Consider the following 243,793-nt stretch of genomic DNA (forward strand, 5'->3'; position numbering starts at 1 on the left):
TATCAGTGGTGGTGAGACTGTGTTCCAAAACAAAGCTTTTGAAGGCCAGAAATCTCAACACATTGTTAAACCACAGATGTAAGTTTATCTGATATCCTGGCCATTTTGCGACAGGCTTTGATATGTCTCACTTTGAAGCACTGTCAAGATTTCCCAAAATAGTGGCATTTTTGTGTAATTCATGAAACAGAGGAGCTTTTCAGCACAGACGTAATTATGATTTCAGTGGTTTATACTGTAACCGCAATTTCATACCTTTTGACTTAATCATTCACCAGATGTTCACATAGCTTTCACAAAACAAATTCCACAAAACGCATCTTATCAAAAGTCAGAGGAATTTTACTATTATTGTTGTTTTTAACGATTCTTTGGGAATGTTCACTAGATTATCACTACAGTGCTAGTGTGCTAATATTTTCCAGTGTTATATCCAAGAAGCTGAGGCTGATTGGATATCAATAGTTATGCAGGACTTTAGTCATAAACCTAAGTATTGGACAAATTTTGACCTGATGATTGTGGTAGATGAGAGAATTTCAAAGTGTGTGGTATGCCTCCCCAGGGGCACACTAGAGAGTTAAAGAGGGAGGCATGGATGGAGAGATGTGAGGAAGAGATTCTGTGTATGGTGAAAAGAATAGGTACATGTCATTGCTATAGAAACAACTGGAAATCAAGTAATCCTGGCCAGCTGTGTTGGTCAACTTATCAACATGACACACAGCTTATGGAGGCAATGTCATTATCACCCTTATGATCCGTCCATCCATCCATCAATCCATCTATTTTCAGCTGCTTAATCCAGGGTCGGTTCACAGTATCAGCAGGTCAGGCAAGGTAGTCCAGACGTTTTCCAGCTCCTCCCAGGGGATCGTGAGGCGTTCCTAGTCCAGATAGGTATATCATTGTCATCATCTCATCTCAAAACAGATTCTCCTCCTAATTCCAGAACTCTCCTGGGAATAATCACATTTTTGTCAGGATGAAGGTAATCAAGTTGTTAATGTATTTAGTAATGTTTATTTGTATAGGCACAATTATATAGCATAAACCATTGATGCATATTTAAATTATTTATAGCCCAGGCTAGTTTGCAATGCCCCTCCCAAAATAGGGCTTGAAAATACATAAAAGCTCAACAATGAAATACATATGGAACAGCACAACACACAAAATTAAACAATAAACATTTAAGCACAGACTTTAAAAATCCTTGCACTCTAAAAAAGTTACAACAGTCGATCCTCTGGGGACCAGGAAGGTCTAACAGATTTGAAGGCAAGAAGTCTTCAGGGTTTTTTATAAAAACTCAGAATGTTTAACCACATGGTGACGCTAGTCAGAGGATAACCAAGTGCATCTTCATGGAACATATATTGCCTTTTTTAAAATTGCTGTCCACCCTGGCATTATCTAATGATCCTTTTCATTATTAGGAAATTGCATTCATGGAAAGAATCAATTCATTTCCTTAATCAATTATTGGTTTGGTCTATTATTTGTGAGATAAGACATTGTGAAATAAAATGCCCATCACAATTTTCCAGAGTACAGTTTGACTTATTCATATTGCTGTTTTTTTTTGTTTTTTTTTTGTCTTTTTTCTACCAACAATCCAAAACCCAAAGAAATCTGTTTCAAGCATAGAACATTAATGACACTAGAACATTTGAAAAGCTGGAACTAGTCAATATTTGTTACTTTTGCTTAAAAACCTTTGAGTTTAATGACTTAGACTGGATTTAAACAATGAATTGATTACAGACAAAAGACGTGGTCATTAAAGTGAATTGAAAACAAATTGCATACAGCGTTAATGTGCCTTTGAACAATTGCAGGTATTGTAGGTACTGTATAATGACCACTAACACAGATACTGAATACTTTGATTACTGATGTCTGTGTTGTGTTTCCTTCTGAGTTTGATTAGTATTGAGTGTATGAGGGTTCAATACACTGATGTATTTATTAATAGTCTTTAGACACAGATTTCACAACCATGTTACACATTTTGTCACATTTCCATAATGGAGAGAAGTTACTCTGTCAATTCCTTCAACAGAAGGTAGAAACATGTTGGCATACTAAGTTTACCCTTTGACCTGCAACTGGCACATATTTTTGTTTTGTAGCTGACATGTCTGATGATACTGGTTTCCCACTTGCCTTTCATTGTTGCGTTCAAAGTGGAAATACGTCAGGGATCGATTTGGAGAGTCTTGAAATTCCAGTGGGTGGGGTGCAGGATGGAAAATATATTTTGAAAGCCAGAATTCTCTGCACCTGGCAGATTAGTCATTGATTGATCAACAGCATTGTCAACCACCCACAGATATATTGTCCATTTTGTTCTATTGGCCAATAAATATCTTACTTTTTGTCCTTAAATATTTATAGAAACTGCTCGCTACAATCTGTTCTCAGTGTCTGTTACTTGATTTTAAACACCTCTGTGAGTCACGCTAACAAACAATGACATGCAAAGGATGCTTATGTAACAATTTTGGCTTTAAAAGCACAATTATGTGAAAATTGCCTGACATTTTCTTCAAGAAAAGTCAAGTGCATTTTCTGTTTTCCAGCAACACACTGCTGCTTCACATTCACAGCAGCACTGATTCACACTTGTTAATAGCCCAGTACAATCAGTACTTTCATGATGACCACTGAGTGGCCTCACATTTGGTGGTTTTGTATCTTTGATGGCACATTGACAGTTGGTGGAATGGTTGCAGGGGGTTTGAAATGGCAACCTTCCTAGCACAGAGCTGCTTTTCTATCCTAAATGATTTGTGTTTAGGTTTAGCGCTTTTTATATCTTGTTATAGCTACATTTACCACAACTCTTAATGTTAAGTATTACTTACTGTGTTTACATAGGTATATGTGCATCTAAGAGTAATACATTCCTTGTCCTTGGCCAATAAAACCAAGTATATTCACATAACACTCTTACCCGGTCTAACTGCTTGGATTTGTTGGTCACTGTCTATAATTGTTTATCCTTTCTATTTTTGTACTAAGGCAACAAGCAGAGCTAACGTAGATCACATTTCCAAGATGTTTTGGGGCTTTTTCACATTGTCTCCTCCAATTCCAGCAGATGGATGTCCCACAAGTGGCCCATAAATGTGTTTCGAAAATAGCATGTTTAATATAGTTATCCCTGTGAAGTTAACAGTGTAATTGCAAATGGTGTTTCCTGTTCCATCACATTCTGCTGCCATGAGTCATCTGCTGACACGGAGGCATCGCATACTAAAAGGCCACAGTCCTCGCCCAGTGCTGCGTTGATAGTGGAACAAAAAAAAATAAATCTAGAAAATATCTCTGACCATCAATCACCCCGGTCTCTACACAGTGATTTAGACCCTTTGAAATGTGACCCAGGCACTCTTGTGAGCTAAATGATTGTATAACACTTCATTAGAATTGGGGATTTTATCTCCAGTGTTGGAGCCAAAGGATTAATGTCACATTGTCCTCATTAGGACTTTATTGTTCACGGCATGTTTCGTCACTTTCAAATGAAGTGTAGCGATGGATTGGGTAACTTGAGGAATTCAGTTAACTTTTTTTGCCGTGCTTTTTATAGTGGTACATCACCTCTTTTGTTTTGGATTGTTGTTTGTTAAGGATTTATTAAGACTTTCAGATGCTCTCCTTCATCTATTTGTTTAAATGACAACCTTTTGTCATTCATTTGACTTCTTTGTTAATTATATAAATGTTCGTCATGTCTTTGTGCAGTCATGACAGGACGTTCATGTGAAGTACCTCAAAGGATATTTGGTTCGTAGTAGATGAGAAGGGGTGGTGTTGAGGTAAGGTATGATGTGAGCAAAGGAGAGTGTTGCCTGTCCTCTTACAGGCTGCATTAGTGGTGGATTTTAAAAGTAAATTTTCCATTGAAAGCTTAATTGATTGACCACGGCGAGCATGAGGGATACTTGCACCTGCTTCTCACAGTAAATACACATCAATTGTTGATTCTCATCAGTGTCTCTGCACCAAGATAGCGATTTGGCTGGTTATTTTATAACGTCCAAAATAGTGCTGCACCTAATGATGATTATCATCATCAATTAAAGCTATAATAAATAACTTTTCTACATTAAAATGTCTAAAAATGACTAGACCTATATTATATATTTTGTTGAGTTTGTACTTACATTATCAACCAAATGTTTTCAGCAATTTTCAAATCAAGCGAAATATGTGATTTTGAACCCAAACCCGGACCCAAACCCCGGGCCGCTGCAGTTACGACCAAGCCCCAATGGTACGCTCTCCACCAGGTCAGCCACTGAGGTGCCCCCTCAACTATGTATTTTAACCAGATGAATACAGTGCTCAAATCTGCCAATCATTTTTGTGATTAATCATCTGGCCTATAAAATATCACTTCCCATTACAATATCTTCATCTATGTCGTCTTCCAATGTCTTGTTTTGTCTTCTCTAGTGCCCTCTTTTTTGCATCTTTGCTTAAAAAAACAATTTATTGATTATCAAAATAGTAGCATATAAATTTTCTGTCAATGCCTGATTGATTTATTACCTAATTGTTGCAGCTCCAGTTCGAAAGTACATGAGCATTCATTGACAAGATGTTGAAGTGGAACTGTCTTTTAGTTACTAATTGCTCTCATGCTGGATATTCATTAATTCGTCCCTGCAGCTGGAATTAATAAAAATCCCAAATATAGAAAGGGTTTGTAATTATTGTGGTTTTCTGTGTTCCCACATGACAAAAATCTTGAAGACAACTTAAAATTGGATGGTTTTTAGTGGTTTATTAAACTGATTTTATTTTCTCTGGATGAGCTCATACAAGATACTGTTTAAAATGTTACACTGCTCTTTAAAAAAACAAGATTTAACATTTTATTCCTGTTTGTCCATATTTAGTTATGGACAATTTGGCAGCATTAAGTTCAGACATGCACCAGACTTGTTACTGTTACGACTTTTATTTAAAAGCACCTTGAGCACTTATTCAGATGTATGACTGACATGTAAAACTGACAGCACATTTACGCAATGAGGTGCATGTCGGAAAAGGGTTTTACATTGTCAGTAGGTGTAAAATTTACTCAAATTTTCTAAAATACTATGACACTATTTTCTGGGAAGTCACATCGACTAAATGTTGAACATAAATTGTGGTGATTTGACAAAATCAGTAAGGGAGGTAATGTGGGGGTGGAGGAGCGGCAAAACTGTTCACTGCACGAGGATCAAGACGGTTAAGATTCGGTGCCATTCCCTCCTTTGAGTCATATGTCTTTTGACAAGAGAACAAAGCCGTTTGTTTTGCTCTGTGGTCATAAATAGTAGCTGCAATTTCACCTTGATGACACACTTATCCTGGAGAAGGAGGATGGCGTGTGGTTAGATGACACAGGAGCGTGCAGGTAATTCTACACTTCTTTGCATCAACCATTTGCCCTTTCACCCGGAGAAGAAGAGCTCTGCTGACTCGTTGACTTGCTTCCTTTAAGCCTGCTGTGCTTGGGTATTTTTTAGCATGATTTCATATACTCTGTGCAATTAAGTAGGATGCTGGTAAACAATGCTCTGGTAGGAGGCCAGCTCCAAACTTGGCTCAGTCATAAGTCAGACGGTTTCAACTGAGAAATGAATAACTTCATGCTCTGGCAGGAGTGCAGCACAGTCCATGGGGGTTGCAGGGTTTTTTTTTCCAAAGAAACACTTGTGTTTTATATTTGCGCCTTGCCACACATTCTTTTGTGTTCATGGGGGAGGAAAAGGATGAGACATTGACTTTTGAAGTCTTTCTGTCTTGTCACGTAAAGCATTCCTCACAGATGGAGTAGGACCACGTAGACAACCAGTCATCTCACTACGTTCTTTTTACAGTTCAAATTGGGTTGAATTTTTTTTTTAATTCTCTCTAGTGCATGTGTGTATATTTCTGGTTTAGGTATTTAGTTGTGTGTCTTGCTGCATTTTTCTGTTTTTGGGTGTGTGCATGTACACGTGCACGTGCAACATTCATACTTCCGACAGTGGCCACTCAGGTCTGAATGCATGCATTTAGATGCCTCTGCATATTTAAATGTGTGTTCATTCACCCAGGTTTTAATACTATGCATATGCTATTTGTATTGCATGCTTTGTGCATATGATTTACACTAGGTAAGTGTGTGTGCATATGTTTTTACATGTATCCACAGTAACCTCTAACTTATAAGGGTAAAAATACAAACGGGAGGTCAGAGTGGCACACGGCTCACCTTTAGCTTGGCTGTTTGCGTTGTCAAAAGATATTTATATCTGGAATGAACAATTGAGAAAGATGGGTTTGATTTCCCCGCTGTGGCCTCGGGCTCGGCCTTCCTGTGGGTGCAGAGTCAACCTCAGTCAGATGCACTGATTGGAGCCAGATCCTTTGTCCCAAATTCCGTCTCCTTGCACCCTTGAACCTCACGAAATCTCTAAACTAAAACCTTCAGTCATTGGTGTAAGTCCCGCATTACACAAATCCAACTCTAATGTGATGTTGTGAAATGTCATGAGGGCGATGTGGAGAAAGCATGCTGGTGGACAAGAGAGATGACATGCAGGTGAAATAAGGTTAAAGGTGAAATTCCACCAGCGAGGCAAAGCTGCTCTTTACAGTAATAGTCACTGTAGTTGGTGTGAAGTGGAATGCTGCTGTTAATTCCTCACTCTCTGGACCCACTTTTGGTGTTTTTCATTTTTATGAGGTGGAGGAGGACATCTGTTTGCGTCGTTGACCCTTACAGGAATTCTCTGGGGACCTTTTAATCTTCCGTAGAGATGTATAATGTGAAGATGCAGGGATGTGCTATTTTTGTCTACTCTCTTGCCAGATGCTTCACTGAACTCTTAATACGACTGAATCATACCCCTGGGGTCCATGATTTGTCATATGCGATACTGTGAAGGAAGGTAAATGTTCTGCAGGCGTTTTATTTTATTGTCCCACAAGTACCCCTCTGCTCTGTAAACCTCCACAGGCCCCTGGGCTCCCGAGAACCCCATTCGCTATAACTACCCTGAATTCCTAAAACTTTCGAACCCTATATATTTTGAATTCCTCAGTCGCTTTTAGACACTTTGTATCACAGATGCTCCGGTACTTGAGGGGCCAGTGAGACCCCTTAACCCCGCCTTATCCTTATTTTCCAACTTGAGACCCCCCCCACCACCACCACCAAACTGCTGCTCACATACACACACACACACACACAAACACGCCCCCTGCGATGGATTCCAGATCGGGAATTTAATGCATTTCTGTTTCGCATCACCTCCCAGGAATGCAGCACGCGTGCCACAAGCCTCATAACCTCAGGCTGATGAGTGTGAGGATGTTTAAAAGAGAGAAGGATGATGGGATACAGACGCTGCTGGGGGTTATGGGGGGCTGTAGGGGGAGCTGAGAGGGATGGAAGGCAGGGGGGTTGACAGAGCGCATCCGGCGCGGCACTTGGCGTTAATGACAGGCCATCTTGTTGCATAAAGCAATGTTAGTGCAGCTGCGGTATGTGCCGAACGCATCTGGACCACAGATTTTTGGGAACGTATTCTTGTGTGTGTTTGTTTGGTCTGTCCCGTCTCACTCAAATTAACGACTGTTGCACGATACGGAGGGAGCATGGAGTGAATTAACTTAGTTGGGGATCTTTTGAGGGGGCGCTGATCTAAAAGTGGAGATTTTACAAGCTGGTCTGTTTTGCATAAAGTTGAGATACTGTTTTTCTGTTCTCATTTACGCATATTTAATTTTGTCAGGATTAAATGCTCATTGTCAGGTTGCTTAAAGGGGAGGAAAGGTTCCTGACCGCCAGATTGACCACAACCAGCTTTCCAGTGAATTTCAGTCTGCATTAACCTGTATGGAGCACAGTTTTAAATAGCAAGTGAGGTTCAGTTCTTAGTTTACTCTTGACCAGTCAGCTGTTGTAGGTCTGGACAGGTAATATCAAGCAGAATATTTACAACAAAAAACTCAATACAGCCATAGTGTCACTATAGCTGGGTATCCAACAGCTATTTTTTTGGTTCTCATCAAAATGTGTCTGTATTGTCAGGGACCAAACAGATTTATAATCCTATTTGGGGCTACTAACTAACAAGTTTTCAGGACCCAGTTCATTCATTTTAAATGATGTAAAACTTGCAGCTCGATGAATGATTACAGTATCAGTATCAGCTTATGATATTCTGTTAATTGACTCACTGATTCATACAATTTTAAGACTAGTTTATTTAGGACACTGCACATTCAGAAAAAAATTAACATTTGAGAACATGTTTGTATTTCTCTTAATATGTTATCACAAAAATATTGTTTCAGTCTCAGCAGCAAAAGTCTGGTATTGTATCAGCAATAGTATCAGAAACTTTGAAACAATCCCCAGACATAATCTTAAATCTTGTTTAATTATTAACAGTGTTCAGTCCAGGGTTTGTTTAGATATTAACACATTAACACTGTCAGTGTGGACATATGTTTGGCAGCTAGGTTTCATTTACTTCCCTGCATGCCCCAGACCTCAAATTACTGCAAATCTCTGATTCCCCAGATATTACAGGGGATGACTATTCAATTATTCATTAGTACAATTAAACAAGTATATAGAACAGCACATGATGATATTGTCTGTGTCCTGCATAGCCAGACAGGAGACAGTGCTCAGCTTTATTTTGGAAAATGGAAGGTCTGGACAGTGAAGTCATGGAAATGAAGTCACTGTTTTACTATTCTGTCCCCAGATGATCCACAGTCAACACATTTACTACAGTTTGACAGTAAGTGCAGCTCCCTGTGCCCCTGGTGCTTGTCTTTTGCCATCAGACAAACTGTAGTTCAGTGACCCCTTTATAAAGTGTTGTGGTGTTTCTGGCACTGTAGCGCCCTCTGGTGAGTATATGAGGTTCTGGCAGTTTTATTAGATGGTTACAAAGCAATTGTTGAGGTTTTAAGGCGATTGGGAAGTACAGCGTGTGTACTGTAATTTCAAGATGCAACTAATGAATTTTAATTGTTGATTAATCTGCCTTATTTGCCTGCCTTTACTGATCATTCCAGTTTCTCATCATCTTCAAAATCCCTCTTTTTGTCCGACCAATAGACCAAACCCAAAGATATTCAGTTTAATATAAAACAGGAAATTTTCCTATTTGCAAGGCAGAAAACATCATTTATTTTTGTCATCTTTGCATTAAAAAAAAAAAACAACTGTTGACTGACTAATTGTTGCAGCTGTAATGTAGTTGCAGTGCAGCCTGCAGTGCAGAGTGAGGTTAAGACAAAAATCTGAGAATATAATAAGCCAGTCATTCAAGATATGTTTTATTACATAGTTCAATCTTCGGCTTTTTACATATATAAACATAAAATATAAATCACAATGTTCACTCATGACAATATCAAAGGCACTGGAGGTTACAGTACAAATGTTTGGCAGTTAGAATTCTTGTTCAGAGTGAGGCCTTGGCCAAATGCCCTATTTCTGACGCAGTGTTTACAAGCAGGAAATGTTTAAGAGCCAGTTAGACAGAGAAAAGCACTTTGATGACAACAATAAACAATTTAGTGAATCATTCATAATATTTCAATTCGGGATGTTATTTTTAGAAGACAACTTTTTTAAACAACAATTTGTTAAACATCACTGACTTTCCATTGGACATGTCATTCTCACGTGCTATGGATGCCGCCTTCATGCAGCTTAACTTTAGTAAGAGAAACTAAAAATAAGAACAGAAAACCATTGTTAAAATATTTACAACAGCCCTTATTTTCCATGTAAAAATGCTCCCAAAGAGTTAAGAGGAAAATAGTCACAAGAAAGATTTGACAACAGGATGGATGTGGTTAACCAGCTCTTAATTTTACAACAGTCAAAACCTAAAACACATTCAAGCAATCTGTTTTGAACTGGTGAGGCTCTGGTCAAAAGTAGTGCATTTCATAGAAACAAACTGACAAGTGGAACAAAATAATAAGATGTAGTTGTGTGCACCTTCTTCTCCACTCACGACTGAGTAAGCTGCGGCTTAACATCAACAGATCTAAATTATGTACATTGCTAACCATGGTCATCAGCTCTGTCCACTGTTAATAGACTGAACTACTAACAACTGGTAATGTTGTATAACAGAATGGCAGGTTAACAGTGACCTGGTGGTTAGTGGATAATTGCTAAACTAGTGAAAAATGGGGCCATGTTTAAAGTTATTTTCCTGCTTTGCTTACTGTAATATACTGTATCTGTAATGGGTGTTAGGATGAAACATCAACATTAACTACCCAAGTGAAATTTCTTGCCTTTACAACTCATTTTAAATCCTGTACACTGTTTTGGAATGAGAACTTCTACCCACTGGAGTTCAAACTCACTATGAGTCAGTACACATAGTAAAATAAAACTAACTACAAATCTATTGCTCCAGCATTTGTCTGGGTGTTATCACTTATTCATTTACTATTTTTGTTGGACCCCTGCTAAATTAGTGAAGTTAATCCTCATAATGTGAAAAGGTGACTGCTCTTTGAATCTATGGTGGCCTACAATGACAGAGACGTGTTGAAAAGTATTCCAGTTCTGGGGCACCTGGTAGCCCAGCTTGTTCAGCATATACCTCATATCAAGGCTGAGTCTCTCTCACTCTTTGCGTCACGTCATCCCTGTCTCTCTCACTGTCAATAAGAAAGTCTTTGGCAGAAATGCCAAAAGAAAAATCAGGATTCCAGTTCTATCAGTGGTGGTTTTTACTGGGCAACACTAAAGATTCATAAATGAGATAGACTTAATACAAAATGCCTAACATCATCCTCGAGAATCTCACATTAGGATTCCACTGAAAATTACCAGAGACCTTTCTAGTCAATACTTAGATATGTTTTATTACAGATAATATATCCCAGCAGCCCACTCCTGTCTTCTCTTCTGAGTTGAAGACATGTTGAAGGTTCAGGTCTCATAGTGGCCTTACTGAGCCTGGGTTGGCTGGTTCTTCATCTGTTGCCATTTCTTTTCCCTCAGATTGAGTTCTGCTTCAGAAAAGGCTGCCGGGCCCCAGTTGGTGATCATCTTCTGTCCCTTCGAACCTGGAGAAGAAAAGTTTGAGATTATTCATCCCAGAGGTAGGAATATGTTCTTCACTTTACCATAGCCACTAAGAATTTTGAAGGTGTGGATTAACTTTAACTGGATTGTTTGCCATTCTAAATGAATGCTTCGATGTTAAAAACAGCCATAGAAGCCACACCCCCTCTTTGTGTGTTGTAATCTGAGTTTCTCTGTTCTTTGTTATGGTTGCTGGTCTGATAGTTTGTGAAAGTTAGTGCATGTGAGTCCTTTCTGTTAAACCATGGTGGGGAATACCAGTTCAAATCCCAGTTGGCCGGTTGACTGTGAAAACATCCAAAAAGCTTTTGAAGTTTTTACCAGCTCTGATAGTGTCACTCGTGTGACCACGGTCCCAGCAGATAAGTCCAAGGCTGAATGTCTTTCTCAGTCTAACCGTGGAGCTCATACTAGTCTGGTTTTACCGAGAGAAGAACCCTACGAGCTGCTAAAGGGCTCCAGCTTGACTTAGAACTGGCTGTTCTTCTACATGTCTAAGTAACTTGATGGCTACATATTGTGACATGTCTGTGTTCATCACTGACCGGCTACAGAAGGCACGATAACATCAGCTGACTTGATGTTATGGCTAGCTGGCTGGCTTACTGCCAGCATTGCGGTAGCATATCACAGCAATGCTAACATGGGCTGTTGTGGCTGGATAGTTTTTTGTTGAATCTTGTGTACACAGGGTAACTTCATTCAGTGGAGCTTCTTGTGTGTTAGGTGTCCGATGAAGCGTTTGTTTTGTCTGAGATACTGGTGGTCTAGTGCAAGATCTAGTGGTACTGACAGTTGTCTACAAAACCTTTAAACTGTAGGTAATGATAGCAACAGTGAGCCTCAGCTAAACAGCTTGGTGGTAGGCTTTTAGTGAGAGCCGCACAAATGTATTTAAAATTTGCATGAACCTGAATGTCTAAATCAACTATGGTCAGAAGGGGAAATAATGTTAGCTGCAGTTCTAATCAGTAAATTTAATCATTACATTTCTCTTTCTCCCCCACTTTCAAAACTTAAAAATGCAGATGATAGAAATTCTGAGGCTCAGGACCAGTATTTTAATGTTTGAAATAGGAATGCAAGATCAGAATTTGTTGTATGTGTGAATTAAGGACTGCTATTTTTAAATTTGATTACGGTACACATGGCATTTTGTTTTCAAATTTAAAGAAGTTAAACCACTGTATGTCAGCAGAACCTAACTTTTAGCTGCTGTTAAAAGATCCTTTTTTTCCCTGTATTGCAGCAATGCAACTAGCTAATCCTAGCCATAATCATCCCTGTAACAAACCTTGTTTTGGACTTGTTAAACGGTTGATTTTAGATTAAATGTCCACACTTCAGTTCAGTGAGTCTTAAATGTTTTTATTTTATTTTGGGGGATTTTTCACTCTTTGGATACATATCACAAATTCTATTGAATGGGAGAACAGTTTCCCTAATCCAAATTTCTCTAGTTATTGCTATCATTTTAATTTCTCATAGTTGAGCTCCAGGAGGGAACCACAGTTTCCTGATCCAGGTGAAGTGACACTTGTTCATAGTAATTGGTGTTGGTTATTTGTTGTACTGATGCGGTAGCTAAAACTCTTTGAAGGTCTGTGACTGCATTGATGAGGGATATGACTGGAGCTGTATGTATCTCTATGTATAGAGATTGTGTAGGTGCAGTGAATTGGCTTTGTTAAGCTGTGCTGCTCGTGGCAGTGCAATTTGAATTCTTTGCAGGAAAGGCAGATTCCACAAGTAACACTGAATGAACAGCTATATGGAGTGGCAAATACATTAAATGGATGAAAAAGCACTGTCCGTAAATGGTCTCAAAAATTGGATTTGATGCAGTTAAATTTTAAGTATCATAACTTTAACCTAAACCAAGTTCTAACCCTCAAACACCTTTTGAATAAAGGTCTTTCACTCGTATCAGTACAAGCAGACAGTGTCAGTGTGGTGTTACCTGGTTGAATGAGCCGTAACAAGCCCTCATGTTCAGCCACCTTGTGCTTCCAGGTCTTTGTGTTGTTGGTTGCATCTTCCAGCTTCTTCATCACTGTCTGGCTCACACACAAAAATACAGAGTCAAAACACACAGTATAGTTATCAAGTAATAAAATAACAAGAGGAGTGTTTTTTCTTCACTGAAAGCACTTAGGCAAACATATGTAAGATTTAAGAGCATTTTGGTATACTGTATTAACTTCTCTGCATGATTTTCTATCTTGTGTAAATTGCTGCCTCCCATCTAGCAGTCTCAAGTGACACCATGTGGCCAAGGAAGATACTACTTTACTCAAAAATGAAGTATTTTTCAGGAAATGTAGACCGACTTTCTGATTTAAATATGAAGTCATATATTGCTTTACCTTAATCAGTATTTACACCTGTAAACAACAGCAATGATGGGGAGTAGATGCTGATACCTGTTATTACTGTTAGCTACATGTAGACAGTGTTAGTACGGACTGTTTTTCATTAAAGCTGTATGATATTCATAAGTAGTCAAATTACTGTTACAATGAAAATGTCTTATAACTGCAGAACCTAAAACAAACAAAGTTTAAACATCTTCTTGTTTTTCTTTGCTGTTGTACATATGTGCCCTGGTTTTGTTTTAGCACAAACTCCTCCCGCCTCACTGCTGATGTTTGAGATTTGGCGGTGATAATCTGGGAATGTTCATTTAACTTACGATGGAAATTTCCTCATCATTTCTGAACATTTACACACTAACATTTTTTTAAATTAGTGATAGATTAAAGGATAGTGAAAATAATAATGTGCATTTCCGCTCCCAGTTCTTACCACTGCTGTTCCTCTGAGGGGTCTGCAGGGTTCGACATCAGCTATATTGTGATATAATTTACTGTAATTTGATTTACAAAACAATCAGTCTCTCAGCTGACCTGGTACTGCTCAAGGGCCCCCTGCCTCTCTTGCTCCAGATGTTCCAGTTGTTTCATTGCATCCTGCAGGGCGCTCTCTTTAGCCAGGCGTTCCCTCTCCAGCTCCTGTTTCTCAGCCTCTGTCTCTGAGATGGCCCTCTGCTGCCGCAGATGGATCTGCTCCAACTCGGCTCTCTTCGTAGCCTCCTCCTCCAGTAACCTGCTCCGCACAGACGTTAACATCAGCGAGAGAAAAGTACAATTCTTCATATATGTACTGTTTACCAGAAGCAGGCTTCTCATTTCCACTAGTGTCTCTTAAAACACTGTTGATGGTGATGGATACAATAAACTGAGCACCAAGTGTGTGTGCATACATACAGTTTTCCCTTTTCTTCTTTTCTTTTTTTTTCTGACAGACCAATATTGGACGTCTTTCTCAGTACTACTTTGTTCGGCACATCATTCACCCTGGTAATCACTACATATGTGTTTTAACTCAGCATTTGAAAACAGACTTAGACACATTTAAAATAATGTCGGACCTAAACTTGTTTCCCCAGTCCAGTCATTAAAATTGAACAACTAATTCATACATTTATGATAATTAGGTTGTTGTGGCATGGCAATGTATCAGCAGGTGGTGCTGTATTGCAGTTATGGTTCCAGTAAATGTAACTACAGACTGCATTTACATATACATGTCATGTACATGGTTTATATCATACATTTGATCAAACACATTTTTATAAATACAGAAGATTTTAATGCTCCTGACGTCCTCAAAATCAAGAGCATGAACCACAAGGCTTGATTAATGAAGGGGGAAAGTAAAACATTTGTTTTGTTTGGTTTGTTAAATCTGACATCAAATATAAACTGAAACAAAAAGAAAAAGTGTCACACAGCACCTTTACATACACTGGCTCAGTTCATGTTGTAACATTAACATATCTCTACTACACATCTCCTCTCTCAAAATCTGTAATCTGCTTTTCACACCATTTAAGATTTACATCAAACTTTATTTAATGTGGGAAAGGACTGAACAATCCTTGTACAGGGCTGTTTTCATGAAAGCCTCTCCTAAGTGGTTATCTGTCATTATCTGTCTTTGTATCAGTGATTTAATTTAAACTCTGCAGCCAGTACCGATGTGCTCACTACTTGTTAGTCAAACATGAGGTGGAAAGTAAATGTCAGCAGAGAGGAAGGAAGGACAAGGGGGGGAAACATGGTGGAGAGAGGGAAGTAGAAGTTGAATGTCTGGCTGTGTGTGTGTGACTCCCACAGAAAAGAGGAGCAGACTCAGGCCATGAGGCTGTTTGGACATGGAGGAGCGTCACAGACAGTTTACCTAGTGTAAATGTTGGTCAAATAAATCGTCTCACATCTGAGGTGGAAAACAAACTAGCTGATAAGAGAAGGCTGCTAAGTTTGATATTAATCTAACCTCACTTGCACCTATTACATCATATGTGTGTAGGTTTTTTTCATATTCATGAGCTAACAAACTTTTAAGATCTGTCAGATGATGCAGTGCATCTTCTAGTAGTCACTACGATGGCCCTGAGAACTCAGTGCACCACAACTTAAGAAAACATGTAAATAGAGGGAGGGAGAGAGAGGCTACATCCACACTACTATGTTTTAGTTTTAAAACGCATAACTGACGAGGAAGAAAATGATAGGGCCAGTGTTCATTGACTTGCTGGAACTGTCTTCATGAAGTTTGTCAACAGGCTGCAGCCGACATCCCCAAACCACTTTGTTCCTGAGAGCATTAGAGGATCATTGTGTCTTACTGCATCGAAACCAGGCATCAATAAAATCTATCAAATCAATCAAATTTACCTGTAAAATAACAAAATTGACTTCCACCTAAACTGTCATAATGTTTTTTTTTTCTCCCGTAGTTTCTGGTTACATTTGTGCACAGCCATCTCCAACAGACCTGCGTGATGGCACATTTTTGATGCAACCTCGACTGCTTGCTGACTGACCTTGCCTGCAGCTTACGGACGGCTTCCTCATCCTGTCTGGCGCGTCTCTCGTCCTCCAGAGCGTCCTCCAGTTGACGGTACATGTCCTCCAGCTCGCGGACCCGCTGCAGGTACTGCTCCAGCTCAGTGGACTTCTGGGCCACCTGCTCCTCCATCTGCTGCCGAACCTGTTGAACAAGGAAACAAACGAAAGAATTCCTATAAATGCTCCTGGTGACCAGTTTTATTAAACCGGTGGTCCTGCAGGAACACATCAGCTGTTCAGACTGCCCCGTCCAGCAGCTCACACTTTAATTTCAGCCCTTTGTAGTTTATGTCCACAAGAGCGTAGAGCACCAGAGGATAATCGGTTGACAAACTTTATCAACAATTTTTATCATCAGTTCATCATTTTAGTTATGCATCAAACGCTGGCTAATTTAAGCTTCTAAAAGCTGAGGATTTGTTGCTTTTTTTGGGGTTTTTTTTTCTTGGCTGGTAAAACAATCTTAAAATGTTTACTTGACCTCTGAGAAATTGTATTGTGGGTATTTTTACTGTTTTCTGACTGTTTTGTATAGACCAAATATTTCCTGAATCTTAAAAATAATTAGCAAATTAACATCTGCTTTCTGCAGCTGTATTGTGATTGATTTCAGGATGTTGTGCTTGTGTTTTTGAATGTTAAACTTTTAAATCTTAAGGTATTGAGGTGAGGTCATACAGTCTGTTTAACACTGTTAAAGTTACTGTCTGAATATGTTTATTATATTTTCAATGTTTTTAGTTAAAAGAAATAAACTCAAGCTGTCTCTCAAATTCAAAATAAGTCAGTGATAATCATCTGCTGGTACACCACATCCACGCTGTGCACTGAGCATGTCGGGGTGATATCACCAGACGCACTGAAGCGCCGTGTTGATGCTTTTTTTGGCAGTTACAAAATGAATCATAGACTACATGTTTGCATTTAGACTCGAACAACTGTCAGTTTTACTTGAGCTACATAGAAACTTACTGGATTATCAAATGTGCATTAATACTTTAATGAGTCATCTGCTTTCCAGTGGTTTCAGTTTCAACTTTGAATGCCCTTCACCATGAGCTGTAGTGATGTGATTCTTCAGGTTGAATCTGTTGAGTACATCAGTCGGCCTGACACTTGTATATAAATGTTAGATTAACTCTCAGTCCACCAACCAAAACAAACACCACACCAAAAAGTTTTCTGTTGCTGCTGCTCCACCGCTCGTTCTGATGTAAAGACTCGGTGGAAGCTGAGGGGGAGGGACCACACACCATTTTCTCTCTCTCCAGGTCCATCCTGTAGCGGTCCTGGAGTTCAGTTTGGGTCTGGAGACGCCTCCTTTCTTCTTCTGCTGCGTTGGCCGCTGCCTCTTCCAGAGCCTGGCCAAAAGAGAAACAGATGGCAGTTTAAAAACAAAAGGTCATATAGGCCCAGTAGAAATAAAAAGATAAAAGCAACTTCTCTGTTTTCAGTAGGACGACTGTTAACAAATTTCACCCTTTAATTCAGGTGAAATACATGTTCAACAGAAGATTTTAAAAAACACCTTAGGCGATGCAACAGTTAGTTTGACTGACACCACAGTCTAATCAGGGGAAATGCAGAGTGGTTCTTGTAGTTATTTCTGAAGAGGTGAGCTGTGGTCAGTATAAACACAGGCAAACACACTGCAGCCAAGCTGTGAAGAGGAATTGAGCTCAAACTGCTAAAATATTATGTCTGTCTTCGAAATGTTAATGTAAAAACAGAAACTCAAAGTATCACTTAACCTTTTTGAGCAGTGAAATCCAAACAAACTCCAATGTAAGTTATTTTATTTATTATAAAAAAGGAAAATAAATGAAAACGCATATTGGAGGTGAGTAAAGACTGTCAACCTCGGCACTTGCTGTGCTTCTTCACAGCAGATCTTCCTAACCCCCACATTCATACACAACTCAGACAGCTTTCCAGGGTTTTTTGTTTCTTGTTGCTTTAACCGCTGCGAAGAGGGCAAGGCCATCTTATTTAGATAACACACTTCATACACACAAAAATTCAAAGTGCTTTATGGTCTTAGAGAATAAGAACATTAAAAATAAAAATGGGAAGAAGTTATAGAACAATAAAATGCACAAAATAAGATTTAAAAAGATTAAATAAAAATAAGCTGCATTAAAAAGGCTGTGTAAAGGGTGCCAGAGCAAACGTGTCTTCATGTTAGATGTGAAAGTAGTCAGCATTGTCTAGGCTGACGTCTTCAGGTAGTTTGTTCCAGATGTGAGCAGCATTAAAGCTAAAAGCGGCTTCCCCATGTTTGGTGCTAACTTTAAGAACCATGGTGGACCTGAACCAGCTGACCTGAGAGGTCTGGAAGGTCCAGAATGTGAGACGGGGTCTGACATGGGGATTTGGACCTGAACTGCTCAGAGATTTATGAACAGAGGCCATTTTTGACACAAGTTCAAGTGTAGTGTGTACTCTAGGTAACCACACTCTCAGCCTGTCGACACACACATCGAACTAAGTCTTTGTGCAACACATTGTATCACAACCTTTACCTCACTTGTACAGTGTATGTTTGAAATGGTGAAGCGTGAACTCAGTTAGTCTTCCTGTGAACCAGGTCTTCCTGTTCCCATGTTGCTCTACTGTTGGTGGTGGTGTTTTGGTCTCCCTCTGTTGTTGTTGATTTGTTGTTATACAACTGTATCTGTTTCGTTAAAATAGCACAAATACATAAAATGTAACAAGATATGAAAAGTGTTAAGTATAATGTTTGACATTTTCAATTTTTAGAACTATTGTGCATTAAGCATAAATAGCCAGTAAAGCCTAGAGGCTCCTGGTTTCCTGTTTGTCAAAGCAACAGCTGGAATGAATCTTAGTTAACAGCTTCATAAAGCTAAATTAAAAGTTGTGGTTGAGCAGTAACCTCATGTTAACTGATGTCACCCAGCTACGAATTGTGTGTGGACTGTGATAGATTTCTAGTGAAAGGCAGAGTGTGTGTGTGGGGGGGGGGGGGGGGGGGGGGGGGGCTGAGCCGCTTTCTCTCTGTGGCCATGGTTGTGTGTCCATTGTGCATTCACTCATTCATTCATTCATCCATCCAATCAGCTATGTGTGACAGAGACTTGCACCTCAATGGCAGATTGTTGTGGACTCATGGTAGGGCAGTGTCATCCCCGACAGAGACAAACTGTTACACAACTGTGATGTGAACCAGTTTGACTGACTGTTGCTGCGTGTCACCGTTTGTCTCGATGTTGCACCGTACCCTGTGTTGCAGTGGGCGCTTGTCTCTTCACTTCAGTTGATAAAATCCTCCGAGATTTATCTGACCCTGTGAGTTGAGCTGCACACAAAAACATTCATACACAGTTTCCCACACAAAAAATGTTTAAAAAAGCAGAACACGGCAGAACGTGCCCACATGAGACGAACCCCAGACCAGGTCACGTGGCTTTCTAGAGTCAGCCCCAGGTGATAAGGTTGGAGACAGAGGATAAATAATAAACCAATGTTTTGTTTGTTTCTTTTCTTTTCACTTGTATAACTCTTACAGCTCTCTTCCTGAAGCCATCATTTGAATTCTTTTTTCCACGTCATTTCTATTGTGAAGCACTTTGTAAAGTTTGTCAACTATGTCGCTGTCTTCTTATCTTCATCTGCTCTCACACAGTTGGAGAGCATTACCAATTTGGCAGAACTGGTCACACCTTCTTTGTTAAAGGAGACAGTTAAGGGCCGGGTCAAACTAGAGAAGCAGTTTATATGATGTGTTGTCTGATGCACTGTTTCCAGCTGATCTGACTGACCACACTGAACGGTGGGAAATTACAGACATGGTATCACACATTAGTCTCCTGAGGACACTGCCACAGGTAGTTTTGTAAAAACTGAAATAAATGAGCTACAGAGAGAAGTGCAGCATACTTAGTCAACTCTGCACAGCTGGCCAATCACAGCCTTGAATGGGCGTCTAGTGTTGGATTGTCCGTTTCAGTAAGACTGCTGGACAGAGAAATCAGGAAAAAAAAAAAAAAAAAAAAACAGGCTCAACTTCTGCTCTAACACAATGTGGCGTCAAAGCCAGGAGCTGCAGTGGCCAATCAAAGTGCACAGTCTTGGTAGATTAGTCTGTACATGAGCAGTGTGTTTACAGAAGATAAAGTAAAATCCTGTGTTTTCACTTCTGTAATCTGTTACTTCAAGTGGACACCCTGGACTGGGTTTCATATTCTCACTGGACCTGAAGCAGAGATTTGAAATTTTGAAACCAGTTTGTCCAGTGAGGAGCAGGTGGATCCATATTTTAGGAATAAAAACTGCAGTGTGTTTGAGAGCAGATTTGTCCATTATCCTGTTAGGAAAACTAGTCCATGCCATGAAACTTCAGACAGTTTCTGGTTTAAATTACAGGGAATTAAATAACTGTTCACACTCTGTTTTTTTAAATCAGCAGATACAAACCCTCCATGTACAAGAACTAAAGTTGTTTGCACAGTGTTGTCTGCATTGTGTGTTCATTTGTGTTTGTTGCCGTTAAATCTCGCAAGCAGATGAGGCCCATGAAATGTGACGACTGACCCAGTATTTATTAGTTGTTCCTCTAATATCTTTAGACACAGTTTCAGTCCACACCGACAATAGAAACATGTGTCAGTGTAAAGCAGCCCAGTGTCCACAACATCTGAATGTTACAATCCTCCTAAATGTGCGTGGCTAATAAAGTGATTACTGAGTGATTACTGAGTGTTACTGAGCAGCTAAAATGTGAGGCTACAGTGAGAATGACATCAGCTCTACTGTCTGTGAAACTAACACTTCCTGTTAGGACACAGTGTTAACAGGAAGCAGCCATTTGCCATCAGCATTCAGCGAATCCACATAATCAATGAATTCTCACACAACCAGTGTTAACAGAGTAGTGTGAGTCAGGTTTAGGGAGATTAACTGGAAAAACATGTGTAATGGAGACTAATGTGTATGCCCCCCCCGCCCCCCCACCCACATCCCCATCAGTTCAGTCAACACTCCTGTTGTCAGGTGACAGACTATTCATTAGCCGGGGTGGAGCCGATCTATTATTGGTATTCATGGGCTGGCGGTGAGTTTCTGAGAAGACCCACAGTTAAAGTGGGTGACCTGGTTTAACTGTTGCGTGAAACGCAGCAGTGTATGACTGAAACCACCAGTGTGTCGCATGAAAAAGACACTTTGTCATTTATCAGAGATTATGCACTCAGGTTGGTTATTTTAAGGTTTGACCTTATCTCTGAGGAATGTTGTCCAATCAGCTCTGTGGCCTGGTTCAGCTGCAGCTGTGAGGACATCAGGTGTAGTAAACCCAACTGCAGTGATGACAAGTCTGATGGGAAAAATATATACACACAGCATTTCCTCATTCTGACGTCCAGAATGAAGAAGAATGATTTCAAGGAAGGATGAGCAGACTCATACCTGCACAGTGGTTTATAATTATGTAAGGCAGGAGAGTCGTCATGACAGTAACTTGATCTTACGGTGTACATGTTACAATCTAATCTGTCAGGACTGTGTGCTCTCTTTGTTTTCTACTGAGGTGTCATTGGTGCTTCAGTTTAGTAGTTTAGAGAACAAACACTTACACAAACAGCTGAGTCAGCTCTGAAAATATGTGTCTGAAAGCACGGCGTCCTTTTCAAACTGCAGAGACTGACTGAGCTGCTGCAGACACTGTTTCAGAACAACATGTCCTCTTCCTTCATTATCTGTCCTGGGAGAGGAACACCGCGTCCTCCTGAGTTTTACACTGTCGGCTGCTTCTGACCTCACAGGTTTAGAAATCCCCTCAAGTTAAATTTGCTCACTGACAAACTGCAGTGATTTACCTCCTGTTTGTTTTTGCTGAACAGGTGTTTCAGGTGCGCAGCGGTTACAGCTGCAGTCTAACACTGAGCGTCAGCAGTAGACTGAGGTGTGTTATCTACAGGTGATTGTTGTGTCTGAATGAGCACAGTCACACACCTCCCTCTCTAACACTGATGTACAACCTTCCTGTTTGAATCCAGATCCATTTACAGCTGTTTGTCCTTCAGTCAGGTGTTTTATGAGCCGTTTATCTCTCTGTGGGTTTTCCTGTTTGTTGAGGCAGCAGCTTACTAGGGCAAGCCTCTTACTTCAGTGTATTTTAATCACTGCACTTTCACACTTGTGTTTCTTTTCTCATATATAAAGGGTTCACTTCGTGGACACTTACTAGGTTACACGTGTGTAATCTAATGCAGTACAACAGCTCTGACATGTCATCTACACAGTTTCTAGTGTTGAAGTCTGTTGACACAGTTGTAAATGTGTGGATGACCTCAGTGCTAAAACATTGATGATCGAGCTTTATTGTCACTGTAACAGTACAAGTACAATTACAGCGAAATTGCAACAATCACATTAACTGAATTAACACGTTGAGGACGGAGGAACATTTTTGGCCTCATGAAAGAGTTTAAGGTGGAACTGTTGTGTTGGATTACATTAGACTGCACATGTGAACCCAATTTTAAGTAGACACTGACTGAATTTTACACTTTATTAATGGAAAACAGCCACTTCAACTAATTCATGTTTTCTTTTGAGGCCAAGCAGCAACACACGAGGCTGAAAACTGAACCAACAAAGGTGACAAAAAGTGCTCTTCTTCAATTGGCTGCTTGAGGCTCAGTCCCCATAGACCCTCATGTTAAAATGTCCAACTTTCCAGCAGAAATAAACATGCTTACAGCCTGGTACAAAAAAACACCTGTTTACATTTTATTAAGGCTTAAACTTCTGCATAACTGAGGGCGTGGCCGCTTTGAGTGACGGGTGGGTGAGCTTCTGTTTGCCAGAAACCATCATGCACTGAAGTCTCGGTGCCACACACACTCCACTTCTCTTTCTATTTTTGGATTTACCAGGAGTTAGATGGAGTCAGGCACTGCCAAGATGGCAACAGTGGAGCAGCGCCACTTTAGAACCGCTCTACGCTCTACATAAGGGTGACGACATGGAGGCTACGTCCATCATCATCGTTTACTGTTGATGTTTTTGGCCCAAAGACAAAACAGCAACAGAACTAACTTTAACCATATAAACTGAAAACCAGACTGAGGATGAACTAATATGCAGACCCTGGTTCACTTCCACATCATGTTGACAGTGCAGTCTGCCCTCCTCATGTCAAACTCCACCACGCTCCACAAAAAGGAACCAACGTTTCTTGACCAGACTGGACTCACAGGGCAACATTTGGACACGTGTGCATGTTTGTCTGTTTCTCTCTCCTCACCTTCCTCATGTTCTCCAGCTCGAGCTGTTTGGCCTCGTTGGCCGTCTGCAGCTCCCTCATCCTCAGCTCCAGCTCCTCCTGCTCCGCCTGCTGCCTCAGCCGCAGCTCCCGGCGCTTCTGACGAGCCTCACGATGCGGCGCCGGTCGGCCCTGACGCAGCAGAGTCACACAGGTCTGAATGGCTGCGAGGAAACGAGGAGGAGGAGACACAAAAGTCATGGTTTTGTTCAAGGCTGCGAGTTTTGGCATCTGTCTGCTCAAAAAGTAAAACTAAGGAGGAGGATGATCAGTTTTTTTGATCACTGATTAATTATTTGATTTTTTTAAGCTAAAAATATTAAAACCTCTCGGGTACCAGCTCCTCAAATGTTTCCCTTGTTTTCTACGATAATAAACATCTTTGGTTTTTTTGACTGTTGTTTTGTCTTTGTTTGTTTTGTCTGAAGTTCAGTTGAAAATATGTTGTTTGTAACATTTACGGAGAAAAAGCTTAACTGTGTCAGAGATGGAGCCTTGGCAAAAAGACTTTTAAAACAAAAAAAAAGGTTAAAAAAAAGAAAAAGGATCTGCTGCAGTAGGGAGTGAACGAGTGAGACATCATGGAGTCACCACGATGAGGCTTACAACAGCAGGATGAAATAAAAATAATTCCCGTGACTTTCAGTTTTGAACAAAATTACGTCATTTCTCACCCTGGATCCACTCCTGCTTCTTCTTCTTGTCCGACGCACTGATTTCGAAGCTTTTCAGAGACGACCTGATGAGGAAGAGGCACTTCTTTCCCTCTTTGTCTTGTAGAGGCTGGAGGGAAAACAGTAGAGCAGGACTGTGACAAAATGTGTGCGAGCATGAAGAGTACACCACAAACAGTGTCCTGTGTAACAAAATCATTTCCACTTGTGAGTGTTTTCAGAGCCGTGCTTCAGGTCAAGAACAAATCCCACTGTTATCCACTGAACTTCTCACCACGACTGACACAGGAACTCTGTCGTCATGAGCCGGTTAACCTGAAGCTGGTTAACTACCATCACTGTGTGGTTGTTAACTATATGATCTGACCCCTGCAGCATCTGTGGCTTTGATCCTGATGTTTTATGACCCCTGGTGTCAGATGTCACTGTAGCTGAGGAGGGTCTGAGAGACAAGTGGAAGAGTTTTCATTAAAAACAGCAGCTTCTTGCCTCCACAGTGCAGTTTCCATCCAATAAGATGTTCCCTTTGTTTTCAGCCAGGTCCTCACCGACGTAGTAGGAGATGGAGTTCGGCTTCAGCATGAACCAGCGCTCCGTCCAGTTCTTCCTCTTGTGACCTTTCTTCATCATGTAGCCCTGCAGAGAGGAGGACGGGTAATTTAAACCAATAACTTCTTCATCACAAAATCATCACTTACACACCGGATTCCTGGTACGATGCCGAACATTAAACCTCAGTGTTTAAAGATAATTAACGCAGTTTGTGACTAGAGAGAGGTTTGTTGTTGTTCTGTAACCTTCTCAAATTTCCTTTTCATTTAATTTCATTTATTTGTAAACTTTATTGCACAGTCTCATGGCTGATTCAGGACACAGTTCACTACACTGTACTTGTGTAACTGTGTAAGTGACAAGTAAAAAAATCTTGAAAATTCTTGAAAATTTCAAATGCTTGTTACAGTGTCTCACAGTTTCTGGTGATGTCTTCAGATGTCGGGTTTTGTCAAACCAACAGTCCAAAAATTTTCAGATCACTATGATGCAGGACAAGGAGAAGCATCAACCCCTGACATCTGAGAAGCTGGAACCAGGAACAGTGAGACCTCTTCTTAAAACTAATCAATAAATAGTTGCAGATTAATTTTCACTGTCAGACACATGAGAGAATGAGCCCTGACTGTTTCAGCTTGATTTACCCTCATACGGCCCCGATTCCTCCTGAGGATGTGGATCTTAAAGAACTGGGCCACATATGTAAAGTTTCTTGTTCTAAAAAGAAGAAATCATTTCCTAAAACAGCTGGATCCTGTAGTTTTTGGAAAGCAGGAGGAAACTGTTCATTTGTTGGGAACAACACGTTTATTTTGGAGGATGTAGTTTAGAGGTTCGGCTAAATAACACACACACACACACACACCTCTTTGTATAATGCAGTACAATTCAGCAGCACCACACATTACAGCCTCCGACAAACTGAACCTTCATGATGGAGGATTTACTGCAGGGCTGCAGGATTCACTGATGAAAACCAGGACTGTGGTTTAAAGCTCAGGAAGGAAGATTATTTTGCCACAGTGTTTGTCAATGAGGAGAAGAGTGACGCTCTTTTATGAAATCAAAGAGTTGTTTGTCATTTATAAACTGTATCATCAGATCTCTGTCTGTGCAGGTGCCCCGCCCACCTGTTTGAGCACGTCCAGGATCAGCTCCTGGTAGACCTCGTTGATGCCCATGGAGAGCGTCTGCCGGTCCATGCCTTTGCTGAAGTGACCCGACCCCACCACGGTGATGAGCTCCCACACGTTCAGACACTGCTGCCTCGAGTCCAGCTGCAGCTTGTAGTCCTCGAAACGCTCCTCCACCCAGCTGCCCCCCATCGCCTCCGTCAGCTTACGCAGGAAGTACTCGATCTGTGCAGACATATACGGAGTTATACACAAACACAAGAGCATCATCGTTATTATCAGACTAAACATACATACACTGATCTTTCTTTAAAACATACGTCTGTTCATTTGTGTTCTGAGTCAACGGACCCTGTCCTGTGTTTTTCTTGCTCGTCATCTCCACATGAGTTTATTGCAGCACATGAATTTACATTTCTTTTGCAAACAAGTTTCCTGTGATTCAGCTCAGATGTTTGTTAGACCCAACAATAAATCTCCCAGCATTTGTAAAAGAACAGGAAGCTGGAAACTTCCTTTTCTGCTCTTGAGCAACAGACATTTTCTACTGGTCAGTTACTGAAGCAGTGAAGCACCACACACACACACACACACACACACACACACACACACAGTTGTCCAGCTCAGCTCTATAGTTCTGTGTCCATGTCTGACCTGTGTGATACTTTAAATAACAGGAGCCTGATGACGGGAGCTAAGTCATCTGACGAAACCTGGTCAGAGACTCTTTAAAAAGCAACCAATCATTTCAGAGAAGGAGTTTTTCCAGTGTAAAGATCGAGGAGACTGTTACTGTGAAACAGATGCTAAGTCAAATTTAATAGATGCAGGTTTGGACAACAACGCTCTGAAAAACTGACTTCATGTGAGATTATACATGTTTTAAGATTATTTATTCAGAGTGAACAAACTGCTTCACTGACAGTAGAATTAACAACAGGATTATTATGTTAGAGCTGCGACAATCCATCATCTGAAAATGAATCAATAATTTGTATAATTGATCTGTTACGACTGCAGATGTCTTGTACATTGGTGTTTTTCCTTCTGTGGTTTGAATGTTGGCGTGGACCCTCCTGACATAAGGAAGCAAGAGGGTGTGGCTGAGCTGGAAGGAGAGAGAGCGACTCATCCACCATCTGCTCCAATCACTGTTTTCTGCCATTTATCTGCAGCTGATCTCACATCATCGAGAGTTAGTAGAGGTGGACTGGATCTTTTCTCCTGCTTTTTAGTTAGGAAGTTTAGTTATTGTAATCTGGTTTTGTTTTATTTGGGTTAGTTATGTTGGTGTTTTGTTTCCAAGATAGAGTTGTTTGTTATTTTGACCTTTGTCCACCCTGACGCAGCAATCCTCTCAGCCTGTTGTAAATAAATATATATCCGTTATCATTCTCTGCTGCTGTGGCTACTTGAGACTTGGGGAAGACAGCGTATTCATGTTGTGTCCTGGATCCCGTAGACAGGACATAACACAGTGTTTAGGTTATTGTTCAAATGCCAAACCAATGTGAGAATTTGTTGCTTTTTCTTGTCTTACATTACCTTACATTAGAGGATTTTGGTCTGTTGGTCTGAGGATGTCACTTCAGGCTGTAGGAAACTGTGATGGGTCATTTTTACTGTTTTCTAATGTTGTGTGGAGCAGTTGATCACTCTGATTAATCAATAATGTTGCAGCCCTGTATCATGGAAAACAAGAATCATCTGGATATTGGTCAGATTCTTAGGATTGGTAAATTTTTCTCTTCAGACGTCTCCTGATCTGAATCAGGAAGCATGAAGTCTGTATTCCTCAGGCGCTTCTCCAGATTGTGGTTCGACATGAAGAAATCTCATTAAGTTTCAGTTCAAGTTTGGGAACAAGAGTTCCTCCTGTGATGACATTTACTGTCCACTGTTATCAGAGGGTCTGAATCCTGAGAGACACCTTTACGCCCTAAAATTACAATAATGGAGCCATTGTGTGATGGCTTTTTGTCATGATATGTGGACTACTTTCTGTTATTAGTCCCACAATGCAACACAATCGATTCCCTACAGCTGCCACTGATGAAAATTATGATGATGATGATGAAGGGTCCAAAATATAATTTTACTGCTCAATATACAGTAAACTACAGCATGTCTGTTATAGAGGAGAATACAATGAGTGAAAGAACAGGAAAAATACCCTTTATTCTGACTTTATTATTATTACACAGTGGTTAGCTTTAGTGCTAACTAGGGCTCACAATACCCCAGTATGAATAATATAAATATAAATATTGATTTTGTGTTAATAACACACATATGATCATATCATGATGGCCTTGTTGAACTTTGTTCATCAGTTCATCACGTTGTCGTAACAGACTGCACCTCCATACACTCCTATATCCTCCACTATCTGAGCCTATTTCCCAAAAGTAGAAAAAACACACAATAAACAAAGTTAAAGATGAATTTGACTGATAAAGTGGGAGATATTGAGATATTGAGATATCGTCACTGTGTGAAACTCTGAGATCTCAGAATCAGACTTGGAGACTGATGTTAGTGGGGTTTTTTTTAAGTCAGTTGATCATAATTGAATGAAATGATATGAACGCAGCAGCATCAGAGAGTGAAGGGTGGAGACAGGAGTGCTGTTTGGTGAAAAAGTGTCTCTAAAGTTTTGATAAGACACAGATGTGATGCTGCGGTGAACACTCACCTCCTCAGTGACGATGATCAGCGGGTATCTGTCCTCAGACAGGAAGTTGAAGATGCACCAGATCTTGTAGGCGTCGTCGTTGGAGATGACCAGCGAATTTTGATCCATGTTTTTCCTGAAGCACAGAGTCCAGCACATTTTGTTGAACTCCTGACGGTCGAAGTTATCCTTCACCTGCGGCAGAGCACAACGACAGCAGTGGTGAGTCAGCACTCATGTTCAGGGTGGAAAGTGACTAAGACATTTACTCAGGTTCTGTCCTTGTGTTTAACTTCAGCATTTCTTTTTTATTTATTATTTTTATATATATATATATATATATATATATATATATATATATATATATATATATATATATATATATATATATATATACACATATACATACATACATATATACGCCTTATACTTATACTCCTCCGCATATCAGAGGGAAATATTTGAGTTTTTGCCTCTTTGATTACTTCACAGTTATAGTTACTGTTGCTACTAGATTAAACCGCCCAGCTCCTGGTGTGGCTCTGTATTTCAGTCCATCTACTTCAGTAAAACTCAGTCGTCCTTGTTTACTGAAAAGCCTCAGCACTATAAGAACGACAGGCAGAGTCAGAGAGTTGTGACCTCTCCAGGGTCCACACCAGGGTCAGCTGAAGGTCTGGAGCCAGATCTGACTGAAGTCACTCTCTGTACTTCTGCTTCAGTGCAATCATAAAAGCAGGAACTTTACTGGTAACGATGTTCTTTTACATCGATGTATCGCTGCTTTAATTAAAATAAAAGTGCAAGTTTCATGTTTTTATGGGTTTTATGAGCTTTGAGCAGTTCAACCAAAAATAGATTTTTTTATTAGTGGCCCAAAGAGAGGAAAGACTACTCAGTATTTAATCATAAAAAAAAAGCAAAGATTAGAGAGGAGATGATCTCACATCCTGACAGATTCATCCTGTGACTCCCAGTCTAGGAACCACTAATCAAAAAGAGGAAGAAATTATTTAATTTTGGGGTTTCGCTTCATAATAAGTCACCATTTACACAGGGATTACAAAATGTAATGTTACTAAATCTAAACTTTCAGGTTGTGAAAAATCCCTTTGACTGGTTGGACACTTTCCTTCTGTCTACATTTATAGCTGCGTTATTGCCTGATCTTGTAAACTCATTGAGTGACTCATTAAAGTTTGATAAAACAATAAGTGATGTTTGCAGCAGATATGAGAGAGGGGAAAGAAGATGGTGAACATGTTTCTAGTACACAGAGTACAACTTGACGTGCTGAGCCGCCTGTAGAAAGCAGGAGCAGGCAGGACCCTCATCCTCCTTTCATTACACAAAAAGTACATTTTCATTGAGTCTTTCTGCCAAAAGAAGTGAGAAAAGAAAAGTGGTCTGCTTTAAAAAAAAAAAAATTTCTAAGGTTCAAATTCCAGAGCAAAAAGGGAGAAAGCTCTTGAAAAGCTACAATCGGTGCTGAGGAGGGGAAGTGTTTTCCTCGAGCCGGTGAACAGTAGTGTCTCCATGGAGACTCCTGGCAGCCTTCCCGCCAAAAAAAACAAGCCACCAGCAAACCCCCCAAAAACAAGTCCAAAGCTGGCTATAATTAAAAACCGATCTGAACAAGAACTGACCCCAGAAACGCTCCAGGTTTGTCTTCTCTAAACCACAGTTTGAATCGACACTGTGAGAAACGTGGTGCAGTTGTTTCAGTGTGGTCTGAGCAGCAGTGATGCAGAACCTTGGTTTCATAACCTCCAAACAGGTACACACACCATGAAGATAAGTCACGTCTGCGAGCGGTGATAACATGATCCGCTACTTAAACATCACATGTTCATCTTAGTGCCACGCTCCTGATGTCATTCTGTTATAGCATAGCAACTCTCAATAGCAGCTTATTTAAGGCATTATAAGGCAGAGTAACCGAGGTGTGTTGCAGGTAAAGATCTGAGTTAATATAACTGCAACAAGTTCAGCTTTTTAAAAACTGTATGTGTTTTTCTGGTTATCCTGTTAAAAAGGGCTTGTTTTGATTTGTTTTGTCAGAACTTCACAGGACTTCATAAAAAAAAAAATCCGCTCTACATCAATAACTCTCAGAGTCACAGGGAGAAATGATGATGACGTACTGTGTGTTCATTAAGAAAATTATGATACGACCTGTACTAAAAATGTGCATCATTCATCATTTCCTGTTTCTTTATAGATTAGTTGTGAATCATGACAGGACAGTCTGGGGTCTCTTCAGTGCACTGACCATCAACTGAAGTCAAACCACAACCTCTGGGTTCTGTTTGAGAAATCAGAAAACCTCATTGAAAACCCCTCTGACCTCTGCAACTATCATAACTCTCAACACTTTGTTGTGTGTTCGTTGAATTTAAACAAATTTAAGCAATTTTTAAAAAAAAAAATCAAAATTTTGGGTTTTTTGTAGCCTTTAATAAACTCCATTTCCCATAAACCATAGCCCGTTCACAGGCTAAATGTTCATGAATTAGTCGAGGGGTCGTGGTCAGTTCAGACATGTCAGTAATAACAGAGTGGAGTGGGCACTGTGGACGTTTTTAATCTGCAGATATTAAAAGTTGAAAGAAGCAACTTTAGAAGAAGAGCGTTGGTGAGTTTTATGGATAAAAATCAAGTTACTGTGACGTGAGTAACGACACTGGAGATGTGATGGTGTAGTGGATCCTGATATGTAAGTAGTAAACCCCAGGAACACGCTTCATTATTTCAAAAAGGCAGATGAAAGAAATGAAGAGATGCTGACGGAGAGACTGCACTGAGTTACAGAAGCTAGTGGATCTGAGGTCTGATCATCATCATCATCATCATCATCACCACCACCATCCAGCCTTGGTCAAGTCCACAAAACCTGAGGTGTGACACTGCTGCAGTTTGTCACTGATGTGATTTTAAACTAATTTGGAATTTCTGACAAACATCAAAGTTCATTCTTCAACTGTGTGATTTAGTTGAAAGCTCCAGACCTTTGGTCAAACGACTGTTTCCAAGGTCAAGAACAAGGTTTAATGGTCAGCCAGGTCTGAGCCTGCATTAAAATCTACTGATGAAGACTGTACAGTATGGTTGAAAGCTGCGGAACAAGCTAGTAAGTGGATTTTGAATTAGAATTGTTTCGTCAAAACTAAATTTCTAAATAAACACACTCATAATCTGCTTTAACACGTGACCACACACACTCTGAGCTGCGACGTCACATCAGTGTAAAAACAGCTCCAAGCTTTTCCACTGGAAACAAACACACGGCTCAGGTCACAGATTATTTCCACATCAAAATAAAGTGTGTACTTTGGTGCTGCTTCAACCTGCTCTGTGAATTTTAGCCTGAATTCTCTCAGGGTCGTTTCATTATTTCCATTTTCTGTGCTGACACATTCAGGCCGACTGAATGACTGCAGTGAAGCACTTTTCTAAGGCTGCACAGGATCTGATGTAACTCTCTATTGTGCTAATTTAGGGTGAGTGCCTGTGTGGAAACCTGGGCTGGATGTTAAAGTGATACTCCACCCAGGATCTCTGAACTTTTACATCAGTGAGGGTCCACGAAATTTTAGAAACATGTCTCAGGAAACACGACACAGTTCAACAGCACCACAAACTACAGCCCCCAAAATGATGATGAAGATGAATCAACACCTCCTACAACAGTTTCAACAAAAAAAATTATGACCTTCATGAATCTTGTTGCTTCTGAACCAGTAAACTGGCAGACGTGAACTGTAGACTAAAGACAGTTCAAACCAGACTTTAGTCACTAAAATTAGGATTTGAAACTTGAGCTATTACAACATAAACATACTATCCAAGCAAAAACTGAAGAAAATACAAATAATTCAGAAACAGACTGTGTTTTTGTCGCAGTTTTTACTTTTTACACCTCCAAAATTTTAAGAACTTGGTGTCACATACGTAGAAACATAATTAACACAGATTTAAAAGTAACATGTTCAAAGTGGTGTCGTTTAGTGGTGTCGTGATGGACACTGTCCAGAGACCGGACAGATTTACATCTCAGCTTTTTTTAAACTTTGCTGAAGAAGGCTGATAACTTGGCTCTGACAGATAAACTGCAGTACATTTATACACTGCAGCAGGTTTCTGTGGTGAAACAACCGCATTATATTAAAAAAAGATTATCTGCAAGTAGCCACAGCTTTTAAACAAAGCAGGTAAAGAGGTGTCACAGGCTAGTCAAGTCACTTTTACTTTTTATATATTATATATACAGTTGAAGCCAAAATTATTAGCCCCTCATATGAAATTAGACAAAACTTGTGATTTCTCCATGGAAGTGACCATTAAGAACAAGTGTTTATAGTTTATTTGTTTCCAAATAACAAAGACAAAATGTCCACTAAGTTTGATTAGGATATTTTAATGATGCACGGAGTTGAAACAAGAAACAGCAAAAATGAGATGTCCAAAATAATTAGCACCCTGGCCATAGTGTACCCTTTCTGAGCCAAAACTGACAACAACCTCTTAGAGTAGTTCTTTCCTAGGTTGGCACAGGTTTCCTGAGGGATTTTGGCCCATTCTTCCATTGCAAATTGTTCCAGCTGCTCCAAATTGCGTGGTTTCCGAGCATGGACACTCACCTTGAGCACTCGCCACAGATTCTCAATAGGATTGAGATCTGGGCTCTGAGCGAGCCACTCCAGGACTTCGTTTTTGGTGTCCTTTAGGAACTGTTGGAGCAATTTTGATGTATGTTTTGGGTCATTGTCTTGTTGGAAGGCTCAGCGACGACCTATACCTAGACTACGAGCAGATTTCTTCATATTATCCCTCAAAATTTCAACATAATTTTCTTTTTTCATGATGCCACGCACCCGAACAGGGCTCCCTGTGCCTGAGGCTGCAAAACAGCCCCACAGCATGAGGCTTCCACCACCATGTTTAACTGTGGGAACTGTGTTCTTGGGGTTGAAGGCCTCTCCCTTTCTTCACCAAACATAAGCAACATCCACGTGCCCAAACAGTTCCAGTCTAGTCTCACCAGACCAAAGCACAGACTTCCAAAAGTCGTCCTTACCTTTTAAATGTTCACAGGCAAACCTCAGTCTGACTCTGATGTGCTGCTCCTTGAGTGAAGGGGTTCTTCTGGGACGATGGCCCTGAAGCCCACCACGATGAAGAGCCCTCACAACTGTGTTCCTTGAAACATCAACCCCAGAAGAAGCCAGATGTCCAGGGATTCTTGCTGATATCTCTGACTGATTCCCTCTCCAGAGTTCTTGAAATCTTGCACTTTCAACCACGTCCCAGTTTGTTGAGTCTGTCTCCTTGAACTTAGCAATGCTGCAACATACAGCTGTTCTAGACACTGAGAAACGCTTGGAAATGGCAGTACAGCCCTCCCCCTTATTATGAGCCTCCACTGTCTTCTTTCTGAGCTCAAGACTGATCTCCTTTGTCTTTGGCATGGTGAGCAACAGTAGTCCCTCACAATAATGTGCTCAAGTGCCCTGCTGGAGTCCTTTTATGCCTTTTATCCTGACTGCACAGGTGTTGTTAGGGAGCTGATTAATTGATTAGGTGTGTTTTAAAAGCAAAAATTCACAGGGGGGGCTAACATTTTTGACCACCCCATTTTTCACTTTATTTGATATAAAGCAAGCTAGAAAATATATTTTAATTCCAAAATGTACCAAAAGATACTAGTAGCACTGGTGTATGTTTCATTATATCAAGTTTTATCAATGCTGCAGAATTGGGCAGAATTTTAGGAAAATGTTCCACAATTCCTGGAGGGCTAATAATTTTGGCCTCAACTATATATATATATATATACACACACACACACACACACACACACACACACACACACACACACACACACACACACACATACATTTATATATATATAATTTATATACATTTTATTTGCCTTAGGGGGTTTGACAGTCTGTACAGGAGACGACTCCCTCTATCTGAGACCCATCAAATGAGGAGAAAGTCCCATAAAAAGACTTGAACAGGGAAAAAGATGGAGGAGTGAGAGAGGAGAGGACGGTCAGACAGGTCCAGGAAACAGAAGCATGGTAGATTTACAGTACGGACAACCAGGATGACAAGATTAGAGACTGTAAATACTGCAGTGATTATTCCTGAAGACAGGCCTGTAAAATAAAATATTCTTTAACTGTGTCTCAGTACAAATGTGCAAGTTAATTGTGATTTATTATTATTTTATGTTGTACTATCAGTTGAAAGTTTGTATGTCGGACTTGGCTGTATGTAATGATGATACTGTGACTTTTACGCGCTGGCTGCAGTGTCATTATTCACTGTGCTGAATATTTCAACATGAATCACTTAAACAGTAACTGCTGTTAAAGTTAAACACTAATGAGGATTCAATTGAACAATAAATCTTTATTCCATCATGCAGACCTTGAATAATCACAGCTGCTGTCTGTGAACATGAAACTACAAACTTTTAGATGATTTATATGTAGTTACTGTATTTTAAACTGTGGCTCTAATCACACAGTGTCTCCTGTCATTTCCCAGCAGCATGAATGTGTCGCTGACCCCAACTCTAACCCATGTGAGGATGATGACGGTCGTGTTCAGGTGGCAGACTCGTCTGCATCATCCTGCTGGTTTTAAAACCTTGTGGTTTGAATGAGTCAGCGGACAGAAACGAACAGTAGTGAAGTTGTGAAAGCTGAGTTTGTTATGAAAGAGCAGCTCTTTGTCCAACACTGTTGTGTCACGCTTGTCTTGTTTTTCTTTGTCCTCCGGCCTCGCTGACTCTCCCTCTGTTTCTATTCCTCCTCTCACTCTGTCTATCTCTCTCTCTCCCTCTCAGTCCCTACACTTCAACAATAAGAGCCTTGTCAGTGCCACCCCCCTCCCTCCACTGCCACATGTTCATTAGGATTCAGAGGCCAAACTCCAGTCTCATCTGCAGCAGCATCGACGGCTCACACACATATTTCAGCTGAAGTGAATCCTCACAATTAGACAGCTCATTAGCAGTTAAACAAGTTGTTTAATTAAAGGGTTTCGCTGCGATGAGAGAGGGTTGAGTGTTCAGTGAAGGTTACGACATGCTATGAAATTGAGGTCATTTAAAAAGAGGAAATGAGTTTTAATGCTCCAGAGCACAGGATTATCATATGTAACCTGCAGGTGTTGGTTGGGTGGTTCATCCGCACCAAACTTCAACAGCCGTGTGGTTAAGGTGTTGAGACGTCAGGGTTTGAACACTTTATTTCTAAATGGCGCGTTAGATCAGCGACGCCACAGTGAAGTGATTTTCTGGCAAAATACACGGTGTTGGTAGATTCGTATCAGTGTGATGACAAAAATGAAAACTTTCCCCAGTTTTTCTCTGTTCCCTCAAAAGTCAGCGCTAACAGGACGGTTTGCATGTGGTCAACAGTGTGAAGTTGCACGTCAAGGTTCAACAAACTCGAACTCAATGGGAAAGCACCACACAATTTTATTTTGCCTCTGTGAGCAAAACCACAGAGAACAAAAGAGGAGCCAAAAATGCAAAGCAGGTCAAATTACAACACAGAGGATAAATGAAGGAGGATGATAAGATGTGACCACAGTGATCTGATGCTAAAGGATCAGTTCACTTTTCTGGTTTGTCCCTCCTGTCCACACTGGATGTGAAGATGTCTCATCCTAATGCTTTTTCATTGACAAAGATATTGTTGGTATCTGCATGTGAAATTTCAGTAGAGAAATACCAAACATATGTTTTGAAGTTGTCATATCTGACGGACAAGCTTTACCAGATTTTTTTACACTCTCAAATATCAAAAAATCAGGCTATGATCCACAGTCATCATCATCATCATCATCATCATCAGGTTGTCAGGTCAGTTGATATCTTCAAAAGAAATCTCCTTCTTTTTCTAAACCTCATGTTCAAGCTTCAACACATTTCCCCACAGAGGAATCCTGTCACAGTCAGTGTGGACTGAGGAACAATAACACTGTCAGTGTATATGTGGACAGGTGAGTACTGTTCTAGGACTGAGCTAAAAAATGTGAACCCGTCTTATCCTTAAGTTAAAGCAGGTCCTCAGATGATCATTGTGATGGTCTCACACACACACACACACACACACACACACACACACACACAGACACACACACATACACACACACACACACACACACAGACAGTCGTGGTATTTCAGGGTCACAGAGGATCACTTGTTTCTAAGGAATGTCACACTCCACCAAACCACAAAGTGCTGAGTCCTGAGCTTCGGCGTCGTCCTCCGTCTCTGCTGCCAGATCATCAGTCTGCAGTGGTTCAGTGTCGGGTTACTGAGTTCCACCACAGTGACACAGCTGTGACCAGCTCCAGACTCAGGTAAAGTAAAACGTCAGCTCCTCTGTAAACGAACACCTAGCTCTCTACACAGGAGTAGGACCCACACACAGACAGACACACAAAATGTCATCTGTAGACTTCATTTAGTGTCTCTTTGAGATTGTTTCACATCTCTACCAAATATGGACTTTGGTGTGTCTTTGCAGTTGTGTGTGGTGGTTTTGTCTTCTCCCCAGTCATTTTGTGCATCTTTATTGTTGGGTTGCATCACTTTGTAGTAGTCCTTTAGGTCATTTTGTGTCTCTTTGTTGTCGTTTGACTTTCCAGCAAGAAATGAGGTGAGTCGCCGGTTCGATCTCCGACTGGCCTGACTCTTTGCTGCATGTCTTTCCCTTCTCTCCCCTCATTTCCTGCCGCTCTACACCGTCCTATCTACTGAAGGCACAAAAATGCCCCAAAATAACTTTTTAAAAAATAACAAAAAAAACAAAGATTCTGGTCCAGGGGCCCCTTGATCCCTTGGGGTCTCGGGCATGGTTGGCCCCTTGAGTAACTCATCTGTGCACACACACTGTATCATCGAGCATTACTTCCTCCTTTAAATGCGCACACACACACAAACACAGGTGTAACTTGTGTTTGTGTTTCATGTTTTTCTTAAGTAGCTTCTCCATCTTTGTGTTAAACAGGTGTTGTCCTGCTTTTTGAGTTTCTGGTTACAACACACACACACACACACACACACACACACACTCACACACACACACACACACATATAAAGTTTCCCTGTGTGACTGGGTGGAGTTTCCTCAGGAGTGAGAGCAGCTGAATGTACTGACCCACGCCCTCGCTCTCCATGGCCCAGTCACCCCCACTTCAATGGGTGGGTGGGGGGGGGGGGGTCGTGTGTGGGTAAACTGTGTGTGTTTTGGGGGGGTGGGGGTGGGGGGTATTGACGTCTGCCCATGACGTCAGGTCTCTTTTCCTGGACCTACATCCAGAATTTACATTTCCTGAAAGAACAGTGTCCCTGTTTCACAGTGATGTTACACTTTCAGTTACAGAGTCAGTTTACAAACTCACACTGCGCAGCCACATTTAGCTCAAACACACACTTTATGTTCTAATGTGAATTTTGGGACATGACGCACAAGACTTCAGGAATATTTCCATGTGATGAAATGGTGCATTTTAGATACTGTCAGACGGACATAGGAGTATGTGAAAGGGTTAAAGTATCTGTTGCCAAGTCGCACACACATCCACACACAGGACTAATAAAATGTTAAACTTGTTGTACAGCTTTGGTTTAATCCGTCAATGTCTTCAAAAGCCGGAACAAGGAACTAATGAGGAAACTTTGAACATAAAAGACTCTAAAGTTACACACAAGTTGCTGAGACTTGCAGTTGACATGGGGAAAAAAAGATCTAACACAAAATGAGACACAAATCATTTGAGCGGAGGGAAAACACTCGACAGTGGCAGCCTGCATGTTTGACTTCCACACGATTCCACAGGGGAACGTTACACAATAGACTGTTAGGATCTCTCTGAGGGAAAAGTGATGTAGTGGAACAATTTTATCACAAAAATGGCGACACCAGCACAGACCTAGACCTTGACACTACGTTAAAAGTGGCACAATCCCTTCAGGCTTTGTTAAAGCGTCCACATGAAACTTTACAGCAGCACAAAGCAAAACACACCAGATGAGGACGACTCAATCAAACCTTTACACTTACAGACTGAGAACTGACTGTTCTGAGAAGAGTAAAACTTCAACATGAAATCACAAAACGATTTTTAAAACAGGACTTGGTCCACCAATCACATTCCATCTTCCATATTCCATCTCCTGCCAACTCATACCAGCCGGCCAATCAGAGCTCCTGTTTTCTGGCTGGATGTCATTCAGTGTTTAGGTTGCACACTGGTTGTAACGTGATGTTAAAGAAGACAACAAATGATCTGTGACAGGTAGAACAACAATCACTGACCAGACTACTGGACTTTATATCAACAGTGTTTCTTCTGGGTTCACCAAGTTAAATTTAAGGTTTTTAAAGCCTTTTCTATTATCACATAAAGAGAAATTAATTCTGTTTCATCATGAAGTCTGAGGAAACTGAACTCAGTTTCTAAGAGCTGCCAACATCCTGGTGCAATCAGAGATAAAAAGCTCTGTGGCCTTCAGGAGAGTTTTCTTATGACACAGCAGAATTCCAAACCTTTCACCATGGCAACCACCATTCACCAAACGCCATTCTAGATCGTCATGACATCATACATTGAGAATTCTAAACAGCCAGCGGGAGTTCTATTAGATTTCATAGCTGTTTATGACATCACAAAGGGAAAAGGCCTTTTCACTTGTCATGATGCCCAGGAAAACAAACACCAGCGCTCCATTCACGCTGTGGCCCGTTATAACGTCACCGCAGAGGCACGGACAGGCAGCTGAATGGACCCGCTCCGTGGTCAATAACCGGTTTTGTGTTGCTGTCTGAGCTCAGCACAGGACAATGACTGACAGACATCAAAGACAGTGACACCAGCACAATACACTCTCACTATGTGTCAATCAACAGACTTCTATAGTGCAAGAAAATATTTTATCATCAGTGTTTTAAATAAAGATTTGCTGCGTCATCAAATATGTTTTAAAAAATAGAATTTACACAATTAATATTAAAGAGAAGGAAGACAGAGAAAGAAAAAGACAACAAAAATGACATACAACTCATAGAGCAGCCAGTGGTGTATTTACATATACTCTCAGTTGGCACTTTATCAGGTACACTTGGCTAAAACTAAAGCAATCAAACCCAGCACGTTCAATACTAACACATTCTTGCCTTCGGTATTTACTTCAGGACTGCTGTGTATTAGTTAGCTCTGTAAAACTAATGACCTGCTGAGTGTATGTGGCCATGTTCAGTGTTTAGTGTGTGGTCAAGTGATTTCAGACCAATCAAAATCCCGAACTAGCAGTTAACTAAGGCATGTGTCTGATGTTGTGGAACAAGTTGATCTGATAATAAACACAGATGTAACAGACGTTACAGATGTCGCTGCAGCTTTGTTACTTCAAATTTACACATTATTAAAATTTAATATAGATTAAATTATATAACAGGGCAAAAAAATGAGCATGATGCTGTGATTGTTTTTCATCTGCATCTGCAGGATTTTGTCTGAAGCTGTCTACGCTATCATCAAGGTCCACCAATCAGAGGATAGGGTAGAGGCTTGCCTGAGAGGCAAAACCCAGGGTAAAGCAAAGACCATGATGCACTTGGTATGAGAACAAGGAAACTACTGAAGACAACCCAGATGATTATATCGACAATTTTTATCAACTCATCTGGGTTTTAGTGACAGGACAGAGATGCTGTTCAAAAAAAAAAAAAAGAATTACACCCGTGGAAACAGTGCCACATTTCTTTACAGGCCTGCTGTTTGTGTTGTTGTCCTCCTGATAATGTCTCATTTTCCATACAAAGAGATGAAGAGTCACTTAGAGCACAGACTGGTGACTCACTCTGCCCAGAAACCCCACAAACATGAGGAGAACATGAAAACTCCCCACAGAGAAGCTATGTGAGAGCAACAGGAGCATCTCCCTGTGAGACAACACTGAGCCACCATGCTCAGCTGGGGGGGGGGGGGGTTGGTCACACCCTCTTGTACTGACTTTATGAATCTACTAAATTTGGATTTGGCTTAATATAATATCTTCTTGCTTTGACTGTGAAGCCAAGAATTGAAACTACTCTGCTCTTACTAACTTGCTTTGGATACAAACACCAGCTGTTCAAACTGTCCAGATGTGCTCGACAGCTGTTGCTCCAGTAAGACTCAGTGTTGTGGACTGACCTTATCCAGGATGAACTTGTTCAGGTACGGCATGTATCCCTGGTTGGAGACGGGACCCTCATCATCGTCTTTAAAGTGCTCCTCCAGCGCCACGGGGTCATGTGGGATCTTCATCACTGTACATAAGTTATGGGACAGCACCTGGAGTGATGGGAGAAACCATCAGTTTATGATTGATTACAGGGCTGACTAACAATTATTTTCTCTTTTTAAATAATCTCTCAGTTTGCTCAATGAAAAGGTTTGATTGTTTAGTCTATAAAACGTCAGAATACAGTAGAAAATATCCATCACAATTTCTACAAATAGATCAATCAGCCCATGTTTGTTTGGTCCCACTGTTTGTTGTGGTCAGGTCTGTTTTTACAAAAAATGTTCTAGTGACCAGTTCAGTAACAGTTTCAGCACTAATTAGTAAGGATATGAAACAAACGGATGTTATGTATAAAAGTGAGGTACTGAGGTACTTACTTATGGACAATGACAGGATGTACATATTCGAGGAACTAATGACTTTGTGAGAGCAGCAAAAATCTAACATCAGATGGTGAACAGGTGATACAACCTGAGCTCACACTGAGTCTCTGCTCAGTGAGGTGGTAACTGTTACTGTGAACACTGCAGACACCTGCTTTTGGGAGTGTTTGTCAGAGTAGCCCTTGATGAGTGGACATATTTTGTTGAGAAGTACATATCTGCATAAACACCTGTGTTTGAGAGGAAAAGGATGATAAAGAAGAACCTTAGAGCAAACTGGTTAGTGCCCATGTCTCTGTCACATTCTCCAGAGACGTTTGCTCAAACTTTACAAAACATTTAACCTGGAAGCTTCAACTATTTAGTTTCATCATCAAATAAGAAGGTGATTATTTATTCTCTAATTGATATAGTCTATGAAATGTCAGAAAATAGTTTAAAAAGCCCATCACAATTTCCTAAAGTCCAAGGTGACGTCTTCAGGTGTTCCACAAATCAATGATATTCGGTTTATGATCATATAAGACAAATAAAATTTGCAAATATTCATGTTTAATAAGATAGAACCAGTAATTCTGTGCCTTTAAAATGACAAATAATTAATTTCATAAATAGTTGCTGATCAATTTCTGTTGCACAACTAATTATTTCAGCTCTAGTTATACAATTGTTTTCATAGCTGCTCCTCCTGGCTTGTAAATAGACAAATCTGTTAGATTACACATGTTGCTGGTGATTTCCTGTATTTCCCAGCGCGTCTTTGGCCAATCTGTTGCATGATGCACACACATGTAGACATACAAAAGAATAATGTAGAAAGAGTGTGACGGGTTTACCAGTCAGAAAAGAGGGAGTTTCACCTCTTTCAACAAGTGCAGTAGGTCTTGAAGCTGCATCTGGTTGACTGAGGCAAATGTTTGTGTAGAAACAGGCCTTTGCTCTTTAGATTCAGATGCAGTGGACCTAGAAAAAAACCTGACCTGTTTTTGTTTGTTTTTTTTAACTGATGAACAATGTGGCTGGAGCAGAGCTGGAGATATGTGGGTGTGTCATCATGTTGTATATATATTGAGAGTTTTCTACAGGAAAAAAGTTTAGTTTTGCTTTACTTTGCTATGTTTCGAATTGATTCTGAGCCAGTTCACCCCTGATGAACAATACATTTCAGTGTTTTCCTGACTGAAATATCTCAACTAATCACAGATAAATACTTCCCTTAATATGTTTACGGGCTGAGAATACTTACTGACATCCTGGTTAAATATTATTTTAGCATAACAATGATAACAGATTGGCCCAACAGGTAGATTATTCATTGCATCATGGTTTTAAGAACCTGCTTCCTTCTTTAAAATAGTTGAATTTTGAGCACTATAGTAAGTTCAAAATGATCCTGATCTGCTCCACGGCCTCTGTTATGTCCTCTAACAGCATTTTAACACATCTGATCTTTCTCATATAGATTCTGTGCCTCCTGTGCTGATGTTTTACTGTCAAACAGAGTCACAGTAATATAACAGTGGATTCAAACCCCCTCCTGTGAGCTATACCGGTCTGACCGTGGTCCTGCTGCGGTGGCTGGGACTGTTACCCGGGTGCTTCTCTCTGCAGTCAGCCGGCTCCGGAGCCAGCAGCTGCGCTTGTGTTTTTCCACCAGCTTCAGAGAAGAAGGAGGAAACGCAGACAGTCGCACACCTTTCACAAAGGTCCCGAAAGCTTCGGAGCAGTGGGAGGGTTTCCTGCTCGCCTCAAAAAACAAGCACAGACTCCTAAAAAAAAAAAAAGAAAAAGTAAAGCTGTTATTGTTTTTACCTTCAGCTGAGATTTGGAGACTTTCCCGCTCTTGTCCACGTCCAGCGCTGTGAATGCGTGCCATATAGACTTCAACAGCTCGTCCCGCAGGGCCATGGTGGGGTTTCTGTTGACTAGTGTCTCTGCTGCGTGTCCGACTCTTCCTCTGTGGGTCTGAACTGTCTCCGCTGGACGCACAGCGAGGAAAGGTCACATGACTGCGCTGTGCGTGTGTGGCATGGTGATGATGGTGAGAGAAGAGCTGCAGCACCGCTCAGCGAGAGCACGCACGCACCGCCGCTCCCGCTCAGTGTGCTGCTGTTTCTGACTCTGTCCATTTAATGTCTCATGTAGATCATAATAGACTGTGCGGGGAGATTTAACTGTGGGTTTAATCAGGTCAAAAATATGTCATCACATTTGCAAAAACATTTAAAATACGTGCAGAGGAAAAATTAAAAGTATTCAAGTAGCAGAAGTTAAATGTACATTTTATTTAACCCTATAAGCCGAACAGTGTTGACCCAATATTAGAAACGTCAGTCATTGTGCAATACAGTTAAACAGCACAAACTACTTCCTCCAAAATGACCATAATGTTAAATAAACACACCAGCAACACAATATCAACACGGAGTGAACATTATAACCTTCATGAGCAGGGCTGTTGGATTACACTGCATTAGTTTGATCTGAATCTACCTAATAATCTGCCAACTGACTGAATTCATGCATTTTAACCTTTAACCTTTTACCATTCTGGAGCCTTATTCGTCTCAGGGTTCCCACACCTTCTTAAACATCATATTCAGTGATGTTTCAAGGACTTTCCAGGCCCAACTTCCTCAAATTCAAAGACCCAACATGATATACTTTGAGACACAGATCAAGGTTGATTACTGTTGGAACACTAAGAATTTTTATTTACAGAAGCTCAGACAATAATCAGAAAAAGAGAGAGTGGCTTCTCAGCTGTGTTGTGGTCTCTCACACACACACACAGACAGCAGCACGCAACCTATTGACTAACATCGAGTAAAACTAGAATTACCACCTCGTGGTTGCGTGCTGCTGTCAACCAGTCCAGTTGCAGGAAATGTGGTGACAATCTCCCCTTCCTGAGTTACAGCGCTAAATAATGACCAGAAGTGTGTTTGCAGAACATTATGATGTCACAGTGAAGTTGAACCTTTTGATATAAAATATCATCACTTCATCATTTTATCCTATTAGACATTTGTGTTAAATTGTGTCATAATATTAATTAATTAATTAATTTAATTAGTCATGGCCAGAAATGTGTTTTGTGAGGTCACAGTGACCTTTAACCACAGAAATCTAATCAGTTCATTCTTGAGTCCAAGTGAACATTTGTGCCAAATTTGAAGAAATTCCCTCAAGGCGTTACTGCTGTTGGCTGTTGCCAGCGCAGAGGCAAAACAATAGAAATTAGTTAAAAAACAGCCATTATAATTCTAATTCCCTAAAACACAGGGTGATGTTTTAAGTTCTTCTTTTTTCTGACCACAAAAACCCAAAGATGCAAAATCATAATTTACAACAGTCACATTTGAGAAGCAGGAACTGTTCAGCACTTTTGCCTCATATATCATTTTGAAAATTAAAACAAAATTGTTGGTCATTTCTGGTAATCAACTCTTCATATAAAATCTAAGTGTTTTTAACACTGCAAGTGGAAATTACCTTTTACCTTAAATTTTTTCCTTAGATTTTTCAGATATGCTGACAGCTCTATTAACACTATGACATATTTACAGTAGTTGTGAAGGGAAGTTCCAAACCCAAAATATTATCACACTGAACAGAACAGAAAGTGTAGAAGGTGAGAATTTATTAAAAGAACATATTTACATGTTACAAGGTTTTTTTGTGTTAGAGGTTACAAGAACAAGGAGATGATGAATACTTTTCTAACAGAAGACGAGCCTTGTGGAAATGACAGCAGGAGAAATGAAAAAACAGGACGATGATTGTTCTAATGCTACAGGCAGGGTTGGCAGCACCAATCAACAGGGAAAATCAAACTCCATGGATCCATTCTACCCTTACAGATAATGAGTTAGCTCACTGGGTTTGGTGACTTCAAACGAGCTGGATGATTTTTCTCAAATGGCAAGAGTCAATTTCTATCCAAGACAAACAAAGCACATTAAATGGGGGGCAGACTCCTCTGCTACTTGAAAATAAGAGCCAATGACCTCTAGAACGATCCAACCTGAAACCAACCAAACCCTGATACATATAAAACATCCATAGCAGCAGGTTTTATCTTTTTTTCTTAAAAAAAAAAAAATGTGGCAAGTTCCACGCGTTGCCTCCAAAGTGCTCCATTACAAACAGAGAATTCGTCAGTTCTCAGACCCAGCATCAGGCGTTTGACAGGCAGTAAGGTGCACATGGCGACGGCAAGTACATTCACACTGAAGAGAGCTTCACTGCAGCTTTGATCTGCTGCCAACAGGCTTCGGAAGTGCAAGGACAGAGACAGAGAGAGAGCCTGACGTCTATGCAAACTTAAGGAATGACAGCGTGTAAAAGGTACAGTAACTACCTTTGAGGAATGATTTTTTTTTTTCCAAAGTCCATCAGCGAAAGGGCTGAACTATGTTGGCAATGAGAGTCTATCGAGATGAGTTCAAGTTCAGTGTGGCAACAGTCTAGAGCTTCAACTGGGCTGACGAGCCCAACGCCACGACTGACAAGACCCTCCTCCAAAAGAAAAACAAAAGACCTTTTCAACTGAACAGGTCTGAGTAAAGGTCCGTGAGCTAACTTCCTGTCAGGGTGCTTTAGAGTCTCAGTATATGGTGAGGCTGACCGACCGATTCATCTTCTTCCCGATGAGTCTGGAGGTTCTGGGGTTGGACTGGACTGTGGAGCGGGTCAGGATCCTGTCGGTGGACAAAACCTTCTCCTCTGCTGCAGCTCTGGCCAGCTGGGCCTTCTTCAGCTCCCTGAGGAAAACAGACACACAGTTTAGTATTAATGAGACCAGGAGGCGAGAATTTGGGCTGAATAATTTCATTGTCACTTATTCTTCAGTAACCAAATTATTTTCACTATAGATTCATTTATAAGTTATTTTCCTGATCTGCAGTCACGATAATGACTTGTTTTGTCTGACCAACAGTCCACACCCCCCCCCCCCCCCCCCCCCCAAGAAAAAAGATATTCAGTTCACTATCATAAAGGTGTTGTTGTGTGCTTACTTTTGTAGCAGGGCGTTCTTGAACTTCTCAGCGTTGAGTTCGACTCGGAGCTGATCTGCACTCATTCTGGCTGCAGTGAGGAGCACCGGGTGTTTGATGAGGTCAGAAGTTGATGGTCGCCTGGTTGGGTCAGGGTGGATCATCAGCTAAAATACAAGGAAAAATATAAGATTAAGCTAGAAAAGGAAAAGCTGCTGAACAGTGATGCAATAAAAAACAAGGCACAAAGTGAAACAGAAATGAAGGCAGCGTTTAAGTGCAATTTATCAGTAAATTAACTCGGCTCAATTAATCTGCAGATTATTTTTTGAAATTAATTGGTTGGTAAATGACCAAAAGACAAAATTGATTTATTCAAATAACCTGTTTTTGTCTGGAAAACAGCCCAAAAGGCCATAACAGTGAGTCCAGGTCTCACAAGCCGTCACTTAAAGACAAAGCTAGTGTTGACTGTTACCTTGAGGAGATTTAGGAACTCTGGAGAAAGCACTTGAGGGATGGCGGGCAGTTTTCCCTGCCGGATCTCGTGCCATTTGTCTCCATTTGTTGGAAGAGGTTCGGCCCCTGAGGCGCTGACAACAGTCAGAGCCAGAGCAAAGATGTCCGCCTTTGTCAAGTTACTGTAGTCCTAAAGAGAAAATAAAAACAAGGGTAAGTTAGGGACCTTGTTTGAAGCTGCACTGGATCCAAATTACAAGCATCTTTTGACCAGGATTACAAACCTCTTGTAAAACTTCATTGGCCAGGTACCTGCTGTCACCCTCCTCCACCTGTGGATTGTTCACTCTTGTCACATGTCCGAGGTCACCTGAAGAGAGAGCGCATACAGGACAGATTTTAGATGTGAGGATGAACGCCTACTCTGTGTACAAATAACGTCACATGCAGGAGGTCATCACACCAAGAACTGAGTTAGCAGCTTACCGATTTTGTAGACAACACTGGTGGTCAGACCTTCGTCCTCCTCACATTCATCACAGCTCGTTACAGATTTCCGTGAGATAAAGATGTTGCCTAGGAAAAAGACGTCAACACTTCCATTAGTTTCTGACCAGAGAACATTGATGTTAAGATCCTGACTTTGTTTTCTTCCCCAAATTAAACTTAAAACTTAAAGAATTTATTTTACCTGTTTCACAGTCAAACTACCCAAAGTGTATATATATATATATATATATACACATATATATATATATATATATATATATATAAAGTATATACTATATACACTATAGTATATACTATATAAATAGTAATTCCAAATAATACCATTAATTAATTATTAAACACAACCTGGGTCTGGATAAGCAGCACAACATTGATGGAAGGATTAACTAGTTCATAAAAAACCTATTTGTTTATAGTTCCTTGCGAATCAGAGATTTTCCTGCCAGTTTTAGATAAAGATCACATACAAAAATCATTTTTATAAGTAACATCTGGCTGCAGCAGGTTGGAAAACATATTTAAGACCTTTGAAAATGACTTTTTAGGGTTAAATTCCTTTAAATGGTTTTAATTGAAAGACTAAAATCAGTGCTTTTCAAAACTTCAAGACTTGCAAATACCCCACTAACTCCCGTTGTATATATAAATTTAGACCTACTTTTCAAAGAATTACCATTTTCTTTTCTTCTATCAGTGGCACAACTTGTTCTCTTGTAATATTAACGTATGTTGTTGGCTTCTCTGTGGCATTACATCACAGTCTCATTTCATAAGACTTGATTTGATATCTGATTCAATACAAATCAGTTCTGACCATTTACAATTAATATCATTTTACACTCTGAAGTACTCACTGGGCTTGATGTCCATGTGTACCAATGACGTAGAGTGGATGTACTTTAGTCCCCGCGTGACCTGTAGCAGCAGATCTTTCAGCTCCAGCTCCGACAGGTAGCTGAGTCGCCTGTAGTTTTCTGCGATGACGTCCGACAGCGTGCCACCGTTGCAGTACTCGTTCTGGATGAGCATGTGGTCGTCTTCGGCCCAGGCTGAGTAGTAACGCACCACGTGGGGATGCTGGCCCAGCACAGCGTGGGCATACACCTCCCGTAATGCATTCTGCCTGTGGAGGAGGGGAACAGAGTGTTTTAATTAAGGCACGTCTGAGGGAAGTTTTATAGTTAAACAGAAGAAGAAGAAAAAAGTGCCTTGAGTTTCTGGTAAACAGCTTTTGTTGACTTGTTTGTCCACTTATGCAAAGGAACTTGTGGATGCCTTTAGCTGCATTATATAGAGGATAATACCAAGCACTGAGAGGAAAAGTTTCATTAAGATCTGCATGTCCACCACTTCGAAAAGTGTGACCTTGCACCAAACAGCTGAAATGCCGGTAGTTTAAAGCACTGCATGTCATACAAGACTATGACAAAATTATTTTACGTTCAGAGCGTTTTCTTTCTCAGTTGGTACTTTGTACAATTAAGGCACAGTCCTTTGTAAGAGTTTTTCAGATTGTTTTCAATTCAACTTACTCATCTACTGATCCCGCCAAAGGTTTCTTTGATCTCTTGATGGCGTAGATGCAGCCATCTATTCTTTTCACACACTTGAACACAGCACCAAACTCCCCACAGCCGATCTTCTCTAGCTCGAGGAACTCTGAGGCGTACCGGGACATCATGTTGCTTTCCATCATGGTGATTCGCTGCAGGCAGAAGCAGTTTTTTAACAACAGATTTATAATTAACATTTACATTTTTAAACCCTGTTTTTCCAGCAGCCCCCTGTCGCATCATGAAGCTAATTTTCCAGTTGCCTCGCAAGGGACATTTAGCATAACCACTGAAACCAACAGGTTGCCTCAGTGAACTGGTTTTGGTCAATTTACACATCAAATGATTTAGAGAACTGACTTTACTTTTACTACAGCAACTATTACCCAATGTGTCCACCGACTCCCTCTGCAGTATTTTCAGTATTTTAAATACTTGAATCTATGCATTAAACGAACTAGTTGTGATGTTTACTCCATGCATGCACTTGTGCTTGGTACGTTTATATTGATAGATTAGTTTACTTTGACCGTAAGTAAATTTACCAAAGATTTTCTATTTCCTGCTTTTCTCAGTTTCAAATTCTTGTAAATTGAATAACTTGGGGCTTTGGATGCTTATCGAACAAAAAAAGCTATTTCTGGGAATCCCCTGCACTCTGGAAAACTGTGGCTGTATTTTTCACAATTTTCTGTCATTTCAAGACGATATGATCAATCAACTAATTTAGAAATAAAAGTTAAAATCTTAGAAAAGTTTGAGATGAAATTTCCTGTAAATTGTAACAAGTGTCTAATGAAGTGAAATAAATCAACTATTTTCCTGATTGTAAATGTATCACTGTATTTAATTAATGCTAATCATATAAACATTTATTACCTTGGGTGGTGGGAGGATTTCCTCTTCTCCTTCACCGTCACTTGCTTCCATGTCTTCTCCACAAGAGCTGAAAGATCAAACACAATAGTGGGTGGTGGTTAGCATTCTGTACAGCAGGGGGCAGCACTGGGGGCTTCACAAGCACATGGCAGAGTTCACCAGTAACCATGAGGTTTTGGTTCCCAGCCAAAACCTCTGGTCTTAGTCAACGGCTTTAACGTATCTGGTTATTATAACAATGGGTTTAATCTGTGTACAAGCCAGCAGCTACAGGTGTTCAACACTGCTCTTCTTGCATGTGACTAACTGCTTTTTCATTACTGCAATAACAAAGATGTAAAGTTATCATACACCAACTGACCAGGCAGGGAAATATGTAACCAAAATGTTGACTGCAGCTTGTCTACTCCTGCAGCAATGTTGGTAAAGTACGACAATCAGCAGGTGTTTCAGGTGCATTAACTAGAGGCACAAGGACAAAAGTGTCTCTAAGAAAACAGTAACAGTCTTAGAAAACATCTGAGCAACATACTCATTCCAGTGTGCTCTTTTCCTGTTGTTTCTCTGCTGCGTGGCAGACTGGATGAGGAGGGAGTCAGGGGTGAAGGGGTTAAAGTTGACCAGAGGTGTCTGTTGTCTCCTGCTGCTGTCTGTGATTGACTTTCCTGGCTCCACATTCTTGAACAGGGCAACTCTTCTGCTGGAGGATCCCGGGCCGGAGCCCCTGGCTCTGGACAACAAACTCTGAAAAGACAGATTTAGCGCCTTGTTAATATGAGTGACACAAACAAACTTAACATTTTTAAAAGGAGACTACTTGAGTTAGTGTGTGATTATAAATAAGCCTGGTTAACAAACACTATATGACTGGTAGTTCTGAAATAAAGCCTTGTGGAATATCTAGGTTTAAATGTGGTGTTTCAAAGACAATGCTATATAATGCCGTAATCCCTGATAAAGACATGCCCAGACATTACACTCCAGGTTACCGTATCATCTGGATGGCTGACTACAGTCAGAGCATTATGCAATAAGTATAGTTGCACATTAAGTGGGTCACTGGGTCGTTAACGGACACAGCAAAAGTATCTCCTGGAGTTCAAAAAACAGAATGAACAGATTTGTTTGTCCAAGCCTGGTGTTGCTTATTTTCACTGATTTTCTTCTATACAAACACCTGACAAGATCCGCAAAGCAGCCAAATCAGTGTTTCAGGAGTGAAAACTTATTAAGTTAACTTTTGAGACAGTGAGAAAAAATTCAACTAAACTTTTCTGTGAAATGCGTTTTTCTGCAAGATCACAAGTGCAGCTCCAAAGTCTGCTTATGTGATCTGTGGCCCTTGCAAAAAAAAGCGTAAATTCAGCCACCGATCCCGAATGAGATGGTTTTCCAGAAATATCTTGCATTCATTTAGGTTATCCATAAACACATGCTAACCTTTGGTGTGTGCGGTGTGTCGAAAAGTCGGAGTTTTCTGAAGGTTTTATGCGGAGGTGTGTCGGGGCAGTCTGGGATCGGGGGACTGGATCCTTCCCCGTCGTCTTGAACGTAGGACCGCTCCGGGGACCCTCCGTACAGCCGAGAACTTTTCCTCGGTGACGGTGAACAGTTGGCAAAGATAACACTGCTAGGGGACCGCAGGTGAGACGGTGACCCGAAGCTCTCCTCGTCCCACAGCTCCACGTCGTCGTCCCCGCCGGACTGGTTCAGGGGGCTGCTGCTCCCGTCCAGCCGTTTGTCGGCGGTGTCCCGTCGCACTGGCATCGGGGAATCCATCTCCGTGAATCCAGACTCTCCTCCGGTGCTGTTGTTTACGTCCTCGATTGGGTCGTCCTCCCCATCGCTGGATGTGAACTGTAATTTCTGACGAATCGGTCGAGTTTTCGGGGAGGGGGGTCCGTGCCGATGGCGACTGTAGCTCGACATTTTCAGGATTTAAACCCCGGCTTCGTCGACGGGAAAATCACGCGGTTGGATCCCCACTACTGTTGCAGTGGCTTTTTCTCGTCAAAAAAACAAACAAAAACCACAAACTAGCCAACTTAAACTACCTTAAAAGAAAGGTACTGATTCCAAAAGTGTCCAAAAACTATCGTGAAGCGCTCAATTTTCCGTTAACATCCTACAGAAAAGTAAACGTGTTTGCTAACTCCTACACGCCCATCAGAGAGAGCAGAGAAATGGCCACGGAGTTACCGTGTATTCACCGTGAGAGCAGCGCCTGAAGCCGGCGTTCAACTGAAAACAAACACCAAAACTACCCGGTCCAGTCGAGTATTGGTATCCGTCACTATCCTCTCGATTGCTCACCGACACAGAAACCCGTCTTTCCGCAATAAAACCAAACCAATGTTTACAAAAAAGTTTGAATGAGTCACGAACTGGCCCCTTCCTATCACGCGCGTGGCAAAGGACTTCCCGCGACCGTTGGTCACATGTCCGCGGGCAGCCAATCAGAGCTCGCTTCGAATTTTTGAAAGATGGGCGTTCCAGAGAGCGTTCGGGAGGCGTTACGTCACCGGTGGCACAGCAACAATCTGGCGCGAACGCGGCCGCACAATCACCCTCCAGACAATGCACCTATTATTTTAGACGGTACCATCAAAGAAGCAGCGAAAGATAAAACGATTAAAGTCAAAGCCGAAGTCAAACCTCATTCCGTTCAGTTTATACGAGACAAATTACAGCTAAACACATCGTATAGTAATAAAAACTGTCTACTGTGGTTAAAATGACCGACCATCACCCCAGACTCATAGTAAAGCCCGCACTAGGTCCCGGTTTGCTCCATATAATGTGTGTCTGTATAATCTGATTAACAATATGAACTCTGATGGGGAAGAATTCACATTTGAGATGCTGGTACCCGATATTTATTATTATATTTTTTTCTTATATTATAAATAAATAATTTAAATTATTACTCAGTTATCAAAATTGTTGCAAATTAATTTTCTGTCAGTCATTTAATTGGGTAATTAACTCGTCATGTCAGACTATTGGTTGGTTTCCGGGTGTCAGGGGAAATAATCTAACTGCTCTGTGCAATGGGGGGTAACTACAGGCCCAACAGCAAATTCTTGCACCAGGACCCCTAGGAAGTTTATCTGGCTATGATTCAAACCAATAATAAAAATACATCTCTTACTTTTTTCCACTTTCATCATCTTAAAATCAAATTAATTTCTACAAGATATATCCTCTCAACAATTTCAATGTAATCATTTTCAGGTGGTTAATGTACTCTGATCCAACTCAAGTAAAAGGAGCAATTGCAACCAAATAAACAGGGCAGGAAAGGTCACGCTGGTGCAAGGACACACAATATGCTGTTATGTGTCTGGATATACTATGTCTTGCTGCACATGTTTTTAAAGTATATGAAGCATAATATGGAAACACTTAAAGTGGCAAGTATAACCAAACTGTACTGCAGTACAGTTGAGTAAATGTATTTATTTAGTGTCAACCATTACTTAAATCTAAGGGGGGGCTTTAACAAACATATACATTCCCATCCATGGTGGAAAATTTACACACTGGATATCCTGATCTGCATTCTATTTCAATCTGTACTTTTATATTAAGGTAGTTTTCACAGTGCTCATCTACTGCACAGGCCTTAGCAGTTTCTGTCGGTTAGTTGGTATTGTCATTTGTTTTTGTTTATATGATTTTTTTTGTCCACCAGAAATTTTACTAACATACTAGTAATACTAGTAATTACTTGTTGTAACCTATTACGTAACCCTTAACTGAATCATCCATGACATATTTCACATTTCTTTATACATGTTCTGTAGGCATTTTTACCTTTACAGCTGAGCAAAGGTAAAGGTGAACAAAAAATAATGGGAATCAGGTGTTAAAAATTAAGCCTAGTCAATTAATCACACAATCTTTTTTTATTAGAAATAGCATTAGCTGTACACTGCACTGTGCACTGTGCACCATAAACATTAGAAAGCATTTTTCCCTTCTCCCATCTTTTTGGCTGAGGGACAAAATAGCATAGCGTAACTCCAGTTATCAAAATCCTATGTACAGATAAAAGTTCTAAGTTCTTCTGTGGAAAAAAACCATGGAGGAAGACTTGATTTCTCTCGTTGATATAGTCCAATTGAAATGGTTTTGATCCTAAATCATAGTCCATAATGAATCCATCAATCATCGAGGCCCGGCGACTCTCCTTGTTGTATTCTTGAAGCTATTCTGATGGCTTCCTCCAGCGAAGGCTGATCACTGAGCTACAGAGAAAAGGAAAACAATGTGCATAATAAAAAAGATGGATTGACATAGTGGTAATCACTGTTAAACGATCAGCACTACTGATTTAATCTATTTACTCTGCCAACCCTTTAAAGGACAATACCACCTCTGACTGTGACTGAGTGTGTTAAAGGCTGCTGAATTTCATTGATGACTGTCACACGGTGGTAAAAGGTGGAAAAGGAGTGTTTGCTTTGTAATTACCATGACAGAAGGGGTAGAAGAGGTAGAAGGGGGTGAATGGAAACAATGTTTTTCAGGGTAAATTAAGGTCAGTCATCTGACCTGCAACCTTTGATGTGATCATAATGCCTCAGGGGTTTTAGGCCTAAATAGTTAATACATTGTTTAAATTTAACATAATAGTATAATATGTAGTTATAACAAATTTATTTTTGAATAGATAAAACAATATCCTTTATGTAGTAAATCTGTTTGATGTAGGGACAACCAGTGTTTGTCTTTACATAATCACCTGGTCACCCCACCGATGGAAAACATTGACTGTAACTTTAGGAAAATTCCACTAATTTCCTTCTGCTTTTGCTAAGAACCTTTTGTTCAGGTGTCAAAGCCAAATTAAATAAAACCACAACTGTAAATGACTATTAATACAGCACTGGCTTCCTCCTTTTTCAGAAAGAGTGGATTACATAGAAATTCACACATCCTGTGGTTGTTAAGTTTCAGTTTAGTTTGATCCCTAATCAAATGCACCAGCGGGAAGGCAAAGACACACCTCGCCCCGTGAGCTGAACCCCACCTACCCATGATTTTTAGTTAAGCGTTAAAGCAAATAGCAATGAGGTGTGATCTGGGGAGTGATTACACAGGTACTTAAGTACCCTTTAGTCCTGACTGAAACTCCTGTCAGTATCACATAAAACTCCTGTCAGTATCATACAAACAACAGAACACTGAGAGCAGTTTTCAGCAAAAACAAAAGACAGAAATGCAGCAGACTCTGTGGGATCAATACTCCTCTGCTGCTGAACTTGCATTCCCCCAGCAATCAGTCTTACAGATGTAACATCTTCTGCATTGAAACAACATGGAGTGGCAAATGTACCCAGTCTTCTTCGTCATAAATTAAACTAAACAAAGTGGAACTCACCCCACCAGCCTATTCACTCCTATGGTGTCGTTCTACCAACCTGCACAGCAATGTGAGTGCCGTTGGAGGTGGCCAATAACGTGACAGGATGAATGTCATCCTGTCCTTGGCTGTAGCCCGCCTCCTCCACAGTTTGGAACGAGGCCATGTCAGGTGTCATGATGGCCACCTGAGGGAGACAGAGACATTGTACTCAAATCAACCCACTGCTTTGGTGTATGGGTCACAAATTAATTAGTGACCACATCTGATGCCAAAATGCAGGTCCAACACAGCGTGACACAGTAAACTCATTCACTCCAAGTTTGAGTTCTTTCTTCTAAGAATAATAAATAGTCAGATGTCATAACATGAAAACCCTCTAAACAGGAACAAATGGATAATATTCCTTCATTTTGTACAGTCTACCAGATCTCAGGCAGTTGTTTACCTGTTCATCTGAGCCGTCTGTTGTTACCATGGTAACTGAGTGAGCACCTTGCGTTGCCAATTCATGGGCTGGGATGGTTATGGTTGTGCCTTCTTGGGTTACCATGGTGATTGTGCCACCCATAGCTTGTAGGTCTGCTTCAGAGATACTGACCTGATGTGAGACACAGTACAGATATAAGAAGATTCGGTTTCACAGTAAATTATCAGGCACCTTTGCTGAACAATATGGTCACATTTTTGTTCTGACATTTTGTCTTCAGTTATATTTAGTTTTAGTTTCAGTGCCTTATTCCATTTTTGTTTTAATACCAAAATACATAATAGACACAAAGCACAAGGAACCACTGTCAGGCAACGTGGAGCCATTATAGAGCATTTACAGAGCCTAGAGTAGGGCTGCTGGGGCTTGTGCTGAAACGTCACTTAAGGGCTGAGTGATACTTATCCAGGTGAGAAGGTAACCATGTAGATTTCAGATATGCTGGACGGTCAAGCTAGCTACCCGGCTGTAAACATCCATTGTCATCCCAGGGAGAGGAGTATTATCTCTGCCAGCCCTTTGGTAATTTACAGCTGGCTGATATCGGTAGCGTTGACATGTAATAATTGTTGCTGACGGTGTAATGGCTGTCGGTCACACTGCCACTGTGGACTCTGGGGTCACCATGATATCACCATATTTCAATAAACAAAATAAATATATATAAACAAAAATGAACAGAAGTTATGTGGGCTACATTAAATTTCATTTTATTTCTTAATATAGATTACAGATTGGATAATGGGTGTATCTTCTGACTGCGTGTCACTGGCAATTAGGCTACTTTTTCCAGAAAAGTATCTTGGTGGATTGATGCTTTGAGATTATTTTGTCTGTGCAGTAAGGTGCAGACAAAATAATCAACATAATAAGGTTCAGAGACAGAGTTGTTTCTGACATCACCAGCTCAGCCAGGCTGGTGATGTCAGACTCTGTTGCTCCAACTAATCCTCCCATCCTCGGGAGTTAAACTTGCCAAGCACTCTGTATTGAGAAAAGGCCTTGAAGTCTTGGGGCTGTATGGAATGTATTTCTTATTTGTGATGTCACTGCATTCCATTACCTGCTGTTGTGTTCCGTCCTCCTGCGTTACCAAGGCAACGTGCTGCTGACTAACCATGTCTGAGCTCTCCACTGGAACCTGCTCTGAGCCGGAGTCATCTGCCTCAACCACCGCCGTTGTGTAGCTCACGTTAGGGTCATCAATGGCATCTAAATTGAGATTGAAAGATTTTGTTTGAAATATTTTTATTAATATTTTTTTTCAATCTGTTTATATTTCCTGCAGGTTTTCACACTGTACACATTTGTTATCCAACCTTCGTGCTGTAATTTAGTTTCTTTCATATATTATTTTACAACTTCTCATTCTCACTACACTTATTAATATCCCAGTGTTTCTTTGTAGTATCACATTTTTTGTCGATATGACCACATTCCACAAGGGTGTCATTCAAGTAAGACCACAACATATTTATTTTTCAAAACGATTTTTTTCTTTGAGTGAAAAATGTCTTACAATTTCTGGCATATTCCAACTCCATTGTTTTGTTTCATCTGACCAACAGCTCAAAACCTGAAGATACTCACTTCATTATCATGACAAACAAAAGCATCAAAGAGAAGCTGGAACCAGTAAATTTGTGCGAGTTATCAATTACTTGCTGACTAATTTTCTGTCACTTACAAGACTATTAACAATTTCATTATTAATTAATCTGTAAATTATGATCTTGCTTCATTATTTGTTCTATGAGGTGTCAGAAAATACTGAAAAAGATTAATAATAATTTCTCACAGCCCAAGATCATGGATTCAGGTTGCCTATTTTATTCAATCAGCAGTTCAAACTTTAAATATAATCAAATTACTGCTATATGTGACAGAAAAGCATCAAACTCTCACACTGAAGAAGCTGCAACCACATAATGTTCTGCATTTTAGCGTGAAAACGAAAGAAGTAATCGATTATTAAAATAGTTGCCAATTCATTTCTGTCAACTTCTCAAATTTATTAACTGACTAATTGTTGCAGTTCTACATTCAAGTTTGATCTGATCCTCTACATCTCAGGTATTTATAAAAAACAGCATATTAAGAGATTTCTCTATATAATTACTGTCACACTGACCTGTTGGTGGTTCAAAGTACGCCTCCTGCTCCTCCTCGATGGGCTCTGTGTCGTTGTGGGCTGTGCGTTTGTGCATGGCGAGCGTGGAGATCTGTTTGTAGGTCTTCCCACAATGGTTGCAGTTGTAAGGTTTGCAGGGTGTGTGAACAACATGATGTTTGTAAAGGCTGGAGTATTCTGTAAAGCGCTTTTCACACCCGGGCACTGTGCACACATAAGGTTTCTCTCCTGGAGAAGCAGGAAAAGTAGTTGGACAATGATTATTATTGTTTGTTTATTACTGCTGTAAGAAGTTGTGTGCTTCACTTAAGGCTCAGTGCAGGCCCTGAGCTGTAGAGTACTTGAGTAGGATACTAATCCACAGCCTGCTGACTCATTATGAGTTACGTGGAACAGACAAAATAACAGCCTTAGGTGTAAAAGAACTCACCGGTGTGAATCCTCATATGGTTCTTGTAGTTGGTGGCGCTAGCGAAAGACCGTCCACAGGTCGGCTCAGAGCAGTAGTATGGCCGCTCACCAGTGTGTGTTCGGATGTGAACTTTACGGATATTGGAGGTGGTAAACGACCTGCCGCAGCCTTCGACTGGGCATTTAAAAGGCTTCTCTCCTGCAACAAAAGAAATAGGATGTTAATATTCCAATTTTAAATCTCCATAGTTTTTCAAAACCTATTATATGAGTCTGGTGATATTTTGTGGTGCTTAGACTCAAAATCAATTCTTAATTCAATAATTCTGCAACCAGCTTATTTGAATTTGACTGTGAGGTGATTTTAAAAATGTAAAGAGAAATAATCTGAAGTGGTTGACAGTCCACGTGCTGGTACATTCTGTGAAACAAAGATTCTCTCTATTAGACCATATCACAGTATAAATGAAAAAAGGATAAAGGATAAACAGCAACATCTTGGTGTCATGCTGGTGTCATGATGAGCATGTGCCTGAAAACTCCTCCAGCACTTTGGTTGCTCTCAGGAGGAATTCAGCTGCACACACGCATTCAACAAAACATTAGCTCAGCCAATCATGGCACTGCGCCACAGTCTGTGTTGTTTAAAAATCATGTGGTGTGTGACTCTGGTCTGAAAATAACAGAATTTCAGCTGCAAACACTAAGTCACTTCTGTATTAAACAAACAGCCTTGAGGCTGAGTAGTAGTAATTATCATCTCAGCTCCCAACAGTAGCAAACTGCAGTTGAACACTGTGCCAGACTATGACACATACGTGATACTTTTACACACCTTTAGTCTTACGTCAGTGTATTGCAACAACATTATGACTGGTCAGTGAGTTTCTGGGTGTGGCAGAATACCTGTATGAGTCCTCGTGTGCTTCTGAAGGTCTCCGGAGGTTTTGAAGGACTTGCAGCAGTTCAGCTCCTGACACCTATATGGCTTCTCCCCAGTGTGTGTGCGTGAGTGACTCTTCAGTCCGTACCCTTAAAAAGGAATAAAACAAAGTGAATCACTGATAATCACTTATTCCTGAATAACACACCTTTATTTCTTTTCAGTCCTTTGTTGTAGCCCAATAACAGTACCTCAGTGCAACTGAACTTTGAATGTGATTCGTTAATTTACGAAGAAATGTCACTGTACAGCAGTAATAATCATTTTATCAAGGTGTTCAATCAACCATTAGAGTTCCATAGTAATCTGCCAAAATAATCCCATGTATCCTCTCTTTCTACTCTGAATTATGTAGTGTAAAATAATATATGTATACATGTATAAAGTAAATATCCAATGTGTAAATTCTTTTACAAAATATTAGGGCTGAACAATCGAAATCACAATGTGGCCATCTTGTTTACCTGTTTATAAAGGTAAAATGTGTCACAACATAATATAAATGAAGCATTGTGGTGCTACAGTGATGCCCCAGCCTACAAATCATACTCCCCAGACGTAAGGGAACAAGCTTGTTTGGTACAAGCCCCGACAAAAATCACATCATCATCATTTTTATATTTTACTTTTTAAGAGAAATGAAAAATGACCATTCAAACTGAAATTATGACTCATATCTCAATCGCAACATCTGCCAAAATAATTGCAATGTGATTTTATTTTCTCACATCATTCAGCCCTAAGAAATTTGAATTGTTTAAACATTAAATAAAGCATCCTGTGAGAAAAATGATGTTCTCCACAGTCACCTGTTGCAAACTTCTTGCCACAGCCAGGATAGTCGCAGACGTATGGTTTGTCTCCAGTGTGGGAGCGTTCGTGTACCTGTGACAAGCACAAACAAAGCTTTGTAGCAGTGACGTACAAAACAAACAAGTCGCTAACAACATCATAAGAATATGCAGTAAGGGAAATACTGTCTTTACACATACACACACTTGAGTAGGCACAAGCAAAGCAACAGAGCAGAACATATACACAGACACACAACCACAACACCCACACTTACCTTCAGATGGTGGGCAGTGGTGTAGAGCTTTCCACAGCCCTCGTACTCACAGCGGAAAGACTTCTCTCCTACATTTGAGACTCTTCCTGGCCTGTTGTCTTGATCCTGTAACACAATCTGAAAGAAGCATGAATTACAGGTCAATGTTAATCTGAACGAAGGATAAAAAGTCATGGGAAAAAATAAAAAAATTTAAAAAACTCTTGAAAAGATACTTTACCCTCATATGAACGCCATTGTCTGCTTCCACTCTGCTGAACGACCCTAAGGGGTTTTCTATGTTCTCTACCTGATAGGCAAGAGAAATTTCCTATTATATTACTATATCATGCACATTCAATTATAATTATAGTGAAAATAAATTATTCCCTTTTTTGCTCAGGGTCCCCGGACCCCACTTTGAGAACCACTAATCTATACAGATTGCATAAAAAACAAAAAAATTATAGAAATAAACATACTATGGGATGTAAAAGCTGTTAATGGATCGCCCCACATTACATGACAAGATTTAATTTATTTAAAACAATGTGAGTGCAGAGATTTTCGACAAAAAAAAAAAAAATAAAATGTAAAAGAAATACAGTTTAAGTTTACAGAAAAATGGAAATAAAAAGAACCAAAAGGTGTTCCTGTTTTATTTGCAATGCAGTACAGCATCAACAAGATAAAAACTATACTACTAATAAAATAGTGATTTTGAGTCTTTCATTTTGTGTCTCATGACAAATCAGCCAAACTGGTTCCCCATCAGGACACTCATGTAGTATGTTTACCTTGGTGTACTGTTCCAGGACACTGATGGTCTCAGGGTCGATGGCTGTGGCCTCGGCCTGCAGGTCTGCGATGGTGCCGTCAGCCTGGATGGCCAGGATGGTGTTGGACTGGGGCATGTGAACAGTGTGCTGGATGTAGGCTGTGCTGCCGTCCTCCAGCTGCACCTCCTGCAGGCCACTCTGGTCATATGCATCTGCACAGAAACAAGGAGAAGGATGTAGACGGAAGAAATCAAATAATGAAACTGGCTGTGGGTCTAGTATAAAACCTGAGATGGTTGTTTCCTCAGAGAAGATGGATGGTTTCATACAGTACAGTAAACGCTAAGACAGGACCTGTTGGCTATTATTAATGCACTGTACATTTTTAACTCCATTCTTTTTATTTATTTGAGCATTTTCAACATATCCACAAATAAAACATAGACAAAATAAACACAACTGTTAACAATGTGTTTTGAAATCACTTCCTCAGAGTAAAAAAGTCTTTGCAGAGTTGCCAATATGCACCTAATTTCAAGGTTTATCATGAAAGTACAACAAAGAGCAGTTTTAACACTCAAAGAAACAGATCTGAGCTGAACGCAGCCAGAAGACACATGTTGTGTGACATGTTGATAAACACACTCATGCCTACAAACTAGCTCTGTAGATAGCTTTTAATTATAAGCAACAAGTTACTTGTAAACTTCTTCTCTAAAGGTTGTAATAAAGGAGCATTATGGAAAAGAAACAGCAGAGGAAGACTGATTCAAAGTAGATAAGCCAAAACATTAAAATATTCTTCATTTCTTCACTTCATTTCCCTTCTTTGCTCTTGGTCCCTCCTCTGGAGTTGTGCAGTGCTTTAATTTTGTAAGGTTATTTTTAAACTGAGAAGAAAACTCACAAATAACTTGCAGAACGAGCTGAATATGAACAACTGCTGAAACATGACAACGTTTGTATCTGAATTATCCTTCACGTCGGTATGGAATGAAATTAGAAAATACTGACACAGATGCAGAAACAGACACAGAAATGTCATAACACACTTGAAGAATGAGATGAAAGGAACTATAAATTCTGTGGTGAAAAAAATGAACTTTTTATTATTATTATTATTGTGTTAAACATGTTGTACCTTTGGGTGTGTGAATGTAGGCTGTTGTTCCATCTTCTAGCTGAACTGCCTGTCCATCTTCAAGCTGTAAACTGTCCCCTCCTATAACAGACAAAAATGTAAGTTAGGCACAACCACAACACAAACAGAAAGTGGTTCATCTTAGCTCTGGCTGAATGTCTGAACATCTCTATATACACCTGTAGTCCTTTAAGATGGCATTATGTCATCCAGATGAAATACAAATAAATGATTGTTTCCCATTGGTGGTGGTGGGTGGGGTTTTCAGCACACAACACAGTAGAGAGACAATACTATTCTCTGTCTGGAGACACAGCAGATTTGTGTTTTACCTGCTTTAGGCATCGACACATGCTGAACGTAGGCAGCAGAGCCATCCTCCAGCTGGATCACTTGCCCGTCCATGATCTGTCCATCTGAAAAGGACGCTTTGGAGTCGTGCTGGATGTATGCAGTGGATCCATCTGCAAGGGTAACAGCCTGCAGGCTCACTGTGTCCATGCTCTCCATCTGATCACCATCTGGGGAATTATTTGACAGTGAAAATACTTTAATACTTTACTGTCGGCTTAATGAGTATAAGGTCATTATGTTGTGGCATGTTATTTTCCAAAGGGAGAAGAGAGGACAAAGATCTGATACTAGTAAATCCATATGTCTCTGGATGGAGGATCACTGATCACTCATGGTTTTGATTTTATTCTTTAAAATGTGTTTTAATCAGAATGGAGTGAGATGTTTTTTTTCTATTGGATCCCTAACTTGCATTCATTACACACATCAGATACTGTATTCCTATATGACTGAACATGTCCCATGTTTCTCTATGAGCCACTCACACTTCCCAAATGTCTCTAGTGTGTGTGCAGAAAGAGCAACTCTCATATGTACTTACTATCGACTGCCACATCCTTATCTCGTCATAATGCACTTTCACAGTTAATATTAATGTATAGTGTATCCATAATAAGCAATAATAATGCTAATGTTTAGATGCCACTTATCAAAATCAACTTTTACAGAGGTCAGGCATAAGACAATACATTAGTTACTCAATTCTTTTACATTTATTTTTCATGATTCATAATGTTTACAGTAGATGCTCATAATGTATATAGTATTTAAGTTTTATAACTTATATGTAGTAGGTATCTGTGCTTGTGGCATGACACTTCAATTTACCTTTATGTGATTTATAAAATGTAATAATGTAGTAATAAAATGTATGGGATTAATAAAACGTTTGTGAGATATGATGAAGAAATTAAAAAATTTTAATCAAATTATTTGGTCAGTTGTCCATCCCAGGCAGTGTTGTAGTCTAATGTTGACACTGAATGGTGATATAAGAGTGGTAGCTCACCTGCCACTGTCACAGCCTCTGTCAGACAGAGAGTGACCGGCTGCCCGTCTGCATCATGAAACTCTGCCATTCCCTGCGAGTCCCGGTTTATCTGGGCCAAGAGCATGCTTTAGCTGCTGGAGTACCACATGCAGGAGACACATTTGAAACTTAAGCTGGTAAATACACACACAAAAACACACTGACATGAGCACTGAGGATGAAGATGCTGTATGATGTGAGAGCTAGTGGTTCACTGTATCACAGATACTAGTATCACACGTGTTACCTGTTACCTAACCCATGTATATACAGGTAACTTACAAATGATTTCCAAGCCAACTTAAAATACAAGAGGGCTTGAAAATAAGGTGGTGGGTCCCTGATAACCCCTGTTCCTCCCACATGTGCAGTATGTACAGTTTGTCTATGCTTAATTTCTGTACATGTGCTTAGAAATGTTATGTGGTAACTTTATCAAACCAAGGAACATGCAACATATAGGCACAAAAATTAAATAGATGGTAAAAACCAAATTTCAACAGAGGTACCATATATTTTATTTTGATAGGTACTATATTCCTCAAATATGATGAAAATGATTTTTGATTGTAGTGGTCATGTCACCCTTGTTATATGTGCCAATATTCTCAATAAAATTCTTAATCAAAAAGATAAACACAATTCAACAGGCTCAACAGGAAGAGTGTAAAGACCTTTTGTAAATGGTTGATATTCTCTTTCTTTTTTCCCATCTTGACAACATCAGACCAGATCCAGGTCAAAAACCAATATAGCTAGAGTTGTGAAATCTGGAACAGACCGAGAGAAGCTAAACACTGTTGAAAACACATTTTCTGATTTGCAAAACCTTGTCATTCTATTTGTGAAAAAAGCTGCACTGATTAATTGATTGACTGAAAATTATTCACGTTAATATTTTTTGGAGCAAAAATGGCAACCTTCCTCTAGTTCCAGCTTCTCAGGTTTGAGAATTTCCTTTGTTATACTGTATATGAGAGTAACTTAATATCTTTGGGTTCTGGACTTTTGCTTGGACGAAATAACAAATACATCATGATGTCAGTCTCTGGGAAAATGACACAGGCATTTTTTTCACTATTTTCTGTCACTATGTAGAACAAATAATTAATCAAGACAATAACTGGCAGATTAATCAATAACAAAATCAACTGTTATTGTAGCCTAACAACATTCACTCAGTTGGCAGTTTATTAGGAACACGTAACCAAAATGAATGCAGTTCAATACATCAGTCCCGCTGTAAATCTACCGTCATGAAGGTTTCAGTGTTCAGTGTGTAGTTAGCAGTCTGCTCTACCTTATGTGGACAGGTGTTACTATAATTTTGTCCAACCCATTCAAACCAACGAGGGTAGGCTAAACAACAGGCACACCTCTTTGTATAATGCAATACAGTTCAGTATTAGACTGCATCCGTTTTAGATAGATAAATAAAATAACAAGTGAGTGAAAAACTCAAATAATGCAGAATCTTATAACACATACCCAATTCAAGTCAGGGCCTCAAGTTCAAGTGATAAAACAGACCCAATATTGTGACACTTATTGGGTCAGTAAATGTGCTTTCATAGTTCATAATCCCACACACATTTTCTGTAAAATTATGAATTTGGTGTTAAGTTTTGGAGACCTGGGGAAGTTATCCGTTGCAATACAGCCTTATTTACATCCTTATTTGACAAATTACGTTAGCTTCTCCTATTAACGGTGTAAATGCCCAGCATTTGTGGGCATCATCAGGTAGTTGTAAGCTAAATTTTACATGTTTTTACCTGACTGGCCTCTATTGTCAATGCTTACTGTCGCCGTCATTCTGTGTTTTTGGCGCTTGTTGATTTGAATGTAGCATCTGGAGCTAGCTAGCTATGATGTAGCACAACTATGACTAGCCACATTTGACACTATGAGATCAAACAATACACATCAAGTGTGGTGAGCCGGCTGTGCTGTAAGACTGACGCTGGCCGGTTAGAGCACTGACAGAATGTGTGTACGATCAGATACGGTTATAACGCTCTGTCATAACGGAGCTAGCAAGTTAGCCACCATGCTAACAGCGTTGATAACTACGCCAACCAGCGCTGTCACGACTTTTTCCGCAGCTAACATCAAACTACCTCTCAATGACTACCACGTTAATAAGCATACAGCTATTTGTAATTAGTAATTTAAGTCTGAGCAGGCTGTGTGTGGTAGTTGGAGGGGTAGCTAGCTGTCTCCGAGAAGCTTCAATCCGTGAAACTAGCAACGCAGTTCGGAAACAAGACCGAGGAACCGCTGTGCTAAGTAATGATAACATAAGCATTTTGACCCGCTGAATGTCACTTTATTTTTACTAAAGCTGTATTTCCCAGGCGTCTTTCGAGTCCCTGCCGCAGCCTGCCGCCCCCACCCTTCACAGAGATGGCTGTGGGAATAATGCACACTGGGTAAAAACCAATTTATAAACTAACCTCCGAAAAATTTCCAACAATTCCTCCTGTTCGACCACCATGCACCAGTGCAGGAAACGCTCCGCGCTGCCCACACGCCGGGAACATGTAAGCCAGCACAATCCTCCGATCCGTGGGCCAGCCTACTCACACATCCGACGCTCTGATTGGCTAGAGATTCGCTAATCCCACTCCTATTGGTCAATCATATGTCCGTCACTCACAATTCGACGGCTGTGTTGCTATTATTCATCTCCCCGGGCCCCTGCCAGACGCCATTCCGCGTCGGTTTTCGTATTGTTTCAGGCTTTGGACTGAAAAAGCGAATCGTACTCGTAGAAAATAAATGTTAAAACTTCAACACAAGGCGACAGCTGACTTAAACTGTGTATCCCGAGCCGCTGTCTGCCGCAGGATGTGGTCAGGTTTGATTTTTCTGCGACGTAAACAGCGACGTGTGGGAAGGTTTTTCGGCCTCCATGTTGAAAACAAGGTGATGTGGGAAAAACAGAGGGAATGTGGGCAATGAAGTGAAGAGAGGAAATGTGCGGCAGACAGTAACACAAACACTACATCTGGAATATCTGAAATAACAACAGACATAACAAGCAACATATGAGTGTGTGTGTGTGTGTGTGTGTCTATTGTATTTATTTATTTCTATTTTATTTATGTGTGTAATCTACATTTTTTTTTAACTATATATATGTGTTGTAACGTAATGTTTTTTAATAGTTGTTAGATTTTTTAATAGATTACTATTTATTTATGTATTTATTTGATTTTTCATATATTTATTTCATCTGTGTATTTTCTTTATATTTATTTAGTGTTTATTTTATGTATATACCTATTTTTTATTGTATTTTTTAATAGATTAAAAAATTAATAGATACATAATATCTATTCTATAGATAAGGAATATCTATTATAGATACAATATTTTATGTTTTATTTCACCTACTGGTTTATGATAGTCATAGGTTTACATTTATTTATCTTTGTTCAGCTTTGTTGTCCTTGTTTTTGTTGTATGCCCATGAGTATTTCCAGGACATTGTTATTGGTACTGTGTATTGATGCACAAACATACACCATATTTATACGGCCATTATATAGTCTTCCTTCATTGAGGGTTTGATAAAACTGTAGAAACTCCTGCTAGTGTAATGCAATCCAGCTCAACAGCAATACATTTGTCAGCCTACAAAATGAACATGTTACGTACTGTATTATACATGTGTACACACACACACACACACACACACACACACACACACACACACAGTTTTTCAATTTTCTATTGCATAATGTAGGCTAGTCATATAGATGGGGAGCTTAGAATATGAATTCTATGAGATGGTCAGGAGTAAAGTACAAATAAAATATAAGGTGTACATTATCAAAATATAAAATGTTTATTAAACCTTTGATATAAAGGTCAAAGGCTACAATACAACATGTCCATAAAATAAATCTATGATAAAGGAGGCTATGAGGAAAAAGACACTTCAGATACTTCATTGTCTGGTCTTAAGGCCCTAACTTGAAGGTGGTACCTGTGTTGAAATCACATTTTAAGCCCTTCATTATTTAATTTTAGTGTTTCCAGCACATACGCTCAGTGGCCACTTTATTCAACTGCACATTGTATTGCAATCCAACACAACTTCAAAAACAAGGGTATCTATGGTTTCTCACTTTTAAAACATTTCTATTTTTTTCTAATAGAGTCACGATTCAATAAAATGACGTTTTCGTTTCAGTGTTTTCAGGCAGGTTGAAGCTGCATCAAGCGAAACCAAACCCACACAGAAACACACAGGATGACACGGAAGCCCTTGTCAAAGTAAAAGCTCTAAATCATATTAACGTCACAATAGTTCTTGTGGTCCACTAAAACCATTTGCAGCAAGACTGTCTTCAGTGTGTGATACGTTTACAGCAGTTATACCCTCCCATACTACTAATTTAAAAACAACTTCACAAGCTTTTTATTCAGTTTAGCTTTTTTTTTCTTTTTGCATTTAATTGTTATAGTTTTGCTGATAGCAGTGCTTTAGTTCTTCTCTGTTTTGATAATTAGTTTTGTGTTCCTTCTTGTGTAAAGTTGATTCCTTCTGTGCATTGAACTTGCACTTGTGTTGTCTAAAAAAGCTCTGGGGGCCTGTAGGTTGGTCAGGATCGCCTACTGTAAGTCAGTGTGGACCAGAGGAACAAGCACAGTAGATTAGTGAGGTTCCGCCGTTTTCTCTCCATCTGTGAACGGTGTCTTGCAGCCCATACTTATGCTTGCTTGCTCTGTAGAAGGTTTAATTTCATGGATCCAGTTCACAGCTTTATTCACACGAACCTTTTTACAGTGATATTATTTAGATGAACAATGTCAAACCTTCCCAATGAGTTTTTGAATACGAGTTTTATTTTGAAATTTAGGCAGAAGTGTGACTGTCTGACTTGATCACCGACACGCACATGATGAGGGTGTCTCCTCTCCTCCGCTGGACTGAGCGCATCATCGGGGGGGGGGGGTCCTCATAGGACTCAGTTGTACGCAGACAGGTCGAGAGCAGGATAACACGCACCGCCTCGGTCTGACTCAGACACCCGCCGTCATGTTCACAGCGATGCGGACGGAGAGCAGGGGGGACTCGGGGGTCCTGGATGCTGCGGCTCTGAGGCAGCAGAGGAGGCTGAAGCAGGCGATCCAGTTCCTCCATAAAGACTCGGCTGATCTGCTGCCTCTGGATGGACTGAAGAAGCTCGGGACATCTACACAAGGGGTGAGCCTCTCACCAAGGGCCCTATCTCACGGTGCCACAGTTACACACGTCTTGAGGCTCATGTCAACCACACGAACAACAGTGGGCTATACATTCTTGCATGTGAGGATGGTGAGCCGCTGTGTCGCTCATACTTATTGATTTCATTATTTTTCTTGTTAGTCTATAGCCCCTATGATATAATTAAAAGGAGAAATAAAAGATTTAAAAAAGGATGTTTTTTGAATGTTAAGATGACAAAGGTGATGATAATGGTGATCACTGTTAATAAATTGTAAAACCCATCCTCACCTTTATGACAGATTTTTCTTTTGTTGGTCATTTATGCAAATTTTAAAAAATCTTGTTCTTTATTTTACATATTTTGCTTCTCACGTTTTTCTTCCTTTGTTTTGTTCATTAGTAGTTTCAGGTTTTGGGGTGCACAATTAAAAAGGGAGGAAAAAATGTGCCATACAATATGTGAATATGAACTGATTCCTGCAGAAATAAAATAAAAAAACAAATTCAGTGTAAAGTATCTTATGTTTGCTCACCTGCATGTTCTCCCGACACAGACGAAGGTCTCTGAAGATCACAGTGGCAGCATTATTTCAGATTATTGATTTTTTTTAGCTATAACTTTACAGCTATGAAATGAGAACGGGCACTTTTTTTTTTTTTACTCATGCATGCATTGTTTTTGTTTTTATTGTAGCAGCCACACCATATTCTGCAGAAGCGCCTGCTGGAGGCCAAGCTGTCCCGGGGAAGGATGACCATGTGTGGAGTAACGACGAACAATGGAGGGGTCCTTCTCAGTTGTAGTCATTTAAATTCACATGAAGATGAGGAAGAGGAGGAGGAAGATTTCATTTACGTGCCCTGCAAGGTGAGTGGAAGTTGACCACATGGTTAAGATAAAATGTGCAGAAGAAGTATTTCCAGTTATTATATTCAGAACAAGCCCTTTAATGTTTTTCTGTCTGGTACCTCGTTGTGTCCTTCATACATCCACTTCCACCTGGACCCTCTCTGTGTGGTCACAGTATTTAGGACAGGAAGTGAATCTGCTGATTGACACAGGCTGCAAACTGAACCTGATGTCCTCGCTGACTGTGGAGAGATTGGGGTGAGATGATGCGCACATACACACACCCAATTATGTACCAATGTGACCGACGTAAGGTCGGTTTCAGTAGTGATGTAATCTTGTCGTTTCTCTCAAAGTTTGAAAGAACTGGTGGATGAGAACAAAATGGAGATGGAGGGTTTTCCATTTCAGCGGCAGCTCTGCGTCGACGGTCACATCAAGGAGCTCAGTCTGACCATCGGACAGCTCAGGATCATGTGCTCATTTGCCATAGTGGGTAAGGAAGAGAAATATGGCTTATCCAAGTGTAAAAAAGACACCTAGAGAAAGTAGCTGGTCATTTGAAGATACTTTTAATATTAATATTATTGTCCACCAATTTTATTTATTTGCAGAAAGTAACAGGCCACTGATGTCACTGGGAAACAAGACACTGAAGTCCCTCAAGGTAAATCATTTACTTCCTCTTCACTGTTGTCGCCTCAAACTCAATAAATCAGCCAATACCTGCAGGAACATGTAAATATCATCAACAACATATAATCAGTGTACAATAATTATTAAAGACTTTGCTCCTCTTGGATTCTCACCACCTGTGAGGCAAAATAAGGAAAACGTTGGTGTGCGGATGCTCCCAGTGTTGTCTGTGTTGTCACGTGTGGTCTTTCCTGCAGTGTGTCATTGACACTGAAAAGCAGATGTTGGTGTTTGGGACAAGTGTGAGGGAGCAAGTTCAGTTTGCTAAGAAGCCGTTCAGGGAAAGGTGAGCTGAAGATGTACATCCTGAATGATATTTCACACACACACACACACACACACACACACTATCAGTTCCGCGCAAACACACTTCATTTAGAATGGTTGTAATTGAAATACAACATCATTAACATTAGTTGCTAACAAGAACAAACTGCCTAGTGCCGCACTAAACACTTTTGACTTAACAGTTTCATGTGAATTTGCAGAATGTTGATAATGAGCATTGTTCAGCCACGACAAACAGATTTATACCAGTTCCTGGCATTGTGGGAAATGTAGGAAATCACAAATTGGAGCAGAGGTAGAATTCACGAAGCATCACAAAAAACAGCATAACAATTAAACAAACAGAGCCCATTGTTGCTGCATAGTGAGTACTTTTACTTTTATACTGTAAGTATATTTATATGATGATACTAATGTACTTTTACTTCGGCAAGATTTTGACTGCATGTTTCCATTTTTACTTAAATAAAAGATACTTCATACTTAAACTTATTCCTCCACTGCTTATGACTGATCTTATAGTTGGTAATATTTGGAAGTGTTTCCACAAGATGATTTTAGTCTCATCGGTTTAATCTGTTTATAGACACTAAGACTAATATAGTAGACAACGGACACTGTTCTACAAAATAAAATAACTGCTTCTTCTTTTTTTCTTTTTCTTCAACAGCTCCTCAGGCTTCAGAGGCCTGGGTTACTGATCCTCCCACCACCATCACACACAGTGACCAAAAGCAATAGAAATACTCTTTTACTCTAACAAGTAGATGCCTCATTAAGGAACTTCTGATTGTCTCATCTCATAAAGTCGCACCTTCTCTCTGCCTGTTTGTTTGCTGCATTGATGCGTCAGGTGATCCACACGGACGTCGCTGACGTTCTGACATAACGGAAGCGGTCAGCGCGGAAAGTTCCTCATGTAGCACTGGCAATGAATAGCATCCTTGTAGCCCAGCGTATGGTCTTACATTAGCTGTCACTACAGTAGTCAGTGTTGTAGACTTAAAGATTCTGATAGAATTGTGATTTAAAGCTCTTGTATCGTACAAATTACTCTTGTATCCAGGTTTATATCTGAATCAGTCTTGGAGAACAAAAGTTGGAGGTTGTTGCTGATCAGCTTAGCACAATCTGCTGCTTACAGACCAACTGTTTATCTACTGTATTTTATAATGTTGTAAATGTATTTTCTAGTCTGAGACATGTATTTGCATTGATGTCACTGCCTTTCAATGTTTTCAGAATGATAGTGACTCTTGTCATATGTTTTATCACATGACTGTAGCAAAGTGCAGCACTAAATATCAAATAAAATCCCACATGATGTGATGTGAAAAATCATTTTCTGTATTTTTGCATAATTTGCCATAAAGGAAATTTAGCACTTTGGAAAATCTTACATAACTCACCCCTGTGCTATTTTATCTGAGAGCCATTTATAAAACTGGGTCAGCTAAAGGTAGTCTGACACAATTGAAGCTGTTAATAAGAGGTAAAACAGAAGGGGGTTAGCAATACACCACAGGGATCAGTGTCATTTCTCCCAGCTTTAATGGCCCAGCTGACCTATGACTGTAACATAGCAACTGTAACGTGACAGCAGTGTTTGGTAACGCACCCTGGTCAGCTGATTGGCAGGTGAACAGCCCCTCCAGAGGCCATGAAGAAGACTGACTCAGAGCTGAACAGGTCTCCATGGAAACCAGCATCAACAGTGAGAGGGAGCTGTCGTCCGCAGCCGACTGTGGACAACACAAATAAATGTAGGTAAAGTCTTTACTGCTTTTCACTTTAAATTCAGAGCAAATAACAAGAACAGAATTGTGTCATCAGCTACTTCCTTTGTTCACAGCGACAGAACATAAACACAACAACTGTGTTTCCTGTTACTATCAGGCAGACATGGAACAGCTCTAAATTCCTGTGCATATTTCTGGAGAAGTAGGATGCTTCAGCCCCTTGAGGTTCAGTTTCAGTGATGTAATGTAATGTTACTCAAGCACTGTACTGAAATCACATTTCTACTTTTACTTCACTTGAGTATTTCCATTTTCTGATACTAAGACTCTTTAGACAAGCCAGCAGTAATTATAGTAATTATAATTAAATCCACCTTAACAGTTGCAACATTTGAAGAATAAATTAGTCATTATAATCCAATAATATACATTATAATAATATACATTATTGTGCACAATGTCTGCGCATGTCCAAACAGAGCCATATCAAATTCTAGACCACGCTAAAAGTTTTATTGTCACTCACACAAAAGGAATGATCATTTTCAGTATTGGTTTTGTATTTATTGAATTATAATCTTAAATTTTGCAAAGATCTAAATATGACACAGAACATTTCCATGTCATCTTGATTCTCTTACTCTCAACTTTAAAATTATGTGAAGCCACTGTCAATCAGTAAACCGTGTCAAGTCTTTCTCATGATCACAGTGTCAGGATGACATCCAGGCAGATGGTGGCCTCTGAGGCTGCACTGGTCCCACTGTTTCTGGGCAAACGAAGCTGCAACATCACGTTTGTCCTGGACAGCTCAGAGAGCACCAGAGCCGTTCTGGGGTCAGTGAAACGCCTGCTGATCCAGACCCTGCTGACCAAAGCTTCACTCAGGGACTCGCTCTTCAACATCATGACCTTCTCAAACAAGGTGAGGTGGGACTGTTTACTATTTACAACACCGAGAGGGTTTTGTATCAGAAGATGAGGAAAAGGTTGCAATGTTTCTTACAACCTATAACACAAAAGTATCAGAGGAATGAACAACATACCAACAAGACAACATCTATTAAGAGATAAATTGCTGTGGGGTTAAAATCTTGTTTTTTATTTTAGGGATAAAACATGGCTGTTATATCAAAAGGAGTCAGTAGCTTTGTCTGTTGAATTAATTTAAAGCAGCTTGACATTTTGGCCTGAGGTTGCCACAAGAGGAAAACTGCTTAGATTTTTATAAATAAATATGAAATTTTTTCCCCCGATGGTGTTGCCATAGAAACAGTCACAGTGTCTCCCGGAAGCATCTCATGTGAATCCAGCCTTAAGTTTGCATGGACCAGTCGTTTTGAATTAACAGGTAGTCTCAAGAATTGCCCATGGGATTTTATGAGGTCGTTCACTGATGTTAAAGTAGAAGTCACAGTTATGATGTGATGCTCTGGACTGACTGAAGATTAAATGAATATTATCTAAATTAAAGTCTGTAATGTCTTATTTAACTGAGAGAAAGTGTTAAATTAAATAAAAATGTGTCTATAATCAGGTAGCACCTTCACCTCGAGACTGATTTCCTCTTCTCCACTTTGCAGGTGAGCTGCTGGTCCCACCATCTGCTCCCCTGTGCTCCTGACACAGTGAACGCAGCTCTGTCCTGGATTCACTCCATCAGCTGCAGCCCTGGCAGGGATCTCCTGGCCGCCCTGAGTTTGGCCCTCACTGACCCGGCCTGTCACGCCGTCCACCTGCTTGCCACAGACCTCCCCGACCAGCAGGAGGCCGTGCTGAGAGCCCTGCCCGCCCTGGCAGCCGGGAGGCCTGTGAACATTTTCTACCTGCGGGACTCAGTGGGTCAGCTGGACAGCAACACCAGAGATTACCTGCAGTGTCTGACCCAGGCCACAAGAGGGAGCTGTTATGTGATTACAGAGAGTTCGGATGGGAGACTGGGGAAGGTATGAGCGGAAGATCCTCTTGTACCTGTCACCCTCATGTCCTCGACACCCACAGGGATTCAGTATCTTTGTGCTGTCACAGAGGACTGAACCTGTAACCCCTCTCACCAAGTCAACTATAACAGGCCAGGAACTGGTGCTGCAGTGTATTTACATCAAGCTCCATATTACCTCTTAGAGGATTGTGTCCTTTTTTCATTCACAGCTGCAGATTTCTCAGTCAATCTGCAAAGTATCAATATATCTGCAATCAGCATCAACTATGGCAAATAATGAACAGATAAAACAAATGAATGAATACATCAAAACAGTATTAAGAGAAATATTTAAGTTAACTCTAAACCATAAATTGTGAAAAGTTTCTTTAAGAGCTAAAGCGCAACAATATGTCTGAATACTTGTTTTTGAGATGAGAATATAAGAAGTTTCCCAAAACACTGAAAGTCAATACATTACACCTGCAATTAAAAACAGCTTCAGTGTGAGATAAAAAAAGTAGAAATAATAAAGAAAAATTTAGATACTAACAAAGTCCAGAGACAACGCTGTGATGCTGTATGTGAATGTGTACGTCAGGTGATTCCTCTGTGTGTCGCTGAGAGCCAATCATCAGCCCCGCTCGTCTCCCCAGTCAAGTGTCGCTGTCCGTCCACCTCACTGTTGATCCCACACCAGCACAACACGTCTTCACCTCTGCTCAGGTTGGTGTTTATATTCTGTCAGCACATAATCAGATCTCAACATACATTACATGCAGTTCATGCTGTGGATATCAGCCCAGAGACACACCTGTACTGAACATGTGTAACACTTCAGGTGTTCTCTGGCCCCTCAGGTGCGGTCTGGATCACCCCCTCTGCTCAGTTTCCTCCTGCGTGCTGTCTGGCCAAACCCTGGGTGGTTCAGAGTTTTTCCCTGGGTGCCGAGTGCTGGCCAGGAGGGAGGTGGATGGTTTATATTACCTGGGTACTGTCATACAGCAAGTTCAGGTGAGAGGGAGGGCATGACGTCTGTTTACAATTACATATAATTATTTGGACAGTGACATGGTTTAAGTTGTTTAAGTTAAGTTAAATCTTATATTTTTAAGGGTTCATATTGACTGGACAGTGTAACACTTTTAAGCCTCTTTACTCACAGTCCTCCAACATGAGGACAATGCAACTAGAAACTGATCATAAATATAAAACCAAAGCAAACAGGAGGCAAAAAGTTGAATGTTAATCACCAGATCTCAAACTAACAGATCGTATATTAAATTTCATGAAGACCAAACTGAAGGCAACAAATCCCCAAAACAAACATGAAGTAAAGATGGCTGCAGAGCATCAGCATGAACATGTCTGCTGATGTCTGCTGTCTGTTAAAACACAAGTTAAGGCTATTTGTCATTCCAACAATAAAAAACGAAATTAGATTGAACAAAAAAGGTTTACTAATACTAATATTATAATAATTTTTCCTATTTGTGTTTCCTAAACATATGGGAATATGCACAAAAAAGTGGCACAATTCATCTAGTGAGGCAGTGAACACTCTACAATTAAAGTGTACAGTATTTATTTTAAAGGATAGGTTCACATAAATACACAGAGCTTTATTCATACATAACTTTTCAGAACAAAAGCTACAAAGTCCTTCACATTAAAAGCATGAAAAGCATGATGGACTAAAAACAACAGAAACAACAAAATACCTATACACATATTCTTCCTGTTGATACTGGCCATTAAAGCATCCCTCCCTATTGCATGCTTTCAATAAAAGTGATGGGACACAAAATCCAGCTGGCTGACTCAGCCAGATCAAGAGGAAGTTACAGTCTTTTCAGTATAAAACTCCCTCCTTTGACAATGCTTCCCTGTTTAACTGCAGAAAAAACACGAACCTCTCCTCATATTCATTTCAAATCCACTGTGCTGAAGAGCAGAGGCAACAAAACCAAAAATGGGTCACCACTACTTAGACTGCCTACTTATAGACTGCTGTTTATTCTGACTATGACTCAGAAACATATCTTGTTCCCATGTATCCAAACCCAGGACCGCACAGGAGTATGGGTGGTGGAGTTTGACCATCCAGGAGGTGCTGTTTTGGGGGTCGTCTCCTCCCAGAAGCAGCTGGTTTGCTCTCTTGACCTGGTGAGCCACATCAGGGATCATACACACTGTCTGGTACCTGGAGATACTGTCCTGTCACCATGGGAACCAGGTCTGAGGAGACACGGGCCGGGGAGAGTGATGGCCGCCACAGAGCACAGGGGTGGTTTTGGAGGTGAAAAGTGTTTGTGTTCACATTGTTACATCTGTGTAGTGTATTAAGAAGGTTTTTATTTCATGTACGCTAGATAATCATTGTTTTTCTGTAGATCACAAGTAATTCAAGTTTATATAAATGTAAAACAATTTCTGTTTAATGTTAATCCCCATTTGAACGGGATTAACATTAAAGTGGAAGGTGAGGAATAAAATATTCAATGTCCACTTGGGGGGAAGCAGGAGAGTTGAGGGGTGGTACGTGGAGGGAGACGCTGTGTGAGGGTAAACTGAGTCATAACTCAGTCAAATCTAAACACACAAACATAAAACATTTATTGATATCATTCAGTGTGAAAAAATGGGTTTCAAAGAATACTAGTTTAATACTTTACTTTCGTCACTTTTCCTGTTGCTTTCACAATATTTCTGTCTTTGTAAAGAGTTTAAAATTTACCTTTCAAATAATGCATATTAGGGTTATTAGTGTTAATGTAGAAAGATATCTATACCTGACCACCCTCAGTAAATCACTCTCATAGCTCAGTCCTCTTTCCTGCAGGTGATGGTGTTAGGAGCCTCCGGGTGCTGATGTGGAACGGCTGTGTGTCTCTGGTCCCTGACAGCCTGGTGTTACCTATTTCACCATCTCACTATGACAGGATGGTCCGGGAGCTTCAAGTCCCAACATCAGCTCCCAGTCAACATTGCAGCTGGCTCTGTGCTGCTCGCAGCTCCTCCTGCACTCCCCAACTGTTCTGCACCGGCTGCTCAGCATCTACACCTTGCTGCTGCTCCATCACAAACCACTGGGCCTGCGTGCCTCCACGCACTTGTAGGTCCAGCCTCGGAAGAATGGATGGTTGGGAGGGGTCAGAGCAAGATAAGCAGGTGGGCCTCAAAGATATAGAAGTGAGGGAGAGTGACCCTGAGGTGCCCTCTTCCTCCTCTTCATCTCTCTCTGAGGACGAGACCAGGGCAACGTTTCCTCCTGCAGTGAGGCTGAGGAGTAAACAACGTCCTCCCTGGAGGTACTGGAGGAGAACTGGGCCAGAGCCTCAGCACAGACAGCCAGGTGGGAAACACAAGCTGACTAAACTGATCTGAAAATGATTCAGTTTGATTTCACAGATTGAAAAACAGTTCAAGATGCTTCAAACATGTCCAGTTTGAGATTTTCAGAAGTCACTTTAAAGAAAACCACTGCTCAGAGCCACAGTGTATTTTGCCACCAGGATAGTTTTAAAGAGAAATGGTTTACAGCACAAAAGTGAAAGAGGGCATCATTCATCCAGAGCAGATTTCAAATTTTCACAATACAATTAGTTCAGCATAAAATGATGATTGCAATTTCCCTTTAGGCTTGCAGAAAAATACATGGTAACACTAATAAATGGAATTGCAGCAAAAAACAAAACAAAAAACAAAAATATCTTTGTCAAAACAAAGAGTTGAAATCTGAAATAAATAAAGACTATTATTACCACATTGTGATTGTATGCCTCCACCAACCAGCAAAGTTTCAGGAAATATGGTCACAATCTCCACTTCCTGAAACACACCAACCACCAGGTGTTTTTTGAGGGCCAAAACTGTATTTTGTGAGGTCACAGTGACCTTTGACCTTTGACCATGAAAATCTAATCAGTTCACCTTTATGTCCAAATATATATATAAAATACAAATGGAAGACACCTCCTAAGGTGGTTGAGAATGACCGAGCTAAGATCCTGTGGGACTTCCAGATCCAGACTGACAAACTGGTGATGGTCAACCAACCAGACATTGTGTTGGTTGACAAACAACAGCAGAAGGCAGTGGTGATAGATGTAGCAATCCCAAGTGACAGCAACATCAAGAAGAAGGAACATGAGAAGCTTGAGAATTACCAAGGGCTGAAAGAGGAGCTAGAATAGATGTGGAGAGCAAAGGCAACAGTGGTACCAGTGGTAATTGGAGCACTGGGGGTTGTGACCCCCAAACTGGGAGAGTGGCTCCAGCAGATTCCAGGTACAACATCTGAGGTCTCTGTCCAGAAGAGTGCAGTTCTAGGAACAGCTAAGATACTGCACAGAACCCTCAAACTCCCAGGACCTGAGTTAAAGGAAGACACGCCACCCCAGGGGGTGTGAGAGGGGGATTTATATATATATATATATATATATACATATATATATATATATATATATATATATATATATATATATATATATATATATATATATATATATATATATATATATATATATATATATATATATATGTATACAAATGTTTGTGTTTGATCGCACCTTATATATCCATCCTGTGGTGACAATTCCTGCTCAAAGCCATGGAGGCATTGCTAGACTGGGCAAAAACTAGCTTGGACGTGTGCACTTAACAACAACGACTTTGCTTGCAATACTGTTTATGAACGATAAAACAGCGTGTGCATGGCTACACGGTCAGAAACTGTGCGCTCACCCCAGCCCCAATCACTGCCACCTGTCCAGGTGGGCTCACCTATCTACCCTCTCGTCCCAGTGCGCCCTCCAGTGTTCAAAAATAATAACAAATAGCACATGCTTATTGTAATGGCTGCAACACATCCCTTCAATCCTCTCAGTATTTGTGTTTGAAAAGTTATTATAAATGTATTATTTGGTTGGTGACATTTTCATCGCTGACAAGGTGAAACAATTCAGCAAACTCAACACTAGATCCTCTGTCATGCTTGCTGCAGTTTACCACAAGATGAAGGCTTCCAGTGTTTTTTCACCATGGCTGGAGGCTTCTTTAGAAAGAAAATCAATGACTGGTATTGTAGTGAAACTATATTGCACAAGGTTTCCTACAAAAACATGCACACTGCAAAGCTGTGGCAGTGTAAAGAAACATCATTTGACCTGCAGGAGATCTGTTCATGTTAAAGAGATTTTTATTTTAATCTGCAGGGAGTACGGTGCCCAGGAGGACCTCACAGCCTACGAGGTTGAGCTTCCCTGTGCTGCAGATCAGCGCCTCGCCGAATCACAGCTCTCTGTTTCAGTCACTTCCAGGTGCTAAAGGAAGAAGAGCGAGCGTCAGAGATGTTTTTGGAACGACCAACTTCAAACCTCGACCACCTGTAGGACTGCAGCCTTTTTCTGCAAACAGTGCTACTGCTGTTTACACCTAATACGTCAGTGTAGAGATAATGACATTTGTCCATGTGTCTATGGAGTTGGTCAAAACAATCAACAAATAAAACACAGATTTAAAAAAAACAAACACTTTATTATATTAATACACTCATGTGGCGTTAGAGCAGGTAAACAAGCTGATAAGTGCATTACATGATGTTATAATTTCAATACAATCACCATAATAATACTCAAGTAAAATGCAATAAAAATATGGCTTCTCATTGTGCAGCAAATAAAACATTTTGATAACAAAATAAAATGTAAACCCAGTTTAAAGCAGGCAATAAAACACACACACACACAGCATTAGCACTGGTCAGCTCTGTTATTGAAGGTTAAGGGTTTGGTTAGGTCAGAGGTCAAAGGTGAGCTTGACGCTCTCTCCAGCTTTGACACTAACCAGCTGAGTCTGCCGCTGCGACTCCTTGGTGGTGGCGGTGACGGCGTACGTTCCAGGTGAAACCTCGATGTAGAAATCTTCAGCTGCTGCCGACACGCGACCCTGAAGACAACAAGACTTCAATTTTCATCACAGGATTTGAGGAGTGAAGCTGATGTGGAAGCACCATAAAGTGTCTCTAATGACTGCTGGTTCCAGGAAATCTGAAGTCCCATTAGATTCAATTCGAAAAGCACCAAATCCTCTCTCAGAGTGAGTGATATTTTTTCTACAAGATGATGAGTTATTTGTTTTACTTGTGCGTCTCAGTGGTTGTGAGACTCAGTGTTGATGTTATGGCTGAAAAAGATGCTTTTGGATGCATTATTGACAGGTCTGATCTATCAGAGTCTGCTGTGGTATTTTCAACATCCTACCTTAGACTGGGATAAACAACAGACCGATCCTTCAATAAGTGATGCCTATCTAAACCTAATACAAGACACATCTTCAGAGGTGCATTATTAACAGTATTCATATTCATATCAACGTAGAATTAGAGGTAATGTAAGGGTGCTGCTTGTACTGGTACTCTCACTGAGAATCAACACTTGCCAGCTTTTTGCAACTTTCAGCTCGTTATTTTGCTTTGCAGTGCTGCATGATTGAGTCAAAGGTCACTCAACCATTTCAGGGACACAAAGTTCACAAAAAGCAGAGTGTTTACTACAAGTAGCAAATGAAGACCAATAAATATATACCAAGATGAAGACCCTGATATTTTATATACACAAGTCCAACAGGATGTTCATAATGCTAATGCTAATGCATGATTATAAAACAGACAAGGTTTACGTCAACAAACAAAAATGTCTATGACTGAATGTAAAAGCAGCAGATTATTAGGATTTTCTGTTGCACAAAGTCCTTACATGTTTCCTGGTTGGCATCGCAGGTGTTTTCTTCCCAGCAGCTGGCCGAGTGTGGAACCTGGACACATGGTTCCTCTCAGTGACAGTGGGCTCAGTGCAACAGCCCGACTCATAAAACCTCTGAAGCACAAACAAAATTCACATTTTAGTCTTCCAACTCCCTGGATAAGAACACACACAGTGGGTGGAGGTTAACACCACTCAAATAATTACTGACCTTGCAGTGATAGGTTGTCTGTGCCATGAACTCTGCGATGGTTGCAAAGGCATCATTAAGCTCAGTGTGGGCTCTCTGAAAAAGAAACGTAAGAAAGTAGCATGACTTGAGAAAAGGTGAGCTAATATGAAACCCAGTCAAGGTGCAATCATGCAATAAATCGATCCATGGAAGCAGTGTTAATACACAAAAACTGTGTCTGCACCTTGACAGGGATTTGTGTGTCTTCATCTGTAGTAGTGGCGGTCTGGGATGCACCAATGCTGGTCCAGTCTACGCTACGCCTGGAGGCCCGCTCCAGCACCTCCAGGCCCAGACTGGCAGAGCGCTGCAGGGAAGACTCCAGCCAGGCTTGGCTTGCCATGAACAAGTCAGGTAAAAACTCAGGTGACCTTCACCTGAGAGGAGGAACAAGCAGAGAGCACTCAATCATCCAGTATCTTTCTCTTTACCTCACAGTAAAGTCCAATAGACTGGAGTTTTATGCCAAATATACTTGTTTCCAATGATCTTATATAGAAATGAAATTATTACTCAACTGACAGAAATATAATCAACTATTTTGATACTCAACTTTTTTGATAAAGCAAACTTGCCAAAACTAAAGTGATTACAGCTTCTTGAATGTGATACTGCTGCTTTTTTGTCGTCCATGATATCAAACTGAATATCTCTGGGTTTTGGTTTGTTAGTTGCAAAAAACAAGTATTTTGAAGGGATCACCTTGAGCTATGTGAAAACGTGAAGGAAATTTTCGACTGGCAAAAAACAAAAATTAGTGTAGTTGCATGCTGAGCTGAGCATTGAACCATTTGCATTAATTAATTAATTTGTGAAGAGGACATACACCTCTCAGTGTGTGACAATTTATTTATCCTATGAGTTTTGCTGTTGTCGACACCTGAGAAGGCACTTTGTGACTGCTGTGCACAAAGCAATCTTATTTCTCTCATATTTCCCAGTATTTCCAAGCATGTTATAGACTGATTGTAAAATAATGGGTAGATTGATTATTAATGAACATTGTTGAAGCCCTGATTTAATAACAGGGAAATCAAGGATAATATCAGTAAAATATTAATAGGGATGCAACTATCAAGTATTTTCATTGTCAATTAATCTGCAGATTATTTTCTCATGTAATTTCTAACTCACAAAAAAATAATTAAAGATGTCTGTAAACAGTTTCCTAAAGCCCAAGATGATGTTTTCAAAATGCCTGTTTTCTTTGACCAGCATGCCAAAATCCAAATATATTTCATTTACTATAATTACAAATGACAAACTGAATCTAGCTCTAGAAAATTTGGCATTTTTGCTTTAAATATGACACAAATTAACTGAGTATTAAAAAAATGCTGCAGATTATTTTTCTGCTGATCGACTAGTTAGTTAATCGACTTATTGTTGCAGCTCAAAATATGATTGCAAGCCTCCTTATAGGCTAAGCATTAAAGCTTGGTGGTTTAATTCACAAACACCTAAGCAGGAGCAACTAAAGTCTACAGATAACTTTTCTTATACATAAAAATGCCTATATATCTACAGCTATATATTTAATTTTCTAACCTTTAAACGCCAACAAGGCAACAATAAATACCACAGTCACATGAACGCAGCATATAATCCAGGGGGACAGCGCATGCGTCAATATTAACGCCCCATGGAGCTGCGTTGGTCAGCGGCGCAGTTGTTACTTTCTCCGCAGCCGCTCGCCGCCTTCACCCTCAAAGTCAGCCGTTGTTTTCAGGAGCTCGACCAGAACGCTGCTGCGTCATAGAATAACAAGTGCTCGCGTCGCATTCGACATTAACCCCAACGTTCTACGTGCTGTGTCAACAAGTCGAATGAGGAGATTATTTACTTGTTTACCTGTTAGGTGCGTTCAGGGAAAGCAGCGCAGATCAACTAGTGCACGGCTTCATTCCGGTAAATACAACGTTTTAGAGAAACCCACGCTTCTCCCGTCAGTCACCTTTAATATGTGGTCCTCACATTTTCCACGCCAGGTTTACATGTTGTCACTCAGCCGTGGCCGTGCTGGTTTGAAATGACAGGAAGGAAGCCCTGCATGCTAAACCCCGCCCCCTCCTTTTAGGACAGACATTTAGAAATCACATGGTTTGATTTTTCTCTAACGGGCTGTGAGGATTTGCAGTAATGTCAATAATCACTTTCTAGTAACAAGTATACCCAGCAGCGTCCATAGCCACTTTCCACTGAAAACTCATTTCCCCATGTTTTGAATACTATAGCATAATGGTTCGATATGATGACTGATGAAGGTCCGTTTAAAAGGCCCCAGGCCTTAAAGCTTGAGTGCCGACTTTGACTGTACATTTCAAAGCTTGAGTGGCCTCCTGACCAACGAATGTATATAATAATTACTCCTTCTCTTCTGGTGCTCTACTCCAAACAGAAAACTGCCACCAGTCTTCTGCTTGCAGGGTTCCTCTACTCACTGCTCAAAATACTTCAGTACCCTGACATCATATCACACAGTGGGTTTCACACCTGAGTCCAGATTTACCTTTCAAGGCTGAAGGTGACCAAACACATTAAAGTTGGTCCACTGTGAGCTGTGTCTTTAAAGTCTGAATTTGCAGCCAATATACTGGATGTAACTTTGTCACAGCTGCAGTGCATGCTTTATAGTAGTCCAGACAAAATGCTTTATAGTAGTCCTGCTCTTGGTTTGAAAAAAAACATTTATAGGTTTTATAATGATTGCCTTTTCACACACAGAAGCTTTTTGTAGCACATGCACCATAACTCTACCATATATGGAGCCATTCAGAATCAGACATGACAAACAGGTAGTTCCCATTTATACAGTTTATTTTTGCAAAAACACACTGACGGGAGCTTTATGCCATCAGCACGCAGGCCCCTCCCACTGCCTTGATCTTCTCCTCGGCCCGTCGGCTGAAGAACTTGGCCTTGACAATCACAGGCTGCTTGGGCAGCTTGCCTTTGCCCAGAACTTTGTAGTAGCCCTGCAAAGTTAAAGATAGAATATTAGTGCACCACATTTTCAACACCATTTTATCCGATAATATGCTGCTAAACTGTTTCCATTTACATAGAGTAGTTCAAGTCATAATATTTGGCCATGCAAAATAGGAAATAAATGAGCACTTAACATTAATTTGCATTGCATCACTCATAGTAACCAATTAACTCAAAAGACAGATTGGAGGCACAGAAAAACAAAGTCCCTGATCTGAACATTAACAATGGTGTTAATATAATTAGAAGGGCAATGCAGGGCAACAATATGTGTACAAAGAGCAATAAATACATTCTACAAGTCTAAATCCAATGTAATGTTCAGTAAATCCTTTTTAGACAACTGAATTATCACTTATATCCTGTTTGAATTTGTTAGTTATTTTACTGCAAGTGTGGACCCACAACACATTTCAGTACAGACTAAAGTAAACCTACAACAGAAGGAATGACTGCAATAGTGAGAGGAAATCTGGTTACAAGTATCTTGGCAAAATGTTTTTGTGCTTGCTTAAGTTTCTGCAATATTTGCGGCAGGACTTCTCTTGTCAAAAATGTGAACACTGAAAACGAAACGGAGTACCACATATGTCCAAAGACTAAAGCCCTGTTCAGACCTGGTATTGATATGAGCCTTTAGTGATCCAGTCACAAGTGGTCAGCTATATGTACGTTTGATCACACCTGGCATTAAAATGCATCTCCACATGCACCTTGAGTGAGCACTTGTGACTGGATCTCACTTTTCCACTTCATATACAAATAAAACAGTTGTTTTTAACCAATCAGACAGACAGGTCTGTCGTCAATGTGCCTTTGTGTGTGTGAGAGAGCGGTACTGAGGGGTCGAGCGCATCAATGTGCTGCGCACAGCTCAACAGGAAAGTAAGGTTTTAGTCGACAGAAATGGTAAAATAATTTCCTTGTGTTGATGAAACTGTGTGATGGGACTAATTAGACTGTGGCAGAGGACATTCGTAGGAGGCGGTCCTTCAATGAGGCCAGGACACATTTTCACACTGCTAAAAGAACGTGGCCACATGTGGCCCAGACCACCTCTGAATGTGGTCTGAGAGATTGGATCTCAAATGTGTCCTGGGTGCGATCACACCTGAACTTAGAGCTGTTTACTTGTGATCGGATCACTCAGGACGGATGTTAATACGAGGTATGAACAGGGGCTATGACCAGGGAAATGCAGTTCATCAGAAGTTAAAATACAACTTAAACAAAACATTGTATTCTTTTATCCACCAAACATGTCACCAATGTGAACAAGACCCTGCTGTGACCAGTTAACAGTGAGCAAATCTGGCAACCTCACATTGATGGACTTGAACCAACTGCTTTAGGAAATGGCTCCAAAATGTTGACTAAAACTCAGTGTCTTGTTTTGTTTCCACAATTGTTTAAAAAAAAATGTTAAAAATGTTTAAAAAGAGACAGATTAAAATGATGCAAGGTATTTTCCCCACTGAATAAGTTTCCTTTACAGTCTTTAAGCTGTGCTGTGTAAAGCAGGTCCAACCTATACACTACCTTGGAAAAACAAAACCTCTTCAAAGACGCCAGTGTAGGCTGATACACCAACTTGTTATGTCTAAGACATATGGACACTCAGGCTCCCAATGACTTAAACTCTGTGCCATTGTGTTACTGTCATACTGAAGAGGCCTGGGGCCAAAACATTTGATCAGTTATGAAAATATTGGTCAACACTTACAGCGCGCACAGCATCAATGATGGGGGCAGGGCCTTCAGGCTTCTTGCCATAGTTGAGCCTGGTCTGCTCGCTCACCAGTGTCCACAGCTTGTCGAGGTTGATGGTGGGGCAGTGGGTTGTGTTCCTCTTAAGGTGGTAATGTCTCATACCCACCTTACCAAAGTATCCAGGATGGCTGAGGACAAACACGGGAAAGAAAGATGTAAAGTTTACTGCAGTCTAACCAGAGTGGGACATACATGATGCATTATGCTGGAAAACTGTTGGCTGTCTTTTTGTTGGATATATGTAGATTGTCTTTTAGGCAAGTAATTCATCTTAATGTAAATATCTTGCTGTATTACAATTCTCTTTATAGTAAGAAAGAACTAAGACACAGTCAATAAACAGTAATATATTCTAAATAAACACTTAAAGTTCAGTGACAGTAAAGTCAGACCAAGACATGACAAAAGCTTTGTAACTGCCCGTGTGGCTGACTGGCCTACATAGAGCCAGTCGGTGAATAGGACCAGTCTTTATTCTTAGAGTACTCAAGCACACCAAGACAATGATTAGTGTCAAGATGAGACTCTAGTCTCTACAACATCATCAGTCATTAATACTCTTACTCAACAGCAGGGATACAGGCTTAAGATACAATACCAGGCGTAACTGCTGAAGGAACACCACAAATACAAATGTTCATGCCCAAATCAACTAACTCATCTGCCTTTTATTGTAAAGAAGAACAAGTTTGACTAAATCTAACAAGGAATTTTGATCTCAGGACTGAGACAAAATTACAGCTAAAACTGACCAATTCTCAGGTATTTCTTTTGCTTAAACACTTGTAAAAGAAAGCTTCATGTGTGCCTCCAACACAGCACCAACCACTCCCATCACATTAAGCAAAACTCACTATTTGTCGAAGTTGATTCTGTGGTGATGCATACCACCAGCATTACCACGACCTCCAGGATGCTTCCTGTGCTTGCCTGTTGGGGTGGACAAGCTCACGTTTATTGTGTATCACAACCACACTGATAAAACACTCCGTTCAAACAGCTCGACAGCCTGATAAACGGGGTATGTTTATACTCACCAATGCGACCATGTCCGTGACTGACGTGTCCTCGGAGCTTCCTGGTCTTGGTCTTCTTGGTAGGCTGTCAAGAAAAGTTTGATAACGATTGAATTACTTCACTTCAACCCTCATTGCTCTGAATCTGGATTTTTGCCCCTGAAGCTAGCTGGCTAGCTAAATTTAATTGAGCCAAAACGACCTCACATCTGTGGCGTTATAGCAGGTTACACAGTCAACTACGGCCTTATATCTGCAAAAAAAATGTAATTCAAAGAACGGACACAATAAGTACATTTCCCCCTTCAAACGAGCTCAACCAGTCCCTCTAATATCCCCGGCTACTTACATGCTGCCTAGCATCCTCGGAAGCTAATGCTAATTCACCTAAATTAACCGGCAAATACAGACACAGCACAATCAGCATTTAGCACTATACTACCGGGAGTTTACCATTTTATACCGTTACTTCTAATGTCATATTCGTGAAAACTGTGGAGGCTTTGTGTACGCGTTAAAATGCCAGTAATTACGCGGCGACAGCGGGTTAACTGCTGCAGCCAAGGGCCGAATAGTCAAACCGCTCACAAATCCCTATAATATTAACAAATAACGGTAATAACAGCCAGCAATTGCTCGTAAGAGGTGAGTGTACAGTAAACCGCCATCGGATGGTATTTTTTTGTACGAACAAACAAGGATGGGCTCAGATTTAACTCTATTTCAGTGCTCAGGGATTCATGGTAGCACCTACCATCTTGGAGGAAAGTTGAAAGAGGAACGGGATTTGGAAGTCACGCGGTTTTGTGCGAGATTTGGCTCCTGACAACAAAGTGCAAAAAGGCGGCTTCTTCTTCCTTGAATTTAAATGGCTCATTATCGCCGCCTACTGGACTGGAAGTGTGGACCTGTGGCTCGACAGGAAAAAATAAAATTCTCCCTTTTTTCCTGTTACTCGTAAGTAATTAACTGGAACAACATGCAGTACTTATTTGACCGTTTCCATTTTATTACCATGTGTCCATACTTTAGTAGAGTGCTTGCCTCTGGTCTGCGGAGTGACTGAATTAAACCTGTTCGCCCTATCTCAGATGGATAATGAATAATAACCATCTCTTACTTTTACTTACTTTTGGCTTCTGTCCTGAGCAGGAACCCAAAAGAAGGATACAGCCAATCTTTTACAATGTAGCCTGAATGACGCATGAAATATTTCATACACAATATGTAAAATAATGTCATATGAAGTAATATTTCACTTATATTTGCCATTTCTCTGCATAACAAGTATTTTTTTTAATTCTTGATACTTCAGGATTTTTACTTAATGTAATTGAGTTTTTTTAATCTTGTGGTATTGGTACTTTTATCAGTGCTTTTACTTTTAAACACAGGATCTTGGTAACACTTTACTTTAAATCTCCCCAGTCCCCCCACATTTAAAATGGGCTAGCACACTATAATGTTGTTGTAAAGTAGCTTTAAGAGCAGTTTAAGTGTTTGTTAGTGTACAGTATTTGTCAATTAAAACCTCTCCTAAGAGATCTTACTTTATATTATTCCAACTGTGTTTTACTGTAATGTCATTCATTATCTGTTTATACACCAGCCTCCACATTTAGGTGCCTGTGGGAGTTATAGTTGTTGACAAATACATTAATAAAAACGTACAAATTAATAAACACTAGTGTGTTTAGTAAGTGTTACCATGATGGGAAACCTGAAATGAAGCAGCACATTTTCTGAAGCATAATTAATATGGTACACTTACTTGCAGCGACTCTCAGGGCAGTGCTGAAATGTCACGGGGCTGGGGCTGAATTGGCTTTCCACCAATCAAATCACTCATGTCCCCCTTGATACTGGACACATGGCATGTTGCCATCCTACTCATCTTCAGCTCACATCCACCTGAGGAGACATTCACCTGCCTTTCTGAAGCAGACATCTTGTTTTATCATTGCATGGATTCACACTCAGGTAGGGCAAAATTTTGATTCTACTTAATTCCTGTATGTTGTTCATGTTTTGTTGCGAATCATCGTCTACACAATGTCCTGTTTCGTATGTGTTATCACCATTCATTTGTCCTGTAGAGATATTATTTTTCTTGGACAAACACACAGTCAAATTAACCTTGAAATTGTCATTCTTCTGCTTCCTCTCCTGCTTCTTTGGTGGTTTTCTGTTTGTTTTGATTCTTGTATTTTGCCGTCAAACAATGAGCACACAGGAGATTACAAACCAGCTGCTTCTTCTCCGTTTTCTCTTCGATTTTTTCACCCCAAGAGGTCTGCTCTCCTGGAGATGGCAGACCTGCCTCACAGACGCCATGGCAACTTTCCCCAAAGGCGACCCACCCTGTTGCCACAGGTAGCCAAGTGTAGAGTACAGCTTGTGCTCGAGGCCATGTCATTTGAGACTGGTCCAGATCTGGCACCCGCAGCAGAGGAGCCAAGCCTCCCAGCAGAACATGTAATAGAGGCACTGAGAGTACTGAGATAATGAATGATTGAGGAGAGGGTTGTCACAACAGCTGGATGTGTGTTACAGTAAAGTCGGAGAAGAGTTACTGATATATAATTTGATTGTTAGTATGACGAGAGTGACTATAAATCTCTTTTTTTTTTTTTTTTTTTTTTTAAATAGCTCCTCTGTGAGATGGAAAATAAATCAAACCCGTTTTGCAAGAGAAAAACCAGAGCAGCCTCTTCATCATCTGAACAGCAAAGACAACCTGATAAAAGTGTAGCAGCCTTACTGAAGAGAATAAGGTAAAATGAATGAGAACATGCTCACCCAACAACACAACGGAAAACATGGGATCAAAGGAAGAGTTTGACATTTTGGGAAATAACCTGACTGACTTTCTTTTGAAAGATAGATAAGAGATTGACACCACTCTCATGTCTGTGCATTTCGTATCGAGCTGGAGCCAGGAGACAGTTAGCTTAGCTTAGCATAAAGACAGGAAACAGGAAACTGGCTCTGTTAAAAAAGAAAGTTATGGAAAAAAGTAAAAAAAAATCTGCCTGCCAGCACCTCTATAGGTCGCTTATAATCAGAGTGAATCCTAGTTTTTTAATCTGTGCACAGAGGGAAATGTATAAAGTGGTGGGTACAGTGTCTGCATACATGGATGCGTTCACACATTTGTTTGGTTCAGTAGATGAAGAAATTCATATCAAGCACACCCTTGAGGACTCCATAATTTAGATTTTAGACATTATTTCTTTATCCACCTGGCCGTGAGGAAATGTGAGGGTCTATGTGACGTATATGTTGTCATTTGCCCAGTTGTGCATATGCACCGACAAATGTGTGAACATGTCACCCAGTAGTGTCTTTTAAGTCACTGTCTATCTGAATGAGGTAACACATTGCTGACTGAGCCTTTGACACACTGATGAAATTATACAGAAGTCCTTGTATTTTACAGTTCAATGAGCTGGCTGCCTGGTGTGAGTCACTCACAAAATCACAAGGAACACAAGTCACAAACACAGTTCATCCAGTTCAGGCTTAGAACTCCTGGGACACAAATATGGTTCAAAAACAAACCCATGCAATACCCATGTATGTAAAGATAACAAAACAGAGCTCTTCAGGACTGCTACTTTACATGTGTGGTTTTAGAGCAATTAATCTGTCAGCACAGAGCTTCTGCACAATACAAAGGATGATTTTTATGTCTGTTTGTTAAAGGAGTCAACAAACACTCTGTGAGCTTTAGAGGGCCTTTATTTGAACTTGCTGTTTCCCTCTGCCTCCAGTCTTTATGCTAATCTAGGCTAATTGCTTCCAAGCCTTCGCTCTGTATTAAAAACACATGTATGACACCTGCCTCTGATGTAACTGTGAAAGAAGGCAAATGATTTCCCAAAATATAGAACAATTCCTTTAATGTTATATTATCTCTGCTGTATGAAACTTGTCATTTGAAAATTTTGGGATGGAATGAAAAAAAATCTTCCACTGAGCAGATAATGTTTTGCTGGTGCAATAAAAGAACCAGGCACACTGTTGTTCTGCTTGTCAGCCAAGCCTTCATTTATTTCCACAGGGTTCACCCAGAGGCCCAGAGGATCCTGGGTAATTCCTGCATACCTATAGTGAGACTGCAGCGTCTGAACTTCCGCTCTATATCCTTATCATCTCTGCAGCCTGTGGTGTCTCTGGTACGACTTCCAAGCCGAACACAAGACAATGATGTCTCTTTAAATCATCCGAAGCAGGTAAAGAAATTAAGGTTTGGGCATTTTCATTTCAGACAAAGACAAAGATGAGTTTTCTTTTATGATTATTTTACTTTTACATCTTTGTCCTCAACTCTGCTCACAGAATGGATTCAGTCAAAACGAGGCAGACGTTTTAGAGATCAGAGAGGATTCAACTGAGTCTAAACCGGCAGAGTTTTCTGATCTCAGTAAGCCAGAGACAAAACCAACATCCTGGACTGAGCCATACTGTCCAAGCAGTTCCCCCTCTGAAGAACCAGAGCAGGACTCAGGCTTCGACTGTGAATCAAATCCAGATCAGCCTTATATTCTGTTTGACTCTGCATCTGAAGAATGGGACCTGCATGGGAAAACAGATTCCGAAACATTTTATTTAGATCCTGATCCAGAGGAGGCCATGGTGATTGAACTTGATCCGGATCCAGATGTAGATCAGGATGGATCCCTGCAGCTGCAAGATGAATCTGAAACCAAGTGTGAAGCGGATGTGGTTCAGATCGACGACAGTGAGGAACAAAGACCTGATCTTTGCAGCTCGCAGGAGGAGGGCGACTCATCCACCCAGCAGCCTGAACCTGAACCTGAACCTGAACCTGAACCTGAACCTGAACCTGAACCTAAACCTGAACCTGAACCTGAACCTGAACCTGAACCTGAACCTGAACCTGAACCTGAACCTGAACCTGGGACTGAGACTGAGGAGGTGGAGAGTGAAGATTTCTGTGCTGTTTGTCTGAACGGAGGAGATCTGCTCTGCTGCGACCGCTGCCCTAAAGTTTACCATTTGGCCTGCCATGTACCTCCTCTCATCAGCTTCCCACTGTGAGTACAGCACCCGACTCTGCAGACTGTGTGTACCTTTGTCAACTGTACACACACTTTTATCATGACAATCAACGCACTTACTTACAACTTTTTTGGCTTTAAAACGAAGCAATGTCGTCTTCTTCATCACAGAGTTATGAGAAGCTCAACCCGTGGAGCTGTTAGTTTGACGAACTGAAAGCAATAACCCTGATGAAGAGGATTTGGTGTTACACACGTTTTGACTTTGGAATAAACTTCATGTCTATGTTCAGAAAACACAGATACTACAATATGGCCCATTTATGTGATTTAATACTTGCAGGACAGTGGAGGTCTGTATGGGTTATAATTTGTGTCAGGCTTTGACTCCACTGGCAACACTTGTTATCAGGATAAATTAATTGTTGGTTCAAATCTTTTATAGAATGATAGTAAACATGACACTCCCTGTCATGACAGATATATATATATATATATATATTTATATATAAATAACAGAAGTCCTGTGTTTCATACAGAGGTGAATGGGCGTGCACGCTGTGCAGGTCCGACCAGGAGCCTGTGGAGGCCTACGACTGTGAGGACACACCCTCCTGTGGGGCAGTCAAAGCCCCGTACACACTGTCCAACCAGGACCAGAGGGTGAGCTGCAGTACAGAGTCAGTGGTTTGGTTTCTTTGCTGATGTGAAGTTTTTTATACGTCTTTATTTTGATAAGCCTTTATTTAACTACTGTGGGTCTCTAAAGTCTTTCTGTTTGAGAGAGGTGAAAACGAAAAGATAATCATGTTACATGGAACAACACAGTACCAACCAACATACAGCAAGCAGTCAGTTTACAAATAATAACTACAATCACTAAATAAAGTGTGTGTTTCCCTCTGCAGAGGTGTGAGAAGCTGACTCTGCTGCTGTACTGTCACCTGCTCAGCGCTCCGTTTCATGAACCTGTCAGTCCTCTGGTCAGTCAATCATAGTTACATTACAGCAGCCAATTGTAAGTTTGGCTGTTGCTACATAGCTAACGTTAGCATTGACAGCTGTTCACTGACCAGTCTGGAAGAAACGTTGTGAGTTCAGCATCAAACTTCAATGGACAAAGCTCTTGTCAAGCGACCATCATCACCACCCACTCCTGAAAAAAAACTATGTTCAGCACGTGGTTCAGCAGCAGCCCCTTTAAAAACAGGGACTGCAACATGTAGCAACATGCAACATCAAATAAATCACCCTGGCAGTTCTGAAGATTATGTTTCAGTGACAGTACAAACACATAACATAATAACTAGATAATAGGCCTGAATTGAGATAGTTACAATGTGGTGATGATAGTTTTCATTACTGTGTCATCACAAATAATGGTCCCATCCTACATGGGATTATATGATCGTATGATTAAATATCAAAAATATAGTAAAAATACAGCAAGAATACAACATGTCTGTATAAAATATGTCAAATGTAACACGATATCAGAATCAAAATCAGAATCTGGTTCATTGCCAAGTAGGTTTTTCATCATATGAGGAATTAGTTTTGGTGTTTTTGTGCAAAATAGTAAAGATAAGATAACAAGTATTGCAGGACAGACCACTAAACAAATCACTAAATAGAAAAACTGACAATGAAATTAAATGAAATATTTACAATAAAGATGTGAAAAACTATTGTAGAAAAATATAAATATATACATAGAAAATATATACAACAACTCCTTCACCACATAAACCTAAACCTTAATTTGAAAAAAAAAAAATCACTGACCTCATATAAAACTCTGCAGGACAGAAACTGCATAATGTAATAATCCTAACAATCTCCCTAAGTGAAGAGAAAACACTGACTTACTATGTAGGTAAAATGTTCCACTTCACTTTCATAACAAAGCATGATATTAAAATGACAACAGTCTCTCCTACAGTGATCTAATCTGTGTGAATTCACTCCAGGCCCGAAACTACTACCAGATCATCAAGAGGCCCATCGACCTGTCGGTGATCCGCAGGAAACTGGACAAGAGCAACACTCTGCACTACTTCAGCGCCGAGCAGTTTGTAGATGACGTCCTGCTGATGTTCAAGAACTGCGCTACTTTCAATTACGTAAGTTTGTCATAAGGATGTTGGAATCTGAGCAGATTTAATCTAATTTCTGCTGTAATGAAATTATTTCTGTGCTATAGCCTGTGGGAATAAGTTCCATATGTAGCAGCAAAATGGGCCCAGATAGTGTCATGTCAATACTTATGGTATTTTCTGCTTTGATTTGTTCATATGTAGAGTCTGCCAGGCAGATTGTGTCTGTCTGCCAGTTCATATCAAGCGATATCTCACACACCACTGGCTTGATTTTGATCCAAACATTTTAAAAAAACACATATGCTGTGTGACAGCTTCATCCAACTTACTGACTCAGAGCAGGTTTTGAGTATGAAGAGTGTTCACACCAGAAAAAAATAAAGACAAAATGAAACACACTGAAAGCAGACAGATACACCAATATGATCAATTTTCAATCCAGAAAATAATGATAGAATATAAAGGACAACTAGAAACAGCCTGCACTGTTTGCAGTCTTTAAACTGTCCTCTCTTTGCTGTGCAGCCTGACTCGGAGGTGGCTCAGGCCGGTCGAAACCTGGAGGTGTTTTTCCTCAGCAAACTGAAGGAGGTTTTTCCCGAGCGGACGTTCCCGTCGTGCAGCCAGGACCAAACGGACAGAGCTCGCCTCAGGTGGCTCAGCAGGAAGAGGAAGGAAAACTACAGGAAGAAGAGATACGTGTTTAGTGGGAAGAAATATTATCTGTGACTTAAGGTTGTTGTGTTAAAGTCTTTTCACGTTTACATTTTCATGGAGAAAAGCCTGTTAACTTGATCTTTCATTTCCACATTTCAGGTGTTTTCACAGATTTTCAGGTTAGATATTTTTTTTCGGACAGATAAATATTTTTTATATTTTTATTGAAATAATTTTGGAATGAAATCCATCAAATGCAAATAATAGCCTTATTTTTTTATGTTTTGAAAGTTGTTGTCCTAAACATCACACGTAGATCAAATATTTTCCTGGTTAAAAAAATGGAAAATGAAGGAACACGTTACTTTGACATTGTACTTTAACTCCACTGAGGTTGAACCAGCGCCTCAGATATCACTGTGCAGGTGACAGGTGACACAAGTACAATATGTGGTAAATAAGAATATACAATCTTCTCCTCACCAAGATGTTGTAATTAAGGTCAAGTGTAACTGTGACTTAATCCTAAATACTTGCAGAATGAAACTTTACAGAAGTAAAATGACGAATGAAGAATGAAAAAAACAAACCTTTACATTAAAGAGTCACAAACAGAGGAAGAAAAACCAGGGAGGGAACAAATGTGATTTATATGACACATCATGGATATTCTCTTTGATCCTGGACCCTCTCAGAGATGCTTCAGTCCTGCTTTTTCTCAGGTGTAAAAGATCTGTCACTATACACCCCAACTGTAAGAGGCACAAAATGACTGCAAACCATGCATTGTTTCCCCTTTGCAGTTATTCTGCACCCCTTGGTGGTGGTTTAGTGTCTCCTTTTTGATCCTCTCTGGGGTTGTTTTTTGTATCTTTGTAGTTATTTTACGTCTCTTTTTCATTTTTGTTTACATTGTGACTTTCCAGAAAGAAATGTTAACAGTAACTTCAAACAGAGGCTCTGGCCCCAGGCCCCCTTAACCAATTAGGCCCCTTCAGTAACCCATTCAGGGATACAGGGACTTTATTTAGGCCTATGTCCAAAATTTGTAAGTGCTGTCATGCTGTTGGATGCTGAGTATTCTTTTTACAGAATTTGCATGAGCAGTTGTGAAAGTGAATGATTTCTATCTGTATTTTTTTTTTTTTTTTTTTTTTTTTTTTACATATTTAAACACACAAACCTCCATTTTCTTTACATAAAATACAATTACAGCACATATCCTTCAATAAGACAATATAACACACCTGTAACCCTCCACCTGCTGCTCTTCATACACGAGGGAGCATCATTTGTATCTACATGCTCTGATCTGTTTGTGGAAAATTTGCTTCTCCACACTTTTGCATTTGTTATGCAAAACTGTCACCAGGGGGCGTCTTTGTCTCTACGGCCGGTCTGAAGTTACAGTCCTTACAGTGAGACCTTCAGGGGGAAATGGTGTCTTTATGTTTGGTTTTCTTCTTTCTTCAGTGTTCTCCCTGCTGATTTTTGTTCAGAATTAATTAAGTACCAAGATAATCAATAAATATGAACACACACTGTTGTTTCTGTGCCTGGGTTAGTGTCTTTAGTTAGTGTGTGGATTCAGAGTCCTGTCTCAGCGTGGACACAGGCTGTATCACTGTGACGGTCACAGCAAGAAAATGAAATTATCTCCTGTAAACACTCCTCATGAACGTTTGTCCTCATGTCCATTTAGTTTACATTTGAAGCATCTCTACTGGTCAGGACAGCCCTTCATCTCAAAGCTGTAATCTATATGACTTTATTTAGCGCATCAGCTTTATTAGTTTGGTCGCTGATGCACAATTACAAAGAACAAAATGACACAAGTCAGACAGCTGATGGACATACTGCCACAACAACAGCAGTGACACTAAACACCACCATTATTACATAAACAAATAACCCAATCTATTTAATACAGTCAATCAAATCATAAATGAAAGGCAGAGCATAAATAATGCACCTGCAAACAGGGCCAACAAAACAAGCAGGTGAAACTAGCAGCCAGTTAAAACATTAAACTACTGCACACACAGTAAAGCCTCAGTAAAGATAAAACATTCACATACAACACTTCTTCAGTGGGCACTCTGTCGCCTAATGAGTACTTTTACTACTGTTTGTACTCTAGTGTATTTAGCTGCTTATAGTTTTCTACTTCTTTTAATAGAATATTTTTATAGTGGTTTGTTGATACTTTAGTAAGAAATCTCAATATAAGTAAATCAGAGACAAAAACTGTAGATGACTCTGCTTGGAGTCAATCACCGGACAATCAGAGCAAGAAAATGAAAATGAAAACACTCCACATACATTGTATTAAAGTTTTTAAATTACAACATTGATTGTTTTAATCAAATCAGTTAATTTTGTTAATTAACTGGAAGTTTCACAAGATAAAGTGATATGTTGTTAAAACAACAAGGGTTTTATAACTGGTTCATGGCTTTATGCTCTGTAATTCATCAGGACTACCCCTGCAAAGGACGGCTGACCTTCTGAAAGAGCTGGCGAACATCTGAACCAAAATCTGTTTATAAAAAATAATATTAATTAATATTATATAATAATATTATTATAAATATAATTAATATTAACAACTGCAAAACTGATGGATTAGTATGAGAATCCTTTTTAATCACTTATCAACATTTATGATCACAGCTGACTGACTGACTTTTGTTGATGGCTCATTAGAAGCTTATGAACTTTTGTTATTGACTTAAAAAACATTTGAAACTGCAGATTTATCAGAAAGTGTCACTGAAATGTTGGTTTGCAGTAATAAAGAGAAAACAAAGACATCTTGTTATAATATATAATGATTCGTGTTAAAAGAAACTGAGCAAAGATTTCTTTACAGTGGCAGCCATTGAAATCCACAATCCTCACACTGAAGTTTATGTGTAAACTGACTGTCAGATTCATGACTTTAGGTTTTGTATGAATTTACCTCGAAATAAAACCTCTGCCGTCTGTATGAATCCCGGTGTGGATCTGTGTTCCCGTCTTTGTGTCTCCTGGACTCTGCTGCTGTTCTCGGTGGTCTGCTCACTGTGTGCTGCTGCTGACAGTCTCTGATTGTGCTCTTCAGTTTTCAGCTCTTCAGCATGATATTCTTTTTTTCTTGTTTCAGGACATTTTGTTCCTCCAAGATTCAGCTCAGCTCAATTTTTCAAACTGGAAAGAGCGAGAAGTGACTGCCTTGGATAGTTCATGTCATTTGATGCTGGAAGGCTCATACTTTCATTCACTTCTGTCACAATGCTCTTCTGTGTAATATAATCGATGAAAAAAAGCTGCACCGCGAGTGCACGAGTTACTCTGTAAAAGACTGACGGACAAAATCTGTTGCACACACTGATAAAACCCACTCAGGTCTGGTCATAAACACAATATGTTGTCTTTGATCTGTGTGTACGTCCACTAGGATCTAAATTTTTTCAGGTACTGAATGAGGACATACAGAGAAAGATGAGAAGGAGCTCTTAAGGGCCAGCAGCAGCAGCCCTGTGGCTAATGTTCAGATAACATGGGGGGAAATTGACCGTGAGATGTTATCAAAGGGAGGTTTAGTCCCTGCTTGTGTCTCTTAAACCCACTTTATTCAGTCCAGTAAACCTCCGTCACATGTCTGCTCTTTCTTTTTTTTCCTGTCTCTGTTTTTTTTTCCTGTGTTGTAATGTGCAGATGTTTCATTTAAGAACATCAAAAGCCCCCATGCAGCTCCCCTCACTCTGTCTGAAGTTAGGTGAATCACTAATGCACACAAAAGGAGGGAACACGCCAACGTTTGTCCAGCTTCAGAGGAGAAGGTCTTCTCTGAGATAAGGCCTACATCTAATGTTTAGACCAAACCAAAGAGCGTGCATTAGCTCGGTTAGACAACTGATATTTTTCATTCATCTCACAGGAGCGTCATCGCATTGGAGCCTCTGTTTAAGACGTAAACTTCCTCCAGAAAGCTGCCCGCTAAGATTTGCGCCGCTCCCAGTGTTATTTAGGGTCATTCAGACTCATTTCCTCACTTGCAGTCTTGATAAGTTGTTGCATTAAAAGGTTATTTTCTTGAATTATCGTGTCTGCGAGGGGGATAAGTGCATGCCGTTTTCTTTGGACAGTGTTGAGAGCAGAGCTGATAGTTTATTACACACTCCTGGAAATGGATGTACCACCTTTAAGTTTTATGATCAAAACTGATCTCAGTAGGGGTAAAGAAGTTGGCTCTGGAGAGATGTATTTTACTGTATTTCTGACTGTATCTCTGTGTAAAAGCTCTGGGATATAACATAAAAAGAAGATAATGCTGCACATCATTTTTCATATTTAACTCGCGAATATTCCTGTGCCAAAGGCTGAGATTTGGATGCTTTTAAAGCCATAAACCTCAAAATAGAATATGCTCAAAGACCACCGATACACCATCAGTCATCAGTCATTTCACTTCATCATTTCAACAACTCAGCTATGGAAACATGTTGAAACATCTCCTTTGATGCCCAAATTTGGAGACGAAACATGAAGAAGAAGAAGAAGAAGAAGAGGGGGCCTTGGGGGCCAAACATAGGAACGAGAAAGAAGGGTGTCCCGAGAAGTCATCGTGTCGGACAGCCGTTGCCTCTGCACTTCATCAATCCAGCCTGTGCCTGTTACACACAGGACTACAGCTCGGTACAGTAACATGTTCAAGATGTTTGTGTGAATTTCTGAAGAGAATGAGTGACTACCGCTGAACCAAAAGGTGCAGGGCAGCAGAGGACGATCACGGGCTGGATATTTAAAGATGCCGTTTTAAACGCTGAAGTCACATTAACTCCAGTGTCATGGAACAAAACCAAGTGAGACCTCTGTCAAAATGATTGATAGCTGCCATCTCCAGCCAATGGTGTTGTTCTGTGGAAGGACCTCAAAATTAGGACCACATTTTCCTCACATCTCATCATTTCCTGTAACAAGATCAAAGCTTTTTACTGTTTGGCTTTGCTGAAAAAGATAAATAGGCCTAATTGTGATTATACACTTCTTCCATCATCTGCAGCTGCTGAAGTTTTTACACATTTAGCAATAGAAAGGACAGCACCCTCGGTCTGCTTTGTGCCAGTAAAACACAGTGTAGAGATTTGTTGGATGAGTGGTAATAAGGTGATAATTATTTGCTGAATATCTGTAAATGTTGCTTCTTTATAACTGGCCAAGTTAAATCAGACTGTGTTGTCTGTGTATTTTGTCCTACCATTTTACAGCATATTGTATTTGAGTATACATTAATCTACTTTGCTCATCATCTTTATATGTTTTTTTGGCACAGTTAGTATTTTTGGTTGATAGTTTGTTTTGTTTTCATTACACAGGCTAAGTTAAATCACTAACCTAACATTAAACTACACTAAGTCACTAAGTTAAAAAAAGGTAAACAGCTAAATGAATTTATACTGAGCTAATTTTTTTTTCTTTTTTAAAAGCATTTTTGGATTATTTTATTCCATTTATGACTATATAATTTGCATTAAGATAAGAGACGTTAAACTAAACTCAACTAAGCTAAAGCAAAGCTTCAGTAAACAAAGCTAATTAAGCTGAGCTATAGTGAGCTAAACATGCTTCACTCAGTTTACTTTGTTAAATGTATTTCAACTTATTACACAGTCAGCATTTTTATTATGTTGTTTACATTACTAAGTTAGCAGCTTAGCTCATGTTATATAGACGAGATTTTAATCAATAATATTGTAGCAAACAACTATTTTCTCTGTAAAGACATATGGCGTCCGGAACAGAGAACAAAGTCACATCCCTCGTTATAGTCTGAGCTTCTCTGTTCTTGTTTTGGTTGCTGGTCCAGACACACACGCATGTTAGTGACTCTGCATGTGAGTCCCTTCCTGGTAAACCATTGCCCTCTCTCACGTTTATAAAGGCTCAGGGACTGGCCACACATAAGATGACCCAGTGCAGCGTCCAGTGATAGTGAACTTCCAGAATTTGTCCAGTGAAGAAAAAAACACTTAAAAGGCCTCCGACAAAGAACAAGATGAGACCAGAGCACAGGTGGGCTGGTCATGGGGACCACCAGCTCGAATGGACCATCAAAACAAACAAGTTTTTAGAGTTTTTACTGCTTCCTGTGTCGCCTGTCATTCATGCAGCCGGTCCCAGTGGGTAAGTTCAAGGCTGAATTTCTTTCCAAGTCTGACCATGGAGCCAACTCTGGTCTGCTTTTACCCAGATAGGCATAGATAGTCCTACGAGCTGCTAAAGGGCTCTTGATGGGTACACGATGCTGCATACTGTCTGTTTACATTAGTGGCTGGCTAGAGTAGGCATTAAAACTTTAGCTAACATTAGCTTTTACTGATATTATGAGTTTGTTCACCAAATGACGTTATTGCTAGCTGGCTTAAAAACAGCACTGTTGTGGAGCATACCATTGCAATGCTAGCTGGGGGTAATGGTTGTGGCCAGATTGTTTTTCTTTGGCTTGTTTACACAGCGTAACTTTATTCAGTTGTGTTTCTCAATGTGTGTTTAGTGGAACACCTAAACACATGAGAACGTGAAGGGAGGCTGGAGAAGTGGACGCCAAAACGTTCAGTAAGGTCTGTTTTGGTCTGAGATGCTGGTGGTCTACTGTGGCATCTACTGACAGTGAATATCACACATACATACATACATATATATATATATATATATATATCCAAAGTAAACAACTAAATTAGTGAGTATTGCTAAAATAAGCTAAAGTAAGCCAAACATGCTTCAACCAATTGTCAGTAAACATTTTACACATTAAGCATGTTTTCATCATGTTACTAACTCACAAAGATAAGTCAAATTAAACTGAAGTAAGGCTAAACTGAAATACAAACTCTCAAAAAAACCAAATTAAGATAAGCCAAGATGGCTAAGGTAAACTAAAATAACTAAACGCTTCACCCAATCGTCAATATACAGAATATTTGTGTTTGTTGTACTCATCTGCATTTTTGCATTATTATTTTATTTTTCATCATGTTAGTTCCTAAGCTAAGTTAAAGACATGGTAAATGACTCTAGACTAAACTATGATGAACAAAACTAAACAAAACTAAACTGAACTAAACTAAACCGTGTTACTCTTGCTTGATATGATTAATTTTTCCAAGAGCTTTAGAGAAACAATTAGGCTACTTGCCAAATTCCAAGGACATTCAGTCACCATGCATTTTTAATTTTTTTGGCGAACAGCCATATAAAAATCTCCCCTCAAACATAACTTTTCCCATGTCATACATGGCAGAAAATCTCATTTCACAGAATAAACACGAACTTTCCAGACAGATTCCTGGTGCACAGACGTTATGTAATGATGTTGCTGATGTGCTGTGGTGCTCTTTGATGTTGATTTGTTGAAAGTTTGTCTGTGTGTGTGTGTGTGTGTGTGTGTGTGTGTGTGGAGCTGGTGAGAGTAATGTGTTTCTTATGTGTCTAGTTTGGTGGGCACATGACGTCGTCCCATGTGAAAGCCTCTCTGCAGCCACGTGTTGATCGGCTCAGGAGACATGGTCTCTCCCTCTCTGCCTGATTAAAAGCTGCTATGGATGGCTGGGTCCTCCACTGTGTGCCCTTACTGTACCTTGGAAGTGAAACACGGGTTTTTAGAGTGGGATCGAAAAGTTTTGACGATGAAATCCACTTTTATGAAAATCTTTGCATTGCTTGCAACTGATTGAAGTCATCAAGTGTTTCAGTATTCAAGGGTGATTAAAATTCTTACTTTAATGGTTTGGGATTAAGCATGATTGGGACAAGCATATTTTCTCAATATGCAATATTAATCTGCCTATTTTTCAACCTTCCCCTCTCTTCTGATGAGCGAGTCAGTGAATTTCAGTGACGTGTTGGTGATTTCAGTCCTCAGCTGAACTCCCAAAACATAAAGTTATCTGGGACCAATTATTTTGGTGCATGCAAGCTGATTTGCAGGATATAAGATATCTAAACATAACTGAATCGCAAAAGTAATATTTGGTAAACATTTCGAAAGCCCGTCCATGTCTGCGTGCCGTGCATTATGAATGGATTTGGATGCACATAATGTGGTCAGGCTGTTTTCATTTCATTGTCACTGCTTTTGTTTCAGTGTTTAAAACATCCAAATCTATGATCCTAAAGTCAACAAGAGAAGAGTACCCCAACTCCAAAAAAGGAAATTTGGAAACATTTCTCACTCTAAAATTGATTGACATGTCTATTGATGCATTGACTAACATGTGTTTTAAATGTATTTCCAAACTGTAAAAGCCTTGTTTACATTTGTAATGTTTAAAAAGATCAGGCCATGGTAGTTTTGAATTTTGAGGTTTTCGATCCAACCGTTATAATTACAAAGAAACTATGTAAATATTCTAAAACAACCCACTCAAAATTAAGACTTAAAACAGTTTTGTAATTAACACCAAGACAAGCGCAGCCAATTCATGACAGGCTTTTCTAAGGTTAGGATAAAGTTTAAGAGCGTCACTGACTTTGCACGCAAGCAAATACAAGGTCAAATGAAGCCAGTTTGGGGAGGGAGGGGACACAAAAATGTGGTGTAAGTCTAAAGAATATTTTTATTTTATTGGCTGACGTTAGTGTCTGTGAAATTGGAGCTACAACAGAATGATTTATTGGCTGTATGTGCCACATTTTGTGTGGCGGCTGAAGCTGAAGGAGATGGATGGCTGGTCCGAATCGACTCAGTTTGATGTCAGGAGTATGACTGATGCTCTAATCAGTGTTTTTATTGCTGGCCTCCTCATGGTTTCGCTTTTACACTGCTTTACTCAAAGCCTTCACTTTTCTATATTGCTTCAGCCTGGTGAGCTGTGACTGCACGGTTAATAAAGTACAAAACCAAAATCATTCCCCATCATATCACTGCCCTCGCTTCATGAAAACACATCGACCCATTTCAATAAAATGACTTGAAACAAGAATACGATCGCCACTGAGCTCAACAGGAAGTGACCAGATCTTATCACAGAGAGGTCAACGATCACTCCGCCACCCGAGCAAGTAAAGATGCAGTTTTTCTTGATTTTAACTGGATAATAAAAGCCACATTGTATGGAAGCCGATTTCTGCCAGACTAAGAAAAAACACAGCTGAAAAGAATGATAGAAATGAATCATACTCACATTCAGTTGTAATTATGGGAACCTGAGTCCTGCATGTCTCTAGGTTCAGGCAACAGGTTTCAGTTGAATGTTAATGAAGTAAATACGTTAATGTTAATGAGTTAAATATGTGCTCACTGTTGACTTTTTCAGTATTTAACAGATTACAGGATATAGTCATCATCAAACTCCACACATTCACTATGAGCATTTGCCAACTTCCCTGATATGTTCTTAAAAACATTTCCTCATTATGTTGATTTCCATCGTGTCACATATTTTGTGGCTAATTTCCTGAAAACATTTCTCATAATTTCCTAAATGTTCTCTGGTGTGTAGCTGCAAATGACCAGAATGCTTCCAATGGAGGCCTAATTTGGTACTAAATATAAAGGGAAGTGGAGAAAGTGGTTGTGTCCACACTTGATTAAAACTTAATGTTTAATTAGACAGAAAATGTGCCACAGTTAATTTTACAGGCCTGGTCTGTGAGAATGTTTATAAATGAGTTTGTGAAATTTTATAGCATGTAGTGTATTTTATTGTTTGATCATTGTATCAGTTTTATAAAAAACTAACCAATGTGCAGCATAATGTGTATTCATGCTAATATTAACTGATTCCCAGGTGCATCTATAATATATGAAAGTTCAAAGTCATGAAGAATTAAAAGTTTTTATTAGTCTCTGTGGGAAACTTTGATGGATATTGACAAATGTTTATGAACTGTTTTCACTTACTGACCACATAATTTCCTGTTTTTTGTTTTTTTTTTTTTAACTTGAGCCTAACTTGCAGGTACTTAATAAGTGTTGCAGTTTTGCAGCAAAAATACCAGCTAATTTTAGGAAAATTATAAGGACAAGGATAAAGAAGTTTACTGTCATTGTAGTCTCTACAATGAAATTCTGTTTGGCATCTCATCAAAAAAGCAGCAGGAATCAGGATGAAAAATACACACCAACAGACAGAAAAACTAGACAACACAGTGTATAAAACAACAACAAAAGGCTTATAAACAGTGTAAAACAGCAACAGACAATAAGTAATAAGGGCAAACAAAGTGCAGTGATAAATAAAGGCAGCAGCACAGTGCATTTAAAAGTTTATAGTGCATAGTTAAAGGTATATTGTACAATAGAATGGGTCTGTATTGCATGGGTCTGTATGGGAAGAAGTTTTTCAGGAAAACTTATAAAGTTAAAAAATTATGCATTAATTTTACTTAATATATAATGACTTTGACTGACCATTAGTCACATTTGCCATTTCAAACACTTCATCTGTTTTTTTCCTTTTCTTTTCTTGGCAGGAACGGGCTTCCATAATATTTCTCTATGAAAACAACCCTAATGTCCATAGATGGCAGCCGGACTATGATTACAGTGTTAAAGCTTGAGCAGCACAATGGGTTTAGTCAGGCATGACCTTTGAGTAACCTCTGTGTAGGAGTGGGAAGAGACAGAAAAAAAAGATCTAGGCACAAGAGAGGAAAGAAAGAAGGAAAACAGATGGATTGAGGGGAAAAAGTGGGGAGAGTGAGCTATGTTCGGTGCAGGCGAGAGAGAGACAACAGAGACAAGAGAGGTGTGAGAGAGAAAAGAGCGCTTGGCACACAGACAGACTGAGAGAGAAGAGGGGGGCGTTTGTTTCTGCCCCTCCTCTCTCTCTCTCTCTCTCTCTCTCTCTCTCTCTCTCTCTCTCTCTCTCTCTCTGGCTTTAAAAGTGAAACAGCCCTTTGAAGAGGAAGAGAGGGGGGCAGCCCTGTACTCCCATCCAGCCTGGACTGTAAGGGGCATTTAGTGTGCCGACGCTAACCCAGATACCACACAACACAGGGAGCCAGCTGAGGACCTGACAGAGCACAGGAATGAACGACATCAAGCTGGCCCTGCTGGGGAGCCAGGGGGCTGGGAAATCAGGTGAGGGGCTGGAAGAGGTTTTTATTTCAAACAGCTAGAGCAAACATACCTGTCAACATCACTACTGTTTATGATGCTGCTCAGCAGAGCTCTGGGTGGCTTTCTCTTCAGGACAGGATTCACTAACTGGCATTACACTGTTTTTCAAATGTTACATCTATTTTTTAATGTATCCTTTGATGTCTTTCTTTATACAGTACATTAAAAAACTGTACAACATTTTCATACTTCTCTACATTTGTTTGGATAAAAAAAAGTGTAGTGCAGTAAAATGTGGAGTAAACATCTAGTAAATTAGGAAAATTTATCAAACCTGGCGTAAAATAAGTTTCCAATAATGTCTTTGGACTTCACCAGGTTAGAGGACAGAAGCTGGATGGTGTTAATCTGCTTGTTTTCCATCCACATGATCAAATGAGTTAATCTAAACTAAAGAGCTGATTCTACTGTCTCAGTTTGTTCAGATGTTTCATGTAACATACTCTGCTCTCAGTACTGTGAGGTGGGTTCATGTAAAATCAGTAATTAAGGTTAGCCAATAATTATTTTCATCATTGAACTAATCTGGAGATTGTTCATCATGATTCATCCTTTGGTCATGATGTCAAAAAGTACTGATAATATAAAGTTGGTGAGTGTCCTGCTCAGTTGACTTGTTTTGTTGAACCAGTCCAGAACCCAAAAACATTCACTTTACAACGACATGAAAGAGAGAAAAGCAGCAACACCTCACATTACTGAAGCTGAAATGAGACAATGTTTAGCATTATTCTGCCGATCAGCTCATCAGCTGACTCTACCACACACTGAAATTACTTAAATTTAAACCAATGGGCCAGTCTATACCTCTATACTTACACCTTTGTTGGGATTTGATAACCAGCTCTTCTGAGGATCAGAAAAATATAAGATATGATTATTTATAAAAACCATCTGTGACACAGGTTTGTGTTTCTAAAATCCTGTCCTACATATTTCTGGAGGATTCAGTTTTATCAGAGGCTTCTCAACAAGCAGTAGGTTTATGTTGAACTACAGATGTAAATACTGTAGAGGAGAAAATAACTCAAGTTCAATGTGAACGCTTTAGACAGAAAAGAGCTGGACTCTTTAATGCTCAGTTGGGACATCACAGTGTGGTTCTTCTGCTAGATTATGCTTAATTTATTTTGTACAACTTTACTTTATTCATTATCAATTAATCTGCCGATTATCATTTTGATTTAACAATTAATTGTGTGGTTTATGAAATATCAGAAAATAGCCAGAGAGGACATCTTCGAATGTCTTGTTTTGTCTGACTAAAAGTCCTAAACAGAAATTTTCTTTTTAGGACTTTTAGTCATTTACTGTGAAATATGACAAAGAGAAGGCAGAAGGCAATTCTCTCATTTGAGAAGCTGGAGCCTGAGAAATTTTAGCATTTTTCAACATTTTCACTTCATCAGTGACTGAAATGATTAATTGACTGCCAAGATAGTTCTAACCAATAAATTGACCAATTGTTTCAGCTCTAATAAAGTGCATTTTCTTGTTAAGGAACCAATAAATGCCTTGTTGTAAGGTACTTACATCAGCAGGAGGTGTTGAAACCATACAGAGTTTCCCAGAAGCTCCAGAGATTTTCGCTGGTTACTTTCCAGTCAGAATCCCATTGATAGTGCTCAGACATTGGGCTGAAAAACACCACGTGTTGACATAAATACCTATTTCTTCTCCCACCAGTCTCCCAAAGGAAAGCTGAGATTTATGGATAGATCTTTAGATTAAAACATGTCAATGTTTTTAACTTAGAGCCTGAACTTTTAACCAGAGCTTCAACATGAGGCAGTGTTTTTGGGACCAAATGGCAAAAATATTTCTGATGCCAACAAGTCATCTAGTTAGACGTGCCTGGTAGCTAACTGGCACCTAAACATGAAAGTTTATTCTTGAACAGTTTGACAAAAAAAAGTCCACGAGTGAAAAAGGTTGTCCTATTATCAGTTTTTCAAGAGATAACCTCATCTCGAGGTCTTACTAAGTTGAAGACTCTGGTTTTGTGTTACATACCCTGAAGAAAACTACAGTTTATTGGCCCCATTGATTGAGGTTTAACTGAAATGATGAGATTATTTCTGCCTCCAGACAAACCCCTGCTTTTGTTAAATTAAAACTCATCTGTCACAGAGCTGATTTTGTGGTTGGAGAAGGGAAAATGCGACGTGTACAGAGGTTAACTCAACCAGTCTGTGCTCCACTGTAGAGGAACTAAAATGCCCCTCCAGTGGTTTTGTTTATGTTGTAATTAACTAGATCAAATCTTTTACTTTGGCTTTCCTCAATGTGCCGGCAGTCGGTGCCACTTTTCTTTGTTTACATGAGTAATAAGTAAAGCAGATCTGTGTTTTTGGTCTGATCAACTTCCCAAACTTCCACCAGCTTATTTTCCAAGACTTTCACTAGTTTATGTGACTTAAATCTATGAGGTCAACCATGTTCCTGTTTCACTGTAGTGAAAAATGGTGCCCAGGCACAGAGGGAATTAAAGGACCCTTGTTGCTGCTTGGGGTCTTGTTGCATTTATCAGTCTCTGTGGTGGTTAAGACTGACTGGCTCTGCGCTGTGTAAGAGCTTCATAAAACAATGGGACGTCTCCATTCTCTCATCCTGGCAGTGAAGCAGAGCTGTCACTGTGGAGATGCTTTAGCCTCTGGAGGCTGTATGTGCAAGTTTCTGTTTAAAGGTCCCATATTGTATAAAGGTAGATGTCCATGTGTTTGTGATTATAAAGCAGGTCTAGGTTCTGTTTTAATACTGTGAAAGGATCAAAGCCTCAGTCCACAGAGAAATGCACACAGCCTGTATTCAGAAACTGAGCCTTAAAACCAGCCGTCAGGACTTCTGTAACTTTGTGATGTCACAACAAAGCAGTCACTGCTCTCAGCCCCGCCCACCTCGACCCACCATCCAACCTTGTATGATTTGGTTTCTCTGAGTGTTGAAATCTGCTATATTTTTATTGGATCACTCAGAAAACAGTCAGCCAATCAGAAGAGAGGCTCTCTTCTGACCTGTTGTTACTAGAGCTCCAGAGAGAAGCCTGAGAGAGGAGATGTAAAACTACACTGAGATGGTTTTTGGTTCTTAAAACCACAAATATATCTTCTGATGGAGATCAACACTTCAGATAAAACACAGGATGGGTGTAAACTATGGGACCTTTAATGGTTTCTGTTCAACTTGTTGCTTTCAATGAGTGCTTGTAATTTTCTTGTTTAGTTTTTCTAAGTACATCAGTTAGTGTAAAGAAGGCCCAAAAGAAATGCTTCTGTGTCTTAAAGTTTCCTTTACATTTTCCAGCAGGCATGCATGGGTAACCGGCTGTGCCGTGCCCGTATTTGTTTCCTCATAGCCTGAGTATGACCTCTGTATAACCCCTCCAGAGGCGCATGACCACCATCAGCCACATGCTCCTCAGAGTTCACTGCATGAAATTTCAGCCTTTATTTGAAACTGATTGTCTGTGGGACCAAAACTGGCCCAGACAGTCAGTTATATGTGTTACTCTCAGTCTGGAGGCGAAGCAGTGGGGGAAATGTAACCGTTCAGCTCGCCAAATATGCACACAGAGCTTCCAGCAAAGCCATGCAGCCACTTTCATGTCGGGCTACAGTTTCACCTCCCCTATCCCAGAGACTGTTGGCACTGTGTTGTGCCTGCGGGACTGGAAGAGGGTCATTTTCTCCCCACTGCTGCCACCTGTGAGGGATGAAAGTGTAATGATGCCATGATTCATTCTGTTGTTTTTCATTTTGTCGATTTCCTCCAGCTGTCCTTGTGCGGTTCCTGACCAGACGCTTCATCGGTGAATATGCCTCGAACACCAGTAAGTGTTTCCAGATCTGATGAAACGGTGCCTTGATTTGGTCCTGGAGGACAGAGTTTATCTACAGACACAGAGGACGTTGCTGTTGAGTCACTTCAATATGCATAAATTTTACCTCAGGATTTAAGGACTGAAAGTTGTGGTTGGCAGAAATCTTGAAAAAAAAAAAAAAAAAAAGCCACAATCTGAAAACAGCCGCCCTCCTGCAGCTCTCTCCTCACAGGCATATGCACACTCTTCATGCATGCACACTACACGAGTAGCCCTCTGGCTACAGTTAGCAGAAGGCTAAGCTATAAGCATCATTCAGTGGAGGCAGTCACTGTTAAATCTGCTTACACAACCAACCATTACAACACATTTAGATGTTATAGGAAAACAAAGTCAGCAGTCTGTTACCGGTCCAGGAGAAGTGCAGCAGTTTCTCTCCATCTCTAATATTAACACACGTCCATCTGAAGGGACGTGCACAAGCATCTGCGTTTGTAGAGCAGCCAACAGGAACTCTCTCTCTTTGAAAAGACCTATGACTGGCTCCTGTCACAGACTAGATTCTCTGTCTGTCTGAAAACAGAAGGTGCAGACGTCCAGTTTGCTCTCAGACCACATGAATTACAACATGCTGAAAGGTGATTGATTTTATCCCATTGATGACAAAATATTATTGCTTGCTTTAAAGGTATAGGCTTTTTTGAGGTCTAACTATTTCTTTAAGAGACAAAGATATTTTCTTATCCATCTTCACTGATGTAAAAGTATTAAAATCTCATTAAAATTCAATGACACAATGACAAAAACGTACAGGCAGCACATCTTAAAAGTCATACATACACATGTAGAATTAAAATATTTAGTGAATAAAAAAATATTTGCCAGTTTTATGTTTTTTATTTTTGCCTGTTTAAATCCTCATCACAGATTCCCTGTACCATAAAAGGCTGTCAATCGATGGCAGGCAGCTGAACCTGGAGGTTTTTGATCCCTGCTCTGAGGTACAGCACATCTAATATAGCTAATCCATCCATGCTTTTGGATAGTTAACTATGTCTATATTTTTTCTGCTTATTATTAGAAAAGCAGAGCTGCCAAGGGACTCCGGACTTTCCTGTTTTTAGTTTCTTGGTTTCCTCCTGCATTTGACCAGGTGGACTGGAAATGAGAAGGAATGGGTTAAACAAATGAGAATCTGACACAGATGAGAATTTTGTCTTTTCAAGAAAATACCCTCAAGTCGTCCATCTGAAAGTCAAATTTCATATTGCAGCCATTTGTGTGACCTATTATAGTCATCAGACCTCGGACAATATTTATTTTACCTACAGCAATATTACTGTTTCTGAAAATGTCAATAAATCATTGGTGTTTGGAGAAAACCTGCTTGTGAGACTGATGCTGAAAGAGTTTTTAAAGAAAAAGTATTTTTGGAATCCATTCAGCTGAAGTGGAAACGTAATTCCTTGCCTTGGGGCTACAAGAGTCTGAAATAACAACAACAAAACACTGGCTGGTTTCCAGTTTGCTGGGGAAGCTGCAGTACATGTCCGTGACCTTGACTGAACCATGGTCAGATACGGCACGTGTACGACCCAAACAGCTCTTAAAGTTGGGAATCCAAAGGGTTTATGAGAGTATCCCGAGGCGATGTAGGCTAGTGGCTGTCTCTTTGAAGAAAAGAGCCAATATAACCTGCTTACTGCTCCCTCACCAAGACCAAAGAGCTGAGAGGCCTTTTACTGCAGAGTTAGTATTTTATTGGAATACCCGTAGGCTCAGCCGAACAAGAGCTGGTCATTGTCTTCGTTGGTTAAACTCACTGTAACGTTGCCCTCTCATAAGAAACAACCTGACCTCCTGATGTGGACTGCATAAAGAAAGTATGGAGTCAATAAAGACAGAGGGATGAGTGGGTTTTTACAGTGCTGAGGCATCGCTGTTTGAGCGCTCAGACATGTCCTCGGGCCTCTTGTCCTTCATACGCTGTTTATTTCTCCTCAAGGTCACTAAAACCGTCCAGAGAAATATTTCCTCTGTTTAAACCCCACTCTTTTTTTTTTTTTGGCACCATTCACCCTAGTTTTACTTCTACCTCTGTTTGCACAACCTCCACCTGAACGTTCATGATTTCCCTTTTAATCATCATGGGGTTAGTTTATCACATCTCTTCTGGTCTTTATTAGTGTACCTTGTCATATTATATTATTATACACTTATTATTATTTGGAAATTGGACTCCTGAAAAAAACAGCATAACTAAACCTGTGCACTATCCACGTCCTCCACGATGATCAGTAAAGTCTAAGTCTGTCTGATACGTCATAAATGAAAGCTTCAGACTCTGTGTATTATTACATAAACAGTACCGTGATAATTTACCATAAATACAGGAGTATTGTGGCTCAACCGTCATTTCTTTAAAGTGTCTGTCTGGTCAGTTTAATATACCTGGAACACTGATTTTGAACAGATGTTAATCTGAACCATGTCTGAGGGGGACTGAATCTGTGGAACAATTTCGTGACAATCCATCATCATGAATGTCTGTACAAACTTTCAAGGGAAACAAGGTCCAAGGTGGACCATGGGAGGCGGTCCTGTGAGTTGGGTGCAATATGTAGGAAACTTTCCCTGGAGCTGTGATGAGGAACAGAGTTGGTGGATGTGGGTCACACAGTCCTCACGGTGCTGAACTGACAGATGAATGTCATTTGACAGCAGCGACAGAGAGAAACACTTTTAAAGTTTGACGGCTTTCACGTGATTGGCTAAAGGAGAGTGTGTCAGGTTGGGATTGGATGAAGATAAGATTGAGCACGTGGAGCTTAGAGAGCGGCAAACTGTGCTTGGGACTTAGAAGGCTTCTTAGAAACTTCATATATGTGGAATCTGAATTTAACCTGGTCAGTGTGGTTTCAGAATAAAAGCATGTGTTGTCCTCGGCAGAGCTCGGAGGCCAGGTGTATACTGGAGGAGCCGGTGGACTGGGCAGATGGCTTTGTGGTGGTGTACAACATCAGCGACCGCACTTCCTTCATCAACGCCAAGAACATCCTGCGGCAGATTCGGGAGGCACGTGTGGACAACTGCAAAGGGTCAGAAGCAGCACAATGAGGGTATTTTGTTATGAGGTGATTCAAACAGTGGGCAGTAGCTGGAGAGCCTTATACAGCAAACCACTGCTCGGTCTTAGAAAGCTGACACACTGTGGCTCGGAGCAATTTCCAGTAAGGGTGCAACTGCAAGTTACACGATACTAAACAGTTTATACATAATAATTTCTCAGATTTGCCAGTGACGCAGCTGCCAGATGGGCCTTACCATGTTAAAATGTGGGTCAAAAAGTACAGACAGTATTAAACATGTATTTAAAAGTCAACTAGGAATAGTGACTAAAATTCTGTCTGACTTTATCAGTTTAAAAAAAATCATGGTTATTGAGTAAAAACCTAATGTAATTGAAAATGTCGCTGAGGAAAACAGAAGAAACTCTTGTTTTTAGTTTGGTGTTTGTGCCATTTTGGGTTTATCTAGTTTATAATAAAGTTCAAAAGACTGAAATGTCAAGATTTTAACCTGAAAAACAACAAAATGCTAAAAAGCATTTCTTGCCTGGACGTGCTATAAAGACTACAGGACAACAGAAGCAAACAGAGTATGGTTGCCCCACTTTCTCTGGAGCTGAACAAGGATCCTCATGCATTTTGGAGTTTGAGGAATGCTGGGAGTCCTGACTGGCCCTGACACACTGATAAATGATTCATGATGACGAGTGAGTGATTCACTGCGAACCTACAGGCATCAAAATGTGGTCGGCTGCAAAATGGGCCGAGCACATCCATCAACCTGCCTGTCATAACCTGATAACGCTGAGGGAGGAGATTTATTTAGTCAGTGACAAGTATGTGAGTATGAACGCAGATCAGTGATCAGTACGTGATGGAGATAAGGAGGGGAAATATTCGACTCACTTATGTTTATGTGCATGTAAATCAAATGCACTTTGTCAAAACATCTGCTTTACAGGCACGAGGGGAGGTTTGTCACGAGGAAGGAACTTTATTTGGTGGTTTGCTCAAGTAGTTTTGACCTGTTTTGGAAGCAGTACATAGATGCAGTTAATGCATGAATAGTATTTAAGAGGAATATGTAAAAGGAGCACATAAAATTTATGTGAGATAAGATAAGGTAATTTAAGACAAAATAAGACAAGATTAGACTTTATTGGTTTCCCACAGGGGAAATTCAGCCATAATTCAGAAATAAGTTTACTTAGGTAGAGAAGGTCAAAAAATCCTCAGAAGCATATACGATTAAAATAAGAAAAAAAAAAGAAACTACAGAAAAGCAGTTAAATTACAAGTCAAGTCAGTTATTATTATTATTATTATTATTATTATTATTATAAATCAGAGATGGCACAGTTGAAGTGTTTCCACTCCTTGAATGTTTTTTTTCTTCAAATTTCTCAATTACCTTTAGTTAAAAGATGTTTTTCTTACTATATGAACATTCAGTTTTTCTAGTGAAATATTCTGTATCTGCTTTTTCCAACACTTATTTAAAGCTGCTTTGTCATCATAGGCCTACGTTGTGTTTTTCAGAATTTCATTGCGTCTCTTAAACCTTTGGATCTTTGTGCTTCTACAGATAAAATGTTGCAGCGATGGGCCCAACAGGGTTAAAGAGGTTAAAGATAAAATCACTCGTCAGCAGAGAGTAATATCCCCATCCTCTTCCTCCTCACTGACCTGTCTTGTTTCAGGGACACGGAGGTTCCTGTGTGTCTGGTGGGTAACAAGCAGGACCTGTGCCACGCCCGGCAGGTGCGTGAGGACGAGGGCCGCTGCCTGGCGCAGGAGAACCGCTGCCACTTCCAGGAGGTCTCAGCGGCAGAGAGCTACCAGGACATTGCCAACCTCTTCACGCAACTCATCCGGCAGGTGATGGAGCACCTGAAGTACCGAGCCGACCGACGACGCTACAGCGGCTCCAAGTCCATGGCCAAACTCATCAACAATGTGTTTGGCAAGAGGAGGAAGTCGGTGTGATGGCTCCAGTGAAGTCAGCAGATCACCAGCTGGAGGGACTGGGTTCTGTTGTGTGTACGGAGCCATGTTAAAGGGAACTGACCACAGTGGTGCAAACACCGAGCCTGTGTTCACACTGTGAGCAACGTGGATGGTTGGAGGGAAGGTTTGGATGGTGCCACCACACAATTACAGGCAAATATTAGTTCACGTATTTGGCAAGTGTTGTGCTTTTTGTTTGCTTTGGTTTCTCTGCTGTGATCTGACACAGAAAGGAGTAATTAGGCTGTCGTCATCAAAACACAGAAGGTCATTGGTGAATAGGGCAGTGGTTCCCAACCCGAGGGATAGGACCCTGAGAACGAGTCAGTAAAGCATAAGAAATGTATTTTTATTTTTTTGTCCTTGTTGTAAACTTCTGGTTAATCTTACTTCTTCAACGTTCAAAAAGCACATTAAAAACAAACAAAGTGACCATGACGCCCATCAACATGTTGACCTCCAACCCACGAGCGCTCAGTGGTCATTACTACATTATTACATTAGCTCTCAGTTCTCATGGGTCGGACCACACACATTTTCAAACTCAGCTACACACCTACACAAATGTCATGACTGTATCTCGCAGGTTAATCTGTCCATAGACAGACAGACAGACATATAACCACCTGTCAGTGTCCTCAAAACCACGTCTGTGGTACAGCAGATGTCCCACATAATGATTATGATCTCTCTCTCTCACACACACACACACACACACACACACACACACACACACACACACACACACACACACACACACACACACATTTTGTGTAGCATACATTTACTTATTTACTGTACTGAAGTACAAATTCCGAGTACTTGTATTTTACTTCAGTAATTCCATTTTATTGCAACTTCATACAACTACTTCATACTCCGTACCACAGCTCAGATGCAAATATAATTATATTTTACTCTACATTTATCTGACAGCTCTACTAGTGTTACTGCAGTAGTTACTCACCCTTCCTTCCTGTCCAGTGAAAACTGTGTATCTCCATATTTTGTGATACTGAATTAGAATTTCTCTGATAAATTGAGTTGCTCCTTTATGGGATGAGAAGCTTAATAAACTATCTAAAAGCACATTGGATTAGCTGAAAAAAGCTTTACCACATAGCTGAAAACAGGCTGTTTTTCTTAGCTCACAAAATGTTCTTACAGGTTCTTACAGGAGAGTCAGTTTAGATACAGACACAGTAATAAAGTTACCGCTGATGCCAAGAGCAGATACAGCTAATTTCCAAGCAGCTGCCTGGTTTATCGCTGCACATAAAACCTGTAACGAGCTCATCAGGCAGTTCATCTGTTCATCTCGAAACAAAGTCACAACATGGAGGCCTGCTGATTAGCCAGCGATGAGTCAATGACAGTGAAATGATCCAACCTTTCTTAAACCAACATGCAGAATTTGTGGATCATTTAGACAACACCACAGTCTCGCTCATCACTGTGCTCACAGTCGGTTACTAAACGTGGACAGACACTGCAGCATGCTGAGTGAACATGTCACCATGCCACATTAAAGCCTTACGTTAAGCATCGTGTTGCAGTTTTGGCCTGTCATTGGTTAAACAACTGTTAAACAGCCTCTCTGCATAGTAACATGTGGAAAATGTCTCTTCAGCTCAGTGTTGTGCAGCCTGCTGCTCAGCAGGTTTTATATAACAGTTTTGATGAATTTTACTGACACTTTAATGAACATTATATATATAGATATTTTTATTGCTTCGTAATAATGCTATACTTTGGAAGCCATAGTGTTTGTTTATAGTTGATTGCTGTCCTGTTGATTGTAATATGTCATACTCCCAGGGGCCTCCTGGCAATCGTTTGTTGTTTAGACCCCCCCAGTGGCAGTTTCATTTCCCCAGGCCAAACCAGCTGGAAAAACCAACTAGTGCTCTTGAGTAGAAATGATTAGTTGATTAATTGATTAGTCAAATGACAAAAAATGAATTGGCACGTCATTTTCACTGTTTTCTGAGATTTCACACTCTTAACAATGGTCCATATTTTACACTTTTCCAGTGTTTTATTTGAAGTGTTGACCTCCATCAGAAGATATATTTGTGGTTTTAAGAACCAAAAAACCATCTTAATGTAGTTTTACATCTCCTCTCTCAGGCTTCTCTCTGGAGCTCTAGTAACAACAGGTCAGTCAGCCAATCAGAAGAGAGGCTCTGATCCTCTTTTCTGATTGGCTGACTGTTTTCTGAGAGATCCAATAAAAATACAGCAGATTTCAGGTAAACACTCACTTGGGGCATGGCTTAGGGTGGTGACTGCTTTGTTGTGACATCACAAAGTTACAGAATACAGGCTGTGTGCATTTCTCTGTGGACTGAGGCTTTGATACTTTCACAGTATTAATATAGAACCTAGACCTGCTTTATAATCACAAACACATGGACATCTACCTTTATACAATATGGGACCTTTAAGGTAAATATTGTATATATATATATATATATATATATATATATATATATATATATATATATATATATATATATATATATATATATACACAATATTTACCAGATGTATTGATGATGAAAAATGTTTTATGTAGACCAAAATTATATGGAGTAAACCTGGAGTGGGTCTGGGGCCACAGGTTCATAATTCAGCCTTTGTCATTGTCCCTCTCTTACAGTTCATATTATATATATATTATATATATGGTAGCCATGATTAAATGTTTCATTTAAATGTATAAAGTCAGTATGTAACTGTTTCATCTGTTATATTATATAAAATGTAATAATTATTGTATTTGGTCTTTTCCTATAATCTAAGGTAAATTATAAAAACACCTTGAATGTGAACTCAAAGAACTTTATAAAAACAAAAACTAAAAACTAAACAAACACTAACAAATACCAATTAAGGACATGAACTTATTCAGTGCTGTGGTGTTCTTCTTAGATCCAGTTATGTCACCATGATGCTGTACCAAAAAAATGTACCACACATTGTGAAAAATAAGTAAGTAAAACACATATGCAGAGTTTTGTAGGTGAATGTTCCTTTTGTAAATACTGTAAAAACATTGGTTGTTCCAGAGGAAATTAAAGTTAAACATTGCCTAATAAGATGCCTGTTTTAGTTCTGTTTCGCTTTGAGCTTAACTTTAATTAGATGTCCGTGAGAGGAGGCATTTCTCTAAAGCCTTCAGAGAGGAGGAATTTCCTGTATGCAGCTGCTAAAAATAGCAGGTTTGGAGGCAGGAGAAGTGAGAAATGTACCATTATTACAGTGAAGTCTTTGCTCCCAAAAACAAAACAGCATTCCCAAGGTTTCCACTAGATGGCAGCACAGTTTTCTAAAGCTTATAATGACTTGCTACTTTTCCCCCCCTCTAGTTTTAATGATTTCCTGCTCATGGGGCCTGACCTATTACACACTCAATCAATTCAAATCTTAGAGACAAATGAAAGTGAACAACAAAATGGAAAAAAGGGAAAATGTGAGATCAAGGCTTGTAAGTAAGTCTCTGATACAGATGAGTGACAAATGAAAGTAAAACCGACGTAAAGAGAAAGTGAATTTCTCTTTTGGTGATGGTGGTGAGAGGCTGTCAAACACATCACTCCTAAATCTCCCAGAGGGATTCAGCTGAGTGACTTTAAAAGTTCACATTAGTAAGTTCACATAATTTTCGGAAAAACTAGTCAGTGACCCCTTATGACCCATATAGAAGCACTCAGTGTTTCTCCACTTATTTATACTGGTTTTCCTTTTAACTAATGGATTTGTAAACACCGTTTGTAGGAAAATGGTATTGTCTATAAATTTAAATTCTCCAAAGAGAAAATCTATATGATTTCTTCAGGGTTCAAGATGTATTTTTCATTTAACTACTTGGGTCTTAGGTCTTAAAAAATATACAACAGATAAAACAAAAGTAAAAACACAAAATAATACAAAAACAGGTATCAGTCATTCTATACAGTAGCTTTATTTCAATTTATATAAATGAATAAAAAAAACCCCAAACCTTTTTAAAGGTCTCTTTTCTTTGAGAAGAGAAATGCAACTGGAAACACATGACTGGAAAGATGTGAGGGATGGAGGCTGCTGCCAACAAAGTGAAACATCTGTTGAGCCAGTTGGAGTTGACAATGCAGCTGGATGCATGCAAGCACCGCTCAGCCCAGGAAGCACTGACAAGAAGGGGATCCACCAGAGAGCTGTGCTACTGAATACCAGAGACTTAGAGCTAAAAGATGTATAATAAGATAATAAAATGTAATAAAATAATACACTGTGTAATAAAAGAAGCGGCAGAAAACAGTTTGAAAGACTTCTTAAATACACAAGGACCTGATACACCCATAAAAAAGAGTATTTCAGCAGTCCAGAAAAATTCCCAAAAATTCATAGATCAAACATAGCAGGAGAAAAAGAGGGGAAATGTTAGATAAAAATAAGAATAAATTAATGAATTAATGAATAATAATATAATAATTAATTCTGGTGCATCCAATATGTTGGAGGAATTAAAAAGGGCCTTAATTCAGGGCAGAGACACCACTACAGGCAGGGACAGACTGGGATACCATGACCCACTGCAGAGCTGGTATTAGAGGAATTCTAACCCTGTGCAGCAATGTGTGGGAGATTGTTGTCTTCCTGTCAGGTGTGGAAACATGATGTACTAACACCAAGTCTGAAACCTGCAAAACTGAATAACCTGATTTCTTATAGGTCCTTTGCCCTGAACTCAGTATTATGTAAAATAATGGACAGGATGATAAAATACAGATTGGTACAGATGCTGGAAAAAAGTGGTTCTACTTTGTATGATGTCAGAGTGGTTTTCGGCAGAGGCGCTCAACAGTGGACCTGAACCTACAAATTGATATCAAGGAAGTTTTAGCAAACAAAGACAGTGTCAGCATGACACTGACATTGAAAAAGCACAAGACAGGTGGAAAGAGTTCTGAATGATTGTACTAAAATAAAAGTCAGTACTGTTACTTGAAACAAATTGTACTTTTTACAAAGTAAGTCAGTTAAGTTGTACTCTGAGTAAATGTTACTGCATTACATTTTTAAAAGAGGGAAGAGGAGGGATGGAAAATGTTTTATGGTGATATTGAAGATATATGATAAAACTATTATCTTTTGGCTGTATATGCAGGCATATATGCATTGGTATTTCAATACATGTACAGTGTTCCCAGGCAAGAACCACATGAAAGAGACCAATAATATATAACAGTATATTATATCATGCACATCACTGATAATTATAACATTATGGCAGGTGTCCATAGACTTTCTGTAGCAATATTAAGCTACATAAATCAAATAACTGCCAATTCTTACAGAAATAACTGCAGAATTAAGCAGCAGAAAAGGTGGAGATGTATAAACAACATAAACTCCACAGGGGCTGCAGCTAACAAACAAAACGCTATGTTGCTAGGCAACACAGTGGTTGTTGGTGCTCTCCTCTGTAGAGTAAGTGACAATAATCGATCATTTATTGGACTCTTCTCTCACAACGTCACTCTGTGAGTGGAGGACAAAAAAACATGATGGCAGCAGCCATCTTGCAGTGTGTTGTTTGCAGCAGTAGTTTGTGCCTAAAGTCTGCAGTCAGGAAGTTAAATAGACCACTCAGGTCTCCTCCTCTTCATCAAGCTTGTCTTCAAACTACACCAGACCTCAGCAAAGCAAGGAACTTTGCTCAGTTGCTCTTTGCTTTGCTCTAATATGAAGAAGAAATCAACTTCCTGGTTCTGGAAGTAAGCTAAGTCGAACAGCACCTGAGGTTTTGATTCTACTCTCTTATCAGAGATCCCATATTGATGTTATTGGGAGGATGACTCATACTGGCACAGAAAAGAACTGACTTGAACAGAGAAAACACTGCCATCCATCCATTATCTATACCGCTTATCCAAACAGGTCACAGGGCTGACATATAGAGACAAACAGCCAATCACGCTCACATTCACACCTACAGGCAATTTACCTAATGTGCACGTCTTTGGACTGTGGGAGGAAATCAGAGTACCTAGAGGGAACCCACGCAGACATGGGGAGAACATGCAGACTTCACACAGAAAGGGCCCAGGCCCGGGGTTCGAACCCAGAACCTTCCTGCTGTGAGGCTCTGCTGGGACAGGCAGCCACACAACAATAGTGAGTGAATCACATGAATCAAATGCTCACTAGTAAATCAGCAAATACAACCTATAAAACTATGAACACTGGGTGAAGGGCTGGTCCATTCAAAATGATTAATTATCTGTTCGTTTCAGTTTCTTTTAAAAAGGAAATCATTGAACACTTTGCAGGACTGAGCTCAAAGGCTGAGTTGACAAGCAGATCATTCAACGCACCTTAGATCTCAATATGACAACTTTGACCAGTCAATTTGTTTTCATAGGCAGGACAAAGACTTTAGTGATGACTGCACTTCAGAAATTATATTTCACATCAGAACTGTGAATATTCTGTTTCCTGGCAGCACTACACCTAAGATCACAGCTCAGGTGTCAAAGGAAAGCTGACTCTCTTAAATCCCCCCATCCCACTAGACACACATTTGCACACTTTAAACACAGAGGCCTCCTTTAATGTGCAGCTCTCTTGCATGTATTTTGGTTTTTCTGGCTTTTTAGTTTTTAAACTAATGATTCCTGACATTTTCAGAGAGACACATCTCTGCTCAGTTCATGAAAGATCTCACATTTATCTTCTAAAAAAAAACATATAAAAACCCTTTGCCACACAGGAAGTCATACATTTTACATTTCCACTGGCAGCAACAGCAGTTTGCTTTGAGAGAAAAAAAACAAACATATTCATGGCAGGAGCAGTCAAAACTACTGTGGGTGAACAGAAAAAGAAAAGAGCTCCACCTACAGAGACTGAACAGGAAATCTGAGGAGAGAGACATCACAGCGCCACCCACTGAGTTTAACTGACAGGTAATTTCTGAAGAGAGCCGTGTAGAGACGCTGCTGGCATTAGCACTTAATAACAAGAACCTCAGAAAAATACACAATAAATAATAACAAGGAAAGTGTAAATCTGTGATGGTGAAAAAACCCATCTACCTCTCCCTCTTCTTTCTGTCTCAATTTTTCCTGAGAAATGAGGAGTGCAGACGGATGGAGGCAGAACCTAAAAGCGTGGCCTTGTAGCTTCAGGTCAGTGATCTTATTTGGCCCCTGTGTGGAGGAAGAATTGGTTTTGGCTCGGCTGAGGACAACCATCCGAACCGAGGGGATTGGATGCTGCTGGGACACCGCGAGGGCCAATCAGAAAGGCCATCGATCAGTTCCCCTTAATCTCACAGCTGGTGAGCACATCCCCATTCCAATCTAAACCTCGGCAGCTTAGTCAGACTGACAGGGGATTGGATGGCTTCCGAAGACTTGAACCTCCGCAGAAACGGACCCACGTTAGAGAAGGAGCAGTTTGTCTGCAACATCAGATGGTACTTCACTCACTCCTCTCCTCATCCACGTCTGTGGCTGCAATCATGGCTGCAAAAATAAATAGTAGTTACAGTTATTTAGTCTGGTGCTGATCATTTTCTATAAATATAAATATCAGTGTGTTTCTAATTCAAATCAACTAAAAAAAAAGACACAGGTGGAATTTTCCTGACTGAAACATTGTCCCTCTATAACATGATTTTAAGTCAATCTGAACACTCGCTTGCACGACTTGCTCTTGGGGACATTTTTGGCCATGTGGTCATGCTGCATGAGTGCACACAGTGATTGCTCCCTGGATGTATACATATATATTATGCTGTATGAGTTTGTTTCTAAAATGGGACATGTTACATGCTCTGGAGAAACAGGAACAAAATTGTGTTGAACTTGGTGCCATGAGGCCTTTAATTAAAACATCTGGATCATCTGGTTTTATTAAGCATTGGCTGAATGTAAGGCAGGTCTTTTTTTTTTTTTTTACATGGATTATCTGTGGTCTACTCTCTCTGTGTCTTGCAGTCTCCTGTTACATTAAATATGCCTGCTGTTTGAGCTCTAAACTGGGTTCATAATATGTTGATATCTTCTTGCAGTAACGCTGCCAAAAGTCAGTAAATAAGGTGAATCTGATGAAGCAGTGGATATCACAGCGAGGCTCTCTGAGGCTCCTGTTGGCAGCTGTGGAATCAGAGCATCGATGGGACTTTACATTACAGCGAATAAGAAGAACGAGGATTTAGTCCTCAAATGTTGCTGAAGTGGGAGAAGGAAAAAATACATTTATAATTCAAAGCCAGACACAATACTAGCTTGAAAGAGAGCTTAATTACATCTAACTATTATTATGACACACATTGTAACAGCTACCACTCCCCCCTCAACTGTTATTCAGTTGTGAAATGGCAGATATTACTTCACTGTTGTCTGGAGATGCTTATTTGCACAGACTGCTTGACATTTTTGTGCCCAACAGGTTATACTGTCTGTTGATGTACATAAGTCTTTGGTGCTATGTGAGTCTTTGTATGTGCGTTTTTGTGAAGCCTGGCTGCAAATCAATTTCCCTGCGGGATAATAAAGATACTTTGTACTTTGAACACTATGGCGTCAAACTAAGGCTAAAATCTTTTAACATCTTCTTTGCACCTACAACACTGCAGTTAGCGGTTACAGAACTATGATCTAATCATCTCTGTTTTGTCATTTGATGGACTTTCCATCAAGAAATGTTACCAACCACTTCAAACTGGGGCTCTGGCCCAGGACCTCCCTGAAGCCTTGGCCCTCAGGCCAGTGCCTGGTAGGTCGGTTCAATAATCCATCCATGGGTTGTGGCTAATGATGTTAATAATGGTTGGTAATGTGCAGCCTGCCTTGTTGGAACTGACACAACCAAAACGAACTAAGCCATGATTGTAATTATTAGTGTAATTAATTATCATTTCAGTTTCCTACTTCAATGAGTCAACACGTCTAGTGTGAGAAAAACACTGGTCATCTCTGTAAAAGTTACACCTGCCAGTTCAAATAGCACCAGCATGAGAGTTAGTGGGAGATGAGTGGTTGTTAATAAGTGGTGTAAAGTGGAACAGCCACATAATTCAACAGCCACTTCATCTCTCTAAAGCCTAAAAGACTGTGTGTACATCATTTTAATGTTCAGTTTTGCTGTGATTTACCTGTGAGAAAATACAGTGATCAGAAATATCACCACAGATTTAAACATTTTACACCCTCACTTAGGAGGTGCAGCGGGTTGTCCACTCATTGGATGGTCAGTGGTTTGATTCCCAGCTCTGCCAGAACCCTGAATTGCCCCAGATGGAAGCTTTGGTCTAGTGTGCATAGAAAATGAGCCGTATGCATGTATGAGTCAATGGGTGAATGTGGCTTATAGTGTAAAGTGGTTTGAGTGGTCCATGACTAGTAGTGCACCACACAAGTGTGGTCCATTTACTATTTACCATTAGCTCATAAAGGCTTCAGAGGCCTGGCACATTGTGGTACAGGAGGTGTGAAGAGCCAGGCTACATTACAACGTGTTTCAGTCCTGGAAAGGTTTGTGCTTGCACAACTGTATTTAAAGTTTTCTTGCCAAGTTTTAGGCTCACAGATCAAAGAAATCCGCTTCAAGTGTGGTGGGCTGCATCTGCAGCAGAGGATCATTGCCCAAAAATGTCATAAAAAGTGCCAAAGATGCTTTCCAAAATATGAGCCATGAACAGGACTATACAGTGCTGTATGTGTGGCAGGTTTTTGAACTTCAGGAAAAAAAAGCTATCTAAGGATTTGTACAATGTCTCCATGAGCTTCTTGAGTCCTCCATGACCCAATTTACATATAAATAGACAGCTGGGTCAGGATTTAAAGGGTATTTGAAAGGTGATATTAATGTGGGTAATACTCAATGTGAAACATGAATGAATATCTTCAGTGCTCCCTTTGATTATCTACCTCTCTTTTTCTTTCTCTTGTACAGCTCACAATCTAAAGAAATAGACTCTACAGTCACAGAACAAATTTCGGCAACATCGAGTTTTTAAAATCAAGGATTAGCGGGCTTCTGTATTGGACGGTAGGCCCTCTCCAATCATGTCATCCTATCTTTCACAGGTTTTCAGACAAACAGCATCACAGCTGGAGTTTTCTGTCAGTTAACAACTTCAAAATGTTCATTTTGAGGAGCTGTATGAAGCAGAAGCTTGTTGTAGAGTGACTCTAACTGGTTGTTGAGGTGGATAATGATCCCAGGAAATCTGCATCATAGAGACGCTGATGTGTTCACAGTAGACGCACTGCGCACTTGAGGCATGGCTTTGATGCTGAAGTGCATGAATAAAACTTGACTTCTCTAAATTGAAAGCCATAACTCATCTAGTTACAATCATGCAAAATGTCCTTAAGCACAAAAGCACCACAGTGATACCTAACGATGTGAGCCAGTAGCATCCCTCTGGCTCGTACACGTTCACACCTGAGAGCTTCCGTTCAGTACAACACACAGTTTGATCTGATTCATATGATGTGCTGTACAACTGCAGGAAAAAGTGTTTCCACCTCCTCAAAGGTGCAGTGAATAAGCAGGTGTCATGAAGAGGGGATAAATGGAGCAAACACTGAAGTATGTGCAGTGTCTCCTTGAGGAAATCTTCTATAGTGTGTGGTCCTTGGTTGCACAGACAAAAAGGGACAGAAGAATGAAAAGTGTAAAAAGAGGGTTGAAAGAGAGGAGTTTAAACCCAGCAAACTTCCTCTCCTCCACACACTGGGCCAACCTGGACTGTGGGTTCGAGAAAATTGCTGAAGAAGCTGTTGATCATCCGATGAGCACTTCAGTCTGACAGCTTCAGCGCCCTTGCTCGAGGTAGTAGTGCTGTAGTGGCAGTGGAACCATAATCACCAGTGTTACTATAATAACACAGAAGAGTGTGGAGAGAGGCTGTTGCTCAGAGTGATTAAATACAAATCTGCTGCATGTAGTGTTATATTGTCACTTGCTTTTCTTCCACAGATTTTCCCACCCAGTCCAGGGACTGGAACAAACAACCCTCCCCCTGGTGGTCCGACCTCCTGGGAGTTCAGGTGCAGCTCTATCACTGACAGCAAAGCGTTCCTTGTTAAGCACTTTGCTTGTGAAGCTGGTATGAAAATGCAAGTGTGTGAGAGTATCTTTGCTGTATGTTTTTCTCCTCTTCCCATTCATCCTGAATGAATGGTTTTGGATGTCAGACTTGGATGTCATTCAGCCCTGAATGAAAAACTAGTTTCAGGGAGTGAAATAACTGATCTCAGTAATTAGGATGTTTTAATTTGGTTTGGTCAAGGTTCCTCTGATTGGGTCCTTATCTAGTTTTGCAAGAGACAACACTTTTCATATAATTGTAGCATTATGTGATATCTTATCATTATTGAAAGGGAAAAGTGTGGTGACATAGTTTATAAAGTGACAAAGTCCACATCAGGAGGAGGTAGTGGTGGGTGGATGGATCAACAAAACACAGGAATATGACACAGGAGAGCAGGGTTCAATTCCCATGTGAAAATAGAAGTTTATGTTGTTTCTATTATCCATGACCGTTCATTGTTATAATTGTAACCATGACAACAAAGACTGTGTAATGTTGAGAAAGTGCTTATTTCACCATCCTTTCTTAAACCTAACCAAGTAGTTTTAGTGCCTTAACCGAATCAAACCATGACCGTTATTATAGTAATCATGGTGACAAAGGTAGGTACACTGTGCATTTATAACTGTAACCATGACAACCAAGGTCTGGTCCGCCTGCTGCTGTAAGGGCGCTGTTTCAGGAGACACTCCTATGAGTTGTATAAGAGGGTTGAAAAAAATAACCTGTGTGTTTGTTCAGGATGGAGGACTGGTCGGTTCTCTAAGCTAAATGCTAACATCAGCATGCTAACATGCTCACAATGACAACATTAATACACAGATGTGAAGCAGGCATAAAGTTTCCTATGTTCACCATCTTAGTTTAGAGTCTTATCCTGCAAACATCTGCTGTTTATTAGGTCTAAACACAAAGTAGGCTACAGCTGAGCATGATGGGAAGGTCATTACTTTTGCATCTATTTGGTCATAAATCAAATTACTGGACAATTATATTACTGGACTTTACCAGCTGGTGGCACCAGATGAAAAGTAGGATTCATCCTCTTGGGACCATGAATATCTGAACAGAGAGTCATGGCAATTTATGCAGCAGTTGTTGAGATATTTCAGACTGAGCTGAGGTGGTGTACTGACCGACAGCGTTACTAAGAAATAGAAGAAAATCCAGAAAATAATCTCCAGAAATTTACAAACTCTAGTCTCACATTCGCATTTATTGCATCTTACCTGGGACAACAGTTAAAATAAGACTGACACCCTAAATTTTGCTTTTGGAATTGGTTCTAATTCAGAATAACACTGGTTTTCTCCTTCTGGTCTGACAAGAAACAGCTGGCTGTGGTTTCATATGCAAGACCATATGTAGCCAGCCACAAAGTGCAGCAGTTTTCTAGTGTTCCCTCCTCCAAACTCAGCTGTTACTGTATAAAATGTGCTCCTGGTGACCCGGCCTCTCGTGGCATTATGTCTGACAAACAGCCCTTCCACAAAACATCTTCTAAATTTGTCCCTGCCCTTTTCACACTGAGGACATGACAGCTAGGCAGGCCGCAGCAGATGGCCAAAAAGGCTTCCTAGTTTCACAGACTGCTAATTAGAGCCCTAACCACAGCTCACCTTTAATGTTGGCCACAGACTGCTTTTAGCGCAATTAGTCTAATGGGGTCCGGGCCTGTGAATACCCTGTAATGTTTAGTGCGGGCCAGCCGTTGCATTGGAGTTGATGTATGTCAAAATAGAGGACAAGAGGGGTCTAATGCACAGTGGATCATTTATCACCGCAGCCCACAGAGGACAAGACTGTAACCATGATTACCCAGAGAAACTATTTAATTAGATGCATTAATAATTGAACTAATTAGCTCCCATGTGTCTCGCAAATGAAGAGGGAACCTGGAGCTTCACTTGCACCTCATCAGCTGATTAATTAGTCTGTTGATCGTTAGCTGTCTTGACGGTCTATATGCGATCAGATGAGAAGGCGGATAATGAGGGAATAGTCGGTCGATGGTGCTGGTTAATTAGTGTGACCTGATCCAGGGGCCATGTTAGAACAGTTGTTTATGCCACAACTTCTAATGAGGAGGATTTAGGGCCGGATGATCTCGCAGGCTGCAGTGTTGTTTGTGGACTGAGGTTGGTGCTGGCCTTGAAAACCCCAAAGAAAATCACTATTATTCTCCTTTAATCTATCCACAGGGACTAATAATGTGTCAGTGGTGCTCAATATTAACTTTAAGTAATGACCTTAGCATCCTCAGTGGTGTTTTTATTCCTAAATCCTCAATATCATGACTTACTGCAGGTCTGGGAGTCAACATTGTGTTCCAAGGGTATTTAGATTTCATTTGTTATTCTTATGATAGTGAGGCCTCACAGTGTGTGGTAGCTCCATTAATAAGTACAGTATAGTTACTGTATATAACTGTATAGCTGGTTTTATCGCCTGTACTTCTACAATATTCAGGACTTGTAGTGTGGTGGTTCTACTGTAGGTCTTAGATCTACCATTTAGGCTTTTTTAAATAGTGGTTTTATCTTATTATTGGTCTAATGTTGAGTCTATAGTGACCTCTGGCTGCTATATATTGCGTGTTTAAATTATCACCTTTAATCATGGTCATGGTCCGCCTGATTCCCACATACAGGCAGAAACTAAAACTGTGTAAACCTGTTGTTTACAAGAACCTCCAAGAGCCTCCAAGAACCTCCAATTGCACCAATCACCAGAACAAATTCCTTGTATGTGGAAACATACTTGGCAATAAAACTGATTCTGATTCTGATTCTAATCCAATAGCATGATGTTCAAGAGCTGTTATTTTTCTCATATTCCTGTGGTATTCTCTCAGCTAACTGAAGTATGATAGGTTTACGGATTTATTTGCGACCTAAAGCTGCTTTACAGTATGATGTCTTACTATAATATCACTGGAGCTGCAACAGTTACTCATGGTAATCAGTTCCAGCAAAAATACCAAACATTATCTCATTGCAGCTTCTCATTTGTCAGGATTGGCCTATCACTGCGTTAAATCTATAGGCTGCACATTGTTGATTTTTATCTCATGTGTGTCTACTGGTTTACTTTAGTTGCTTTTATCCCTCTTGTCTTTATTTTTGATGCTAGTTTGTGTAAATCTCTTTGGAACACTGAAGTGACAAACGCTGTATGAAAGCATTAGTAAATTATTTATCAACCATTAATAAAACCAGTTCTCACAGGTGTTAAATTCTTAATAAAGGATGTCATATTGGATATATTTTTTTTACCCTTATCTAAGCTATTATTACTTTTTACAAGAAATAAACACACAAATAAGGGATGAACACACTGAATACATGTCACACGCACTGCACGCAAACACGCACATCCTGACGCGCGCACACACACACGAACGCGCACGGAAAAGGCGCTGCATCTGCCACAGCTTTGACTACAGGGCGCCCTGGAGATAATTGGTGTCCTTGGAGTTGAATAAGCTCATTCTAAAACACCTCAGGCCCGAGCTGTCCTGGTGTGTGACTGTCTATTGAATAATTGATTCAGAGAGGGAGGGGGCGGTTACTATCAGATCTGAGCATAATGACTTTATATAATTAGCACGCAGCGTTGAAAAAAACGCTTGACTGTGGGAGTTTTTTGTGGAGAGAGAGAGAGGGAGAGAGAGACAGAGAGAGAGAGAGAGAGGGAGGGGGCTGTGTGGAGGCTCAGTCTGTGCAGTGGAGCTCATTTGAGAGGAACAGCCGCAGCCTGTGCAGAGACAGAAATGCTTATGCACTGACATCAGCCGAGATAAAGCCCAGCCACTCTTGTTTTGAGGACACCTCTCCTGCCGGCAAGGTGACACCCGGGGACGCTGCTTCCCTCCATCCATTTACGCACAGAAAGCGACTCTGTTGCTGTTTCCTTTGGCTTTTGGGACTATGAGGAGCGGAGCTGGAGTTTGAGCGACTCCGGCTTGTAATTTCCACAGAGTCAAAGCCGTCTGTGTTGCCCACCGCTCCTCCTGTAGCCAGGAGGAGGAGAAGAGGTGTCATCTCTCCTGTTGCTGGATTGTTGTCGTTTTCCAGGAGGATGGTGTTGGACAAGGAGGAGAGTGAGTACAGAGATGTATTTCTGTTTGAACTGATCTAAATACATACACTCAAATGTGGCCACTTTATTAGGTACACCTGTGCAATCTAATGCAACACAGCTGGTGTGCCATGAAGTCTCCTGCTCAGTGTTTGTTGACTCTGTCATAGAAGTGTTGGTTTAATTATATGTATTCACATAGATGTCATTGTCTGTGGTGACTGCATTATATTCAGAGGTGTTTCTAATATTTCACCCAGCTCATAGTTGTAAACAGGGAGGACACAAAATTATACACACCTCTCAAAATGATGGAGCCCAGTATAACAACACCACATGTAATGATGACATTAATGATAAATATAAACAGTAATAAACATATACAATTAAATTGACACATTCAAGAAAATATCAACAAAAACGGATCATCTTAAACACTAAAGGCAGATTTATTAGGTACAAGTGTACCTAATAAAGTGGCCACTGAGTGTATATATCTGTCCTTGTTCCACTATATTTCAACCAGAAGGCAGAAGAAGAGGTTTTGAGAACTGGGAAGATTGTGTACAATATAAAATAAATGACAGCTATAATTGCAGAGAACAGATCAGTCTGTGAAATACTTGTATTACAATTAATGATGAGATATATTCTCTTAGCAGAAAATCACTGTGGTACTCTTGTTGAATGGAATTGTATTTTTTTATTATTGTTGTATATAAGGTGACCTGTTCTTTTTTATTAGATATCCCTATAATTTACTGGAGTGTATTGTAGTGTAGTGACTGTGGCAGTGAATTTATGATCAGATGTTTCTTTGTAACGTCTCCTGCACAGCATAAAACATTTTATGTCTTTAATATTTCCATTATTAATATTAACAATGATAGATTTTCTACTCAAATTAAACCAATCTCTCTCTCTCTCTCTCTCTCTTTCTCTCTCTCTTTTTGTCGTCCCGTCTACCTGTTGAACCGTCTCCTGCCAGGTGTGTCTCTGGTGTCTCTCCAGTCCAGAGAGAAGCCGAGAGGCTGCGCCGGCTGCAACGGGAAGATCCGGGACCGCTTCATGCTGCAGGCGCTGGACAGGTACTGGCACGAGGACTGTCTGAAGTGCGCCTGCTGTGACTGCCACCTGGGCCGCATGGGCTCCACCCTCTACACCCGGGCCAACCTCATCCTGTGCCGCAGGGACTACCTGAGGTAAGACTAACCCTTCTACAGGTGTGTCAAGATGATTTAGCAAATGACTGGGTGCATCATGCAGCTTCAAAACAAATGATCTCAGACGTCAAGTTTGCACTATACAAGTAAGGGTGATGTAAATAGTGTAAAAGGTGGAAAGAGCTACAAATGAAGGAGATTTGTTCGTCTAAGTAAAAAGAGAATAAAATCTGATAAGGTAGGTTATCAACACAGATACCAACGTCAGTCCGAGGGCGTCCCATTGACAGCCCTGTGGAACAATACAAAACATCAAGGCAACAGCTTTCAGTCAGCTTTTCAAATACAGATTATGTGCAAAACCACCATAATAATCCACTGTTCACGGATATCTTTACTCCACACTTGGAAAACCTCACAGGAGAAGTGTCTCGTTTCTTAGAAATACTACAAAACACCTCATTAAAGTCATTAAATCTAATTAGAGTCCAATCATGCTGCACCCATGTTTGGTGGTGACTCTACCCTGTGCATTAAAGAGGTTAGTTCCCTGTGTGGGGGGGCTGTGATTGGCTGCTGGGTCCATGTATTTAAAACACACAAATATTACATTCATAAAAATCCGAACTAGTGTGAAGGTGAAGGGCTCAGGGAAGTTGATAAGAAAAGCAACAGTGAACAGTGAGCTCACACAGTCTGGACTAAAACCATTTTAGTGTACAGTAACAGGATAAGCAGACTGTTGACCTTTCAGCATGTTTCAGGTATTTGCTAAAGGACTTTAACAAAGCCACAACAGAGCAGCGTGTGGTTTATGACTGCTCAGCTTTCTCTGGTTACTTAACCTTTTTACTGAACCTTCACGCCCGTTTTACTTATTTACCAGACAGTAAACAGTGGCGAGGACATAGAGACATGAACAGTCGATTCCATGTTAATGAGTAGTTCAACATTTTTGTGCATAACTTTATTCAGTTTCTTGCCAAGAGTTAGAGAAGAAGATTGATACCAGTCATATCTCTACAGCTAATAAGTAGCTGGAGGCAGCGGTGGTTGGTTTAGCTTAGCTTAAAGACTGGAAACACAGGGAAACAGCTAGCCTGGCTCTGTCTATTGGCAAGTTGTTGTTTTACGGGGGGTGCTGGACTATGTCTTGGCAGGGGCCTTTAACTCCCTACTCTTCTCTGGTTGTCTGACAACTGCTCCCAGCCAAGAAACAGACTGATACACAACACCATACAAAACTATAAATTGTTTTTTGGCACTTTGTTTTTTTCCGTACACATTGAACAAACAGCATATAGCTAATTAGGATGCTTTAGAAGTGCTTGTAGGTGGACTGTCTTACCCTCGGAGGAGCTAGGCTAGCTGTTTCCCCCTGTTTCCAGTCTTTGTGCTAAGCTAAGCAAACTGCCTGTCAGTTCAAACTAAATTAGCCAATAAGCATTTTTCCTAAAATGTCAAACTATTGCTTAAAGTGCATTACTCCACGTCAAGGAGACACCATCCTGAAGTGTTCACCGTGCTTGTACCATATCTGCTGTGCAGAGTTTATAACACTTAACACACTTGAAACCCTTTTTATGAACCCGTCAGATGGAAATAAATGTTTGTAGATTGTCTGAACAATCTTTTGGAGTAAGACCTTTCCTGACTGTGATGCAGTATACAATGAATATATTGAGTAAGTATGTTTTTAAACAGCCTTAACAATCTCCTGACCATGAATCCTGATGACACCACTTATATACAAACCTAAATCTGGCTCAAACGGCTCCTCTGGGAGTTATATACCCTTCATTTTCTTGCCTGAAATAACGACGTCTGGTGTCAGGTCAGCAGGAGAACTCCTGATATCTCAGCCACATTGCTGAACTCATGTGTTAGTCTCATGTACAATCCAGCTGGATTTGGTTGGAGCTAAGTCTCTCATTAGCTGTGCTGCACTTAAGAGACCAAAACCCCTTTTGACAGTTAAATTGGCTAGATTGCCTCCTGTTTTCCTCATCATTGCGAGGGTGCAGACCAAAAGCCTTTGAAGAGCGGGATTAAAACCATGTGATTTCTTTTAATTGGACCATTAGTAGAGAATTAGCATTGAGCTTCGCAGCCTTGTTAAGGAGAAGGAAAAAACCCACCAGGTGCCTGTTCGGGACTCAGGCTCGTTAGATCAGATCATTCTGTTAATTAGGACTCGCTTTTGTTCCCATGTTGGTCACCCGTTTGATGACGTTTTTCATTTGTCATCCCGGGCTCTGGGATACACATGCTCGGTGCTTTTCCTCCCACCTCCTGTCGCTTTTTCAGAGCGGTTCCTCCCAAGCCTCCTTTTCTATTTGGCCTCTAATGGAGTATGGAAATCAGCAGCGGCCACTTACCTTCATGTGTGTCAGGCTCTCAGGGAGCCGTTTGTTCCCTCTTTTCGAGGTGAATGAGAGGTGAAGCGATCTGCAGCTGGTCAGCACTGAGTCACCGAGTATGAAAAACAACACTGGGTTTGTTCTCAGGTAGTTTGAGGACAAAGTTCAAATGCTGTCACATAAATTCTTAGTTTCAGAAGAGTGTAATAAATTGACTTGCAAGGTCTTACCTGTAAAGTCAGAAAAATGTCCTGTGAGGCAAAAACATTCATCTGGTTCCTTTTTTAAAAATGTTTTATTTGTAAGTTTTCAATTTTATAAACAACTAGCACAAATACAAAGGGGTCTACATCACAGAGACAGAAAAGGAAAGTCAAAACAATCCCTGATCTTAAAGGATACAAGGTGTCACAGTTAACATAATAATAACCGCCAGCCAGAAAATGGACATTCATCTGGCTCTTAAGGTAAAACGATACCTTCATATGAACCGTGACGTTTTTCTTATCAGTGAATCTCCACTTTGCTGCTCTCCATCAGCAGCTGATATGATGCATAAACTAGACATGAGTTATGTCCAGTTTATGATGTTGCTTGTTGAGTGAATTTCCTGCAGGAGCGTTGTTAGAAACTGTAGTTATGCTGCGTTCACAGCATAACAAAACACCTTGTTGTTGCAGATTGTAAGCATTCATACATTACTGAACACCCTTCCCTTCATAGCTTTTTTTGCTTGGCTGAAATGTATCTAAGTGTGTCCAGACTACAGGTCTGCTTGTCGCCCTCTCTCCCTCTGCAGGCTCTTTGGGGTGACGGGGAACTGTGCAGCCTGCAGTAAGATGATCCCTGCCTTTGAGATGGTGATGAGAGCCAGAGACAACGTCTACCATTTAGACTGCTTCGCCTGTCAGCTCTGCCGCCAGAGGTAAGATTAGGGGAGCAATTAGCCAGGGAGATCAAATTCAGTTGACTTATCATGGAGGTGTACTCGTGAGCTCACTGGTCATCATGAGCATATTACCAATGCACTGCAATCAGAAGGTGATGAAATTTACTGCACACTTTAAAACCTCAAGGGGTTAACGACTTTGTATATATCTTGGATGGTTAATCAAGCAGCAATCATGCAAGATTAATTTCCTGATTATCATAGCAGTGGATGTGTTCTGAAAATATGCCTGAAATGCTCCTCAGGGACCTCATGATTCACTTCAGCTCCAGCAAGAACCAAGACCCAGTTCCATATTTTTTATATTCCTCTCTGCAGATTTTGCGTGGGAGACAAGTTTTTCCTCAAGAACAACATGATCCTGTGCCAGCTGGACTATGAAGGAGGCCATCTTAATGGCAGCGCTGAGAGGCAGCCTCAATAAGAGGTAATATTCTGATGACGATAAATAACAGTCCCAGACGGCTGCACTGACAGTTTGAACTAAACCATGCACAGAGATATCTGGAAGTTATACAAGTGGACTCACGAGCTCATCCCAAATATGACCATATGTAGACATGAGACTTCAGACCAGAGGCTGCTGACATTAGAGAATCCATGCCAGGATATGTCGCAGCTTATTATCTTTGAAAAAACTGCATTATGTGACATTTATTATGGATCATGTACATATGTTGAGTTTTAGGGCAGTTTATGAAAATGGATTGAAGTCTGATCATTGGATTCGTGCTGTGTGTCAGGCTTGTCACTATCTGACGCACATATTAAACAGGCTCAGAGCCAGATGTGTCTTCATTACTGCAATAAATTGAACCCTGTCCCTAAAGTCCCTAACAAAGCCCTGAATGAATGTCTAATAATTTACCCTTGAACTCAGCAAACCCAACTAGCTGATGGTGTGGTTGCCAACTCTGTGAAGCATGTGCCCTCAGGTTTTATTTAAAACGTAACATCACTTTAAAACATACCATGAAGCTGTGCTAGATGTAGGCTACTTGTATATTTAAAGTTTAATTCTTACTTTGCTAAAACCACAAAGAATTATCACCAAACTCTGCAGCGCTTGTGCACTTTTCATCCTGTTTTAGCACAGCAGCACCACTGAGGGATACAAAACCAAACGATCAGGTTAACATCCAGGTATTTTTTCAGTTGGTGAGAACAAAAAACAGCTAAAAAAAAGCAAATGTTTGGATGTAGATTCATCAGGTGGCCAAAACACATAACTCCAAATGACTGATACTGCTCCACGTCCGTGTAGCGACAACTGCCTGTCAGTGTGTTTTCTGTAACAACTTTGGTTTGAAGTTCTTCAGCCCTCAAGTGGCTGAGAAAATAATTGTTTCAACTTTGTGGTAACTCCCATCTCACAGCTTGCACATCACTGTGCATCAAAAAATACATGCTAATTGATAATATTGTTTTTTTGGGGGGTTTTTTTGTTACAGTTTTTGTTCATTATAAACAAGCACTCAAAAAGCCTGCATAATTTCTTGTGTAGCATTACATCCCCACAGCATTTTACTGTGCAGCATCAGAGGAGACTGAAGGGTCTGAAGGGCTACATGTGAAACCCTGTCGAAGTCAACTACAACCCAGACAGACCGCCAGTATTTCACTACAGAAAAGCCATTGTACAATGAAGAGTTTGAAACACACCATCATCCTAAATCACAAAGACACGTCAGATTCCTATGCTAAGAGGAAATGATGAATCAGAGCTCCATAAGGTTTTTTTTTAAAAAAAAAGAATATACAGTATTATGCATTAAATCATTAGGCATGCCACTTATCTTTGTAGGGTTGCCAGGGGTGGAGCTAATCCTGGCTGACATTGGCTGAAGATAGGACGTCAGTTTATCACAGGGCTGACACATAGACACAAACAACCATTCACACTCACACTCACACCTTTGTGTATATTAGAGTTAAGACATCCAGTTAACCTGCACGTCTCTGGACTGTGGGAGGAAGCCGGAGTACCAAAACCCAACATGCAAACTCCACAAAGAAGGGCCCCTGGCCAGCCGGCAGGTTCAAACCCAGGACCTTCTTCCTGCGAGGCAACAGTGCTAACTACATGTATCAGTATTATTATTACTGTGTGGTGGCATAGTTAAAAGGTGAACATGGTTGCACACGCTCTCTATTCTCTGGTACTGAGAAATGACTGAAACAGCTGTAAATCATTACAGAAGCAGTCAGAGCAGTCTAAAGGGCCGTCAGCCTTCTCTGTCATCACTCCACCTCTGCATAACTTCATCACCACTGACGTGCTGCAGTTTTTTTTCTTTGCACTGTTCACTGCTGCTGTAATACTGCAAATTCCCTCACTGTGGGACTAATAAAGGAATTATCTTATCCTGGCTTATCTTATCTTATCTTAGCACTTATCACTTCAAAATAAAAGACATATGTTCTTGTTACCTGGTGGTTACATGACGTATCTACTGAATATCAACTATACTGCTGTAGCTTCAACACAATGAAAGTAGTGGATTGGTGGGACTGAGCTGTCCGTCCATAGAAAGCTGAGCTTATCAACATGGTAGTGTCATGTATGCAGCACACACATGATGTTTCTGAAATCACATTTTCAAACTGGTGCAACATGTGAAGCTGCAGGTTTAAACACATGTCTCTAAAGCTTTAAACAGCAGATGAATAAATCCTGTGGGAGCAGAGCTCTTCCTTAGTTGAGCCTCTTGATGGGTGTGTGAGCAGTGGTCCACTGAGAGGGCAGATTGTTGGAGCAAGCTTGAAAGCAAGTGCAGCAAATACCACAGACTCCACAGTTATGAAGGTTTCAGGGTTTGCTCCTGTTCAAAAACAGTCCCTGAAGCCACCAACAACCCAACCTATCATTACAATACTAACTGTACAACTACAGTCCATAAAATACACGACACCGCACTGGACATGCGATCGACTCTGGAAGTGGACGGCTTTTACTTTTGGCTGGCTTTAAGTCTTCCAGAGTTCATGTTGAAACAACTTGAGACTTCTAGAGATCATTTTCTTTTTTCAAAATAAAAGTCTTCATACGTGTGAGAACGTGACCAACTCTGGAGGTTTAAGTCAATTTTATTGTTAACTGAGGTGAGAGATGAGGTATCTTTAATCTGTGCTGTCAGATGTGAGTTTGCTGTGTATTTTGTTTGGAGTGCGTTAAAATGGGAGTCTGCTTCAGAAATGTGGCTCCAACTCTGTAATTTTGATAAAATGGCTACAGTGAAGGCTTTTTGGCCTCCAGATGTTGTAACTCTTTATAACTGTTCTCTCAAGACCCAAATAGTTTTGCTGATGTTGGATATTTCTGTTATAGATTTATAAGACTTAACATAAATGTGACCACTGCGTTTCTGTGTGTATTTTTCTTGGTTCTCTCTACCTGAGTTATGTATACACATATTTAATATGGCCTTCATACCACAACCTCACATCTGGATAATACGTTGGATAAAGATGATAAAAATCAGGTCTTTGCAAGTATGATCACAAAATCAGTGAAATTTTATTGTCAAACATTATAAGATGAGTGACATTTAACTTAATTTCTTTTATTGAACACACATTTCTCCTGCAGATAATACAACTTTGGGGATTTTCTGTCAATGCCAGCTTCTTTATCTCCGACTCTAAATATAGATAGCATGAACATTTAAAAGACAAGGCACAGAATAAGACTAGAAGGGCAAAATTCATATTAAAATTCATAACAATTGATCCAGATCTGCCCCAGAATTGAATGGGTTCTTCCCTGGAATATGCCACATCCTTCCACCAAGTATGGTGCACATTGGTGTTGTACTTTTTGCATAATGCTGCTGACAAACAAGCAAACACACAGACATCCTTGATGGAGGTAATAATATTATTTAGTGGTTAGTGCTTAACTAATTATGTACTGAACCATTACACTAAGTGTATGATGTTTTTCTCAAACTTCCTGGTTATACTTTTTGTTTCTTGCTTACAAGGCATCAGAAACAAAACAAGCACATAGCTAACAGGAAATGATTTATACCTTACACGGCACTACAATGTATGCAGTGTGTAAAACTCGGCGGATTTAAAACTTCTTGGGGCAAATAAAGAGTTTAATTCCTCTGGGAGATTATCACAGTTTGGAAAATGAGATTTACTTTCATTTAAATGCCAGCCGTGGCCTGTTATTAAAGGATAAGTCTGGATGTTGTTCTATATACATGTCTCAAATAAGGTAACAAGAGAACAAGAGGCCACAAAGCAAGCAGCGAAACATCAGTGCAATAATACAGCAACAATATCCACCATTCGGTATGAGCAGCCATTCAAGCAACACACAGCAACAAGACACAGTAAAGCAAAACTGATTATAACAATTTATGACACATGTAGACATTCAGAGCAGCAATAAGAGATAAATAAAATACGATAATCATGATGTTGAGCTTGATAACTGTGACTCAAAATAAACTGCAGTGTGTGTGTGATGATGGTGATGAAGAATAATGTCACCTAGTGCAACAGTGTGGCTCACTGATGTGTTTTTTTTTTTTTTTTTTTTACTATTTTTGGACAACAATGGAGCCCTGTGGCACAGAGGAATAATATCAGGCTTTAACTACAAAGAGAAGACTTGATAGTGGGAACAATTCATTGTCGGATTTAATAGGGAAAATATATCATTTAAATATACAGTTGGTTTGAGAGTGTAATATATAGTAGAGTATTCTATTGCTTTTGTCTTTGAAATATTGTATTTAGTGTTCTTCCAAAGGAGAAAAATATGATTTTTTATTGAAAATGTCCTTGTAGTAAATTGTAACCATTTATTCATAATGTATACCACAATTTATTATAAGACAAATAACCTTTCTGTTATCCCACCGCTATTAGTGGATGCGTACATTTGATCATATGTTTTTATTGAACCTCTGAAACCACACAGAGTGACCTGGGGTGACCTGTTTTATATTTTCTTCTCCCTCTCTGCAGATCAGACCAGGTCGACTGTGAGCCAGTTGGACTGTGAAACTCACAGCAGCTTCCTGTTTCAGACTGAACCATGTGTGGAAATAACACATTTCCAGCAGCCCATGTTCGAACTCTCTATTCTAGAGCTGCACGGTAACTATCCTGAGACCTGTTGTTTCTGATTGCCGGACCAGAAGATCGACCAAGACGGAAATGAATGAAACCATGAGGAGGATATTTTCCAGAGCACTTAATGTGGACTGTGATAGTTCTGTCCTTTTTTTCTTTTTTGCATTCAACAAAAATAGAAGTGAGCTAGTGTTTGCAAATAATTTGTAGAGTCAGTTTCACCAAACCTGAAATACTAGACGGATGGAGTGAGGCCAATCAAGCCACACATAGCATTCACCAAGTCATCCATCAGAGAAAAATACTAAGTTCCCAGTGATTGTCAAAATGCTCCGGCAGCCACTGAACTGTCTTTTTGTGGTGAACCCCACCCATCTGGCATGAAGGACGTCCCAAAACAAACTGAAACACATTTGCAAATACTGTTTGGTTCAACTGAGGGGGATCAACTGTTTGTCTCTGCACCTCTTGACTCTGAAAGCCTGAGTGGGGCTTCAAACCCACTGTAGCTTTGTTTCCTCTGATCTCAAGCTGTTTTTTCTTGACTGATTAAACCGAATTTTAATTTCAGTTTGCGTACTGCTCATTATTTATGTACCGAGATGATCATAATTAGCGAGAGAGGGGCGTGACACCAGAGGGAGGAAATCATTTAAAAATTCTATGCCTTCAATAATAATCTGTCTGATATGTGTGTTTTTTTGTTTTGTTTTTTTTACGCAAAAGAAGGTTCAATAAACTACTTACAAATTCCTAACATTACATCTACCCCTCCCAAAATCTTCTAGTGTCAAGCACCCAAATGAATTATCAATTAGCATTTTAGGCTGGAAGGAGACAAAAATATATTCTTGGTATAATAATATCGCTGAGATAAAATGTCAGCCTGTTCCTGAGCTACATTAGCAGGTACATTTCGAGGATGAGGACATTAGATGGGGTCAAGTTAATTCTCCTTCTGCAAATGAGACAGACACCATTTGGATTTGATCCTTATTTTTGCTCTCAACAAATGGCTGCTGAACAACATGTGGCCATATTAGACAGGATAATTTGTCTCATAATAGAGTTACAGTCTGTGGGTAGAGAGCAGAACAGACCTGTGAACTAAAGGTTCTCCTTTAGAAAGGTTTATGTGAAATAGTTATCATCCCTGTGGAGAAAATGGGACGCTGCAGGACATAATTAAGGAAAATTTGCACAGAATGAAGAATAAAAGCTGTGAAAAAAGAAAAACTTAATTAGTGTCTGCAGAATAAAAATGTCAGTTACTGTGGCAAAGAAAATGAATGACACAAAAATGTTTAGCAAATGCAAAATATATTCTAAGGTGTAATATGCAGTAAGTATTATACATCTCAGTAATTATACAGACTTGCAGCTTATATAGTGGATGTGCAAATACAAGACTTTACACATTTTAGTTCATATCAATCATTGAGGCTTTGAACAGGCAGAGAGATAATAGTGAAATCAATGGTAAATGGATATAAATTTATAAGCAAGTGTTAATGATCTACTTTACATTGTCTTTTTTACCAACAAAATAATAATCAATCAGGCAGTACTTCTTGAGAACCTCCCTAAAAACCTCCCTAAAAACCCATCTTCCTTTTGCCCCCTTACTCATTACATTTTATTTTATGAAAAAAAAAAAAAGGCAAATTAACAGAAATTGTTGCATGTGCAAAACTTTGGACTTTGGGCTAAACATTTCCGAGCTGTGGTATCTTTACAGTCTATGGATATCTGCCAAAGACTGGGGTTAGTAGATGCCCAAACTTTTTCACATGCCACCATTTTTTTAAATGCTCTTTATCTTTTTCTAAGTTCATGAAATAAATAAAAAGTAGTAGTGCATGAACATTTGAAGAAAAGGTCACTTTAATGTCTGTTTGCTGCAGGGCCTGTATTTACTTCTTTCCACTTCAAAAATAATGATGATGGATGATGTAATTTGCCCAAACTTTGTATAGGCCATAAAGATAAACAGGTGATCTCACTCTCATAGTGCTGCGTTTAAAACGGTGGTTTATAGGACCTTTCCTGAGTTAGCACTCAAAGCTACAGCCTATTTAAGTCTTAATAAAAAGATTGTTCCGCTCTATCACAACCACTCAGGCGCTCCTGTAGCGCCACCCAGCGGGGGAACACCACAGGCACAGCCCGGGCCACTTCCGGTCCTCCAGCCAGCACAAGCAAGTCCGACCGAGCGACACCAACCTGCTCCCATCTCCTCCGGCGTGGCACCGCGTACCTGTCAGGACCCGGCCTCTCTCCAGCGGGACGGTGACCTTTGACCTCTCGGGATCAGGATGGCCATGTCGACGTTCCAGAAGGTGACCCTCGCGACGTGCCTCGTGCTGTGCGTCGCGCTGCTGCTGCCTCGCGGGCGGAGGGACGCGGCGGAGCGGCCGGAGGGTGGGTCCCCTCTGCCGGCCTCTGACGGCCGAGGCCCCGCCGGCCGAGGCCCCGCCGGCGGCTCGGTGTGGGAGAGCATGGAGGGTTTTAATCGACTGGCTTTTAACGGCGGTGATATGATGTTATTTCCTCTGTATTTCCAGCAAGATGTTGACAGCAGCGGGGTCTCATCGCGGCTGCAGTTACACTCTCCTCCCTGGGGGGGGCGCCAAAACACCCGCCACCTTTGTTTTCATTCCTTTGTTTATATTTAATCATTTAAAATATGTACGAAATGAATATGATACAGATCCAGCTAAAACTAACACATCCATATCCATATTAAAGGGGGGAGTGAAAATAATTGTATCGTGCACACAGGCAGGGATTATGCTGTGTGAGAGCTGTATTTCATCGTACTTTATAGGGTGCCTGGCAGGGACAGCTGTCTTGCTTATTTACAGTTCTGTTGTCCCTGTCCCCTGTCCCAAATAACAACATAACAAATAAAATAAAATATTAGAAAGTCTCAGCAAATATAATTCAGCAGCACCCCAAACGACAGCCTCTAAAATTCCTCATGGGTTGAATCAAAAACCAAATTTTAAATAAAAATAGAACTTTCAAATATAGCTTGGTCAAACTATTTTCTTCCCAACAAACACCAGAGACGTTTCATTGATTTGTTCTGCTTAGGTCTTTAATTAACAATTTTTATAATTATCAAATAATACATCAGTTATTTTTCATTATTCGTGAAATAATCCCAATTTCATTTTCAGATTTCTTGTTTTGTTTGATAGACAGTTTAAATCCGGATTAAATTCAATTTATATTTATATAAAATAGTGACTGCAAATCAATTTGTTGATCAACTAATCAACCAATACACCCTCTTGAAGGCAGGATTTATTGTCGGGCTGTTGTACTGAAATGCATTATAGAGATAATTATTTTTTAGTTATTTTATTCAAAGTCTGTGGTAATTTAAGGCACTGAAACAGCTGTATATGTGCACAGTGAAAAAGCAGATGTTCAGTAGTTTCTAAACTATGATTCCTTAATTGTCCTTTTTTTAAACAATACCAAACTGTACAAAGTTTTAAACAGTAATTTAGTCACTCATCATCGGGATTGAAGCATCTTCTCTACGGTTGAGTCAAACCATCTAAAAAGTTGTTTATGTTCTTTAATTATTCCAGTCAGTTTCAGTGGGTAAAAGGTTCCAGATAAAAAGCCACATTACCATTATTTGTGTCCTTTATTTAAATACTTCCTTACTAATCCAGTAGGGGTAAGAACAGGATATTTATAACATCTCACAGCAGCTTAAATGGAAAACCATGATCAACAGATGCTGCAGATTAGAAAAATGAGGAAGTACCAAAAATCCTTTCTGTACCACCAGATGTCCTTTTGTGTCAGAGCTAACTGTTCCAATGAAAAAGAGGGAATGAACCTATATATCAGACACGTATGATATAAAACTATCTCATAACACACCCAAAACAATCACTGCTGTTATTGATGTTGTACGTTAGTGATGTTTCCTCTTCACCGGTCTTCCTCTCCCCGCAGGTTCAGGTCGTTTCCCTCCGATGATGCACCGTCAGATGGCCCCAGAGGGCCGTGGCCAGAGGGCCGCGAGCGCCGGCTTCTCCAGAGCCCACAACACTGAGGTCATAGCCAAGGCGAAGGGAGCAGGAACGGGGGCAGGAACTGGAGGCAAATCCAACCTGGCAGGACAGATCATCCCTGTGTACGGCTTCGGGATCTTACTCTACATCCTCTACATACTGTTCAAGGTGAAATCCTGGAGACGCAACACACTGCTGATGTGCACAGTGCTGCAGTATTCCTATAAAAGTATTATTTATTTCATTTGATTGCACATTAAAAATACACAAAATATACTTCCAGCTGTAAATACTCACATATACCTGAATTAAAAGTAAACAAACACCTGTGCATTGGAGGTAGAAAGCTGAAAGCATATACAAAGACCTCTCAATAAACTTGTGGATAAAAATAATTTCAGAGAAACAATATGTTCAAAAGTCCTGATTTCAAAATGTACAAGCATTGATAGAAGAGCTGGGTAACAAACCTCAGCACTTTTTGGTACAGAATGAAACGTGTCTGTAGCTCAAAGTATTGAAAAGTCCTGCAACCTGGTCATGAATGTTAGACATCTGTAATCTTATTTATTTATTTTTTGATTCACAATTTTAAATTTTGTTTCATTTGGCCAAGTTCCTATAAGGCTGCTTGTGCTACATCAACATAAGTGAAGTGTCTGTGCCTTGAAACTCAGGGTTTGAATTGGTTCTAGTATCAAAATAATAAATATTAAAATACCGTAGGGCTGCAATTAACAGTTACTTTCATTATCAATGTGTCTGTTTTCTCAGTTAATCATTTTGTTTATAAAATTACAGTCAAATAGTCATTTTTCTCCAAAATCCAAAGATATTCAGTATATAAATGGAGGAGACTGAGGAACCTGCAAATATTCATGTTGGAGAAGCTGGAATCAAATGATCTTCACTTGTTCTTTTCTTAAGATGAAAAGCTACTGATAGATTTTCTGTTGATGAACTGTTGATGAATTGACTATTTGTTGCCGCTCTAAACATTTGTTCCTAATTTGCAGGTTAATCTGCAGCATCGAAGTCTAAATCTGAAAACTGAATCTCAAACTGCAGTTAAAATAAAACAGTGGAGAAAAAATCCAGCTTTAAAGAGGAATAATGATGTTTGGCAGACATGAAAGTGAGACACAGACATTTTACTGTCTGTGATGTGTTGTTTTCTGTTATTGTCTCCCTGTTAGATCACGTCTAAGGGCAACAGCAAGCCGTCAGAGGGCAGGTTTCCCTCAGTCCGCTCAGAGAACATGAAGAGGAAGATCAGTGAGTACCACCCAACAACAGTTGTACTCATTCTTTTAGCATTTAGCAACTTTAGCTCTTACGTCCATCTCAGTCCTTAAAAAGGCTGTAGCTCTGTATCTCTCTGAATGTGCTTTTAGCTGTTTATCTGTGAGCGTTACACAACTAAATAATTTTTGATTTACATGTAGGTTGTTTTTCCTAAGAGTTTGAATGCGCTTGTTTTGCATGCACTTATTTTCTTTGATTTCTGGACAAAAGCATCAGCCATATGAAGGTAATGCCCTGTTATTTCCTGAGGATATACTCTGCTGCAGCACTGCAGTGTTGTACACTGTGAAACATCTGTCAGGTCAATAATGAGTACGGGCTGAAGATTATAACGCTGTTGTGGAATTACATTATCGTTTCAATATAGTCCTCGGTAGGCTTCCATAACTGAGGGCTGAAGGAAAACTGAGGCACTAATCATTATCACGCTGCCACATTTTGACGCAATAAAACTGCACAGTTGTCATATTGAGAAATGTAGGTCACATGGGTAAAAACCTCTGGACTGAGGGAATTTTCCACTTTTTCAGGCAGGTCATATAAATCTAGCTATGACCATCAAAGCCAACATTACTTTGGAAATTATTCAGAGCTTTTCTGTAGCTCCCTGTGTGTGTGTCGCATTTGCTTTAAGTCATATCCAGTCTTATAAAACCTTCATGGCTGACCTGCACACTTATTTCCTTTGTGCATTAATATAATGAGAAATACATTGTCAGTAATTTTCTGGCATGTTGATTCCCATAAAGCATGAGCAGTGTTGGGGAGTAGTGACATAATTAAACAAGTAGTTTAACTACAGTTTACAGTAACTGGCAGGTTACAGGTACAGGTTACAATGTAGTTTGAGCTACTTTTTCTATGTGGCTTCAGTTGACTAAACTAGTCCGTCAAGTAGCTTTTCTGTATTTCAGCTTCTTCCAGTGTAGAGTAATTAATAGCGAAGCAGCTTCCCCAACACTGAGCATCAGACAGTGAGATATGGATGGCAGTGTGCTCTGATAGTGAAAACAAGAACTGTACATTTACCTATCAGTTTCCTTGGTTGATCTTTGTCTGTATTCTTTGTTTGTTTGAGCTCAGTTTGTGTGTAAACCTGTGAAGGTATTTGTTAAAAACTACACCTGCATGCACGTGTTGGTCAGTTTCCTGTTGAGGTTTGGAACACGTTTGTTCCCAGATCTCGCTTCACCTGCTTCTCCGTCTTTCCTCCAGCTGACTTTCAGCTGGCTCAGCTGCAGGAGAAACTGAGGGAAACCGAGCTGGTGATGGAGAATATTGTTTCCAACGCCCACCACAGCCCTGACAGGTGGGTGTTGCCCCTACCGAGGAATCGCATCATCAGTCGACCTCCTCCCTCTCTTTTCCTGACAGGAACGACTTGCCTCATGGAGCTCATTTGTTTATTCGTTGATTCAATTACATGCAAGCAATCATCTGTTCCACAGCAAAGACAAAGACAAACACGACTCTCTCATGAAGTTAATTTCCTCTTCTTATGTGGGTTGTTTTAACACTGTCATGTGTGACTGGGCTGAATTTTAAAATCTTATTATTTAACAGTTTAACAAATTAATTACTCATTACTATTAGTTACTCCAGGAAAGTCTAATATGGATGTTTTTATTTTTTCTAGAGCTGTCTAATCATCTTTGAAATTTAAAGTTTATCCGTTATGTTTTTTGGGGTTTTTTTTACCTTATCTTCATAATTATGAAACTGCTATGTTTAAATTGTATTTATGGAAAAAAATAGAAGATGATTCAATGTAGAAAAAGTAATAATGTTACATGAACAAATTAAGAGTCTTGTTAGTTCTGGAGTCCCTGATCTGGGACACTGTCAACTAATCAATATGTTAGTACAGTAAAGAAACTTTGTGTTAAATGTGTAACTTTAACTGGGGTGGGAAGCAGTGAGGATATGCTGCAGCTGCACTGCTCATGATCACGAGTGTGTGGTTTTCTGTGTGTGCTGCAGGGTGAAGGGAGTGATGGCGGATCAGGAGGAGAGCCTCCTGCAGCAGCTGACGGAGATAACCCGGGTGATGCAGGAGGGGCAGCTGGTGGAGGGCATGACTCCAGAAAAGAAAACCCAGGACAACTGGGAAGGTACCTGATCACTCAGCGCACACTTCACAATGTAGCATAGAAGTAGCATCACTGTATGTGCAGCAGTTGTGTTTTAAACTCCACCTCTTACCACCTTTAGGATCACACCAGTGTTTCTTAATGTTTCCAGTGACTTCAAAGCGGGAGATGTCTTGGATCATGTGAATTCTGTTTCTGCTTGTTGGTGCGTTTAGTTTCACCATTTAATAGTAAACTAAACAATATCTGGCTGAGGAAATTTCAGATAAGGATTTACTTTATTTACTGGTTTATTTAATAGAGACACATTAGTACATATTTCTGACAATGTTGCACAGTTAATCGTAGTCACACTGCTCCCTTCACACTGTGTGTGTTGGATTATTCTTTGTCTTCTGGGTTTGATTTCTCCCGGCAGCTCTCTTCTGCAGGAGGAGGCGTGAAACTACATTAAGTAACTTTTTACAAAGAACTAAATAATTTATACATCTCAAACAACTTATTGTTGTCTCTGTCAAGTTGATTTTCACACTGAACTGACAGGATATCAATCTGAGAAATTAGCTTAGTAGTTTACATAAATAAAATAATTTTAACTACAAAGTAAAGTAAAGTAAAAACAGTAAAGGATGCTACAGAGGTAAAAAAAAAAAGATAAAAAGACAACAATAATGAAAATAAAAATAAGTGAAAATAAAATAAAAAGACAACATTACAAATGTCAAATGCCAACAAATGTGTAATGTGGCTTGGAGGTAGACCCTGGTGAGCTTTAAAAGTGATCACTAATATCTAAAAATCCAGTAAGAATCCAGTAAGAAGCCTCGCTGCTGTATTCTGAACTAGATGGAGGCGGGAAAGTGACTTTTTGTCGATGCCAGAGAGGAGGGAGTTACAGTAGTCCGGTTCTGAGAAAATGAATGTGTGAATGACTTTTTCCAGATCAGGTTGTGAGAGGACAGGTTTGATTTTGGAGATGGTAGGTCATACATACTGCAAGCAGGTAGCTCAGCGAAGACGCAGCATCATGGTTGTTGAATAAATGACTCCTGAAGTTTCTCGTCATTTCGCCCACAGATTATCCTGAGCAGCCTCATCAGTCCTGGCAGCATTCCCACTGCTGCTGTCAGCACAGTCAGCAGCACCACAGTCCACAGACGGAGGCAGAGGCTGAGAGGGCCGAGGCCGATGGAGCCGACCTGGTGGAAAACATTCAGGCTGAGGACGTGACGGGTGGAGGAGAGGCAGAGGAGGCAGAGGATGTGAGTGCAGACGCTGTGAGAGAGTCTGATTTTACAGCAGTGAGTGAAGAAGACGTGGGGTCAGGGAGAGATTTAGGCGTAATTGAGAGGTTGGACCTGCAGGAACACCAGGAGGGAGGGGGTAAAATCGATCTGGGTGTCCCGGAGGAGGACCTGGCCGGAGTCCTGAAGGAGCTGGAGCTCACACTGAAGATGACGTCCATGATGGAGCAGGAGAAGATAGAGGACCTGACCCGGCCCGTAGAGACGGAGGCTGCCCAGAGCCAGGTCAGACGGAGGAACAAGAGGAGGAGAGTGAAGAAAGCTGCTCACTGACTCTGACGTGATGCATATGAACTTGAGCCTGGACCTGGTGTTTGTGAGGACAGCTTCTTTTTTTAAACCTGTTCCCATCAGATGGGCAGTAGCATGACAGCTGGTGACAGGATGAACATGTGTTACCAGCTTTGTTCATCTTTACTTGAAGTGAATAAGCGAGAGATGTGTACAGGGCACAGCCTTCATTACTAATTTATTCACTGACTGAAAAAGGAATAAGCAGGTTTATGGTTTTAAAACAGATGCCTGATTTTTTTTAAATGATTTAAGTCCATTATGATAATACCAGTCTGCACAATGTAGAAGTCAATAGTTTTTCATTTAATTTAAACCAGTGCAGACAGGATCTCCAGGTCTAGATTTTATGTAAAAATGTAATAACAATAGTTTTCAACCAGAACCTTGAAATACCGCCGGCTGGGGACAAACCCAGAATTCAGGGAAGTGTTGAGTGTTTTACACTTTATCTTCTAAAGCCTTTTTCTGTAAAATGATCCAACAATATTCACAGCGAGTGCTTGCATTAAAGGTGATCAAACAACTTATAAACGAACAGAAAACAGGACTGAATCAGGCCCAAAAAAGATTAAAACATTTTGGAAACTCCCAGAAATAAGTAATTTCAGCTCAGGTCAGGACACGTTTTTCTTTGCAGGACCTATATAGTTGATGAAAGCTGAGTCTGCAAAGAAAACAAACACTAATTAAATTTGATCACATTATTTATATTGTTATTTATTGAGGGGGTTGTGCTTTTTTCACCCTTGTTTGTTCATGTGTTGGACAAAACACTGCCCGCCTTGAAACTTCCTGTAGTCTCTATGTCCAAGTTGGAAATTTTTAGACAAGAGTCCTGGATTGAATTAACACCTTAATATGTGAATAGACACAAATGCACTGCAGGAAACAGGACAGTGCACATGGGACATTAATGGTGCCCCCTCTGTCCTCTAGATTAAACAGTGTTTGTGATGATACCAATGATGTTTTAAGGTTTTAACAAACCTGCTCTCTTCAACTCTTATGTGTGAAAACTTATTTAACTTATTTATTATTTAACTTATTTAAATATTTCTACTTTTATAAAACTTATTTAACTGTTGAGAAGCACCTGAGAATGCATATCAGTGATTAAAATACTGTGAATTAAATTTTCTGGGTCCTGGTTTCTTCAGTTTCCTCAAGACTTTAAGTTTTATTTTACTTTAAATTGTCACAAGATTAAAATTGTAAATGTGCTGAGTCAGACTCTTGAAACTCCCAGTTTGTTACCCACACAGGTAATGTCACTGTAGGACTCATTGTAGGTCAGATAAATGAGGAATGAAATGAAAGTGCAGCGGCACATTTCAAAAAAAGAGTTTATTACTTGTATAATGGTAGACTTTACTCATACAAAAGCAACATCACACTGGTTGATGTCAGCAGAGGATATTTTGGATTAACAGTTTAGCGAGTGGCACATCACAACAACAACCTCCCCCTCTAAGAATTACTCCGGTGAGTTGCAGTTAAGTGTCAGGTTGGTCTGGGATCTACAGGACTGCTGCCTCAGTGCTCCATTGGCTCATCAGGTGCCTCTCCAGCAGGTTCATCTGCAGGCTGGGCAACCTGACACACAAAAAACAACCTTCAGTTCACAAACATCAGAATCTGACACCAACATTAATGTTCATGATACAGAAACAGACGATTGTATTAAGTGTTACACAGATGTGTCCTCAAATTTCACTTTCATGCTTCTGAACAAAAACATTGTTTTCAGTCTTCAACTCAAATTAAAGTTTCAATATTTTCTCTGAACCCTACACACGTGTTTCAGCAGCAAGTGCTAACGGTAGGAGCCAGAGTAAGAGCTGGAAGTAGATTGTGCTCCCAGACTAATTCAATCTATCACTACATTAACTTTTTAAAAAAAAATTTGTTTCCCTGAAATGAAACAAGGCACAAGTGAACCCTTTGCAGTACCTTTCTCTGTGGCCTCTCCTCCAGTCCCTCCAGGAACGGGGCAACATCATCATCATCATAAATGGTGAACTCCATGTCCTTCCCCACGATGCCAATGGAAACATTCTGAAAAGCATGGGGAAAATGTACTCATGAAACAGCCTGTATAGCACAGCATTTAAAAAAAACTAAACAAAAAACAGATGGCAACATCGTCAGTGGACTTCAACAGCATTTTACCAACTGTGAATCCAGTGTCTTTTTACACAACTGCACCACTTCTGAATCCTTTATTGACTTCTATAAAGCTCTATAGAAAAACTTAATATTTCAGAAGAAACATCCAAAGAACTTAAGCTCAGTTTTTCCAAATAGATTACACACTTTTTTTCAGTTAAAAATATGAGATTTGTTAAGTTGTACCAAACTAAAAAATCTTACAACCAGATCCGTAAATAAAGCCTGGGAAGTGACGTACCTTGGTAGTGAGGTCCTGCTCGGTGGGGAGGGTTTCTCTGAGAGCACGGAGGCCATGCTGGACCAGCTCATTTAGATTACCTGAGAACAAAACAATAATACCATGAGTGGGATGAAATGATGCTTTTTTTTTTTAACTTGTCAATCAGCAGGTTAAATACATGTGGTGGCTCTGACATGTTTGATTCTTTGCACAATCAAGACCTTTTCACATGCTGAAACAACGAGCAACATTAATGACCAAAATATTTACAGATGCAAGAATAAACTGACAAACTGACTAATGAATACACAAAAACACCTGGAGCTCAGCTGCGACATTTGTAGCTACTGAGCTCTTAGCTTTAACAGCTGAAATAAGAGTGTGTGAGGCTAGAACATGAAATTCCATCTTACAGTCGGAAAACTTGTCCATGCATCTCTCCAGGTAGGTGCGTGCAGACTGAGAGCGCGCTCCGATTGACATGGCTTTGCAGTCAAAGTAGTTGGCTGATGGGCAGGTCTGGAAGATGTGAGGTCCCATGTCCTGGGTGACACACAAGACATGAGCAAGAGCTGTGGTCAAATTGCACACTCAATTCCTGATTTGTACAACCTTTATTCCTTCACAGGGGACTCTATGAATTGAGGAGGAGATACTACTGCAAGTGAATAAATGAAGGAAGACAAATAGTGTGAGGGAGCAAACTTACATCAAAGCCAGCAATGAGGAGTCCAACACCATAGGGCCTCCTTCCATACCTCTGTGTTGGGATTTGGGTTTCTGGAGTTTCAGTCAAGGATCAGTGCCATTCACACTTTAGTTTAACAGAAAACGGTTTGTTCAGTTGTTCTCATTCACACAGGGAAGCAGCCCAATTAAACCACTGACACATATACAGAGGGGAGTTAGTAGTGATTAGTATCCTAACAATCTGACACTGTACACAGAAACTACATTTCTAACACCTTCAACTGGCTGAGCACTTCCCTGCATTTAGAGTCAGCTGTTTCTCATGCTACCTATAAAGTCCTAACAATAGCACAAAATTGTTACAAGAAAGAAGTTAAAGTAAACAGTAGAAAGGATACTGCTGCCAACAAGAGAGACGAGACGTGATGCGGGGAGGGGCCTGTCAAAGACAAATCTGGAGTCCAGGCACTCCTGACGCATGAAGTTACTGTGGAAGAGACGGTGTTGTGATTATGAAACGTGAATAACATATGAATGAATATAAAGCTTCACTGAAAAGCTTCATCTAGACAATTAAAGTGTCTGTGTCTTACCAGAGCAGTCTGGCGTCAGCAGTCAGTCCAGCGATGGAGATACCAATGTGGTTGTCGACATGGAGGATCTTCTTCTGATGGGCGGCCAGTTCAGACTGGGCTCTCTGCAGACACAAAACATGACGCATCAGTCATGTCAGATCAAGTACCTTCCACTTGACTGTGATCTACCTCACTACATGCTTCCTTGAGTCTTTCCTTGATGTATTATAATATATTTTAAAGGTCCCATTAAATGACACTGAGAACATAATTTTCTATGTTTTTCCAATTAAGACAGGATGTAAGTGTGGACTTCATTTTAATATTATTGCGAGTTTAGAGTAAAATGACACCCAAAAACACACCTCTGGTCCAGATGGCTTCTGCCTGTGGTAGTTAGCTTGATCATAAAAGATAGATTGACAGGGTTCCTGTGATGGAAGGGATGAGGTGGCCTGTTCCACATTCTACATCTACACTAGGATTCTTTTAAAAAAAATATATCCATATATATATATAGAGACTATTTTACTCTACAATCATTTAAGTAGGCATTGTGTTCAGGGGACATACACATAAAACTCATACAGTCTAATCCAACTGTCCTGCAATAGATCCCACCTTCATGAAGGTTATAATGTTCAGTTTGTGTTGAAATAGCTTCACCCTCATTTATATTAATGAGAGGAGGTTAAATATCAGAAACAGCTCTGTATAACACAATACAGATCAACAGCATCACAAACTAGATCCTCCAAAATGATCAGAATTGAATCAACGTCTGATTAACAGAGTTAATGATAATGATACACACATGATAATGTGTGCATTTTAAGCAAATTAGAATATTTTTGGAGATTAGACAGTAACATACAGAATTAAACAATAGAATTGTCTTGTTTAATTTAGTTCAATTTACAGTTTCTACACTTAACACATGGTTTGAAAAAAACCATAGACAGTGACCGGTTTAGTGCCAGTGCTCTAAGACAGAAAGTGACGGAAACAGCATGAGAACACTGACCCAAAAAAAACAAAAAAACAAAACAAAAAAAACAACACAGAATTATTTTACCTTTAGTGCAACCAGGACTGCATGGGTTCTGGATTTGAGTCCTACAGTTGCAGAGCCTTGCTTCACTGCCTCCATGGCATACTCGATCTGATGAATACGGCCCTGTGCACAGATGAATACAGGCAACATTGTTAACACATCACACTATGACATGGCAATAATACACAGACATTAACTTTTGAATCCTGTGCAGTCAATAAAAGACAGAGGTGAAGGCAGTCGACTTACCTGCGGGCTCCATACTGTCACATCGTTGTCGTACTGATTGCGAAACTAATGATAAAAACAAGCAATACGTTTGAAAATGCAATAAGAACAAAGACACAAACACTATTATTTCTTACATCATATATAAGAGCTGAGCTTACATAGTTGTCTTGCATTTTCAGCGGTTTTCTCAGTTACACGCAAGTAATATACAAGATACTGAACCTGTCCACAGTCCGGACTCTTCTAGGCTGAGGTTTTGAATTACCACCATGACTGAATAATGGATGATCCCAGCTTTGTGTACAGCCACTCAGCACAGAGAATCAGGCAACAGAGAACAAGCACCAAACTAAATACGGATATTAATAACGATGTACAGCGCTGGGTCCTGCAGTAGGCTAGCTCACATTAGCTGGATAAACTGTATTTAAAGTTTGCCGAATCATTACATTGATCAGCTACTGGAGTTGTATTTGATGGCTTCAGGAAAAGAAGTTATTAGTCTGAGGACAAAACGAAAGTAAAAGACCCGACACTTCCACTACTGGGTTGAGTGATGCTAACTCCGCCTGTGCTGGCTAAATTTAGCTAACTCCTAGCCTGCTAACTAAGTAGCAACGGGATTGCGGTACGTTATTTGAAGCTAAATTAAAATAAACCGGGTTAATTATGAACATGATTTGATATGATATCGTCTGACAAATGTAAGCTGTGAACCGTTTTCTTGAACACACAGTTAGTTCGGTTAGCATCGGTGCGGCTAACGTTAGCAGCTACTGAAGGTGTTTTGCTTACTCACAGTGCAAAAGTTAGCTAACTAACGGCAGCGTAAGAGTCAGCAAATGATTCCCGTTTTCTGGATATCGTAATATAGACTTGCTGTGCGATGAGCTTGCTGTGCAGACACATTTTATGATACTAAATTACCCAAAATATAATAAATTTCATTCATTCTTACCATCTCTGCTCCTAAATGTGTCGCCTCTCTCTGCCGGTGTTCTGATCCTAATTTGATTGATTTTCCTGGACGCGACGTCAGGGAAAACAGTAGAGCCCCGATTTTGAAATCATCGATTGAGTAAAGTGTGACTGGCCGCGCCTTAGCAAAACTAATCTTATCATGATATTTTAATATTTTACCCTTTAAATTTAAAAAGCTAAATTATCAAAACAATTATATTTATCAGTAAAGAAGACACAAAATACGAAATATAGATTTTTTTTTAATTTCAAATTAAAGGTAGATAAAATGATTTCAGAACTCGATTTTAGAATTCACAGTTCTGCACGTTGTGACATTATTTAGTTATTATTTGATAATATAGAGATGTAAAATGAAATATTTTCAGCAGTATTATGGGCTCTATTTAGATTATGTGGAGATGCGAGTCAGTTCAGACTTCACTTCTCAAAACTAATCCTTTTTTATAAGGCTTTTAAAAAAAAATCATATCTTGTCTTCATCGTTGTTACTGAAGTTTTAGTGTGTTGAAAAGGGCTGTGAAAATAAAGGTGAGTCGCAGTGTTTTTGCATGAACACTGGGCGGCAGCAGTCTATTACAGCGCCGGATTGTGGACATTGTCAAGGAGCACAAATTACTTACTGCTGTTTCAGCCATTTTTTCCACACATAAAAACTTTCAGAAGACAGAGGAACAAATTGTCGTGTAGACGACAGTGGTGGGTGTTTTATATGCTTGTTTGCAAACTTTGATGTCTGCCAGCGTCAGTTATGGAGAAGTCAGTCTGCTTAATATAATGAAACTCCAGTAATGGAGGATTTACATTGAAACGATGCAGGTTCAGTTCAGTTCATTTGAATGAACTAATCTCAACTAACACAGTAATGCTGTGAAACAGATTTTGTACTGAAAACAGTGCAACAGTTAGATGTTACCTCACAAGTGTATAAATTAAAAATGCTTACTTTACATCCCATCCCAAATAACATTTTCATAGATATGTGAGATACAGTGTCTTCCTTCTTATGATGTTAAATAAAGTACACTAAATAAGTGTAGTAATTTAATACAGATAGATGAATACATAAACAGAATAAAAGTTTCCATTTAGTCAAGGTAACATTAAAACTCACAAGCAGCTGCAAGAAGAAAGCAGTGACAGTTCATGTGCAGGCTGCTTCTTTAAAGGTGAATGCCACCCATTTTAATAATTCACATATGTTATTTCTGTGCCACAGAGCACTTGAGTCAATACTTCTCATCCAATGTGCTTCTAAAAGACAGGAACTGGAGAAGTAACACATGACCTTTAAACTGGACTGAAAAATACGCTCTGCTGCAGAGACACTGAGCTGCACCGTGTTGTTGATGTGGAACCAAAATTAGGTTTAAAAACTGGTTTAAATACAGTAAGCTTATTTTAGTGTGACATGCCACACTTTGACAAAGTCAGCAGATGATTTATTATCCATGAAGCCTCTGATGTGTCTCCTTGATTTCCATCTTTAGGAAGGTGCGACCAACTAAAAGCATAAAAGCTGACTGATCTGTCTTAGTGTAGAGAAATAAGTGTACACTAAACATGATGAAAAATGAATCCTTAAAAAGGACAGCATTCCCCTCTGACTCTTTTAATTGTGAGACAGTTCAAATGGATCTTCTTTCCACTGGCCTTACCTCCATAACTGAACCTATACATTTGTATAATGCTTTAAAAGTGAGTTGTCTTGATGTGTTTCTTCATGTTTCTCCGTTATGATGAACACATTTTAACCAGCAGCGACCTGAACGTTTCACACACCATGTTTTAAGCAAGATGAAAATATAGAAACTTTGAATCGCTGTTTTAAAAAAAAAAAACATTATCTATTTGATACTGCAGTGATACCATGTAATGAGGCTACTACACTGTGAACTCACCAGTGAGTACCACAGAAATTAAAAGTCTGTCATGGAAAATTACGATAATTGTGTCAGAAATTGCAGGTTAAGAAATGAGACTTCTGGGAGAATCCTCATGGGTTCAGTGTTTGTAGTGGATTTTAGTTTGCTAAAGCTTGTATTGGTTTGCTGTGAAGCATTGGTTTTCAATGTTTTTTGCCCTGTGACCTTTTAAAAACGAAGCAATGCCTACTTGCCACCCCCTCTCTTCATGGACGCATCTGTCTAACAGCTGCAACCAGTTCAGCTGAAGACTGTTAGCTGTAATACAAGAAAACAAACAAAAAACAAAACAAAAAAAAGATTTTTAGGACCACCTAAAAAAAGAAGCACAACTGTGTTTTTTCTCTTAATCATCTCATGACCCTTAAATGTATTTTTGTGTCCCATTGTTGAGCCCAGGCTGTGAACCTGTGCTGCAAAGATACCATTGAAATACACCATAAATGCAATGATTTATGCAAACCATCAATAAGTGGTCTTATTGGCGGTCTTCTGAATCCTGATCGGAGAATGACTGAATTGCAGCAGTTACAGTTTCTGTCAGGAGAAGAGCTCATTTCTTTTAATGGTTGTTGGTCGTTGTCTTTTTATGAGGGATATTACAGGACTGTGGAGCAGCTCTACAGGTGGACAGCTGCTGACAGGTGTGTAGCGGGTTTACCACTGAGCCTATAATGAATGATGTCTTGCCCTCATTCCTCTGAACACGCGCTTCAACATGTACAGGCCTATATCCTCTATGACTCAACAAATTCTTGGTCGTCTTGAGGTTTTGTTTTTGTTTTTTTATTTCTTAAGGGATTCTGTCATGTTCCATGGTGAGTGTCTCTGCAGTCAGAGAAATGCCCACCGATGGCCTCATCCTCTCTGTGTCTGCTTCTAAGCTTGGCCATTGCTTGCCTTTTTTTTCTCTGTTAATGATATCTGATGTACCCTTGATCCTGGGGGGGGGGGGGGGGGGTTGGGGGTTGGGGGGGGTGAATTAGTAGGGCTGTGCTGACAAGCTCTCCTCCCCTGCCAAGGCAGCGGCAGCACGACGGCGGTGGCGGCCATTACATCAGTGCGTCAACCTCCTCCTTTGTGATTGAGATTGTGGGAGCTGTGCTGAGCTCAGCATGTTTTATTTTTTTCCTGGGGGCCTCATTTAACTCTGCCAAACGGCCCCCCGTTTAATTTTTCAAATGGAGAGCAGCCTGAGTCACTGTGTGATGGGTCCAAGCCACACTGTGGACGCTGCTCTCGCGCGTGGTGGCGGGGGGAGAGGGATTGAGGTGTTTTAAAGAGTAGAGGAGTGTGAGTGCACCCATTCCTCTACCCATTCATGGTTTTCAGTTTGTTTTAACCACAGGCCAGAGATAGACACTCTGCTGTTTTGACAATGAAACAACTTGAATCTGATTGAGACAGAATCTCTTTACATTTCTATGAATAATATATTTTTACATGTGTTGCATCAGCACAGATTCTTCATTTTTACTTCGATGTGACTTCTACCTGAGCTGCTTCTTCACAGACAGTGTACACCTGACGATATATTTACTTAATACAGAATTAATTGTGCATCCTGAGTGGCTTTAAATCCCACAAGTCCCATCCCCATGTTGCTAAAAATAGGTCAGCGACGAGTTTTAGCCTGGAAAATGACTGGACTAATGGGCAGGGAAGGTGGCAGCTCTGCCAAGGTTGCAATAAGATGGCAGCTGTCCTATAACAAGGCGGGTCAGGGGTCAGCAGCCGTGCAGCAAACAGAGGAGAGCCACCTCAGCCCCTCCCCTTTCAGAAGTCTGAATACTGTATGTCGTCACTGACTTTAGCATTTGTTACAGCAAACAGCCAGAGCGTACATGTGAGGGTGGGGGGGTGGGGGGGTGGTCTTGCAGAGATCCTTTACTGTTGACTGCCGTCAGTTTCCTGGTGTTGACGAAAGCGCCTATGCAGCATTTCAGTGGCAAATGGCTGAACAGGCTTTTTCTGGATCCAAAAAAAGAAAAGAAAAACACAGTACATTGTTGAGCACTTAATAATATCAGCAGCTCGATAGTCTCTTTGCTCAGTCCTTTGACCTAACTATAGACAGATAATAAGTATCAGGCCACACGTTTGGTGTCTCCAGAATAATCTATACCACAGGAACTGGTTCACTTTAAACCACCTGATGCCAGCAAGCATCACATTCACACACTGGGTTTGAGTCCTGCAGGTTGTTGGCTAACACGAAATGAAAAGTGATTGAGTAACACTCTTCGTTGTAAGAAGGAAATGTGGACGGAGTTGATTAACAGTAATTACAATTTTCCTATCCATCATTTTGCATCGTTTTAATGCCAGGAAATGGACCCACGTCAGTGAATCCATCACTTTAATGCTCTGACTGCATCTGACCATGGAGCAGAAGTTTGAAAAGTCTCTCAGGAGACTGCACTGCTGCTGGAGGGGTCAACACACTCACACACACATATTGTTCAGTATTACATTTATTCAGGGATTTGTTCAGTATGCATTGGCAATGGGTCAGTCAGTTTGAGATGAGCCATAAATTCAGTCGGCTGCTCTTCATAGTTTTACCTCTGTGACCTCTGAGATGAGGACTGACTGCAACATCAGCTGCAGGAAACCTCCTCTGCCACTCAGTGTTGTGTCTGTAAAACTGGACTGAGAGAATTTTCTTCTTATAGTCTCCACAGACTCCCACACTTTGTTGGTTGTTATCAAAGATTGTTTCCAGTCTGCTTAAGTGTAAATGTAGATTTCTACCTCATATTTTCAGGCACGCGCCTCAAGAAGAGCCTGTAGCTTTCCTGCCTCTGAATGTGCGTCTATGTAAATGATGGGACAAAATCTACTGTTCTTATTTTGTGAATTCCAAAGTTAATATGATGTTTATATGAAGTCAATGTAAGACTCCAGCAGTCTGAGTTAGAGCCTTTTCATTAAAAAAGTCCTTCTTTTTCTTACTGTCACTCAACTGCAGCTCAGCATAGAAACACTATGGAAACACCCATTCAGACAGTTGAAGACTCACATTAGCTTCAGTTGAACTTTTTGAATGTATTGTGGATTTTGTCCCTCATCACTTACATTGGCAGCAAATGAGTGAGGAATCTGGTAATGTCCAGTATGAAGATATTGAATGACAAAACCCTATAACCCACACTTGACTATAGTTTAAGGACAGACATGACACACTGAAAACCTATCCATGAAATCACACTAACAGCTGGCTCTAGGAACGGTAACGTCTGTCAGTGGTTCATTAGTTCTCCAGTCTAATGTTGTGATCTAGATTACCACAACATGTCAGACATTCATCCCTAAAAGATATTAATGGCTTTTATGATCCCCAGACTTGTTATGTGGTATCATCAACAGGTCAGAATTTACATGAATATTAAACTAAAATGTTGACAGCTGTATTTGGTACTTAGTACTTATTTTCAGTGGTATTTTTGCTTTTATTTGACAGTCAGTGAAGAGAGAGACGGAGCAAATTATATGGAGGAAAAGGGTCCAAGCCAGATTTGAACCCAGGCCACTGCAGCAAGAACCCAGGCTTGATGTATCATACACACATAACCAGGTGAGCTACCTCTGTGCTTAACATGTTAGGCTGCTAACATGGTGGCACTTACCTTTGTATGTAGCTCATGCTTAGGGGCTGGCTCTGGCTCAGGAGGTAGAGCGGGTCGTCCACTAATTGGACAGGTGATAGTTTGATTCCCGGCTACCCTACATTTCCCCTGATGTGTCATTGGTGTGTGAATGTGTGTATGGTAGAAAAGCGTTGTGTTTGGGTGGTTGATAAGACTACAAAAGTGCTATATTAGTGCAGAGCATTTACCGTGTTTTCAGATGTGTTACGGTATTACAGCCACAGAGTGCTGCTGGGATTACAAGACAATTTCAGTCTTGTCTTTATCTGCTTCATTTTATGTCTCATCGTAACCTTTAGCAAAATAACATAGACTTAACCTGAGCTGTAAATATGGTGCTTTATAAAATTGACTGTGCATATAATGATGGTACAAATAGACTGAAAAGAGTTGCTAGTGTCCCTGTTGGTGATTTACAATCAGAACATCTGTTCTCATTGTCTTGGGCAGCAGGGAAATAATGCAAAGATGTCTGACTTTTGATGAGCCCGAATTAATTTGAAAACTAATGCACCCGAACCATTTATTCATCCCTCATCCCTTATGTCAATGCAGAAACATCTGATGATGCCAAGCCCACAAGACGGAGACATCCAATCATTACTTTGGCTCTCCAGCAAATGTTTAAGCATTAATTGCATTTGCTCATCTAGCAGCACAATTTTGGAATAAAGCTAATGTGAGTGGCCACTTTTGGAGATGAGAGCATTGTCTTCTGTCAGATCTGCACTGCACTGATCTGTTTAATATCTACAAATTATTATAGAACAGCATCAAAAAAAAATGTCCACAAAGATTCCACAAATCAACTCAGATCTCATGATTGATTTGATTTACTCAGATTGTCAGTCTCTTTCCACAATGACACATTATTTAATGATAGACAGAGCTGGAAGAGGCTGGGAGAGGTTTACAGCTTGTCTTTATTAAGAGTCACCCTCTTCATTTTGTTGTCACTCCTGATCAGATTTTTGCAGTATTTCACAGTGGATGAATGTTTTGCACAAAACCCCGTTTGCAGTGTGATGCATCACTCTGATTTCTGATTCTTCGCTTCACTGACGTCACACATGTATTTCTGCTTGGCACAGGTCAGTTTAATGGTGAGGTTATGTAACTAACAATCAAACAAAAGAGTAGCACTTTATAATCAGGTGGGTATCTTCCAAACTTACTGTCTTTCATTGCAAAGTGGATGAAAAAATGTGAACCTATCCTTAAAAGCAGCAGCTCAGGAAAAAACACATTTTTGTAGCTGGTGTTAAGTTGAAATTTGTAACAGGCAAACCACACAATGACTAATTCATCTTTATGTATTAATTTATCCTACAGTCAGTGGTACTCTTGGCATTTCTGTACAATTTTATTTTACTTACTGGTAGAAGTATACGTCAGTACTGATGAGCTAGACTCAATGGACCCAGCCAGTGGATCAGTCAGCTTTTGATATAGATATTACATTTTCATCTGTAATGCTTAATATTACCGACAATATTTGGATATTTAAGTAGACACAGATGTTTTTCAAATTGTATATCTTACTGTTAAATGTATTTCTTTTTCTAGCAACATTAACAACATGACAACAAAAAAATAATAGTGTATTAACAGGAAAAGGGTAAGATACAAAATATAGGCGATATAGAATAGCTCAAGCAGCTATTGGATCAGAGCATTTAAACATAACATGCAGTGCAAAAGCCCCACAGCAAATATTTTTGTCGAACTTAATTAAACTATCCCCATGTGATGTGACCTTTGTGTGCTTTAAAGTAGAATTTCTATGAAAGCTCGTGGTTTAGTAAGGGCTTGCGTGACTGATTTAAACGATTACAGGCTGCTATAAAAAGATATCGACTGATTCGCAAGAGCCATTGCTATGCGATCATGTCATCGGCTCCAGTGGTGGGATTTATCGGGACATTGTCTAAGTACGTATTGTTGGTTTCAGTGGAGCAAGCGTGACACCAGATGAGGACAGGGAGGCCTGCCAATCAATACTCACAGAGATGTATAAGACTGTCAAACAGTCTGTGCACAGAGGAATTCTGGTTCATAGCAAAAGGTTAGTTCAATTTGATATTTATGCTATTTGACTCTTAGTCTTGGCTGTTTTGGAAAATCCGATGATAAACTGACATCTAGTCATATTTAGGTGTCTTGAGGGAATCCTTGTCCAAAGCATAAGTCTTCAGTAGAGGAAAGAATGTTTTACCATCATGAGGCCAGATTTTTTTAATTTATTTTATACATAAACTCGTCAACAAGTGAAATACAGTTGAAATGACTTGTAACTTGTGTGACGTGATACCCTAATGGGCAGGAGACACTGTGGTGGCTCTGTTTAGGTGGGCGTGTGATCAAGTGTTGTTCTGGAGACACCTGGCTGCTCCAGCTAATCTATTCATTAAATCCCCTTAATGGCCTCTTGTGCTTCAGGATCCATCATGTCACAATAATGGCTTTTATGAGTGAAGGGTGCTTTTAACTGCATTTGACTGATTGGAAAAACTGTCCCATTTCAGGTGAGCGGGAAAAAAAAAATGCAGAGGCTGACACACCATATTAATTTCACTGCCGTGCCGTCTAAACCATTAACTTGTAGACTCAATTACGTCAATGAGGGCGACATAACAAGGGAAAGAAGAGGTTCACGGGTCAGGAATTTGATGGTCCACAATTTGAGACATTTTCCTCTGTAAGGGAGAACGATCTCTCCAAAGGATGATGAGAAGTCTTTGGCAAGGCAAACTTGTCTTAGGCAGCAGGAGGTAGAGGAATAATGATAAGGAAAAAAGACAGAAGTAATGAAAGAATGATGCAAAAAAAAAAAAAAATTCAGATGATGTAAGGAAGGACTCGGTGCACTCTGACAAAAGACAAAAGAAATGTATAGGAAAAAGACAATGATTGAGACCTTTCCTGAAAGCCACTTTTAAAAACTAACTTTGCCTAAAACAAGAAATTATTTACAGATAGACATGTTTTTGCCCATTAATGAAGCTTTTCCTTCTCAGTTTCATTGTAACTTGAGCATCTTTGAGCCACATTGAGAGCCAGAAATTTCCAACTCTCAGCTTTACTGCAGAGGCAGAAATGATGGCAGATTCTTGGGTCTGGGCCAGGCTTTATAACCGCATAATGTTTAACTTTCTATAAATACCACGGGATGCGGTCCAGGTTGATCAAGTGTGATTGAATCTGAAATGACTCCAAAGACGGGAGCCAAGTTTCCTTAAGATACTTCAGAGGAACTGCTTGCCTCTGCCCAGCTTTTAACAGGGCACCAGCCTGAGTCACTCCATGGTTTCTTTAGGTGCATCAGAGTTATTTGAGCAAAAATAACTCCTGCACCACACAAAATCTCAAGCAGGACTGATATCTTAAAAAGGGCAGTCAAGCTGTGTTACTTTTTACATGAGTGTAGATGATCAGTTTGTGCAGGGGGGATTTTTGGGAGCTGTCCTGAAATACCAGTTTAAAAATGATTTCCATCAAGAGTCTGATAACTGACTGTTTACTAAGCCCAAGACTTCCTACTTAATTATGCTCCTCAAGCTCTCTGTTCTTATGCAGTTTATAATGATAACTGTGGATTTACCATTGAATTGTTCAGTTATTTCTATAAAAGTTGGTCCTTGTTTTCAAACAGAGGCACACAAGTCTTGTTTTCAGCCAGCAACTGTTTCTGCCAGTTAGAAATGACAGCTGTCCCTGGTACAGCTTGCTAAAGCTAATGTTAGCTGTTAGGGTTTGTTGAAAACACTGTGTGACTGAACTTTAATGTTTTTTTTTTTTATTATTTTTTTTAAAAGAACCATATAAAAGTATCTTAAATATTCACTTAATAGTTAGATACATAAATCAGCATCAGCAATTATTCAAGTAAGTCTTTTTTCAAACAAAAAGCTTCTCACTTGTGATATGCTGATTTTCTTTGTGGACTGTTGGTTCGACAAACAATAAATTTGATGACATAACCTTAGACTAAATGCAAATTAGCATTTAATGGACCAAACTATTAATCCAGAAAACAATTGGCAGAAGAATCTTTAGTTGTAGACTCAAGAAACACCATTGTACTTCACTTGGAGCTACTTAGTCCTGGTGTTATAGGTATGATTAGGTATTAAGGTAAGATTAGACTGTTTGGCCACCTGAATCAAATTCAAGCCACTAATGCTGCCTTCAGAATGACTTCTGGATCTGCACCATCTACTTCACCCCATCAGACAGGGTAATGCTCCTTCGCGACCCCTGTGACCCTTCAGAGAACATCGCCCGGCACTACCATCCCTGCACAGGAGGCAACCACAGTCCAGACTCCTCTCCTCTGTGGTTCCCGTTTAGTAGAACAAGCTACCAAATGCTATGAGAGCAGGGGCGTCCCTCTCTATCTTCAAGAATCTCTAGGAGACTCATCTCTTCTGAGAGCACCTCCTGTCCTAACACCTAACACACCTAACTAGCACTTACTATACACTTCTTAACTGATCTTTTTCCACTTGGCTTTATTGAACAGATTTAGTACTTAGTGCTTACTCCAAGGTCTCCTACTGTACTGAAGCTTCAGTGTTGTCCTCAATCAGAAGTTGCTTTGGATAAAAGTGTCTGTCAAATGAGTAAATGAGTCCTGTGTGGCTGCTTATTCATATTTTCAAACAGTATGTTTTCACTTTTAATGTTACGAGAAAGGATTTCAGGATGTGGACCAACCAATGTGTTTGATGAATGTGGTGCTATTTCGGCTAATGTTGGCTGGGGCTGCTCGAGTGTAAAACTAAATCTGATAGAGAGCAGGACAGAGCTGCTAGCCTTAGCTTAAAATCAAATTACTCCACTCTTCTACAGAGTGGGGGAATTTTCTGGAAAATTTTCTTTAATGAACTTGTAACCCTACAAAATATATAACAATATTATATATAAAAATACATATAAGATAGTTAGTTAATGACATATGCTCCGTGGCCTGGGAAGTAATGCTTGGTTACTATGTAAGCCAGTCAGCTCAACATGCTAATGATGGCAGCTTGTGTTAGAAAAGACAAATATGAACATGTTTGCTCTTGTGGTTTCAGTTTTTGGAAAGCTTAAAAACACCCCAAATTCTTCTCTTACTAAATATTATTAAATGACAGGCCTGCTGTGCCCAGTTACATTTGCTGAGGTACGAATTGACAAATACCGTTTGGATGAGGGGTTCAGTTACTCAGAGTTAAACTTCAATCAGCATAACTGATGGGACATGTTTGACCACTGCTGTCCTGCCTGTATTTCAACACCTAGTTGTGATGTATTAATTGTGCCATTCATAGATAAGGTTGCAAAAATGAACAGACTGTATACCAGAGCTGAGCTGTGTGTGCATCACCGTCTAGCACTGCAAGAGGTTCTTTTATTAGGAAATGAGAGTGGATGAAATAAATGATTGAGTGATTATCATAATGTTTTATATAGTCAAGCTGGCAAGCACAATCACTGCACAACTCAAATCCAATTCCACCACATTCCTGCTAGTCAGGTCACTTCATTCATTATTGTGTAATCATGATAAATAGGACTCCCAACAGGCACTTTTCAGAAGCACAAACTCTCCTTAGTGTTGTTTTGTTCCTCCAGGGCATTTGTAAGTGTCTAGCTATCGACTGCTGAGAGGTCTCTTTTTCTGGTCTGCTCCTCTTTCTTCAATGAATGTGGAGCAGAAGCAAGCCCAGCCATTTAGACAGTGCCAGGGGGCCAACACCCTGCCCACGCTGCAATGCTGAAGGCCCCTGATTGATGTTTTGAGGTTTCAACGATTGAATGTAATCTCCCTAATGTCTGGGGATAAACAACAGCAAACGCCTGGAAACTTAGAACTACCTGCCTGCTCCTTGACATTTTACATGCTTCCTTAACTGATGACCTTCTGCTCAGCCACTTGTTCCGTCGGAACAAGAGTGTAACAAACACCTGCTTTAAGCAACATATCTTCCACCCCAGCCTATTCCCAATAATCCCAGTGAAAGCTACATCCCAGGTGTTTAAACACAGTCACTCGACTCCCTGATGTAAAACCACAAAGTGACAGCAGCTCCACCACTTGAACTTGTATTCAATCAGGTGGCGAGCTTCCTTTGTGGTGGCAAGCCACTGATTAGATTTGGAGATTGAGAGCCATTACAGGAGGCTGCAGTTGGATGGTGACTTAAGTGCTGTTTCGCTTTCCTTTCTCTTTAGGAAGTGATTTATCTGGATGGGCCTGGCCTTAACTGACTGGGAGCTGCCCAATGGTGAGCAGTGCCATTCATAGATCATATCACCCTGCTCTGACCCTATCAACACTGTCTGTCCTCCCAATGGTGATTTATGGTTTCTGCGCAAGGGAAAGTCTGACATTACAATACTGGTTACATTCACAGCTTATTAGATGGGATCTTACTTTCACTTATTCTTGTCCTTCACTTTGTGTGACTTTAATATGTCAGTTGTCCTGTGTAATTTTAGTGACACGTTGAGGGAGCTGAAACTACTAGTTAAGATGTAAAATATGTAAAATGTAAAAATAATCTGCAGCTATTTTGATAGTGGACTGCTTCAGCCATTTTCAAGCAAAACAATTGAAAATGCTGCACATTCTAAAGTCAGTCGTCAATCATCTTAAAGGGGCTATTTGTTTGGAGATGTTTTTCTTTTCTTTAATTGGCTTCTTGATACAATATAAGAAAGACAGCGATTCACAAACAATTAAGTGTCATGGATAATAATCAATGTGACAGCAAAAGGCATCCTCAACAGTATTTCAGTCAGTCATGTCCATCGGGTATTTAGTGATTTTCTGTATTTCACAGACTGTCCTTCGTTAAGCTCCAGACAACTGGTATGATCTGTGGGCAGCTCTTCAAGTATTGAAACCAGTGGTTGTAAATTGTTCTTCTGTTTCTAAGAGTCACAAGTTATTGAAAGAGAAACAACAAATATCCACTGAACATTTGTTTTCCATCATCAAGCTAACTGTTACTCTAATTATTTTTTCGAGTTGGAGAGAACAAAAACAACACTGAGAGTCGAGCCCCTTGAACAAACACAACATGTTTGGTGGCTTCAGTTCATAAAGGAGCGTTGAAGCTGCATTGCAAGAGCTGGAGCAGAGCGAGTTTAATCAGTGGTTCCCAACCTGGAGGTTGATTATTTGCCTTATATATTATGTAATATCCTCCAAAAGGCACCAACACCACAAACACGGCTGAGAGGTCACGCTCAGGGACTCCGATTAGCAGAGGTGATGCTGAGCAGACACCAAGACACCAAATGGCTAGCCCACAGTGACAGCACCCACCTGTCACTCAAAGCAGCAACACCCTGTATAGTCCCCTGTATAGTTGTCATGATGGGGGAAATTAGCCATAGAGACCAACACCTTTTTAACTTGGGGGATTGACTCACTTTTGGAGCCAGCCTCCAGTGGCTGTTTAGGGAACTGCACTTTTTGGCTCTTCAGCGTTGGCTTCATTTTTCAGCCTCGGCGACTGCTGCTTGGAATATAGACAGTACATCTAACTTTTATGTCCACCTTCATATTTGTTTTGCAGGCATTGAATTTTGATTTTTTACATTTAATTCTTATGTGTGTGCACGCCCAACACTGAGACAGCACCTAAACTCATGCAGTGATACCACTGTGCATGTGGCTAATGTGCATGTGTGTGTGCGTGACATGAAACATACCTATACATCACCTCTTTAATGGGCTCAGCCATTACTCTGACAAATAGCACAGCAGTCCTACACATGCAGGAGTATCAATAACACTACCTCTGTGTGTTGGCATCAATTCTGCAGGTGTACTTTTTTTTTTACATGTACATGGAAGATACTTGACTGGTCCAGTGCAGCTGAGCCATTAAGATGACATATAGCATAACGTTTGTTCACATCCAATAATACCCTAGCAGGAGCAGCAGCAGGAGCAGCAGACATAGTGGTCATTGTGTCCCCAGTAATAACTTACACTACGGTGGGCGTGTTGATCTCAGCTGAGGGAGGCCCAGCTCCAAAGGTTACCATATCGACTCAGCGCTCCAAAGTTTTTTCAGGAAGTGAGGGAAAAACTTTGGAGGGGTCAGGGAGGCCTGTGCTGCTCCCTTGGGTGAAGTATGATGCAGATGACCTGAAAGGAACACCCATGCTGAAAAAAATCATCCCACATATGTAAGTATGCACGTATAGAGTATAGATACACTCACCCACACACAGAAAGACAATATATAGACCCACAGAGATGACATATAACACACACACTGCATCACCGAGGCGCTAAGAAAGGCAAGTTTATTTTTAGTTCAACTGTGACACAACCACACCACACTCCGTTTGTCCAATTGATTTTAAAAGGCCACGTGTACAGAGACATACAGGAGATGATCATATAGATCCACAAATGAAGTTAAAACAGAACTTTTTATAGATCCTTACGAGACAAATTTATGTTCCTTTGTTTTCTTTCTGATGTACACACAGATACACACATGCAAACACACACATCCTTGTCTTGCTACATTCCTGGGGACCTGTCATTGCCATAATGCATTCCCTATCACTAAGCTTAAGATCATAAAACAATGCCGAACCCATACCCCTGAAACTGAGGGGGTCCATCATTCTGGTCGCCACAAATCTGTCTGACCCCACAAGTATAGTGGGCTCCCAGTTTGTTTCCAAATAGGTATATAAGGTAGTTACAAAAGGATACAAAACGAGCTTTAAAAAATGTCAGGGCGAGATAATAGTAGTTTTAAGAGTAGTTGTTTCAACTAGTTTGTCATTTAGTTGGCAGTTTATTAGGAACACCAGAATAATGCAGTCAACAGTCCTGCAATAAATCCTAGCTTCATGAAAGTTGTAATGTTCAGATTTTTAGAGTTTTCGAGAAGTGTTTATTCAATGTTTGGGGGGGTTATAGAAACATGGGTCTCTATAATGCAATACAGTTCAACAGCATCCCAATTCTAAATCCTCCTAAAACTACTGGTTCTAAAACTGATTAACCACCTCACTAAATAGTTTTAACAAAAGCCAAACACTGGGGATGGTGGGATGGGGGTGGTGATGTAATGTTTTATAACAGAACAAAATGGGCAAATAGGTGGGGCATATGTGGAGCTGAGAATTCAGTGCATGCCAGTTTGTGGCAAGCATACGCTCACCCATCTGTCACTCAAATCAATGCACTCTCATTTATACATCAATTTAAGCCTTAATAAAATTTTAACAGTTGAGTTATATAAAAAAATTCACCCCAGTACAGTTGTCTTAAAGGAAGAAATTAGCTTCACAGACTAAAACCATTTTTTGTACCAGGCTGTAAACATGTTTATTTCTGCTGTAAGGTTGGACAGTTTAACATGGGAGTCTATGGGGACTGACTCACTTTTGGAGCCAGACTCAAGTGGTCATTTGAGGAACTGCAGTTTTTGGTGCTTCAGTGTTGGCTTAATTTTTTAACTCCAGTTTGCTGCTTGCTGTCCACCTGTAAAACACCTTTTAATCCAGATTTAGGAAATTCTATATAAATAAAGTTTAAAATATAAATAATAATACTTCTGAAGGTTTGGCACTCGCGATTTCTCTCTTAACATTTTGTGACTCATTCTTTGTAACGTTTTACTCTTGTGAGTCAGATGGTACACACATTTATTTTAATTATTTATTGTCACTTCCAAAACATTTCCTTTATTTTTTACTGAGCTTTTGTTGAAGTGTCACTGTGGTGCAGCGATGATGCAGCTGATGCCACACTGAACGTTTGTTTTACTGTAGACTTGAGCCTGAAGAACTAAAAAAAGAACCTCTTTTTAAAAGCAGCAGGTAAAATATGTGGTCAGCATGGGGGAATGCATGAAAGCAATTTCACAGAGACTCCTTTTTTTCCTGTTACTTGCTTTATCTTTAGCAACCTGTTTATAGTCTTCCATGACAGGTGAACCGGTTTACAATCAATGCTTTTGCAAAGTTTTGTATGGATGATCAAGAAGCTGAATCTGATATGACAGCTTAAGAGAAAGTTATAATTTAGAAGAAGTTAGTGGTCCTCTGGTATGTATCCATCTGTGCAGAGTAAGTTATGGCAGGACAGAGGATGTGCAGGTAGAAAAGCAATGTCGGTACATAGATGTGGCATGAGGCCCGGCAGCTGTCTATTCAGCAGTGATTTAGCGTCTGACATGGGTGAGCCTTGTGCCTCAATAGCACTAAAAGGCTCATCCTGTCTAATGGGGTTCCTCTATGACGCAGACAAGGAGAGGCAACCCCTCCCCTTCTTTTACTCTGACATATAATCCTACACACACACACACACACACACACATACACACACACACACACACACACTTACTGTACATCCATTCATTTTGCACACAGACTTTGAATGCACACACGCAGACACATATCAAACACACACACGCTCTTTCATGTGCACTCAGAGGTTCCAGCATGTGCACACACAGTTTACTGTACAAACACACATGCATGCTGTCCTGCACTCTAATGAAAAGGAAGGGAATTGAGACGATGGCGCACGACAAACAGTTGTGTAATTGCTTTTGAGAAACAGCTCTTGTCAGAGGCGGTCATCGATTGATCTCGCTGAAGACAACTCGTTTACTCAGTGTGTGGGAGGAGGCCCAGGCGGCAGTGATCATTACTGGACTGACTGTGGTATCACTTTATTAACTTAATATGGTTTGATGATCCACTGTGATGGGGAGGGAGGCTGTCATACTTGGACTGGGTTATACTGCAGACTACAATAAACAATACACAATTTAAGTTGGAGAAGACAAAAGATTTGCACAATGCTTTGTAGTTTTCAAGTAATTTGATGGATACTCTGAGCAGAGTTGACTCATATGCATGGCTACAAGTTCAATATTTGTGGTGAATCACATCGTTTTTCCCCAAATCAAATCAATAACAAGCAGATTACATAAGCTGATTGTAGATGGTCTGTACTGAGCTGAGGCGCAGTGGGTGTAGTGCTGGAGCTGGTGCTATCCAAACAACGTTATGAATGAAGAGCCCAGGAGTGCGTCACTGTGTAGTGTACATCCCTCCCCAGCAGATGGCCCCGCCTGCAAGTGCTTCGCTGGGAGGGTGGTGGTGGTGTCGGTGGGGGGGCCTTTATCGATTTGGCATTTGAGATATAGCATGCAATGTAACATTTTTGGAAGGTTCTTAAAATATTTATTGCTGGTGAAGCTTCTCCACGGCCACCAGTTTGCTTTGCCTCCTATTTAATTAATGACCTCAATGCAAATTGGAGATAACAAATGGTCAAAATGACTGGTGGATTTTGTGAATGGAGCACTTAGTGACTAAGGAATGACGTCAGCGCAAAGCCATATCCCTTATTAGTGAGCCAGGACTGAGGGGAGGCGTCCCATTGGCTCACCGTAGCATCAGAGCGACGTGATTGGCTGCTGGCGGATAATTAAACACCTACACAGTCAATGCACAAATCCAAGTGGTGGGATATATAGGCTGGTGCGTTGGCGCTGCATGCAACAGAATCAAGAGTTGTTCTGCAAGTTGAGAGAAAGTCAACTTACTGTGTTTTGCATAGAGATACATAGAGATTTATATTTATTTATTTATTTTTTGCTGGGTGATTATCACTGAAGGTAAGTGTTGACTTTTAATGCTGTGTTGGGCGAAGTGTTGGGACGGCAGCTTGACTGTGAATGTAGCTGATAAGCTGTTTGCATGTGTGTGTGGATCAGAGGGGATATGGACACAGAGGCGCCGCGTTAGACTGCAGTGACGTGATGCTGCTGGTAATGAGATTGGAGTGTGGCCACTGGGGTCACCACGATCACCACCACCCGTTTTGTTAGGGTCCAGTCTGCTACTTGGAGGCCAAAGAGTGAGAGATAGAGGGAGACAAAAGGGAAGTGAGACAGAGAAGAAGAAAGGGAGTCAAAAATGAGAAGAGGCTGAAGTAAAGAACAGCAGGAAAAAAAAAGAAGAGGTGGACTGGAGGAACCAGGTTTAAGTGTGTGTGTGTGTTTGTGTGTGTGTGTGTGTGTGAGAGGGAGAGAGAGAGAAAGAGAGAGAGCGAGAGAGTAAGAGAGAGAGAGTGCAGGCAGCTCATTACACTAATGCACTGGTCCCTTAGGGAGTTGGCAGGCTTGGAGTCCCCCCCCCCCAACCTTCCCTTTCGCTTTTCACCCCTCCTCTTCCAGCACTAGCAAGTGTTACATGCATCACAGAGTCTAGGACCCCCACCTACCCTCACACACACACACACACACACACACACACACACACACACACACGCTCCCACCCGCAGACATGCCACACTCCGAGACCTGAGGCGCAGGACATGAGAGAACTACCTGTCCTGTGCTCTTGGCTGGATGTTTTTTGAGGAACAGTGTGTTTTGTAGAAGCAGAGCAGGGGGGATGGTTTTGTGGCTCAGGTCTGAAGGGGTGTTGTGTGGAAGTCAAAGCGAGGACGCTCAGCTGGAGACCAGAGATAAACAGTGGCAAGCTGGGATGTGGGTAGAGCTGAGCTCACCTCTCGGGGAAATGACAAAAAGCTTTTTTTTCTACTTGCAACTTCTTCCCAACAGCACGAGAAGAACAGACGCCTGCAAGTACAGTTACTAGATGTATGTTGATGAATTTTAGGTGACTTGAGAACTTATTTTAGCAGTGTGTGAGTGTGAGCGGCAGCAGTCCTGTGCACAAGCAGCTGACGGGGATGTCTCTCTTGCTATGTAGGGGACCATGGTTATGTTGAAGATCTCTGCTTTCCTCGTTGCCTACGCCCTGGTCATTTGCCAGATGTACTGCTCACAAGCCGCCCCTGCCAGGTGAGACGCTCCACATTCACACCTCACGCTCTCAGCTGACATGCATTTTCCAGCTACTTGAAAGGCAAGCAGTAGAAATACAAGCAACCGCTGGGAAGGAATGGAAGGAGGCAAAAAGATACCTCGGAAAATGTGAAAAATATTTTTCCCTGATTGTATCAAGTAGAGTTTTCTTTTTTTTTTGGAAAATATAGACAAAGTATTGTCAGTGCCGCTGGAAAAATAGGAAATTATTGGGGAAGGATTTGTATATGTGATGGACGGAGTGATGCAAACACATTCAAAGATACAGCAGGTGCTGCAGTGTGTAATAATGTGCATGCTGACAAACTTTAAACATGTTTGCTCTGGTTTATCTTAATAATTTATGAAGCTAAATCTCAGGCTCAGTGGAGGTTTTTTAGGTTTACAATAATTAAAATTATTGTTTACATCTTATTAATTTGATTTTCCTAAATAATATTTACAGTTTGAGGATTTTTATTTAAGTGTAATCCAATCAGATGATAAATATCTCAGGACTAATAGAAACAAAAAAGAAGCAAAAAGTGAAAAAATAAAGAGGAATAAAGAGTAATTCACTTTAGGAGGAGATAAATGTGATCTATATATTTATATGAAGCCTCATTCAAGCCACTCCCCACACTGTTCCCATGAAGCCATCGATTTAGTAATAAATCTGGGGCCGGCTGCACATCGGCCCCTCTCTCAGATGGGGCACTTTCCGCAGATTGTTTCCCCGTGTTGGCCGGGGGCCCTCCAACTCAGACGTCATTCCTCTCAGAGTTGGTGACGTCCCAGCCAACCTCCACCTCCCCCCCACCCCTATCCATCCAGCCAGTCCAACAGCACCCTACCCCACCCTAACACCATCATATACCCCCCACCCCCCCTCCTTTTAACTGCAGGTGATAATTCTATAGAGAAGGATTTAATGCTGATCTCAATGCCTGTCCTCCCCAAACCCTTCTGACCCCTATGCCCCCCCCCTCCCCTTCACTCCAGACCGGGTCTAGAGTCCATGTCAGACCGAGTCACGCTCACGGACTACGAGGCGCGAAGGTTACTCAACGCCATCGTGAAGGAGTTTGTGCAGATGACAGCAGAGGAGCTGGAGCAGCAGGCAACCGAAGGAAACAGGTACAGATGACTCCTCTTTATTTTAACCCGTGGTCAACATTTTCTCCCTGTGCAGACACAGACAGTGAACGCTGACTAAAGCCAGGATAGACAGGTAACTGGTCAAACTAAACTTCTTAAATAAATAAAAAAATTAAAAACAAACCGTGCTGGACTTTATGCAGGAACCATTTTCTGGTTTCACTTTGACACCACTGAGGATGCATCTTTTTTAGTGTCCTCTCCTCCCTCAGCTGTAGAGGTATGTACTTCTCAGCAGACAAAAAAGAGAAAAGCGGATTATTCCCAAGAAAAGACACAAACAAAAACAATCCCTCTTCTCCGTCTCGACCCTGCTCCTGCATGGATGAGTTTGATTTTGACTTTGTTTGAAGGGACTATTTCCAGCCTGCCTGCCGGGCATGTGAGCAGTGTGTGCCTAACGGAACGAATAAGTGTGCATGATGTCAATTAAGTGGAGTTGCATGACAGTGGGAAGCGACTGGTTTCTGTTTGTTCTGTGGGTGTAAAAGATGCGACAAGAGGGGATTGACTGGGGGTGGGGGTAGGGGGGCAATGGAGGTTTTGGCGCATGAGGGGATGGATGACAAGTCCTTTGAATGATGGGAAAAGAGGAAAAGCATGATGCTAGAGTGTGTGTGTGTGTGTGTGTGTGTGTGTGTTGGGGGGAATGTTTTCATATTTACTTTTTGATACCTGTGATGGCATGAGAAAGAAATGCATGAATGCGTGAATGGAAGGAAAAAAGGAAGAGAGAGATAAAGAAAGTGTTACCTGCATGTTTTTTTATATCCATGAGCCTGTTCTGTGCATGTGTTCTGTGTGTCCCCTCCCCGACAGCATGGACAGGCCCCTAACCAAGCGCTGCTCCAACCTCAGCACCTGTGTGCTGGGCAAACTGTCTCAGGAGCTGCACAAGTTGCAGACGTTCCCTCGCACGAACGTGGGAGCAGGAACGCCCGGCAAGAAGCGCAGTGCGCCTGAGAGTGACAGCTATGCAAGCTACGGCGAGACGTTTGACAGCATCTAACCCCTCCTCATCCTCATCCTCCCTCAGACCCTCTTTTAGCTTTACCGCATCTCCTCCTTTCCCTCCCCCTCTTCCTTTCCTTTCCTTTTCCCTTCTCTCCTCTCCCGTCCTCTAGCTCTCCTCATCCCAGTTTCAGTTTTGGACTGGCAAGTGCATGTTGACTTTACCTGCTTGATTGAAATTAGAAGAACATGGCCTTTAAATCCCCCCCCCCCTTTTGTGTGTTTTGGCAGAGAATGATTTGTCCCAATAATTTCAGACAATCAGACTTAGTTCTCATAAATGTAATTCAGGAGCTGTTTCAGACATCCATCTTTGTGTACTGTGGAGTCATTTGATGGCAAATTCAAAGCCCCTGAAACTTCAGAGTTGAGAGAGATCACTTAATGGAACCATTAATAAATGATCCACTCATGCGACACCATGTTTGCTGTTCAATAAACGTATTTTTCTACCAGGAAGCCTTAGCTCATTTTCATTCTTAGGGATGTTTTAAAACAGTGAGTTGAACTCCATGGACTCATTTGCATATATGGACATTAAATGGACATAAATAGGGTTTTAGAGCAACTGATAGTGCCCTTCAAATAATCTCTGAAGCTCTCATCAAGTCCAAAGGTAAGAAAAATGACAAACTAGGGGAAATATACAGTTTAACTTTGCATGCTTGATGTATTTTTTTAACTTACTTTCATCATATATTGAAGATAATATTGATTTTTTTTTTTTAAAGTGTGCGTGTGCAGGTCTGTATGGATGATTTCGGCGTTAATCCCTTGTTTGCTCTCCTGAAGCAGCGTTACAGCACAGAAGCGAGCCTGCAACACGGCAACCTGCGTGACTCACCGCCTGGCAGACTTCCTCAGCAGGTCGGGGGGAATGGGCAACAGCAACTTCGTCCCCACCAACGTTGGTGCCAAGGCCTTCGGCAGGCGGAGGAGAAGCGTCCAGATGTGAGCACCGTCAGAGAAACGGTAAATAGAGACCTTCTGTCTTCCTTCCTAGACTCTGATTTCCAACCTGTGACATCTGCTAATTAAAAAAGTAACCACATGTTGTAACACCACAATGTGAATGATCGTACCTAACTGGACCCTTGACGGATTTATTTGAAATTACAAATGGATTCATATCATTTTGGGCTCATCCTGTCATGATTTAATCTCTTTCTTTCTGTCTTTCTCTCTTTCAGAGTTTGAAAAAAAGAAAACATCAGAAAAAAACTGAGAGCAAAAACCAACAAAAACAAAATCGAGCGGGAAATAAACACTGAACTGGCCCTTTATCCACTCTCTCACCTCCTTATGGGAAAAAAAGATACCACAGGACTTTCTCATCCCCATCTCCATCCTGTTAGTGAAACCTTTTGCTTTTGGCAAATAAGAGAAAAAAAGAGAAAAAAAAGCACTTTAGTTTATGTATATGAACAAATGAACTCCTGAAGAAAAAAAAAACATCCTCATGGTTCCTCTTTTTTATACATGCCTATCATTGGAAAAATAAAATGAAAGCAGCAGTGGTTATCACCTTATTTTCTTCCTCCTTTCACCTCGTTAGAGCACATTTCTTCCATGCGATGCTTCCCATTTCCCACATCCTCCATATCCCCCCCTCTCCTCCCGAGGGTACCCTGTTTTTGTGTGTGCCACAGGGACGCCATTAAAGATCAGCCTACCCAAGGCCCCCCCACAACGGCTGTTGTCTTGTGCCTTGATGTAGAACAATTTACATGAACATGATTGTACAGTTCTGTTTCGAGATGATAAAGAAGACCCGAGCGAGGATGAAGAGAATGAAGACAGATTAATATTGTAAACAATATTGTGAAAACAAATTTCAGCAAGATTAAAATGTATTTTAGATACACTCGGGTTTGGGGTACTTGTGTTGTTCTTCATAAGTTTTTAAGCATTCAGGTGTAGAGAGAGACTGAATGACTGCAAGGTTGAAAAGCTTATATTTGTACATTAACTGTTGGAATATTAATAAACATTGCCCATAAATGATAAATGATAAATCAGAGGTAGAACCTAGTGTGATTTGTAATTCATTGGTAATAAATTTGATAATATTCCCCACTGAAAGATATACACTCACATCCTGAAAAATGAAATCCACGGTCATACAATGTATTGTTGTCACTTTGTGTGCAGCAACAGCCTGCAGGTAGAAACACATCAGATTCATTGACTGACACCACAGCAGCTTGGATATGTTGAGATACTTAATATAAGAGAATAAAATTACTGCATGGGTAATTGCTTAATAAAAAGCAGCCAAACCTGCAGTCAGACTTGTTCTTCTTTAGCTCCAGTGGAGGTAAACACACACCACTCAGCTCACTCAGAAGAAGAATGTAGATTGTAGTCAATGTAAAGACATCAACAGGACACAAAATGTATCCTCTTTTAATTCACACACAGGAGAACATATTCAAGCTGTCTCTAACGTACTGCACTTAAGCCATTTGACAGACTGGCTCACTTCTAATCATCAAATGTGCAGTCACATGCAGGATCCGGGACGACTGAACATTTTGGGGTCCTCTTGTTTTTACAGCAGTACTCCAATAGGTGGCAATGCAATTATCTTCTTTACAAAAGTCTGAGTGGAGCCCACTGCAGAGTCTCACAGGTCTGACTCAAATCCCAAAAGCATAAAAAAAAGAAAAGTCTCCACCAGTGATAAACATGAACCACCTCTGCAGGTGCTCTGAGCCCTGACTGATGAAGAAAATCTCAACCCTGAAAGAGGGAGAAGGAAAAGTAAAGTGACACAAGTGATGAAACGGTTACATAAGGTTTCCACGCTTGTGTGGACAGCAATGAGGTGTAAAACACTGACCTGTTGAACACTCCTGCAGGCATCATGGCAGCAAATTACCCACCATTGCTTCATAACAAGGATGTGTGGTTTTGATGGGTTTCGATTCTTGAGAATAAAGTAAACAGCCTTTGAGAAGAGGACACCTTATTCAATGTAGACTGTACATTGAATACTGTGTGACAGTAAACTCCTACAACTCCTATGAGTCAGTGACTCACAGAGATCAACTTCCTGCTGCTGCTGTTTACACACATGATGCGGCATATGAACAAACTTCAGGTCCAGTTGAGGAAATATTCATCTTTTCTTTTAAAGGCCCCATATTGTAGTCTTGGCTTATACACCTTCAAACAGTAGCAATAACAAATCCGAGGCAGCATTTCAAAATGTAAAACAAAACATTTTCCTATTTTCCATCATGACCTCTAAACTGTTCATTTTCAGTCATACATGTTGACTCGATCTCATGGAACCTTTTCTCTTTTGGTTTAAATGTCATTTTCCTTTAAAAGTCCCATATTGTATAAAGTTAGATTTTCATGTTTTTTTAAAAATTATTATTATTTTAAAGCAGGTCTAGGTTCTGTATTCTATATATTTTACATTACATATTTTATATATTATATACAGCTATATTAAATACTGTGAAAGTATCAAAGCCTCAGTCCACAGAGAAATACACACAGCCTGTATTCAGAAACTGAGCCTTAAAACCAGCCGTCAGGACTTCTGGAACTTTGTGATGTCACAACAAAGCAGTCACCGCTCTCAGCCATGCTCCAAGCCCCGCCCACCTGGACCCACTATCCAACCTTGCAGGATTTGTTTTCTCTGAGTGTTTATCTGAAATCTGCTTTTTTTTTTAAATTAATCACTCAGAAAACAGTCAACCAATCAGAAGAGAGGCTGACCTGTTTTTACTAGAGCTCCAGAGAGAAGCCCGAGAGAGGAGATGGAAAAAAACTGAGATGTTTTTTGGTTCTTAAAACCACAAATATATCTTATTTTGGATATTAAAACTATAAATAAAACACTGTACAAGTGTAAAATATGGGACCTTTAACAGTAGCACTGAGGCGTCCTTCAGCAAGGTACTGAACCTTCATCTTCTCCAACTGGTCGCCTGTAGAAGATTTTCTTGATGCTCAAGAAAGGGTGAACATCATCAGAGAAAAATAAAACATGATTCTTGATGTATTTTGAAAGGCTGTAACAGGAAATGAAACCTTAATTTCACATAAATCACGTTAATTGCACAAACTAGTGCAGATAACTTGCAAATACATAATTACACATTTTGATGTTGCGTTTCCCAACAATAACACACCCTGAATGCACTGCCAGTGGTTTCACATTATTTGACCTGCAGTGTTTCCCAAAAACACAGTCAGAGAAATCACAGAAATCACAGAGCTAAAGAAAAAGTGCTTGAATGGAGAATTAATAAAGGCCCTTCACTTTTTAGATGACAAATACGGGATGTGCGTTTGGAAAACTGAGGGGATAATGAACCCATTCAATAAGAGTGAAAGTGAAAAACAGGATACACTTGTTCTTATTTGGTTGCACGGATGGATGCCAAGTGTGCACCAGAGCAAATAGAGGATATTTGTCACTGTGTGCATCCTACCCAAGCACACAAGAACTGTGAGTACTGAGAAAGAAGATGTATTTTTGTAAAACCTTTCATCCAATTAAAAATAATAACAACAAAAAACAAAGCACATATCAACACCCGACATGCTGTGTCCACACTATAGTCACTTTAACTGATTAGTTATGATGCCAACTGTTGAACTGGATGACTTATTCATTCTCAGATGAGAAGATATCTATGACTAATATGTGAACTTATGCTATTTGAGTATAAACAGAAAAGGGGATTTGTGCTCTATTCCCCCTCAAGCCTTAAAACCCTCATCTGTCAGTTGCTTTTACTGCCTCTCCACTCATGCTCTCTCTCTCTCTGCCTCACTATCTGTCTGTCTGTCTGTGTGGAGACAATCAGCGCTGAAGTCGGAGCCATGCTGGAATCCACATGGAAACTTTTCGTGCATGACTGAAGAAAAAAATAACCCCCCTCCCTCTCCATATTCTGATAATTGAGGGGGACGGGTTGCTGAGGGCTGATTCGTGGGTCGGTTTGGTTTTAGGCTTCTTTCTCGGCAGTAATCTAACAATCCCACCATGCCAATGAGAAAAGCAGTCCTAATGACACACAGCTGCATTGAATGGGGCCCTTCCAGTTGGAAATTAGATGGTTCGTATAAGAGAGAAACTGAGAAGCAAGCAGCCCCCATCTCCAGAGAGAAGACGTGCCACTACTCCAATTCCCAGAAAAATACACCACAAATGCATTTCGAGACCTGAGGCTTTGGAAGATGCTCCTGTTTTCAATGTTTTAACTGAATAGTTTTGGGAAAGCACTGAAATCATGACGTCATATCTAGACTGGAGTCTGTTCCACCAGCTCCTGTAACTGAACACAGTTTCTCATTCAGCATTTCTTTCATCTGCCTCTCTGAAAAAATAAAGCATGTTCCTGGCCCTTACTTTCCATATACAGAGAGAAATTGGCATCCACCTTAATACGTACTTGGATATAAGAAGAAACCTTTTGATTTTACTAAAGTTTAACAATGATTACTTGTTGTGCACATACAAAAACTACTTACATCATTGTGATTTGGCTCCATCTATATCTATAAACATCACCAAAGCTCTCTTCTTCTTCAATAACCTTTTCTCACTTTTAGCTTCTGTATTTAACATCCAAAATGGGTGAGCTCATGTATTTTTGTGGAGCTGTTAAATTTAACATGCGATTGTCTGGGGCTTATGGGAAGCTGTGTTCACTAAAGGCCTCTGAAAACAGAAATACTGAACAAAGAATGATATCAGACGTTTTTTTTCCTTGTCTAGACAAATGGACTAAACTACACAACAAACTGTTGACATGTTATGGAGACTGAATTTGTAGATATTAGCGCAGTTACAGTAGTTACAGTAAGAGTTTCTTATTTCTGTAGGATAACTATAAAGCTACAGCAAGAGAGCGATTGAATTAGCTTAGCATTAAGACTGGAAACAGGAGGAAACAGCTAACTTAGATCTGACCACGAGAAATACAGCTATGGATTTAACAAATGAGCAAGAGTTAATAATTTTTCTTTTGAATGAATGAATGCATGGATGACGATTTTATCACTGTGTCATACACATAAATATGTCCAGCCTGCATGAGCTACCAGGACACCATAAATCCATACAAGCCAGAACCACGGAGCAGCAAATAGAAACAACAGAGAAAGACAAAAAAGAAGAAGCATCAGAAACAACTTAGAGGTGAACATTTTTTTGCCCATCTGTTTCCTCCTGTTTCAAATCTCAATGCTAAGCTAAACTAATGCCCAGCCTCTAGCGTCATAGTTAGCATGCTGGATTCTGCATGTGGTATCATTCTTCTCCAGAGTAGAAAGTGAAAACTGAACTTCTGGGTTTGGAGCCAAAAGTAAGAAAACAAAATCACACTGAAAAATACAAACAACTAAAAATCTCACTCAACAGTCAGTCATGTGTTGCACTCCATATGTTTAGAGACAGAAAGCAATGCAATATTGTTGTCTACTATGTCTGTTCTATGCAGGCTTTAACATACACCATTTCCCATTATCCTCAGACAATAGCAGGCCAAACATCACACAGGGGAGTCCATGAGTGAGTTGAAGGATCCCAGTTAGCCCAGCAGGACATAATGGGCTATAATTAAAGCTAAAAAGCTGTTAAATTATGTGAGAGATGTGGGAAATATTACGGAACCCAACGAAACCAAGTGACAATGATGAAATTCTGGATGAAATGTCAGGACTTCGGTTCTCTATAAGTTTATTTCCCAAAATGCTGAGCTACTCCTCTAAAGCAATAGGTAACTAATGATTACCTTCACACATAGCAAGGCATCTCCAGGACCACTTTCCTGATGCTTTCACCAGGAAATTAGGTAAAATTTGTGAGGAAATTAGCTGTTTACGTTCAGATTTAAGCTAAAGCTAATATTTATTGACTCTATACAGTGTAACTGGCCCTTATGTGCACATGGGAGTGCGCATGGAGCCGCCCCCTTCACATAATCACATGGTAATTATTCACTCAAGAATACGTAGCCATATTAACTGCAGAAACCCAGACCAGCTGAGTCTTGCTCGTAATGGGAAACAGCCGACTGCCGTTTATATTTTCATTTTCCTTCCTCATTTTTAAAGCTCCCAATTTTTCCATAAGGCAGTCATTTCCAAGGCTGATGTGAAACCAGACACCCAGGAGCACTCATGGTGAAGGGCCAGAAAAAACATAAGGCCAGTCCGACATCCTCTCACCTTCCCCAATCCCCCTTTCCTTCTTGTGTGACTGTTCCTGGGAAGGTAAACACCCTTTCTCCGTGTCAGGAATGGGATTTCATTCTGCTGCCACGGCAGTTCCTTCATCTGGCCTTCTTTTCTATTCCTCCCTCTCTTTCTTCTCCTCCCCTCACTCCCATTGCTGCCACATCTGGAACCCAGCCCCTCATTTATTTATGTGGTCTGTGTTGTCTGGGTTTCTTTTCTTCTTTTTTTTTTAAAAAAGTCTTATTTAAAAGTCCTTTACCTTGTCTTGCTGGCAGTCTCTCTCCATCTGATGAGGTCTGCAATTACATCTCGCCATAACTGGTCACTCTGCAATTACGTGCTCCTGCACAGAACCTTTCTCTCCCCCCTTCTCTGAGCAGCACCACTGCTCATATGGCAGACCGAAATAGAATAGTTTCATGTCTGTTTGGATGGCGGCCCAGCTGAAACTATGCTCCGCCGCATGACTGACAGTGGGATGTGGGCTTTTTCTCCCAAAGAAAAACCTTTAAGGCCGGTCACGTTTAGACTCTGAGCAGTCGTACTCCAGCAGGCTTCGGTGGTGGTTGGCCCAGCTGGGCTCCACGAAGGGGAACAGGGCAAGACAGAGTTAGAGTGAGTGAAAGAGAGGACAGAGACAGACAGTCTGCAGGGAAGAAGACGAGAACCACGAGCTGAAACTATGAGCCCTCCTGGGAGCACTTCATCTTTTAGTCGCTGACCATGAGAATGGGTAAGTTTGGCAACCAGTTCAGTCTTATCTCAACTTCTGGGAAAAAAGGTGAAATGATGCTGTGAGAAACTTTGAGTCTCAGATAACAGAAGTTTTTTAGCAAAACTCAGCAGTGCAGCATGCAGCACCTGACTGAAATATTTTGAAGGTAATTCAGGATATCCCTGTCATATCCTTCAAACATCTTCAGTGGCAGTGCAGCTGTCCACTCGTTCAGGGGCAGACAGACATTACAACACAGGATTTTCCATTTGGCGTGCAGTTGTTATATTTTGCTAAGTGCTTGAAGCCCTCTCAACTGACTAAACTGATGTCATAGCCCCTTTTCTCATGAAAGTGCTCTTGACTGGTGTCCAACTCTGCTTTTTTATCACTTAAACCTTTAAAATTTCCTAAAGATGTTAGTTTTTTAACGTAAAAGCTTCTGATTTAAAAGGACAGCTATACTGAGCATCTGCACATACAGGTCATAAAAGCCCCTCTGGAGACCGATGTTTTTTGAATTCAAAAAGATTTTGGTTTATGTTTTATGGAGTTATGTTTTTCCAAAAAATGAAGCATAATTAATAAAATAAAATGACACAAAAAACCAAAAACCCCAAATCTAAAGAGTAACAAATTATATTCACCAGGCTGAAGTAATCCTAATAAAGAGAAAAGGCAGAATAGACAATAGACAAAAGTGATCAGATCTGGGAACAATATAACTCTACAGTGGTTTCAAACAACTTTATAGGCAAACAAGCTTTTTGATTTTGGAAATATACATTACATAAACTGATACAATCCCACGATAATCATTTATGTTGATAATATTTTGACATTAAAGGTATTAGAGGGTGTGTCATCCACAAACAGCTCAAAGTAAATAGACTTGTGTCATTGAATATTTCAGTGAAAATCAAATTATTTAAGTAGCGACGAGCTGTAAACACGACACTGACACATTATCACCTTTTAAAGTCGATAAGGAAATCATGTTAGGTAACAGATGGTGTTTCTGGCACCAACTCCTGAGAGAGGAGTCTCTTAGCTTCTACACACTCTGTATTCACTAGTCACTAACTTTGTCTGTCTGATTGGTAGCGTACAGTGAGTTTATACTAGAGTTGCCTTCTGCTGTTGGAAATGAAGAGAGCCATGAGAGTGAACCAGAAGAGTAAAGTTAAGAGCTGTAAAACCAAAACAACGAGCTGAAAAATGCTAAAACTCTCAAAAGAGCTGTTGGGAAAAGCTGAGTCAGGTGACAATCATCTGTGGGTCCCCCACTAAGAATGACACCTTTCACATTACACATAGGCTTGTTTGTATTTCTTTACACCGATCACAGTTATCTGGGGCAGAGCTAATCCCAGGATGCAGCGACGGTGCCAATATAAAATACTGCAGGGGGACTTGTTTCGGTGGAAGATCTGCACATGGGGAGTCAAGCACTGTCATTAAAATAGCAAATTCCCTGCAACAGAAAACACAGCAAACAGTAAAAGACATATGTTGATGCAACTATGACTTTTACTGCTAATAAAGACAAATATAATTTAATAATTGGGGCCTGAGCTCACTGAACTCCCACACAATTTGCTAGCTGTATGTAGCTCTTGCAATTAGCAAATTATCTGGATAGATAATTCATCGTAACTTGCTCTCACCAGTGGATCACTGTATGTACCTTGTCCACAGAGGTCCCCACCAATCCAGACTTGAAACATGGTCGTTTGTGGCTCTCCAGCTGTCTTTGGCAAAGAATGTTTCTGGTGACACAAGGGTGACACAACCAAAACTCTGGCATTTTCACATTACAAACACATCTCTGTGTTTACCCTTGCTAGCTAACTGCAGACTGTAGGGCATGCTTTTCCATAATCACTGTAAAACATGCAAGAACATCCCTGTTAGACAGCAAATAAAAAGCATATTCTTCAGAGATCTTAACAACCATTCGCTGAAGGAACCAAGCAGGCCTGTCTGACTGCACGATCCAAATCTTAGTCACAATTTGCTGTTTGCAGCGTGTTGGTAGCTTGGACGTTGATGTTGACGCAGATAGTGGAAGAGGACGGAAAGCTTGTACTCACAGACTGACTGTGGGTACAAGCTTTCCGTCCTGTAGACTAAGTTATGTGAAACCTACAATTAAAGGCCTATACCAGGTTTTTGCTGAGTCAGCTGGTCTTTTTAAATGCAGTGACACCAGGGTTACACTGAGGTCAGGTTTGTGTGGATATTTGTGTATAATATGCATGTTATGACTTTACCACAGACCTCTGACTGACCTTTACACCTAACTATGTCAGCAATGACTGATACAGTACGTGACTGTTAGCATCCCTCTTGTGAGAACTACCACTGAAGCTATCAAGCTATCAAGATAAATATGAATGAGTTTCCGCTCAGTGTTCTCAGAAATCTCAAAAATATGTATGTATCACATTTTTGTTCTGAGTCATGGTGGAGCTGAACATCAGGGAGGCTGTAACTGTTTGGAGTAGGCTGATCGTGTTTGCGTGGCAGTGGTGGTAGCTGAGACAGAGATTACAGTGAGGCTGACAGGGGTGATGAGGACACAGCTACCACATGTTTTTACTACAGACTTCTGTGTGTGTGATGTGGTGGAGGAGAGCTGTGTGTTTGAGAGAGAGACAATTAGAGATTACAAGAGAGGTGTGTCATTATGTTTTTCCATATGTTTCTGTCTATATGTGTGTGTGTGTGTGTGTGTGTGTGTGTGTGTGTGTGTGTGTGTGCATGTGACATGTGACATGTGTCCTTCTCTTTGCTTCTCTTGCCCAGTCTCAACGTCCACTATTTGCCCTTCAAGCTGTGAGCCCCCACAGACTGATATCACCTGTGTGCTTCATGTCTGAGTGGAAACAGGGCAAAGGCTCTGAATGGTCACATGAACTGAACAGCAAATGTGTTACTATGACAAGAAGCATTTTGTGGCCATGCAAGTCATGTTGTCACTATATAATTACATGACAGACAACATACAGTTGGGTGCTGAATTATAATTATGAACTTCTTCCAGTTCACTGTTTTTAGACAGCTCCCCAGTTTGGTCCAGCATTTCAGCAAACAGTGAACTCCATATTATTTTGTACTGATCTTCTTGTTCCCGAGATGATGAATTCTTCAGACTGTGGTGATCTGCTACATTTTCTTCCAGTGCCACCATTAGGTTGACATTTTCATTTTCAGTGAGATGAGAAGTGTTGAATGCATTTCCATGAAATGTGGTCCAGATATTCAAGTCCCCCTCAGGATGAATCGTAATATTTTGATCCTTTTCATCTGGTGCCATTGTCAAAAAATATTTAGGTTTATGACCAAACATCTGCAAAACTCACAACATTCCCATCAGCCTCAGCTGTATTTGGAGTTGAGTGGTAGTTTGCAAATGTTAGCATACCGTCACGCTAAAATAAACGTGGTAATATTTGTGGAACATGGTTAATGTTATATCTGCTAGTTAGTAGCATGTTTGGAGTGTCTTTATAAGGATGTTAGCATGTAGCTGCCCCACTTTAACTGTGGATTGTAGTTTGTATATGTGTCACTGAGGCCTATTTTGAGTCTTTGAGGAGGGATGAATGTTGGGATTGGACATCTGAGGACTTGTTGGACATTCAAATTGGAGAAAACACATGAAATATGTCAGGAAGCAGCTCAATCATCTTCAGCCTTTTGTTCTATTCTTGTATTTGCCCAGTCTTGCACCTTGCACACCAGCGAGCCTTGCATAAAGTGACTGTTATAGGCTACTGTATACGAGGCCAGACTGTTTATAAACGCTGCTTGTGTCATTCCTTACAGTAATTTATAGCTCAGCATCTCTTGCTTTAAGTTAAAAGTATTAGGAAAAGAGGTCCGTCCTTCAAGCTGGTTTTCATGGCTCATTTAGCATCAGCTGATAACAAGCTACGACAACCGCTTCCCTGAAACATCTGTTTAGCACTTCTGTCTAATAATGCATGACCGGTTAGGGATAAATCTGGATGCACAGTGACTCTCTGCCGTGCATTTTCCTCTCGCCTGCCTGGTGAACAGCTGAGGTGGGTGTGGCGTGGTTAACATGAACCGCACATTGCAGGTGTGGCCCTCACTCTGCTGCTGCACTGTTTAATTAGGTTCTTTCTGCACGGGCGGGGAATCTCAGGGTTTCCGCTGTAAAAAAGGACTCAGCTCATCCCAGCAGTCATTGTCTCGAGACATTAAGAGAGTGCCTTGCCAACACAGTCTGATGAGGACTGACTATGACTGAGGGTGTAATTGAACTACGTGACCACGACTAAAGCTGGAAACGTGAAGCTCCACTTAAGTCTGGAACAAGTGCCAACGCATTGTGTGCTCAACTATCTTAGTTAAACTGAAGTGACTATATGCTCAACATGAGAACTTGTTTCATTTATCAAAGACTGTCAAACTCATCCAGTGTATTTGCTCCTATAACAGGTTCTGTATAGTTGCAGACAACAAGTTGATTCACGTTCAAAGAGTGTACAGGGCTAAGATCTCTCTCTTGGAGCTGGACCTGGCCAAACATCTGTCACTCTCTATTAGTAGCTTCTTTCTTCTGGATGAGGTCGTTTCTTTCTTTCCCTATTGCTATTTTTTCCATCCCTGCTTATTGTGCCTGTGTGGCCTTGCAGGAGTCAGGACCGGGTCATTCTGGTTCTCCGCCCACAAGTCTGGCGTTCCCCAGAAGCTGCTTCTCACACAGCTCAGCCAGTCCTGCGCTGTTTTGATCCAGATGCCCGGTAACTGAATCTTCTTCAAGGAGAGCAACAGCAGTACAGTTCTCACTATTTTATTTTTGCACTTGGTCTGCACTATTTTACAACAAATTGAAAGCTATAATAGTCAAATATATACTGCTGACTACACAACAAATATTATCATACATGTGCACAGCTGGTAGCTTCCATGTGAGCGGGTTATTTTAAGGACAAGGCATTATAAGCTGTAAACTTTCAAAGGGATTTCAAGTGTGTAAAAAAGAGAGAGAGGAGACAGTGGCGCTGCAGGTGGAGTGGCTTTATTATCATCTCCTGCTGTGCATGTGTTGAAGTGTCCTTGAGCAAGACATTGAACCTTAGCTGCCCTCAATGTCCAGGCCATCACCTTGCAAAGCACTGTGTTAATGCTTTTTCAGTCCTTTAAGATGATATTAAGTATATGAATTTAATGGAAATGTTGCCAAGTAAAACACCACAGACTTACCTGAACATATGTTGTTGGATATGGCAGTGAGATCCAACAACAGACTGTTACATGATTTCTAAGAGGTGAAATAAAATAAATTCTGCTGCTGACTATTTCAACACACTATTTTGCAAATTTTGGTACAAAAATGCAAAACTCTTATCAGCACGTTAGAGCTTTAAAGAAAATAACAAACCAGGTGATTCTCTGACAAACGTAATACATTTCTGCACTTGCACCTTTAAGTTGCTGACCTTTGACCCTGGTGGAATACAAACAACATCTTCCACCGCATGGGGCCAGCTGCCTGCCTCTGACACTAACAGGCAATTTTTTATGGTTTTCAAACACCTGTGATCAAAGAAAGTTGTGTAAAAAGTTTTAAGGAAGTAGTTGTGTCTAAAAATCTCCTGCTGTTGATTTAAACATTTATCCATCGATAAATGAGATCTTGTAACAATAAATATTGAACACAAATGAATCAGTAAACTTTTGTGACATAGCATTTGAGTATTAACTTGAAGCAGTGCCCATGAATCTCTTGAGAAAGCCCCACTTTAATCTTTCTTACATCACAAAGTGTAGACACTGCACGTGCGTCACGCGTACATCTTTGACGCTGCTTGACTGTGGGTAATGGTGACTGTTGACACATCACTGCAGTAGCGTTCATGACTCAGTAGAGGCTCTCTCTTTGGAGTGGGGACTCAATTAGGAGAGTGCAGGTATAAATTTTTGCGTAGGTGGGCCCAATATGGCAGCCACTCCGGGGCGCAAGGCTGGGAGATAAATCAATATCAGACTGGTTGACTTAGAGCGTCAGCTCAGAGTTTCTCTTGCGTTGACCTCTTTTTCTTCACTCTCGTCTTTTCTTCCCATCTCCATCTGCTAATTGCAGGGAGGTCATGGCTTTCTGGGCTTCGGTCTGTTCATCTGTCTTTACTACAGATTGCCATCTACTGTGTTTGCTCTGTGGCCCTTGTTACGGTTCACTGGGGAGATCATGAGAGGAAATGGAGGCTTCAGTCCTTCTGTGGATCTGTTTGTTGTGTGACAGAGAGGTCATCTCTCCCTCCTCCTTGGGAAGAAGTCTTGAAGCTGTTGAGAGCACCTTAGGGATACTTGAGGAGTAACTACTCCTTCTCTCTAGTAGTGTCACTTTCTGTTTGGGTAACCCCCACTCACTACAGCTGTCTGCTCTTGGGTCATACAGCTTCATATGGTAGCAAAAACAAATCTGGGCGAGCATTTAAAAATGCAAAACAAAACATTTTAACAGGATTTTCTGAAGTAAAAGCTGATTATGATCTCTAAACTATTAATTTTCAGTCTCCACCTCATGGAACTTTTTCCCCTTTTGGTTTACTTGTCATTTCCCTTTAAAGGTACCATACTGTATAAAGTGATTTCCATGTGTTGTTTGATTATAAAGCAGGTCTAAGTTCTATATTAATACTGTGAAAGTATCAAAGCCTCAGTCCACAGAGAAATGCACACAGCCTGTATTCAGAAACGGAGCATTAAAACCAGCCGTCAGGACTTCTATAACTTTGTGATGTCACAACAAAGCAGTCACCGCTCTCAGTCATGCTCCAAGAGCCGCCCACCTGGACCCACCATCCAACCTTGCAGGATTTTGGTTTCTCTGAGTGTTTACCTGAAATCTGCTGTATCTTTATTGGATCACCCAGAAAACAGTCAGCCAATCAGAGCCTCTCTTCTGATTGGCTGACTGACCTGTTGTTACTAGAGCTCCAAAGAGAAGCCTGAGAGAGGAGATGTAAAACTACACTGAGATGTTTTTGGTTCTTAAAACAACAAATATATCTTGTTATGGAGATCAACACTTGAGAAAGGTGTGAAATCTGGGACCTTCAAGTCCTGCAGAACACGTGTAAAAAACAATATATGTCATGATTATGTCATAACTAGGGCTGCAATGAATGATAATTGTCATTATTGATTCATTTGCCAATTATCTTCTTCATAAATTGATTATTCAGTCTATGAAATGCCACAACATAGTGAAATAAGTCCAAGTGAAAGATATTAAATTTGCAATAACAACAGAAAAGCATCAGAGTCTCACATTTGAGAAGCTGAATCAAAAGAACAGAGGGAATTGATTGTAAATAGAGCCTTTAAGGTTTTTTCCTCTCACTGCACATTCGTTTGTTATTTTTGCAAATAAATGAAACTCAATGAAACTTAATTGTTCTGTAAGACCATGTCTCAACTTTTCTAATTTTGATCAAAATAGGCATGTAAATGATGCCTATCTTATTTTGGAGTCACACTTTTTAAGTATTTATTTCTGAGAATATTCTGTATATCTCAAATGAGACATGGCAGACTGTTTTCCTGACTTAATTACCCACAAAACCCTCACGTGTTTACTTTTTGTGCTTGAGATGGAAAAAATAGCACTGAAACTTCTTTTTGAAGTGTCACTTGTGGGCACATATGGAGCTTTTCTTGCATACTTTGCGATTTTTGCAGCCGATATTTACTTATCACATCGACCCCATGTGTGTTCCATTTAGCCCGTGCCTTCACTTCACTGGTGGAATAACAGTCGAAGGAAAACGCCTTGAAAAATTCCACCCTGCCCTGAAGTGCTGCCTGTGTTCCTGGGCTCAGATCTGAGCAGTGAACCTACCCTCCACCCCTGATTCTTGCTCTTCCCTTCTCCCCTAAACCCACACACACACACACACACACAGACACACACACACACGGGGACCCAGCCCACCTAATTTACTCCCACCTCTTAATGTCAAACAGCTGTAGAGTTGACTCGCAAGGAATTGCCGCTATTACGTCCTCCTCCCCTCCCTCTGCACTCTTTTTCTCAGGCATTTTGTGTGTGTGGCCCCTGATATCAGGTCATTCACCGGCCCAAATGTGGTGTCTAAACCAAGTATCCATTCAGGGTTTATTTATGAGCCAGGCGCTGGATATGAGGTCATGAATTTACATCGTAGGTGCCTGTGGGCGGAGATGGATAGACAGACAGCTGGCCATAAATTGTGTGTATGGATTGTGCTTGACTCCTATGTTTTGCAGTTTCCTAGTCTTTTCTGACATGTAAAGCTGGGCCGTAACTGGGCCAATGCCATTTCCAAGGCACTCCATCTAACTGGAGGAACTGCGTGACATAAATGCCAGTGAGGTCATTCTCCATGTGATTGACAGGAGAGGATCAGGCGATGATGCTGAGGGTTGAGAGCTCCTGCTGCTGTCGGGAATCTGCTTCAAAGGATTGTTTTGGCCTCAAGCCTGAAGTCCGACCTGGAAGCTGATGACACACATTTCAAGAATTTATCACGAACTTTAAAACTTTGGCCCCAACATTCAAGACAATGATGAAAAAGCAGTGAACTTGCTGTGTACTTTCATAGCTGAAGATACTTTCTTGCAGTGCTGTTGTATCTCAAGTGTGTATCAGAGAATTAAGATCATTTAAATATTAAATCAAACAGAAGAGGAGAAAACTGTGGCACAAAACATATTGTTCAAAAAGACATAAAAATAGGATATCTAACAGACATATAAAAGTGCTGCCTCATTTTCTCTGAGACACCTTTTTCAAACTTTGTCCAGTCTTTGTATATTTTAGTCAACTTGAAGTGAAATTTAAGCTCAATAATCAGGTAGATTTTTGATTGACTTTGCAAACAGTTAGATCATGTTATAAAAAACCCAAAACTCCCACCAAACCGGATTGTTCAATGGTTGTTTCTATGGTCTTTCACCATTTAGAGAAGCTGAGGTCTTGCTGTTTTATTGAGAACTCGTGCTGAGCCTGAGCGGTGCCAGTAAAACAGCCGGGGGGGGGGGAGTGCAGTGCACCTTGATGGTACCAGGTAGAAATGTACTTAGCTGTGGAGCTGAAAAGGATCTTTACTCATCTGCGGAGCCACATCCATTCTCTCCAGTCCTCTCACCGGAAACAAATGTCAATATTAAGACGTTTTTGCAAAACCCTGGATTCCATTCAAAGCCAAAATAGTCTAGCGGCATGTGGCTACAACTGTATGGTAATGGTTGACGAAAGGCTATGGTTATGGATAATGAAATATAGTTATGATATGGTTCAGATTAGGCAACAAAAAGATTTGGTTAAGGTTGGAGAGAAAAGAAAGACAGAAAACTCAACCATTAATTGCAGGTCTATGACGGGAGGCAAACGTCAGTCTCTTATATGAAACTCTGTTTTGATAAATGTCCATCCATCAGCCTATCCTCTTTACTTTCTTGTTAAGGGCCACAGCAATCCATGTGTTGGCAATGAACTTTGGCACTGGACATAAATCGTGAGGTGTAGAAGCCAATATGGATGTAATTCCTATGGATAATGGGTCATGTGTGGGGTCATTTTATCCTCTCAGGATCCTCCTGATCCCAGGGGAAGGTGCATCCTCCTGACACCAGATCTATAAATATGATGCAGAAAAGCAGCAGCGGACAGGTCACGTTGCCATCCCGTCCACTACAACCTACTGCCCACCTCAGTGAAACATCCTCTCTGTTGTTTTTTATTTTTAATTGGTCATTTGTTTCATCTCCTCAATCAGAAACGTGGTTATTAATGTCCTTCTATATGTGATCATTAAAGTATCTAGGATTTGGATCATCTGTGTCTCTACTGCAGTACTCCAGCTAGTACATCCAAGTTTCTCAGAACCAGATGTGGTATTTACTGTCATCCTAACCAGGATACTTCAATGCATGTAAGCACACTCAGAGGATGAACACCAGCGAGTCCTGACCTGCTGTATTTGGTCTTCTCTGTTTTCATTTAAATGCATGAACACTGCAATGATGATAACTAAGTGTTGCTAAGTTAGAAAAATGCAGTAAATAATGTTTCACACAAATTTTTTGCCACTTTTTAGAGACCCCAGCCTCATATCTCTTGACACTGTGGTTTTGTATTGGTGTTGCATTCAGGATCAGTTTTGGTTTGGTATTCTGCACTGACTTCATCTGGTTTTTGACAAAGGTCCAGTCAGAGAAACCACAGGTTTTCGAACTGATGCACTTCTGTCTCCTTGTTTCAACCTCAGTGTTTGTTATTTTCTCAGCTCCGAGATGAGTCAGCTGATGTTTCATCGGAGAAAAGTGGTTTCCACTTTTGTTTCTTGGGCCTGGCGGCTGCTGGTCCCTGATTTGGTTTTCCCCTCTCCTTTGCCACAAGAGTTGCATCTTGGCCAATCATCTTCTGCTCCTGAGGTGGGTGTGGTTAGAGTTAGCTCATACATGACAACACCCATCAATCTTGTTATTTTGAGCACCACACTGGTTTCTAACTTACTGATCTGTCAGTGTGAAACAAAGAACAAGAGGAGGTTTTACAAGGCTGGGCAGAATCTGTCTGAGTCTAAACTTGAACTAAACTAAACTCACTTGCTGTGTGTAAAGTGAGGAGCTGCAGGGTGATGACGGACTGCTTTGTTAGCAACATGTGTCAAGTTGCTCCAAATGATTATAGTCACATACCCTGCTTTTACCTGACTACGCTGTAAGCCTGTCTCCAATTATGTCAGACTCCCTATTAGCCATGTGGTGTGTGTGCCTCTCTACAGGCCTTACACATTCATTATTAAGCAGCTCCTCATGTCTTGCTGGCCAACACCGCTCCGGTGTCAGGTACCCACACGATCCCAGAGTGTGTTAGGATCCCGTTCCAGTCTCTGTGACCTGCTCCTGAAGCTGCTGAGCTCCTATCCAAAACCTTTTGTTAGCTCTGGATCTTTTCTCCTCCCCCGGGTGATTTCCCCATTTTTTGTCCGGCTAACTGTCGATGGAGCTGGGAAGCTTAAAATGCACTTGGATATTTCTCTTGGCGTGACGTTGGGGCTGTTTGAGCTCTCAGGAGGTATGGTGCTGCTATCATCTTTTTTTTCTTGAAAATAAGAATTACAGGCACTTTTATAGCTGACCATAAAGTACCAAGACAACGGTGCATTTAGCAGGCTTGTGGTGAAGCAGTGTAGTTGTTTATGCAGCTGAATTTCATCTTAATGGGGGGAAAATATGTCCCAGGCTCCTTTGGTGTTTGAAGAATGAAGATTTAGCAGAAGCTGGTGCGATTACTCCGGACTTCGCTGTCGGTCGTAGCGATCTGTGCGTTTTTTTATTAGTGTGACACTGAACAGGGTGGCTGATCGTAGACCATGCTTGGGGCAACAGGTCTATGTGTGTTTGTGTGTGTGTGCGCAACTTGACCCCATCTGATCTCATCTCCATAAGCAATGCAGGTTGCCTGGAGACCCCATGAGGGCAGAGCGTTCAGCTTCCATATTATTATACCAGAGGAAAGAATGCTCCCAGACCCAAATAGATTGCACAGTTTTTGGCCTTACAAGGGAATCTTCTCATCTGGTCCAGTCAGGAGTGTGACAGGGAAGGACTCAAAGTTTTCATATCCCAAACTGGTGCACACAGAGACTCTTGGGTAATTATGGCACAAAAAACAAAACCCAAAATTGGCCTAATTTCTAGTAAATTTTTTTCAAAGAGTGCTTTTACTGTACTCACTGCTAAGAATAGCTGTGTGTGTGTTTGATGTTCAGATAGAAAAAGCATTGCACTGCTGTCTGCTGTTGCTCTTATGTTGGAGCTGAGACTACTGGTGACAGTTTAAACTGCCAGAATAATACTTGTACTTTTTCAGTTGATCGCTTTTCTGAATATACAGTAAAGTCCATTGACTTTGTAACTAAGTAAATAAAACTTGAAATACAAGTCAATACTTTAAGATTCAATTGTGTACAATTAAAATTTACAGACAAAGGCTGGTTTACATAATAAAAGCTTGCAACAAGTAATAAAAAGAAGCCTCACAGTTTTCTGTGGGGACCAAAACACAATGACGCTGTTGCACAAACAACTAAACACAGTAAAACCAAAAAAGAGGTTGATGGTGCACTATATTGCCACCATGTGCAGGGAGGAGAAAGGCCACACTCATGGCTAGGATTGGGTAGACAATAAGCTGGTTAAGAGAATAAAGGTTTGATGAATAGTCAGTAGTAAATGAAGTAACCACTCAGATTGTCTTCACAAGGCACATCCCTGTCTACACGATCAGTGTATCGAGATTAAAAATATATACAAATCTAAACTATTTCAAACTTAAGGGTTGCGTTCAAGAACCTTCATTCTATCACATTTGGCTGCTTGAGAAAAGTAGGAAAACTTTTGTTTTGTAAAGATCGCCAAAAGTAAGATGCTCCTGCTGCGTGCACCTTGAGCCTCACGGTGGATGGAGTATGAGTGACAGAAGTACAGTGGAGCAAAACTGTGGTTCAGCTGTCAGACACACTGCTGGGGGAGCATTTTAAATGTCAAGCAAGTCCATCTCCTCTGTGGAGGCTGGTGACAGATGCTGAAGCGACTTGCTCCTTCTCCCAAATGGATTTTTATAGTCAGAGAGACTCAAAATGATCCATTAAGGAGGCAGTTTAACACAGTTCTCAGCAGCTCCAACATCACTTTTAACACACAGTCCATGAGTGGTTGAACTACTTCAGCCCCACAGAAACTTTTTGTAACCTAATTCACCCATCTTCCCTGTTGTGCTGTTCAAATCTTAATCCACACAATAAATTGCTGAGAAGTCACTGGAAAAAATGACTCACACTGACCACTTGTCAATATACTTTACACCAGAGTCTCATTTGCTCCTGTGGCCTGTTGAAACCTAGAATTGAATTTTATATTGAATATATTTTTGGCGTGGGTCTTCATTTTCCACTTCTTACTCAGCCCCTTCCTGTCCACATGTCCATGAGCAAACACTGAATTCCCATTACTCCTGATGGTTAGGCAAATGTTTTTCATGCTAGGGTGGTATGCACGGTATGGTAGCTTCCTGCTGTGTGTGAGGGTGTGTGTGAATAAGAAGCAGTTCATGAAGCACTTTGGATAAACGTGCCACACAGTTGCAGTCCAGAGCAGTTGTTAATAATATAAAAAATATCATGTTTTAATTGTTGTTAGTTGTCATCTGTGCATTTTTGCGATTCATGTGATCTGTATTTTGCAAACAATAGTTGAGCGGATTAAACAATGTCCCTATTAGTGCATGTAAACTGCTTTGTAGTACATGAAGTGCATTTTTGAGAAACTTAGGCAAAAAGAGGATGGCTGATGTGCAACAATGGTCCCAGACTGGACTCAAACCAGGTCTGTCCAATTAAGCAGTCAGTGTCAAAGCCACAGGACGCCCCTCAAACAATCTTATTAAATATTCACACTTTAAGGATAAGACTGTGGCTCACTGTGGCATTCAGAGCCGCAGTCAGACCCTGTTCTCTCTACCACATCTGAACCTCTGGTGCTGAAGAAATGATTCCCTGTTACGAAACTCTTACTCTGAAAAACCCATCTGTTTGGAGAATGGTTAATGTAACAGGGGTGCTTATACAGTACATGTTATTACCCACTTTACCCACAATCCATCTCCCACATTACCCCTTGTCATATCCTCCTCTTCTCCACTTCTTTTGACTCTTTCACTCTCCCCCCCAAACACTGTACAGCCACTTTTTGTAGTAAAAATATATGGAAACAGGAACAATGCTTCCTCTCCGTCCGCCTACATATTTATCATATTTATTCCTGACATCACACTGTGTCAGACTCAAACCTGTAACGCTCTTCAACCCCTGTCACCATCGCCTGGAAACTTGTCAAGACATCAACATTGTTTTCTATCATTAGCCACACAACTGTAGAATAATGTTTTGTGTGTCTTTAAAGACAAACTCATGATACAGTATCTGTAAAAGAACTACAACAACCAGACTGAGTCAATGAACACTTCTGGACATGTAATATTCTGGTTTGTGTGTCGCGTCCTCGCATGCAAAGAAAACTCAATGATTGGGAGAATGTGGAGGTAACTATGGGAGCTGTCAGTGTTTCTGGTGGCAGATCCCACAGTTTTTGACAGAAAAGATTGAGGAGAAATCTGAAGACCACCGGAGGACCTGGATGTAGGCAGAGGGAATACTGAAAAATGGTGCAGCTGCTATTTTAAACATACTTGACAAAAACATTGAATATCAAGTTTTGACATACTTCACATCCGATTGCATGTGTTTGCACGGTGCATTACTCTGACAGCTTCATAAAATAAAATATGAAAAAATCATCAATCATTTAGGGAGTGTCAAGTCAAATAACTTTCCAGTATTGTAAGATAACGGCCTGTTACAGCTTGTTACATGTTTCCAATGCAGCTGAGCTTGTTAAAAGAATTGTATTAATGTGAGACAGAGTCTTAGTCAAACACATTTCTAGGTTTAAAAGCTTTTAAATTGTTTGATTCTTTTATAGAAGCAGCTGTGGTGACTGTAAATTCATGTCAGCTACAATGGACCATCTGGCTATAAAAACAATTAAGTGTAAAAACATTCATTAAACTTGTTAAAGCAAACCTACAGCAGAATCTGCTTTACTTCTGGACACTCTTGTATTGTAGGTAACACAAAAAGGGGGAGGGAGGTAATGTTCAGAGAAATATTCAAAGAATTTTGCATGCAAAACATTCACTCTTTTCATTTCAAGAAGAAACTCATAAATTTACATAAAAAACTCTAATATTCTCTGAGATTATAAATTCATACATTTGAGAAAAAAATTCAGAAATTGTATCAGATTAAAAGCACAAATTTAAAAGAAAAAACCCTTTTTTTGGGATTATCACAGGTGCCTGCAGTCGATGACATAATCAGATTATACTTTCCAATCAGATTTAGCAACAAGAAAATACTTGTGAGTTTCACTTCTCTGTGAATTGGGCCTATTCAGAAGAGAACAACAAATTACTAGTCAGATTTGTGTCTAAGTGTGTATGAGAGACAGAGAAAGAGAGAAAGAGAGAGAGAGAGTGAGAGACTTTTTTTTAACCTCCAGTGGCTCGAATACATCATCGTTCTTGTGCTCTTTCTCTTCCAAATGCTCATATTTTCACACAGTTTGGCTGAATATGTAACTTCTGGCACAGCTCTGGGGTCAAGCACGGTAAAACAACATTAAAGCAGTGTATTGTGAAATTATATTTGCAGAATATCCAACAGAGAAGTTAATTATACAGTCAGAGAGTTTGAGTCTCCTTGGACGTCGAGAGTCTCTTTCTGAGAAAATCAACAGACCTGATTTCAAGGCGACGACAGCCAAGACTACTATTGAACATAGAGAAGGAGCGTCAAGCACATTTTGAGTTTTTATATTATGTTATAATATTATGCTTTTGTGAAGCAGGTTGCTTTTTTTTCCATCAAACCGCTGTAAATGTACATTTCCACTGTAGCACAGTGTCACCGTTTGCCCTGATTCTTCATGGTGCTCAGTGTGAGAGTTTTACGTTCACCAGCGCTGAAAGGAGTGATGGTAGCCTCAAGGTTGGGCTCGTGTCCAAGAAGTTTTCCCAGAAGGTCATTCACATCCCCGCACAGGCTGGGAAAATGTGAGTGGGCAACTGCAAGGCAACGACTCCCAGTTACCCCGGCCAGTGGCTCTACTCACGGACTGTATCCATGGAGCTGGGTAAATGTGTAGCTGGGTGTCGCTAGAGTGCGGTAACATCTAAAGTTTGTTGTGCTTGCTCACAGAGGAAAAGGCAGCTGCACTTTTATATTTGGTTTGGTTAGATTCACTTTGAAATAAAAAATAAAATATTTAAACAGTTAAAAAAATAGAAACAAATGTGCTCACTGTAAATATACGACAAGTCTGTCCACATCACAGGACAAATAAAGAATAAAAAAGGTAGGTTGACTTAATCGAAAATACACACACGGGAATCAAAACGCTGTTAGCCTGGTAAAACATAACCCAAACTTAAAATAAATTGGCCATGCCAGTGTTATCAGTGGAATGCTCTGGATTTAGACTCACTGAGATAATGGATAAGAGGGTAAGAGGGTCAGAGGGCTGTTGTGTCTGGAGAGAAAAGTATGTCCTTGAATTTCTGACTCAGTGTAGAAGAAACACATTGATGGATGATTTCAGAATGTATAAGGAGGAAATTCACCAAACACATGGGCTGGAAAATCCAGTCAACTAAGCACATGTTAGCTCATGTTACCTTAGCTTACTTTAGGCTTATTGTACCACAGTTACCTTAATATTGAGCAGCTGGGACATATTATTGACACTTTTCTTAACAATAAAATAGGAAGAATAGTGTGTTTTAATAACCATGAAATAGCTTGTCAGTGGACTGGTGTAAAAGCGTTGTGATTAACCTGGAGAAACTTGAGCTGACTCACCAAACATTCGAGCAGCAGCAGTTCACAGCAGGCATTATCTGCTGCCCTGTGTGGGTCTCTCTGTCCAAGTACAAGGGCCCACTTTCAGCCAGCCCACTGTGTGTGGGATGGGAATGTCGGGACCATGGCTCAGCACAGCCTGCTTCCAGCTTGTTCCCACCCAACCACCCATGCTGTACCCATCTAGCTCTGCTTTCCTCTCCACATGACAGTCCTGTGGTGAGACTGCGACCGCTGTCTCCTCCTGCGAACCCAGTCTCCAGCTCAATGACAGGACGTGAGCAGCGTGGCACCGCCATGTCGCCAATGCAGAGCATGTCCACTGTATTTAAAGGCCAGAGGCCAGAGCCAGCTGCCTTAGTGGAGGCTTTCTTCAGTCTGTGAGAGTTAGGACAGCAGCTGGAGGAGAATCATTTTGTTCTTTTTCGTTGGTAGTTCTGAAATAAAGCCAAACCATAAGGAACCACTTACACAATGAGGACGTTGAACGTGGAGTACGTAGCCTGACTCACTCCATCACATTGATCCAACCTGGTTTGGCCTCTCAAAATGGTGAGTGGCTTTGCTTGTTTCTCCTGTTTCTCCACAGAGTTTGATTTCTTTTGTTTCTGTCAAACAGGAATTAACAGCTTTTGGCACAATGGAGCTAAGCCACATTGGTGTGGTACTGTATTTTCTGCAGACCAGTTTTTGTGTTCATTTGGTGGTTTTACCCAGAATATGTGAGAGGCATTCAGCTTCACCACAGAATATTATAAAAAGCTCTGGAAAAGTATTTTTAAGCAGTGATCCTGCAGTTGTGGAGAGCACAGACGGTGAGGTCAGCGGACAATGAAAGCTTAGTGGCACATTACCCTGGACATCTGCTTATTTTACTTTAGAGACAGAGTTACAGCTACAGCAGAAAGAAGCATATAGTGACTATAAGGATGTTTTGGTCAATTTTTAAACTTTTATTTAAAGCTGTCCAATGCCCCTCACGTGTTGGCGTGAGGGTGGTCTTGGGTTGTCTTAGTTTTTTCCAACATAAAAGATTGTGATTTTGAAGCAGGGGAACAGCAGTGCATCCCCCACAATAGTTTAGCCTTTATTTACCTCAATTCCAGAGCGTAACTGACTTTTCTTAGAGGCAGGTCTTCTACCAACCTCTGTTTGATATGTAGAAGTGGTCATAGCTGTAGTTTGGTACAAAGCCTTGTTTCCAGTCGCTCCTGTTTGCCGGTGTTAAAATTACTGCAATACAAACTCAACACTTTATGTAAATTTTTCAAATTTAAAACTCTAGCGGTTCAGTGGACAGAAACCCTTTATTTCTTAACAGGGTATTTATTACTGTGCTGCAGTAATAATATTGTCTCATCCCCGGTTGTTGGTGTTTTTGTCGTTCACATGCTATTCAGATCTGCTACTTTCTTTAGCAGTTAGCGGTGACTGTCCCTCCCACTCTCCGACTCAGCAGGGTTTCCACCCATCCTGTATAATATGGGAGTGTCCCACATATAAAAATAAAATGCTGCACAATTTGTTGTAATTTTGTACACATCATCTCTTTTATAAACTGTCCTCAAGCTGTAAATAACGTAATGTCAAGTAAAACCAAACCACTTATAGCCTACAGGTGGATTGGAGAAGTTTATCCATGAGCAGGAAAATGACAAGCTGAGAACTTGCACATATCTACAGCTATAGTGCACACCATAAAGTCTCAATCTTAATTGCAGAGGCAATGGTTCAAGTCTGACCTGTGGCCCTTTGCTGCATCTCACTCTCTCTGGGTGACCTTAAACAGCATGCTGCAGGTGCTGGCCCTGTCTGAGCAGATAAGAGCAGGAGTCTTTAAGCCAAATCTATCGACTCCTTAGATATAAGTATATCAATGAGTATATCAATATCAAGTATATCAATGATTGTTAAGCACAACCTAAGTTATAACAGTGCTGGTTGTGCACAGAAACTCCAACCAAATCCAAAACAAATAATTACAGTGTATATCAGTATCAGACTACGTTTTTTGTTAACCTTGATATTGTGTTATTTTGGCTTCAAAGCACATGAAAGAGTGTGTATCGGCATTTTGAACTGTCAAAAAATCTTTGGATCACAGGAGTTGGCAATCCCCCTGCTCAATGTGTTTTATGTTTGGTTATTCCTCTGCCTCCTTTAGTATTAATGATACATGTAATCAACGTAGTTTATTTGGAGATCGGGCTGCAAATCAGCCCTCAGCACTTACAACAGTGCACATGAGAAGTTGTGAGTTTCAGTGAGTTTTTAGACAAGAAGCCGACTTCAAGAAGAAATGTTTGAACTGTTAATAAGTGTTAAAATGTCAATAAATATTATCACATTCTGTTGAGTTGCAGAGTCGAATGTTTTGACGCTGTTGACTTTTTATGATGGAAGTTTTTTTTTTCCCATTCGGCCTCGCGCCCCTGTTGTCAGTCTGTCAGAGCTATAAAGTAAAAAATAATATTACATTTTTTCCCATTAATTCTTAATTTCCTGTCTGAAGAAAAAGAGTTACCACTGTTGAGAAAGATTATGTTCGAGTACTTTTGGTAAATTTCGCCACCACAAATTTCATTGTGCTTTTGAAAAAAAGTTCTGGTTTTACTTTATTTTTTTTGCAGTGAATAAACCTTCAGACACTGTCTCATCATGTAGGTCATTTGTAATTACCCTCCCCATGCTTGGTCGAGCCTTACAGCCAGATTACATGAAGGCTACTGAGCTCAGATGAGAAAGACTCCAGATGACTCTTGTGTTAAACGCAAAGTTGGCGTGACCAACTAGGAACAGACATCACACAAAACATCGCTGGAAAACTGCAAGTGACAGAAACATGCGCACACCCCCCCCTCTGCACACATGTGAGGAATAAATACAAGTGCTGCCGTAAATCTGAAAAAGCACACCCTGGTGATTTCCTTTACACACACAAGTCACTGAGTGGTTGTTATTTTACCCGGTGTGTGACATGAGGCTGAGACAGAGGTGTCCTTTGTTTGGCTTACCTATAACCGACACGTTCTCCACGGCAACCGAATGGGGAAACCCACAGGGCCACTCAGGTTTCAGCCCAGACATGAAAAGAAATGTCCACCACAGCAAGAAAATTAGCCGGGATCTCGTCAAAGCTGACCATCTGCTTAGGAAACTCATATTTCTGTGGCAACATTAATACACTCAGGGATGTTTTAACTGCAGCTCCACAGAAAAGCATTTTTATTTAAAATGAATAGCAGGCACAGCTTCAGCTCTTAGTTGCTACATTACATAAATTATTACAACATAACAACACCGTCTGCACCACAACTGAATCATCCAGGATGCTGTGAAACGAGCTGTCACAGAGGACCTGCCGTCCTCCCTCACGGCAGAACGGCAGAGATCACTTCCAGCGCAATGGTCCTTAACATGGCACTTAGCGGTGCATTCAAAGTGCTCAGGACTGAATTGCTTGATTGGACAACTCATCTCCATTTGCATGGTAATCCGCTGAAGAGCGGAATCTGCTGGATCTGTGTCCCGTGGGCTATGACCCTGTGCTCAATTACAGGGCCAATATAATTTGTCTACACCTCCATTGTAATAATCTAACAGTGCAATTATATCAGATCTTGTGTGATGTTATTATACTGGATTCTAACTGCGCTGTGTTTTATGGAACACAGGTTTTTACTGTCAGTCTCCCATTGTCCTGGCACAGCATTGGTATAATTCCTGATTCGCTCTCTCTGAAAATGGCCCTGGAGGAGCCATGCCAACACTGCAGTTAAAGGACCCCCTCCTCTCTCCCTCTCTCTCGTTCTCCGCATCTTCCTCCAACTCTCTCCCTCTTCTTTTTCTGTCTGTATTACGACCATCAATCTCTTCATCTATTCATCCGTCTGGGTATCTCTTTATCGAAGTCAATGACTCAACCTCTAAAAAGCCCCCATCTTTTTTCCTCATCCATCATCAAATAGTTCCCTCGTTGCTCATAATTACGTAACCTGGGGAGCAAACAGTAAAACCAAAATTGGTGACTCCGCTGATGCGCCGCAGCGTTTCAGCTTCTCTGTCCCGAACTCTACAAAATGGATCAGTTGTTTGGTCATTGTAACATTTCTGCTCGAACTCTGCGGCACTGAAAAATCCGGCCAACATGGGATCGAACGTGTGACATCTCACGTGCATCACCGTCACACTCTGGAAGCATTTAGTAAAAAGCTTGCAGGGGCCGTGTGTGTGTGTGTTTGTGTTTGTGAGAGAGATCTCACTTTGTAACTACCTGCTAATTATACTCCACAGCAAACATGAAATTTGTAACCACACCACTGCAGGATATCATTAACTAAAAGGATTAGAGTGTGGCTCAGGCAGGAGGGCATCCGTGGTTTCTCCCGATTGAAAATGGACTAATCTAAATGGGATACATCAATAAAACGGTGGAATAAAGTTGCGGGCACTTAAGAGCGTCAGCCCCTTTTGCTCAGGCTCAAAGTAGAGAAGAGAGTCACTGGCTGGCAGCCAGCCAATAAATTAGAGGATAAGAAATATTATTCCACTGGCACACCAGCAGCTTGCAGCTATTTAAAACAGGGAGGTTTATTGATAATTGAATTACTTGGAGGAAAAAAAAAAGACAAGACAAGAATAGAAAGCTTGGAGGTGGATCAATAAGGAGATATTGTAGTGGATAATGCTGCGGTGGCAAGCAACACAGCCAGGAGGATGCGGAGTGTGCGCTAATATGTGTGTGATGCTGCACTCAGAGTGTGTATGTTGAATGTTGCTGTTACAGTTGATAAAATTAAACTTTTTCCAACGTGTTCTCACATTTGAAGGGAAAATAAGTTGATATAAGTAGGAGACCGTCACGTTGTGTGTGCTGCAGACTTCATGTTTACGTTGCATGTGTTGTGTTCCAGGTGCTGAGCTGAAGTAAGATGGCCTCCGACAGAATGGCGACTCCACAGAGCAGCTCCAGACAGAGCAGCTCGCTCTCATCATCTCCGATGAGGCAAGTAGCAGCAGTGTTGTCTGATCACTGTGGATCTGAAGCCGCTGCACCTCACTCTGTGTAATGCACTTATACACACACACACACACACACAGCAGGCCTGATCTGAGGTCCACACAGTCACGCTGGTTCACTGGAGCACTCAGACATGTCAGGCCTAAATCACTAAAATAACATTTTTCTTTTGTGCTACTCAAAGCATCAAAAACTTACTTTTAAACTCGACAGCAGTAAGTGTGTTTCCATGGAGCTTTGTGTTATTTCAATTTGCCATTGAAATGAAAAAGGTTTTTTTTGGTGGGGAGATTGGTGTATTGAAATGGAGGATGTAATAAAGGCTGAGAAAAACTGATTTTTTTGAACACATCTTGACATTGCAGTCGTCATCTTGACATTCAACCTCTTCAGCCATTGACAAAGTTTTCATGCCATGCTGCTTTTCACAGATATGTCACATACCTTCACTCCACCTGAAGCCCTAAAATTAAAATAAATAAAAGAGTGAATGTGATTAAAACCACGGAGTCCATATCTGTCACCAGATTGGCTGATGAGGGAATAGGTCCATCAGAAAAGACGAATTCATTTATTCAGAAATCACAGATGCAAGGAGCTCTTACTGACTAATGATGTAAATGACCCTTGAGTATATTTGCATAAAGATGGTTGCTATGATGTGCATTTTATTTTACAGAAATTTCAAAAATTCCATATAAATTTATAAGAAAAGAAAAAGTAAATGTGAGACCTCTGCTCAGGTGGAAGCAGGAGGATGTGCTGGGAGTTAAATATAAATATAAATATAAATGTCAACAAATATTGGAACTAATAATAAAGGCATAACTTGTCTCAGTCTAGTCCTAGGTGCAACATAACATCCACACAAAACAAGTGAAAACACCTGTGGGGGTGTGGCACAGCGCTGCAGTGGTCACCTCACAACCGGCTTCCTCCCACGATCCAGGAACATGCAGCGTAGGTTCACTGGCGTCTCCCAGTTGGTCAGTGGTGTGAGTGTGACCATGACTGGCAGCGTGTCTCCATGTTACCTTGGTGTTTTAATTCCAGATAGATTTGTGTGTTTGTTGTTTTGGCCTGTGCCCACCCTGGAGCTGGAATCTCACTCTCTGTTCATTGAAAAGCACATTGTAAATAAATACAATAGTTAGTCATTTTAGTGGCTACTTGGGACGTGGGGAAGATGGACTTAGTTTCATGCTGTGCCTTGGATATAAGTCAGCCCTGGGATAGGCAACCTATCCAGGGTGCACCCTGCCCTTGCCCAGTGTCAGCTGGGATTGGCTCCAGCCCTCCATTCCCCTAAAAGGACAAGCAGTCTGGCTAATGACTGAATACACCAATGTGTACATTATACTAGTGTATGTACACTGGTTGTCTTTGGCTGCTCATGTTGATATTAAAGCTGTTTGCGAGGAGCTGTAAATATTCTCCATGTTGACAGCACCTTTCTGTGGACACACACATCACACACATGTAAAAACACATGATCACACCAAAACAACATACTGACAATAATAACCGTGATGGCAAGAAATAACCCTCTTGTTTCATCTGCAAATAGGGGCCCCCAAATACAGCATACTTTGGTGCCTATCTCCTTCTGATAATGCGCTGTAATGGTGGCGGTGGTGCGAGAGACGCTGGTATCATGGCAGCTGTCGTAGCAGCAGAGATTGAGGTTTACAGTGGTGACGGGGTCCAGTTGTGTCATTAGTCATCCTGAGCTGCATGATGATGAATCACAGAGATGTTTGGTAGCAGATCAGAGAGCTGTGAGGAAAGCAGGTTGTGTTTGGTTGAAGATACGGACAGAAATGCACTCACACTCTCATACAGACACATTTACATGGGAAATTCAGGAATAATCAGTAATCAAAGAAATCTAGAAAGAGTACAACAGCAGAAATACCCTCAGTGCTTGAGTTTGAGCAGTGCTGAACATATCTCACCTGCCAACAGCCAATAAAACTAAATAAAATTCCCTCACATTGCTCTTATATTCAAGACATTATTATTGAATAAGTACATCAAAATAACATTTTGGTCACTTCAGATCTTTGGAGTTTCTGATTTAAATGACAAGGAACAAGGGTTAGACCATTTATCACTGGGGCTCCCTTAATTCACAGACAGGTCATGGTCAGACAGAGAACACCGGATAAAAACCCATCTAATAAAAAAACAGGATGAAAACCCATCTAATAAAAATCACATAATCATAATAATCTTAAATTGGCCCCTCAGTTTCCTCTAAAAGAAGACATAATCTGAAGATGGTTCTCCAGTTCGATGAACTGACTGAATATATGTCTTGAACATGTGTGACCATCTTGAATGCAGGAGTTCTCTGTAAGATATGGAGCTCCTCTTTGAGACGCTTCAGTAAGAAATCTTTTCCAACTTAATGAAACCTCTGGTGACCAAAGGCGTCTTCTGCTAAAATTGACTTACTTAAAGCAGCATGAAGAGAATGTGTGGCCCTCATGGGAGCAGCAGAACAAACTATGAAAAGTGTGATCTTGTCACCCGAGCTGGAGATCAGACAGAAGACAGCCCTGTGTTAAAAAATACAAGGAGCTACACTGGTGGGACTCATGTTGTTTACAAGTTGTTGCTGAGTCAATGAAAGACAATCCATGAAGTCCAGTTGAAGTAAAAGCTTAATGTGGGTAAAGGCTAATCAGATGCCTGCACAGTGGTTTGTAATATTAACAAACTTAATCTTGTTACAACAGTAGAAATATAGTATTCACATTACAAAGTAATGCACCCGGAGTGTGTGCTTGCATGTACTGATTGACAAGCAGCTCCTTGCTGGATGACGTCTTGTTGTGTTGCAGCAAAAGTTGAGCTCCTTGTGTTAACACCCCTTAACAAACGACAGACTGAGTCCATTCAAATGAATGAGAAGGGCTGTGTTCATTCACTCCAGTCTAAAGTCAACCCAAATTACACATCACACACCAAACAACATTGACATTCATTTAGAGTCAAATTTCTGGTATTCATACAAATATGAGTGCCATAGCTCTCTTTTTTTTTAGCTTTTTAGTTTGCTAACTACTAAAGAAAAATATCTGGCTCATTTGCTGATAAACGGTTCATTATCACCACTTCCTAGTTGATAACTTCAGGCTCGGCTGAGAGGGAGGCCACCGCGGTTTTATCAGATGTGTTTATGAGGGCGGTGAGAGTGAAGGCCAGAAAATTAAAACAAATCAGAAAGGTGTTAAAATGCTCCTTACATCTGGGGGGAACTGAAAAATAATAAGTTATTGAATAATAATTTGTCTCATCACTACGACTGACGTCTTTCACATTACACACATCCAGGGTTGATATACAGATATTAGCTAGCTTAGATAGGTATTATTTTTTTGTCAAATATTTACAAAATTACAAGGTCTGAATGTTGATCATCACTGAAACTGGGACTAAATGAACTTTAGATGTTGAGTAAGTAAGTATTGAGGCAGGTCCTATTGACTGACAGGCCAGAGGCTGCTGAGAAAATTCCCATCCTCACCTCCTTCATATCTGCCATGGGACATATTTAATGGCGGATGTTTGATTAGACTTCTTGGTTCAACATCCCCAAACCAATATATCAGTCTCAGCGAGGATCCTAGATCAACAAATTAGAGGCAGTCAATAGCAAGAGGCATAAAGGTCAAAACCTTATAGTGACAATGCAAACACGTACACAAACACAAACCCTCACACTCCCTCCCATGCAGACACACACGCACACACAACGTGAAAACATCTGTCCACAATTGGATTCCACATTTGAGGTGCATAAAAGCTACAGAATACTACCAGAAATCCTGAAAAATCTGTCAGACACGTGCGGAGCCTGCACATACCAAACAATCAGAAACTGAAGTTAAAACAGAGCAGCTGCACTGGTGAACCATCAACTACACAAACTGGGGGTCTGCTCTGTCCATTGTAACATTATTTTATTTTGTTTAACATCTTATCACAGCTCTTCACTCATATCACACAGCAGTGATTTCTATCTTTGTCATGAAGGTGCCAGATACTGATTCCTCTTGTTTTTAAAAAGCCTCTTCATCAGCTGCTGTGGTTGAGAATATTTCAGTCACTGATAATAAATTTGAATATATATGTTCTGACAGTTTTGTGTTCACGAATGCTTACACAGCGTTGCAGAGGATGCACGGTGAATGCCCTTGGATATCAAATCAGTAGAGCTGTCACGCTATACATTGGCAACCAGACACACACACGCATAAACAAACATATCATCTCTTACTTGCTTTCTTTGTCCTCTCTCTTACACACCCAAACGAAAATCCTATTGGTGCCGCACATGGCAATAAATCAGCTGATGAAAGGAGCCAAATGACTGAATTGTATTAAAATAAATAGCAAACACAGATGGGGCGCACACATGCACTCAGCTGACAAACATCTCCACAACAGAACCAGCTCTTTGCCAGGATAGGCTTGTCTGGACAATCGAGGCTTCAGGTTACAATCTGAAAGTGGTTGGCTTGTCATTATGCCGTGAGCAGGTTAACCAGGTTTCTGTGGCGTCATTTGTCTGTGCATGTGTGTTTTTTATGTCGCAGCTTTTGCTTGCAACCCATGAAGGGGTGTTTGAAAAGTTGCACAAGTGTGGGTTTGATGATGCGAGGGAAAGAGACTCAGAGCAAAGCAAAGCGGAGCATCAGCTGGATATGGTTTTAGGCACAGATAAAGAGACAGAGAGAATCCACATATGCCTGAGGCTGTATATTTATGCCTACGGTGCATGTGTTAGTGCAGGAGTGTGAGTCAGAGAGAAGGAGAACAAATGATGGAGAGAATCAGACTAAGACAGAGAGACAGAAAACAAGAGCGAAACAGTCTTCGTGTGTGCTGTTTTAGGTGAATCTGGTCTTGGCTGCACATTAGAGGCCATCTGAAACATCTGGGAATCAGATGTCTGCCCCTGCTGCCAGGATCCAACTGTACCAGTCAGTTGCCACAATATCCCCTTACAATGCGCTACTTCAGGAGGGGCACAGCCTCGACCCTCGTCTACAAAACCAAGGCTTTCTTTATGTAAGTTTTCAGTGGCGCTTTATGCTCTGTGTTTGAGGAGAGTTGTGTTTAGCAATATTCTGGTTTCTGAGAAGAGGAATGCATTAACATCCAGTTTCGTCTCTTTGTGTATGTGCCTCAATATTTAATTCTTTTTGGGACAAGAGTGTCCTTGTTTTCTCTTTCAGTCGAAGCCAAAACCACAGTGGTCTGGTCCTCAGCATCTCACAGCTCATTCTGCCCACATTTCCATTTACTCTGCTGGACTGTGGTTCTGTTGTGGTATTTGAGAAAGATTTCCATTTGTTCATACATGACATGAGGCGTCAGACTGTTATATTCACGCAAACCAGACACTGTACAACAGTGAAGGGCTCCTTCCTGCTTCCTGTGCTGAATGACCTGCATATCAGAAAACTGTGAGGAGGATATTGTGAACTCAGTGCAGTTGGATCCAAAGCAGAAATCATAGCACGAAGTAACGATGTAGCTGTGTTTCTTTCCAAGCAAGCTGTTTGTAATAATGCATGTTTTAAACCATTTGGTAAAAGCTTTTCTCAAAAACCCCTTGAAAACACCACCATGAAAGCATCCATTTCTTACACGGATAGTTTTATATATTTATAGTTTTTAGAACAGTCTGTCATCCTATGAAAAGGTTTTATGTTTTGTTAATTAAAGACAGTGACACAAATAGACACATTTTCATTCCTGCCTAATATGAAAAGGTAAGCCAGTAAAACCAGTTTGTTTATGTTAGAAGGGGCGATAAGAATAAATAAAGTTTTAGGAACAGCAAGAGTACAAAGAGTTTTAGCTTCACATTAGCATCACAATATTCACATCCCAAAGCTGCGTTGACTCTAAACATATTTCTGGACATACAGGGGGTAAAGAAGGAGAGATGACAGAACTACAGTTTAAGTCTGAACTGCCATCTAGCAGTCTAAAACTTAAAGATATTCAGTATCACACAGAGAAACTAGTAAATTATTAAAATGTATAAGCTGAAACCTGGGAGTGTTGGCATTTTTAAATGAAAACATTAATGACAGATGGATTATCAAAACAGTTGCAGATTATTATTTTTTGTCATTGATTGAATCACATTTAAATCTACCACAAAACTCAATACAAAAAATTTCCTGCTGTTTCTTCAGTTTTCCCTCATAAAGTCCACATCTGACCATGGATCATATTATTTAAGTATCTGTATCTTATCTTATTTGTATTTTAATACATACTAATTTCACGCACCATCATTAAACCAGACTGAGCTGCTCAGGAGGGTCTACACTTTAATTCAGAACATCAGTGGGATCATTTCACAGTTGACAGCAGGGTTGCATTGACGTGTGGGGAAACCATTCATCAAGTGCTGACTAAAGAGAAGCAGACATTACTCATGATGTGTGAAGTGTTGCACATAGTACCTGAATCACTCGAAGCCTCTAGCGATATGTAGAACAAGCCTAGTAATGGGCCGCCACCCTCGAAGAACAAATTAGTTCCTGCTGTCCAATAGCTGCGATAGTTGAGTGACAACAGGTGCTGTACCGTGTGGTTTCAAACCTGCCGCTCACCAGCTAACAAGCACAACACCACATTGTTAGCTGATACAATATGTAGGGCAAAGATATGACTGTCTCTGCACATTGTTTTTGTCCCTTATTTTCATTATTTTCATGATGCGATTAGCGAATGACCCACAGAGAGCGCACGCTAAGAGATTAATGCTCAGAGTGTTTTCATGCGGACATAGTTGCTGTTTTTAGACTCAAACAAACTGACTCACACCCTGTGATGAAACATTCAGTTAGAGATTCACATGAGTGCTACGCTGCTATTGTGTTTTCCTTCTCCTTCCGCTCAGCGAAGGTCTCCCCCAGCATAGAGCTGCTGTCAGCAGTTGGTTCCCTCTTTAAAGCAGCCGGATGTTTTTGAGAATGTACTCGGTGACTGTAAGGTTCATATGAGTGACAAACCATTTCAATTTTTACATTTGAAAATGGAGCAGGAAATTTTTCCTGTGTGGTCTTGAGCGTCAGCTGTTAGTAACATTAAACATAGCCTTATATCATAAATAAAGATTCACACATCACTAAATTAAAGGAGGTTGCTACACAGGAACTAATTCATAGGCAATGGTTACTTAATAGTTAATAAATATTTACATACATTAAATGTTAGGGTGTTGTGTTGTGCAGGTAACTGACCAACTGACAAATTTAACATTAGCCTGCAAATATCGACTCATACAGAGTGAAAAGTATAAGTTACGTTATTATCCCAGACAAGCCCCCAGTTTGTTAGGGCCCAGCTCTGAGACCATTACAAATATGACATGCATGCATGGAGGTAATTAAAACAATGAAATTTTATTCAACAAAAATGTGTGTTTTCTTAATTAAGATAACAAAAAAGATAACACAAGAAATGCTAAATTAACTGCACTGAAAATCAAAACTCCACAAAAGATGATGTGGTGCAAGGGAGGAGGAGGGAGCATCTGTTTCCCCGATGGCCCACAGCTCCACCCAACCAGGAACCTGCATGAAAACAGAACACAAGACAACACAGCAACAACACACACAGCCCTGGTAGAGACCATGGGCTCGTCACACTACGTTAATGCTAAGCCAAATCATTCCCCAGTGGTGCAACGCAATTTAGTAGATCACTTGTGTGAAACTGACTAGAAAGGACTAAGTAAGACATGACACAGAAACCTCACCAGCCAAATGAATTTCCAGAAAATCTGCAAAAGAGAACGTGAATCGGTGCAGACGCTCCCGTTATGTGAAAATGAAGAGGTTGCAACACAATAACATAATTAAAGGAGTGCCCCAGTGCAACCTCAAATGGTTGAAAACAGTGTAGTAAACATGATGGAAATACAGCATTTATTTGTTTCATGTCTGCATCTGCCACCCCCTAACCCTGACCTTACTCATAGCAACTTTAAGCCTATAACTCCAGCTCTCTCCCTGACGTCAACCGTAACCCTACAAATAAGAGAAGCGCACACACACACACACACACACACACACACACAAACTGAGGTCTCTCAGAACAGCAGCATCTCAGTGACTCATCCAGCAGAACAACTTGATGCCTCAATTACATGAAAAGTTGAGTAAAATGAATCATCTAAAAGCCCAAGTTTTCAATTTCACTAACTGAGCACACCAGTCTGATTTCCTACTTCAATCTGCGTGGGATTCAGCTGTTTCCGACACTGACCAGCCAATCAGATTCAGCATGTTTCCATATGAAAGTTATGTAATTCTGTCTGTGGATTTGTGTTTGATGATGTTTTTCTTGCTTTATATTTATTATACACCATGTTTACCCACAACAGCACCATATTGATTTTATTCATTTTCCACTTAAATTACTTCTTCAGAAAGCACATTAAGGGATAAAGATGGTGATTCTTGATTTTTCTTACTGTCAAAAAATCCCACTAAAAGACAAACACCCACAATCTGTTCTCTCACTACATTTCTCAGTTCTTCCTGTGTTCCCTTCCATGTCTGCGACAGTAAGTCTTGCAGACTATACGTGCTTATTAACAGGCTTAATAACTGGTTACTGTAAAAGAACCACTGATTCTGCCATAAACCTCTGTTTAAAAAATAATATACTCATAAATAAAACAACTAAATTTGACTGGTCATGATTTTCTTTAAAATACTGCTCCATTTACAGTACTTAATGGTCTAATAGCCTACCTGTTACGACCTAACACCTAATCATAATACAGAGATCCATATCAATCACAGACAGAGAAATTAACACAGTTCTTCTGGTACAAAAACACACGTTCAAATCTTGCAGCAGCATTTTTAGTAACAAAAACAAAGACGTCTCCTGTTAACCGGCTCCTCTCTGCTGCTGGCACCGTCCCTCAGTTTACTGACAGCCACCAGCAGATGAGAGGGGCCTGATGCTTCATCTCCGCAGGATCCCTGCCCGGGATAATAGAGCCGCTCTCGCCTGACCCTCTCTTGGCCCTGCATGTAAATATTTGTCATTCCCTGCAAGCTGAAGTACACCGCTTCCCCTCCTTTGGAAAACAAACCTATTATTATCACCCCCCCCCAACAGTGACAGGAGCGTTTCGTGGCTTGTTGGGTTCACATCCTTACGTGATGCTGTTATATAACTGTGGGAAATGGTTTGAAATTGGCAGATTGGGATGAATATGAAGGGAATCTGGCATATTGTTGCACATTTTTATCCCCAAGATTGATTTGGTTGTTTGTTTATGATTTTTCAGAGTCACTTGAGTGGAGTTAGGAAATATATCACAGATAAGTCATCCAAAAAGAACAAGAGGTAAAGGTTAATTGGGTGAAATATATATGAAAATGATGCCAGTTAATAATTGAGTGCTCTTCCCACCTCCTCTTCAGCTCTTTGTGGCTAATTTGACTCACTTAGTTTGAGTCAGAGTGTTATTCACCACAGTGTGATTAATCTCCAGCAGGAGATGTTTTCAGAACTAGAGTGGTTTTTAAGAGGTTCTCTCCTATGTGAAAAAAAAAGCTGAGGCTGGGCTCAGGAGTATTTTATTTGGAACATTTAGGAGAAATTAATTTCCTAAATCGCACAGAGTTAAACTAAAACCCATATCTCATCCATTTTCAGAAGTCACACTGATCATTTTGAAGCCATTTACCCCACTTAGCAGAACAAGCTCCATGTTAATGATGACCGCAGAGTGTAACGCTGAGCAGTTATTTATTCGAATCTACATTTACAGCTACTTATTGTACATCTCCATCCTATTTCCAAATCCAGATTTATTTGAGTTTTGAGCAGGTGAGTTTCCTCGCTCTGTAACCAGCAGATTACATTGTTACATTGTTTTTCCTCCTCTTCAGCTGACAGATGATTGACTGAATGTGCAATTTATACACATATACAGTACACAGTTATTTCAAAGTGAACATAAATACAAACCTCTGATGAAGGTTTTACTTTACATAGATATACTGTAGATGTTACATAAATGTATATTTCTCCTGCTGACTCTGTTTTATCATTTTCATTTCTTGTCTTCTTTTATTTGAACTCTTTGCAAACAACCTCATTTTACATGTGCTAGAAACCAAAACATGTTCAAATTGTAATTTCTTCTTATTTTTTCTTACAATGATAGTAGTTTAAGAGGGGCTTATGGTCATGTCTTCACTGACTTAACCTGCCTCAGCTTTTAATGAGAGCTTTTTTGTGACCTTAACAAAACTCCATATTGATTTTCTTTGGTAAACAGCTGCCCTCTGTATGGTTTGGTTGTGGATATAATTGAGGTTGTGGTTTTCTAATGATTCAGTCCTGTTCCTCCAGCTCTGGCTCACAGCTGAAACCCAATACCTGGCTTGAAGATGTTATATAATAATACTGGTCGTTGCTGCTCAATGACAAACCATTGTTTTGAGTGTACACACAACCACAATGCGTCTCTTGCACCAGATTAACCAATATTCAATACCAATATCTTGATGTCTCTAGTGAGCTGCCATTTCCCATAAAGCGCAGAGAACCAAGAGGAAAATATCAAGCTTCATTAGAGACCTATCCACATGTGTTGACTCAAAGCAGAGGTGGCTGTCGTAGCCATCGACCTGTCCACTCTCAGGGAGCTTTCACTCCCCGGGTGCAGGACTCTGGATTGCCCTCTTAAGCCCGGCTTTAGGGGCTCAGAAGTGGGAAAGGGTGTTTGTTTGGTGCAGCCCTTTGTTGAAGCTGAGGGGAAATGATGGGTTAAACCAGCAAGTATAGAAACCGACAGTTACCAGTGGATAACTGACCTCGAGTGGACGTCATTGATTTTAAAATTGCTGTGGTGTTTCTCACTTGAGTGCTGCAAGTCTCCGGTGGCCATTAACATTTCCACTGGTCAAACACAGGATTTTCTATTTCATTGTTAAGCAGGGTATTTCACATTAGCAGCTATATTTTTTCGGAGCACAGTTTATAAATGACCCTTCACTAAGCCCGGTGCAGATTTACCATTTCAAACGCTGACGCCTGGTGTAGACAAAGGCAGGTTTTCATTTTTAGTTGGCTGATTTTGTCGGCTAAAATGAAAAGCGTTATCTCCAGCTGACTTTAAATTGTTTCCAGCTGGCTCTTTTGAAAATAAGAACCGTGCAAAGAATCTTAAATATGCATTTGATGGCTTGATGCAGGCACTGACAATGTTTAGATTCTTATCAATCACCAGCACCATATAATTGGTCTCAAATTAACTCTGCAGCAGGACAATGAGCCCAAATACACACTCAGAGTCATAAAGAACTTTCTTCAGACACAATAAGAACAAAGTGTCCAGCAACAGATGTCTGACCCCCACAGAGACCTGATCTCAACAGCATGGATTCCTGAGAGAGACAGAAAACACAGACGGCCTGAATCCACAGGTGAACTATGGCAGGTTCTCCAATATATTTGAACTACCCACCTACCAAGTACCTTGAAAAACTGTGCAAGTGTTCCAAGTAGGAAAGGAAAACGTTTGCTTACTTTATATAATGTCATGCTAATTAAAATGAAAAAAGACTGAGGCCTGTAAAGCTTACAGGTCCAAGGCAAAAGCCACCAAGTGATGAAACACATTAGAAAATATAAGTACAGAAGTGCAGACCGGACAGTATGCACACGTGATCTTTTATAAACAAAATGTTTTACCTAACAATTATCATTACCCTTAACTCTCATATAAAGGTTAGTAGCTGGTTCCTGCTCTCACACAGAGAACACATTGCATCTAAATGTGGATAAATCCAAAAAGATCAACTGTTCCCTGTTGTGTTTATGAAGCTATTATTTTGCAGTTGCATTGTTTTATGATGCAAACCTTTGACTACAACCTACACTTTCTAATATAGAAGTAAGAAATAATTGGGTTAAAGAGAAGGAGGACTGATACAAAGAGAGGATGAGGGTGGCACAGCCAATGATCTGTCATTGTCTAAACAAGCAGTTTTGATTTATGACTAAGCACTTCCTTAATTTTCTGCTGATTAAGCATGTTATTTCTTGTGGAGGAGGCAAAGATGATTAAGGTTTCTCATATAAATCAGTTGGAGCTTTAGTCAGCAGGCTGGTCAGCAAACACGACTTCCCGCATCTCAGACGATATCAGTGTGATTGATACTGAGTACATTTGTTGCATGAACGTGGTTCTTTCTGGGCAGTAATTTGTACCTTTCATCTTTATATCAATAAAGAGCGACTGTAATGAAACCAAACAGTCGATTTATGTTGATTTTCTCCCAGCAGATAAATTCAGAAGTAGGAGATTGAACTTTGTCTGTGTACAATAATCAATAGAGGTGAATGAACTCTGGACTGTGCCACCTGATATCATTTTATTGTCAATCAATCAATATAACCAGACTGAATATGACTGTGATATGCACTAAATCCAAACACTGTCCATAGATTTGGGGAATCTGATCCAACTTCTCTTGTTTGGACTGTTGGTTGTAAAAGTGGAGCAGTCACAGAAACCCACACACACACTGGAGCTCACACACAAAGTAATGAAGTATTCCTTGTGTCAGTGACCGACTCTTTTTGCATGTGTTTAGAGAGCAAAATATTAATTTACCGGAGCTATTTGTAAACATCGCTATTGCTATGTAGGTAATGTTAGCATCAACAGCTGTTTACTGACCAGTCTAGAAGAATCATTGCAAGTTCGGCAAAAAGCCACACCTTTACTCACCAACAGCTGTCTCCAGAGGTGGAAAGCAACATCAATGTTAACTCTCGGCTCTCTCATGTTTTTTGTTCTACTGAAGTTGGCGTGCTAACCAGCTAGCCCCAGCCCATCTCGTCACTTTCCAAGACCGGTTCTCTTCAGCCTCCAATCTGCCTTGAAGACAGCACTGCTCAGAGGGCATATTATAAACTCTTGTATTAGACAGCAATGGATGAAGCTGTCAAGTCACAATCACCATCATCTGCCCCCAACAAGAAACCATGTTTGGCAGCTGAGAAAATGAAATAGAAATGTTTATTTTTATTGATTTCTTTTTTGTGTGTGTATTTGTCATCCTACCTTGAAATCCTCACCTGTATCCTCATTTGAAAACTGGTCTGTTTCTCTTAACAGCTCTGTAATCAAAGCCAAGCACTTATTGTTGAAACCAATAAATTGATGTGACACTTCTTCACCAAAGTCAAGAAACAAGCTCGAACTGTAATGTTACTTTCTCCTGCAGCACCCGGATTCAGTCTCTCCAGGTCGACTCTGTCCAGCGCTGGATGGAGGACCTCCGCCACATGACAGAGGTGGAGTGTATGTGTGTCCTCCAGGCCAAACCCATCGGGGTGGAGGAGGACTCCCAGCAGGGAGAGCTGATTGTGGGCTCCGGGGTCGGTGCAGGGGACCATGTGGCCAGGAACAACCTGCAGACACTCCTCCGCCGAGCGCTGGTGGTCAGCACGGAGCTCGGCAAGATGTTCCAGCGGCTGGAGAAAGGACGCTGGCAGAGGGTCCACAGCACCGCCGTACGGGCTAACTGCCACGTCCGCTCTCTGGTGCATGAGTATAGCACCGCCCGAAGCACACCACCTGAGATGCAGAAGGTGAAAGTCGAGTTCAGAAGCGGCTGGAACATGAAGCCAGTTTTTAATATATCAACAGAAGATATGTGATAACTTCCTGATACACCAGTTAAATTATATTATAGATGTTTTCATGCTGTTACATAAAAACCTAATTTAAGAATTATCCATATCCATTCATATTTTGTTAAGAGTTATCAGCCTAATAACAGAACACTCAACACTTCACGGGCCTGGGAGTATCATTGAACAGAGACTGGATAAAAATATGCAAAACCTAGAAGTGATCAAATCTTTGTTGATGGATAATCATTTATCTATCTGTGTATTTGTGCAAAACCTTTTGATTTCAAAGATGCATGGAAAAACCAGACTCAGGCAGATGCTGGTGTGATATGTTAATGAAATGAGAGAACAACACCAAACCATAAAAGCTGCAGGTGTATTTAGTTTTATTTTGCCAGGTTAATAAATCCCACAGTTAGACTCCTTTTCACGGGAGACCTGGCCAGGAGTCAGCATTACAAGTTTTAGACAGGACAATACAACATCAGACACACACATAAAACACTACTGAAAACCAGGTGACAAAGTATGAAAGCTCCAATAAGCTACAAAACGACTGTCAATATGAAAGCTAAAATCATCAACGGAATCATTTCTCATGGAACTCACAACAGCCTTGAACTCAGTCTGAGATATTATGTTGTTGTTTTGTTATATGGGACATGTCTGATGATGACAAAAAGCAGACATTATACTCTTACCTTCAAGAGTAATGTAGGGAAAACACTAAATATTATGAATAATCTGTCAATGATCTGCTCAAATCTCTGCTGCCAATTTCTCTGACACATGAGAAACTGAAATGATGTATTATTATCTAGTATTTCATTCATACAAATTGTGAGAATGAAAACTGAGCTCACACTAATCCACATTCCACTTATGTACTATTATCTATTGTCATAAGTGAGTAACCCATAAAATGTCTCTATCTTCAATTCTACTATGAGAATTACCCAACTCATTTAAATGAGGGAAATGCTCTGCCATTCATTTTCATGGGGGTGTTTCTTCTCTGTGTGTTTTGTCACTACTCAGTGTGTTTCTACTTTTCCTTGTGTTGCAGTACGAGAAATCTCTGTTGGAGAAATGCATGGAGCTGACGAATATTACAGAGAGGTGAAACTATAATAGGTTAATACACAATCATAAAAACATGGATTGATGCATAACAAGGTACTAAATGTTGTGTTAAATCCACAGGTGCCTTCACACTGATGACGAATTCTTCCTCAAATCCATGAGAGAGGCCATCCATGAGATCCTCACTGATGTCAGTGATTCATTCAGCAACATGATCGACATGGCCTTAGCCAATGAGATCCGGGTATGTCTCATGTAATAATGGCTCTCTGACTGTGCTGAGTTTCTTTATGTCAAATGAAGATGTGTTGAGGCCGTTCATGTGCAGCCTATAACAACATATGCTTGTCACATACACCACAGATGGCTTTAACTTTTGGCTTTAATAGACACAACCCAATGCTCTCATCGTCTGGTTTATATTTTCCAGATTAGTTGATATTGTGCCACGTGCACTGTTAAGGAGAAAACAATGAGGCAGCTGATGGTCTTATTTGAGTGTTGTACTCACCAGTTGGAGTTTTAGAGAGTGAGGACATTTTTGCAGACTCTGGCTTTGACTGTTTGAGGATTCATTCTTGTTTTTTGGGTTAAAGTTAGAATTAGATGTCATATATGTTTGTGCCAGTGAATCAACTGAGGTACAGTTTCCCACTTAATCAACTGTGTACGGTCTAGTAGAAATATAAACATGGGTCCAGCATTATGTGGGCTGCACTAATGAAGGATTACATCATCTCTTGTATGACCTAGAGAATAAAGGTAAAGTGGAAGACACGTTTTTTAAATTTCTCTCTAATCAATCCATGATTACACTCACACAGATGATGGATGATGAATTTCATGTCGTAGATGTGGCCGTAAGAAAATAATTTCTATTGATATGTTCTCATTGTGTAATTATCATTATTTATAGGTCTAATTATTTACCTAGAATAAAATATTTGCAAGTTAGCAGCTCTTCCAGATCTCACAGCTGAGTGTAAAAACAAACACTGATGAGACTGTGAAACAACTAGCAAATAAACACAACCTGTTCTCCTCTTGTTCATCTACTACTCTCATTTGAGCTCAGTCAAATGGCAGGAAAAAATATAATTATCCAAATGACTTTACCTCATGTGTTATTTTTTCAATAAGCAGAACTTGACAATTTCTGGCATTGGCGCCATCCAGTGGTAGTACTGTATACCTGATGCATAGATACTGGGATGAATGGGCAACTTTTATTTTTCTACAAACAAAAACAGCCATCAGAATAATTGCAACATCAAAAAAACTTACATAGGAAATTTAAATGTTTAGCAATTGAAAAAAAAACAAAAAAACAAAACTGGTGGTGTGTGCTGCATAGTTTAGTCCATGAAGGAAAGCAGTCAAGGTTTGCTCTTCTTGCAGGTCCTGATCAAACAGATTGAATCGTCGGACAGCGTTCACACCATCGGCAGTGCCATTAGCAACCTGCTGTCCCTCACACAGGACGGACCTCAGCTCTGCAGCATCATTGCCAAGGTACTGTGCACCGTACATACGAGCGGACTCTGTGCTGTCTTGGCAGTGGTTATACGGCCTCAGTGATGGGTTCGATTTGAGTGGAAATTAATTTATTGAGACTGGGAGCAGGGACATCTATTGAAATGTATGTCTGAGATTAATCCATCTCCACTGACGCATTTGATTGCGAAAAAGCCTGAGAGGTGAGATCCTGACGTCAGTGACAAGTCAGCAGTGTGATGTATGATATTCTTAATTTGCCATTTTCACTCAGACCTCCCACCGAGTCATTGGCTGAGGTGACTTCATTTGATATTACATCTCCGCCCCTTCCTTCTCTCTGGCCACACCCCTGTTACGATCAGCTCCACCTTTTGTCAGTGTTCCTCATCCAGACCGACAGACCCGCTGCTATCTCTTTATACATGCCTCTAAAAAGCTACTTCATTGTGAGATAAGACAAGACAGACCAGACAGCAAGCCTCAATTGGCCATTAGTTAGCTGGCCACTTCCAGGATACACTTGATAAGAGTCTTCCTGATGGCCCACACACACACACACACACACACACACACACACACACACACACACACACACACACACACATAGACACACACAGAATAACACACACACACACACACACATACACACACACACACAGAATAACACACACACACCTCTTTGCTCCCAGATTGTCGGATCAATTCTGTCAGCTCCCATTAGGAGGAAGCATTGATCACAAATGCAGGTCGCTCAGGCGTCTTTACCTTTGTGTCAGCTCCGCCTTTCTCAGCTCTCCCTCTGTAGCTCCGCTGGCCGAACCCTCAGAGAGGTGTCTGAGGGAAACCTGCCTGCCCATGGCCGCTAATGAATACCTAATACAGAACACTGTCCACCTGCTATCTGAATGAATTAGCTTCCACCAGGCTGCCTGCCACACTGTCACATACACACCCTTTACAGTAATGCGTATCATCTGGCTCATATCCGAGCTGTTCACTCATTGTTAGTATTTTCCGCAGCCTGCTGACTTTTACTCGTGCACTTGTTTTGAATAACAGCAATTAGCCGTTTAAATGCTTGGGTGGGGACCTGATATTTCTGCCTCCTCCATCTCTTTCCCAGTGCAGCTGTTGACAGACAGTGTTTAATCTCTCGGTGTGCTGTGTATGGAGAGCAGAGGGGAGGTGGGTTAAATGTGTGGTATCGAAGCAGACAGCAGGATAAATAGAGATGAATCTCTGTGGATATATCCAGCTAAGGGTTAAATAGATCAGTAGGTTTTCAGTTTTATTATGTTGATTTCATTCTGCTGGAAGCACCAGACGGGTGGATTTTAACAATATTAAACTGCATCATGCATACCACAGAGTTTAAGGCAGTAGCAGCTCCTTAGGGAAAATTATTGTGGTTTTCATAATTAGATATCATCTTGTAATTTACATCCATCTATGTTGATGATATAAGCAGCTCCCTTCTGTTCATTTTGCTTATTATCTGCTGCTTATACATCAGTGTGCATGACAAGTTATTGTTCGGTCAAAGTTCTCCCCTGGTTCTTGTTGAAGATTTAAAATGTAATCTGCAAATTCTGTCAAACATAAACTAAGTAAGTACTTATTCAGTGATACATTTGGGTTCTTAAAGCTGCATGAATTATTGCATAAAATATTTTTGCCAGAAGAAACAACCTGTAAACATCAACATTGATACAACCAACTTGTTAGAAAACAGAACAGTTCTTTTTATACATCCAGCAGATATGAAGCCATGTTAGCATTCATCTGGAGTTTTGTTTGTGGCCACCTGATGAATCTACGTCCAATATTCACTCTCTTTTTAGCTCTATAAAACTGTAAAATAACTGGCTCTTTAGGTGCAAAATACTCCACTACATTCACCAGCATGTCTCAAACTATGACTGTCAGCTGTTTGAAGTAAATCAAGTATCATGCAGTAGGTTTACCAGACTGTTTTTTTTTTTTCCTTTCATGGAGGACCAGAGATGTCACAGGAAAAGTAATAAAGCATTTCCTTTAAAGCATTAAAAATAGGAATTGTAAAAAGAATGTGTAAAATGTTTAAAATGGAGATAAATAACTGGATTCCCTTGTCAAGAATTTATAAATGGTCTATTAATTCATCAATAAATACTTAAGGTTTAAAAAGGGATTTACGAAAACTGCATAAATCACTCATTAAATACACCATTTATAAATATATTCATTAATTAATGAATAAATAATCTAATTTGAAAAACTATTTCAAAAGGCAGTTTAAAAATTGATATAAATCCCTCTTCAATTTCCATTTCCTTTTTCCAGCTGCTTTTGCTTTTCCTGTTAGCTAGTTGATTTGCTTAGTCATTTAGCCTCTCCATTTAACCTTTCGGTAACTGTGAACAACTCCTTCCAAGTAAAGTGAGACAAGTAGTCAGTTGTTAATATATATAAAAAAATGAATAAAGCAGCTTTAAATAAGCTGTGTAAAGAATTAGATATAAAAACCCATTATAGTGAGTGAATTAGAAAATCAGTTTGAACCTTTACACAAGCGCTAAATAAATCATATGCTTTAAAAACATGAACATTTCATAATTACATTAAATCAAATGTACGTGGGACAGTTATGGTAAGTGGAGCACAAATGATCTTACCAAAAAGGTGATGTATCATCTTTCATCTCTGGTAAGTCATGATTTCAAAACGTATTCAGAGTTTTATTCTCATGTGCCTCATATGTGTATTTTGTACTGCTACAAGATAAATCACCTTTCCATAATTGACAGCTTGTCAGACTCTGAGTGATCACACAACTGTGACTGATTTGTCACAACTGGATGAACTGCACCCATCTGGTATACCAAGCAGTTCTGAACAAACTGTGCTAATTTTTGTCAAACACCATCCGCGTCTGCCTCTATCTGATGACCCACTCATAATGACTAATGTCTCACATATTTAAACAAAAACAGCAACAAAAAAGAATTCAATATTTTTTAATCCACCAAGTCAAGTCTCCTTCCTATTTTGAGGGTGATTTGTAGTTTCATTCTCATCTGATCTGCACAAAAACACACATATAAACTCCACCCAGACAGGACCAGGGCAAGACAAATGTTATATGAGCTGACAGTGTTTAATACTGAGCCATGTGCCACCTCATAAATGTAACAGCAGCTGGAATATTAAAGAGCAACTGTTTCATGATGTACTAGTGAGTTTGGTGTCTCACTGTTAACCTGCTGTCATGACAGATACTGATTTGAATGTGTCCATGTTGGCAGACTCCCCGTGTGTGTGTCCTTGCTTGTGTGACAGTGAAAGCTTCAGACTGCAGGGTGTGGGAGAGCATGATGTGGCAGTAACTCAGGCCTAGTGGGAGTCAACGTGCCATCAAAACTACATGGGGAGAGAGGGAAGAGATATTCTGAGTTAAAACACAAGAAGAAGAATGAAGTGTGTTTTGGGGGGAAACATTATGCTTTAGCTTCAGACAGCATCTTCCACCAACCTTTTGTTGAACACACTGAGATTGTTTTTTTATTTACTCTTTCACTATTTACTTGATTTGTTTGCAAATCGAGAACTAAACTGCCTGCAACCTCCTGCAACTCCACAAACACACCAGAGCACAGATTTCAATTCAGAAAACTGTGAGATGGAAGGAAATTACACGCCGTGTAGTCCTTTACATGCAAACACACGGCTAGAGAGGCATTTTAAACGAGTAGTCAAGTTTCACATGATGATGTTAGTGCAGCAACGACCAAGATGCATGAGTGTGAGAACAAATGTGTTGTGTGGGGGTGAGGATGAAGTCATTGGAAACAATGGAACTGCAAGTTGTTTGATGGGGAAAGGAAAGAAACAAACAACAAGCCCAACGATCTGTGAAAAGGAAAAGCAGGAGAAAATCTATCAAACAGATAGTCACCTCCACTACAGGCCGTCTGGGAGTCAGGCTGGAGCTCTTATTTGTCCTCTTGTACATTTATGATTTTAGTCTTTAGTTTATTGTGTACTTCAAGTGCAAATGACTGTTCTGGTCTATGAATAAATATCAGTTTGTACACAAAGAAGGACATCAAACACCATGATGAAACAAACAGCCATTCAAGTCAAAAAGGCAGATGGCAGACTAAGAGTCTGCAGCCACACCAGCGTCTCTGCGAGGCTGTACCTCAGCACAGCTGAAGCGGCTGGAACTCGTACGATGCTTAAATAACACACATATTATAGCTTATCTTGTCCCAGATTTCTACATGTTGCAATCATAACTTTTGTCCTGTAATTTTCTGCAGTATATTTATGCAATATTACAACTTTCCCCTAGAAACTGCATCCTATCCTTTGCTCTCATAACATTGTGCAGTGCCAGCGTGCACACAGCTGTTTTCCCTGCCACCTCCTCCCAGCCCTGACTCATCAGCATCACTGGGCTGACTGAGTTCTGAGGCTGCAAAAGAAAAACAGGAACAACACATACAAATGTTAAAAACATTTAATATTTTTAATATTTGCAGTAGCTAGCTGTTAATAACACACAAAGTGAAACAGTATACAAGCATAGGGCTGCCCAAACACTGGTAGCTAGCTATACTAGCTAAATCACCCATTTCACCTGCTGGGTCTTTACTGGATGCTGGAATATATCTGTTATTCTTGAACAGTTTGATGCGTCCTCCTTCATTATTTTTTCTTTTTAATTCTACCTTCCACCTTTCTCCTTTTTCTTTTTGCTGCTTCTAAACCAGAGGCGACAGTGAACACACACGTTCCCTGGATAACACCAACATGCCATTAATAACGCTGTACGAGCCCGAAGGAGAGTTCATAGCAGTTATGAGGTTGTTAGCTGACCAATTACAATTCAACGCACCCCCCCCCCCCCCCCCCCCCAAGTGGTGGTGGTGGGGGGGGGGGGGGGGGGGTGCGCTCATTTACCCCCCTACTGCAAATAGACTTGGTTGTGCTTGTGCGCTAGGAGAGTCAAGGCACTGCGAGCACACAGTTTAGGTTGGATAGCACAGAAAGGTCGACAACTTCTGTATAACAATATTGTTCGCCTACACAATAGGCAGTCTGGCCCCAAAGAGCTAATAGCCCATCAGGAATTCTCCTTCCCTCCTTCCCACTCTGCTACTAGTATTGCAGGTATTTTGTCATAAACCAAAGTTTTGGAAAAACAGAAATTTTGACCTGATGTTTGCAGCAAATCTCTAATATGACTACAGTTCATACAAAAATGTGTGTACCACATTTCATGGCAATCCATGAGGAAAGTCAGGCGATCACCAAAGCAGAATCCATGCTCTGTGCACCATGGACGCCTGTACCAAATTTCATGGCAATCCATCCCAGAGTTGTTGAGATATTTTAGTTTGTGGACAGACTGACGTGCTGCTAGCCTTACATAAAACATCACACCATCAAAAGCTGGAAAGAGACAAAGCAATGCAAGTTCCATCATAATCTGATGCACCTGACACATTCAGATGGGTAGAGAAGTACGTTGTCAGTATTTTGATCATAAAGGGAGGCAAAGTGTGGAGTGTGTTCCCTGATGGTGTTCTTACATAGGCATAGGTTTTTTTGGAAAACTTTAGCCAATTATTAGTATTATTTTATTTAATGTCTAAATTATTATATTAAAACAAAGTGCATTAGACTGTTTGGGGGTTCTGCACAGACTCACTTTTTGTTTTGAAAGCTAAAGCAACATTTGCGTCACACAAAAACGTCAGGATCAACAGCCTCTTCATCGCTACCAGAGCACAGCTTGAATCCGCCTGCCTCTGGAGTTTCAAAAGGTTTACTGAAAACTGACGGTGTTGGCAGTTCTTCCAAGTACGATATTGTGTAGGCAGCGAACGGGGAGGAGCGGTCAGGGTAGAGGGCAGGATGATTAGCCACTCCAAGCCCCAGCAGCATGGCCCTCGCAGCGTGTGAGACATGCCAGCCCAGTATAATGGCCTTATTAGGATAATGGTGGTAGTTACCAGCTTCATCTACCTCCGTGTAATTCTGTCTATCTGCACAGTGAATAGAATTCAATACCTGCAAGTGTTTTTTGTCAGAGGGGTGCTGTAGTGTAGACATGGAGCCAATACAGGAGCTATCTTTGTTTGTTTACACCAGCATAATCCAACAGAAAATGTTCAGCTATTACTGGCAAATCATCTTTATTTTTGCTCAGTGTTTTCCATTCATGAAATATGTATATATTGGCTGTTTCGGTCCGACATGATGAATTGTATGAGCCATTTGATAGGCTCTGTGGTTGGCAGGCTTGCTGAGCGAAGCTGGCCAAATCCATCGGTCATTCCGGGTCTCCTGGACTCTTTAAAGCCAGCAGGCTGCTGTTGGCTTGGATCTGAGGGACCTGATGGATCTCACAGCACAGTCTGAGCAAGGAGCAATTTGATCCGTCATTTTGCACAATCATGTGTGCTTCAAGACAAGACCTGATTATGATGTGTGTTGTATAATTTGGTGGCATGAATCCTAATGTCAGTCCTGTGAAAGTCTCAAAATAGCTGTAGTCTCAAAGGAAGTTGTTTTCCCAACCTAACCAGCTTTTCTGTTTTAACCTGGGCTGCTGGAAATAGAGAGATTTAACACACCGACCAGTGTCCACCAGACAGATAAACAAAGGAGAAATCTGTATATGGGAACGTGATGTAGGGTACCTCATTATGTGGTGTTGCTGGGCCTTCTTAATGCCACTGTCTTGACATTACATAAAACATATAAATATGACGTAAACAGTACCTGGAGCTGGTCTCAGTGACATACGACCTGTTTTGGAGCATGTAAACTGTGGCTGTGCCAAGTTGAATCAAAGTCATAGCTACACTGCTTATGGAGGAAAGCACAGCAACAAAAAGCAAATGAATATGTGACAGTATGACCTCAGCCTCAGGGTAAATGCTGTTTAAAAGCCATGGTGTGAATGTAAAACAGCAGGTACAGGATTAACACACACTTAGCTACACTCTGACCTCAAGAAATACAGCAGAGCCCTGGTTTTTATTACAGCTTTGATGCTGCATTTTTTTTTAAAATTGTATTGAAAAGAAAATAAAGAATAGTGTCTGCTTGCTCAAGAGAAAAAATAAAACAGTGTAAAATGAAATAGAAAAAAATAATAATCAAGAGGCGTAAGGCCACTCCAAATCCATTACAGTTATTTATAAGTCCTACAACTGGAATTGAAACACAGTCCCTGCATTTACTCCACAGAGGAGGAGAGAACAAATCAAATAATGATAATCACATCATGAGCAGTTAAATTTTTGAGGGTGAAGTAAACCATATTCACAAACTTATTAATCAATACTGTACCATTTTCTCAAGGAAAAACTTGGATCAAACCAAGAATTTTTTATTTAGCAGTTAGAGCTGTTCAAAGAGACCTGAACATGATACTAATGAATATTGTTTTACTGCTGTGGGAACTTAACTTGTCACAGTTTAGCATCAGTGCAGATTTATTTAGAACTGTAGTGTCGTGTACTTCCTGATTTCCAAACAGTTAAACATATCATTAAATTTCCCTCTGCCACAGGAAGGAGCCGTGGTGGTCCTGTTTAAGATCTGCAGACAGGACCGCTTCAAAGACCTCTACGCTCACGCTCTGAGAACAGTGGCCTCCATCTGCTGTGTGGAGGAGGGCATCAACCAACTGGACAAGGTCAGCCTCTCTCTGTCCCACACACACATACACACACACAACTACAGACAGTTGACAAATTAAAGGAAAAATCTGAACATTTTGTGGAGAATCAGGATGAGAGTACCAAAGGGTGAGAGGGGCCATGGGGGTCATTGGTTTGATGAGTATGAAAATGATGTGAATCAAATGCTGTGACCAGTCACCAGGTCTGAACCCAGGTGAACACCTATGGCAGGTTTTGGACAGATGTGGTAGACAATGCTCTCCACCACCACCATCATCAAAACACCGAATGAGGGAATATCTTTCAGAACAACGGTGTCTATCCCTCCAGGAGAGCTCTGATCTGGGACAATGCCCACTGTTTCAAAGATTAATAGCACATAAATGAGCAACAGTTGGCCTGAAAGGCAAACATTCATCTCTAATTCATGGCAAGATGTAAAAAAAAAAATCAATTAAAATGAGGAAGAAAATGGTATGTGTACTAATCCAGATTTTCTTCTATTAAAAAAATGGGTATATGGATGTGTATATGAAAGAGAAAGAGAGAGAGAGAGTGAGAGAGAAAGAGAGAGAGAGAGAGAGAGAGAGAGAGAGGACATTAATCAAAACTAAGTAAGTACAGTACTTCCAGTAAAATACCTTGGCTACCTCCAGTCCAGACAGATTATGTTTACACTGATCAGCTGAAAGTTTTAGCTCAGACAGGCAGTTGCTCCTCTTCCCAGCACCACAGTATATTCTGTCTACTACACATTTAGCCAAGATCCCACTTTCCATGTTATGACTGGGGGGCTATAGTTTGTTTTCACAGGTGAATGTGCGCCAACAATGGCAGCAGGAGGAGGCTTGGTGAGCGAAAGATTTAGCAGAAAAAAGACCATTGTTTCCTCACAGGGAAATAAAATAATCTCTTCTTTGTGATAGGTTTCCCTTTAAATATAATGAAAAATATCTATACATTGGTTTTAATTAACAGTACCTTGGTATAATATATTTATATATATATATATATATATATATATATATATATATATATATATATATATATAAACACTATCATGTGCCATTGCAGCTGTTAATAGTATTTTCCAAAATCAAGGCCATGATTCCTTAAAGCCTCATTTTTTGGTCAGTTAACCTTTAAGCCAGTGTTATACTGTCTACATCCATGAGTATGTGAGGGTCTGCAAGGGCCTGCATGTTGTAAATTTCCTCATCACAGGGTGTACGTGAGGCTCTGATGTGGATGTCCCTGTACCCACAAATATGTCCATGCACCCACTACCCACCCCCCCGTGAGCCGATGCACACTCTTTCATATGCTTATCACCCAAAATACCGAAAACATCAAGAGTAGTAGCAATGTAGCCTGATACTGATTTACAATTAGTATTAGAGGACAGTCAAAGAGAGAGACATGCAGTAAAGGGCCATGGGTCAGACTCAGACTGCAGCGGCCAGGACTAAGCTTTCCAGGCATCTGCTCTTCCAGGTGAGGCACCGGGGAGCCAACCTGCTGTGATTATGTGTACAAGGCAACCATATGTATTTTCTCACGGCACACAGAGCTTGTCAGTCCACTCATTGATAAACTTCTCCAGTCCACTTGTAGGCCAGCTAGTTTGGTTTTATTTGACATTACATTATTCACAGCACAGAACTGCACATAAGCTGAAAAACAAACACGGACGCTGAGTTTTAAAGGATATGTAATATTTGCTGTTGCTTTAAAGCCACCAACTTAAAAGCTTTATAACAAATACGAAAAATGTAATGAGTTGTGTTTTTTACTCACCAAAAACTTACATATAGCACACTTAAGGGGTATAACCTTATTGCTACATAGCTAGCCTTAGCATTAGCAGCTGTTTACTTACCAGTCTAGAGGAAACATTATGAGTTCCTTATCAAACCTCATTCCTTCGCTCACCAACAGCTGTCTCCAGAGGTGGAAAGCAACGCCAACAATAACTCTTGTCTCTATCACATCTTTTCTTTTACTGCAGTTAGCATGCTAATCTGCTAGCCCCAGCCCATTTTCCAGTAGTGACTTACTTCAGCCTCCAATCTGCCCTGAAGACGCAGCGTTGCTCAGAGGACGTATTATAACATCTTGTATTATAAAGAGATGGCCGAAGCTCTTGTCAAGCAATGAAAACAAACACAACCAAAGCCCCTCTTAAGAACTTAAATTTGTTTGTGTTTTGTCCATTTGCATTTGTTCTCTTAAGTTGCAGTGTGTTGAGCTCTCAGGGCCACCGTACTGTTCCCCTTATTTATTATTTCTTTGATAAAAACTTGGAATATTTCAGTTATATACTGACTGCAGAACTGGAAATGTCCCTGGTTTTCATTTCAGAAATCCGGTCACCTTATTTTTAAAGGAATTCAAAGACAACCAAATGTGTTGTTATTCTTCTTGCATGGATGTTGTCATTTTGATTTGATTTGTAGTGTGCATGCAGACAACGATCTGATCTTGATTGTAAAATGTAGTGTAGAAACTGGCAGGAATGGCCAAAGTCAACAGCAACGCTATTTTTGTGTTTGTCTCATAATGAATAATTAATGTTACATGTAGCTCCTTTATATTGTTCTGGAGGCAAACACTGACTCACGCAGGCTCTCTGGATTTATTACTTCACTACTGTTTTGGAGAAACTTTTGACTGCAGTAGTTGGCTTTTCCAGCTTTCTATTTATTTGATTAAATTTTCATGAATGAGTTCACCAAGTTCAGACACCTCAGGGTTGGTGAACCGCCATTAAACTCTCTGGCCATATAATTTTTAGGAGAGGAGGCAGGGAGGAAATAAGCGCCACACTGTGTAAGGTTAAGTATATGTTTTTTTTCTGATGCCAGAATTATACAGCACATACACAAAAAGATGAGTCATGATTTACAGTGAGTCTCTGTGGTACGCAGAAATGAGATTATTATAAGGGACCTTCTGACCACTGAGCTGACAGGTCAAACATTTAGACCTGAATGAAATCTCACAGTGTTTGTGTGTGTGTAAAGAAAAAAAAAGGCGAAACAGGGAGAGAGAAACTAATGATACAGCCTTCTTTGTTTGTCCTTGTTTTTTCCCTTTCGAGAATTCAAACCAAAATAAACAACAGACGCACCTGTGTCAAGCGAGCGTTTACAGAAAGACAAATATAACCTGATTCCGGCGAATAATGATGCCACAATGGTGTCTGTGTTCACATATAGAGCAGCTGGGACGGCATGAATCATCCGAGTGTGAAAACTTTTTAACGGGAACCAAAGTCCGCCCCAGATTAGCAGCCTCGTCCCGGGAGAGAGGCTGTCAGGCAAGTCTACGCCACCAAGCGCTCACCGGCGTTGCTCAGGCTTGAGAAACACAGCTGTCACTGTTGAAGGGTGATTGAGAAAAGGGGCCGGTAAGCACCAGCTCTGCTCATTGGTGAATATACGGTATGCTTCTTAGTTTTACTCCCAACAGAAACACTGTGTCATCATAACATGGCGAATGGGAAAAGTATTGATTATGAGCGAGGTGCACAGAGAAGAAGAACCTCCACGTAAAGTATGGAGGACAGATGACTGTAATATTGAATCAGACTGAAAGTTGCGTTGATGAGAAAAATTACATCAAGGTACACTGAAAAAGTTCAACTCTAGCCCACAGGTCTGCAATATAAAACTCAATTATTGGACATGATCGCACACACTGTGCTGAATCATTTGATGTAGCACACAACACAAGTGTGAAGTGATACTGACTGAAGAAGTAGTCAAGGTATGGAAGCCTGGATGTGCCTAATTCAAGAAGTGAAAGCTCTTCTGAAGTGACCGAATACATCGATGTGTCGTGTCCTAACGTGTGTAAATCTGTGATGTGTTGCCATATCTCTCTGTATAGAGTATGGAGTAGGGGAGACTGGGGATGGTTGTAGGGTATTTGGCCTGTTTTTGTTTCATCAACTCTCCACCCATTTCACCACACCAACAAAATAAATTAACCGAAATCCTCTGTCTGAATTCATGGTGGGGTCATGGAGGTGGATGCACGTGGCGGTTGCTATCTAATAAGGTAAACAGTCACAGGATTGAACATAACCAGGAAGAAAACAGAATAGCAGTAGAAGGATGTCTTATTTTAAACATGAATTTAATGAAATTAGAAGAGCATTTTCAACAGGACCATTTGTGTCCTGGGAAAGAACATTCATTTTCCAGGACCGTTCCAGATAAAACTGGGACGGGTGGTTGATGGTTTCTGTCTGTATCTTGGAGCTCTTTCAAGCCAGTGCATTCAAATTGAATACAAACTAGTTACATTACAGTTAGTCTGTCTGTTATCTCTGCAACACAAACTGAAAATGCATCCAGAGATTGAAATGTTATAGTAGTTGTAATATATCCAGGGGCGATACGTGACATCGTGATAGAAGGATTATGACGAAAACTTGATAGTGAAAACTTTTTATTCAACACTCGAATAGCTTTTTAACCGTATTGGAGAGTGTGTGTGTGTGTCTATGTGTGCCTATGTGTGTCTGTGTATGTGTACTGTTGTTAAAACTAACCCAGACTTGTAGCCATGAACTAGCTTACCACACAGCTAACAGCTAAAACATTAGCACTGACAACTTGCATGAAGGGTCTCTACATAGACAGTAAACATGCTTTAAGTTTAAGATTTAATCACAGAGCAGGAAACGCTATCACAAAAATAAATGACGAAAAAAAAACAACTTGACCTGATCTTTGAGAAATTGAAACTGACTCTTGTTGCAACCATCCTCCCCTATATAAGAATATTGATTGGATTTATTACATTTTTAATAATGCATAGTTGCAGATTTAAGATTCTGCATTTTTGTTCCTGCAATAGAGAACCACCATTCAATTTATTCCCCCAATCACAAGCAAAAGTGGCCGGAAAAAAAACAGTCACATCTTAAAAGTGCAGAGAAGTTATGTAGCGTTGGCCCTGAGAATAAACTGAGTGAGACACATCCGCTGTGCGGTAAATGAGGAGTTGGGGAACGTTCTATTTTTGGGAAGAGGAGGAGGAGGAGGTGCGGGTGGGGACAGTGGGGGAAACAGAGGGAGAACGGTAGATGAATGGGGAGGGGGTGGAGAGTGGATTGTTCCACGTCAGTGGGTCGCGCTGGCACAGTGCTACAGACGCCCACAGAGACAAAAATAGGGAAATGCCCTGTGAAGCCGGGTATGCGGATGCTCGTCAGCAGAGAGGACTGACAGGTGTGGCTGGATGAGAGCTGACGCTTTGCCTCACTCCGGATGCTCGTCTCCAAACTTTTGTTTTCAGGAGAGTTGGCTGATGGTGACGGAGCACCAGAAGCACTAGTGTGCTCTTTCCTAAGTGGTAGCAAAAGTGACAGAAATTGAAAAATAAATGTAATAAAGAAAATAATATTCATTAGGTAACACATTTTTTTTCAAATTTTAATTGGTAATGTGGAGTATTTCCAGAGTGAGCTGATTGTCTATAGTCAGGTGCAGAACAGTCAGTCGCTGTGTTGAAGTTTGTATTAACTGTGCAACACTGCCCCCAAGTGGATATAGGTCTGTTCTACAGCTGCATAATTTTCTGAAGCCTCCATCCTCTCACAGCAAATCATACACACAAGAAAACACAAACACAAAGATGAGATCAGCGTGACTTCATGCCCCTGAGTAAACTTCTCTTTAAACAGGAGGATTTCCTGTTCCTCAAACCTCATGATACAGACACGCTGGGTCGATGCCAGCCACATACACAAGAGTTTCTCAGCAGCACATTCACTCACTCATTACGGGCAGAGATGTGAGTTTTAGCCAGGGCTGACACCACAGACACTTAACTACCTGTCTCACTGGTTTATCTATGAAAAAAAAAAAAACCCACCCAGTTTAAAGGACTATACAATTTTTTTATTTAGTTTATTTGACATTACAAAGAGGATGACATTAAATCACACAACTACAAAAATATCAAGAATGACACAGTAAAGTCCTGAAATTTACAGGAGTCAATGTGGCATTGTACCACCAACCAGAGTATCTGTGGATCCATAAAAAGTCTTACAAAGCATTAGATTTAGCTTAAAAAATGTGAAAATATTCAGATCTACAAACCAACACAGTAAATATCATTGCAATAAAACATCGCAAGAAGCAACACCCCAGAAATGGATTATAAAAAATTACATATAAATTTTATATCGGACTGTAAGTTTACATTTCCAAATTTCCAATCAGCCATAATTTGGTGAGAGTCTTCTTAGACTTGTACCAGTTCTGCAGTTCTAGAAACGATGCTTACACTTGTTCATTGACATGCTCGGTGAAGGTGGTCTTGAAGGAACACAGGCCATGGGAAGTGTTGACTTAGCCCACAACTCCAACAACAATCATAAATGCATAATTGCAAAGCTAACTTATTCCAAACACACACACACACACACACATATTAGTATTAAACCGTGGCAAGAACAAGTTGGCAGCACTGGTTCTAGTCAGGTGGGCATGATTTCAAGTCTTCAGAGGGGGCCTGAGGGTATGAGATATATTGACAACAATTCACATGAAATATTTTAGCATTTCTAGATGGATTTCCATCTGTCCTGACAGCCACTGGTTTCAATTCAATTTACCATAATATGATGAAGATACCAACTAGAGACTTCAGACCTAAATGGAGGATCAGGCAGGCAATGATGTCACTTATACCCATATGGCCCATACACCCTCCATGATGCTGGACATTGGTGATCCATATAAAGTTTTGGTGCACGTTCAGTCTGCTTATGACATTGCTGAGCTGTGCGTTCTTGCTGCTACACTGCTGCCTGCTGTCAGGATTTAACCCCCCCCTCCCCCTCTCCCCCTATCATGCTCAGTAATGTGTTGTGTACCTCAGGCTCTGACAGGCTGGTCTGTGAGATCAGGGACTTAAGTGTCCTGACTGACCTTCACTAATGAATTGTTATGAACTCACAAATTAGCCTTTTTTGTAGGTAATTCACTTAGTAGCAGCCAGAGTGTGAGAACTCTTCTTATTGGTGGATTATGTTCACACTCTGATGAAGGCCAGGTGGCTGGAAATGTTTTGTGTTTGGTGCTAGTTTAGATATTCATATTTTTAGTATTGATTCCACATGGAGCACAAACACCAGACAGTCACTTATAGTTGATCTAAAATCACATGAATCGTTAGTGACTGTTACAGCTAATGTGTAACATACAGCACTATAGGTGGCGCTTTTCCCCCAGAGATCACAGTGCTCTTATTGTTGGAGAGTTTGCAGCAACTTGAACAGATCCTATTAGATGTTTCCTCGAAAGATGAAATGAGAGCTATGCTCTTGACAAGAAATATCTAAATGAAATAAAAGTACAGGAGCATGAGAGAAAACAGTTTCATTACAGAATAATTGCTGGAATGCACTGACCATCACTGATTATGTCTAATGGAGAGGAACTGAGAGCAGCTTCACAGTAACCAGAGAGGAAACCATAAAACATGAGCTCCTACTTCAGCAAATCAAATTTAATTAAAATGAATTTAAATGAATTTTACTTAAACAACTTGGGAACAAAGTGGGCAAGTTTCAAGTCAATCTGAGAAAACAGTAAACTGTTAAAAAAGAAGAAGCTATACAGTAGCTACCCAGGAAGCTAACTGGTAACAGCACCAAATGTCAACTGTCCAACCAGGACAAAGCTACTACAGGAGGACTCTCAGAACTGGGCCCTGACAGTCAGCTTTAATAAATCTAAAATCATGATCTTCCAAAAGCAGCCCAGGTCTCAGGAAACCAAATATTAATTCAGATTAGGAAACAGCCTTCTTGATCAGAGTCTATGTTATGATTGACTGGGGCTCAGAATCAGAGCCTCAGGTGGTCTGTGTTCTAGCAGTGAATCCACTGAAACAAAAAAAAAAACAAACAAAAAAACAGCGTTTTATGCAATTAGAAGAAAATTTTACCAACCAGAGTTTGTACTGAAATATTTGACAGTGTAATTGTAGTGAGTTGTGGGGTCCACTCAGTCATCAGGACTGGTCTAGGGCCACCATTGATTATTAACATTAAACAAAGAACACTTAGATTTTGGTGACATCTCAAACTGAGCCCCCAAGACACACTCAGATTTCAGGCACCACAAACCCAAGAACTGAACCCCCAAAAGAGTCCCTGCTGTCAGCTGGTCCTGAGGCTCACTGATCAAATAATACCCAGTACTGTTCAACCTCAGACCAGCACTGCTTTCCAACCACTAATCAGACTAAACCAAATTATTAAATCATCAAAAGATGCCTATCTGGAACTTTGGATGAATGAAACCAAAACTCAAATCAAACCTAATTGCTATCTGGCCCTTAACCATGAATCTGAATTGGCGGAGAATCTCTTTACTGTCAGAGATACAAAGCAGAGACAGATCCTGACCAGATACAGACTCAGTGACCACAGGCCGACCACAGAGAAAGGACAACACAAGAAGAGGAAAGAGTCTGTGGTCACATGCATTTTTTAAAGTCATTCTCTTTTTCTGTTCATTTTATGTTACTTAATGAAATGGGTTTTTTTTTTTATTCTCATGTCATTATTGAATCGTATTATCTTAACAGCAAAATTTGTTCACCAGAACTGCCAACAAAAGCATACCAAATCAAACTGAATTGTATCCCTTGTGTTTGCAGCTCACTGTTTATATAGTACAATCAATATAATAGGTTATAATAGATCATTATATGGTATCTAATGTGTGTTGTATGCCATCTGATGTGTAGGTGGATGGGATCCTGTGCCTGGCAGACATCCTGACTGATGAGAGCAGTGTGGAAGCAGCCAGGGCCGAGGCAGCGGCGGTCGTGGCTCAGATCACCTCGCCTCACCACACGTCCACTCAGCACCTCGCCAGCTTCCTGGAGAGCATGCACGACATCGTCACCGCGCTCATCAGTGAGTGGACATGGCGCTGATAAGTTTGACTTACAGCAAAGTCTCACCAAGAGTTGTTTGGAGAAACAGGCTTTGTTAAAAAATGATCCACCCATGAGATTTAATTCTAGAGAAAACACAACGTTAGTAGAAGTATAGTGTGGGTCAAATGTATTTTAGCTGATAATAATAGAATTTCAGAGCAGGTATTTTTATATACACTCAGTTGCCAGTTCATTAGGTACACTTAGCTAAAACTAATTCAGTCTAAAACAACAGCGGTGCAATAAATACTCCTTCATGAAGGTTATAATTTTGTTGAAGTTGTTGTAGGGAGGTGTTGGTTCAGCTCTCTGAGGCTGCAGTTTGTGGTGCTGTTAAATTATGTTGTGTTCAGAAGTGTTTCTAATATTGTGTCCAAGCCATTTATATCATTGAGGACAGAGTAAACAACAGAATAGAATAAAATCTCAGGTGATGACCAATGGCAAACATCTCTCAGTATAACACAATACAGCTCAGCAGCACCACAGAATTCATCCAGCAAAACCTTGCTGAATACAGGATTTTCATTTGATTTGACTGCATTAATTTAACCTGGCTCTACCCAATAAACTGCAAACTGAGGGTACTTTAAAGGTCTTTGGAATAGATCTTGTATAATACAAAGAGTACAACAAAGTATTGTCTGTATTATGCAGGAAAGAATATAATTACCTTATTTTAACGGTTGCCATCATCGCTGTTAAATGAGAAAAGAAACAAATGCAAACGAACAAGTTTAGTGTTATGTTGGGACCACTATACGTAACAAGTGACGCCTTATTCCCTCAGAGTTGTGTGAGAGCGCCTCCTGCGGGGAAGTATTCCTCCTAGCGTCTGCAGCCTTGGCCAACATCACCTTCTTTGACAGCATGGCCTGTGAGATTCTCCTGCAGCTTAATGCCATCCACATCCTGCTGCAGGCCTGCAAAGACCGCCAGAGGGTCGACACACCTTACTCCAAAGACCAGGTACACATGTGCATTTAGGTTTTATTTCTCAGTAGATATAAAGTAGGAAAAAAACTAATGTGAATGATTTTGACTTAGAGGTGCCCATAGCAGAAGAAGGTTGTGATTGTACAGGGCAGCTCTTCTAGTAGCTGGCAATGTATTTAAATTCAACTATATAAGCAAACTAGTATTACAAAAATAACAGTGTACATATGAGTATATGTGTCATTATGTTTTCTTTTATTCATTATTGTTTAAATCTCAGGTGGTGACAATCTTGGCTAACCTCTCAGTCTTAGAGCAGTGTGCTGCCGAAGTCCTGCAAGAGCAAGGTAATCTATTTTTCAGCTGTAAATTTTAATTGAAAGTTATATATCATTGTTATTTATTTGGGGAAAAACTGCATTTGAATGGAAGAAAACACAGCAGAAACAACTGGACCACTCACTGTCATCCTTTAGTTGAGGTGCAAGCGAGAAAAAAATAGTGTAATCCCTCTTTGGTCCTGGAGATGGCAGCATCAGGTAACATCTGTGAAGTAGCTCGGAAACGCTAGAATAAAATCAAACACTGAGCATGATGAGAAATTTTTACTAATTATTGCCATGAATTTTAAATGTTGTTATTCTAATTATGTTTTTTTAATTCTTCAGTTTCACCAATTACATTTTCTTCTTTTATATGTGTTTCTGTCTGCAGTTGCTCATGTCTCAACATAACATTTCCATCAACTCTAAGCTTAGTCATGTATTGTAAAAGACATAGATGGGATGTATATGTTTTCAGTATGGGTCAGGGTCATTGTGTTAGACACTCTGATTATGCCAGTATCAGTAATATTCATCAGTAATTGTCCATTAAATTCTTGATTGATGTCCCTGAGTCAGTATTTCCAAATATATTTGTTTGTTCTTTTCTGCTTTGATGAGCATTTAGAAACATTTTTTTAATAGTCTGCACAGTTTGTTGTAGTCCTTGTCCCTGCAATTTAAAACTGACTTGTACTGCTGCAGTGAACCTTGCAGAGTAAATTTGAAGAATAAGGCCTGACTCACTGAGCTGTTTTTATCTCGTCTTTTCTTTCGACTGCACTTTTGGTCTAGATCCTGTCTGAAAGTGATGGATGTAATGTCTGGCTCCTTTCTAATTCACCTTAAAACCTTATTGCGTCTGAGTCTTGTGTAATTTTATGTCTGGAAAGTTTCAACTTTCTGGCAAGTTTCGGACAGCTTTTTGTCCTGCTGTTATCTGACTAGTTTTCTTTTCTGTTTACCCTCTCCATTTGTTGTCCCCCTGTTCCTTTCTATCCGTCCTGACATCTTTGATTCGGCTAATCTGAGCTGTATGTTATCGTGTTTCAGGAGTAGAGCGACTGCTGCTGCTGCTGGGAGAAAAGCCGTCCTCCTCCAGCCCATCAGAGGGCGCCGCCTGCGAGCGAGTCCAACAGAAAGCTGCGGTCACACTGGCCCGTTTGAGCAGAGACCCTGATGTGGCCCAAACAGCCATCCAGCTAAAAGGTACTACAGCTGTTTTTGTTTTATATAACACAATTATACAGTTATAGTAATTTTATATTTATTTTTATATAGAGAGTTGAGCAAAAATCATAAATGGCTAAAAAAAAGTGGTAAAAATAAAATACAAATGATCAGCAACAAATGAAAAATATTCATTAAGAAAAATAAAATCAAAACAGACCCAAGATGTAAATGAACTGAGTGGTTTCCTATGGGACTGCAGCCACTAGAAGGCTCCATCCTGAACACACTAATTAAAAATATTTCCCCTGTTTTACATAATCATATATGAATCAAAGTGGCTTTATCTAAAGTAATATTGTCTTATGCTTTCCTTTGTGTAGCTTTCTATATGACTTTGTTTGACTTCACTATATTAAAGTTTTCTTTGGTTCCATAAAGACTTTAGCTCATTGTATTGACATCATGGACAAAAAAGAGAAAAACAACAAAAGAAAAATTTGGTATAAAATATGTCATTAAAATTTTGATGGGACCTTTTTGTAACCAAACAGATGGTGAGCAAATTCATAAGTGTTAAATAATAAAAATGGATCTTGAGCGGAGCCTTGAGGTGCTCCATTTGTAATTAATTAGGCCAAATCAACAAAATCACCAACTGGAAACGATTCCCTGATTCTGTATCCTCTTGAGGTTTGAATATTTATTTAGTCTGAGGAGAAAAATGTCTCACCAGATAATTTCACAGACCAGAGGTCTGTATCCAATCACTGGACAGAAAAACCTCTTCTTTAATATACAAATGTGCTGTTTGTACTGTATGTCCATTCCTCTACATACCTCATTGTCTCATGAGAGTCAGCTCTTGATGAATACTTTATTGAACCTCATCATTTTATCTTTCACATATATTCACATATTTTAAACTTGATAAAAAGCCAAACATGGAAAGAGTGTCTTTTTTCTAAAGGTGATGTCATTGGAAGCACGCTGATATTTGTCAAGAAAATTATGCAAAAGGTCTGGTATTTGGGCATATTCTTAAGATTATAACAAGTACTTTTACTCTGAAAGCTGCTTTGCATTTCTGTTTGATATCTATATCAGTGGGACAAGCTTGTAACCTATTTTTTTTCTCTTTTGTCTTAGCTGTTCCCCGTCTTATTGAACTGTGTCGGTCCCCTACTGAGAGAAATAACAGCGACTCAGTGCTGGTCGCTTGCCTGGTGGGTGTAAAGTGTATGTCTGTCTGTCGGTGTGTGCGCAGACCTTTTATATATGTGTAAATGACTCAATGTCCTGAATAAGAATATGAAATTTAAACATTCAAACTGCCTATTTCAGTCACACCCCTAAAATATTATGCACTTTGAGTTCCACTTGATATATAGGACAGAACAAACTGAGGGCATTATACCATAGGTCTGCATGTATAACATCACTGCAGCAAATGACGTGTCCAATTTAATTACATCCACAGGGCAACATTTGAAAATTGAAAATATATCACAACCTCGGTATCTTAAAGGCATGTTGGGATAGCTGACCAATTCACATCATCTCAAATGTTGTATGTTTAAATATGTACATATCATGAATAATATCCCTGCTCGCACTTCATCATTCTCTCAATCTGATCATAATGATTAAAACCAGATCTTGGGGCCGATGAGGGGATTTGAGGCGCATAATGGTCAGGAGCTTAATTGGGCTGCCTCGCTGCGCTGAGAAATACCCTCTCCTTCACTGTAACCACACTTGTCAGTCTTTTCAAATTAACGTGATTCTATTTTATCCTTTTAGCCAAGGGTTAAGTAGCGCATTTGTAGGTGTTGAATTTTCATCTTCAAAGGATGCTGTGTTTTCACAGATCATTTGTAATCTTAAATGTAAATCCTGGCTGAATGGGTTTGAGACGTCACACATTCGGCTCATGCGCTCTCGTAACCAAAGCAGATGTAGAGAAAAAAAAATCATGCTGTGTTGCTGAAATAGCTCCTGGAGTGAATTTAGTTTTCTCTAGATTCATTAGGTAGAACAGTTTTACTAGTCTGTTCTTTGCTGCTAACATAACGTTTTTTGTTTTTTTTAACGATATTAAACTTGCACAGTTGCAAGTTGTTCTACCTCTCCAGTTGTCTAAAAGTATGATTGCATATTCAAATACACGTTTGCAAAGATCACTGCAGCATCATCTTGATATGTGAAAAAGTCTGTGCATTTTCTGTCTATTCGCACATGTACTGATATGTGTGTGTGTGTGTGTGTGTGTGTGTGTGTGTGTGTGTGTGTGTGTGTCTCCAGGCTGCCTTGAGGAGGCTTGCAGCAGGGTGTCCAGACAGCATCGAGGCAGCCGACCACCAGCAGCTCATCAAACCGCGTCTGGTCGACTCTTTCCTGCTGTGTTCCAACATGGAGGAGAGCTTTGTATGACGGCCTGTGCACTAAACACTGAGAGCGGAGAGCTGAACTCCTGTGCAAGATCATGGACATGTACTGTCTGATGACACAGAAAGGACCAAATCATTCTGACTCAAGCTTTGTTTGTCACTTCATGTTTGGACACTCTGGATTTGGGTGAATGGAGTGAAACTGCATAGTGTCAGTTTGAATGGATGCAGAGGACATTTATATGTAAATATACATATATGTAATTATAGGTACATGTGCTGCCTAGTGCAACTCAGTGACCGCATTACATGCAATGAATCATATTAAATGCAATGAATGTCTACGGTGTTCTAGAAAAAAAGTAATTGGTTCATTTTATTCAAATGAGAATTTCATATCAATAATTATATCAGTTATTTTGTATGAGTAGGTGCTACTTTTTGAAAAGGAAAGTATAGCCTTTGCAGAATGAAACACTATATGTTACCACTGTGCAATGTTTTTGTTCTTGTCTGAATATAATACAGTGCTTTTGACAAAAATGAACATCTGAAGCATTTAGCATTGAAGTACCAGTTTGTACAGTATGTTTGGATAATCTCTCCTTGACTCTTTTTTTGTTTGTCTATTAAAAATATTGCTTCTTTTTTAATGTTTTCAATCAGCAGACACTTTATTTGGATAATGATTGAATTAACTAAATTATTACAGTTAGACATTAAACATTACATATTTTCAGTATGTTTGTTATTTGTGTACCTTAATTGACTGGGCACTATTAGTATTTAAATTTTTAAATCGAGGCATATGGGAACATGAGCTATTTGTCCTGATGTACAATATATTGTTTCTCAAAGAGCATTTTATGGCATGTTAAACTTAATTTGCCATTAATCTCAACTATTACATATATTTGCTACTGGAAAATGAATCTTTTGGTCTTGACTTTGAATATAAAAATGCTTTTTATTTAAAGAGAATTACCATTATTGTATGCCATGCATGGAATAAAGGCGATCATCTATCTAATGTTGATTGTGTTTCATTGTCGTGAATTACTACCATATGTGTTGTTGAAGCTTTGTTAAATGTTCACAGTGCTGGTGCTTCAATCTTTCATAAAATACATAAACACAGACAAAACAAGTAGAAAATTAAGCACATAATTTAAGAAAGAAGAAGAGGAAAATGAAACTCCAGGCCCTACCTTGTAACCTTATATTGCTTTAACCACTGCCAAGCATTTGTATAAGACTGATATTCAGCAGTGGCATGTGGTAAGTCCCCCACCGCTGTGATTCAGTTGTTCACTACACCAGGATGAAAATGGACCAGACTAAAACATACCTTTTCATGACAGTAGCTTTAGCGACGTCCTTGAAGCTTTAGATAGATAGATAGATAGATAGATAGATGACTTTATTCATCCCCGAAGGGAAATTAGTTTGTTACAGCTGTCCGGTGTATTATAATACAAAATATACAATAGAATAAAATACAGAGGTAGACAGAAAGAAATAAAAATACAGAATGGCAGATATAAATAATAATATACTATGTATATGCATATGTAAATGGAAAGTGCAAAAAGATGGATACAAATATTGTATGAATATGATATATAATATCAATACGGTTAGTATTTGGAGTGGAGTGTTGTGATGAAAATTCAGAGTGCAAAGTGTGACAAGTCATCTTGTGTCATCTTGGCTCTGACAGAGGTAGATGAGTTGTACAGTCTGACCACAGTAGGTAGGAACGATTTCCTGTATCGTTCCTTAGAGCAGCGGGGTTGAATGAGTCTGTTGCTGAAACTGCTCTTCAGCTTGTCCAGTGTTTTGTGGAGGGGGTGAGAGGGATTGTCC

General features: G+C 40.3%; 14 protein-coding genes, 2 long non-coding RNA genes and 1 other non-coding gene across 38 annotated transcripts; 8 read left to right on the forward strand and 9 right to left on the reverse strand.

Annotated features, from left to right (window-relative positions):
* Positions 1 to 9,327: 9,327 nt before the first annotated feature.
* Positions 9,328 to 43,085, reverse strand: swap70b (switching B cell complex subunit SWAP70b). 2 transcript variants are annotated; one of them, XM_071491147.1, is made up of 12 exons: positions 42,881 to 43,085; positions 40,592 to 40,732; positions 28,387 to 28,560; positions 25,689 to 25,916; positions 24,496 to 24,642; positions 24,007 to 24,115; positions 23,315 to 23,496; positions 17,298 to 17,405; positions 16,020 to 16,186; positions 14,038 to 14,236; positions 13,092 to 13,188; positions 9,328 to 11,112 (listed from the first exon to the last, which is right to left on the reverse strand). In XM_071491147.1, the coding sequence occupies exons 1-12, from the start codon at positions 42,974 to 42,976 to the stop codon at positions 10,994 to 10,996; spliced, it is 1,767 nt and encodes a 588-aa protein (XP_071347248.1). In that variant the 5' UTR covers positions 42,977 to 43,085; the 3' UTR covers positions 9,328 to 10,993. The 2 variants fall into 2 exon arrangements, with proteins under 2 accessions (XP_071347248.1, XP_071347256.1); XM_071491155.1 differs by lacking the exons at positions 40,592 to 40,732; positions 42,881 to 43,085 and adding an exon at positions 33,443 to 33,562.
* A 1,604-nt stretch (positions 43,086 to 44,689) lies between these two features.
* On the reverse strand, positions 44,690 to 51,897 carry wee1 (WEE1 G2 checkpoint kinase). Its single transcript, XM_071491132.1, has 10 exons — positions 50,910 to 51,897; positions 50,002 to 50,213; positions 49,470 to 49,536; positions 48,570 to 48,742; positions 47,892 to 48,160; positions 47,014 to 47,103; positions 46,812 to 46,897; positions 46,547 to 46,717; positions 46,090 to 46,235; positions 44,690 to 45,834 (listed from the first exon to the last, which is right to left on the reverse strand). Exons 1-10 carry the CDS (start codon positions 51,396 to 51,398, stop codon positions 45,678 to 45,680), a joined length of 1,860 nt encoding a protein of 619 aa, XP_071347233.1. The 5' UTR covers positions 51,399 to 51,897; the 3' UTR covers positions 44,690 to 45,677.
* A 1,461-nt stretch (positions 51,898 to 53,358) lies between these two features.
* znf143b (zinc finger protein 143b) lies at positions 53,359 to 66,108 on the reverse strand. 4 transcript variants are annotated; one of them, XM_071491119.1, is made up of 15 exons: positions 65,621 to 66,108; positions 63,144 to 63,259; positions 62,113 to 62,301; positions 61,781 to 61,861; positions 60,658 to 60,851; positions 60,102 to 60,170; positions 59,882 to 59,998; positions 59,622 to 59,697; positions 58,776 to 58,901; positions 57,889 to 58,068; positions 57,459 to 57,686; positions 56,391 to 56,539; positions 55,286 to 55,438; positions 54,856 to 55,024; positions 53,359 to 53,719 (listed from the first exon to the last, which is right to left on the reverse strand). In XM_071491119.1, the coding sequence occupies exons 2-14, from the start codon at positions 63,247 to 63,249 to the stop codon at positions 54,875 to 54,877; spliced, it is 1,818 nt and encodes a 605-aa protein (XP_071347220.1). In that variant the 5' UTR covers positions 63,250 to 63,259; positions 65,621 to 66,108; the 3' UTR covers positions 53,359 to 53,719; positions 54,856 to 54,874. The 4 variants fall into 4 exon arrangements, with proteins under 4 accessions (XP_071347220.1, XP_071347193.1, XP_071347203.1 ...); XM_071491092.1 differs by having other exon boundaries at positions 54,896 to 55,024; positions 65,621 to 66,099; XM_071491102.1 differs by having other exon boundaries at positions 54,896 to 55,024; positions 63,144 to 63,256; positions 65,621 to 65,732.
* A 2,023-nt stretch (positions 66,109 to 68,131) lies between these two features.
* LOC139629033 (nuclear receptor-interacting protein 3-like) lies at positions 68,132 to 71,560 on the forward strand. Its single transcript, XM_071491369.1, has 7 exons — positions 68,132 to 68,382; positions 69,080 to 69,253; positions 69,411 to 69,493; positions 69,592 to 69,731; positions 69,850 to 69,902; positions 70,129 to 70,217; positions 70,890 to 71,560. The coding sequence occupies exons 1-7, from the start codon at positions 68,215 to 68,217 to the stop codon at positions 70,918 to 70,920; spliced, it is 738 nt and encodes a 245-aa protein (XP_071347470.1). The 5' UTR covers positions 68,132 to 68,214; the 3' UTR covers positions 70,921 to 71,560.
* LOC139629081 (uncharacterized) lies at positions 69,827 to 73,648 on the reverse strand. The gene is made up of 3 exons (XR_011692903.1): positions 73,509 to 73,648; positions 71,838 to 71,961; positions 69,827 to 69,961 (listed from the first exon to the last, which is right to left on the reverse strand). It is a non-coding gene; the product is annotated as an uncharacterized lncRNA (long non-coding RNA).
* Positions 71,906 to 79,411, forward strand: cunh11orf16 (chromosome unknown C11orf16 homolog). The gene is made up of 8 exons (XM_071491336.1): positions 71,906 to 71,982; positions 72,670 to 72,883; positions 73,542 to 73,904; positions 74,481 to 74,605; positions 74,740 to 74,893; positions 75,947 to 76,178; positions 76,722 to 77,234; positions 79,096 to 79,411. The coding sequence occupies exons 2-8, from the start codon at positions 72,677 to 72,679 to the stop codon at positions 79,317 to 79,319; spliced, it is 1,818 nt and encodes a 605-aa protein (XP_071347437.1). The 5' UTR covers positions 71,906 to 71,982; positions 72,670 to 72,676; the 3' UTR covers positions 79,320 to 79,411.
* Positions 79,058 to 83,453, reverse strand: akip1 (A kinase (PRKA) interacting protein 1). 4 transcript variants are annotated; one of them, XM_071491428.1, is made up of 7 exons: positions 82,727 to 83,453; positions 82,424 to 82,623; positions 81,060 to 81,252; positions 80,855 to 80,929; positions 80,638 to 80,757; positions 79,727 to 79,828; positions 79,058 to 79,203 (listed from the first exon to the last, which is right to left on the reverse strand). In XM_071491428.1, the coding sequence occupies exons 3-7, from the start codon at positions 81,216 to 81,218 to the stop codon at positions 79,156 to 79,158; spliced, it is 504 nt and encodes a 167-aa protein (XP_071347529.1). In that variant the 5' UTR covers positions 81,219 to 81,252; positions 82,424 to 82,623; positions 82,727 to 83,453; the 3' UTR covers positions 79,058 to 79,155. The 4 variants fall into 4 exon arrangements, with proteins under 4 accessions (XP_071347529.1, XP_071347521.1, XP_071347503.1 ...); XM_071491420.1 differs by lacking the exon at positions 82,424 to 82,623 and having other exon boundaries at positions 82,830 to 83,437; XM_071491402.1 differs by lacking the exon at positions 82,424 to 82,623 and having other exon boundaries at positions 82,727 to 82,937.
* A 221-nt stretch (positions 83,454 to 83,674) lies between these two features.
* rpl27a (ribosomal protein L27a) lies at positions 83,675 to 87,541 on the reverse strand. Of its 2 annotated transcripts, none has more exons than XM_071491381.1 (5): positions 87,404 to 87,541; positions 86,671 to 86,734; positions 86,488 to 86,563; positions 85,587 to 85,761; positions 83,675 to 83,850 (listed from the first exon to the last, which is right to left on the reverse strand). In XM_071491381.1, the coding sequence occupies exons 1-5, from the start codon at positions 87,524 to 87,526 to the stop codon at positions 83,722 to 83,724; spliced, it is 567 nt and encodes a 188-aa protein (XP_071347482.1). In that variant the 5' UTR covers positions 87,527 to 87,541; the 3' UTR covers positions 83,675 to 83,721. The 2 variants fall into 2 exon arrangements, with proteins under 2 accessions (XP_071347482.1, XP_071347491.1); XM_071491390.1 differs by lacking the exon at positions 87,404 to 87,541 and adding an exon at positions 86,999 to 87,091.
* Positions 86,042 to 86,170, reverse strand: LOC139608592 (small nucleolar RNA SNORA3/SNORA45 family). The gene has a single exon (XR_011685058.1). It is a non-coding gene; the product is annotated as a small nucleolar RNA SNORA3/SNORA45 family (small nucleolar RNA).
* On the forward strand, positions 87,479 to 95,971 carry LOC139629013 (tripartite motif-containing protein 66-like). Its single transcript, XM_071491342.1, has 9 exons — positions 87,479 to 87,606; positions 88,427 to 88,629; positions 89,299 to 89,423; positions 90,713 to 90,884; positions 90,991 to 91,709; positions 92,213 to 92,336; positions 92,582 to 92,656; positions 93,644 to 93,796; positions 94,298 to 95,971. The coding sequence occupies exons 2-9, from the start codon at positions 88,525 to 88,527 to the stop codon at positions 94,499 to 94,501; spliced, it is 1,677 nt and encodes a 558-aa protein (XP_071347443.1). The 5' UTR covers positions 87,479 to 87,606; positions 88,427 to 88,524; the 3' UTR covers positions 94,502 to 95,971.
* A 4,320-nt stretch (positions 95,972 to 100,291) lies between these two features.
* On the forward strand, positions 100,292 to 116,402 carry LOC139628941 (ras-related and estrogen-regulated growth inhibitor-like protein). Its single transcript, XM_071491167.1, has 7 exons — positions 100,292 to 100,597; positions 100,968 to 101,034; positions 104,888 to 105,497; positions 109,309 to 109,365; positions 110,284 to 110,357; positions 112,306 to 112,454; positions 114,125 to 116,402. The coding sequence occupies exons 3-7, from the start codon at positions 105,446 to 105,448 to the stop codon at positions 114,408 to 114,410; spliced, it is 618 nt and encodes a 205-aa protein (XP_071347268.1). The 5' UTR covers positions 100,292 to 100,597; positions 100,968 to 101,034; positions 104,888 to 105,445; the 3' UTR covers positions 114,411 to 116,402.
* A 12,829-nt stretch (positions 116,403 to 129,231) lies between these two features.
* LOC139628956 (rhombotin-1-like) lies at positions 129,232 to 139,739 on the forward strand. Of its 4 annotated transcripts, none has more exons than XM_071491225.1 (5): positions 129,232 to 129,628; positions 130,595 to 130,808; positions 133,929 to 134,054; positions 134,397 to 134,505; positions 139,062 to 139,739. In XM_071491225.1, the coding sequence occupies exons 1-4, from the start codon at positions 129,607 to 129,609 to the stop codon at positions 134,500 to 134,502; spliced, it is 468 nt and encodes a 155-aa protein (XP_071347326.1). In that variant the 5' UTR covers positions 129,232 to 129,606; the 3' UTR covers positions 134,503 to 134,505; positions 139,062 to 139,739. The 4 variants fall into 4 exon arrangements, with proteins under 4 accessions (XP_071347326.1, XP_071347335.1, XP_071347343.1 ...); XM_071491234.1 differs by lacking the exon at positions 139,062 to 139,739 and adding an exon at positions 136,277 to 136,442 and having other exon boundaries at positions 129,262 to 129,628; XM_071491242.1 differs by lacking the exon at positions 139,062 to 139,739 and adding an exon at positions 136,008 to 136,135 and having other exon boundaries at positions 129,262 to 129,628.
* A 1,617-nt stretch (positions 139,740 to 141,356) lies between these two features.
* On the forward strand, positions 141,357 to 149,423 carry ric3b (RIC3 acetylcholine receptor chaperone b). Of its 3 annotated transcripts, XM_071491184.1 has the most exons (7): positions 141,374 to 141,590; positions 143,148 to 143,374; positions 144,403 to 144,481; positions 145,727 to 145,820; positions 146,492 to 146,622; positions 147,679 to 147,863; positions 147,966 to 148,319. In XM_071491184.1, exons 1-7 carry the CDS (start codon positions 141,485 to 141,487, stop codon positions 148,176 to 148,178), a joined length of 1,035 nt encoding a protein of 344 aa, XP_071347285.1. In that variant the 5' UTR covers positions 141,374 to 141,484; the 3' UTR covers positions 148,179 to 148,319. The 3 variants fall into 3 exon arrangements, with proteins under 3 accessions (XP_071347275.1, XP_071347294.1, XP_071347285.1); XM_071491174.1 differs by having other exon boundaries at positions 141,357 to 141,590; positions 147,679 to 149,423; XM_071491193.1 differs by having other exon boundaries at positions 141,369 to 141,508; positions 147,679 to 148,319.
* A 101-nt stretch (positions 149,424 to 149,524) lies between these two features.
* Positions 149,525 to 154,223, reverse strand: psma1 (proteasome 20S subunit alpha 1). The gene is made up of 10 exons (XM_071491209.1): positions 154,097 to 154,223; positions 153,157 to 153,201; positions 152,929 to 153,030; positions 151,872 to 151,975; positions 151,677 to 151,765; positions 151,298 to 151,368; positions 151,002 to 151,131; positions 150,607 to 150,686; positions 150,150 to 150,254; positions 149,525 to 149,792 (listed from the first exon to the last, which is right to left on the reverse strand). The coding sequence occupies exons 1-10, from the start codon at positions 154,097 to 154,099 to the stop codon at positions 149,733 to 149,735; spliced, it is 789 nt and encodes a 262-aa protein (XP_071347310.1). The 5' UTR covers positions 154,100 to 154,223; the 3' UTR covers positions 149,525 to 149,732.
* Positions 154,224 to 154,665: 442 nt separating this feature from the next.
* Positions 154,666 to 176,586, forward strand: LOC139628973 (calcitonin gene-related peptide 1). Of its 8 annotated transcripts, none has more exons than XM_071491306.1 (7): positions 154,666 to 154,818; positions 159,508 to 159,621; positions 165,914 to 165,966; positions 172,454 to 172,545; positions 173,551 to 173,685; positions 175,510 to 175,689; positions 175,908 to 176,586. In XM_071491306.1, the coding sequence occupies exons 3-6, from the start codon at positions 165,964 to 165,966 to the stop codon at positions 175,670 to 175,672; spliced, it is 393 nt and encodes a 130-aa protein (XP_071347407.1). In that variant the 5' UTR covers positions 154,666 to 154,818; positions 159,508 to 159,621; positions 165,914 to 165,963; the 3' UTR covers positions 175,673 to 175,689; positions 175,908 to 176,586. The 8 variants fall into 8 exon arrangements, with proteins under 8 accessions (XP_071347407.1, XP_071347415.1, XP_071347365.1 ...); XM_071491314.1 differs by having other exon boundaries at positions 175,513 to 175,689; XM_071491264.1 differs by lacking the exons at positions 175,510 to 175,689; positions 175,908 to 176,586 and adding an exon at positions 174,526 to 175,172 and having other exon boundaries at positions 154,667 to 154,818.
* Positions 176,587 to 182,224: 5,638 nt separating this feature from the next.
* Positions 182,225 to 242,963, forward strand: LOC139629020 (protein inscuteable homolog). Of its 2 annotated transcripts, XM_071491354.1 has the most exons (13): positions 182,225 to 182,659; positions 204,060 to 204,151; positions 217,465 to 217,831; positions 218,943 to 218,995; positions 219,080 to 219,203; positions 220,358 to 220,471; positions 228,024 to 228,149; positions 236,914 to 237,085; positions 237,899 to 238,077; positions 238,325 to 238,391; positions 239,421 to 239,576; positions 240,687 to 240,763; positions 241,842 to 242,963. In XM_071491354.1, the coding sequence occupies exons 2-13, from the start codon at positions 204,078 to 204,080 to the stop codon at positions 241,968 to 241,970; spliced, it is 1,638 nt and encodes a 545-aa protein (XP_071347455.1). In that variant the 5' UTR covers positions 182,225 to 182,659; positions 204,060 to 204,077; the 3' UTR covers positions 241,971 to 242,963. The 2 variants fall into 2 exon arrangements, 1 of the variants encoding a protein (XP_071347455.1); XR_011692896.1 differs by lacking the exons at positions 182,225 to 182,659; positions 204,060 to 204,151 and having other exon boundaries at positions 217,368 to 217,831; positions 241,842 to 242,666; positions 242,732 to 242,963.
* Positions 213,346 to 217,566, reverse strand: LOC139629074 (uncharacterized). Its single transcript, XR_011692902.1, has 3 exons — positions 217,453 to 217,566; positions 217,316 to 217,357; positions 213,346 to 217,233 (listed from the first exon to the last, which is right to left on the reverse strand). It is a non-coding gene; the product is annotated as an uncharacterized lncRNA (long non-coding RNA).
* Positions 242,964 to 243,793: the final 830 nt, after the last annotated feature.

Source organism: Trachinotus anak, unplaced genomic scaffold, assembly GCF_046630095.1.
Source record: "Trachinotus anak isolate AG129_WGS33_773 ecotype Australia unplaced genomic scaffold, CSIRO_AGI_Tana_v1 ptg000002l, whole genome shotgun sequence".
NCBI classification, from domain to species: Eukaryota; Metazoa; Chordata; class Actinopteri; order Carangiformes; family Carangidae; genus Trachinotus; species Trachinotus anak.

Excerpts from the sequence above, each read along its gene's own strand:
- swap70b (XM_071491147.1), bottom strand. The coding sequence starts at position 42,976 with ATGGCCCTGCGGGACGAGCTGTTGAAGTCTATATGGCACGCATTCACA. Across the intron at positions 17,406-23,314 it reads AGCTGGAGAACATGAGGAAG|GCTCTGGAAGAGGCAGCGGC; the intron begins GTGAGGAGAGAG and ends TCTTTTGGCCAG. Across the intron at positions 14,237-16,019 it reads GTCCGTAAGCTGCAGGCAAG|GTTACTGGAGGAGGAGGCTA; the intron begins GTCAGTCAGCAA and ends TGTGCGGAGCAG.
- wee1 (XM_071491132.1), bottom strand. The coding sequence starts at position 51,398 with ATGTCGAGCTACAGTCGCCATCGGCACGGACCCCCCTCCCCGAAAACT. Across the intron at positions 50,214-50,909 it reads ACACACCGCACACACCAAAG|AGTTTGTTGTCCAGAGCCAG; the intron begins GTTAGCATGTGT and ends CTGTCTTTTCAG. Across the intron at positions 45,835-46,089 it reads AAGAACGCCCTGCTACAAAA|GGAGCTGAAGAAGGCCCAGC; the intron begins GTAAGCACACAA and ends TGTTTTCCTCAG.
- znf143b (XM_071491092.1), bottom strand. The coding sequence starts at position 63,249 with ATGCTCTTGGCCCAGATAAACCGGGACTCGCAGGGAATGGCAGAGTTT. Across the intron at positions 62,302-63,143 it reads AGAGGCTGTGACAGTGGCAG|ATGGTGATCAGATGGAGAGC; the intron begins GTGAGCTACCAC and ends ATAATTCCCCAG. Across the intron at positions 59,999-60,101 it reads ACAATGGCGTTCATATGAGG|ATTGTGTTACAGGATCAAGA; the intron begins GTAAAGTATCTT and ends TGCTTCTTTCAG.
- LOC139629033 (XM_071491369.1), top strand. The coding sequence starts at position 68,215 with ATGTTCACAGCGATGCGGACGGAGAGCAGGGGGGACTCGGGGGTCCTG. Across the intron at positions 69,254-69,410 it reads TCATTTACGTGCCCTGCAAG|TATTTAGGACAGGAAGTGAA; the intron begins GTGAGTGGAAGT and ends GTGTGGTCACAG. Across the intron at positions 69,494-69,591 it reads CTGACTGTGGAGAGATTGGG|TTTGAAAGAACTGGTGGATG; the intron begins GTGAGATGATGC and ends TTTCTCTCAAAG.
- cunh11orf16 (XM_071491336.1), top strand. The coding sequence starts at position 72,677 with ATGACATCCAGGCAGATGGTGGCCTCTGAGGCTGCACTGGTCCCACTG. Across the intron at positions 72,884-73,541 it reads TCATGACCTTCTCAAACAAG|GTGAGCTGCTGGTCCCACCA; the intron begins GTGAGGTGGGAC and ends TCCACTTTGCAG. Across the intron at positions 77,235-79,095 it reads GCCTCAGCACAGACAGCCAG|GGAGTACGGTGCCCAGGAGG; the intron begins GTGGGAAACACA and ends TTTAATCTGCAG.
- akip1 (XM_071491428.1), bottom strand. The coding sequence starts at position 81,218 with ATGGCAAGCCAAGCCTGGCTGGAGTCTTCCCTGCAGCGCTCTGCCAGT. Across the intron at positions 80,930-81,059 it reads ACACACAAATCCCTGTCAAG|AGAGCCCACACTGAGCTTAA; the intron begins GTGCAGACACAG and ends TTTCTTTTTCAG. Across the intron at positions 79,204-79,726 it reads CGCAGCGGCAGACTCAGCTG|CACCTGGAAGTGACTGAAAC; the intron begins GTTAGTGTCAAA and ends TTCTTCCTTTAG.
- rpl27a (XM_071491381.1), bottom strand. The coding sequence starts at position 87,526 with ATGAGCCATTTAAATTCAAGGAAGAAGAAGCCGCCTTTTTGCACTTTG. Across the intron at positions 86,735-87,403 it reads TTCAACTTTCCTCCAAGATG|CCTACCAAGAAGACCAAGAC; the intron begins GTAGGTGCTACC and ends TTTTCTTGACAG. Across the intron at positions 86,564-86,670 it reads TCACGGACATGGTCGCATTG|GCAAGCACAGGAAGCATCCT; the intron begins GTGAGTATAAAC and ends CCACCCCAACAG.
- LOC139629013 (XM_071491342.1), top strand. The coding sequence starts at position 88,525 with ATGTTGCCATCCTACTCATCTTCAGCTCACATCCACCTGAGGAGACAT. Across the intron at positions 91,710-92,212 it reads CCTCTCATCAGCTTCCCACT|AGGTGAATGGGCGTGCACGC; the intron begins GTGAGTACAGCA and ends TGTTTCATACAG. Across the intron at positions 92,337-92,581 it reads TGTCCAACCAGGACCAGAGG|AGGTGTGAGAAGCTGACTCT; the intron begins GTGAGCTGCAGT and ends TTCCCTCTGCAG.
- LOC139628941 (XM_071491167.1), top strand. The coding sequence starts at position 105,446 with ATGAACGACATCAAGCTGGCCCTGCTGGGGAGCCAGGGGGCTGGGAAA. Across the intron at positions 109,366-110,283 it reads TGAATATGCCTCGAACACCA|ATTCCCTGTACCATAAAAGG; the intron begins GTAAGTGTTTCC and ends TCCTCATCACAG. Across the intron at positions 112,455-114,124 it reads CGTGTGGACAACTGCAAAGG|GGACACGGAGGTTCCTGTGT; the intron begins GTCAGAAGCAGC and ends GTCTTGTTTCAG.
- LOC139628956 (XM_071491225.1), top strand. The coding sequence starts at position 129,607 with ATGGTGTTGGACAAGGAGGAGA. Across the intron at positions 129,629-130,594 it reads GGTGTTGGACAAGGAGGAGA|GTGTGTCTCTGGTGTCTCTC; the intron begins GTGAGTACAGAG and ends GTCTCCTGCCAG. Across the intron at positions 130,809-133,928 it reads TGCCGCAGGGACTACCTGAG|GCTCTTTGGGGTGACGGGGA; the intron begins GTAAGACTAACC and ends CTCCCTCTGCAG.
- ric3b (XM_071491174.1), top strand. The coding sequence starts at position 141,485 with ATGGCCATGTCGACGTTCCAGAAGGTGACCCTCGCGACGTGCCTCGTG. Across the intron at positions 143,375-144,402 it reads TCCTCTACATACTGTTCAAG|ATCACGTCTAAGGGCAACAG; the intron begins GTGAAATCCTGG and ends TCTCCCTGTTAG. Across the intron at positions 146,623-147,678 it reads AACCCAGGACAACTGGGAAG|ATTATCCTGAGCAGCCTCAT; the intron begins GTACCTGATCAC and ends TTTCGCCCACAG.
- psma1 (XM_071491209.1), bottom strand. Across the intron at positions 151,976-152,928 it reads CAGTCCTGGTTGCACTAAAG|AGAGCCCAGTCTGAACTGGC; the intron begins GTAAAATAATTC and ends TTGTGTCTGCAG. Across the intron at positions 151,132-151,297 it reads TCCTCATTGCTGGCTTTGAT|GACATGGGACCTCACATCTT; the intron begins GTAAGTTTGCTC and ends TGTGTCACCCAG.
- LOC139628973 (XM_071491264.1), top strand. Across the intron at positions 172,546-173,550 it reads TCACAAGCCGCCCCTGCCAG|ACCGGGTCTAGAGTCCATGT; the intron begins GTGAGACGCTCC and ends CCTTCACTCCAG. Across the intron at positions 173,686-174,525 it reads CAGGCAACCGAAGGAAACAG|CATGGACAGGCCCCTAACCA; the intron begins GTACAGATGACT and ends CCTCCCCGACAG.
- LOC139629020 (XM_071491354.1), top strand. The coding sequence starts at position 204,078 with ATGGCCTCCGACAGAATGGCGACTCCACAGAGCAGCTCCAGACAGAGC. Across the intron at positions 228,150-236,913 it reads GCATCAACCAACTGGACAAG|GTGGATGGGATCCTGTGCCT; the intron begins GTCAGCCTCTCT and ends TCTGATGTGTAG. Across the intron at positions 239,577-240,686 it reads AACAGCCATCCAGCTAAAAG|CTGTTCCCCGTCTTATTGAA; the intron begins GTACTACAGCTG and ends CTTTTGTCTTAG.